We start from the raw sequence: 288,358 nt of genomic DNA, 5'->3' as shown, positions 1-288,358 counted from the left end.
TACACACAGGCACGCCTCTCATAACCAGGCTTCTAACCCTCACGTAAGTCCATGCTTGTTTTATATAATGAAATGTGAAATCAATCTGCCAAGGAAATCTACTCTGTGCGTGTTAAATGGCAGCTTGCTTATATTTATCAGGTCAAGAAGCTGGATTGGTGAAATGCAAGGGCACATTTGTCACTTTAGCGTGCTCACATCATTCTACTCATTACAAATTGGAATTAAGCATATAGTAAGGAATGAGAATACAATTCACACAAGTTGCCAGTTTCTAGATCGTTTCAATTAAAAATAATAGCATTGGATGAGCTTACAATTTCATACTCATCTTGGTTTTCCTGCTCTGAAGACCATAAATCAGGGAAGGGGCCCGATTATAGTCTGCAGGCTACAGAGGTGGAAGAGCTCGTGGGATGCTGCACACTGAGTGCCCTGCTGTCCTGCAGGGGCCTCAGACAACACATTCTCAAGGGGGCAAATCTTGAAGTTTTAGAGATGATCTTTGGATCTATAATATGTGCTTCTGCTGTTTATTAATGATTGAGATGGACAGATTAGAGGTCAGGAAAAAGCCCTTTTGGCACGGAGCTTCTGTTACTGGGGCTGGTAACGCTGGTTTACACTGTCCGCACAGTGTCTGGCACCTCGTCTCCCAAGGGTCTACTTCACCTGGAACTCCAGGACTTACAGGTTGGCAGATTCTAAGAAGCAATGACTCCAAAAGAGACAAGGACTGTCCTGCTTGAATCACGGAATCTCTTCTAAGGTTGAAATCTCGGTGGGAAACATGAAGCCAGAGGCATTGGGAGCTTGGAGGACTCCAGTGAATAATCTAGATGGTTCTTTACAGCATGTTTTGTTTGTTTTCTGTTTGTGCATGGAAATGAGAAGAATGCTCAGGACTCATTTCATTCCCTCTGATCCGCCTGTCTTTATGCATCTTTCTGATCCCAAACTCTGCTTTGCTTTGTCTGCAGCCCTTGTCCACCCTCTGGACCCAGCCTGCTCCAGTGTTGTTCTCTTCCTTTGTCTATTGTCTGCCCACCAAAGCATTTGTCAGAACCCATCAATTCTCCGTTCCTTCAAGCTGGGTTTGTCGCGGCAAACTCATTACCCCTCAGAGGCGCATCTCTCAGCTGGCTGGTGTCGCTCTTGTTGCTGGGTCTCTGAGCTCCCCTCCCTGTCTTTAGCGATGCTCCTCTTGGCCAGTGTTTCCACTGAAGCTGTATTTCTTGGGTCCTTGGCCCGCCTGGGGGGGGATGGTTAGCACTCATCACTGTGCTGCATTCTGATCGGTGAGGGTCGGCAGTGGCTCACAGCGCAGCCCCTCCCTCATGCTATCCCCCCCAGGAAAACCCGCCACAGCCTTGGGAACACACGGAAACCTCACGTGACCCGTTCATTTCCATAAGGGAATGGTGAGCTCACACTGTTCAACTTACTTCCAGATTTCTCACAATGTGTCCCCCATCTACCCTTATCCTAAATAAAACAAGATGTCTCTTCAATCCAGGTAAGCTTGGCTGTGAATGGACTTTTCTGCTCACAGGAGAGAAGCAGATACCCTCTTCTGCAGAGGAAGACCAGTTACTCCGTTTGCCTTGCATCTGAGTCTGAGAGGTCCAGTGAATCATCACGCTTCTCAGCATCCTTCAAGGAACCCAGGAATCTGCAGGTTAGCTACAGCCCATTACGTCACCGTGGCAGATTCAGAGTTGTCCTGTAGTCTCCCGAAACTGCTGAAGACCAGCTTTCCTGTCTGTAGATGGCAGGTGCTTTCGGAAGGAGGAACCCGCATGTTCTCACCCCACATTTCCCTTTCTGGATCCTGCTTCCCCTCTTCCCTTGCCTTTGTTTGTTTCCTTCCTTTTCCTCCCAGCCACACCCTCACTCAGTTCCATATGAATCTCTTGACAGCCACACCTAACTTCTAACCAGTGCTGTTAACAGAGCATGGGACCACGCAGGGCCTGCTGTGTGGGATGCCACCTGCCCCAAATGGCTCCATGGCACCCAAGCCAGTGTAAGACCAGGGTACCATGAAAGGCCCTTTCTCTCACAGTAAATACCAAAAACTTTCCTCACATCACAGTTTTGGTGGTTTGGATAGAGAAAAGCATAGTGAAGAATACAGTTCTACAATCCCAGTCCCTCAAACATTGCTTTCTTTCCTACCATAAAGCAATTTTGGTAAGTGCTTTAAACTGTGCATGCCCCATCTTACCAGACTTTCTCTTAATGACCCCTTTACTCTAAATGTCCACAGAAGGGCAGAGAGGATGCACCTCCTTTGGAAGGTCGGAAAGGTTTGTGGTGTGCGGTGCCAGGTGGAGTCCCTGGACAGAGGGCAAGTCCTTCCCCCAAAGAGGGGCAAGGCCCCAGAGCTGAAGCCATTTCTGGGAGTCACACAGGTGAGGTCTGTGAGGGGCAGGGGTGACTTTTAAAGCTAGGTGCCGCCTCGCTCGGTTAGGGTGTCCTGGGGAACACCGAAGTCTGGACAAAGTTCCGGCTGGTCACCCCACCTTGACTGCTGCCTGTTTAAAGGGTCAGGGCACAGAGGCAAACATCCACAGCCTTTTAGTTTCATGTTCAGGGTCCTTCTGACCAAAAGTTGTGCTGTTATTTCTCCATAATAAGAAGACAAGGGCATTGCATGCTGAAGGAGACAGGTTTTATGGGTTCTTAGTTGAGCTATTCGTTAGGTCACTGGATCTCAGGTTTTTCTCTGGACCATGGAACACAGGGAAAATCTAATTTGCTGTGCTCATCTTAAAGGAGCAAAAGTTAATCAAGGCCTGGTGATGAAGATCTGCTGGTGATGAAGACGCCCTGTGCCCCTAGACTTCAACCTCCTCACCCACGACATGTGGATGTCAGGCTCTGGAGGAGACCTCAACTCCCTGGCCAGGAAGAGGTGGCCTCGGGGACCCACACAGAAGTACCTGGTGAAGTTCCAGGTTCACCTGTAACATGCATCAGGCTTCAGCAAATATTTACTTGCTGAAGAAGTGTTTGCAGATGACTATTTACCAAGTGTTTGAAACCAGTGTGCTGGGTCACACAGGAGGGGTACAGTCATTTTTACTCGTGGGGGGTTCCCTCCTTCGTACCTGGGGAAGCTGGGGGCTTAGCGTCTTCAGGGAAAATCACAGCCTGGGAGAGAAACCACACACAGCACATACCTGAAGGCTCCGGGCTTTGAATCACTGTGTCAAAGCCCCATATTAAAGCAGCCTTGGAGATTGGCTTGTGATGGAAAGGCTCTTTGCAAATACAAAAATCACAAGTACAGCATATACACATGGCTCTACATGGACCAGACAGGACAAAGGCAGCCCTACCCCATCCTCCTCTGAGCCCTTTCCAAAGCAGCCCCAGAACCACACACATCCCAGTCTCTTGGCAGCTGGAGCTGACCTTCATTTTGGTCTTTGTGATTTGGAATATCAGGGGACAGGACGGATGGGGCATTGCAAAGGCCCTGCTCCAGGGTGTGGAGGGAAGACTCAAGCCTCAGTACTGCCTGGTGCCTGCTTCCCAGTCTCTAAAAATGGTGATGATAGTAGTTCTTTTTGACCTGGGAACATATGTGTAAAAGCAATGCTAATTCAGGAGCAGGACGTAAATGAAAGTTATTATTTCTAGTTTAGAAAAAACATGCTTGTTCCTCTGTAGCATGCCCATGCCAGTTTAAGGGGACACGGACCACCCAGTGCAAACATGTCAAACGCACGCATGTGCGCAGATGTGGACAGACAGAGGAGAAGAGAAGGCAACGTGTCTCTCATGTGCACCTGAAAGCAGAGCACTGCACCTGGCCTGGTGAGCACTTTCACAGGCGAATAACCCTGCTGTTATGCTCTCCACCACTGTTGCAACATACACTGCGAGTGGGTAACACAGTTCCAGTTCTCCGTGCAGAGAAGTGAGTGCGCCAGTTTTCAGATGAAGAAGCAACGCACTAGAGACACGCAGAGTTCCTGATCAGTCACAAATGAGAGCAAAATTCTCTTGACTTTGAGGTGAGGGTGGGCAGTGCCCCTTCTGTGCCTCAGCCTGGAAGACAGGCCCACTTCACAGGCTGGGAGCAGAAGCTCATCTCCATGGCATCTGTTCCCAAATCTGCTCTCCTCACAGCCGTCATGGCCCAGACACTCCCTTCCCCCTCTTCCCATGGGCCTGGTTTGACCACTGCGTCTCTGGTCAAGCCACCAAAAATGAACAACAACGACATCAAGGCAGAAGCAGTTGGTGAATCAGCTAATTAGCTGTTTCACAGGCGGAAATATGAGGCGCGTCGTCCCAGCCCGAGCAGGGCTGCTGGTGGGCGTCCCCCTTCTCCTCTCTCCCCTGCATCCCTTCATACTCCATCTCTTTTCTCTGAGTTTTTATTCCTTTTCTGCCATTTTCTCTTCCATTCTTTTCCCACATTTTCCCCCATTTTCCTTATCTCTTCCTCCATTAACTGACCGCCTTATTAAGGAGAATGTAAACTTAGCCTGTGACAAATTTGTTGAGTAAGATATTTCATTCCTCTTCTAAATACTGGTTGTAATACAGAATCTTGATTTTTTTTAAAAAAAGTATATGTACACAGAAAAGATGGGATAGGTCAGTTCAAGTATGGCAACAGTGGTTATTTCTAAAAGGAGAGATATGGGGTGATTCTCTTTTTTTATTGCTACTTTGAAAATCTTACATAATTAGATTTTTTTTCACAGCAAAAAAATAAAATATATGTATCTAACTCCTGTGTAAGTCTCTAAACAAAACAAGAAAAAAATGAATGTCTTTACTTCCAAATGGCCTTGAATCACGTTCTTTGAAATTGATGTTTAGGACCCCTGGATAGAACAGTTTCCCCTAAACATATCATAGCTTTTCTCCCATGGACAAATCATCTGGAGGTCAAGGATGGTGCCATCCTCCCTGCTAGCCCCCAGGGGGTTCTCTGCAGGCAGAAGGCCTTCAGTCAATGGCTGAGAGCATAATTCTTTTCCTACCATTGTCATGGGGTTGCTAACAACTTAGACATTAGGTCAAAATCTACGCTGTCAAGAGGTAATTCAGTAAAAGAAAGACAAATACCATATGATATCACTTATATGTGGAATCTAAAATACAAACGAACTTATCTATGAAACAGAAACAAGACTCATGGACTCGTGGTTGCCAGGGCAGGGGTTGGGGAGGGATGGACTGGGAGTTTGGGGTCAGCAGATGAAAACTAGTATATATCAAATAGATAAACAGCAAGGTCCTATTGTAGAGCACAGGGAACTGTATTCAATGGCCTGGGATAAACCATGATGGAAAAGAGTATGAGAAAGAATGTGTACATAACTGAATCACTTCACTGTACAGCAGAAATTAGCACAAGATTGGAAATCAACTATACATCAGTAAAGTATACAAAAAAGAGCCACGCTGTCAAGAACCAGGACCAGAGTAACGTCCCAGTTTTTCACTCATGGATTTGCACGCTGCGCTTAGAGTTTAGCTTGGTAAGCCCTACATTCCTCACCACTACACACATCTGGGAGAGATACAGGGGAAAAAAAAGAAAGACAGAACATTATTGTAAATGCAGTGTATGAGCCCTTTTTATTTCTTCTTAGTGTTTGTTGCTGGAATGTTGCCGAGAAATATTTTTGAATTCTGAATTTTACACATCAGTGAGTGCATTACCAAAAGGATAAGCTCATGGGCGCCATAAGTGCACATTTCCCTGCTACCATACTTGAACTTGTTCCTTCTTCTTTCCTGCTATATTCAACGGGTGAGGAAATGTGATCTTAAAGGGGACCTTTAAATACTTTTTGGTTTCTGTAAAATATATCTTCTTTGAGTAGCATAGAAATAATCAGAAAAGAGGGAAGAATAGGAACCATTGTGATGTCCCATGCAGTGGACCATCGGCCCTTGTCTCTTCACTCACCCTGGCTACTGCATCACCCCAGAGGCGGCATCAGCGCTCCTCAGCAGGACTCCTGCAACCTCTGAGCTGCCTCTGCTCACACGCTTTCCTCTTAGGCCAGCGTCGAATTTAAATACATCTTTGTACCACGTCTTTCACTGTGTTTAGTGGAAGGTCCAATGTGCATTGATTGGTTGATTGAAAGAAAGAGGACAGGAAAGAAGGAAGGAAAAAACTTCAGAAGTATAGACTTTATCATTTGAGTAACTGGAAGCTAAGAGCTACTTACTGGGAAACTTCAAGTGGACAAATCTTTCCTACAAAGAAACTCATTGAGCTCAGGGCCTAGACTTGCTCCTTTGCCTCTGTAATCCCCACCTAGCTCGAGGCCCAAGGAGCAGAGACCCAGCAAACGTTTATGAAATGGACAAATAGGCATAACTTACGTGTTTCATGGCCCAGTATTATTAATATTGCTCTAATGGAACTGAGTAATACAACTCCAAAAGCCTCCCTTGCTTCTTACTAAAGACAAATTACACATTCTTTCCACATACCATGGAAGAAATGAGGCTTTGGCTAGAAGAAAACATCCTATTCCAAGTCTTTACCTCCTTCGTCTCCTATTTCCTTAGAATTTGATTTCATGGAGATACCGTCTGGAGCAGTGGCTGGCACATAGTAGGGGCTCCATAAGTACATGTAGTAAGGATAAATGTGCTCCTGTTTTCATCCACTCAGTCCATTTAGGGAGCCCTGGTCACCCTGAGGAATATTGTGGACCTTCCAGAAAAGAAGAAGACAGGACAGCTGCTCCCAGAGACCCTCTGCTCAGAGTAAACCAGATCGTGGGGCGCCCAGGAGGAAGGCCTGGTTCAAAAAGCACCAGGGCCTCAGAGAGATTTTATCTAAGGGGTGGGCGTGATCTTAAATCACAATGAAGTGAAGAAGAATGTGATTAGAGGGGGTTCGTGGCAGCAAATTCTGAGGCTCTAGAGAAGGGCCGGGATGAGGTTATGGCATCCAGGGAGGCACCAGTGGAAACCCAGGTGTGACCCCAAAACTGCAGAAGTTAAAGGAGGACCCAGAGGGGGAGAGAGAGTGGGGATCACGCCGCAGAGGAGGTGTGCAGGGGGGTTCTGCCCGTGCACTGGCAAATAAAAGAGAGAAGAGAAGCCGACTGGAGTTAGGAATGAAACTGCATTACGTAATACACGCTTTGTCATCGTTTCCCGAACAAGCGTGTTAAAATCAAGCTTTGGGCAGGTGAATCAGGTTCTGAAGGCCCTAAGAGAGAGTTTACTATTCTAGGACATTCTTGCTGAATTCTTTGCAAATAGAGTCTGTCATGCAAATAATAATTCTTTCCTAAATAAATAATCTGCTACACAAACTTATCTTTTTACAATAGCTTAAATGCGACCATAGTCTCACATGGCCTCTTCCATAATCCGGACAGCTGGATTTAGGGCCGGAGAGAGAGACACAGAAACAGTGACAGACAACAGACATGGAGACCAGGAGGCACAAACTTATAGACTTTAGAAGATATTTTTTTTGAAGCTGGCTGTGGGCAAATGCCATGGAAACTCACAAGGTCCTTGGTAGCCAGTTACCTACGGTGCAGAGTAGAATAAACATTGGAACCTGTACTTGGCACGCCCAGGTTCAAAGAACCACCGGTTTGTGCATATCCGTTCCAACTTGTTTTTGTTCACAGGACGCATCAGACTTGTGAGGTAGAATATGCAGGAACCTGAACATGCATATTTCTTCTATGATTAACTACCTTTTAGCTTTTGTAAGGAGACTAAGTTGAATTAAGTTGTTTTTTTCGACTCTGGTGAGAGCTGCAAGCAGCATGGTTACACTAGACATTTCAGTACGTGAATAGCTATGACTCTCAAGTTAGTTTCTGGTGAAAAATGCTCACATCACAGAAAAATATTCACCCTAATTGGCAACCTTGTTAGCAGCAGTTTCAGCAGAAAGGCTACGTGCGAGACCAACAGCGACGGCGTATCCTGACAGACTTAGTTTTTTCAATGACTAAATTTCGGACACACCCCAAAGCAATTAAATACAGTCTCCATAATAGAACAGCCACAGGAGCTTGGAGATTATAATTTCAAATACGTTTCTATTTATGATATTGTGTGTTTAGTCCATAAGAAAACATTCAAGCTCATTCAAAATGTTTATGTGTCAAACCACACACACGCACGTCTATGAAAAGGCAAATCTGGGAAAAAGCTGCCATCTCTGTTGGGGGAGGGATGGTTTTCCCAAAGACCAATCCATGTCCTTCAGGTTTCTGTTTGTTTCCATTTGCAAAACTAAACAGTAAACATTTGCGAGGCTCTTGGTTGACGGACATGTAAGGAGGAATAAAGGAAGTCCTCATAAACAGACAGGAGCCAGTAGGATTCATTTTGGATTTCTGACCCACAGAACTGCAAGGTCATGAATTTGCATTATTTTAACCACTGGGTTAGTGGTACTTTGCTACAGCAACGGTGGGGAAGAAGCCAGAGTCCATGGCTTCTCACGTACCTAGTCCAGCCTCATCCACCTGGGGGCACCTGGTTCACTTTCCTGCGACTTGAGTATCTGAAAAAGCTCCAGGAAGAGCAGCGACAGCGATAATGAACCCAGCAGGCTCGGAGGAAACACGCCGACATCCTGGAGGGCGGAAAACGTCAAGTGCCAGGAAGGGGGAGCGTGCTCCTGGGACTGAGGGATCTCGGCCTGAAGGAGCATCTCCGGGGCCTGCTTCCTTCGCAGAGGCTGATGGATGGAGCGGGCGCTCGGGCGGGGAGGTGAGACCTGGACCCCGCGGTGGCCGAGGAGGACCCCCTGCCGGGGTGGGGGCAGAAGGGAGCTTCTGCGTCTCAAAGCTCGAGCGTGAGTGCGCGGAGCTCTCTCTCCTTCCGCCTGCGTGGAGCCCCTCAACCCCGGGCGCGGGGCTCACACTGGGCGCTTTGCTTCTTTCAGAAACAGCCAGTGTTCCTACTTACTGATGTGAAGTAATTCTCGGCGCCCGAGCGGAAATCAGCCAGAAGGCTCCAGGTGAGGGCTGAGGATTTTTTTTTAAATGTCCACCTCCGTTTACCTCTGCAGGTAAAAGCTGCTCAATTTTAGGGACCGCTGACTTAGCAGCAGCCAAAGTGTCTGAGCTTTTGCTGATCGTTGCTCTGGAGTGTGTGAAAGCCGCTGGCATCTCTGAGAGGAGCCGGGGCAAGGGTGTGCCTGGCGGGGAGTCCGTGCCTCGGAGGGTTTATCCCACTCGGGCAATTCCACACGCTTCCTAACGAGGGCGCGACTGTCGGTAAGGCTTTTCCAAAAATCACCCCGAGTAACTGATCCAGAGCATCTAACTAAGCCTCTTATTCTCCCTTTAACATCCCACTCAAAAAAGAAAACACTCTCACACAGGCCAAAAACTTGAAGAAAAATGTAAATCAAAGCATTATTTATAATTGAAAAACACTAAACAAACCTCATGTTTTAACTTGGAAAACAGGTCAGTAAGTCAAGGTAAGTTTGCTAAATAAAATAGTTTACAGACTCTTAGAACAGTGTTTACACAGGACTTTAAAGCCACAAGAAAGAAACATAAAAGAAGGTAAAGCACCAAAATCTATTACGCGTTAATATATGTTCCAAGCTGTTCTAATAGTGAAGTTAGAAGTGGTCTTTATTTTTCTCTTACGTGTTCCTTATTTTGTATAATTTGCTTACAGCGAGCCTATATTCCCGTTCTCAGCAAAGATAAAGTAAAACATTTTAAATGCACTCCGAATAGAAATGGGTCTGATTTGTTCAGGCCTCGCTCCCCCCGAGGTTTGCCTCTTGCCCTGAGACCAGTGTCCCTCAGGAAGCTCCTTCCGCGTCCCCGCACGGACGCCTGTCTCACCAGGCCTGGGGACCCACATCACCCTTCAACCACACAAGAAGCCTGCTGCTGGGTGGTGACGCCCAGCAGCCTGTGCCCCCGACAAGCGACCTCCGTTCCTTCTTAGGAAGCCCTGTTATTTGCAAAGAGTGCACTCAGCAGATCCCCCGGCGTTAAAGGAGAGTGCCTGTCGGCCAGCCGGGGTACTAGGTCTCCATCAGCCCCGGATCAACACGTGAAACTGGACCAGGCGTTAAAGGAGAGTGCCTGTCGGCCAGCTGGAGGGTACTAGGTCTCCATCAGCCCCGGATCAACAAGTGAAACTGGACCACCCCACGCCGCTAGCAAACAATTCATCCAACGATGAACGATCTATTACTAGGGTCTGAGAGAATTTTCAAGAACGCCCTATCCTCGCGGCAAACTTACCCATGACTAATTCGAGAGCTTCTTTTGAGCATTTGATAAGGGCCAAGTTCAGTAGGGGGAGAGAAAGAAAGAAATCCACTTAACCTGATGGTGAGCATAGTAGGCACTTAATGAATACAAAATATGAAAAGGCATTTGTCTAAAGTTGTCTCAGTTTCAATAGAGGCAAAATTTTAACTAAAATTTAGCCCTTCTTATTGTTAGTACTTTATTCCTGTGTCAGATGGCTGGAAGGAGGACCCCTGGCTCCCACCCTGCCCCAGTCTGCTCTCTCTTCCAGGTACTGTGCCCACGTGTTCTGCCCCAGGTGCCTTGGTCCTTTCCCCCTCCTGTCACCTCTAACTCCAGCCCAGGCTGCCGATTCCAGGCTAGGACACACCCCCACCAGGAACTCTTCCCAAACCCGAGGACTTTCTCAGTCATCTAACCTCACAGCCCTGTAAGGGCTGGGGTGTTACTGACCTTCAGTGTTGCACCTGCACCTTCTCAGTTCTGCAATCTGGGACCAACGACACATCTCCACAGAGTGGATTCTCATTTTAATTCTGAACTGATTTCAAAATTCTTAAATACAAGAGCATGCCTTGTAGGGCAGGTGTTTGCAGGTAGACTGGACGGAGATGCAGGGAGGAAGCTCGGGAGCTGAGGGACGGGGCGTGGTCCTGACTCCATCCCCAGGGCACCGAGGTCGTTGTCCTCTGGACAAAGGAGGTGTTCCTCCTCCTTCTGCTTGTTCCCCACCCCCAGGGGGTTTCTGGGTGTGCTCTGTGGGGTGCCCTGGCTTCCAAAATTCCTCCTCTCGCTTTTTTCCCTTGTCTATCTGGATCTTTCCAGAACATTCTACCAACTAAAAAAGACATCTGTCAGATCATTCCCTCCTTCAGGCCAGAATTCTTAATGCTCATACCCTAAATCCTCATTTACATGTACAAAAAAATGTTTTAAAAGGTTTTAAAAGAAAAAAATATATTTAAACCAAATTTCCATGTCTTACTTTAAAAAGTGACTTTTTCTGCAACATTTTAGAGTCAAGCAAAGAGAAGAATTTATAAAAATAACCTGGCTTGTGTTATTATGGCAAGAAAGGAAGGAAGAAAGGAAGGAAGAGAGGGAGGAAGGAAAGAAGGAAAGAAGGGAGGGAGGGAGGGAGGAAAGAAGGAAGGAAGGAAGGGAGGGAGGGAGGGAGGGAAGGTGGAAGGAAGGAAGGAAGGAAGGAAGGAAGGAAGGAAGGGAGGGAGGGAGGGAGGGAGGAAGGAAGGAAGGAAGGGAGGGAAGAAGCCAGCCGTCAGCTGAGACACATCACTTTCGAATCTGCCTCCTGCCTCTGGCCTCCAGCTCGAGCTGGTGCATTTGGCTTTATCACCAGGCGCCTTCTCTTTCTGAGAAGGGCCACCACCCTGTGTGTTAATTGACAGGGAAGATGTGCTGGCATTTCATACAACTTTGCCATGAAAGGGCTGAGGACAGTGTCAAAGTACTTTCTTAATTCTTTGACTTTAGACTGAGTCAGCAAATGAAATTTCTGGATAATTGTCAAAACTGAGAGCTACCCGGTGGGGAATCTTTGGCTAATGGCTGTACCTGGGATCACACTGTCACATCTAGTGCCCCACGGGGGAAAGAGGAACGCGATTAACAGGAAGGGATGGAGATGTGTTTGTAAAAAATAGTGCCCCAAAGTGCGTGTGAAGAACCTCTCAGGGTAGCAGAAGAGAAGTGGGTCAGAGCTGTGGACACCTGAGAGGACTCGGCGATTGGTGTCCCACGAAGGAAGTGGGAGCAGGACAGCGGCCAGGGGTCTGTGAAAATGCCTTCCCATCACCAGCCCCCCGACTCTTCCTTCAACACAGGCTGGGAATTAACGCACCTAAACTTCCTTAAAACAGTGTTTTGGATAAAAAGACTACACGGTCTCGGGAAAAAGTTCCAGAATATAAACACACACGCACCATGCCTGTGGCTACTTCACGGATTGTGTGTTGTATCTCACACTGTATGTGGTACCCTTTGCTGATGTGCGGACCTGCACGTACGACTGTGCATATATTTGTCCAAATGCATGAAAACTGATGACTGAACAGATGGTGTGGTTTCTTGTTAGGTTCCGTTAGCGGATCCACGGGAATCCTCCTTCATGACCGTGGTCCAGACTAGATGCTTCTGTCCGATGCCCAGGAGGTGCACCCCTCTCTGAGTAGCTGCCGAGCCTCTGGGAGGCCATGGGCTGGCTGCTTCACGGCACTGTATGTGGGATGCTGCGGGTGACAGTTGAGGGGTGTGCGCCACCAGGGTGTGGATTCTGGAGCCGCCCTGCCCGACTGCCTGGGGCCCCGTCCAACCTCTGTTCCCTGTCTGTGAAACGGTGCTTGTGGTCACTTGCAGAGCTGTTGTGAGGATTAAATGAATTCACAGGCGGACATTTCTGAGAGCCCTTACTGGCACTTAGGTCAGTAAATCTCAGCCCTCGTTACTATTACTATTTGGTTACTTTGGTTTAAACTCCCACAGAAGTGATGGAGATACAGAATTACAAAGTAATAAATACCCCAGAATGTGAGACACTCATGTTTTCTAGTGAAAATGCTTACTGGTGTCTCCTGTTGCAGGTTTTACTCAACAAAGTGTAGTTGTCACAGTTTCCTCCTGCTGCTTTAGGAAAGGGCCCTGCTGCCTTCCTTCCTACTTCTCTAGTCTACATATACACATCCTTTCTTCTACATTTCCAACTCGCTATTCTTTTTTTTCTCCTCTGTCTTTCATTTATGGCTCACCCTATATCTCATCCTCCCTGAAGCCTTCCTGGACAGCCTTATCACCTGGCGATTTCTTACCCCCTCAAAACCCCAGCAGTCATCCATTGTTACTTAGTTCAGGTAATGCAACTTATCAAGAGGATGTGTGTGGGTTAATTAGTTTTAAGCACAAGTCCCCTCTTTCTGTCCAGCCAGAAGTCTCCTCGCACACTTGTCTTCGGCTCTGTTGCCTACTGGGGGACCAAGCAGCCGTGAACCATCTAGAATGGAGGGAGGTGAGGGAGCCACACAAGAAAGAATTCTACTCCTGCCACTGGCAATTCAAATTACTTTGGAAAAAATAACGAAACCATTCCCCAATTGTTACTGGATATTCAAAAGATTTTAATTAAGAATATTATTTTCGGGCTTCCCTGGTGGCGCAGTGGCTAAGAATCCAACTGCCAGTGCAGGGGACACAGGTTTGACCCCTGGTCTGGGAAGATCCCACATGCTGCGGAGCAACTAAGCCCGTGCGCCACAACTACTAAGCCTGCGCTCTAGAGCCTGCGAGCCACAACTACCGAGCCCATGTGCCACAACTACTGAAGCCTGCACACCTAGAGCCCGTGCTCCACAAGAGAAGCCACCACAATGAGAAACCTGCACACCATAACAAAGAGTAGCCCCCGCTCACTGCAACTAGAGAAAGCCCATGCACAGCAACAAAGACCCAATGCAGCCAAAAATAAATAAATTAATTAATTAAGTAATTTAAAATGAAAAAGAATTTTATTTTCCCCAAATACGAATCTTTTGAGCATAAAAGATTTGCAGAACTAAGGCTGGGTCAGTTTTCCAGTTTTTAGCTATCTGTAACACATATACGTGTAGATTCCCACCGGGACATGTACAGACACTGGTTCATCCTCATAACATCCATTATCGTACTACACTGGCCACTGTCAATTAAGGAAGCCCAAGACAGCTGTTCCTGAGGCCGCTGTGTATTTTCCCATTATGGACATTGTCATTCATCTGGCTGTTATGAGCAGTAATGGCCTGTATATATAAAAGAGGGCCAGCTGAAGTCTTAAAAGTTGTGAACATCCACTCCTTCACTGAGTGAATTAATTCATGACAAAAGCACAGCTTTGCCCCACAACACTTTGCAGCCGCTGGGAAGACTCATAAAATAGGGAGACATACAAGGGTAAAATGTCAGTTTGTTTTCTGAGAGAAGGTCCTCTTGGTGTCTCTGAATGTCAAGATTACTGCTAATCATCTCTTTGACTCTCTCTAACCTCCTCTGGCCAAAGACAAAACAAAAGGGTGGACAGATAGGCTTCCACAAGTAGCTGTACATAGAGTGTCCTAAATACCAACAAGCCTGCCTGCGGGAGATTGGACCTTCAAAGTGATGGGAGGCCAAGCTGGCCTTCAGGCTCCCAGCCACCATGACCACCTTGAAAGATCACATGTGAAAAGTAAAACATTTTTGACCCAATTGGCAGATTGAAATTTCTTAGAAAAGTGAGTAGGCTGCTTAAATCCAGGGGTTAGCAAACCACAGCCACAGGTCAAATTGAGCGCTACCTGGTTTTGTACATAAAGCTTTTTTGGAACAGAGCCACACCCATCATTTACATATTTTCTATGCTGCTTAGCACTATAACAGCAGACCTGATTAGCTGTGACAGGGACCACATGGCCCAAAAGTCGAAAACATTTACTATCTGACTGTTTACAGTCAAAGTTTGTCAACTCCTGTTTTTGGTCATTCCTTGAGAAACAGAAGCCCAAAGAGAGGCTACAGCCTTGAGAACACGGCACAAAGGGACTACAAAGAGACAGAGCCCCAGACAATAAACAGCATTCATGATTTGCATGGCAGTGAAAAATGCATTTAAAAAAGCAGGAGAGAAATAAATGCATTGTACCATCAAGTAATGCTGACATGAACAGCCAAAGCTGTAATAAGAAGCAAAGGCATAGCACTCTCTGTGTCAGCAGTGACAAATAGGTTAAGGATCTGATGGGGAGAAAGCACACAGGGGACATGCAGATGCCTTCTGTTAGTGTCTGTTTGTGTGTGTGCATATGCATGGCTGTGTACACTGCTGTCTTCCCAGCATTACTGAAGAGCTGTGACTTTCAAACTTCTCCTTGCTTCACCTGGAAAGACTATTACAATTCAGATTACCAGGTCCCACCCCGAGAGTTTCTGGTTCTGTAGATTTGGTGTGAGGCCCAGAATTTGCTTTTTTAACGAGTTCCTGGGTGTCGCTGCTGCCAATGGTGATTTGGACACCCCACTGAGAACACTGCTTAAAAGCATAGCCACTGTTATTAAATTAATAAATCCTCCTGATGCTTCTTACAGAGCAGGAATTAACTCAGGTGAAAAGCAGCTCCTGTGATTTGTGATTACGACTTTGATTTCAGAGTTCATATTTAAAACACCTGTTGTCCAGGTTTTCTTCATGACTAAATATGGGAAGGTTGGTCTTAAGGTACTTAAGATCTCTCCCAGGTCTGCTGTTCTATGTCCATGTCATGCCCATGGCTCTATCTTGGTATTCATGGATACCCTGTGGGTGTCATACTGTGAAAGGTCTAGTATATTACATCTAGCAGATATATACAGACTCTATAAAACATGTTTTGTATATAACAGTTTATAAGATGACAGATCCAGACTTTCTATGAAAGGTTAAAAAGAATGTAAAAATTCATTGAACTAAAATTTCTTTCCACCTTCTACTCATGACTTATTTCCATTGCTTTACATAATTTTATTTCTTGAGAAAACTAACTTCTCTGTTTGGATGCATTTGCAAAGTATGTTCCAAAAGATCAAACTTTTTGAAACTGGTATAAATGAAAGCATTACTGATTAATCCAACAAGGAAAAGTAACACCTTCCTTTGACTCTCTGCTTCTGCTGAGATGAAACTCTCATGTTCTTTGATGTTTATTTCTACTCCAATTAATGCCAGGGCACTGATCAGATCTAGAATCATATCTGAAGTCATGTTTGTTGATTGAATCTTTTTTAATAAATTTATTTATTTTGGGCTGTGTTGGGTCTTTGTTGCTGCATGTGGGCTTTCTCTAGTTGTGGCGAGCAGGGGCTACTCTTCATTGCAGCGCGCAGGCTTCTCATTATGGTGGCTTCTCTTGTTGCAGAGCACGGGCTCTAGGCATGTGGGCTTCAGTAGTTGTGGTGCGTGGGCTCAATAGTTGTGGCTCGCAGGCTCTAGAGCTCAGGCTTAGTAGTTGTGGCCCACGGGCTTAGTTGCTCCACAGCATTGTTAATTGACTCTTGATTTTCAGCCAACAGGGATAGTAAAGAAATAGTTGCAAAATCAAACAGTTTGAGTCAGGAAGAAATTGCAAATCTTTATCAAAGATTGCATCAAGTGGTCCTTAGAGTAATTGAAACAATTTATGGTTTTGAATTTCTTTTTCAGGCTCAAAATCCCAGTGGAAAATACCTGAAAATTCTCCAAAGAGGTGTTCTCTTTAGAAATACAGACCAGTTTTCCTAAGTGAAAACCAACATATCACATGAGACCTTTGGATCAGGAAAGCAATCTACCAAAAGGGACACTCCCTCCTGCATAGAGTGACCTTTCTTCTTTCTAGTTATTTTTCACTAGAATTTGCAGAATGCCACCTCCTGAACTTCCAGACATCTGTGGCCCTTTTGGTCTGGGAGACCCAGCACTTCCTGTCCTATCTAAGGGCAGGTTCATGAGGAAAGCAGGAAAAAAACAATTCCAGCCAAAAAGAAGGAGTAAGTCCTGGAGAGAAATATCAAATGTCAGGAGTTGTTTCACCCTTAGGTTGGATATTTGAGGAGTTATATAATCTCATTACTTGATGTTCATGCTAAAGTGTTATATTCAAAAGACTAAGAATCAGGAATGCATCCACAAAGTGGAAATTCAGACTTTTGAAAATCTTTAGAATCAATGGAAAGATATTCCACATCCTGACTGGCCGCTGGTCTTATAGGACATACATCTGGCATTGATCATTTCAGTGAAGCGCTAATCACATCAGAAGGCATGGTTTGGGGGCCTCAAAGCCAGGGTGTGTTTGGGGCTTTCGTCCTGTCTATTCACGTCACTGCTGGGTGTGCTAGGTCAGGGTCATTAACCTTTCTGAGCTCCAGCTTCTTTTACCTAAAAAAAGATGTCGATAACACTGTCTAGGGATATTTTGAAGATAACACGAGCTAACCTATGAGGAAAATGTTTGGAAACAGTCAAGTGCCAGCATGTGACCTGCTCCCACTCAGCTCCGGGCAGACGGGTGCTGAATGAACGCAGAGCTGGGAACCCTTCCCACCCGAAGCTGCATGTCAGCATCACACGTCACGGGCCCTCCTCGGTCCTTCTCAGTAAGCTGCCGAACCCACTCCTTTCCTCAGTGCTCTCAGGTCTACTTCACTAACAGGAGAGTATGTTACAGGAAAGAACAGTGATTAGAGTTCACTTCCAGCCCCTCCTTCATCAACAGGGGATCCTGGGAAATTATTATCTAATTCTGCGCCTCTGTGACCTCATCAACAAAGTGGGCATTTGAGTCATAAAAAGTCATAAAATTTTCCTGATTGAATTAGACCAGGTTTGTGAGTGACTTATTGAAATCTTCAAGGCATAATCAGACTTGCATGTGTGCTACTATATCACAACTCTAAGAAGTACTAATATATCACAAATGAAGATGATATATTTTATCAAATAGCCATAACTTCTAACCAGAAATTGAATACTATGATTGTGACTTATCACCTCATAGCTTTAGATCACTCGTGATTCTAATTTTGAGTAATTGAAACCGAATCACCATACACTCCAGCCCAAGTCCTCTGTATCTGGGTGGAAGTACTAGGGAATTCCTTTATTTCTATCTATCTTACACTTTTCCTTCTATCTAACAGAAGCCTAATTTTCAGTAGAATTTTTTAAATTGAATTACACCCAGACCCTGATCTATTTAAATGTCCTAAAAGAAATACCTTTAGTTTCCTTTCTTTTTACAGTTCCATATTCACAATAGAAGCATGGTTTCCCATCTTTATGGTGTCACCATGTGCTGAGTCTCTTCAGAACCAGAAACGAGATCGTCACCAGATCATTCGTTTGATCCAGTGAAGAAAGAAGATGATTCCTTCTGTTTTGTTGTGTCATTTTAACACCCTCTGGTACAATCTCCTGTCTGTTCTCTTGGGAAATTCTGCCAAATTCTCAGGAGCCTTTCCTCGGTCTCATGTTGCAACGTTCTTTTCTAAAATTTCGGCCTATTATTCTAAGAACTAACCTTGCTTCCTAGCTCCTCGTACTTAGGTTTCTCAGACAAGCTGAGTATTACCATGCCCTGTCTAAGGAAACCTTGGCTGAGCAATATTTGCATCATTCTAGGACCCTTCCTCGTTTCACTGCCCTTCCTCCCAAATGTGTTTGTTTGTTTCTTTGTCTGATTCTTTGTTTCTTGGTCTTTCCAAAACATATCTTGCACAGTTCTCCAGCTGTTTTATCAGCTTTTGATTTTTGTTTTGTTTTTTATTTTCCTTTTTGAACGTGGATCTTTGCAATTACTTCCCATTACATTGTTCTTGGAAATTATCAAATCAAAACAGAAAACTACATTTCTAACACTTACACACGTCTTTTGATATTTTTGCTCATTTTCATTATAAATCTGATTACAGTCATTTAGACAAATCAGAAATGAAGGAATGTCATGAGTTAGGAGTATAACTATATCATCTCCTAACGTTTGTAGGCACAGAATCATTTGAATGGAACAAAGAAGGTAATTAACAAGTGCCTGGATGCATGGTCCTCTCTCCTAGTTGGGTCTGAAATGGAATTATCTCCCATTGCTGAGCCTTCAAAATTGTTATCAGTTGGGTATTGGCTGGTGAGGAACTTCGGATTTGGCCAATTAGGCAGAAAGCAGAATGAGGTACATATTTATGGTAGAAGCAAACTAAAAATAAATAAATAATAGCATTGTGCAGATACCAGCACAACTTCTACAATTAAAAACATAATAGAGTTACGGAGATCATTAAAACCATTTAAGTTGTAGGGAGTGGCTGGATTATGGTGCACTTCTGGTAAGATGAGACTGAAATAAACCTACTTTGGGAAATTTATGCTAGATATTAGCATAATCTTTTCTGGAGCCAGCCAAAAAGTATATGCAGTGGGAACATCCTTCATTCCTTAAAAGAATAAAAATAAATTCAAAAAACTCTCATGCAAACAAATTGGAATGAGATAAGATTCAAGTACACTGACTCATCCATAGGCTTTGTGAAATATCCTAGCCAATATTTGTTTTTCTTAAAGGGTTTGAGCAACACGTGATAAAAAGGGGTCCAGTCAAAGTGGAGTAGTGGCAATTCCGTGACCCATTGACCACGGATTAGGCCACCCCTCAGCCAGAGCTCAGGAGGCTGAAGTCTGTGCTTTTTTTTTTTTAACTGTTAAATTCCAACACTTAGAACAAATGGTGTCTGGCACATAGTAGGCACTGAATGATTTTTTTTTTTTTTTTTTTTTTTTGTGGAAGGAAGAAAAGGAGGGAGGGAGGAAGGGAGGAAGGGTAAGCTTTGGGACAAAATAATGAATAAATTACTCCAGTGAGTCCTATATCTCCCACATACTCTAACTTTCTGAAATTCTTTATAAACTTTCCAATTTGCTTTAGTATCTTGCCAGACAAGTTTTTCATTAATAATTATGATAGCTGCAACTATAACATTTGATCTGATTGTCTTTGCAACTGACTTGAATCTTCTAGCAAATTAAGTGACTAAATGATTTCTGCCCTAATCCAAATAAAGACACTTTTTAGTACACAGCATTTTGTTTCCTTCATAGATTATGCTATGGGCAAGAGGTCTTTTTATTTTCAGTGAATTGGAAAGGATTTTGATGGCCTACTTCTATTGAGGGCACAAGTACATACATCACAGGTAATAAATAATTTATCTCTTCATCTGAGAATACCATAAAGTAAACAAATAAAATTGTTTTTCAAAAGGCAGGATGAAAAGCACAAATGAATTTTTAAAATATAAAACAATTGAAACTAATAACTTCTAAACGAGAAGCACCATTGCCCTTGGAGACGGTAGATACATTCAATTTTCCTTGAACAAACAAATGTAACTCCTGTTTTTGGCTAATTAAGTGATGGTTCCCATGAAAGGTCCCTCTTTTAGTATTTAAGAAAATAGTATGCTCATATGCACCTTGAAAATGGAAGAGTAGGAAAATATTACTGGCTTGAGGCTCAGCCTAGAGAGCACATCACCTCCCACTTCCAAGGTGCACATGGTCCTTGACTCAGCTCACCAGAAGGAGGGGCCAACACACATGTGCAAACCGATCCCAGAAGGTATTTCAGGATGATGGGAATTCTCCCAATGTAAAATGGATAAACGCTAAACTGTGGTGCAGATGAACTTTTGGTGGGAAGTATATTTCTAAAGAGGCTTTTGCACACAGATGTTGAGCAGCTCCTGGATTAGTACAGCCCAGCCAGCAGCAGGATTTGCAGCAGAATCTCTTTACATGCAGCCCCCAAGAGCTGACAGAAGCTCACAGCCCAGGACCCTGCTAGGTACGCAGAAGAGACCCCTCCACCCTTTCATTGGATACTGACTCTGATTTAGTCTTTTGTTGCAGAGTTCTGGAACGTTTCAGACTTTTAGGAAGCTACATCTCAGGGAACAATACCTGCACCTGCTCCCTATTTGTCAGGTAAGCATGATTTGTACCCTGTGTAATCTAATCCTTGCAACAAGTTTATGACGTGAGTCCTATATCCTCGTTTCTTACTTGAAAAAATTGGGACTCAGGAGGTTAACTTGGTTGACCAAGGACCTCTGGCTAGCAGGCAGTAGGGCCAGAATTTGAACCCAGACCCAACTGATCCAGAAGCCCAAGATCATCCCAGCACAGCCTCTGGATTTAACCCCTGGACTTCTAGCACCGTGCACTTGTCCTGTGTTTCTGGATTTTGGACTCATCCCAACCTGACTGGTAAAGGCCATGCTCTCCCTTCAGGTAACTTGGTGTGGAGACACAGGGTATGTGCCGCCCATGGCTCCCCTGCTCCACCGCCAAGCCCAGAGCGCTGAATGCCCAGTCTGATGCCTTTTTCTTTATTCATATCTATACAGTGCCCTGGGACATCAATAGAGATATCATGCCTGATTCCTCCCACGCCACCTTCCCCCAAAAACACCCAGTGATCCTTGAATTAACCAGAATCATGCTTTGTATGTTACTTTACAGAGAAATGAAAGTTGGACAGTCAGAGCACAGCCGAGTGCTCCTATAACCTAATAATATCAGTCAGGCAAGGAAACAACGATGGATTACTTCTGCTGTGGCTGACCTTGATGGACTCAATTCCAGATTCCTTACGACACTGACCTGAGACCATAGGGAGGACGGCCATCATTTCCTTGAATGGATTGGTCATGCTCGCACTGAGGACCATTCCTCCAGGAGCCCTGCAAGAGTGGAGTGCATGGCTGACATGGTGAAACCCAGCCTTGAATGTCACTGAAAGGTCAGAGCTTAAAGTGGGTTCAGGTGATAGTAAATCATGAAACATCTGGAGAAACTCAGTGCTCTGTGATGAAGGTGTGGACACTACACACAGCAAACCCAGCAGACCCAAATCAATCTGGCAAACTTTTCAAAGGGCATTTCTGACGTGCAAGAAACCAGGCCAAGTGCTAAAGGGGGCACAAAAGTCAGGGGAAAAAACCATAATAAGTAAAATCATGAAATTTGTAGCAGTCGGACTTGGGTTCAAATTCCTGCTTTATCACTTAATGACTATAAAACCTTGGGCAGCTAGAACTCAGCTTCTTTCTGTGAAAATGAGAATAATGACATCTACCTTTTAAAGTTGTCATTAGAGTTAAGTGAGATTATGTAAGTGAAACACTTAGTACATTGTCTGATACAAAGAAAAGTCGATGTATGGGAGCTTTTCTTATTTTAGTAAAATAGAGTCCTTGGGGCTCAAAGAGACATAGTATTCACAGCAGAATAGACTAAGAGTATACAGTAGGCACAGAGTATGATCTTTGGGGACTCAGATGAGCTAACGTCTTTGAGTCCAGTTAGGGGTTCTAGGTGATTTTAGATTGCACAAATTTAGCATCTGAAGAAGTTTATCCTTTAAGAGCATGTCTTCTGCAGTTCTATGACCATCAACAAATTATTTAACCTTTTAGTGACGATTTCTTATCTGTGAAATGTTGATAGTAGGTGGTCCACACCTCACAGGGTATGGTAAGCTCTAAATTTAATGGCTTAAACATGAAGAGCAATTCATGGTACATAGAAAGCCACCAATGCATTTAGCTTTTGACAGTGATGATGAAAAGGAAGGGAAGAGGGCTTCCCTGGTGGCGCAGTGGTTGAGAGTCCGCCTGCCTATGCAGGGGACACGGGTTCGTGCCCCGGTCCGGGAGGATCCCATGTGCCGCGGAGTGGCTGGGCCCGTGAGCCATGGCCGCTGAGCCTGAGTGTCCGGAGCCTGTGCTCCGCAGTGGGAGAGGCCACAACAGTGAGAGGCCCGCGTACCGAAAAAAAAAAAAAAAGGAAGGGAAGGACGTTGAAGGGATGGGATTGTAGACCTTATAAAGGCATCAGTGAAGGAAGTGAAAAGTCAAAGGACATGAGATCTTCAGCTGATGCCCAAGGCGTGGTTCATGAAGTGATCCTGGGTGGGCTTGGAGGGTGGGTCTGACTCACTTGGTTGTTACAAACATGGGGCCCAGCTCCAGGCGTGGGTGTTGGAGGTTGGTGAGAGCTTCACCTGTGGCAAGACCAATAGCTCAGCCCAGCCCTCAACAACCTTATTATGTCTCAGGAATTATTTTAAGAGCCTGACAAGCAGCATCTCATTTAATCTTCCCGGCAGCTCTACAAGGCAGGTACTAGTGTTATGCCCAGTTTATAGATTAATGAAATTATTCTCAGGGAAGTTACAAAGCTCAACAAAGCCTATAGAGTTAATACGTGGCAGAGCAAGGCTTGAAACTCGGATCTATCTGATTTCAATGTCTGTGCTTTTCCTAAAATATGACACAGCTCCCCATGGGAATAATCCATCCCAGGTACAATAGGAAGCCAACGGAACCTCCATCGGGAGCCCTGGATGGTTTCACATGGTAAAACCTCGATATTTACGCCAACTGCGCAATAAGGAGAAGCAAGCTCAGGACCCTACGGGGCTTTCGGGGGTCACAGCTGGAAGCCCCAAAGGTGCTGCAGCGAAGGCACTGGCAGAGTGAAGTGGGTGAGGGGCAGGGACGCTGAACTGCGGTCTGTAGGCGGCATGCTCCCGTGACTCAGACTGATAACGACGTTGAGGACAGTGCAGGAATGGGGCTGCAGTTGGGAGCACAGCTGGGGAGAAGAAAGTGGTCTGGGAGGAGTGCCGTTGGACAGGTGAAGGAGCGTGACCCAGGTGGGGAGGGTGGTGGCTATGAACCGGGAGAAGTCACAAATCAAAGGTGTACGGTGATGCTGGAAGAGCAGTGGCCCCCGTGTACAGCTGATAGGGAAGATAATGTTGGAAAGAAAATGTTTGGGGAGGGGAGCAGCACCCACAGTGATAATCCTCTTAGCTGCTACTCGCTTGCCTCAGCCAGCCCTCACCAAATGGCACTTGTGCTTTGCGACATTAGCTATCTCCACAGGCAGCCTGCACATCATTTATTATCCCCATCATTTTAAATGGGGAAGCTGACACTCAGAGAGGTCAGTGAATTCCCAAGGCCTCCAAACAGGTAGAGAGCAGGCTGGGTTTGAACCCACATGAATGACCCAAAGCACCAGCTTTACAATCTGTTTTAGAAAGAAAACTGGAAGTGGTATAAGAAGTGAATGTAGCACTAGACCAACCTGTGACAAACAAGGGGAGTAGAGGGAACCAAGGATAGAACCTCCCCCGATGGAGGAAACAGGGCTTTATAAGTGACTGTGCCTTTAGGAAAGGGTACAAGGCAAGCCTATGCAGCCCTGTGCTCTGCACCTGACCAGCTAGAGGAGCTTCCAACAGAAAGATTCCAATGCAATCCAACAAGCATGAACTCAACCATAGAAGACACGGGATGGAAAGACTTTGGGTGTGGTTGGGATATGCTGAGCTCAAGGCATCCATGGGGCATCCAAGTGGAGATATCCTGCCAAGGGCTAAATCTGGGTGTCTGCGTTCCAGAAGCTTGGGCAGGGATCTGAAATTCAACTGCAAAGATGAGAGTTATGTTCGTGGAATGGACACCACCATCAAAGCAGGTATGAGAAAATGAGACGGGAAGAGAACCAAGGACAGAGCCTTCAGAATAGCATCCTGAGCTCCCACCTCATTCAATTCCCTTTGCATTTATGAATTCAATGTTTGCTCTGAATGCCTGACTTGAAAATTTTTTTAAGATTCAGTCTTCTGATTAATATTAATTAAGGGTGAGGTTTGGGGGCATAGTGGATAGGAACTCCAAAATGCTAGAAATAGGTCTGTGAGATATGGTGTAGAGCTTAAAATGAGGTCATTTTCCAATTTCCCCAAAGCCCATGTGCGTTTGATTCATGTGTGTGCCTACTTTGGATGGAAATATTTTATTTTCTGAACTGAAAATGATCAACTTCTCTGTCATTGTTAACTAGGAGTGAAAGGTAGTGATGAACGTATGGAAAAAATAATCTACCTCCAAAACACAGAAATTTAATTTCTGTACATTTTGCGTAAAGATGACTGAGGTTGGGTGGAGCAAGTATTTTGCTGAGTTGCCCATAAAGGTGATCAGTTACCCACATGGAGGAGGTAGCAGAGAAGAGAAGGAACAGCAGGAAAAAATAGGGTGGGAACTGGGAAACGCTTCTGATTGAAACACAAAATGCATCATTTTCAGGCCCAATTTTCCACACTTAGGACAAGCCCTAGCTTATGAAAATTATTCATTAATTTTTTAACTTGAAAAATAGCCAGAGGTATAATAAAAATCACTATTTAACACTAAACACTTTTTAAAAAAAATTTGGAAAACATGATGGTGAGTAATAAATTGACAAATGGGAACCAGTGGTGATCAAGTGCCACTGGGAAAGCGTAACAGGAAATCCTGCAGAGGAAGCCTCTTTGTCATGAATTTCCAATGCGTAACCATCTTCCCCTGGTGTGTGTTTAAGCCTTGAGGACACCCTGCAGTTGTTGACCGTGGGCTAAGGCTTCCCTTCACAGCATTTTAACTCACCCCTGCCTCGAAATCAGCCATTATATGTTTAGGGAATTCACACTTATTTAATTATTAGCCTAAGTAAAGTATCATTATTAAGCTAAATCTGTAGGGAAGCAGGTGGAGGGAAACAAATAATCCGTTCACAAGGCAACTAGAAAGGACACTTTATCTCCTTCTTAGTTCACACAGGACAGTGATGTTACTGCACAGGGAGCTTAAACATTAGGAAAGTGGTGTGAAGATTCTTGCTTGCCATCAGTAAGGACCGAGGGTCTAGGGCTTAGTGACCAGTCTTGGCTCTGTCATGGCCAGTAACCTGATCTCACCCAAGGAGTATCACTCGGTCCTTCCCAAATTATCTGTAGGTGAAGGGTAAGATTTTTTAAAACTCCAATCCAATTATTTTGTAAAATACAATAAAAAAGAATTTCTGGGTCATATGGTAGTTCTATTTTTAGATTTTTAAGGAACCTCCATACTGTTCTCCATCCCACTACTGGGCATATACCCTTAGAAAACCATAATTCAGTGTCATGTACCACAATGTTCATTGCAGCTCTATTTACAACAGCCAAGACATGGAAGCAACCTAAGTGTCCATTGACAGGTGAATGGATAAAGAACATGTGGCACATATATACAATGGAATATTACTCAGCCATAAAAAGAAGTGAAATTGAGTTACTTGTAGTGAGGATGGACCTAGAGTCTGTCATACAGAGTGAAGTAAGTCAGAAAGAGAAAAACATATACCGTATGCTAACATATATATATGGAATAATTTTAAAAAATGGTTCTGACAAACCTAGGGGCAGGACAGAAATAAAGACACAGACGTAGAGAATGGACTTGCAGACACAGGGAGGGGGAAGGGTAAGCTGGGACGAAGTGAGAGAGTAGCGTGAACAAATATACATTATCAAATGTAAAACCGATAGCTAGTGGGAAGCAGCCGCATAGCACAGGGAGATCAGCTCGGTGCTTCGTGACCACCTAGAGGGGTGGGATAGGTAGGGTGGGAGGGAGACGCAAGAGGGAGGGGATATGAGGATATATGTATATGTATAACTGATTCACTTTGTTATACAGCAGAAACTAACACACCACTGTAAAGCAATTATACTCCAATAAAGATGTTAAAAAAAAAAAGAATTTCTGGAAAAATGATCATGCACTTGAACACTACATCAGTGCCAGTGGCCATGAGTGTATCTAAACTGGCATTGTCACTTCCTGTGTGTGTGGCCCTGATCCAGGCAGAGAACTGTCCCGTCTCTTAACAGCTGTTGGGAAGATTAAATGAGATCATGATGCAAATGCTTCATATCCAGGCAGGTGTTAGGTCATTGCTATTACCGGTTGGTCTTTCTTTATCTCCCTCTTATTTCTCATTTGGATCATCTCTAGCTGCTTCTGCCTGAGGGCTCCATAGAGATCCCGGCAGGTCTCTCTGTTCAAAGCCAAGCACTGTCCTACCTCAGCTCAGCTGCCCCAGGAACCCCTGGATGCCATTCGTCGTGGTAAGTCCTCACAGCTTGGCCTGGTCTTCAAAGCTCTCCAACGGGTGGCACTGCTTCACCTGGCTCTTCCCCCACATTCCTGCATCCCGGCCATCTGCACAGTCCTGTGGCTTCTGGCCACCTCCACCCTCTGGTCCCGCAGCACCTTCTTCCTGGACGCCCCTTCTCCACTTGCAGGAACCCCGTCCTCTTCGGTTTTCTCGGCAAGAACCATCTCCTGCTACCCGGAGTCACACGGTCCTTCATCAGCTCCTGCAAAGGCACTCGCGGCTTTCAATCTAATTAGAAATCATACGCGTTTACCTGTTAGAAATCTGTGTGTGTGCAGACAGCAGCCAACTTGCGCTTCTCATATTGGCTTCATCGCATTTCTTCAACTATGAGCGTGATGACACCTTCTATTTCACATACAATGATTTGTTCCCTTCAAACAGATGTTTTCGAGTCCTACCATGTGGTAGATTTAGGGATGGGATAAATATGAAGGGAAGACCTGTCATTTAATCATAGATCTGTCACATTTGATGTTAGCCCAAAAGGTGACAAACACGCAGAGAAAAAATTACAAGTATATCCCTAAATGGTACTCAATGTATGTGGGCATTCTTTAAGTAGAGTGATAAAGGGACCTTACAGACAACATGCAATTGCACAAACATAGTTAATAAAGAAGATAGAGCATGGCCTCTGGATGGACCGAAGCCCCAGCCTGAGCTCGGCCACGACTCCAGGCCAGGTGCCCGCCGGGCCAGCTCAAGGGCTGCGGAGACAGCACTGAGCGTGTGTGACACGGCACCCCAGCGTCCTGCCAGTAAAGACCTTCCTCCTCTTAACATTAGCTGAAGAACCCCATTTCAGGTTTCTGGCCTTCTTGGTCATTTAGTTGAATTTATTATATCATATACGTGGATTCCCAACCAATGGCAAGGTTTTTGTTCCCCTTCCTGCTCCCCAGGGGTGTGCAGCCACCCCGGGGACTGGTGGGAGAGCATCACTTAGGGAACCTGTGCCTGCGTGTGTGTGTATGCTTGGGTGTGTGTGTGTGTGTAAGGATTCCCGCCATCCAGGCACCGAAGGGCTCTGACCCATAGCAGGGGATGAACAGGTGACCTTTTTCTGTTTGTTTTGTTTCCACAGTCTTGATCAGGTCACAAGTGAACACAGTACCTAGAGTGTGGATTTCTAAATTAGAACTTTGAGAAACCCTTGAAAGTGTAAAGCGTCCATCACCAACAGACTGAGAAGGCCCACCTGAGGTCACCGCCTGGGACACTCTTGATTGGTGCGCTCCAGTCAATGAAGACGGCCTCTTGCATTCATAAGACAAGGCTGGCACATGTTAGAAATGGTAGCGCCTGGGAACTCGAAGACTTGAAAAGCTCCCCAGCCCATCTGCACTTCAGGTCACGGCCGGTCTTCAGCGGCAGGAGTGTCTCCTTTTGCTCTGAAGGGAACCAGCAGGCCCCGCGTGGCCATGCCGCCCGCCTGAGCTGCAGCCCTTGTGTGGAGCTGAGTCTGTTCAGGGGCTGTGACCAAACACCACGGGCTGAGGGCTTTTCTCATAGCTCTAGAGGTGGGAATTCTGTGATCAACGGGGCAGAGATTGGGGGAGCCCCTTCCCACCAACCCGCTGTGTCCTCATGTGGCCTCTCCTCTCGTGTGGGCAGGGGGTCTGGGGTCTCCTCCTCTTCTTTAAGGACACAGACCCTATTGGATCAGGCCCCACCCTTACGACCTCATTTAACCTTGAGTACCTTTGAAAGGCCTCAGTCTCCATGTACACTCTCTTTGGGGCTTAGGGTTTCAGTATATTAATTTTGGGGGACACAGTTCGGTCTGCAGCAGTAGTGCTTTTCTAACTGGGTGGGTGCACAGTAGGTATCTGTAAAGGGAGATATCAAAATGCAGAGATATTCCAAGGGCAAAACAAGAGTCTCTTTGTAATGAACGTTTCCCTACTTACAAATCTGCAGTGTGCACTCTGCAGCCTGCAGGGTCCTGGCAAGACCCTGCCCCACTCCTGGCTCTCAGCAGAGGTGTCCACGGGGATGGCGCCCTCATGCCCCCCTGAGGCCAAGCGCCACCAGGCCTCCCTCACCCAGTCCTCCAGTGCCGCCAACCCCACACAGCCCTGTCCCCCGACCCGACCCTCTGGACTCAGCACGCTCACCAGCACGGGCCCCACCTCGCCCCCTTCCTGCCAGGCCTGGATCCTGCTTGCTCTCAGAGGCGCCCCCTGCCCTGTGGAGCAGGTGTTTCACTTTCCCCTGCTGCTCGCAGACCCCCGCATCTCCGCCTACAGATGATAAAGCCCGGCCCCTTTGGACCTCGTGTGCTCAGGCTCTGCCACCTCCCGGCTCCTTCGCGGCCACTCTTTCTCCCGTGTGGATGTTTTCTCGTCCCCTGTGTCCGGGCCTCTCCCCGGATAGTCTTCTTCTCCCCCCATCCTCACGCTTTAAACCTCTCTCACAGCAACAGCTGCATCTGTGCCACGGTCTGTAGCTGGCACCCCATTCCCCAGCCATCACCATTTATCTTCCTCCTCTCCCCAGAACTCAAGCCCCTCGCCCTGGGCCACCAGGCTGCTGGCCTTCCTGGCCCTGACCGTCCCTCCTCGTTCCCTCCTTGCTGGGCTGTGTCTCCTGTGTTCTCTGTCCTCCGTGCTCTCCTTCTCTCCATCGACAATGGTGCCCAGGTCCCTAGAGAAGCAGCGCCCAGGCTGCCCTCCTCCTGACACTGCGAGGGAACCCGCGGGTGGGCTTCTCTCTGAGGCCACCACTCCTGCCTGGTCGCTGGCTTCCTCTCCTCTCCGAGGCTCAAGGAAATGACTCACAGGTTCCCCCGCTCCAGCTGCATCAGTAAATCTCCTGGCTCTGCTGCATCCCCCCTATCCTCATGCTCGCAGGCTGTCAGTTCCCTTCTTCAAAAATCAACAACAGGGGCTTCCCTGGTGGCTCAGTGGTTAGGAGTCCGCCTGCTGATGCAGGGGACACGGGTTCATGCCCTGGTCCGTGAAGATCCCACATGCAGTGGAGCGGCTGGGCCCGTGAGCCATGGCCGCTGAGCCTGCGCGTCCGGAGCCTGTGCTCCGCAACGGGAGAGGCCACAGCAGTGAGAGGCCCGCGTACCGCAAGAAGAAAAAAAAAAAAAAATCAACAACAGAAACAACCTCACTGGAGCCAGAGTCTCCCTGAAGCCCCTGCCCCAGCGCCCTGCCCCCTTCAGGAGGCTGCCGGTGTTCACCGTCCCCACTTCCTCACCCCTTCTCTCCCCACACCAGGCGGCTTCATCCCTATATCTATCCTGTGGCCAAGGCTGGCAATGACCGGACACGACTCAACCCGAGGGTGGGTTTTCGGCACCCTGCATCCCACCCACCTGCGGCTTTGGCACCAATCCGGACTCGGCCTCCCCCTTACCTCGCGCTGCCCTGTCACTGCGCGCCTCACAACCCCCAGCCCCGGTGCGTCTCAGAGCTCAGTCTTCAGGCCCCTCATCTCCTCTGTGAGTTCCCTCCTCGGCCTTCCCCATGGCCTGCATCTCCAAGACTCTAAGGTTCAATCTCCAGCACCGGGGCCCCCACCCTGTGCATTCACCAGATGCTTGGGCTCCCTGTCGGATACAGGACGGGCTTCTCCACTAACCTGGCCAGAGCTGGGCTCCTGATCTCCTTCAAGCCCAGTCCTCCCACATCCTCCAGCCCAGCGAATGCCCCACCACGTCCCAGGCACGACCTTGAAGTCCCCTTGATGCTGCTTTTCTTCACGCTCCACGCCCTCTCATCAGCTAGCCCCGTTGGTTCTTCATTCCAAGTGTTTCCAACCAGGTCCCCCACGCTCCCTTCCCTCCACATCCACCATCTCTCTCTACCTGCAGCCCCAGTGAGTCCATCCAACTGGATTGCCTCTCCATCCAGAACTTTCTAGTGGTTTCCCGTCACTCTCACAGTAGCAGCTAGAGCTCTCACACTTGTTACATACATGCCGCTAATGGTCTGCTCCCCACCCTGCTATCGCTCCAACCTCCTCCCTACCGCCCCCCTCCACGTTCATTCTGCTTAAGTCCCAGTGGCCCATTGCCTGTGTCTTGAACATACCAGTAGCCTTGGTCCTGCCCCAGGGCCTTTGCACAGCCCCTCTCCCTGCTGGGCTGCTTCCTGTCTTATTGCTTTCTAAACTCTGCCTAGAGGCTCCTCTTAGCCAGACCCTTCTAAACGGCAGTATGCAGAGGAGCACCCTGCTTCCTCCTGCCCCAGCTCTGCATTTTCCTTGGTCCTGCCCCTTTTCTAGCATAATGTATTTCATCTGTGTTTGCTTGTGGCCAAACACACACATACTGAGATGTTATTTCCTTAAAGGCAAGGATTTTTTTTAGTTTGCTACTGTCTCCTTGGAGTTAATGAAATCATTAGTTTTTTGAGCAAAAACAAAAAATGAATAATATAAAATTGATGATGTTCAGTCATTGAGGAAAGAAGTCAAATATTAAATGAGAGGAAAAAGTCAATAAGAAGAGAGATTTCACACAAGGTTAAAGATCATGTAAAGACGACTACCAGTAAATACAATGTTTGGAAACAATAGAGAAAACACGGAAAGTTGAGTCACAGAGGCCCTTCCAGTCCTGTCACATTCCTGCAAAATGTGGGGCTGCATTATTTTGTAAGGTTTTTAATGGGTCTGCCCAGAAAGACTACATTTTTCATCTGGAAAGGTTTCCAGCTGCCCAGGAAAGAACGTGCGCTGAAGCCACTGTGGGGAAGGCAGGGGCTCAGGGCTCGTGGCACACACGCTGGCCTGGACCTGCCGCTGCACCTGTGAGCAGTTCCGTGCCATTCGCCCTGGTTCGCCGCACGTCCACGAGACTCCAGAGGAAGCAGTGGGGTTAGAAGAAGAAAGACACCCAAGAAGACATGCCTGTTACGCTTCGGGCACGTCCGGAGGTGGGGGGCTACGGAGCAGTGTGGCCATCCTCCACCCCCGAGAACATTGTTGTGGGTGAAAATTCGTACTGATGCTCGTTTGGGGATTGCAAACCTATTACCTCTTTCATTAGATAAAAATATGACGTAAAGATCTCTTGGGATGCTAACCAAATAATTGTGAAAGGAGTGTAGAGAACGGAGCCTCTCTGCACACTCGACATATGTTTGTGAAAGGAAAACGGAAGGAGGAAGGAAGGCAGGAAGGGAAACTCACACACTCAAAGGAAGGACTCAGATGTCAGAATTTGATTACAATGTAAATTTAATTTTCTTTCAAAAAAATTTAGGGGAATTGGGAAAAGGGACAATATTTGTCACTCTTACAATGTGAAAACTCTTAGCTTCTATTGTCAGGAATCCCAAACTGTGAGTCTTTATGTTCTAGGAGGTTTGTGCTTGATTATTTTCTAAAGTAATCTCTTAGACAAAGGAGAGTAGTTTAGGAAAGAAGGTCTAGTGTGATTAAAGTGTATTTTTAAATAAACAGTGAATATTAACACTGAATACCAGACTGCAGTACAGGACGTCTTTAGTGGTATCACTGCACACGTATTCTTAAAAGTCTCCTTACAAATGGAGTCTCACAAAACCTGCAACACACACCATGGTGAGGCAGGAAGAAAAGATCCATGTATCTTTACGAGCGATGCCCACAGAGTGAGTCGGTGGGCAGACTCAAGCCGGGGTCCTTCCATCAGACCCCCAACCCTGACTGGAGGGCTGTGACCCTCCTCTGTGCTACGAGGCGGCTGGGACAAGGAAGCACAGTAGTTATGCAAGTTCATGAGACAAGGTCAATATTGTCCCAGGAATGTGAGAAAAGGCTGCGAGAGGACAGAGTGGGGGACAGTCGGGGGCACTGGAGGTGGCGACTCCAGGAGTGGACATGGAGTGAGGTCTGAGGATGCCTGGGACCCCCCAGGGAGACCTGTTTGGAAAGGTAATTTAAAGAGGGTGTAAAGATGCATGTGTGTGTGTGTGTGCGCGTGTGTGTGTTACACAACAGGGATGTGCACGTGAGCTATTGTTTTTGGGAACATCGAGTAGACGAGAACACCGAGAGCCCTATTGTACAGGAATTCCAGTGAAGTTCATTTCTCTCAGCTCCATCCTGCCTGCTGCAGCTCTGCCCTGCGAGCTCCCTCTGGTCACAGGGTGCTGCTTCCTGTTTGCGTGATGCTCTGAGCATCTGTTCCCCTCCCAGGGGTGCTGGTCCAGGTCCAGCTGTGTTGGTGAAAGACAGCCAAGCCCACAGCGGGGAGTGGCTTCCTCGAGGACAGGCTCGAGGGTGCGGCTGGGCTCCTGGCCAGTGCACTTCCTGCGCTGTGCTGGCGTCATCATGGAAACAGAGATGCTCCTCTTTCAGGTCTCCACCTCACCAGGTGGCCAGGCAGCCTTTCCTCTCATTTCAACGGGACTCGAATGATCCCCACTCACACATTCATTGTCCTTCTCTGTTGCCCATAAGACCAATTCCATACAGTTCAGCAAGGGACAGTCCTCTGACCCTCATCTCAGCCGATCCACATAGAATCAGAGTATTCTCCATACCTCAGGCTGCGTTCCTCCTGTTTCCTAGTGAAGGAGGGTTCTGGCCACCCTCCTCTGCCCTGGAAGACCCTCCAGAACTTTCCTGAATGACGCTTCTTGCTGTCCTTCCTGCCGACCTCCCCTCTCCACCTGACAACTTATGTCCCCCTGCCCGCCCCGTGGGTCCTGTGAGTGCCCACTGTGTGCTCGTTTGTGGGGTGTGAGCACCCCACACAGGAGGTGCTCAGGGGCTCACACACCGAGACATGCTATTTCAGGCTTCCTTTCAAGAGAATGAGCATTTTTATTCCTGGAGGGTTGTCTGTAATCGAAGTTTGGGAGGTTCGGCCACTGTGCCGCGCAACACAGGGTCTTGAAGCAGGGCATCTGCTTGCACGTCCAGCGGCGCCTTCACACGCGGCCCTCAGACCTGGACCCCCCAACCTGCTCATCCCAGCGGCTGTGACCAGGCAGGCCCATGAACCAGCCAGTCCAGTGCCACGTCGCTTGTTAGGATATGGATCAGGCAGATTTCTTGAAGTTTGCAAATATGTCAGCTAATTTAAGAAGTCCTGGGGGCTTCCCTGGTGGTGCAGTGGTTGAGAGTCCGCCTGCCAATGCAGGGGACACGGGTTTGTGCCCTCGTCTGGGAAGATCCCACATGCCACGGAGCGGCTGGGCCCGTGAGCCATGGCCGCTGAGCCTGCGCGTCTGGAGCCTGTGCTCCGCAACGGGAGAGGCCACAGAAGTGAGAGGCCCGCGTACCACAAAAAATAAAAAAGAAATCCTTTTGCAACTGCACACAGAAGTGACTTCACAAATCTGAGGATAAAAGATTGGAGGACAAAAGGGAGACACTGACCATAATTACACTGTGGGGTAATGTCCACTCCCACTGGCCCCCCGATGGCATCCTGTTGCACACGCTCCTAATGCTGGGGTCTCCTTATGCGGTGAGAGTGGGAGCTAGTGACCCACAGGACAGGGTCTGAGAAGGCAGATTTCAACCTTTATTCATTTTAGACGGACAGTTGATTGAATCTCATCCTCTCTACATAGGTACACAGAGAACGCTATTTACATTTCATGTTTCCCCCTTCTCTCTCTTCTTCATGACTGTTTCTTTCCTCCGTGTCAGACGCCAAAGCCTGTTTAACCCACACCATCCAGGAAGCCCTCCCAGTTCTGCCCATCAGAACGAGCATCCCTTCCCTTGAGCTGGCCTTGCTCTCGCATGTGGCACCAAGCGTTCACTGTTTCTGTTCCCCTGCTAAATCCTGATTCACTTTCCCGAATGCTCAGCCTTCATTCATCTTTTCATCCCTCCTCACCTGGCACAGTGATTGTACAAAGCAGTGGCTCAAAGATCAACCTTGTGGAAACCACTTTTGTCATCTTTCACCAATTGAAATGATGACCGGTTCCCCTGTGCTGTACAGGTGATCCCAAGGTGGGGGAAAAGGGAAAAGTAGACCCCACACACAGAGAAAAGATGGTGAGAATAGAGAGAATAATGAACCTCCACGGTAACACATCTGTCCCGCCTCCAAAACTCCTACCGTGTTTATCAGCGAAAGTGGGTTCTTAAGAAAATACAATTGTCCAAACTCCCAGTACTGATTCCTTTCTTAGAACACCTATGGGTTAGGATTTAAATGTTGTGTAAAAGAGCATTGTACGATTAATCATGCAATGGCAAAGCTGTTACCGCTCAAGAGTTAGGGAAGGACAGAATAAAGTGGGCCTTCAACAATTGTGTTTATAGAAAAAATAGTTATTTACAGTTCGCACCAGAAATAAAAAGCAATTAAATCTAATCTACTAATCTAAGCTCTCCTGCTTTGAAGGAAAAAAATTATAATATATTCCCAGCAAGTTTTAAAACGCATTTTTATATCATTTCTTGAAATACTTTGCAAAGTATATTCAATGTTACAAGTCACAGAAAAGTCACTAATTAATAAATCAATTCAACTTTTGATTTTAAAATGGAAACGGTAACTATCAATTCCAAAATGCTATTCATATACAAAACCAAGGGCTTTTTCCACAGAGCAATTACTAACGTAAGAAATTCCAAGTGGAAAATAAACACAAAACTTCCATCTCTGTAAGAGTTAATGATACTGACCACAGTGACCACGTGTAGGGGCTCTGCTATGTATGAGGCACTCATGGGTGGTTTACATGTAACACACATGCGTAGCATGTTACATATAACAACTCACGCCATCTCCACAACAACCCTATGGAGAGCCACACTATTAATACCCACATTTTACAGTTGACAAAAATGAGGCACAGAGAGAACATTTACCCCCAGTTTTCAAAGGTCAGAAGTCAGGTTTATTCCCTGGGAGTCTGGTGCTCCAGGACATCTCTCAACTTCCTGTTCATTGGAACATTTTAATATGGAAAACTTTATACAAATGCAAAAGTAAACAGAAGAGTATAATAAACCCATTTACCCATCAGTCAGTTATAAGAATGTCATTTGGCCGATGACACTTCATCCATACTATCATATCTGATAACCATTTCTACATTATTTTGAAGGGAATTCCAGAAATCATATACTTTTATCTAGCAATGTTTCAGTATGCATCTCTAAAATATAAGAATTTTATTTTTAAACACAGCCTTGATCGTATTCTTATACCGGAAAAAATCAGCGATAATTCCTTAATATTGAATAGTTGATATTTTAAATAGTTGATGTTTTAAATTCTAATGTGTGAGGTCTCAAACTTCAGTCAGAAGAAATATGTTTTCTTTCTGGCTGTATCTTAATACCTGCGCTCCATGTAAAGGGACACACATAAGGTGGAGAAAATTTCAGGATAAATTGTCACCTGGAGCCTGAGAGCCAGGTCACGGAGAAGGAAGGATGCCCCCATCCATGGCCTTGCCAAGGCCAAAGGGCATGTCTCCTGTCCTCACGCTAACCTCCTCGTCACCGTCCCCGGGGCCTGCTCTCGTCCACCCTGACTCTCCCTCGCCCAGCTTGGGGAGGCTCGGGGCTGTGCTGGCCACTCACCAGGGCGCAGCCTCCAGGCCCCTCTTAGTCCCCTCCCACTTCACCCCGAGTCACTGTGACTGGGTGTCAGCCGGGCATGTGGCTCGGGATCAGCAGTCCTCTGCGACAGCCACTCAGACATGGTTGTGAGGATTAAAGAAGGCGTCTCCTCAGTGAATCATCCTTTGCAGGCCTCTCTAGTCATTTAACGCTTCTGCGTATCTTGACCGTTGTGACACTTCAGGACCCTCCGTGGGTTCCTGGTCTGGGCACAGGTGACAAAACTCCCTTTGTTCTATGGTTTGGGGTGTTACAGGGGTTAAAGGTATTGACTTCCTGAGTTTCAGGGCTACTCCTGAGTGGGAATATAGTCTCAAGGGTGGAGGAAAATAATGCCTGGTACGTAGCAAAAATCATATACTATCGTCATGATTGAGCCACTCAACATAAAAGAGGCAGAAAGAGAGAGATAAAGAGAGAGGTGGAGAGAGGAGGAAGGAGAGAAGAAGGAAAGAAAAGAAAGGAAGGAAGAAAGGGAGGGAGGAAAGAAGGGGGAGAAGAAAGGAGGGAAGGAGGAAAAGGAGGAGGAAGGAAACAAGAGTGTCCTTCCATCTTCCGCCAGTACTTGCTCCGTGGGCTGCTTTTCCCGTGGGTTCAATTATCCTCCAAGTTTGTTGGATGGTTAGTTTCAAGCTAAGAGAAAGCCTTCATCACGTCTTTCTCTTTTGCTTATCTAGTTTATGAGAGTTTCTAATTTATATTATCAAATAGGCAGACACCGGACACATCTTTCCCTTGACTTACTTCTATTCAGAAGCTGTTGTAACAAGGCTGTACTTATATGATTTACTTATTAAAGAGGCAGTGACAAGCTCACAGCATAAAGTCAAAGATGGGATAAGAGGTGAATGAAACAAAGGCTTTGATGTGGTAAAATTCTATGGAATTTGAAAGAGATAAGATATAAGAAGTAGTAAAAAGAAGTATCAGAAAAGGGGAAAAAATAATATAATTAGTCAGAAAACTTAAAAAGTAATAAAATATTCATGAACAACTAAACACATTCATGGACTAAAATACAAAGTATGAATTTTCTAAGAAGGTTCTCTTCATATGAAGAGTACTTTAAGCATGTAATAATGATATTATATGGTATCAAATTGGGTCATTTTAGTGAAACAACCATAAAAACACTGGTTAAAGATCATTTACACATCTGAACTGTACAACTCAGATGTTTGCAGATCGGTTTTTGTGGTTTCTACACTTATGCATATCGAAGCTGCCTTGCATGTAGGCATTTATCTCTAACATAACCAGGTGGTCGAGGAGCTCTTTGGGGGTCAGAGTTTGGAGCAGTGACGTCTCTCCCGAGCCCGCCGTGTGGTGCGCCTTCAGCCCAGGCCCCACCCCGTCTATCTGATCCTTAACACCTTACATCACCTCCCCTTCTGCTTTCTCCCCTTTGAAACGTGGATGGTAATACTTCCTGCCTCAAGAGTCATCAGCCTTGCAGGACACGGTCACACCTCGGAAGTGTCCACGATGGTTCCACAGGCACGCAGCCGGTGTGAGGGGAATCTTCCAGAAAACAGGCCCACAGCCTGAGAGGCATCGGAGCTTCCCAGGTGTGGGAAGCTGCCCTGTGGTTTTGGAGTCCGAGTCCCCAAGGGGATTACGATGTCCTTCACCTTGTGGGTAAAGTGGCCATGACCCAAGGAAGCTGGGCCTGCTGGAGGTGGCCGGTGTAGGACAGAAGCCCCCGGTTTTCCCCATTTCACTTCAGTCTTATCTTTTGTACCAAGTGTACACACCACAGCAAGGGTCCTCATGTCTCAGTTACTAGTAGTTTAGGGCAAATGGCTTTTTTCCTTTTTAACAAACCCTTCGGTAATCTGTATGAAGGTCGGGGTGTGTTGCTCTCCTCATGGTCAGTTGGGGGAAGCTCTCCAACTAGCCCATGAGTGTGGTCAAGGAATGAGGTCAAAATTTATTGCTTTATAGAAATTTATAGCAAGCTCAGCATAGTAACACTTCAATTACCTTGAATAGGGTATATTTAGGAAAATATAAATCATCAGACATTTGAAATGTTATCATATGAAATAGAAATTGGCCCTTCACAGCTGTAACAGTTCCTGACCATAGCAGATTCTTAAAATATGTCCCTTGAATTGAATTGAACTTACTCTATATCTCTCCAGAAGCTAAAACTGGGAATAGGTACCTAATATAAAATGGTAATTTCACCTCAAGAATATTATGAATAATATTCCAACCATTAACACAGCCCAACAATGGCACGGACCACCTTGCTAGGTAGTAGTCTATCCTATTTTTTTTTTTTTTTGCGGTATGCAGACCTCTCACTGTCGTGGCCTCTCCCATTGCGGAGCACAGGCTCTGGACGCGCAGGCTCAGTGACCATGGCTCATGGGCCCAGCCGCTCCACGGCATGTGGGATCTTCCCGGACCGGGGCACGAACCCGTGTCCTCTGCATCGGCAGGCGGACTCTCAACCACTGCGCCACCAGGGAAGCCCAGTAGTAGTCTACCCTAGAAATAGCCAAGTAGGCAGTAAAAAAGCTCCTTTCCAGGGACTGGTGGGGAGGGGAAACTAGTTTTTCAGTACACTCTTCAGAACAGTATAATGAACATGGTACAACCTCTCTCTAATGGTTGTGGACCTAGAAATACTCAGGGTGAGGCATTAAGAATAGTCTCAGTTACTATATTGGAATGGCTAATAATGAGATTATATTTTAAAGCAAGTTTGTTATTGGGCTCTTCATGCCATATGTCTGCACCCACTGTGAGTCTGGATTCTATTACTAACGGGTGAGATCCTCAAGCAGAGCCCTGCCCATCCACCTATGAATCAGCTGTGCCTCCCTTACATCTTACACACAGTGGGTACTTCGTATGACGCGTCAAAGAACAGGAGAATGAAAGGGTAGGATCTGGAACTGAGTTCTTGGGAATTCGGAATACACAGAGAAATAAAATTTTAGCCTTTTAAATCTCATAATGTGAGAGTACTTTTTCTTAAAGTCAAGTTCATAAAAGTTGTCTATGGAATGGCATTCAAACACCGATGGTTAGCTATATTTAGAATCACAGAGGATACACAGTCATAGAGCAAGATGTGGAAAGAAGGAGCATTTTGAAAGCACTGTGCTTCTCAAAAGCCTAAAAATGTACATATCCTTTGAGCTAGCTATTGTACTATGAATTTATGCTAAAGGAATAATTAATGGTGTAAAAATTTTAGGTAAAATGTTGGCCATTAAAACTCTTTTTGCAAAGCAGAATTTTAAAAAGCCAACTGACAATATTACAACAGACATATATTTCAGCATAGGTGTGAAGTGGAATACTATTGATCAAGAAAAAATGATGTTATGAAAATATATTTATTGATATAGAAAAAGCTACGTGTGACACATCAAGTAAAAAAGGAGGAAAGAACAAAATGTACGGTATGATCCATCTTAATTTAAAATCATGTGCAAAGATAACAATTGCAAAGGTTTTAAACCAAAAGATTAATTGTAGTTATCTCTGAATTCTGGTATTTTCAGTGTTTTAACTTTTTAATTATATATATATATATGCATTCTAATATTCTAATTTTTCTACATTGGGCATTACTAATTAGGTAAAGAAAACTCAAGTTGAAAAGCCTCTTTCTCCAGCAGCTCAGTATTAGTGGGAGTGACAATACTTAGAAGATAGGATCCCAATGACGGTACCACAAAAAAGTGAGGGAGAGTAAAGCGAAAATGTTTTGAAAAAATGTATAATTTTTGAACAACTAAAAACTGTTTGGTATATAGAGAGTATTGGTTCGTTTCTCACAGCCCTGACAGGGACTGAATCTAATTTGTGAGAGTCGCATGGCCCAACTCGCCCACTCATGGTCAGAAGAGAAAGTAGAGGCCTGGAAAAGTCCTGTGTGTGCTTCAAGCTCACAGGACAGGGCAGAGGTCACCCACATGCTCTGGTCAAGGTAAAGCTCCCCATTAATAGAGCTGAAAATGAATGAAATTACGTCTCAAGAGAGATTTCGAAAGGGATACAAATGACCTCCTAGGACGTGCCAGCCCGGGAAAATGAAACTGTGAGCTGAAACGCTGGTGGATTCTCTGAAATCAGTGTGATCCGGGCCGGTGGTCCACCTCCCTCAGCCCGGGGTCCTCATGGTACAAGGGGGTGATGGTATTTCCTTTTCAAGGGTACAGCAAGGATTCAAAAAGATAAGTTGGAAGTTTGCACCGTGGCCCAACACAAAGCAGGCACAGAACGCATGCTAACCATTCTCATTAACAATTTGCCTCTCCATGTATACGTCAATAGTAAAGAGGAATTTTACGAAAGAATAACATTTCACAAAAAGTCACCTTTGCCCCTCTAATTCTGAGTCTGTGTCACGCTCATCTGAAAGACAAAGTGGGTGCCAGGACGATGGGTTATGGGCGTAGGCTCACTCAGCACGCCCCACCAATTAGTTTGTAGAGTGGTTGTGAAGACCCTTTAAGAATCTGAGTAGAAGTAGCCTGTAATCTATAAGACACCATGTGAATAACAGGGATGGAAAATGAAGAAATTAAAAACACTATGTAGATATATAAATATGCTGTTTAGTTAATGTCCATGTGGTTTGATTTGATTCGTTTCTGAAATATTTGGATTGCACACAATGCTCTCATCAGTGTAAAGATATCAGAAAAAGTCATAGCTGATATACCAGTTAAACATGTGCATATTTAATCAACTAAACAAAAAAGTAAAACTGAAACATCTAAACACCAAAACCAATAAGAAATACTTTCTCAGTTGCCTAATTTGACACCAGGCATCACTGCATTCCAAGTTCTAGTTGTTTTGGGGTAACACTCTTTACAGTCCTAACAAAAGTACAACCCCAGTTGTGTTAACCTACCACAGTCTGTGACACTGCAGATGTCAACGTGGGTCAGACAAATGTCCGGGCAGCAGCTGCATGCACCTCGGCCTCGGCCTCCGCGTGAGATTCTGTACATGAGAGAGGACAGGAGACGTGGTTAGTGACACCGAGACTGGATGGTTTCCCTATGCATAAGCTGTTCCTCTTGAATCAACCGAAGCTGTGCACACACGCATTTGCGCTCAAGTAGTCCTGGAACTACACAGCCCTACAGTATGTCCTCAAAGGGGTGGCGCTTTTGAAATAGAAGTCTGTTCTTTAGTAAAAATTAAGGAACAAGGTCAGGTGTGTGAAATTTGAGTCAGTCCTGAGGTCTCTGGCCTCCGCACTAAGACCACCAACAAAGACAGATGAGTCAGAGATGAACTCAGATGCCAGGACACTGCCCGCCTGTCAGGTGGGAATCAGTCACCAGCAGAAGGTTCTGGGCTGCAGGGCAGGTGCCCGAGATTTAAATACGGCAGCGCACGCAGGGTCAGGTGAGGATCTCACAATCAGATCGCTCACCCAAGGCCATATCAGGACTCATGCTACATGGAAATAATTTAAACCTTTAAAAATAATAAAAGTAAAGAAAGATGAGATGAGGAAGACAGGAAGTTTCTGGTATTTCCTATTTTCTAAGTTTACCTGGAAAATGGGGTGATTGAAGAAAAGGGAAAAAATTCCTGTGGAACATGAATTCAATTTTTTCTAACCACCAACCTTATTCATTCCAATTTTAGCAGTTCTGTGGGAGGAAACATGAAACATGAAATTCTACGCATTCAACTCTGCATGAATCTTTTAACTCTACCTGGAATGCCCTCCTTCTCTGGGTCCTCACACGCCTGCCCAGATCACACTTCCTATTGTATGTGAGGGTGGCGAGAAGACTAAGAATCTTCACATAAAGAAAAGCACAGAAAACGGCTCCCACTAGGGAATGTCCAACTCAGAAGCCAGATGTTGATCCAGCAGCCCCACTCCTGGGCATGTATCTGGACAAAGCTCTACTTTGAAAAGACACACTCACCCCAATGTTCATAGCAGCACTACTTACAATAGCCAGGACATGGAATCAACCTAAATGTCCATCGACAGATGAATGGATAAAGTAGATGTGGTGTGTATATATACGAACATTACTCAGCCATAAAAAAGAACAAAGTAATGCCATTTGCAGCAACATGGATGGACCTAGAGATTATCATATTAAGTGAAGAAACTCAGACAGAGAAAGACAAATATCATATGATATCACTGGAATCTAAAAAAATGATACAAATAAACTTATCTACGAAACAGAAACAGACCCACAGACATAGAGAACAGGTTTGTGGTTGCCAGGGGGGAAGTGGGTGGGGGAGGGATGGACTGGGAGTCTGGCATTAGCAGATGCAAACTATTATCTGTAGCATGGATAAACAACAAGGTCCTACCGTACAGCACAGAGAACTATATTCAATATCCTGTGATGAACCGTAATAGAAACAGAATGTATATATGTGTATAACGGAATCACTTTGCTGCACAGCAGAAATTAACACAATGTTGTAAATCAACTGTACTTCAATAAAATAACTGACAAACAAGAATCCAGATGCTATATTCGATGCTGGGGGCCCACTATCTCATTTGCTCCTCAGAGGTAGGAAACATTGTTGTCTTCTTATGTCTGCTCAAGATGCTAAAGAAACTCACTGAGACGCACAGCTAGGACTCCAGACCGACTCTGACCCTGGACTTCCTTCTACATCTCCAGGCTGCCCTACAGTCTCACACCCTCTGATACATCTATCCTGAGCTCTTCATTCTTTTATGAGAAAACTTTTAGCAATTGTGAACATGCTTTGGCTCACAAGCAGAAACATTCTCTTTTGCAGATAGAATAGATGACTCTTCTAAGACAATATCATTGTTATTAAAATGCGGAGACCATTTTAGATCATTCAAAATCAAATGAAATATATGCATACTTTTAAAGGAAGTAATGCAGTTATAAAGTTTCTGATGATTTCTTATAAATGGGAAAAATAAAACAAAGAACCCATTAGAAGATACTTATGAGAATTTCAGGCCTTGGGATCTTACTTTGTAACTGAAAATGACAGTAAATCTAGTTTCTACTTGGGTTAGAGTATGCTTGCCTATTGTGAGTCAGAAGTAAATGCTCTAATGATTTTAAGTAGCCCTAAATGGTTCCCTGCACTTGGGCAAGGCCATCTTGGAAAAGGTGACACCAACACAGCAAGCTGAAGTGCACACACGTGCACACTTATTTCATCTAAAGTTGCCCTTGCTTTGATTTGGTTTTAGCCAGTCATTTTTCTTTTTAAAAATTCAGTAAGTCTAAAGAAGTTTACATGATTTTACGTTTATCAAAACAGAATATTGGACTTTAAAATGTTGGAAAAAATTGACTAGAATCTAAGCTATTCAGCCCCCATGTTTTACACTTTTTGTTAAACCCCATGTATCCAGCATCCTGGCTCTAATGCAGAATAGCCAACTTAACGTTTATCCAAATGCTCAAAACTAAGTGATTTAAAGAACCATTAACTAACATAGGCCAGTCCCAATCTTTTTGTAAGTTTATCTAAAAAATATAAATAATCTAATGACTGTGGGTTGAAAAATGACAGAATTTCAAAAGCACAAGGTGAGCGTCTCATTTATAAAATGAGGATGGTGGACTTGGTAATTCTTAAGGCTCCTTCTCAGCTCTGCAGCTAAGCTAGAATCATCAGTAAGTTAGGGAACTTGGTCTTTAAATTTACGTAAATATTCTAGTTAATAATTATTTCATAGTCTTTAAACACATAAGACCATAGTTATTTCTGCATCGATAGCATCACTTTTAAACGGAAGAGAAGCAATAAGCTTTCTATGGAAATAATAATAGCAACGCAACTGAAACTAATAAACTGGCCAACTCTACAATTTCACCCTTGGAACGTAACACACTGGATAGTAAGTACAGTGACGTAGGGACTCGAGGCATGCCTTCAAGGACTCTCTGCGGGACACACAGCTCATGCTAGAGTATTTACTTGTCCCTCTCTGCAGCCTTCCCCAGACAGATATCATTTTTAAAGGATTTATCATTAGATATATCTATTTGACTCATTTTCTGATGTGCTATCATTCATTTCTGGAGAAAGAGAAGTTATATTCATAATAACCTAAAAATAGAGACCTGCTATGTGCTAGGTAATGAGCACGCATTGTTTCACTTAATCCTCACTGCAAGGTAGGTGCATCCTAACACCGCTTGCACAGAAGACAAAAAAAAAAATGAGGCACAGAGATGCTAACTAATTGGCCCAACATCACTAATTTGTGAATAGTAGACCAGTTTGAACCCCAGCAATCTAAGTCCTCAGCCTATGCTCATAACACCACACTAAGTCCTCAGTGCAATTAGAGGTCACTTCTTAAAAAAATAAAATCATCATTACCTAGACAGAACAAAAATCCTGGGGAGAATGTAATATAGGGTTTCTCGTTACCCAGATCACCTACAGCTTTGTTGTCCGATATGGCAGACACTAGCCGTGTGGTCTCCTTGGTGCTAAACGTGGTCCCTTTAAGCTGAGATGAACCATACATGTAAATACACACCAGATTTCACAATGGTACAAAAAGAGACCGTAAAATATCTCATTAATAAATGTATGGTGACTACCTATTGATATGATATTATGGGTTAGATAAATATAGTATCAAAATTAATTCCATCTGTTTATTTTTATTGCATTTAATATTTGCAGGAAAACGTGATATTACATATGTAACTTTGTGGCTCAGATTATATTCCTACTGGAAAGGGCTGATCTGGAGTCTCAGATTCATTTCACAATGAGCTGCCTTTTGGGTTTTTATGAGAATAGAGCCAAATACAAATGCTCTGAGTGAAGACATTCTTGTTTGAGGTCGACATAACACATTCAGGTCAGTCTCAGGAATGTTAGGTGTGTATTCTGCTTAAATTCATAGCACTTAACTCAAAGTTATTTAATACCAAAATGTATTTTCTCTGAGATAATTACACTTTTCAGAACTTTCTACGTCATGATATAAGCTATGGTGATATAAGCTATGGGCTCATTCTCTTGCTTTCCTGCAGGCCTCTGTGGCTCCTGAAGAGAGAGGTGGGTGGAGGCTCCTTGTCCTCCGAGGGCACCCATGGTGATGGGAACACTCGTCTGGCCACTTGTCTGGTAGACAGAATCCTCCCCTGGAGACAGAGTGGGATTGGACATTGTAAAGGGGACTGCTTGTCCCCCAGCTGAGGAAACCTCAGCAGGTGCCATCACTGGCTGGTGAGGACGTGTTCTATCTCATACTGGCAGAGAGGCTGGAGCTTTTCTTCATAGGAGCCTAAAAGTTTGCTTCTTTATATACTTCTGTTTATTTATTCACATTGTTTTCAGGCTTATAGCATTTCCCATCACACTTCAAGTATGGTAGGAGTATAGTGGCTCATACTCTAAATTTTTAAAAATGCACTATTTGTTTATTATTATTTTTTCAGGCCAGACTAGTGTCATTTAGTGAGCTAATTTCCACATATGCCTTATAGCAAAATTGGGCTGTGAGAAGTAAATACAAAATATCTCCAAATATACGAATGTACAGCAACAATAAGAAAATAACCCTAACAACCAGCTAACCACTGTGTTCACTTCAACAGACATCTTTTTGTAAGACTGGAATGAGAAGATCTCTTGTTTCTTTGCTCGATGCTCTACCATGGAAATCTAACTCACTGGTCCTGCCCATGGAATAAAAGCAGGCTAACTGGAACAGACCTGAAAATCCTCTCTAACCAGGGTGAGCACATGACTGGTATTTTAAAGCATTTGATATTTGAGAAATGATGTGACTTTCTTAGTATCATCTGAGGAGACAGAACAACGAGATTTAGATGTAGATCCAATCAATTGCCTACAGAGCCAGTAATCCCCAAACCCCAAGCTCACCTGTGTCACCGCACAAACACAGCCTCACTCTAAGCCCAGCACTGTCAGGGTCCCGGGAGGTGGATCCCAGGAGGTGGGGGAAAGGAGAAGGCGGAGTGTGTGGTGAAAGGAAATTTGCTCCCTGGGGAAGACCTTCCTGTTTCAGGCTTAGGACCCTGGTGGGAGTCAGGGTATTTATGTTCTGACACCAGCTTGGCAACCCACCATCACAACATCACACATCACAACATCATGACTCATGAGTGTCATGATGATGTCAGCCACACAATCACAAATTACAGTACACAGGCAAAAAGGCAGCGGAGAGGAAGCCAGGACTTCGAGGTGGAAGTCCTGGCTCCTCAGCTCCCTCTGGAATCCCTTTCTTTTTTTAAAAGACTTTTTTTTTGATGTGGACCATTTTTAAAGTCTTTATTGAATTTGTTACAATATTGCTTCCATTTTACTTTTGGGTTTTTTGGCGAGAGGCATGTGGGATCTTAGCTCCCCGACCAGGAATCAAACCCACACCGCCTGCATTGGAAGGCAACGTCTTAACCACTGGACCGCCAGGGAAGTCCCTGGAATCCCCTTCTTGCTCTCATGTTCCTCAGCAGTAAAACAAGAACTTTCAACAACTTGTCTTCAAACCGTGTCTTCTCCCCCCTAGTGCCCCCAGGTCACATCCAGCCCATGAGTAATATTCATATGTGGCCCGGAGGCCAGTGAGGGCAGAGTCGAGCTGGGGGTCTAGAGCCCTGACTTCTACTTCATCTGCTTTCGTTTTCTAAAAAGATTCTTCATTCATGAAAGCTTGGAGGCCGTTGGACGAGATGATCTTTAAGCATTTTCCTGCTCAAAGAGCGTCATGTACTTTATTACACCTGAGGTCAGGAAAGAATTAATTCAGCCTGTGTGACTCAAGAACTTACTTTTTAATGAAATACAACACTGACGTGGGCATAAAGATAACAATGAAGAAAGGGAATCGTTCAAGCCCAATTGCTTACAATATGTCCATACCAATTGGGAGACTAAGGAACCAAAGGCTAACCCGTCAGAATTCTATTAGCCGTCCATGCGGCCCATCAGCGCACATGACTGTCTTTCTCCATATGCTCCGCCTCTGACAGAGAGGTAGGCAAACAGTGCAGTCCTCAGCCTTGCCCGCATATTAGAATTATCTAGGAGCTTTTAAAATACGGCAACGTCCACCTGCAGAGAGCGGGATTTAATTGGTGTGAGATGAAGCCCTGGCATCAGTATTTTTTAAAAGCTCCCCAGGTAATCCTACTGAGCAGCCAGGGCTGAGAACCACTGGCTCAAAGGAAAGGCTTAAAGTCATGGAGCTGAAGCATCCCAAGTTTGAATCGAATTCTTCCACTTCCAGCAGTATGAACTTCACAACTCAACTGGCTCCTCTCTTAGGGACACGAGAAAAAGAGAGAATAATAACAACACCTGCCCCACTCACCTTATAGTACTATTATGAAAATCAGTTTGGAAATAAAAGGGAAAGGCCTGGTAAAAAAATACAGCTCTATGAAATTTCTATTTTTGCTTAAGGAAGACTCGGAGAAGTAAAACTCAAAGCCATGGACAAGGCACAGAAGCTGCAGGAGAAGTGAAATTGACCAAAAATTAGAAAAAAAATAAGGGGGGATGCTATGTTCTTCGGTTTTAGCTATAAAGTTGTGGAATGGCTTTTCTATCTCTCAACTATGAAAAACCAGTGATTTGTGGTCTGGGTTTAATTCCCTTTATGACCTAAGATGAAAGTGTCCTGGACTCAGGACAGTGAGAGATCCCAGCCCATGATTTTACATGTTGGACCTGAAGCTGGAAGTCCTGAGACCGTGATTTAACAGATTTAATCCAGCAAGCGTATCCTCCTTGCGACAAGTTGACCCTGCGGCACGCGAGTCGGGGCTGAGACAGGAGGAGGATTCCAGGTCCTCGACCTGAAAAAGCTCACCTCGCAGACGGGAAGGCGACAACACGGTGGTACGTCACCACTGCAGCAGGGATGAAGCCATCCTATTCAGACGAGGCAAGCGGACCAGGGCCTCTGGGGCTCAGTGCCCGGGCCCGTGCTTGGGGACCACAGTCCACACGCTGCTGCGGGTGTGGCAGACCCCCGGGAGCCCACTGTGGTAGGACACGTGTAGGGGTGCACGCCCAGCCCCACCCCGCAGTCACCCTTGGACCAGATGATTCTACACAGCTGGGTCTGGGAGGGACCCGAACATCACTGTCACATGATGTGTGAAAAGTTTTCAGTGTTTCTGTACGTCGTTTTCTAGTTTCTCTGGAGTATCTTTTGAGATATAAAAAAGCATGATTCTCAGGGAGCCCGAGGAAACACCGCAACACTGCAAATGCAGGGGGAGGGTGGGCTCTGCAGGGTCAGGGCTCAGCACAGGGCCCTGAGCAGACAGACACGTGGACACACAGCTGGAAGAGGACCCAGCCTCAGTGCCACGCTGAGTTGTAGGCGCCCTGTGCTAAAGTCATAGGAAGAGCAGAGTGTATGTTTACAGTTCAAAAAAAAAACAAAAACAAAGTGGCTCTGCGTTCCCATATCACAAGCAAGCCTGCTCTCACCGAATCGGATGTATTGACTAATACCTGACAAACTATTCTCCCAGACTGAGTCTTCTTGCTTTAACCTCAAGTCTGTAAGGAAAACAATCAAGAAGAAATTTGGGAGCAGGACAGCAGATGGGGAATAAAGGTGTGAAAATCAGTGAGAGAGGAAGGAACAGGGTACCTCCTTTCCACTGAAACATGAACCACGAAAGAACGTTTTTCTCTGTCTTGCATATTCCTATGTCACCTGCAAGGACGTTCCTGCTCACAGGAAAGACCTTAAGTCACAAGAGGAAGGATAAAGGAAGTGGAGGTGATGGCCACGGCCAGGCAGTGGCCCCAGAGGTGGCAGGGGGAATGCAGTATGCCAGCCCAGCAGCTCTGCGACGTGGAGCCCCCATCGCAGGAGGGTGGATGCCGGGGAGCTGCATGGCCTCGCCCTGAGAGCAGGGCCAGCCCTGTCCTAGCCCAAAGGGCTGAGAGGGAGAACAGGGTCAGGGGCCACAGGATGGGTGGAAGAGACTGGTCGAGCCAGTGTGACGGGCCGCCTGCCAGGAGCTCCAAGGCAGAGAGGAAAATGGGAGACCTCAGGGCACTCTCTCTGGAGCCCAGGGAGCACAGAAATGAGGAGCTTTCATTTCCCCCCAGATGCCTGCTCCTTGTGAGGATACATCGCACAGTCAGAGCCACAAGTTCACACAGAGAGGAGGTGTGGACCCCACTTGTCCGCAACGTGCCGGACCTGGACATCAGTGTCGTGTTTTTTTCTGTTAAAGCTACCAAGACGGTGCTTAAGAGGACAAAGCCTTCCAGGGAGGGACAAAGCAGACCCACAATGAAGTAATAGTATGTAGTGTGTCCATTGGGAGGGGTGGACACAGCCCTCCCCCCGGCTTGTCAGGAGTTGGACGGGTTTCCAAATACCGGAGCAAAGAGGGAGGATGTGGGAGGAGATCCATGGAAGGAACCCAGGCTTCCTTGGCAGGGGCTGAGGGCACGCTCGCAGGAGGGCATTGCGGGGAGACAGCAGTCAGCACGGGGTCCCCTTGGGGGCACTGGACGGGCTGCTTCGAGACGTGCAGTTGTGTGTGAAGGGGCAGACACAGTCACATCCTATGAGCTAGCTCTACTTTCAGTGTGAAGTATTAGATTAGCACGAAATCTCAGGTCACAGGTAAAGACAGGGCTTGCAGACAAGCCTACTGGGTCACAGATGATGCAGACGACGGGCTGCTTCAGGTCACCTGACTGAGCTTAGAAAGCAGTGTGTCCTCAGGCGGATGTGGAGGGGGTCTCCGGGTTCGGGAAAGCACAAGCATGTGAAACCCGCTGGGCCTTGCTGCATATTGGAAATAGTTTCATCGTAGGAAGAATTCGGGAAGAGTTGGTGAGGACCCAGATCATATGAACTTTGCCTTGAGCTCAGCAAACCATTATCCCAAAGTCAGATTTGTCACCTATACTTTATATGGCACAGCTGAGGACAGGCAGCCTCAGAACTTACTGTAACAAAGGATGGAGACTGTATTTTCATTTAATATATAAATGGAGGAATTCCTGCTTTAGAGTTATCTCCATTTTACCAATGAGATCAAAATATGCTCGCTTTAAATATGCTTCACTTTATATCTCTTTTTATTAGGGAGGGTAAGGGTATCTAAATCACAGGCCCATATGAATAAATACGAAATCCACTGTTCCTCAGGTATAATCTGATGCTCACTGCACCATTCACCTTGTAGAAGAAATCGATTATTGAGTATTGGTTGGAGACAGGATCGTGTGCGCAACACTCTGATGGGTATTATGAGATGGATTTGCTCTATATCTTTATATTCTAAGCCGACATCACATCTATCTCTATACACCTATATCTCTGTATCTACAGTCTCAGTTCTCAAGCAGCTGACCCCAGGTACAGAAGCAATCACTGTCTGTGAACTAGATCTGTTATGTGCCATGAAAAACGATGTGCTTCCTCATTAGGCATATGATATCCTGCTTGATATGATATCAAGCAGACACTGGATCAGCAGATGAATGCACACCAGGAAAGTTTTAAGAAGAACTCCTCCTGAATCAGGAGACATGCTGGACTATAGGACATTGATGAACACCCTTCTCTGTCAGGCTATGACATTAAAAGTGCTGAGGTCTTTGGAGCAAATACATAGGAGTTCGGAAGAGGGAAACCGTAGGCTGGGCAGGAGTTGGGAGTACTTCTCTGAAGCCTGAGTGTGAATCAGATGAGGAGATAAGAGGTTGGACAGTCTATAGACAGAGGGAATTGGAGTCACACCTCACGGGAGGCCAGGATGATGGCTGTGCACCTGGAACATGAAGTATCCTGAAGAGTGTGTTATCTGCTGGGTATCATCCATTTGGTCAGTTAGGTGCAGCAAGACCACAAACGTCATGGCTCTCCTGCCTCCCAGCCATCGCTCGAGGCTCGCCCAGAGCACCGATGCTTCTCAGTACTAGGGAAGGGAAGCCAACCAAAAGGGAATGTTGCCAGAAAGACAGACAGAGACAGGGTTTCTTCCCTCGGAATCAGTTTATTTCAAAAGAATGGCAACCCCAATACATAGTCAAGAGAATCAAGAGCAGAGTTACATTAAAAACCCCAGTAGGATAAATATAGGAAATATAGAAAATCTCATTCTATTTTCCCAGGAGGTGCCTATAACCGAGCCAGAATCAGTCAAAAGGAAACTTCAGCGGTCAAGAAACTTTGACACAAGTCACCTGAAATGCAAGTAAACTCTGTCGCTGCTCCTGAAACAAACCATTTAAGTGATGAGAGGAAACATGCCTTTTAAAACAAATGGAAGAACAAAGAGCTATTCAGGAGATGAGACCAATTCTCCAATAAAGACTGCTTTTCCTGCTCAGTGAACTGTTATTATTCCCATTTAGATTTTTTTTTTAATTTTAAGAGAAAGGATGTGATTCATGACAAATATTTCCATTTTGAAGATTTTAACCTTTGTTTAAGAAACTAAAAAATTTTTTAAAGCTTTGTGATTAACATTGGGGTGCTTTTCTGAGCATGGATTGTACATGATTTTTTTCACGTTATTTCAGCAGTGATACATTTTCTTTTTTGCAGAAATGCTGTCTCACTAATGTCATTAACTCCAGGAGAAACGGGAAAGGGAAAGTGGGAGTGAGAAAGAGGCTGGTGGCTCCGTCAGTGTTCAGGGAAGGGGACCAGCAGGGAGGAACGTGCGGGGCCAGGTGCCCCCAGCTGGTTCTTTGTGCTCCAGGGTGAGGTTTGGCATTCCTCCGTGATGGAAGAAAGCCCACAGCCTGCCTTGGTCTGAAGAAATGCAGGATTCAGTGGTACCAGGAACAAGCATTACCTCTTCATGGAGAGGTCGTTCAAAGGTCAGAGGGCTGGCCTGCCTAGCTCAGTGCATGCAGGGCTTGTAACCTTGCAGAGCCACCTCAGACCAGAGCAGTCAGCCCAGATGCAACAAAAACCATCTACCCTCGTCCTGGTGCGGGCGGCACCTGCATCGTGGGCCAAGGTGCCCTTCTCAGGTTTGCTGTCATCAATCTGGAGGACCCTCTAGAGATGGCTGGAATCACCTGCAGTGTGGACACGCCGGGATGGGCCAGCGATAACGCCAACGTTACCAACGCCAGGTCCCTGCAAGCTGTGCTGAGCACAGTACATACAGCTGTATCCATGCACATTAGTTCTGTGGGTTTTCTCTGCTTCTCTGCTTCCCAAAGACATCTCAGTGAAGAAGCAAAAAAGCCCCAGTGTCCTAGAAATGCCTTCTGAGTCATTTCTCCCACTGGGCTCAAGTCAGAAGCATCCTGAAAATTTTATTTGAATGGCTCTGACAATAGGGTAACACAACTGGGGCATCTTGTTTGGGACAAAGTTAAAGTGGACGGGGGACCTGGACAGCAGGTGTAAACCAGGATCGTCCTGGCATGCCGGAGCGTGTCCCCCGTCACAGGGCAGAACCCACCTGCTGTCATCAGTGGGAAAGGTGCTCAACGAAGGCAGGCTTTTCTGCATGTGGGTCATGGCATTCCTGTCAATTTCCCCCCAGAGACAGGGTTTAAAATCCATCACATTTCCAGTCTCTCCAGCCTCCCCTCCCACCATGCAGCAGTCACTTGTGCCACTTAGCACCCCAGGGCGGGTTTCAGGGATTTCTTAAGGAAGAACAAATGTGCCCTTTTGCGCAGCGTGAAATTCTGTCCTCCTCCTCCCTGTCACCATATGAGCGCCTTCCCGAGAGGGAGGAAGGGCAGAGGAATAAAGGGAATGTCTTTAAGAGCCATCTAAGGTAAGAAATGGGCCCTGAATTTTAGCAAACCTATTCTCAGAAATCATTGCCAAAGCCAACGCCATGAAGCTTTTCCCCTATTTTTCTTCTAGGAGTTTTACATTTTCAGGTCTTACGTTTAAGTCTTCACTCCATTTCAACCTGATTTTGTGCATGGTATAAGAGAGGGGTCCAATTTTATTCTTTTGCATTTTGGTATCCAGTTTTCCCAACACTATTTATTGAAGAGACTATCCTTTCCCTATTGTATAATCTTGTCACCCTTGTTGAAAATTGATTGAATGTATATACATGGGTGGGGTTTTCCTGGGCTCTTTATTCTGCCCCACTGGCTTTACACCAGGACCATACTGTTTAAACGACTGGAGTTTGTAATATAGTTTTGAATCAGGAAGTGATTTTCTTAAGATTGTTTTTGTTGTCTGGGGTATTTTTTGGCTCCATATAAACTTTAGGATTGTTTTCTCTATCTCTGCAGAAAACGCCATTGGGATTTTGAAAGAGATTGCATTGAATCTTCAAATCACTTTGCATGGTGTGGACATTTTAGCAACACTAAGCAACAAAGGGAAAAACAGACAAGCGGGACTATGTCAAACTACAGTGTATGCCCAGCAAGAGATGCAGGCAGAGTGAAAGGACCACCCACTGAGTGGAGAACATATTTGCAAACCATATATCTGATAAGGGGGCAATATACAAAACCTGTGGGGAACTCGTACAACTCAACAGCAAAAAAACAAAGAACTCAATTTAAAAATGGGCAAATGACTTGAATAGACATTACTCCAAAGAAGACATGCAGATGGCCAGCAGGTATATGATAAGGTACCCAGCATTACTAATTGTCAGGGAAATGCAAATCAACACCAGAATGAGATACCACCACACACCTGTCAGACTGGCTATTATCAAAAAAACAAGAAATAACGAGTGTGGTGAGAATGTACGGAAAAGGGAACGCTTGTGCACTGTGGGTGGGAATGTTAAGTTGGTGCAGCCACTGTGGAAAACCGTCTGGAGGTTCCTCAAAAAATTAAAAATAGAACAACCATGCGATCCAGCAATTCCACTTCTGAATATTTATCCAAAAGGATTGAAATCACGATCTCAAAGAGATATCTGCACTCCCGTGTTTATTGCAGCACCGTTCACAGCAGCCAGGATATGGAAACAGCATAAATGTCCATAAAGGGATGAATGAAAAAAGAAAATATGGTGCATACATACAAGGAATATTAGTGACAACATGGATGAACCTGGAGGACATTATGCCATGCGAAATAAGCCGGACACAGAAGGACAAATACTGCCTGGCTCTGCTTATACAAAAGGTCTAAGATAGTCCAATTCTTAGGAACCGTGAGTACAATGGTGATTGCCAGGATTTGCTGTTCATAAGTTCCATTTACACAAGATAAATAAGTTCTAGGATCTGCTGGACAGCCTTGTTCCTATAGGTAACAACTCTATACTGTGCACTTACAAATTCAGGGGGATAATCTTACGTTGTGTTCTTACCGCAATTAAAAAAAAGAAAATTTGTAGCAACATAGACAGACCTAGAGACTGTCATACTGAGTAAAGTCAGTCAGACAGAGAAAGAGAAATATCGCATGATATAGCTTATATGCGGAATCTAAAAAGAAATAATACAAATGAACTTATTTACAAAACTGAAACGGACTCACAGACTTAGAGAATGAATTAGTGGTTACCAAGGTAGGGGAGGGGGGCGATGGTTTGGGAGTTTGGGATTGACATGTACACACGGCTATATTTAAAATAGACAAGCATCAGGGACCCACTGTACAGCACAGGGAGCTCTGCTCAATATTATGTAACAACCTAAATGGGAAAAGAATTTGGAAAAGAATAGATACATGTGTATGTATAACTGAATCACTGTTGTACACTTGAAACTAATGCAACATTGTAAACAAACTATATTCCAATATAAAATAAAAGGTTAAAAAAAGAAAAATAACCATAGTAAAAAAACAAAAAACAACCCCAGAAAAACCTATTCTCCCCCCCACCAAAAAAAAAAAAAAGAAAAAACACGTTAATCATTTACTGTCCTTCCTACTTTCTCATATTCACTTCAGTCTCAATGTTCACACAACCTTCAGGTTCTGGGGGGAGGGTCTGGAAAGAAGGCTTGGGAAGTCCGGATTAATTCTGGAAGAAACTAAGTGAAACACATATCCATGCAATGTTTTCAGCATGTTTAGTCCAAGTATCCTGATCATCAGTAATAATGGGCTCTGGGGACTAGACTGACCTTTGATTAAGTCCAGCTTTTAATTCTGGTCCAAAATACAAAGGGCCACTCAACTTCCAAACCAACTAGCACACACACATTTTTAGGTAACTCTTTATACCGTGTGTGTACTGATGACCAAATACAATGGGAGATGTCAGGGGAATTTAGATCCTTTGCTCAAAGATCAGATCTCTTTTGAGGAGACAAGACAGAATTATATTTTTAAAAACCCAGTGAGACCCCATGTGATAAACAATTTGATGTGAAGTCATTCAATGCATCTAAAGTATAAACATCCCTTCTGGGTTGGGATTTGCCAGGGAACTCCTCATGAAGAAGATATGGTTTAATTTAAAGAATGCCTTTGCAGTAATAATTTCCCAGCTGCAATTAAGAAACAGACCTTGATAGTATAAAGTTTCCAGACATTCATTCAATTTAAAGACTTTTCTTAAAAATAAAAAAAGGAGCCAAAATTCTTAATGTGATAAATACTCCTCTGTGTTTTAGAAATAAATACTTTAGATTCTGTTATCAATACTAAAAATCCTCATTCTGGGAGGGGTAAAATAAGGCCATCTGTAGTCATGGAAACGGGAGTTTTTGTGAGTTCTAGAATCTTAACACTGAGATCCACAGGATAGCATGGTCCTCCACTGCAGTGAGCTAGTAGCACTGTAGTTTGTAGGGCACTGCTGGGGGACAGCTTCTCCTCTGGCCATGAGAACCTCTGTTTATTAAAAAGGGGCACAATTTGGTCAAAAACCCAAAGCCCTGGCTTCCTCTGCAAGGACACGACACAGCACATCTTACCGAGGCAGAGTCGCCACAACCTTGTGGGCATTGTGGCTCAACAACCAAGCCACAGATGCGGCCACAATCTCCTCAAGGTGCATCCCTGCCCACCTGTCACCTTGTCAGGAAAAGAGGAGACCCCAGTCCAAGCCTTTGGGCCCACCAGTCAGGACTGTGGACCTGGGGAGAGAGCCACGCCTGGGATCTGGAAGCATGCATGTCCACCAATCAAACGGCTTAAGATCCCCAGTGTGAGGCTGTGGGAGGGAGAAGGTGGTGCCGGCCTCAGCTCAGGAGAAGGGGGGTTGCCCTTCCATTCAAGACCCAGCTCCAGCGTGGGTGCAGGTGTGGGGCTGCACCCAGTGCCTGGCTCTGTGCTTATTAAGTAAACAATACAATATACGACTGGAATTCTTTCTTTCGAATGAAAGCATAATGATCAATGAAATTGGAAACTTCAAACAGCCAAGTATTTTATCATCTGTTTTTCTTCGGCTCTGTTTAATGCTGACTCACCCTCCCTTTAGAACTGACTGTGAGAGTCTCCCATACACATTGACTAGAGGACAGACTCATTCAAGATGTTTTTTTTAAACATCCAATCTCATCGCAGTCTTTCACTTGTCAGATTTCTAAATCATATTTTGTCTCTAGATAAGTCTCCACCAGCTTGCTGATGTATTGCATCCTTTTAATTAAATTTAAAGCAAAGGAGAAAAAAAATCAATATTGTTTGGTTTGTCAGTGGCTTTGGAGGGATTCCCAAGCCGTTTAACCTGTCCTGAAGTCAGTTTATTATTACGAAACACTAGAATCATCAGTATGGTTTTATATCAAGAAGCACACAAAAGGGGATTAAATTCACTCAGAAATTCAACTTCTTTTATGTAAATGTTTCTTCTTCGTGTATAATAATTATTTGAAATTTATTGGGAGTAAAGTTGATATGGTATGTTTCAAACACACAAACAATATATGAAATATATAAAGCACACCGTTGTATGTTTACATGTGTGTAGAGACATTTAGCTTCCGACTGCCTCCAGATTTCCCATTTTTTATTATAGAACATCTGACATGATCATATAATCTAACTTTCCCTCATTTCTTTGTTTCATAAGGAATTACTCATGCAGAGCAATACATTACTTCTAACAGTCAGCTCGTAGCCTTGTGGAATCAGTTTTAGGTAACACAGAGTTCTCCATAAACCAGTCCTGTGGGAATCTAACAACACACGACATCACCCAGATCTTTCTCTTTGCATCGTTAGTGAGGGGACTGCATTTCTCCCAGTGATTTACATAGTGGCATTCTCCCAGTGCTAACTCTACACCATAAACGAAGTACATCTTTCCAAATGATAATGAAGTATTCTGTTCTCAGTAAGGTGATGAGTTAAAAGAATCTTGTCAACTGTACCTTCTGGGTTGTAAGCTCTGGTGGTAGGTAGGGAGGTCGTTGGACATTCTCAAACACGACCCACAGAGAGCTGATGTTCTACAAGTTGCTTTTACTCCCAGAGAGCCCAGAACGGCTACGCATGTCTGCAGATGTTAGCGGAAATCAGGGTGAGAACAAGCAGACCCAGGTCAGGGCTTCTGCTCCAGGGCTGCTGGCAAAGTCTCCTTCTTGCTCTTCCCTCAGTCTCCTGGAGGCAACTGGCCACAGCAGCAAGAACTGACTGGGCACTGATTCTCTCTTCCCAATCCTATTAAAGCAACAGGGACACCCGCGTTTACCTGAGTCCCCCTGGCTTTCTGCAGACCGGATCCTGCCCCTTCCTCTGTCGACTCCACACACTCCTTTTCTGCCCTCGGTGCGACTCTGCGTTTCATCTCACTTGCTTTTTCCCTTTTCTCTCTGTTTCCTAGTCTCTGCCCGCCCATGTCTCTTCCTTTTTTCCTTCCTCTTTGTCTCGTTTTCTCTCTATATAAGGAAACTTTATTTGAAACAGACAAGTTGAAGGTTCCTTTTGAACTGAGACACGCCGCATTTCACATATGTGGGTAGACACATCTATTTTCTCATCACTTAAGTCACACTTGTGAGCCCTATTCTGTGCTAGGCTCTGTTCCCAACACTCAGGTGCATCAGAGAATAAAACAAAACTGATATATAAATAAAACAATATAGCCATTCTAAAAGTTCTTTTTTAATCGAAAAGTTAAGTATGGGAATATCATGTAGATCTCCCACAGTGCCCAAATTTTTAGTTCATGTGACTAGGATCAAACAAAAAATTTTAAATATATATTATGTGCCAGGCACTGAGCTAGACCCTGTTGACACAAAAATAAAGAAAAATGGTTTGATTTGTTATAAAACTCAGGCTCACAAAAGGTCCTCTGTCTACTCCAAAATTTATATCCATAACAGGTTAATACTCCTTCCACCAATTACCTTTAAAGAACATTAACAAAGGCACATTCCACAACTATCAGGAAAAAATGCACATACAAATGGAGAAGAAATAAACTGATACCAATATTTTCACAAATATAAAACAATGAAACAGAAACTAACTCTGTGAACAGTACTCAGCCAGACCTGAGGTTGAAATTTTGATCAAATAAATGCGTGAATCATGAACCGATGAGCCAGGAAGTGTTGTCTAAATATTCAGACTGTTTTGCACAAATTGGTAAAACAAATGCACAGAAGCGGTCTTGGTTTGTTCCTTCATATGAGTCTGTTCATCTATATAAGGTGAGCTCTGGAAACAGGGGACCCCTTTTCCTTTGAGAGGGTGAAGAAGAGGGGCTGCCAGACTTCAGACTCAACCGAGACGTCAGTAGGCTGATACATGCGCACGCCTGTGGCTGCTCCCTGCTCACAATGAACAATGCGTTCCCTCCATCCCTGGAAAGACAGACAGCTCTGTGTGCTCAAATGGCTGGGACTGAACAAAAAGTAGAAACCTAGTCAAATACGCATAACTCTTAAAGAATTTAAATGGGCTCTTTTGTCTCATCCAAAACTCTGCTAAAACCAAAGTCATTAATTACATTGCAGGCACGGCACTATGCGATCATTATCTGACCTGTGAACAAGGTCCTTGAGAGAAGGGCCAGTTGGCTGCTTTAAAGAGTAGGACTCTGCAAATGCAAAGGCACTTCTAGGGCTTCCCTGGTGGCACAGTGGCTGAGAGTCTGCCTGCGAATGCAGGGGACACGGGTTCGAGCCCTGGTCTGGGAGGATCCCACACGTCGTGGAGCAACTAGGCCCGTGAGCCATGGCCGCTGAGCCTGCGCATCTGGAGCTTGTGCTCCGCAATGGGAGAGGCCGCGATAGTGAAAGGCCCACGCACCGCGACGAAGAGTGGCCCCCGCTTGCCACAATGAGAGAAAGCCCTCGCAAAGACACAAAGACCCAACACAGCAAAAATAAATTAATTAATTTAAAAAAAAAAAGCACTTCTGACTTTGGGGGCTATTTATGAACATCCCTCAGTCAAAATCAGTACTGAGTCACTTCTCTGAAAGTACATATCCTTGTTTTCATTCAATAAATTATTCAACTTGCATTTACTTAGCATCTACTATGTGTTGCAGAGGAAGCAATCAGGCTCCATCCTTAATTCTAGGTTAAAAATGATTTTTAAAAAAAAGAAAAGGAAAAAGAATGTCATCACTGTGGCAGTAGAGTTGTAAAAGCTCTTTCACAAACACGATCTTATTTTATTCTCCCAGGGACCTTGATAGACATGATGTCTTTATGTTATGCCCCGTTTTATAGGTAGAGATATAAAGTTGTTTGTCAAAAAAGTGGACAAGCTGAAGCAAGTATGGCAGTAGTGTGATTGCTTGGCTCACACTTGGGGGAAAGCCCATAACTCTGTGTTCTTCCACTGGGGCACCTTTTCCTCTTACTCACTCTTGTCATGGCCCATTCTTCTTTCACGTTCTCAAAGCACCTAGCACCATCTTCAGCACAGACCAGGACCTCAGTAAGTTCCTATCAACTGACTTCTGTTTACCAAAAGGTGTTAAAGAGCAACGTAGTCAAAACTGGAAAATCAAATGTTCCTATTTCTGAAGGAAGAGCATCGCCCTTTAGTTTGGCTTGGGTTGGGAAGAGGGATCCCACCTGCCGAGCGTGGGTCACTAGGCCCACGGATTCATTTCAGCCAAAGGAGCACTTGGGTGGTGTATGGACCACGTCAGGATGGTTCTCAACAGTTCACACTGGGCAGGCCACGTATCCTACAGGATTCCACATCAAGAGCAATTCATTTATCCCGGAAGCCAAGAGGAGACTTTAAAAACCAAAAGAAAACAAAACAAAAGCCAGCTTACCGGAAAATGACCACAGTTCATGGCTGTGTGAGTAATAAACACCATCATCAACGAAAATGATATTTGTCACTTTCCTTCTCAGGAGAACAGGGCAGGAAACAAGATATCCCCTCAAGAGTCACCCCCGAGCCCTGCTGCCCACAGAGGAAACCTCACACAGTGAGCCACACCAGGGTCCCACGCACACACACTTGCTACACACGGTTATCATCAATCAGGTTTCCTTTTTTATATTTCTGATTTGCAGTGTCTCTTGAAGACTCTTCTGTTCAAGAACAGAAATTTGAATAGGATTGTGTGGAGGCAGAAAGCAAAAAAAGACACCAGAAGGTAAACTAAGATGTTGCAGCCATAATGGATTTAACAACATATTAACAACATGTGATATTTGTATCCCAAATCAGTCTAATAATCAAGCAAGTATCTACTGAACACCTTTTATGTGTGTAAAGGTACTTGAAAATCCATATGATGGAAATTGATACCCACATTCTCAAGGAAATACAATCTAGCTTTGCGTGGGGAATGAATACATTCATTAATAAGTACCCTGAGAAGTTAGGTGACTAGAAGAGCCAGTGAGTGGTACAGACAATACTAGTAAGGGGAGGGCCAGGTCCTAAGGATAGTTCAGGTTAACACAGGAAGGGCATTACCTGAGTTTTGGAAAGAGGATGGCGGTTTGACCCTCAGTCTCCCCCAGTCCACACCCAAAGCCTCATCTGTGCTGCTGCGCTAACGATCTTTCCCTTCCTCTTCACTTTAACTTCACAATAAGCACTAGGTTACTGGTTTTCTTTTCTTTCCTTACTTAATCTTTTACTCCTTTACCAATATCACAAACCCCTTCACAATCTATAAAACCATCACCATTTAAGCAGAGCCCAGCAGTAAATAGAAAGGAGATTGCAAATTCCAGTTAAACACAGCAGGCAGAGTATGTAACTATATGCACACTTCACCTAAGTGGGCCACACCGATTCTACTCATCCCTACGTTAGATGGTTAAAGTGGACCCCTTAAACCAGCTTTTGGTTAAAATACATAGAAATAAAGTTCAATACCTAAATACCTATTTTCCCTGAGTAAGTTTAATTCAGCATAGTCATACTATTTAAATTGCTAAAATAAATGTAAGGTTTTGAAATTATCATAAAGCACAGAGGATTCTTCACTGCCTTGGGAGCAGAGCCTTCTCTGAGACCACTGCGTCCTAAGATCACTGTGGCAGACAGAGCTGGTCTAGGTGTTCAGCGGCAGCCTATTTCTCCATGACGACTCCCTGGGCCCAGCATTAGTCTGTCCCACTTGGCTTCAACGCCCCCTCCTTTTCAGGATCAGAATGCTGAGACTTCTGAGACCAGACGAGAGGAGGTCAAAGGCTCCTCTGCTGTGCGATACTCTGTCTGAGGGTGCCCACCTCCCGAAATTCTGTGCCCCTGACTCATCCTCGTTCCATCCTAGTTCTTGCCCTGGAGGAAGAATTGAGGGAAAGGGAGAACTTTTCCTGTCCAGGAGTTCAATTCCATTTCCCTCCCAGCACTAATATCGATTGCTGTGAATAAGCATTAGGAGTTTGGGTTTTCAAGGGTCCTTCTCAGCTGCTTGAACTCAAGTGGCGGATACACAACTATTTATTTTTTAAGTGGCATCAAATGGTCCGAATGAGACAGAATACACTTACTGAATAAGTAGAGGAAGGAAAATTAAGTGTATGGAAGGTTCAGGTTTTCAAATAGGAGTCTGTACACCTGGCTTATGAAATTTTTCTTCAGGGAGTTTAGAGGCAGCATCATTTTTACAGGAAGTCTCCCAGTGATTCAGGGAAAAGTCAGGGCACACCCACTCATCCAAGAGTCCTAAGCACCTTGTGAACTAATTTCCATGCAACAAAAACATACCTATTCCAAAGGTCAAGGTACACAATGTAGTAACATAGACCAAAATGAGGTGGTCACCACTCCTGGGATAAATAACTCTACACCGAATCATGACAGAAGATCCAGGACTTTCAAGGTCCCCAAGAAAGATGGTGTGTTGGTCACTCCAACAGCCATAAAGAGGGTGCTGTGTTCCGGGTCTCCTCACCAGCCTCTCTGCAATTAACAGAGTTGCTGGGCACCAACCATGTCCAATGTTTGGGTAGGAATGCACACACTAAGAGCAGCATTTCAGAGCCTCATAGGAGAGGTGGTACTATGACATAAAGAACTGTAAATACAAAGGAGACAATGATAAGACCACAGAAGTAAAGGCTGTAGAGATTCGGGGAAGAGGGCTGGATTTCCTCTGGGAGGACAAGCAAGGACTTTGTGGAAAGGTGGCATGGGAACCAGCCTTTGATGGGTGGACAGCATGTTTGCATGGATGTCAGGGAAGGACAGGGCAGCAGGAAGGGACAGCGTGGCCAGGGAAGAGTCAAGTTCCTCACTGTCCTGAAGATCTGCAATTGATGAGGATAGGACAGGGGTGGAAGGCAGACCTGAGAATGGGTGGGGAATTGCCTCAAACGGTAGGCTGGGTGTTTGGGTTTAATTCTGTAGGAAATAGGAAGACCCCGGTTCTGTTTGAGCATGAAAATGCCAAAGCTGTACTTTGGAATAATTAATCTAAAAACAGAATGTAGATGCATTTGTAAGTGTGAGCGTGAGTATATGTGGGGCTGGGAGAGCGGCATCTAAGGCGACTGTAAGAGTCCAGGAGAAAGATAATGACAGTCTACTCTGAAAAAGTGGCAGGGGGAATGGAAGGGAAGAAACAGTTGGGAGAGCTATTTTAGAGACAGAATTGGCAGGAAGTAGCCACTGATTGGCTGCCAGATTAATTATCCCAAAGAATAGCTCTGGTCTTGTCACTCAGCTACACAAAAACCTTCCGCAATTTCCCATTATCTGCAGAACAAAGTCATCATCTCATCGTACGTAGACTCTTGTGAGGATGACAGGCACGACCCACAATGACCTACCCCACCCTGGGCTTCAGGTCTGTCCTCTGCTCCACCTGTCCTCACTTCAACAAATGGTTTCTAAGTTGTCCCTTAGTAAAGCCACGTGTATCCTTTCCCAGCAACTTTCCTCACCTTATTTCCCCCACCCGAATTTTTTCCTTCTTCTGTAATTATCTGTTGAAATGTACTTTCCTTTCAAGGATTATCTCAGACACGACCTTTTTCATGTTATCCCCACTCTAGCCCTGTTGACACAGTCTCTCCCTTCTTTGAGACAATCATAACATGTAATTTATGGTTGCTTACCCTTTGTGTCAAATTTCAAATCACACTAGAGTCATTTATAATTTGTATTCTCGTCCCTATTGGTCTATACAATTTCTGAGAACAGAGGGTAATTCTGATTTATTTTCTTATGACCACAGCATCTAACCTGATACAGAGTTGGTTGAAGAAATGGGTGAAAGAATAATTATATGCACAATTTTCAGATGGAAGGGAACATACAGCAAAATTCCTCCACCAGTAGCCAACAAGCAATGTGAGCACCTAAAGAAATAGAACACAGAAGAAACTTCTTACATCCAATCTGTGGACATACAATCCCCGCTGGGTTAAACCCTGACACTCTGATGGCTCATCTTCTGGCCGTGCTAACATCTCACATCAGTCAGACTCTTCTTTCCCTCCAGACCCCGATCTGAACATGACCAGCGGGATCTGATTTCAAGACTGCAGATGACAAGTGAGGACCTTAAGATTTTGATAACCAAGATGACACAGGAATCAAAAAGGAGGCTGATGGTAAATCCTGGCTGACAGAGCGTGAGCCCAAAGACGTGTAGCACATGGCAGCTTCCTCGAGACCACGTCACACACACGCTTGTGTCCAACCTGTGTGTCTGTGCTGATGTATCTAGACAAGGACGTGGCCCAGCAGCCTGGATCAGGTAACTGTTCTGCCTCATCTAATAAACACTCTCCAACTCTCCTTAGGTAACACGGAAAGGGAGCACAGGGTGTGAGGGGTGGGGCGCAGCACGGCTGATCTCGAATGGGTCTAAGGTATAGGCCGGGAATTGCTTCCCTGGGTTAAATGAAGGATGATGGCATCGTCCAAAGAATGAGGACCAAGCAGCTGTGTCACGTGACTGGGGGCCCCGCTCCACTTGCAGTCAGAGTGAATGAACACTCTGGAGTTGAGTGTGTTCAGGGGAGGCCGGGCCCTCAGCCCCTCACTCCCCTTGCTGGGTCTGACACTGGTCAGGGGGACAGGAACAAATGGGGAGGTGTAACGAGCCCTGTGTCCCCCCCATAAGACGCTCAATCCAATTAATCACAGAGTGTGCGCCTACTTTGCCTCAAGCTTGAGATCTCCTTTAAGACACATGTTGTAAAGGATTCGAGAGGAGACATACTCTACCGAAGGAGCTTGAATCTCTGTCCTGGTATTGCTTAACCAAGTCAGCCAAGCAGAAACTCTGAACACCAGTGCCTCAGCGTGCAGCAGCTCCAGGTTATTACTGGGGTGTGCCCACTGCACCTCCTCACCACCCTTAGGTCCTTGGGTGAGCTCATGCCTCAGCTTGCAATGCCTGTGGATCATAATGCTCCATTACAAGTACTGAGTATCTAATTGTGTGTGACAACGCTGCTCGGGCGAAGCTCAGATTTATGGATGTCAGTGAGGAGAGTCTGCAATCTCTGAACACTGGGTGAGGTGCTACCTTAAGCATCTGGGCTTTGGAAAGAGATTTTGCAGAAAGGGTGGAATCTAAGGGAACTTAGAGCACGAGGCCAGAGCTGGGACTCCCATCCTGTAAAGTCACCCCGTGGTAGCATTGACAGTATGTGCCTCCCCGGTCCCTCCTTTTCCCACTCTGTCCCCATGTATGTTTGGAACCAGACTGTTTGCTTTTCCACTTTTTGCTTCTACCTTTGGTTTCTGACTGGATTGACCACCAAGGAATAGAACCACAATTTATTCTCCCTCCCCAAGAATATAGCACTTCTGAGGTTTTCTAAGGTAGCTTTTTTGATAGTTTCATTCCATTATCCATTCTTCCTATATTCAGAATGGAGGCAAAGCCTGAATCCGGTTAAGTGAGGACAGAAAGGAACATGTTCATCGCACCAAGGGCACTTCACCCACACACTGTGGGAGGAGCCTCTTAGGACAGGTAGGACCCTCAGAAGTGGAATACCAAGAGGTTCTGGTCAGAAGGGGGCTGCGAGGAAAAGGTGGAAGATGGGGAAGAATAGGAAAGAAAAGAATATTTCTTTGCTACTTGGCTCATTAGCTGTCGGTTGGGGTGCATTGTTTGAAAAGAATGAATGAAGCAGAGAAAACACAAATTGTGGGTGGCCTGGGCATTGAGAACAACAACAAAAAAGAATGGAATCGCAATGAACTTAATACCCGAGAAGTGACTTAACACTGTGCATTATTTTTCAGAACACACACATGTAAATATTAAGGATGCATCTTCTACATCCACAGGCTTTGGGACATCCGTGAGGACAGGGTGAAGGAGGTAGTCATTTGTTGTTGTTTATTTCTGTCCCTGGCACAGTGATGGCATTTTTATAAAAACATAAAACTGACAGAATCAAGCACGCTTTCTGAACATCTCAGCTGGTGTACAATGGAACTTTGGAACTAGAAGGCGATCCGTGGTCCACAGGCCCTTTAAACGTGCTCTTTGCCACCCTCCTCTGGGGTGTGTGACTCTCTGCAGGGGCAGCTCTCTGGGGGGGTCTGCAGCTCAGTGGAAAGAATGCCTGCTTAATTTCAGCAGGATCTGTGAGCAGATAAGAAATCTGACATTCTGAAGAAGGCTTTGCGTAAGCGTGATATAGGGTTATAAATTAGTTTGAAATAACTAGTTTTTGAAAAAGTTAGCAAAAGTGTAAGGAGGAAGTCTGGATGTCTTTCCTCCAAGAGCCAAAACAGGAAAAGACGCTACTTGTTACTTGATGTCCTTCTGGATCCCAGGGGACCTTTGGAGTAAGGGAAAATGGGTTCACACTGCAGAAAAGATTCAAGGGGTGTAGCTCCACAGCATGGCTTTGGTCCTCCCGTGAAGCAAAATGAGGGAGAATAGTATTTATATTTTTACTCTTGGAGACATTATACATTCTGTGAGTCATGCTTAAATTTGATCTTAACATAGAACAGTAGACTATTACTAATTTGAAAGCCATAATGAAGCCTGAATTGCATGGCTTATTTATCTTTACACATAATTTCATAAACATATTTGGGGCACAACCCTTACTCTGTTATAGAGCTCATTATAAATTTGTCTCTGTAACATACCTCTCTCTGTGGAAAAAAAAAATCCTTAACTCGACATAGAGCTTTCCAGAGAAAAGAGGAAATAATTATTCCCATTATTTTCTTAAATGTCTTCTGTTTTATGAGACACCTCATGGGATTACTTTTGAATGCCTCAAGACTGAATGTCTTCATTCTTTTAGTTCATCATTTAGTAGAATGATAAACCTCTATATTGTCATATATTTAGATCAAATTCTGTAAATAAGCGCTGAGCCTACAGAAAATCATGATTGTCAGCCCAAACAAGTTCTAAATTATAGATACAGAGACTCTTCAGTTACATTCACATTTAATAAAAAGCTTTCATTTGGGGGTTTATTTTCTTAAGCAGTATATATGTTTAATAACCTGAACTCTGTAATGAGTATGTTATTTTGCCTTTTTACAATTATAGAGATAATAAGAGTACCCATAATCCTATAGCTTCTTGTAGGCTCCACATTATAAAATCCATAAGTAAAGTATTCAACGTAGTGCATTTGTTAATAAATATTAGCTATGATTATTATTGTCATTATGATGTTTTCCTGAGAGTCTATTTTTCTCATATAATACCGAAATTTTGATCTTCTGAAAGTATGATTTTACCAGTTGACCCATCTTTACAACATCCCACTTTAAATTAGAATTGGGAATAGCCGAAGCATACATCTTAAGCATTTCTCTATTGTCCATGAACTTTTCTGTCCTTTTAGGCTCCTTTCCTCCCACTTCTTATTCTTCCCTTCCTTCCAGCCCCTTCTCCACTGGTATGCAGAGCACTTTTCTCCTGTTGCATCTTTCCACTGCCTCTAGATGGAGGAGCATTTCCCAACGGTTAGAGAAAAGTTATGCATATGGCATTCTGAGCTCTTGATAGAGTGGATTTTGTATTAAATGAAACACATTTTCATTTAAAATTTCCCAAAGGGGCCTCCTTGGTAGCAGCGACCTGGAAAGACTTCTGTGACTCAGGTGGGAAGACTGAGTTTCAGGTGTGCGCAGGGAAAGCTGTCTAGCATCGCCCGTGGGGTGAGTTCTCCATCTCCCTCCCTCCCCCATGATGGGCCTGTCGTTCTTTTTGACTTTAGTGGGACATTTTGAGGACAATATCCAGCCCACTCTTTTACATTTCTGAACATACCATTGCCTACCGTGGTGAAAACTTAGTGTTTATTTGTACTCACAAGGTCTCATCACTTTGGATGCTTTAGGCTACCAGAAGTAGGACATGAATTGTATAATGGATGTTAGCTGCTAAAAAAGTGTGCTTAACCTGTGTGTACTCAGGCTGTTACTGCTATCTAAATACTGCTTCTTGGAAAGAAGGTGAGGCAGAGAGCCAATGGGGCTGTTTCTTCAAGCGTGGAGCCTGTGATGTTAACGGCATACACTTTATTTTCCTGCAGCGTGGCAGGTGGAGAAGATCCACCACCACCGGTCAAGTGGAGAGAAGAAGCGCAGGAGTAATAGAGCTTGCTCACACATGAAGTGTGTGAATCCACCAGGACGACTCACCGTGTATAGTTGCCATAAAGGAATACTTGCCTAAAGCAAAATAAAGTCAGAGTCACAAAGTAGATAAAATCAAGAGAGAAAAGAACTTAAGAGGAATTTGGTTTTCAGCTACATGTCTTGAGTTTCACACATAGTCCAGTGATTTCTCTAGGTGACCAAGAAGCCTCTGATTGGGTGAATCCCATGTCGGTTCCACTGACCTGAGCAATCCTAGATCAGACCCACTAATCAAAAACAACACCTCCCCTAAATCTCCCAGGCTATTGGCCTTAGGCTCGCTTCCTGCTCTTCCTTAGAAATGATCCCAGTCAAGAAGCAGGAGGTGCTGCTGCCCTCTGGCAGGGGCACTGCCTGCAGCCTGAAGCCCCACTGCTGCACAGTGACACCTTTGCACAGGAGACCCTGCCCAGGGGTGGCAGATACAGAGACACACAACGTTAGAACCAGGAAGGAGCTGAGAGGTTATGGAGTTCACTCCCCCATTTTAAGCAAAGATCCTGAGACGTGGAGAGTAGAAATGACTTGTTTAAAGTCACCCCCGAATTATGAGAAGAGCTGAACTAAGATGAGGTACCATCACGTGAGCTCTGTCATTGTCTAGGTTAGCTACAGATGGGAAAATCTCACTGAGAAAATAAAAAGGAATGTTTTTTTAAAAAGGGAAGGATGCCTAAGGATGACTAAACTGTATAATATTAGGTGAAAATCCCCTCTGAGCAGTTAATGGGAAAGAGAAGGTTCCTAGTGTCATTTTCAATATGTTGAAGAATTTTACTCAGAATTTCGTAGCACATGTGTAATCCAACCGATATCACCAAGCTAGGGGAGAGTTCCTGACTCTGGGAGAGACCTGTAAATCAGTAAAGCGGTTTGTTAGTGGTCGTCCCAATGCTGCCCTTGGTTACCTGAAAATCCCTGGGCAGGAGCAAGTTGGGATGCTGATGCACCAAACTTACAGCCAGTGGGCACATTCCCATCAAGGAGAATGGGGCCAGGGCCAGGGTGTGGGGTGGAGAGCAGGCAAGGAACAGGGTTGTGCAGAGAGGATGAGACGTGTGGAGATCAGGTGCTGAAGGTTGTTTTCTTCTATAGAGTCCCATTTTTCTAATGCTGATTGCCGAGTCAGCATCCCTCACATTTCAGTAATGCATCTGAAGCTAAAACAAATGATTCAATCTGCATATGCTGAATTTTGAAGCTGTAAAGCACCAAGTACAAAATATCATTGGCCATACTGTGCCCTGTACGCATTCTGCCTCTAACCCCTGGCATGGTGACAGCCATGAATATTTACCACCGGCTGAGTGTATTTTCTAACTTCTTCAAAATTGAACATACATGAAATGTTACATATTAAAAACGAGAAGTCGCATCTAATCTCACAAATCTCACCGTCCTTCCCACCATTGTACATCAACTATACTCCAACTATACTGACCCCCTTGATGAGACACTCTTTTGATCATTAACTAGATGAACAGGTGGCTGAGTCCATTTGTAAACAGGTGTGTTAGACCGTCCCTGGAGAACAGACACAACACTTCTTGGCTTGCACTATGGGTGTGGGTCTCTTAGGGAAAAGGATTGTTTTTGAGCTAACAAAATCCCAGTAACAGCAAATTAGCTAAAGAACATTTGGGCAGTGAAACTACCTCCATTCTTGTTCTTGGGACTATGAAGAGAATTGCAAAAGATAAGGAAGATTCAAAACACAAAGTTCGTGGAAAATTCCAAGTGTTAATTCACTACCAAATGTGCTATGTTCACCAAAGAACGATTAACAAATGAGCTTGAAATTTATCTGAGCAAATGATTAAGATTTCCTTTCCTGTTATATACAAGTATCTACCATCAACCAGCACTTCTCACTTTTACGTAATCTCAGACTTCCATTTGTAAGCAAAGACACGCAGTTTTTTGATGTCTGAGCTACTTAAAGTTCCAGACTCCGAGAGAACATAAAATGCTAGTTCTAATCTAACTTTTCCTTTACAAGACTTAATCAAGGGGAAGGATACATTGGGAGATTGGGACTGACATATACACACTACTCTATATAAAATAGATAACTAATAAGGACCTGCTGTAGAGCACAGGGAGCTCTTCTCAATACTCTGTAATGACCTGTATGGGAAAAGAATCTAAAAAGAGTGGATATATGTATATGTATACCTGATTCACTTTGCTGTACAGCAGAAACTAACACAACATTGTACATCAACTATACTCCAATAACAATTAATTTTTTAAAAAGTTGGGGAAAAAAAGATTTAATTGAAGGTTCTTATTCTGAACAGATCTGCCTCCATGGGACTGCAGTGGAGTCATCTGAATGTCTGAATGCATGACCAGTTTCTAATTGGAATCCTCTTCTTCTCTTCCCCTCCATGTCTCTCCAGCCAGTGGTGAGCCTGTGGATGACCAGGTCACTGCCCGCATCCACCCTGCTCATCTCCCTGCGTCGAGGCCGAGCGTGACGTCACAGACCCGAGTCAGAGGTGAGTGAGACCCCACTCAGTGGTGATCTGGGGCTTAGCCATGCCTTCCTCAAATGTTCTGCTGCTGATCTCTGGGATCAACAGCTTTAAAATGTTCAGAAATTGCAAAACAGACACCTGACATTCACCAACCCTCTTTCCTCAAAACAGAAATTTGTTTACTGTTTCACGCATTCTCAGGTAAGCAAAGACTTGTTCAATTGTAACTGCATATCATAAGGGGACAGCTAAGATATACATATATAAGCCATGGTGAATGAGGACCAACTACTTAGAACTCTCACAAACTTGGAGTTTAGATTTTATAAGAAGGAGATAAACTTAAATCATATATTTAATCAAGTAGAGAAATATGGTTATACAATGCCATGCAATTGTGAGCTAATTTTCAGAATGATCACCTGGATCCCTGAAGTATGAATCATCTAAGAAAGGGACATCAACGATTATCTTACTCTCTTATTAAGTGAGAAAAATGGTTTAATCTATTTCAAAATGTATTCAAGAAAAAGTAGACATAGAAGAATTGTGATTACTAAGCATATATTTATATATAATATATAAATATATTATGTATGTTACATGTAATATAACGTGTTATACATGTATAATATAATATACATATAAATAATAGCTATATTATGTTTATACTTATACAAATATTCAAATATATAAATATATTTATATAAATTATATTTATAAATATATGCCATAGGTATATACTATATATTAATATATAGTTATTATATGTATGTATGTATGTCTATACACCTTGACTCACTGTGGGTTAGAAATTTATCATAGTGCTATCTCTTTTGGTTCTGCACACAGTAGGTGCTTAATACATGCAGGGTGTATGAATTGCTCATTAATGTGCTAAAAATGAAGGAGGAGATGAGTTTAAGGAGCTACCCCTTTAATTTTCAGCACTGACTGATATTTTTTCTTCCAGGAGAAGATGGTGAGGGAGCCCCTGGTCTGCCCTTGTTACTGAGTCTAACGAGACTGTTACTAAGCTGTTTTAAAACGCAGAATCTAAACATGATTCATAAATTTGCAAGTTGGGTTTGAGGAGAGGAGAACAAAAGGAAGAATCTCTACCCCAGCAGCTGGAATTCCCACAGAGAGAGACACACTCCCCTGATCTTAAACCCTGAGTCAACATCTGTCCTGGACATAGTGGCCCGAGGGCCACCCCACCGCCCAAGTTCACTTGGGCATCTCTTTCTGCTTCTCTGGGGCTCTCGGGTTGGGAAGGAGCTCGTGGGAGGGGGCAGGGTTTCACTCATCACGTGGCACTTATTCATACCACATTGGCCACAGGAACTCTACAATCGAGTACCACATTTATTCTTCTGATAATATAGTCCATGCCCTAAAAAGAGCCAGTGAAGAAAGAAGCTTCCCTTAGAAAAGAAAGAAAGGAAGGAAGGAAGGAAGGAAGGAAGGAAGGAAGGAAGGAAGGAAGGAAGAAAGAAAGAGAGAGAGAGAGAGAAAGAAAGAAAAAGAAAGAAAGAAAGAAAGAAAAAGAAAGAAAGAAAGAAAGGAAGAAAAAAAAGAGAGAGAAAAGGAAAAAAACAGAAAGAAAACCAGTTACTCTTAAAACGACACAGCACTACTCTGGGAACTGTGACCATTCTCACCAAACTACAGGACATGAGGTCAGATTTTTGAATCCAGAAAACGCAAATAATTACGACTTATCATATTGGCCATGGAGAAATCAGAACCACAGGATTTCTCAGTGCAATGCATCCATTGCTCATGTGTTCAAAGTGCAGTGATCACTGCCTCCTAAAGGAAGCCAGCAAGTCTGTCTGCAGAGATGAGGGCTTTTAAGGATGAAGCTACAACCAGCGCCATGAGAACATACACCAGTACAGCCCCATTCTCGCCATCCCTCAGCCTCACCACACATCCCCCCTCTTTCCTGCAACTGGTGATGAGCACCACCCAGACAACAAACAGCTGGATGGATGCCAAAGGGCCATACATCCGTGGTCTACCGTGCCCTTTTTAATCAACTTCCTAATTAAAAAATGCCATGCTGGCATGAGGTATGAAGGGAGTAGGCTTGGGATATTTCACAGAATAGCATCCCTTAATCCTAGGGTTATGGAAAATCTGTGTTCTTACAGATGTTTATGAGTTTTCCTGGTGCAGAGATAGATAGAATCAATTTGCTTGTGCCTGGCCCTCAAGATGTATTAAATTTATCCTGAAGGAAACTGGTTTCTGAAAAGCTCTTGCCCAGATGCATTAGGCAGGTGGGAGTTTCAGTGAACCAGAGGGTCCACTAGCAGATGCAGCATTGATTTCTGAACGTTCACAATCTAGCCGACCGCTCCAGAGCAGACTTGATTTGATGGCTCTCTATGGGGTGCCCTGCAGACTCAATTATTTCCACAACCAGTCTGGCTAGCATTGTTTCATGGCGACCATGCTCTATGCTTTCAGCTTCTGATCAGATGGTAACAGGCGAGTGGATCCATGTACCAGGGAGGGGAGCTTGGGCTAAATTTAAAGTCAGTCTCTAAGAACTGTCCATCTCTTTTAGGGTTGAGTGATGTGGGAGCCCTTGTGATTGAGGGGGTAATTCTGACTTTTAAGAAAGCATTCTGTTGAGTGCCATTAAAATACACTGAGTCCAGGCATGAAGATACTACTCAAAACAGTGTTTGAGCTAGAAATCCTCTAATAAAAATCTTCATCAATGTACTAAAAAGAACCCCTATCTCATAAGTTATTAATCCATGAGTTGTTTGATTTAATGACCTAAGTCCAACATCCCAACCTGAAAACATCTCAAGCAAATGTCCAACAATCTTGGGGAAATTTTCTTTAAAGCCATTTGATTGCACCATGTAAGCAGTCAGACTTTAGTAAAAAGCAGTCAGTATGTAACACTGAGTCATAAAGTTCCTTTCAACTATATAATGAGTACCCAAATATATCTGAAACAGGTCTACATGGCACACATATTAATCCAATGGCTCAAATACTGTCAGCCTGCACACAATATTTCCACACTGGCATTTTAAAAACACATATATACATGCACTCAACAGAACCTTTGAAGAGATTAATTGTAGTTCCCCAAAAGTACAAAAATACATCCTAGTACAGAATTTTAAACAAATAAGATCAATAACCTTTTGAAAGAAAATATATTGATACTCTCGTCATTCCCCGTCACTGGGAACCCACTGAAGAATGGCCCTGGACCACCCTGGCACAGAGACCCCCCGTATCCCGACCTCTCTTCCCTTTGCAATTGAAGGGCACCTGATTTCAGACTAATATTTTGGCCACTCACTGAGCTTAAAGAAATTTGCTATAAAAGGCTGCTTTTCTTTCTAAAGTTTATCTGTTTATCTGCAACCTTAGAACTAAACTAAAAAAAAAAAAAAAAAAGGAAAAGAAAAAGACAAATACCCTTAGAAACCACATTTCCAGTTAGGCACACATCACCATATTTCCAGCCCTGGGACTTTTCACTGTCTTTGAAGGCAAGCCCTTCCCAAGTCCACAAAACCAGTGTGCCCGAGAACCAGTGTGACAGACAGTGGCGTAAAGTAACTCTGTCAAGTGGAAACTAATATGACATAATTTTGGCCCTTAAAAAAAAGCTAGACTCTACCTCTGAAAGGCAGCCAGGCACAAAGAAAGCAACGTGGTAGGTAACAGTTCTCTTCTTGGTGTAAATGGACACGTTGAGGTCAGAAAATGAATGCTGATAATTTGCCCCAAGAAAGTTATAACCCATCGTAAAACTACAAGGAATGATTTTAATCATAGAAGGCTTGGCTCAACTCTAAAATAAAATACATCAATGGAAGAATAAAAGAAATATTCTTTTTCTCTAGGTAAGAGTTCACGAATCTATTTTGAAATAATTTGGTATTTAATACTGTTTGGGTTAAATTAAAAAAAAAACACCCCTCAGTTGTTTTCTCATCCTAGTTTACCAGCAAATTTAAAGATAACATAGAAAAAATTGATTATATATATATATACATATATATTCTTTGATGTAAAAATGCACAATTCAGCTATTACGCAAAGCTCAATGTGACTATTCAGAAACTTCAAGTATGAGGGGGAAAATTATCAAAACCAAGTGTCAGAAGCTGCATATAAAGGGTTAAAATGTTTTCCAATATCTTCTGTTTGAGGTTTAGTTTTATTGAAGGTAGTTTTTTTTTTTTCTTTTTTGGAAAGACATAGCTTTTTTAAACAGAGGAAATGACCCTCCAAAAAGTTGTATTTTTTATCAAATATTCACTGTCATTGTCTAAAGCAAACAGCTGAAGTAAAGCAACTCTGTAAAAAAAAAAATAAATTAAAATTAAAAAGCCTCAAAATAAAAGCAAAATAAAATCCTTAAGTGATTTTAAAAAATTCAGGAACCTATAAAAAGACAGTTAAAGGATAGTAATTTCTACTTAAGTCCTACCTTAAAAGCAGATGAAATAATTAGGTCAGTTAAAATGAAAACCTTGCCTTTTAAGGAGAATAGGGATTATGAAAACAGGATAGAACTATTTATCAGTGAATTTCTTGAGATGAAAGTATATTTAACTAAATATTAAAACACCCATATTGCAGTACTACAATCACAGAATTATATAAGAAATGTGTGCCACTGATGACAATAGAAAATTAGGATTCCAGCAGGCTTTATACTTATTTCTCAATTCAGAAGACTGATTTGTAAAAACAGTCTCCATTTTTCTGAAAAGAACTGAAAGTATCAGAGCTTGTGCTAATTTTTCTATCTCTTATCTGTAGATCCTACAGATCAATAGAAACTTCAGTTCGATTTGCAAAATCTCCAGTAAGTTGCTGGTTAAATTAGCTAAAATTTTCTTCCAGCTAGGAAAAATATATACCAGTCAAAACTAATTATGTCTGGGCTTTCATTGAAACAACATTTGCTAATTTTACTGGTCTGGATACACTGTTTCAGAAAATATTAATTAAACACACTGAATAATGGCTGCTGTAAATTTCTGAAAACAATAATCTCTAAACAGTTCATTTTCACTCCAGACATACGCACGGAAGATGGATGAAGCGGCTGCCCCAGACCGGCAGCAAGGCCGACCCTTTTGTTACCCACCATTGGAGTTGAACTTTGCTCCACTTTGGGAAGCGGACCTAACGCTCTGGAAACAACAAGGAGAACAGGACATATTTACCTGGAGGGACCGGCAAGGAGAAACCTGAAGAATGGCAAACAAAGTGGTCCGAGTGAACGCCCTGAGCCCGCATCCCAGGGGCTCCTCCGGCTAGGCCAGCCTCCGAGCCGTCGTTCCCACGGCAGCCACCCCTGCTTCCATCTTAGGGACTCACCCAGAAAATTCTCCAACCTGCTCCACGACTACAAACTCTTCTGCTTCTGCACGCCCACCATTTGTTCTCCGTGCATCCAATCAACTTCCCACCGCACCTCTTCTCTACCGGCGCTCAGACCCGGGGCCACTGCTCATCTGTATGCTAATTATTTTGCCACATGGACAAAAGTAATAATGCTTTCAGACAGGAAACTAACAGGCCTGAAGTCGGAGATGGAAATTAATAAGTTGACACCACTAAACGACGGGGCCGGGGCATGCGTGCAGCGCCCTGCCTGGCGCAGGATGTGGAGCCTCCATTGACAGGAGCCTCAGACGAGATGGGCTGCGAGCCTGCCCGGCTGTGCATCCGGCACAGGCTCCCTGGGAGACCACAGAGCTGCAGCAGAACAACATCAGTAGCAGACTGCTGACTTACCCTGTCTCAGGCTGCATCCTTTAAGCTCTACAAAAACATAGCCATTTCCCCAAATCCTAGCCTGGGAGGGAACTTCATGGCTGAGCTAGATATTTTTCAAGTTAGAGCTATGGCTTACACCGCTAATTTCTAACCTGGATGTTTATTAAGCTTCCAACACAGTCAGGCAGGATTGGGGATGCATGCTGTATGCTTCTTACATTGTACCCACAGGCCCCTAAATCTCTAGAGCAGAATGTGTATCATGTGCAGCGCCGTATTTCATGTAATAGATGAGAACTGTAAATACCAGAGTCAGGCTGTTCACAGCCACCGGCTAGGCTGTATGTCTAAAACTACCACCCCCGCCCGCCCCCGGCCCCCACCCCCCCCCCCCCGCACACTAATGCTATGGTAAATTCACGCTGTGGCCAAAGAGAACTCAGAAAGTCAGCTGAACCCACAATATTTTCCATGGTCCTATTGCTGAGCACCAAAACAACACAGAAAGAGGTTCCAAGCCTGGCCCCCCACCTCTTCAAATGGGAGAACAGTTACACAAGAGTTAACGCAACTGACTCTTAAAATCTCTTTCGGGTTGCCAACCGCACTATGCTCTGTTTCAGTGTGAGCTTCTTCTATCGTGTTCTTTTCAAACAAAAGACATAGAACTATTCCTCTAAGAAAGTTCAAATATTATCAACCTCTTAGCATGGCTGGAAGAAAACAAATGTCAGAAAAAGTTTTATCTGAAAAGGCAAGAGCAAATAAGATTTCAAACATACAAAAGGGAGCATAGATATATGACTTTCATTAACATCTTTCCAGTAAAAAAAATTGCTTATTTTTTACGTGCTTCCTGAGTCTAACAACACATGTTTTCCCCTAGCCGTAGTAGCCACACCACTGCGCTCCCTGCAAGCCTTGCTCCTATCACACTCACTGCTCTGAAAGGCCATATGAAACCATAAAGGTTGCTTAGCACCTCCCACCCTCCCCCTGGACGCTAGCCTCAAATACACAGACTCCCGTTTAATAACAACTCCAGGCAGCCTGCACACATACCGGGCTCCCACAATGATATTAAGGTGGAGAAGAAGCTCTGTTGGAGAAAGAGTCCTTTGTTGACTTGTTTGTACATCAAACCAGGCAATTTTAAGAACTGTTATAATTTGGCATCACACAAGAGCTGAAGATAGCCAGGTAAGCAGGAGACAACTATTTGTCCAGGTACTTAAGAGGCCAGTGAAATAATTCTGAAGAGCTGCGAGTGGCAACAATCAGATAAATCCTAGGCAACCGTTAAGTAGAAAGGAAGAGGTACCTTTTTGTAGGAGAGTTGGTAGCCATCCAGCACAACCCCGGTCTGCAGCCTATTTCTCCACACACGCAGGGCTATTTCTGCCACGGAGAGACCATGGTACATGTTGATCACACTTGCCTATACATTTCCACTCCATCGGCCCCTTCCCTCCAGTGCCGCCACTCTGTCAGCTCACCGTGTACAGGGAGAGTGGAGGGCAGAGCCACCACCGTGATAAACCACTGCAGGTTTTCCCCAGAACACAATGCTGACTGTGGTTTATGTGGGGAGGACGACACAGAGCTCCGAAGTTGCCAAGAACACCTTACTCTAGCTTTCAGAGGTGATTCCTCTAAATCCTGAGCGTCTTGCCTGATGTCTTGAGACCAGACATACTGGTTACTACAGAGGTTACAATTCCCTTCCCATCCAGCCCTGCTGGAAATCACTGCAGTCTGAGAGCAAGAGACGCTTTAAGAGACTATCCTGTACCATTCCGTCTTCTCACAGCACAGCACCCGTCACACTTAAACTAAAACATCCCCCCCCAACTTTTCCAATAATCACCACGTGGGGAGTAGGGATTTTTTAAAGAGATACATTTTAGGAAAAATTTCCTAACGGAACAGCCCAACACAGCAATGCTTATCAGTATTTCCTCACATAATAAATAAGCATTTATGCATTCTTTCTAGTTTTATAACACCTGGCTTACATTTTCTCTGCCATCTCTGATTACTTACACAGATACCCTGAGGACTCATTATGATGTCAAAGCTTAACACAGTTTCATTGTGAAAACAGGCACAGGAAAATCATTGTGTATGCTTGAACAATGCAGGTGTGAAAGAGACACAGAGAGAAGAGAGGGAGGCCAAAGAGACAACCAGGGACAGAGTTAAAGAGGGAGGACAGGGGAGGGAGAGAGAGAGAGAGAGAGAGAGAGGGGAGGGGGAGATGGGGGAAAGAGGGAGGGAAAAGGAGCAACAGAGAGAGACAGAGAGACAGGAGGACACAAAGCATATACTCCAACTGAAACCACGTTGCACTGAAACATAGCCTAATGTTAGAAGAATGTATGTCTGCTACCTTAAAATAATCTGACATCAGAAAAAATCATACAATAAATTACTATGAAAGTAAAGTAGTGTATCCCTGTGCAAGTTATGATCATTATAGGCAATATTTCTAATTTGTTGGGTATATGCCAATTTAAAATATATATATTTTTATATCAGCCATAATATATGGATGTTATTTACCCCTTACAACTTCAAAATAAAAATTTTTTAATTATATAAATATGTTCTTCTTTAAGTTTGTGCTATCTTTTCTCCTTAGTTTAGTTTGGAATAAGGTGTAAATCAATGTAAGGTAAGAGTTGTGGTAAAGAATACACTATGATGAAACTTACTTGGTGAAAAATATGTTAATCATTTTCAAGTTTTTGTTCAAGTTTATCCTCTATTACTCTTTTCTAAGGAATGCTACACGCTTTTCAAAGAAAACAAAAAAAAGGCATTCATGAAAAGAGGTTTTTAAAAAAGCTTGAAAACAAGAAAATGCATAACACTATTGCAATCAAATTATGACACAAAGTAATTTGATTATTAGAATTTAGCAAAACTGAAGAGCTCTCTTTCTGAATCTGCCAATCTGCCATTCATTTGCTTTCTAGACAGAGTTCTGGTGAGACCTTGCATCAAGGTAGACTTTATGGCAAAGTACTAGATGCATTTGAAAAACTGGTTATTGATTAGAAAATTATAGCCCTGGACTCCAGGGGCCATCCAGCCAAGCCCCACTTCAACATCAGGGCAGTGGGGTCGTTACAGAAAAGCATCCTGCTGGTCCCTGTTACTCCACCGAATGGGGGTCTTAATATAAAATATTTCAGAGGAAATATTTTAAGTTGTCTGAAGTTAAAAATGTAGGTACCAAATTGTTTAATGAGTAAAATTATTTTAGATGATATAGTATGTTTTTACAAACAATACTCTCCCTTAAATTAGATTGCCTCATGGGTAGAGTCGGAAATCTAGTTTATACATGTGACTTTGAAAACATATTTAGGCAACAAAATGAATTTTTCTGAGGAGTGATTGGATGTTTTTATCAGACGTGAAGTATTTCTAAAAGCAAATCAACAGATAATCCGGTTATTAACCCTAAGTTTTGAATTTTAAGTATAGTTTTAACGAATAGAAAAACTTTAAGAAGATTTAAGGCTGCAAAATAACTTAGTTTTTTCCTTAATCTATTGAAAGCTGGTGTATAAAACAGACAGAAAACATCAGAGGGTGAAATAATTGGGTGTATCCAGTAATAAGGGATGAAATATAAACATTTTTGAGAGTGTAAAAAATGAGTAAGTTAGGTGAAAAGTAAGTTAGGTTAAAAATATGACAGGAACAATGAAAGCTATATGTCGAAGAGGCCCATTCTCTTAAAATACTCACATTTTCCTAAAATCATGCTCATACAATCCAAAGGAAATAATGTACTCATACTCCTTTAGGAATTTTTGTACACCACACATACATGGTCACAAATTATTGGGCCTTCAACCTTGATCTCATCATCCAACACAAATTTATGAAATTGGCCTAAGTTTTGCTGAAGGATGCAAGTTTAACTCAAGAAAAGTTGAAATTTATGTTTTCTGTGTACTTTCTGCCTTATTGGTCTATCTGCCTTATTGGTAATTCTGGCTCATCTTTTCAAAAATGAAATTCTAACAATAATCACATAACGATTTTCCATTTGAAAAGCATGTCCACATAGTGTTCATAGGTTTTTCAACTCACAACTACATGTATGCAAGTAATTTTAATAAAATCATGTCTAGTAATTTGAAAAGTAGGGTAAAATGTTTATGTGCAACATAAAGGTCTAGAGATTGCCTATCTTTTCTGCCACACTCTTCAGAACATCCCATTGTGACCATAAAGTCTGCTCCGCCTTCTACCTCAACGAGTACAATCATTAAGGTGATGAAACTGAGCCATTTTCCCATTGCCAGTAAACTAGTAGGAAGTCAGTCACTGCTGAATGTAATTGCTATCAGCAGCGGACAGCTCCCGGTGCTGAAAGGGAAAGGGAGAGAAGCCTTGCTCACAATAGCTCACTCAACCAGCCTTTGAAAAATCACAGCAAAACTGAATGAGGTGGCAAGTGCTCAGGCTGAATAGCACTGTCGACAGAACAATGGCAGCCAATTCCAAATCCTACTATAATCACATTAATGAGATTAATCAGTGAATTAGCAGCAGTCAAATGTCAGGGAGGCAAGGAAGAATCCAACCAAGATTGGTAATTAACTTTTTTGGGGGGGAGGGAAAAAATCAACTGTGCTACCTCATAGGTTTCTCAAAAGTTGACAATTTTGCTTCACAAATCTGAAGACTATATGTTATGATCAAAAGGCAACAGTATAATCCTTCATATTATAATATAAATCCAGGTATCGTATTACTGATGCTTCAACTACAGTCCTCTGAGAAAAGTGATGTCACTTTAAATAATCTTCATAAACTATCAGGCTTTTACTGTTTTTAACTCTTCAAGTGTAAAATTAATGTTTAAAAATGAAATTATTTCTCTAATACTCATGTTAAAATATAAAAAAATATGGCTGATTTGAAAAGGAAGGATTATATAATAGCTGCTCTTGCTTCTGAGAAGTCTATGATACTGTAGGGAGAGTTTTAAAAGTGCCATGAAGTACAGAACTATTATACAAACGAATCAGCTCTGGTCTACTGTATTTAATTTTAAAAATGTATTACTATAGTACAACTTTAAGGAGAATTTTGACCAATTGACCTATTGCATTTGAGGTGATAGAATCATACACTTTCCTTTAGGTCAACTAGAAAAAATAAACTTCTTTTTTTCTAGAATGCATCACTAGCATGTATTATATACAATCAACACTCTGGATTCAAAGTTCTTGAGAGGTGAAAACTTATAGGTATGAGTGGTGCTGTTTTTCAAAAAGGAGTATTGTGCAAAAACCCTTTTTATAATTTTTAAAATAATCCCATTTTTATCTGTATGGAATACATGCCTTTATTTATCATTTAAAAAGCCACATGAGTTTCATGAAGTTGAAGAATTAGAAAGAAAGCCTCCCTTATGCATGTAAGGGTGGTACTAGGGTGCTTTTGTCTATGAAGTTAGTTTTGTTCAGTAAAAAATACAAACACTTAAACAAAAAACTCCTATTATAACAAACATTTTTACTGTAAGTAAATAAATAACTTAAAATTCTGTAGATTATATTGTTTTAGTGGTATGAGAAACTATCATGGCTAAATTAATACTAAATTGAAAATCAGAGCTCTATATTTTGAATAGCTAGCCATTATATGAATATTTATATGTGTATATATTTATGGCCTTATTCTGATCTACCCTGAAGATAAAGTTTACAGTTTGAAATTTTAGTTTATTAATTTAAGTTGTGTTAAAGGCATACTTCTGTTACAAATGAAACACTGTTTCATTATTATGAACTTGAAATGTTTCAGTTATAGTTCAAAATCTTTATTTGAGTTTCTCAATTTAAACAATATAAGTCAACTTTTTATCATTAGGCCGATATAATATGACATTGAGAATGTTTTAACAGCCTTTGTAAAAAATGAATTGCTTTATTTGCAATGTCAAGTGATCCAGTAAAGTCTCTGGGAAGTTTTTGTTTCAATATCCATATATCCAAGTACAGTCCATGCAGCAAGGTCTTTTTTATAAACAACATCACGGTTACAGCATGCAACATGATACCCATTTTGCTTTAAAGAGAGACTTCTGTGGATTACAAACTCCTAGCCCAGGAACACTTCAGCTACCAGCCATGCTATGAAATAACTTTAAGAAGGAGCAAACAATAGGCATTGCAGCACCAGCCCTTGAACTACGGTAAAACAGACCCTGTCCACTAAGTCCCCAGAATTAACCTAACGAAGATCACGTACCTCACAGCATGACCACAACCGCTCACGAGTGCGACAAGCTCAGTGTTAGTAACTGCGCTGACTCAAAATACACAGAAAGCAAACGAGCCCTATTCCACCCCAAGTTTGAAAGGATGATGAGGAATATGCCTACCACCGAGATGCAGAAAAGGCTGCTTTTTGTCTTCAGTGAATATTGATATCATAACCCACAGTCCAGGGAGTCAAAAAAATTAAAATACACCCACCAACAATGAGTACAAAAATCAGGGGGCCTTCAAGAAGACTGCAAGGAAAGCTCTCTTCTTGTTTAGTGTGCAGTAGCTTAGGGAAAAAAAATGTCGCCGGGGCAGGAATGACAAATGCGGTGCGATAGGCTCTCAGGCCTGAGGGATCTGTTTTACTTCCACACACATCCCCTAATGCACACGCTCCCACTCATCCTCTCGATATGCTTTTTTTTTCCACATTTTTTTCACGAGCTCCAAATCCCCGGCATATGACCTTCTGTTAAATAGATAAAAAAAAAATTGCTTATCAGTCATGCAAATGAGGCTGAATTCATTTTCCACAACAGATGGCCTCATAGATAATGATGATGGAGGAGAGAAAATTGAATGTCTCTCACAAGGTGGCCATGGCAACCGAGAGCAGAATAATATCAATAATAAGCTCACTGCATAATAAGGTTGTCAATCCCACAAATCAAAGTCTCCAGCTAAACCAGGTACACCTCCCCAGCTAGTTACCAGGTAAATAAATATACATGTATGTATTGCATTTCGCAGTGACCATAAAAATAGCTAGAATTTTAAGCGTTTCTGTGGAAGAGTGTGTGTGTGTGTGTGTGTGTGTGTGTGTGTGTGTGTGCATGCAGGCGCATGTTGGGGGTAGTTGGATGATGAAATGACAATGTGACATATTTTTTCTTTTCTTTTTCTTCTATTATATTTACTGTAAAGTCCTTGGTTTCACGAAGGACTTTTTAAAATAGCCATATTGAAATTTGGGATGTGGTGCGTTGCAGTCCGTACTCTCCCCCTGCCTCCACCCCCGTCTGATGTGTGGCTGCATTGATGCAATAGCAGCTCGCCTCAGGCTTCCACCTTGGCTCCCAGGGGGACATCCTGCAAAATGAATCAGCAGCCATCCTGAGCAGGCTGATTAAAATGAAAATGGCAAGGCACATGTCTGGGCGGAACTGGAGCTCAGCTCTGCTGCCTGTCTGGCAAGCATGCTCAATATAGCTCTTGCTAATAATGGCTTACTGCCTTTCGGTTTTTAAAAAGGTATCGCCCTTTTCCCCCTCAACCGACTGGTGTTGCCGTGTGTGTGTGTGTGTGTGTGTGTGTGCTTGTAAAATGGATTGTTCAATTCTAATTCTCTGCTGCTCACATGCAGACTGCCTGCCTGCCGACACCAGAACTGTGAAACTGAACTTACCTCCGTCTTTCTTCTGGGGAGGGGGACAGTTGATAAGCCTTGGGGTAAAAGAACTAGTTGTAAACTCAAGCTGCCTAAAAGACCAAGACAACATTTTTTACACCTAGAAACAATAATTTCTAACCAAATCCTGGACAACAGACCTTGTGACCACTCTAACTCTACCTCCCAGGTTCACAGTTGGACCCTCTGAAATGCAGCCTCCGAAGAAACCTATTTCTGTTTCAAGCATTTGCAACCAGCCTGTTACTGTATCCTAGATATTATGCAACACAAAGCATCAAAAATAGAAAAATGAAAGGTGACGAACTGATACAATAATCTAACAAAATTTAATAAAAATGAATCTCTGACTTTAAAAAAATTCTCAGGTATAGCTTTAAGATTGCCCTCAACTAAACTATACTTTTCAATATCTCTGACAAATTTTTCAGGGTTTTTTTTTAAGGCATTCTGGAAATTAGAACATTATCATCTCTCATGAAAAATGCCTTAAAAATTAGAAGCAAGGGTTTTTCTGAATCCATTCTATCTCACTTTTCCTATACATTTCACTCTACATCAGTAACAATCTTCCAGTTTTGCTGTCTAAATTTCCCCTTTTTGATTTCTTTTGGTAACAGATGCATGAGTTTTATGTGAAATCAAATATATGTGTGTGTATATACATATATACTTATCTTTATATATTTATTATATACACACTTATTTTGCCTTTAGTAATCCCTGTCTCTGAGACGTGATCTTTTCCATCCTGCACTCCAGCCCTGCTACTGCTGCAGTGTGATTCAGAAATCAATAGAGCTGCCCTAATGGAGACTCCACTCGGCGCTCGGCAACGCATCTGCAGTCCCTCCCTCCCTCTCTCTCTCTCTCTCTCTCTCTCTCTCTCACACACACACACACACACACACACACACACACACAGAACTAATGACGTCTGTGCAGCTTTTTCAGCTGATTGGGCACCACATCGGATGTTCTATGGAGCAAAGAATAGGAATCATTTCTAGTCTGTGGAAAAAAAAATGGGAGCATGTATTCTCCTGTGTCTAAGACACAGATCCTGAGCTCCCCAGACAAGCAGCCAGACTGATAAAGGACAATTCTTCAGGTTGTGTGGTCATGATGCAGTTAGGGAGGACTCCAAACCCATCGTAGAACTGTAACCATAGCACAAAGGGAATTTTCCCATCTTATAAGGGACAAAGCCTTCCTCTAAACAAGAAGCAGAATAAGATTTACAGAAAAAAAAAGAATGTTTAGGGCAAATAGTGAGTTCCAGTACACTATTTAAGGGTTCGAACATATATCATTATTTAAAAATACTTCCAAATACACGTTTAAAATAAAGGACAAATGAAAAGAATATATATGTACACATACATACACACATATGTAGTTATTCCCTGTGAGTTTCTCTGCCTTATCTTAGTTGTGTTAGCAATAAGTTCAGTTTTTTAAGTTAAATTTATCTCCAAATATCTTATCTTATAGTAAGAAAGAAATCTCTAAAGGATACTAAGCCATGGTATTTTAAACCACACATTTACATATGTGAATGTGTTTCTTACACACATGTGCATGTCTATGGAAACACATTGTCTATTAGACACTGGGCTCCTGCACACATGCAAAGATGTGTGCACAGGCACACACAACACACACAGAGGCATAACCCTACTTCATGAGCTCATGGTACCTGAAGCTGCAGGCGTATTTCCCTGAAATGACAGGAGCGCAGCACCTGGGGTTTTACCTTAAAGGGGAGGAATTTCTGGGCTCTGCAGCAGAAAGCACGCCTTGCCCTCACCACACTGCCAGCACATGGGCTCACCCACTTCTTACTGACAACAACTGCCCCAGACTGGCTGTGGCTCCAGCCAAGCATTTGTATTCTTTCCAGCTACACTCTGCATAACCTTAGAGCTTGAGATTGCAGCACTCATATGGCCTAAGAGGAGGGGAAGAAATGAATGAATCATGAAGCCACAGAGCACACAGCAGAGCAGCGTTTCAGCCGGCATCTTGCCGTTACCTTGTAGGTTCACTTAATAAGTTATGATTTCTTAGAAAATGGAATCTGCTCTGCAGTATGGGACAGTAAAGAAAACCCTTAAGGACACACCACAAGGGCTGGGGAATACCCCAAAGGCTATTGAAATGAAAAATCTCTTTGTAGTTTGCAATTAAATCATACAATGAAACATTTTTTGCCTCCAAATATCTATCAAACCCTTTCTTAACTTATTTTTAATATACTTTATGCTGCCCTTAGAAGTTCACTGTACAGATTAAAGCCTTTCTGTACTAGAAAATTCATAGCTTATCTCCATTATTTAATTAATTAGTAAGAGAATATAAATTGGAAGATGCAGCCCCTTCTAATGGATATGTCCTCCAGTTTAATACAAAAAAACACACAAAAAACCCAGGTCCTTTTGTGTCTTGAATTATAAAACACACAGGTCATATCCTACGCTGTATTTCCATCCATCTAATGTATGTTCTGATTGTTCCGACAATAGATGGATCTCTCATAGTGTAAGAAGGACTGTCTCTTCCTTTCAATTCTGGATTTCTGAGCAGACTCTGGTCTCTGGTATCTACAGGGGACTTTCCATTTCCTCACATGCCATTTTTCATACCAAGGCTAAGGCATGGGGGTAGCTCTCCATGTGAAGCAGGAGCATGACCTATCTGGGTCTTGGTTCAGGAAGCTCATGAGATGTCCTAAAATATCTTCTTTGCTTTAGTTCAGAATTATATCTGCATCAGTGACAGAGTGGTGTGATACACAGAGGAGTGTTAGACTCATGTAGGACAGCAGCAAATAGAATGAAATCATTACAGTGTGTAGAAAATGGTTAAAATGGTTATAATCTGGAATCCAGATATTTCTGTATCCCAATGTATGCTATGCAAAAATAGGCACTAACATAACCCACTCCATCAAAAACTAAAATTTCCGAGTTAGACATATATGAGATAAGGGCTATTTTATTAAGATATCAAACAATGATACAGATGGGAAACCCATTCTCACTGTGGGGAATTGGCTTCAACTAATCAAAACATCTGTAGAGTGCTTCAGGAGCAAATAGCTAAAAGGAATATGGTTTAGGTGATTAACTGGAAAACAGAGGAATGAGTAAAATCTGGGGGTCGTATCACAAAGAAGAGCTGGCATATCAAGTACAGGTATGGGCAGAAGGAAGTTGGTTGCATAACCTCAGTGACCGAGCTGGATCAGAAAAGACAGGCCATGAACTCATCGTTGTGCTTTTGTGTCTGTATTGAACTGACTATCCCATTGCATGTTAATAGATATTGGGGGAGTCTGGAGAAATAAAGCATCCATATTCAGATTTTTAGAGAATCTATGATTTTATAGAGCCGGGCTGATTTTATACAACTGGTCGTTTTCTTGGCAAAACATCTAGATATAAATTGTATCAAATGTGATTCTGAGATCTGAAAGGCCATTGAGAATTTAAGGTTTAGATGATGACAGCCAGCAAACTAAGATTATCTATAAAAGATATTTATCTCACCCCCACGTTCATAATTTTAAAAACACGGTCTGCAATTTTACAAAAATAAGTCCTCTTCAGTTAAGTTTTGGTAGCCCAATAACTTCACAAATATCTGACTTCCAACAAGTCTTTCCAAACTACCTCTATGCTCCTGACCTCTTGTCTCTGAACAGTCTTGCATCTGGAGTCTTTATATCATGCATTCTCATCCTTGTGTCCTCTGTTTAATGTCTCTACAACTGTTTGAGTTACTTGAAAGAAGGGACCTAGCTTAGCTTATGAGTACGTAGTACCAGTGCTGGTACAAATCTGGTGCTTATTCAAAGTATTCAATTGATTTTCCAGTTCACTTACGGGTCTCATCACTAAAGTAAAAACATATATATGCATAGACACATTTTAGACCTTTACCTGATTTAGAATTGAATTTTTCTTCATTTTACTGGGAACAGTATTAAGTATCACGCATATCTAGAATAGATTTAGTACTGAAAATCATTCAGAAAAAGAGAATCTAGAAAAAACATGAATGCAGAGAAGATACTAGAAATTGACCAGAGGAGAAGGACGCCACATCTGCTCTTCACAGCGTAGTGCGCTTTTTCATTCTCTTTGAGTTTCCAGCGCGTGAACCTCCGTCCTATACCTAGACCCACCCCAATATTTGAGTCTCCTTAGTAAGTAGGGACTGTCTCTCACTATAGATACTAAAATTACTAGATATTTATTTTTCCGACTTCCCTTTCAGCTAAGTTGTGGGCACATGACCTATGATTCACCATTATGACATGCCCTTCCTAGACTTTGAATTGCAAGGTGGTTACAAAGGAGCATGGCCCTCAAAGCTTATTCTGTGGTGACGGTGGCAGTTGTAGCACAATTAATTTCCTGGAGAAAGAACAGCATGTCTCATGCTTATGGTGGTAGCAGCACTGCCCTAACTGGACCAACTCTATTGCATACTTTTAGGGATTGTCCTTAATGAGCTAACCTTGAAGCCTGATATTGCAGACATCCTAGTAGTTCTGTCTTTTCTACTTAAGGCAGCCAGCTTACTTGCTTGTAACTACATACACAGAGCGATACATGTATTGATACTTAGGATATAGCAGACACATCAAAATAGGGGAAATTAATATTACTTATTTCACTTGGGAGAGAAAATCTGGCAAGTTAGGAATTTGTTTCTCACGGTACCTGCAGGCAAAGCAATTAAGTGATCTTCCATGGCCACATGTAATGATTTGCTGAACTGAAAAAGAAGGCTCTATTTGATTTGTAGAACTGAAGACTTTTGGTATCTGTGACGAGATGTCTGATATGAGCCCCACCATAAAGATTCCATGTTCTCATCCAGTCCTAGAAATGAGTAAATTCCCAAACCCAGGGCATCTAAAATGAAGGGTATCTTTGAAGAAAGACCTTGCAGTAACATCATGAAAATAAATGATCTTTCTCAGACAGCCCTGTAGCTGTTTCTCAGGGTCATGATATACAGGAAAAGGGAAACACCCAGACCTCATGGGTGTCACTGGACCCTGGCTTGCCTAAATTCCTGGGAACACAGAATATCACACGGTCCACTGGGTAAAGTGGGGACTTGTGGGGAGAGGGACCCATGACACATTAGCTCAGGGGGACCTTAAACTCTCCCTACCTTTTCCCCCAAATTCCTAGGGGAGGACATGAAAAAGACAATCAACAATCGTCAGAATCTCCACCTTAGATCCCTAACAAATGAGCTGTCAGCACAGTAAATCAAAAGCACTGTGGCCTTGCTGGAGAAGTCACACACGTAGAGTCATCAACCAAGTCTGGAAGGATGGGGCTATGGGGGTTCTCCTCCTGTCCCCTTTTATTCATTGACTTGGCAGGTACGGAAGGCAGGCGCCCAGAGGATGGCTGTGACTTACTGGAACCCTAAGCCAGGGTGTCATTCCAAATGTACTTTATTCAAGGAAATCAACACAGTTTTATTCCCACAAGAGATGGGGCCAGGTGGTTTCCCTTCATGTACTGGGAACAACAGTATATCGCCATGGTCCTGTCTCAGGTTAAATTAATTCTACATCTTTGCAGGAAACAGAATCATCTTCCCACCCATAGGACATGAGGCTGGCCCACTATAGCAATGACGGCATGCTAAAAGGACCCAAGGGTAGGGGCTAGGGTTCCCTCTAAATTTCTTGGTAAATTATAGTCTCACCAGAGGCCAGGAGGCAAATTCAATAAAAAACACAGGGACCTGCACCATAGGAGTTACTGGGGTCTGATTGTCTGGGCATGTCTAGGTTTTGTCTACAAACAGAGGACAAGATGTTTTGCTCTGTGCTCTCTGCTTTCTCTTTTTGGGTCTTCATGTTACTGGGGGGCCAGGCCAAGGAGGGTGTATGGTGCTGGTTGAGGAGCCTGATCCCGGTTGCTAGGGAGCATAGGGAGACTACTGTGCAGGAAGGAGGCGAGGGGAAGTTAAAAGGAATGAGGGGGTTCCTGAGCACCTTTCGGTAATGCCAGGTTCATAGGTAACAGCTACAGGGGACAAGAGCGCCCCCCGCCCCATGCAGACTGACACTGGGGCTTGGATCTCTCAGTAGGGACATTTGGGGCATCCAGGGAGGTGAGCCACTGTCTGGCAGGGGTGTGGCTGAAAGCAAAGGGTGCAGGACAGGGCAGGCAGGGGCATAGAGTGAATGTCTGTGGAGACCTGGCGAGCAAAAGGAGGGTAACATTCCACCGCGCTTCTCTCCCTTGCTTCGTCACATGTGTTTTACGAGGTTTTGTTAATTGTCTCCTCTCCTCTCTTTCACCCGTGGTTTTATGGTATTGGTGGTCTATGGCATTCAGAGGATTGACATGGAATTATGGCAGAACAGAGGAGCAAGGACACAGCCTAGAGATCCTGGGCTTGGAGCTGGCACAAAAAATTGGGGTTGTTCCTTTCTCAGGAGGGACCAAGAGGCTATACAAGTTCTTTTCAGAGATGTATGCCCTCGTTGGGCAGCAAAGGCTAGCAATAGTGGGCATCTGTTCCGTTTCCATCCCTCCTGGAGGAATGTCCCTCCCTGTGAGCTCTGCCACATGGGTGGGACAATGATGGCAGCAGGTGGGGGCCTGGGTGACTGCAGCAGGTCTGACGCCCGAGGACCCAGTTAAGATGTCCTGAGGGAACTCGCTCAGCTGTGTGGCACAAGCGCTGTTAAATGCTGCACAGCCCTCTCTCCTTGTCCTCTGCCCCCAGGCACTCTGTGAGCTCCCAGTGTCTTGTTAATAAGCTGCCTTTTCTGCTTCAAGGACCCAACTGGTTTCTTTTTCTCAAACCAAAGCATTCTGACAGCACAAAATCACAAAGACACAACAGCACCCACACAAAGATGCTACTCCTCCCACAAGATGGAAGCCAAGCTACAGAACAGAGTCTCCCCAGGGTTTACCTGACAGCAGGGCTCTAAGCACCATCTGTTGCACTAATACCATCACCCACAAATCCTGGGCTAGTGCCCTCTTTTTTTTACTTATTAAGACACCACTCAGCCTTCCACATGGGGTGGCTCTTCTCCATTCAATACCATGGCATTCAAGCTCTCAACATTGTTTCTCTCCAACTGCATATGCCAAATCCCTTAGGCTCAGGACAGGACATTCATTGGTCCAGAATCTACATCATATCAGGAATGAAGCAAGTAAGTAGGCTCATAAAACCCAACTCTTCTCGGCTCTGTCCGTTACTAGCCCGATTTACAATATCAAGATGGAAGAGACTTTGCAAGGAGAAACATCTTGAGGACACATCTTTGATGTGTGGTCTTCTTAATTTGTAATAAGGGACAATTCTTGCTTTATCTTTCAATACACTCCACAGCAGGAGTTCTGCTTCCCAGTTACAGAGTAAAAATGCCTTTGTCTTAGATCTCATTCTATTCTTAAAATAGATACGGAAGACATGCATGCAGCATCAGGGCCAGCCACGCCGCATCTCCTGAATCAGAATCTGCACTTGAAGAAAATTCCCAGATGATTTGTATGCAAATGTTGAGAAGCATTGGATTAGATCAGTGCTTCCCAATAGAAATGCAATGCAAGCTTCAAATAGAGTCAAAAACTTTGTAGTAGCTACAGATAAAAAGAAAACAGAAAATTAACTTTCATAGTATATTTTATTAACTTTCATAATATATTTTATTTAATCCAATATATCTAGAGCAAAATGTATTCAACATAAAATATATTTAAAGGATGTTTTACATATTTTTGTGTGTACTTCTATTTTTTATTGAGATATAATTGGCATAAAGCTTTATGTTAATCTCAGGTATAATATAATTATTCAATACTTGCGTGTATTGTAAAGCGGCCACCACAGTACGGTCTAGCTAACATCCGTCGCCATGACTGTGTGCTCTGCAGTCCCCGTGCATCACGCATGGAGCCAGCTCGTGTTTAAGTGCTCAGTTGCCACATTTGGCCAGTGAGTGCTAATAGGATCTCAGATAGAATCCATGAATCTTCTCTCCTGGCTTTGGATTGGCATAGGTCTGCTGGAAATCCCCTGGTCCAGAGAAACCAGAGGAATGCCTACACGGATGAATATAAGGTAATACTAATGACCAAACACTCAGCACATTTTCACATATATAGGTATCAATAATAATAAATAGTTATGGACGAACAATGGATGAATGTTTGCTCAACGCTGGGACAGGCTCTCCCTCCCACTGTCCAGGCCCCGTGAAACCTCTCTGGTCACCTTTCTTCTCTGTTTCAATGTGGGTGTAGTCGTTACCCTATAGCCCTGTAACTCTTGCTCTATTTGGGGCCTTTAGTTGTGTGTAATAGGAAGACAGGCATGGGATACTCAGCAGCTTCAGACTTTGGGAAAATCAGTCCATCCCATCTCAACTCTGGCCCTCCTTGCTTTCTCCTCTTGGTCCCTGCAGTGGCCTATCCATCCCCACGTTTCAAGGCTTGAATTTTGTTGGACTCCCTCTGCCATCCACTCACTAACCTTCCCACAAGTCCAGTGTGGACGGCAACGTATATTATGTTTTCTTTTATACCTTTTAACAATGTAAATTTCCAAGCCCTCTCCATACACTGATTGATTGCAGTTGGGTTGATGGTGAGTTTTACAGGAGGATGGCTCAGCGTGCTTCTTCAGAGCTCTCTCTGAATGTAGCATCCAGGAGCAGAGCTGTTTATCCTTGAACCTGCTTTCACCCTCCCCAGAAAAGAATTTCAAAGACTGGGGCTGAATACCACTCTGTTTCATGGAAGTCATGAGAAATGGAAATTATTGGATGCCCACTATCTGAATTTATTTAAGAGAGCTGTCTATTTTAAATAGCTGACTTCTAACACATATGATTAGAACTCATTTCCCAAATGCAATTACTTTCTAAATAGAAATAAAAGAATAACCAGATATTAGAATTATAGAAAATTAGGAGTAAAACGGCCACATTAGAGATTATTAGTGTTATAGTTTAGCCTAGAGAGGTGGGGACTGGCTCATAATCTATGATGGGGGAGGGGGAAGGGGAGGGGAGAAGGAAGGAGAGGGAGGGAGATGGAGAGGGGGCTTTCACAATGTGAAACTAACCTGAGCTTTTAACACGTCACAGTCACTCACTGGAGACAGCATACTGTTTTAAAGACATCTAAGGATATTTGGTTCGCAGGAAATTAAACATTTATTTATTTGTGGGCCTATAGAGCTCAAATTGGGACGTGAACTCAAATGAATAAGTCATCTGCATCAAGGATTTCAAGCAAAGTTTGAAAAAAAATAGCATGCAATTTGCTGTGTTTCTTTAACTGGGTCCAATACACCAGGTGAGAGAGGGAATTAATATACCAGAGACTTCAGAGATACTTTCCATGCATTATTTCATTTAACTTGAAAGTCAGAAACATATTTATAAAGTACTGTGAATGATTTAACTACCCAAACTTAACTCGTTCCAAAAGCTTTGCTCCCTTTACTCAGAACCCTGATCCCAGAGCTGTATGTTGCTTATGACTGGTCTTAATTGTTCAAGATACGTTTGGGGTACCTTCAGGGGCGCTGGCACATCTTATATAATTTCTTCAGTGCAGCAAATCTTCATTCTTGGAAAATGAATTTCTAGGAAGAGCAATCCTAGTAAATAAAATAAATGCTACACTTATTAATACCCTTTTGAGACAAAGACGTGGTCAGAAGGTAGCCAGGTGGAGTCTCAAATGGGTGCCTCTAAACTGGCTCCGAAAGAGGAATCTCAAAGACAAGGTCACACGTGTTGACCAAGGCCATTCAGACATGTGTACGCCATCAAAGATCCTACCACGGGGAGCCCCAGAGGTTCACCCAGGACACTTGCTGAGCAGGGGCATTCCCCTGGCCCCTGGGTTGTGGAGGAAACCAGAGCAGCTGAAGCAAATGCAGTAGCGTCCAAAAAGAGTCAGGCAAAGCCGGTGTTCAGACAAAAATAAAGATGAGTGGAAAAGTGTGCAGGCCTCAGTGTTGAGAGAGGATCGGGGGGGCAGCTGGCAGCACTGCCCTCAGCAGGGACCATCACAGACAGACTTTTGTGCCAGGAGATCTGCCTGCATTCCAAGGGGACGCTTAGTAGGTGCTCTGCGGGGCTGAGCCCCCCGCCACCCGTCCTCTGCAGTACCGCATCATAGGAACGGCTGCACGCGGGCCTGGGCCAGCCAGCTGGGGTAGGGGGTAGAAAGGGCGGCAGACATGGAAAGGGAGCGAGTGCGGCGCCGAGCATGGAGCGACCATGAGCCCATGGAGGCTCCGGGGAAGGAAAGCAGAGCTGCTGGTCTGGTTTCAGAGGCCAGGCGATGTGGACAGAGAAAAAGATACACACATACATAAAGTGTGGTGCGCGTCCTTAAGGCATCGTAGATTTACCTTCTATTTTATGTTTCAAGTTATGTGTTTATTGTCATTAATTAGAAAATACAGATAAACAGTAAGAGTAAAAAAACATGAGGTAAAATTCTGCCAAGCAGCTTTAATGCAATCAGCTTTACGTTATCCATGCCCAGAAAGTTTTAAGCAGTGTATTCTGTTATCTCCAAAACTAATCATAAAATATGAAAATTAATTTATCCGACTTTTATTCAGCAACTTTAAAAAAAATATAAGACATCTGTCTTTATATTTTGAGGATCCCTATGCTATCCTCTAACTTTTAGTCATTAGTTACCAAAAATTAAGAGAACTGAATCATCACTTATTCACTCAACAATATTTGCGAAAATTGGTGATTGAAGAATCATAGAACTTTTAAACTGAAAGACCCCTAGAATATTATAGCCTCATTTACCTTTACAGTTGAGGAGACAGAGGCCCCAAGAAATTGAGTGTTACCTCAACTAAGAACTTTTCAGTAATTGGGATGGCTAGCCAGAACATTAGACAACTTGGCTATTTACATGCAATCCAAGTATCACAAAGGAGGCAAGACAGCCTTTAAAATGTGTCTCTTTTTGGCCTGGATTTTATATTTTGGCATTTGACTTTATGCTAGTGGTTCTAACTAATTTATGTGCTAGGACAAAAGGAGAAAAGAAGAAATTATGTATTTGTATATTACTACATGCAATTTACTTATATATCTATAAACATAGTTATATGCTGCTCAAGACTGAGTATTGGCTTCCTTGCTTCTTGGCTCTGAGACCCTGGATCACTCCAGGACTCACCTGCAAAATGAGGGAAATAGCAGCAACTTCTTCAAAGGGTTGTTCTGAGGATTCAAAGAATTTATTCAGATAAAGTGTAAAAACTTTTTGACACGACTTATTGGCATGTAGTACATGTTCCATCAATGCTGGAGGATATTATCGTCATTGTTATTGTTACTGTAAATAGCGATAGTGAATTCCTCTGGGAAGGAATGGAAGGAAGAAAGGGAAGGAGAATTTGGAGAGAAGCAAAAAGAACCTAATTTATATCTAATATTCTTTTTATTTTAAAACTTGAAACCAAGTGACAACATGATCACATTAGGCAATCTTGACTGGTGTGCACTTGGTGTCATAGAGTATTCCTTTATTTTTCTACACATCTGAAATTGTTCATAATTTAAAATGTGGATAACCTTTTCCAGCATAGCCTAATATTAATTTTGGTTCAATCTGCATCCCCTCCGAATGTAACAATATTAATACACAGGTCTTTTTCGTTATTTTGTCTTTTAACCTTTTAAAATTTTAAAATAAGACACATACCGGAACACGACACAAAACAGATGTGGAACTTAATGAATTAGTACAAGGAAAACCCCATGTGGACCCCCAGCCAGGTCAAAACGCAGGACTTTGCTAGTGTCCTGCAGCCACAGAAGCCTCTCTGTGCGCTCTGTCCCAATGCCGTCACCTCTGTCCTCCCTCATGTCCACCGCTATCCTGTGGAGCCCCCATAGCTTTCCTAACCTCACGCACAGTGTGGTTCAGCCTGCCCCTCTGTCCCTTGCATCCTGCAAATTGCCTCTGGACGGCAGGGCTTGGGCCGATCAGGTACTTGCCTGTGGCAGGTCCGGTGGGGTTGTGTGTTTCCACCATGAAGTGCATCATGTCTGGTTATGTTTTTGTGATGTTACCAGACGATGATGCTCAATGACTAGATACAGGGATTCAGTGAAGTCTGCAAAATGACGGTGTTCTAATTCTATAATTTATTCTTGCTATATTAGAATATTTTCGTAAGAAGAAGCTCACACTCACCTACTGTTTGGCCTCTCAACAGACTTTATATTGGAGAGGCAGAATAGAGTTTGATATTATCCTTTTATTTACTGTTGTCAAAGTAATTCATTTGTTCCCTATCATCCTCCAAAGGAGACCAATTAGGTTTTCTAAAATTTCTTGTTAATAAGAAGATTTAAACATATTCAATAGGTTTCTAGACACTATTATCACTATATTTATTGAAGTTCAGACAGTTCATCTTTGGCCAATGGGAGCCTCTTCAAGTTGAATCTTGAATCATTTTGATGTGACTCTCATAGTTTTTGATACCTTTCTTTCTGTCTGATATGTTGAGATGTTTTCCAGATTCATTTTGTACCTTTCCTGCTCCATTTTTTTTAGAAACTCTGGTTTCTTTTACTGGGAGATAATATTTCCATAACAGCACCTGGGTGCTAGGAATGGTCTTTGCTATCAGACTGGTATTGTTTTTAGGCATGTTCAGGGCCTAGCTAGGGGATCAACCAACATATAATCTTGCTCTGATACTTAACAACTCGAGTCCAGGACTATAGGCATTTTAGTTTGTCTCTTACCTATCACATCTCTAGCTTTCTTCTACATCAGAAATCTATCAGGGACTGAACAGATGATTGAATTAGCATATCACATAATTACTTACTTTTTGCTTTATTCCAGAAAACATATTAGTCTCAAAATAACAATACTACATATTACTGCTACCGATAAAATTACTGAAAAGTTTAAAAATTGTTTTTACAGTAGGTTGTCTCATTCTCTCTCCATTTTCATAGTAGAACTATAATTACACTGCCAAAGGATACATCTGTCAAAGGCTAGACTCTCCCTCTTACCCCTTTGTTCAGTGTTATTCTCACAAGGAGCTATGTGGCCATCTCACTGGCCATCGCAGCCTCTCTATTCAGAGGTGTCTAGTCATTTTGGTTTACTGATGCTCATCTTCACATATACACTCAAGAAAGACTCAAGAGAGCACATGCCCTAAGTTTTTCAGGATTCTTTTGCTGAATATAAAAATTTTTCATTCATATTTCCTCAAGCACCTTAAAAATATTACTCCATTTTCATGTACAAATTCCCACCAAGCAAATCTGACAGGCATCACCCATCTCTACTTTTACACCATGTCCATGAATACACTCCTACTCTCCTTTCTTCCAGACAAACCAATATCCCAAATTCCTCATGTTTTCTTTGAACTTTCCCCCTACTCTTTCCCTTGACTAAAAGCTGGCTCTCCTTATGGACATTCGTCTTCCTGCTGTCCTCTCAAGTGGACAAGGTTCTCAGCATCTAGAACCAATGAGGTGTCCGCTGATGGGCCTCTACTGCTTAGGCCCATGCATGGCAATAATTAGATGCATGATGAATTTCTGTGGATTGAATAAATGAACAAATGAGTACATTTGGCAAGCAAAATCTAAGTACATAGGGAAACTAAAACAGTTTTAGAAAGAAAAAAATGATGGGAGAAAAAATAATTTTCAGAGCAAGAACAGTCCCTGACACTGGTAACTAGTACTTACCTTACAAGTGACCAATTCATGCCACATAATATCCTGATGCAAATTCACACTCAAAAGGAAAGGAATCTGAAGTACCTTTTTTTTTAAAGAGTAGATTTTAGAATCCTAATTTTAATTCCAATTCATCTTAATTGATTCACCTTTTTTCACCTCTGGGTTCTCAATCTTCGAAGAAAACAAAGAGGAAAGTGAACTTTCTATAAACAGAGGATTTACCCACCCTTCAATGCCCTGGACAAATTTCGTGAAGGTCTTCCTGACCCTCTCCCCATCTTGTCACCTTTTTGGGTCATTTCTCTATTTTAACCCTTTCCATAGACAACTCTGTACTAGAATGATTTCACAGGTGCCTGATTTTCTCCGGAGTAGGAATGCTTCATGTTTGAGTCCTTTATAAACCCAAGGATCATATATTACACAAAATAAATGCTCAAAGATGTACTGAATTGGGGAAAATTTTCATTCTAATCATTGTCTCATTATCCTTAGAAGATAAAATATATTTGAGGAAGTATGGTAAGCACTGACTAGAAGATTCGATAGTCTGGCTTCAGATCTGTACAAACATATATGATACTTTAAAACTGTGTGACGATACATAGAGACACTCTTTAGACACTCAACAGCTCAGAAACAAGAAGGGATGTTTTCTCAAGATTACGAGATTTTAAAGGAGATTTAGGAAAAATACATTACTCCTTTGAACACAGAAGTGACACTATAGGTCCTCTACTCTCCACTGGGACACTTTTAAATAATTAACTCCAGAGTGTCCACTTTTTAAAAAGGAGACACAAACATTTTATAAAAATAAAACCCAGGCAATTTAGAGCACCAAAAAATAATATAAAGAAAATAAAGAGAAGAAATCCCTTATCTTAATCAGCCTACTATTAGTCTTGAATAACATGGTTATTTTGCTGGTGTTGATCTACAGTAAATTATTACTTTGGGGGGGGTATTTGACGAACTAGGGAAAAGATGAATAAGTAACTGCTTCTAATATGTCAAAAACAGATTAACAAAAAAGACTTAGGAATAAAGTGTTATGATTCCATGCCCAAGTTTAACTTTTGAACACATTTTGTGTTCCACTCCAAAATAATAAAATATATTTAAATACAAAGATCCTCTTGTAGTTTCATGTTTCTTCCATATTGTTTGTATCACCATACGTATACCACATCATGTTTTCCATTATTGTCTTCAGTAGATTTGATCAATTTCATTGAAGAAGAATGGGACCAGCGGTGGAATTCACCTATGACCACAGGATATCTTTTTTTTCTGAGTAGATTTGTCTTCTTTTTAGTAATTTCTATTGAGATTTAGGTCTTATATTTTGTAGCTAAAGTATAATTTGACTCTGTTCCGGATGTAGTTAGTACTTCTTTTGCTCTAACTCTTAAACCTTATGATGTACAGCAATGAGGAGAAACTTTGTTCTCCCGTTTTTTCATTTTCTCAATAATTTCCACCATGTTCAGCAAATTTCTGAACCGTATTGATGGGGTTTTTTATCTTGTGTAACTTTTAAAATAAATTTTGAAATTAGTAAATATGAATATTAAAACTTTTTCTTGGGTGTTATGCTCACAGTTACTGCACCAAAGTCTTAAAAATCATGGAGACCTTCATTCATGTTGATGTAGCCTCCTGCCTGACATGGGAGATTTCACACATAATGATTTTCCAATCCTGTGTTAATCACTTCCCTGTTTCTCAGACTTTGAGCTCAAGGCTTCCTGGCATCAGCAGCAGTGCAGCTTTTCTTGATTACTAACTACAGTGTGTTCTTCTGGTGCCTGGATCTCTTTTCTCTCTTCCTCATCTATTTTCTGACCACAGCAAAATGAATTTTTCTTTTCGTCACAATATTCTCACTGGTAATAAATTACCTTTTGTACCTTCTGAGGCTGGTTATTCCTCCTGTGGCTTTGAGGCCTTCCTGCCCCACCTGCCTCAGTGTCTTGCCACGTTCGTTACCCTCTCCTGAGGTCTCCTTTCAGGCTCATTGTCAGCTTTTCTTGGCAGTTGTTACACTTCTTTAGGTCCCTTCCTACCAGATGGTTTACACTGGGCCTCCCATCTGATTTTTATGTATTCTGTTTCAACTACACGGTGTTCTTTCTACCAGCCAGTTCCTTCAAAGAAAGCCTATCCCCTAGACATCCAACACTTTCTGTAAATAATAGAAAATAAAATACAACAGGTATGTTTCCTTTCCTTCTTATATACAATTTGATTTCTGCTACTCAGTGGATGCCCACATTCCCATCTCTGTCCTTGTCTCTTCTGTGGAAGGTGGACCCTGGTGACAGGACAGAATGCCTCTCCCTGTGGTCTCGGGATGCTGTCACAGGCAGTGTTTCTGTCTGCAGTTGGCAAGTAGAGTGAAGTGCTTGTCCATGCGGCTGGGTACTTGGGGATGGGCACTGTCAGGGAGACAGTTGTCAGGAACCACTTTTCAGCAGCAGGTCACAATCATGATGATCTGGGGTCAGAAATCCTAGGCAAAAATGTTCCATCTCTCTGCACCTAAGCAACTTAGAAAGACAATTCTGAAACCACCTCTCTACTTTCATAACTTCTACCCCATTTTACTTTCCAGGCTGTTGCTCATTAAATGCTTGTATTTGTAAGTTTCAATAATAATAATAATGCTAAAGAAGATTACATATTCAAGACAGTTTCCCCTGGCCCCATGTATTCCCATGACCATTCCCATGTCTGCAAGGATCATTGTTTGATTTCACCCGGAGCCTTGCAAAGGAAACAGCTCCAGTACCGCAAATGAGAAAGCCACCATGTGACCGCTACCATAAAAAGGGACAGAAGATGGAATCTAGGCCATGCCGAAAAGAAGAAAGTACTTCCTGACTTGTATAAATCTGTAGGTGGGTATAAAAGCAATTTGGTAAAGTTCTTTCCCAGTCGGGTGCTTCTACCAAACTTAATTGACAATATCGATTTATTGAACCCCTCTAATGGGCCAGATATTTAGGTAGGATATGGAAAAATAATAATAGCAACGATTTACAGAACAGTGTTAAGTGCTGCACATTAGGGTGGGGGCTTTACATATGTATTCATTATCTTACTTCCTCCTCACAAATAGCCTCTGAGTTGTGTGATGTCAGTCACGTGACCACCGACAGAAACAGTGAGAAATCGTAAAATGTAAATAAGTTCACTGACTGATCACTTCATCTAAAACCAGTTCCACATAGCTTTTATTGCTTTGATAAATATTTCTCTAAGACAAGATTGACTGAATAACATTTCAGTATTCACAATATTTTTGAATATTTCACTGAGTATACATTCATCCAATTAAAAACCAGAGCTCTATCAAATTTTTCATTCCAGAAAATGACCTATGCTTATTTATAAAGTAATTCTTTAAAGAATTACATCTATTTTTTGTGTATGGTTACATTTTCTTTTTGTCAATATCATCATCATCACAAAAATTTTGTAGTTCACTTATTCGGGGTGTGTGTGTGTGTGTGTGTGTGTGTGTGTATTTGAGAATTTTCTGTCTCTACTGTGGAATATTGCTGTGTGTTTAGACAGAAATACAAATTACATTTGTATCGACCACAACCAACTCCAAATGCATTTCTGTCCCATCAGTGTCTTAGTTTAGTACAGTGTTTCCATGATGCCAGGCTCTATCAAAATGTGTCTTCTTAATTTCATTGCAAAAATAAACAATTTTATCTTGAGTGTTAAACTTCTTAACCAAACTGACTAGGGTCTCCATGACAATGTCAGATCTTTCGCCTTCTGACACGGAAGAGTTGGTGGATTCTATGACTGAACAGAGCTCTTTCTTTGAAGCATCTGATGGCAGTGAAACAAAGCTGGTCTCCAGACGTTTGTGAGGTTTACCTGCAGCCTTTCGAACAAGCACAAGAGCGGTGACTGCTGTAGTTTTTGTGCTTGCACAAGGAAACAGATTCAAGCGAGAAAAACTGATTTATAAGGACACTTTTTTGACCTAAGATAAATGTTCTGCTTCACTGCATGATAAGTAATCACATGTCTTTAGGCACAACTTTCATTTTCATCAAGATCATGGAGGACAAGGAAAGAACAAGAATTGACACAGATCGGAGGAGACCTGGGAGACACAGGAGCTGTAGATAATGCGGGTTGGTTATTAGGATATTAAACACTGAGAAAAATGGGCAAAATTTGAATAAGGTCTGCAGCTGAGTTAATAGTATTGCACCAATATTTTGATGGTCAGGTAGTATGGTCATCTTAACAATATTGATTCTTCCAATCCAAAAGCATGGTATATCTCTTCATTTGTTTGTGTCGTATTCAGTTTCTTTCATCAGTGTCTTATAGCTTTTGGAGTACAGGTCTTTTGCCTCCTTGGGTAGGTTTATTCCTAGGTATTTTATTCTCTTTAATGCAATGGTAAATGGGATTGTTTTCTTAATTTCTTTTTCTGCTACTTCATTGTTAGTGTGTTGAAATGCAACAGATTTCTGTATATTAATTTTGTATCCTGCAATATTACCAAATTCATTGATGAGGAATCCCTGTCAAAATACCAATGGCATTTTTTCACAGAATTAGAACAAGTAATTTTAAAGTTTGTATGGAAACATGGAAGATCCTGAATAGCCCAAATGGTTGTTGTGTCTCCTTAGACTTCTCTTGCTGTGACAGTTTCTCAGGCTTTCCTTGTTTGTGATGACCTTGATAGTTTTGAGAACTGATCAGATATTTTGTAGCATGTCCCTCAGTTTGAGTTAGCCTGATGTTTCTCTCATGGTCAGACCGCATTAATGTGTTTCTGGGAGGAGAACCACAGAGGTAAAGTTCCATCCTCATCGGCCATATCAAGAGTCCATGCTATCAACATGACCTGTGACTGTTGGTGTTGACCTTGACCACCTGGTTGAGGTCATGTTTATCAAGTTCTCCACTGTAAGGTACCTCCACCCCCTTTCCTTCCATATTCTTTGGAAGGAAATGACCATGCTCAGCCCACACTTAAGGGGCAGGGGTAGTGCTCCACCTCCTTGAGGCTGGACCATCTACATAATCTATCTGAAATTCTTTTGCATGGGAGATTTGTTTCTTCTCCATTCATTTATTTCTTCAATCCCTTATTTATATAAGTGTAACTCATCACTGTTTTATATCTGGGATTTTAATCCAATATTACGTTATTTGTTTTGTTGCTTAAATTTTTTTACCTTTGGCCATTGGGAGCTTTTTCAGGCTGATCCCTTTGTCCCTTTGTTGAGTCCCCATAATTGTGTTCTTTGAGCACCTTCTTTCATTCTGGAACCATGACATGTTCCAAGCTCATCTTATATATTCCCTGCCCTACTCCTGAAATCAGTCACTTCCCTAGGGAGCCTGGTTCCTTTTTTGGTGAACAGTATTAGAAACAAAGATCTGCCTCTTGGGTGAGCTCATTGCTACTGGGCGTCACTGCTTCTAGGCCCTCTCAGCTGACAATGTAGGAAATAAACATATGCATCTTAACTGAAGAAACATACATATCTACAATTACATCTCTGTCTGTCCATCTGTCTCTAAAAGCTAAACATGAGCTCATGCTGATGTCTCCAAGCCTAACTCAGAACCACTTGGCCCACTCTAGTCTTCTTCTGTTTCATTTTAGAATATATCTTCTGCCTTCTGTCTTTTTAGCCGTTTAGTTTTCTCTTATTAGAATACTTACCCATAGCAGCTCACTTTTTCTCTTCCCATTTGTGCAGCTTTAGAATAAGATGAACATTTTTGTTTGAATTGTGTGCAAAATAAAAGAGAGTTGACTCCAACTCCAAGAGTTGAAAGGCACTCATGATCAAAAGCTTCATGATAAAAAGTTTTACCATCTCAGGAGGCCATTTAGAGAACTTTGATGTTTGTACATCTGTCCTCAGATAAGTTCTAAATGAGTGAAGTTGGTAGACAGCTTAGCTGCAATTAGATAATCTACTATCACCATCGTGTGAGCTTTGGAGTAAATAATAATGAGTTCTTTACTATCAGAAGCTCTATTTAATTTTCTATTTAAATGAGTTTATCACTCTTTAGTACTCCTTAAGATCATTTCTTCAGAACTTATAGACATGAATGAATATTTGATCAGCCTGTTAAGATTGATCTACTGTTTGTGTTACAGCAAACGTTAAGACTACAGGTGTCTCTTGTGTGAATCTTCAGATGGCCTTCATTACTCAGGCAGAATCTGCTAAACCATCTGAAACTCTGAGGAGTTTCCAGATCATTGTTAGGTGGAAAATACCTCCTGGAATAGTAAGAGCTGATGTGTGAAACCAGGAACATGTAGAACCACAGGAGTTGGCACAGAGTGTGATCTGGGAGACAGAGAGTAGCGGGTCCCAGGGCTGAGGGTGGACCAGAGTCTACAGACGTAAATAAACAGCTTAGGAGAGGCTCATTTCTTGAGGACGAAATGGCATTAGTCAGACTCTCACGGATGCTGACATTTCAGGTCAGTCATACATTAAATGTTCTATCCCATTTCTTGATAGAGTGGGCAGGAAATGCTTCCTGATTTGGGGGACCCATCATAAGAATGCTGTTCTCTAACCTCACACAGAGGCTTCCTGGAACTACGCCAGGGGTCCTAACTGGGTCCCGGTCCCCAGCCCCTTAGGAAGTGGGCCGCACAGCAGGAGGTGAGCAGCAGGCGAGAGAGCAAAGCTTCATCTGCTGCTCCCCATCGCTCCCCGTCGCTCCCCGTCACTCCCTGTCACTCCCCGTTTCTCTCATTACCGCCTGAACCATCCCCCACCCCCACCCAGTCCGTGGAAAATTTGTCTTCCACGAAACCAGTCCCTGATGCCAAAAAGGTTGGGGATGGCTGCTTTACTCTGAAGTTGGAAGAAGCAGTTCTTACTTTGGCAAATGCTGAGTGTTTGCTTCTTGTGCCGAGGGCAGGGGTGGAGGGGAATGAGGGTAGTGTGTTCTGACATTGTAATGACGTCGGGCCCTGTTAAACAAGGTGGATTACTGGTTCCTCTCAAAGCCCACAGAACTGATAGCCAAGGGATCACATGAAGGCTTAACCCCAAGGAAACAAGACAAATGAAACAGAAGGAGAAATGACAAAGTTTTGGAAGCAGGAAAGCATGTGGATGAAGGTCAGCTGTTCCTGCACCAACTGTCCATGACCCTCTACAGGAAGCCCAGAGGCAGGCAGATGTGGGGCACAGAATCCCAGAAATGCAGAGGAATTGGGGACCACACGCCCTTGCAAGATGGGGTGGAGGTGGGCTGAGGTCAGAAGTGTCTTTTGAAAGTTTGCTTGAGACGAGAAACAGTCATGTTCCTTGTAGATTCATTTCCTCCCTTGCTGTAAGAGGAAGGGTGATGGGCCCACTCACAGCAAGCCGGAATCCCGGGGGGTTGTTTCTAGAAGAGGTCGTGTCCCAAGCCTCGGGGCGCAGGCACAGACCTGAGACAGCACAGGGAGCAGGGAAGAGATCACACACGGAAAGTGAATCTCCAAACTCCCTTCTCAGAAGCAAGACAGATGGACTTGAACTCCACAGGTAGAATTTTGTAGGTTTTTTCCTAAGAAGAATGAGAATCTCAAGAGAAGGACGTACTGATGGTGCATCTGGGGCTAACCTAATGAAATAGTTCAACCAGACAAGCCCACAGTGCAACCCAGGTGTTGACAAGCCTGTGCATTTACACAAAGCTTCAAATCAACTTCTGAGGGGAAGGATTTCCAGACATCTGTGAATAGCCTCCAATATAAAAAAAGACACAAAACCAAACAAAAGGAAAGAAAAACTCAGAAACTTGTAGGACAAAAGTTACAGAAGAAAAGTTCAAAAGATGATATTTTCAGGACAATAGGAGAAGATAATGCATACCTAAAATAAGAATGAGAATTTATATGAAAAGGAAGGGGATTCAAAGAGCCAGAAAGATCTCTTGCATATTAAAATTTGACAGCATCTGCCAAAATTCCAGTAGAAGGATTGGAAGACAATCTTGTAAAACTTGCTAGAAAGTAGGACCAAAAAAAAAAAAGATGGAAAACAAAAGAAAAAAGGGATAAGACTGTTACAAGATCCGTACATGAAGGCCAGTGCCTGGCCAATAGGAGATCCAGGAAAAGAGAATAAATAAAAGAGAAGTGGGAGATTATCTAAGACCTAAATTTAATATATACCCATACTTGAAGGACTGAGGATCACAGATTAAGAAGGCTCACTGAGGACCCCAACTGATGGCCAAAAGGAGCCACATCAAGACACACAACCCTGAACTTCAAAATACACTGGAAAGGTGGCGGAGCATTCCAGAATCCCCAGGAACCGGAAGTCCAACAAGCTTTTCTGTGGCAGCACACGAGAAAAGACTTCCAAAATTCGGAGGAAAGGTGCCTTCCAACCTAGAATTTTATCCAGTTAAACTAACGAGAGTAAGAATAGAAAAAAATTATAAACATGCCAAGTGTGATAGACCTCATTATTCACATAACACTGTCCATCCCCATCTTCCTATTAACGGTTAAGTGCCCAGAAAACAACCACGGCACCTAAGAATGTTTATGTCACATAAATGTGCCAACGAGATGTATGCAGAAATCTGCTGCAAAGAGGTTTTTCCTTCCCCTTTCAAATAAAAGGACAAAGACAGGTAAAGAGAAGGTTTTGTGGCTTCTTTCCAGAACACAGATGTGAGGTTGGAAGCAGAGCCAAGGATTGCACGATGGAATCACAGACTGGACTGCACACCTTGATGACACAGCAGACCACACACCAGACCTGAACTTCCTTCCTTCATGCTTCTTGCCATGTGAAAAACAAAAACAAAAACTAAGCTCTTTGGCTGTAAGAGGAGAGTTAGGTTTTCTGTTACAAGCAGTCAAGTGCAACCCTGATACATATGTGTCAATAATTCGCCTCCTTCTACCCATTTTTTCTTATGAAGCTACTGCAGGATGAACTCCATCCAAATTTAAGTAGTGACCAAAGTAGGAAAAGGGCAAGCCACTTGACTCAGGAAAGTTGATAAGGATTTTCCAACACAATAATGAATGCAGATCCCTGGATAAGCCCAGGGCCCCAAGCCTAGAGGGAAGTTGGCCCATGATAGATTAGGAAGACCTGGACTCAGTAGGGGTGTTGCAGGAGGGGGATGGAATGAAGGGCTTACCTGATGGAGAGAATCCTCTGTAGAGAGCTTGGACCTGAATTAGAGATTGGAACAAACTATGTAAATAAGCAAAGAAGATAATTATTACACTAATATGGTAAAAAACACAAATAGTGCCCTAGAAGGGAACACAGTCATTGTACCTATAAACCTCAGTCATGAATATATTTTTGTAACAATTATGAAGTAAACACTGGATATTTTCTCTCAGAATTATGATATGATGGTTTTGGAGTTTGGGTGGGGAAGTGTTGGTGTATTTGGAGTGTGGATAAGAGATCTAAACCTCATCTTCAAAAATGGAAAGTCAACAGATGCTATCTTAGCTAGAAACATGCAAACCAAAAAAAAAACAAAAAACACCAGCAATATAGGAAAAAATTCACAAATATAAAGGCAAATAGAATAATAGCAAAATATAAGAATAAAGAGATAAAATTGTAAGTGGCTACTTCTGAGGATAGAATAACTAATGAATACCATTTTCCTCACCTTGTAGAACTGCTTCATTTTTTAAAATCTAAGTGAGTGTATAATTTTGATAAAACTAAATAAATTAAAGTAATATATGTTGAAGGTGCTGAAGTTAGGTTTATGTTAATACCTTCATTTTATCCCCAAATATGGGCATCCTTCTTTCTCATCTGGGTAAATCTCTAATTTTCCATCTCTTTCATTTTAGCATATTTCTAGTCTAGTGATAAACAATAAAAATGAAATAAAAGAACCCAGGATGATAATATCAGATTTCAAAGTGCAACTTTTACAACTATAATTTTTGGAGTGTAATAAATATTCACAATTAGCACCTTTATGAAAAATGGCCACAAGACTGTTTGCCCATTTGTAGGAAATAGTCCCATTGAGATGCATGCAACCACCAAAATCCCTAAGTATTATTCCTAATACAGAATACTGCAAAAGGACCTCTCTTTCCCCCAAAAGATCTCCTTTTTAAACATGTCCTATTAATTCTGTGTGTCTCATAAGAACAAAGTCAAGGTGTGTACAGGGCTGCATTCATTTCTGGAGGCTCTGGGGATGAGTTCATTCCCAGTCTCCTCCAGGTTGGTGGCTGAATTCACGCCCTCGTCACGCTAGGACCCGAGGTCCCTGTTTCTTCCCTGATTGTCAGCTGGGGTCAGACGTCGCTCTTAGAAGCTGCTCATATTTCTTCTCCTGCTTTTGATGTGACTCCCCTCCTAAGGCTTCATTTGGGTTTTGCAAGCAAGAACACAAGTCTCTGACTTGGTTGCTTACATGATTTAAATTATTTTCTGTCGTTCTCTCTTCTATTAAATCATGGATATTGTATGACTGCCTGCAAGTTAAACATGCATATGATATGAATCCATAATGTAGATAAAAGCAGTTTAGAAGTTTGGGGCTCTTTCATAGCTGCTACAGGTCATCACTGAAACAGAGTGGTATTAAATATTGTTTTTCCTTTCCCAATTATTGGGTATTCCACTTGTAAATAATTATACAAACAGAAAGGAACTCCTTTAAATTCTCGAACTAGTTTAAGAATATCATTTATAGGCCTGTTAATCCAAAGCTCTGTATTGCATGCCTGTCCCTGTGCCCTTTTGTTGCCTAAAACCATTGCCATGCCCTGAATTTATGATGGTGCTACAGTTTGTCAGTGAACCCTGGCACTGGCTTGGACAACAGCTATGACTATACAGATGGCAAACTGTTAGCATGTGAAAGACAAATGCAACTGAATATGAAAAGTGGCAGAAATCAAACATTCACCTGGGCTACTACTATACACCTTCTCTTCCTCTAATTATATAACTTAGATGAAGCACAAAGGTAGTCTGAAAGATGGATTTTCAGAATAATATATTGACCTTGGGAAAGAGCTCCTATCTGATCTGGATTCCAGGGCCAACTTACCTGCTGGAAACCACCTCTTGCTGCTCAGTTAACCTTTTTAAGTAGCCCATTAAAGCAAAGCTAAAGAGACATCTATATCTATATCTATCTATCTATCTATCTATATATTTAAATATATAAATAAATATATTTTATATAAATAAATATATATAATATATATTTAAATATATATATAATATATATTAGGCATGTGGAGAGGGAAAAACCAAAACAGCACAAATGAGTCAAGTCTGTTTCCAGAACACAGAGCAGGCGTGATAAACCAGAGGAGAGTGTGCTGCCTGATGGAATAATTAGGAGTTTACAGATAGGAGTCCCGCTCCATGTCATCCACCTGATTCTGGTCATTCCATTGTCACTGGTTCATTCCTTGAGGACTTCATTTTTAAATCTCCAAGCACCATCTTTTACCCTGTAAATTGTCCCTAGATGGAGTCTCCTCTAAGCTAACATTATTATTGGAAAATAAACCTTAGGAGGAATTAATCACCAGCTAAGAAATATTAAATTACTCCAGAAGCAAGATGGGGCTTTGGGGTTTGCTGAAAGAAACACTGGGAGGGGATCAAAGTCAGAGGTTTCCCCTTCATAATTTTGCACAAGGCTAGCCCTACATCTGCAGTCTGAAACAACTACCAAGTTTCGTTTTTCTTTCCCCACTCGGTACATTCAGTTGTTTCTGGAATGATGATTTCACCTGGGGACTCAAATGAAATGCAGGTCCCTCTGGTACCTGCCATCATCTGACTTGAAAGGAGGTAAGATTGTCAGTTAAAGACAAAGCCCTAATTCTAGAGGGAAATATTGTCTAGTAAATATTATTTTAGAATTTCTGAATTCCTAAAATTATTTAACCCTTTCTGAAATAGTGAAAAAGCAAACTCAGCATCTTATCAGAGCTCAAGAAATGATTTTGATCTTGACCAAATTTTTACAATTCCTCTTTTATACTGAAACTAACTAACCCAACATGATCATTGTCTAGAAAAACTCAAATTCTATTTTTCTTCAAAATATAGGCCTGTAAACCGTTACCCAAACCCTTTGAATTACATATGTGTCAAGTTCAGACCTCCTTCAGATTTTAGAAAAGGTACAAGGCATGTACACAGTGAGTCACATGACATCCTGGAAGGTCTGGGGAGCCCCAGGTAATCAAAAACCACCATTGCAGACATGAGGACAGACACACTGAGAAGACAGGATGAAGATGACGGAGGTTTCCACCTGCCCAGGGCAGGTGTGGCTGGCTGTCACCTTTGGAGCATGGCAGGTTTGCCTCCAAATGGCAGCTAAACAAACACACAAAAAATAGTTTTCCAGTGTGTTTTGGACTTCTGAATCGCAGACGACAGATTGTAGACCCATATTTTTATTGCCACTATGTATGTGAAAGACACTTAAAAAAAAGAACTGAACTAATATGTGAGGTATCCATCTTACGTTCCAAAACACTTTTAAAGAAGGGAAGGAGGCAAAGTCAATCAAATCATGAAAAAATTGTTGAGTATTTGTCCTACAAACACTATTATTCAAAAGACAATGATTAAAGCAATCCTAAAAAAAGTCAAGTGATGTCATTGACTTCAGAGACTAATAAAATGTAAATTCAACTAAATTAACTCTATTTTAGCTGTACCAATTTATACAAGAAGTAAATCTAGGGTAACTTAGTGGCCACTGCTTCAGAAGAATAAAGGATATTTAAGAGTATGCATGATTATCCCCCAAATGAATGAAACTATAACAAAAGAAAAATAGTCTAATGATCAGTTGGTTAATAGGGACTTTAAATAGAGTATAACTGTGTAAATTATTAGATGTTAGGGTTACCCTGGCCTGTTCTAGAACCTATTGTTACTAGTTCAAACCAGTAAAATGAAAACAAAACCAACCAACAAAACCAGATAGTTTTGTTTGGACCAGATAGTTATTTGCTGTTTCAAATGTGAATTAATTATTGAGAAGGAGGGGGGAAGGGCAGTAAAACTAACTAATGTTGTGAATAAAATTGGAATTTTCTACATCAAAATTTTTGTTAAGTATCAGCTGATTTGATCATAGGAGAAAACCACAGAAAAGAGGAAAGCAAAAGAAAACATTTTAAATAATTGCCAACAATAAGTTATGGTCAGGATATCTAGGCAGCAACTGACCTTTCATATTCTGGCTCAAGAGTGGACAGAGCTTACCATATTCAAACACCAAGTTATCTCTGTGTTCATGACCCAGAGAGCTCGGTTTTCAGATTTATTTCACAGAGACCCGAGTCCTGTACAAACACAACCATGAAAATTTAAAGCAACCACTGAGCTCCCGTGAGTTTGGAGTAAACTTGGCTTTGGCCCAATACCGTGACTTCCACTCAGCTTTTAAACTATTTTTAACTCTGTTATAAAATGCAGTGCACTGAGAAGCAATGCTGGAAGCAAGGGTCCGCTGAAAACACTAAAAGGAGTGCTAGACACACCATCTGGAAAACCCAAAGGGCAAAATGAAAAGGAGGAACTACAAAGAACGGGGAGTATGCAGCAGACCCGAGGGCTACCAAGGCAGAACAGGTGGCCAGGGGAGCGTGGAGGGTAAACAGTGCAGATTACTGCATTTCTCATGAGGAAAGACACCGTGCTAATCACAGATAGAAAGGAGAGTCAGTCAATGCAAAGAGCACACACGGCGCTGTGTGTCATCGACTTTCCCTGGGACGCTCACTGGCAAAGACACTCTCATTCCTGCCAGGGGTAAATCTTCATGTTTCCAGGATGTACATGGTCCAGATTGGTTTGCAGATTATGTGAATAATTTTCATCTGTAATTCTAAGGTGCTGTCACTCATATAAAGAAAAAGCAAAACTGTGTTATTCGACACACTCGACAGCTCAGCGTCACTTGGTGTATCTGTGATCATCCTCCTGCACAAGTGTCAATCTTTCAAAAGGACATCCTGTTCTCTCTTGTTTTCTCTTTTCTTTTTGTTTAGGGAAAGGCTCTGTAACTTCCCCTGAAAGTTGAGTAAGACTGTGTCTCAATCCAGAATAGTCCTCTGATTCCTGCGTACACAAAATCACTGCTTCCAGACGTGAAAGCTGAGGTGAAGACCCAGATAGGTAACCTAGACTTCTCCAAGCCTTTCTGATTTTTGTACTCACTTTACTGTATTAGACCTGGAGTCAAGTGAAGGAATTGTTTGCAAGTTTAGAAGACAGATTCCAGTATTATAATCAGTATCTCACATGTAACATAGACACAGACAAAAATATCTAATCTTAAAGATAAAAATCAGTGTTAATAGTCTATAAAAGCCAAAGTCACATTTTATGTTATTTTACATAAATATACATGTGTGTATATATATATATTTTATATTGAAGTCATAAATATGAAGGTAAAATGATAGCTATCAAAGTTAAATTTCAGGGCCATTGAATGTGGGTGGTGTCAACAATAGGAAGCTGGTTCCCCTCTATTGTTCTTCAAACAAAGATGTTTCCAAGATAACATGTGTTGAAGAATGGAAAGAGAACACTTTGCTCTTTAAAGCTCTAGAGAAGAGGTATAAATAAGAAATGAGAACATTAGTTAATTGTATTAAAGAACTTGATGTTTCAGCCAGTTAAATTAATATTTGTTGACTAAGCCACTAAAATTGTCAAAGCCTGAAAAAGCTCTTTCTGGGGATAGACCTGAGTAAATTGCCCTTTTGGGGCATCTAATCTATTGATTATGAAGATGAAAGTAACCCAAAGATGTATAATAGACATTAGCAGGTGTATAATAATATTCTTTACTTAGGATGAAAGGTGGAATATTTAGTGATTCAATTCTGTAATGGTTGTAGAACTATTACAGTGTTCTGTTTCTCCTTGAGTCAATTTTGGAAATTATTGATATATTTTTTCTAGGAATCCAGCCATTTCATTGAAGTTTTCAAATTTATTGGCATAGAGTCGTTCATATTCTTATCTATTTGCATCAAAAGGAATAAAATACCAAGGAATAAATCTAACCAAAGAGGGAAAACACTTGTACTCTGAAAACTATAAGACACTGATGAAAGAAATTGAAGAGGACACAAGTGAAGGGAAAGATATACTGTGTTCATGGATTGGAAGAATTAATATTGTTGAGATGACCATAGTGCCCAAAGCAATCTACAGATTCAGTGCAATCCTTATCAAAATACCAATGGCATTTTTCACAGAACTAGAACAAATATACCTAAAATTTGTATGAAAACATAAAAGGCTCAAATAGCCAGAACAATCTTGAGAAAGAAGAACAGAACTGAAGGTATCATGATCCTTGATTTCAGACTATACTGGAAAGCTAAATTAATCAAAACAGCATGGGACTGGCACAAAAACAGACACATAGATCAACAAGAGGGAACAGAAGAGAGAGCCCAGAATGAACCCACATTTACATGGTCAATTTATCTATGACAAAGGAAGCAAGAATATACAATGGGGAAAAAGCAGATTCTTCAATAAATGGTGTTAGAAAAACTGAACAGTCACAAGCAAAAAATCAAACTGGACCACTTTCTCACACCATATACAAAAGTAAATTTAAAATGGATTAAAGGTTTAAATGTAAGATCTGCAACTATAAAACTTCTAGGAGAAAACAAAGGAGTACCCTCTTTGACATCAATCTTAGCAATATTTTTTTGGATCTGTCTCCTCAGGCAAGGGGAACAAAAGCAAAAATAAACAAATGGAACTACATCAAACTAAAAAGCTTTTGTACAGTGAAGGAAACTATCAACAAAATGAAAAGTCAGCCAACTGAACGGAAGAAGATATTTGCAGACAATATATCCAATAAGTGGTTTATAACCAAAATATAAAAAGAACTCATACAGGTCAACATCAAAAAATAACTCAATTAAAAATGAACAGAGGACCTGCATACACATTTTTCCATAGGAGACATTCAGATGTTCAACAGGCACATGAAAAGATGCTCAGCATCACTAATCATCAGGGAAATGCAAATAAAACCCACAATGAGATATGACCTCACACCTGTCAGAATGGCCATCATCAAAAAGACAACAAATAACAAGTGTTGGCAAGGATGTGGAGAAAAGGGAAACTTTGTACACTGTTGGTGAGAATGCAAATTGGTGCAGCCACTATAGAAAACAGTACGGAGATCCCTCAACAAGTAAAAACAGAACTACTATATAATCCAGCAATTCTAATTCTGGGTATTTATCTGAAGAAATAAAAAACATTAATTCAAAAATATATATGCACCCCAATGTTCATATAGTACTCAGGAAAAAAAGTGAAATCTTGCCGTTTGCAACAACATGGATGGAGGTAGAGGGCATTGTGCTAAAAGAAGTGAGTCAGACAGAGAAAGAAGAATACTATATGATCTCACTTCTATGTGGAATCTAAACATACAGCAGGAATGACAGCACAGGCTTATGCCTGCAGTTCCAGCACAATTGGTAAGCTTCCCATCAGTGGGGCCTTGGTTTGGATGACAAGTTATAGAAGCATTACTAGGCCAAGCAAACTTGTGTGAGCTGGAAAGCAGATTTAAGATAAGCAGGTAAAGATTATCTGAGAAAACTAAGTTCCGGGCAGAAAGGAGGAAAGAGAAAAACTAACACAATTTCCACTGCTGATTCTCAAGGAGTCTCAGGAAGTGGAGACACGAGTTATCTTTGGAAGCGGGCGGGGTTACTGGGATTCGAGAAGCCAGCCACTTCTCTCTTGTACCAAGCCAGTGTAGCCACCATCAGCTCGCCCCTGCATCACCACATGGGCTTCCAAACCAGTCTTCTCCCTTCCCTCCAGAGTCGGTTCTCTACAGAGAAATGAGAGTGATCTTCATAAAACGTAAGTAGGATCATTTCAGTCCTCATCTTAAAATCTTAAAATGTTTCCTTATTTTACTCACAATGAGAGCCTAAAGCCTTAAGATAAGCTCTAAAACTCCACACGATCTGCTCCCTACACAAACCCACACACTCACACACACACCTCTCCTCAGCCTTTTACTTCTCCCCAGCCACACTGGCCTCCTTACTGACACACCAGACACACACAGGGTCCCTCTGCTTGGGATGTTCTTTCTCCCCAAGCCCACAGGTAACCTGTCTCCTTCAGCTCCTCCAGGTGTTTACACAAACACCGCCTCCATGAGCCCCGCTATTACCACCCACCTAAAATCGCATTCCAACATGCACACTCCTGCTGCCCTTACCCTGGTGTCCTTTGTTGTCCCTGGCACTTAGAACTTCTGCCTACACTTAATTTTTTAAATATGTTTATAATCCATCATCTGTGTCTCCCTTGACTACTGTGTAAGTTCTGGGAGGGCCGGAGTCTCTGTTTCACTCACTGCTGTATCCCATGAGCCTAGAGTAATGGCTGATGCTTACTATTGGCTCCATTAATATTTTTGCATATGTATCTTGAATGAGTGAAACCTAAGTAAGGAACCGGAAGAGCATCCCCTTCTCCCCACCCCCAGAATTCCTCCCAACCCTGGTCCCCTTCGACTCTGGCAAAGACTGGAAATCAATATTCTGGAGAGAGCCAAGCAGAGGTACCCTCACGTGTGAGGTCTCTACTGCTGTGTAACAAATCTCCACAAATTTAACAGCTTACACAACACAAATTTATTATCTCTAGTTTCTGTGGGTCAGGGCCTGGGCTTGGTCTTCTGTTCAGGCCTCTCCAAGCTAAAATCAAGGTGTTAGCCTCCTGGCATTTTCATCTGAGACTTGGGTCCTCATCACAGAAGAAAGTTAGAAACAGAGGTGGAAGCAGTCAGACTATAATAATCCATTAAGGCCTTATTAAGGATCGTGGTCTTTATGTAAGAGCAAGGAGAGGCCCTGATTATTTTTAAGTAGCAATCAGGTTTTCATCTTGTTAGGAGCACTCTGGCTTAGCTCAGAGAGTGGATTGGAGAGGCTCAGAGGAGGCTATTTCTGAGGTCCAGGGGTAGACGATGGTTTCTCCACCCAAAATGGAAGGAAGTGGATGAGAGGAGACACATTAAAGAAGGGAAAGTAACAGGATGAGAGAACTGAGCAGATACAGGGCTGAGGGGTGAAAGTGGCCAGGGGAGACCACACAGCTGTGGGAGCGTGGCACCACTCACAGAGAGAGGAACGTGGCCGAGAGGGTAGATGGACATGTGTTTGAAGCGACCCTAAGACACCTAAGTGAGAACAGATTTGGAAGGTGCCCACACGCAAATACCTGGCAAAGGAAGCTGAATAGACAAGAGTTATTGATGAAGGAGTGACTTGCATTTCTCCTGGTCTTCACTTAGTGGAGATATCACATAGAAAATAAGAAAACAATGAAGAGGAGAAACAGGTGGCCCAAAGGAGCCAAAACCTGGAGAGTCAGCCCTTAAATAAGCAAGTGGGCATATATGGTTTCTAGCAAATCACTGAATCTCTCCTAATGTTCTGATTTGTTAAATGGAGGTAATACTGCTGACCTACCTCAAGGAGATGTGATGAGCATTAATTTACCATCTGGAGCATTGAAATAGCACAAGTGATGACTTCACATTCCATTATTGTTAGTGTAATACCCAAAGGCCCACACCAGGAGTATCTGAAACAACAAGGAAAGGGGCAAAAATAGGAGTAATTTTAGACATTGTTGCCGGTATCTAGGGTGGTGAGGAGAAAAATTTTAAATATCAGGTACTCTTACTGTAAGTGGCCCTCCTCTTTGTAGAGGGAGCCTCCAGCTTACATACCTCAGAATTTTGGGGTAGTGCTTATAAGGAAAGATTTGGGGTATAGAGTCCTGGTCCTAGTAAGGTCTCTTTTCCCTCCAGTGTGGAATACTTGTGTGCCCAGCTCTCACAGTTAGGAAATTAATACCCAGAGAAGCCACTGAATTGTTCCTGGCAATTATCACCAACAACTCCTCATCTCGGAGTCAGACAGAGGCCATTCGTTTCTTATCTTACTTAACTCTTCATAGCACTTACCCCTCTAGGCCTTCCCTGTTTGTGAAACTCTTTCTCTCCTGAATTCTATGACGACACAGTCTACGTAATCTCCTGCAACTTCTCTGACAGTTCTTTTCAGTCTCTTGTGGGGAAATTGCTCTCTTTCCAGACCCCAAATATTGCTGTAGGGCCTAGTCCTTAATTTGTTCTCACTCTAAAATATTGCTCTGGATTTCCGGAGGGAGATGCTCTGATAGCACCAGGATGTGACGGTAAGCGGTAAAGACCAGTTGAGATGCCTGTTGAGTCAGTTCTTCCATAACTGTAGCCGTGCATCACCGTTAGAATGAAGAGCTCTCCACATAATAAGAGAGTGAGGATCTCCTGTGTCACAGAGATGTGGGTGATGATCACCCTGAGTCATCAGGAAGAAGTTAGAGCATCTCAGGAACACGCTTACAAAGACTGAAATGCATGCCCTAGGGTTTTTAAAGGTGTTTGCACAAACTTGTCACATTCACCACCCATATTTTCAAGTGACCAACTTGCTGCTTCCACTTGGACACCTGACAGGCATCACAAAATCACCACGTCCAGAAGCAAGTGTGCTCTTCACCTCCTCCCACAGACCTGCTTCCACAGCTCCCTGAGGGGCACCTCTGCTTTTTCTTATTGCAGACACCGAAAAGCCTATTCCTCCTGTAGTCCATATCAATAAATATACTTTCAAAACACATGCGGAGTCTGACCACTTCTTCCCACATCAAGTACTTCCAGCCTAGAAAACCCACCATCATGTCTCACTTGATTATCCCAACAGCTTTGTAAGGAGTCTTCCTACCTGCTTTTCCCAGACAAAGTCTACTTGCAACAAAACAAAAAACAGAATGATCCTCTTAAGAACTAACAACAGACCATGTTACGTCTTCATCCAAAATCATGAAATGACCCCCATTTTATTAAAAATAAAAGGCAAAATTCTCACACTTGGTCTACAAAGCCCTGCATCGTGGGGCTTCTCTTTCCTTCTCTGGTTTCACACAAGACACTCTCTGCTCCCTCAGCTCCTGGCTTCCTGGCTGCTCCTCCAGCAGTTCCTCCACACACAGGACTACAGGGCAGCCTCTCACCTTCATCCGCTTCCTCAGATACTCGGGTATTTTCACAGTGACGGATGCCCTGTGACAGTCAGCTCACTGAAAATCGCACCTTCTCCGTTGTCAGCCCCACACCCTCTTCCTGTTTTACTTTTTCTCACAGCACGTTTCAGTTTCTAACACATTGTATATAACCCAGCTTGCTTTCTGCCCTCCACGTTGGAAGGTGACATCTGTGAGGTTCACCCCTGCATCACAGGACAGGAGTGGCGAGCACACAGTAGGAACTCAAAACATCTCTGTCGAAGGAAAGAAATTTGAAAATATAATTTAGAATTAAAGTAGTAAATCTTGGGCTCTCTGGAAAACCCAACTTGCAGAACAATGTACTGCACAAGATCCTTGCCAGTCTTACTGTACTTCGGCACCCTGATTCTACTTTGGCCACATTTCAGGTGAGATGAGCTTTTGGTGACAGACAGTGGGATGTGTTTACCATTTGTAACATTGTGCTCATGGGATACCCTTTTCCTAAATACCAAGCCATCAGCTTCCAAACAAACTTATGGGACGCAATGTCTTTGTATTGGGGGGTTCCCTCACCATGGCCCTGAGGCCGCATATGGGGTAGATCCAGCAGTGAGGACAAGCCAGGTGTCTTGTTGCTCCAACTCTCCTTTGCTTCTGGTTAGCCATAAACTACAGCCGGTACATCGACCTCTGTAGCCTAGTTTCTACATCTATAAAAAGACAAGTTTGGTCTGTGTGGATGTTAACAGTATTTCCAGCATAAAGGGTATGTTTTTTTTTTTTTTTCAAAAAGGAATCAAACATGAACAGAATTAGAACTTATCTCAGTAACTCTTGGCTTTTATGAAACTTACTGGGTTAATTTATAAAAGCCAAGGTCCACCAGGGTACCATGGGGAACTGCCTGCAAACCCACCCTAATTCGCCTGCCATTCAGGGAGGTTCCAGAAGGATAAACTTAGCCCGAGGTTCCTTATACAATTCAATCATGGCTGATCAGGGACCTTTATTAGCCAGGGAACTTGCCTTGAATGACACAATACACATTTTATCAGTTGATTTCCTAAGAGACTGAAATCCCAGGTAAAGAGGCATATGGTGGGTCTGGTCTCTCTGTGACTAACTGCTTTATTTCCTCCAAATGGGTCCACTATCTACCTGATTTTTTCCAGGGTCTCTAGCTCTCTGGACCCAGAAGCACTTCTAGACAGCTAGTGGATCCAGTGAAACAAGGTGAGAAGCAGGAGGTGCCTGGCATTTATCAAATGTTTACCCAATGCCAAGGACTCTCCGTACATGCCCACATGACAATCTAATCCAGGTTTGTAGTAATATTGATCTTTCTTAGTTTTTCTACTAACATGTCTTCATAGAAGAAAATCAAACTAGCTGAATTTTCTAGAAAGTTGGAAATATTCCCTTATTTGTTAAGGTTAATGGTGTAAGTTGTCAGAACCAAACAATTACATTCTAGGTGTCCAGGAACCATTATTAAATGTTTGTGCCATAGTTTTCTCAGAATATGTTTCAGGGAAATAAAACTGTTATGGGGTCCCCATGTGGACTTCTTACATCTAGAGGAGGCTTTATATCATCCTGTAGGGATTCTGCAACTGGAAAATTAGGGAGAGTGCAGCCTAACTCCAGTAATACATCTTAAATAAGTTTTGTAGAAGGAGGCGGAGGGAGAGAAGAGGATTAGTTACCATGGAGACAAAAGCATTTATCTTTAACCAATGATAATTCTCAAGAATTCTGGACATACCAGTTTATTCATGTGACAAATATTTTTGACTTCTCCTACGAGTAATACTGGTTAGAGACTGAAGAACTAATGGCAAGCTAAATCCTCGTGGAATTTAGTGTAGTGATGGAGGAGACATTCATCTACAGTAAGATAATACTTAACAGGGTGGGTCTTCTTCTCCCAACCCTTTCTCAGGAGGCTGTGCCTATCTCCTTTCCTCATCCCCTTATTTCCTTCTGGACTCCAAGCCCATATTAAACAGGCTACAAGAAGGAGAAGAGGTTAATAAGGAGAATACAATAGTCAGAGACATTTTTATAATAATGCACCAGAAATGTGTTACCTGAAGAAGACCAGGTAACACAGGCAACTGCATAACCAATTTGTCTCAGCTGTTCTGTGCAGGACTGTACCTCCTGGGTGGAAGCCTCTAGGAGCCCAGAACTAGGAAAGGAGCCTTCCCTCTGTACCCTACGTAAGCTCTTCCATTGAAACGTCAGGGAGAGAGAACAGAGAATTTAATAAAGGTCATTTATAAGAATGAAAAGTGAATTTTTGGTGGTTCATAAATACATCTAAATTTCATGACATATAACTGACTAAAAATAAGATCATGTCTGTGAGGGTAAGGTGATCTGGGAGTGATGGGACAGCTCTGATGAAAGGACTCAAACCATCGCTGGAAATAGCACTGCTTGCATCATGATAACAATAGAATGAGAAAAGCACACTCTGCAATGGTCACTTTCTCATGCTGAAGCTTAGGAGCTTGGTGGAAGTTGGGGGAACTATAGGGAGGTAGACTTCAGACCCAGATTAAATGGTCTTGGGGAAGGAGCATCAGAGACCGGCTGCAGGAAGTGCAGGGGGGTCCCTTCCTAGGTGTGAGGCAGAGGGCAGAGGATGAATGCCCATGGTGGGTTTGCCCCTGTTCTGGATGGGCTGCAGGCTTTAGAGTAAATCAGCAGAGGAAGTAATGCTACATTTCAAAACACCAAGCAGTGGTTGACTAAGAGACTATAAAATGACTTTGAATTTAGAGATGAAATTATGAGAAAAGTAGGTTTACATAGAGGGCAGGTAGATCAGAAAGTGGGGGGGGACGGGGGCTCAAACATGCTCTGGTGGGAGTTAAGTTTACGGTGGGCTCTGCTTGCTCCTCTCAGGCTGCCCAGAGTCTGAAGGCTGCTGGGATGCCATAAAGAAGGTGAAAGCACTAACTACAAACAATTGAGCACACCCACTAACAAAAACAGAATGGAGTGACTATTTGGGGGGAAAGCACACATATTCTTGGACGCAGTTAATCACAAGAACACTGTGGGGGGCCACACCAAAGGCAGAGGGAGCTGGGGCACCCAGAGCTGCCGCTGGTGGAGGAAGGGGATACATGGAGGTAGCTCCAGGTTGAGCTGATAAACCCTGTCCTGCAATCGACACCACATTTATTATCACTGTGGGAAGGCTGTACTGTCAGGAGACATCCAACCGGGATAACTCCCTAATGTTGCAAAAGACAAGGAAGTGTGGGAAGGGATGAATGATATGGAGGTGGCCCCACCAGGGCTCAGGCATCCAAGTCGCTGCCTGCATCTTCTACAGCAACCCATGCACCAAAGTTTCGGGTCATTTTCTCCTAGTCTGATGGCAGTCAGGCAAAAACTATTTGTGAGAATAAAGGGAGGTTCTTGGTAAGCAGTGCCAGGAAGTATGTTCTAAGTCACTAATAGATTTTAATCATTTTGTGAGTATCTTTTGATTCTTATATCCTTGGAAAAACTATGGGAATGAAGTCAGTGCAAAGTATACACCATGACCCCAATGTGGGGCTCATTGTGAAGAGCCTGAAGTCCTGTTACAGGCTGTGTGAATCTGAGGATCTGCTTATACCCCTGAGGTGGTATTCGAGACCCTAGGGGTGGAACAGACTATGTGAGATCATCTCTAAGTTCTCTCAGGTGTTAGCCAACTAGAATACTGGCTGACAGTGGCCAAGCTCCATAGATGTAAGCAATTAGGTACAAGCCCAAGGCACAGGGTCAGGGATCTAAATTAACATTAACTTCAGTGGCTCCAGGGAGCCAGAAGGAATGTCACAAAGAAGCCACAAAAGGAAGTGAGGAGATCTTACTCCTTAAATGATGATTGGGCTATTTCAAGAGGGAAACAGCACCAAATAAAGTAACAGAATGTGAGAATTTTTCTTGGAGTGGTGGGAGTGAGCAGTGCTCTGGAGGGACTGTCTCTCAGAGATTAACTACTAAGGTGAGCGTACTTGAAAACTCTAAGCTAATGGAACTTTTTCATTTCAGATCTCATGTGTATCTCTGGTGCATAAGGAAATTACAGAGCACTGAATAAATAGACTAAAATTAGTAATAAAACAAACTATGACTACTATATGCATTCTGTATGGTACTAATTACATAAAATATGATAAGGCTTGCTTAATTGTCCAATAACTGGTATGTTTTGGTAAAAGTTTCATAAACACTTTAAAGAAAACGTGTATTCTATGATTGTTGTGTGTAGTAATTTTCTATGTTCCTACTTAAATAATCTGCTTGTTTAATTAGAATTGAAAGAGAAAATTATGCTTAAATATTACACTATGATTATGAATTTGTTTCTCTTTTCAGTTTTTTTTTTCTTCTGGAGGGTTTATTTTTGGTTATTATCTTGTTGGTGTTTTCTTAGCTCCTTAGATCTGTGGTTTGGTGTCTTTATTAATTTTTAAATATTCTCAACCATTTTTTTCTTAAAACATTTCTTTTGTACCATTATCCTTCTCTTCACTCTCTAGAATTTCAATTCCACATATTTAGGGCTTTTGTTAGTGTCTTACAGCTCTTGGACATTCTGATTTGTTTTTATCACTCCTTTTTCTCTGTGTGTCTTAGCTATGTAATTCCTATTGAACTGTCCTCAAGTTCACTGAGTCTTTCCTCAGCTGTGTCACTTCTACTGATGAGTCAGTTGAAGGCATTATTCATCTCTGTTAGTGAGTTTTTATGTCATTTGATATTTTTTCTTATACTTTTCATCTCTCTGCTAAAATTCAGCCACCTGACCTTGCACACTGTCCATCTTTTACACCAGAGACATATTAAATGTAGTTATTTTTTATGTTTCTTTCCTGATAGTTCCACCACCTGAATCAGATTTGTGTATGGTTCTGTTGCTTATCCTGTCTCTTTGCAGTTTGTGGATTTTTTCTTAGATTTTTTTCATGCTTTATATATTTTGTTGAAAGCCAGATATCTTGTGTAGAACCGCAGAGCCTGAGGTAAATAGTTCTTTTGTTTTTTGTTTTTTTAGCCTGGAAATGTGTATGTCTTTCCTTCTAATTTTAGTATGGAGTTAGTATGGAGTTTAGTATGGAGTCTATGTAGCTAGAAGTTGCACTGCCCTGGGGATTTTCTGTTCTAACACTAAATGGTGAAATCAATGTGCATATACATTTGAGATCAGAAATAAAATAAAATTTCTGCTTATCACCATTTCTGTTCAACATCTTACTAGAAATTCTAGCCAAGGTAGTGTGTCAGGAAAAACAAATAGAAGGTATCTGTATTGGAAAAAACCATAAAGGTTATTATTTACATTTTCTGTGATTGCGTGCACAGAAAATCCTAAAGATTCATCTCTTAATTTACAACAACTAAAATGTTAGGCAAGTAAGTTGCTGAAATAAAATTCCATATAAAAATCAATTAAATTTTATTAAGAAAATAATGAATTAAATTGAAAAAAATATATTTTCAAAAATATTAACCACATTTATTTATTTAATTTTTATTGGAGTATAGTTGCTTTATGATATTGTGTTAGTTTATACCGTACAGCAAAGTGAATCAGCTGTACATATACATATATCCTCTCTTTTTTTGGATTTCCTTCTAAATCTAAATAGAACTAGAGAAGTGCAGGAATTCGGCAGGTATCATTCTAAAATTTATTGATAACATTTTTAAAGACCCAATTATATGAAGATATATCATGTTCATGAATTGAAATCTTCCATGTAACAAAGATATTAATACTCTCCAAACTTATTTGACATTTAACATTTTCTCAATTAAAATGCCAACAGTTGTGGTGCATGTGTGTGTGTGTGTGTGTGTGTGTGTGTTCAGAAGCTTAATGCAACACTTACGTGGAATTTCCAAAAGTCAGAAAGAGGCCAAGTGTTCTTGAAGAAGGACAATGAGGGTGTTTCTTCTACAAGCATCAGGACTGATATTAAAGCCATGATAATCACAAAAGGGTAAAACTGGTGCAGGCATAGACAAATATAGCAATAAAACAGAGTAGAGAGTTCAGAAACAAATGTATGCAAATGTGGACAGTTGATTTATGACAGAGATTACACTTTAATTTAATGTAGAAAGAATAGTATTTCTAAAAATATTTACAGAAAAAATTTAAAATATATAAAAATTAACCAAAAACACACAGAGACACATCATTTCAAGATAAATGAAAGTCCTAATATGGGTGAAAGGAAAACTAAAATGCTATATGGGAGAATATATTCATTGCTTCTAGAGAAGTAAGGATATCTTAAATAAGCCAGTCAAAGCACAAGTCCTAAGTGAAAACATTGATAAATTTATCTGCAGTAAAATAAGAAACTACTACGTATCAAAAGACACCATTCACAGTATGAAAGGATAAACCACATAATTAGAGAAGACATTTCCAATACATATAACTAACGAAACATCACCTAGAAAACATAAAGAAATCCTGCAAATCAGAAAGGAAAAATATAAACTGGGCAAAATATTTCTTCACAAAAGAAAAATATTCATTGATTACTAAGAGCATATAACAGAGCTTCTCCTAATGAGTTATCATGGACATTCAAATTAGAACCAACATGAAATATCTTTACAAGCCCTGTAATCTTAGGAATCTAATAATTACAAATGTTGGTAAGGAGATGGAGAACTGAGCCCTTGTATATGCTGCCTGTGTGAGTGTGGGTGGATAACAGCACAGTTGGATACAGTCTGTCATTCCCTCTTTTTCTCTCAGTCTGTCTGTCTCTTTCTATCTATCCTTTCTTGATAGAGAGAGTGAGAGAGAAATAGATAGATAGATATCTCCTATGATGTAGCAATCTCAGTCCTGGGTACAAACCTTAGAGAATCCCATTATTAGTACATCAGACACATGTACAGAATATTCACAGCAGCATTTTCCAAACCAGTCCAATGCTGGAAACAATCTTGAGTGTCCATTAAGAGGAAAGTGAAACATTAAAAACATGGATGATTCTTACAAACATAATATTGAGCAAAAAGAAGTTAAAACAAACAAAACAAAGCAAAAAACAACACCACCCACTATGCTGACCACCTAATGTCTGGATGAGAATGCAGAAAGCATAGTAGTTGAGCCCATGGGGCTCAGAACAAGAGCCCCTTGAGTAGCCCCACAACTCTGCTACTTTCTAGGCACCTTTGTGCAAAGATACTTGAGACTCCGCCTTTGTCTGTAAAGTGAGGTGAATAATTGAAGCTAGCTTGTAGCTTTGTTGTGAGGGTGATTTGATTAACACAGGTAAAGAGCTTATAACAGTGCCTGGGTGACGTTTACCTAGTGATGATGGTGATTTTACTTAGGGATACAGAAACAAGAGAAAAAAACATATAAAAAAAATTGAATAAACTGTTACAACAGAAGTTAAAATGGTATCTACCAGTAACGCGGAGAGAGATTACTACAGAGGAGGCTGCATGGAGCTTCGGGTGTTTGTTTTACAAACAAAATGTTCATTTGTGTTTCACTCCCTTTTCTATACGTATATTATACTTAACATGCTTGTTTAAAAATAGATCGAATACACGGGAGGAGTAATGCATCTAATGGAAAATATACTGAGGTGGAAAATGATATTTAAGAACTCTTCTCAGAGGTGGCTGGAAAGTCTGAAGTGAATAGAAGCATAATGCTAAGAGATTTAAAGGTTGGGAAGAGAAGCATGCACATCTGGATAAGAAATGTCTCACATTGGCTCAAGTGGCTCAATGGTTAGGAATCTGCCTGCCAATGCAGGGGACACAGGTTCAATCCCTGGTCCAGGAAGATCCCACATGCCATGGAGCAACTAAACCCATGTGCCACAACTACTGAAGCCCGTGCACCACAACTACTGAGCCCACATTCTAGAGCCTGCACACCTCAACTACTGAACCCACGTGCCACAACTACCGAGCCCATGTGCCACAGCTACTGAAGCCCGCATGCCTAGAGCCTGTGCTCGGCAACAAGTGAAGCCACTGAGAGGAGAAGCCTGCACACCGCAGCAAAGAGTAGCCCCCACTCACCGCAACTAGAGAAATCCCACGCACAGCAACAAAGACCCAACACAGCCAAAAAATATGAATAAATAAATAACAAAAAGGGGGAAAAATCTTTAAAAATAGAAAAGAAATGTCTCAGAAAGAAAACTCTGGAGGGAGAAATAGTTGAGGAACTCATGACAGTAGATTTTCTAAAATAAAAACAAAACAGAAGATGAAGATCTCAGATTGAAAGACCCTGAGATGTGTAATGAAGGAAACACACACACACCCCTAGACACAACTTGCAAGTGTATATTTACAAACAAGACAATTCTGAAAAGCTTCCAGAGAAAGAAGAGATCAAGCACAAAACAACAAAAATCAGGTAGACATTTCTAACTGATATAGCAAAGTTATTAGCAGCTCTTTAGAAAAACATAAAGGTGTAATATTTTAAAGTCTTACATATTAATGCTAATACTTTATGACCCAGGAACTGTTCTACGTGTTTTACGTGAATTAATTAACTAGTTATCTATCAATTCACTCATCCCATCCCCCGACTCTTCGTCAATCCCTTTGACTTCCCAGGTCACTGTTGTCTTAGATCCAATGGCCGCTGTCCCACCCCTGTGTGCCACCCACTCTCGGAGGGGGTTTTCCTTGTTCTCACTCTAACTGCAGCCTCACCCCGTCCTGTCACTTCTCTGTCACCACCGGGCCCTTGCCCCTGTGCCAGCGGCAAAGTGGCTGCCACAAACTGGCATAACCAGATTGAGGGTTGGGACATTTGAGGGTTTTAGAGACTGGGCTGGGGTTGAAATAGAGGAAATTATGGGAACAAAACAGACACGTGCAGAAATTCCCCAGTATATTGGCAAATTATCTCTTGGTTAACAACCCATTCGGTGAACTGGTCATTTGTTGAATTGATTTTCAGTTGTTTGGCTTTTGGCAAATTGATCACTCGGCAATGAAAAATTGATGTTCAGACAGTGGCTCTCAGGCTACAGCCAGGTGACTCACTTCTGGGGATCAGTGGCATCTCTCCCCATCAAACTCTGATGGAGGGCCTCCGTGGTTTCAGGTGGCATCGCCCCCTCTGGACAGTGCGGGGAAGGGAAAGCCCAGAGCTGGGAAGCCTTCCAGCAGAGAGACCTCTGCTCCAAGATGCAGGGGAGGAACTTGTGGGAAGGTCCACTCGAGTGGAGATCTGAAGGGCAGGCAGGTGTTAATCAGGAGAAGAAAAGTGGGATCAGCTTCTAGCAACAAGTGGGAAGTCCAGGCTGGCTGAGCAGACGGAGAGCACAGTGGCCAGTGGAGCCAGAAAGGCAGTGAGGAACACACGGGCATGTCACCCCAGAGCAAAGCGGCCCTGAATGGTTTTACATTTTCATTTTATCAGAGTATCCGGATGTAACATACAGAATTATTGGGGCAAAGCACAAGGAGACCAATTTAGGAAGCAACTGAAGTCTTCCAAGTGGGAGATGAGAGTGACTTCCGCTGGAGCAGAGGAGGTAGCGATGCTACGAGGTGGAGAGAAATGCTTACAAGGAAAAACTGACGAGTCCTGGAGTTGAAGTGGATGTGGAGAGGGCAAGGGAGGAATATGAGAAGAATACTTACAGCATCAGCAGTAAGAACTTTCATTATAATAATGATGATGCCTAATATTTTCCAGACGCCTGCTATGTGCCAGGCGCTGTGCCAGATGCTTCACTTACACGCGTTACTACTTCATCTCGAACATAAACTTGCAAGATAGGCTCTACTGTCACCCCCATTTTAGAGATGAGGAAACTGAGGTCTCCATCACCACTGCCCGTTAGAAGTATAACATGAGCCACATACATAGTTTAAAATTTTCTAGTAGCCACATTAACAGAAGTAAAATGCAATGGGTGACATTTATTTTTGAAATATATTCTATTCATTTAATCCAATGCATAAATACCATTTCAACTCTTAATCCATATAAAAGTTATTAATGAGATATTTACATTCTTTTTCCACAGGAAGTCTTCCAAATGAAGGGTGTATTTTTGTTTGTTTGTTTTGTTTGTTGTTTGTTTGTTTTGTTTTTGCAGTATGCGGGCCTCTCACTGCCGTGGCCTCTCCCGTTGCGGAGCACAGCCTCCAGACACGCAGGCTCAGCGGCCATGGCTCACGGGCCCAGCCGCTCCGCGGCATGTGGGATCTTCCCGGACCGGGGCACGAACCCATGTCCCCTGCGTCGGCAGGCGGACTCTCAACCACTGCGCCACCAGGGAAGCCCTGAACGGTGTATTTTACACGTAGGGCACATCGCAATTTGGAGGCAAGTTTCTTAGAAATAGTTGATCTGTATTTAGATTTTATAAAATTGACAGTTGAAAAAGTTGATTCACATTCCCAAGTTGTTCTAAACACATTTACTACTTTTCCAACAACTGAACTGAGCCTCAGGTTTTAAAGTTAAATTAATTAGAATTAAATACAGCTGAGGATCCAGTTCCTGGGCAGCACTGGCCCATTTAAAATGCTGAGCAGTCCTACATGGAAGAGGCTGCCCTACTGGACAGCACACGCCAAGAGAATGTGGACATTTCCCCAAATCTTTTCAGCCTAAATTGCAGTGCTGGGATCTTGAGTCCAGGAAATCTTACCCAAGCGCCCACACAGTACCGCGTCTCTGAGTGACATGCTCCTGCCCACCTTTCCAACCTCAGCTCGCTTCGGGCAGCTCTCTCCTTCCCAAGCGATTCCTGAGCTGGCAGCTCTTTCTCAGCCCTAAAGATGTTTGCACAGCCTCCCTCCTGGCCTGGAATGCCTACTCACCAACTGAGTGGTTTCTCTTTCTCTTTCTTCCACTTCAGCCTAAATGCCACTGCTCTCTGAGTGCATCCTGTCCACCCGAAATAAAGTGGGTTCTCCTGGTCATGACTTAGGCAGCTCCATGGAGGCATGGGCTCATCTAATCGTGTTATTATAAATTCATGTTTTTAATCATATCCAATGCTTTCTTCCCCACAAGAGTGTAAGAGATTTCATACTTAGTACTGGTGTGTAGAGAGGGTTGTGTAAATATTTTGAATAAAAATAATACATCTTTTAGACATCCAAGTGAGATGAGTAAAATAGGGAGTTATGGGGGTGAAGCTCAGAGGAGTGGGGACATATAAATCGAGGGATACAGCCTTGTGCGTGGACAGAAGCGGAAATCGTGGTGGACGAGGTTCCCCAGGAGAGCTGCGCAGGGAAGCTGGACAGCCGCCTTGCAGAGCTGGCTGTGAGAAAAACGTAAAGGTGAAACTGAGTGAAAAAGAAAACCTATCATACTTTATTAAATTAAAAGGACAACATACAGCCTCAAAAATATCAACTTTAGGGTTCAGACTCTGCAGTCATTGAAATCGCTCTCTGGGATTCAGTCCAGACAGCAGTGGTGTCCAGGGGGTGTCCTGTCTCTTACAACTGTGCACGTGAGCCCCGGACACTCCAGCCTGGCAGCAGTGATTTCCTATGATGTGCCAGCCAAACCAACATCACTCAGCTTCAAACCTCAACTGGTGTCGGGAAGGACCCACACCTTCTTAGTGACGCTGCAACCATCAGTCTGGCCCACGGCCCCTTTCAATCAGCACACAGTGGAGAGGGGTCCTTCTGTCCTCACCTGTCCTTTCCTTCTTTCCTCAGGTGCAAGGACAAATCCTGCTCCAGGTGCAGTGTGCAGACCAGACCCTCGAGACCAGCAACACATCAGCCCTTGGTTGTCTCCTTGGTTCCAGAACGCTGGACTTTCCTCTTTCCTTAGGGTCACTCACCCTCTTTCTTGTATCACAAGCGGGCCCTTAACTCCACATGCTTTCTGCTGAATTTCCGTGCCCACTTCCCCAAACGCATCACTCCTGAGCCCCCATCTCGTGGGGAGGCTCTGCTTCTCCCTCTGGCCCTCCGTGGTGCCAAATGAACAGCAGGGCACGCTTTCACGGGTAACTTCTTGCCCAAATCCCCAAGGCTGAGAATATTAACCCACATGAAAGCCCCATAATATTCCTCTAAAAACATGGAAAAATAATAATTTCTATCAAATTCAGTATATTTTCATCAGCAGAAGGTTCTGGGCAAGAATACACAGGGCAGGGTTTGTTTACTCTGTCTGCAATGGCACCCCAGACCCGAGAGCGGCACTTAGCAAGTAGGCAGTGGTGGGTCCCCAGTGTCGGTCGTGCAGCCAAAGATTCTGGGGCTACTGGGCTTCAGAATGAATCAGAAATTCAGATTCAGAATCACTCTGAACGGTGCCCATATGTCCTGATTGACTGGAACAGACCTGACTTCAAATATTCTGTCCCATTTTCAGAGCATGTGTCAGACCATATGTCCACATTTATGTTTAAGAAAATACGGTATTCATTTCTTTAGCAAGAAAGTCGACCCAAATCACGGGGAACCACTGCTGGCTCCAAACCCTGCCTCTCTCCCCACACTAGAGAGCAAGTGAAAACGTTCAGGGTTCCCTTGAGGCGGCTCTGAGAGCAGCGTCTACGAGAACCAGAGGCAGGGCCAGGCAGAGGATGCACGCAGGCCCCGGAGCCAGCACCGGTCAAAGCAACAGCAGTGCACAGCTGTCCCAGGAGGCAGAGCAAAACAATTCTCTCTCTCTCTCTCTCTCTCCGTTTCATGATTTTTATCTTACCTTATCCATGGACTCAACCTTGACATTTTGCTCAATTTATAGCAAAGTAGAGAGATTCAATCTCTTCTTAAGCAGAATTATCTGAATATCTCCTATAAATGGCCACGCTCCCTCTACCTACTCCTGCTTTTGGGAATGGCTTACACACACATGTCCACATAACTGTACAGTAACAAAAGCAAAGGACAGAGAATAATTAACCGGTTCTCCTTCCAGTTTATTACATATATCTCATTTTATGCTGTCTTCCATAAGGAGTTACTTCCGTATGGGAAGGCACCATTCTTTAGAATGGCTATAAATGACATAGCCTAGCAGTGTGTGGTACCATTCCATAAATTTTCCTCTGAATTCTGAAGGTCAAAATGTAATACCATGAGGCAGTTATGTCATTTAACAAAGGTCCCCAAATACCACTGGGACACATTGACCACCTAGGAAATATGTATTCATATAAACACAAAAGTACCACCCCGTCACTAGGCTATTGTTCAACGATTTCCAAACAAGATTTATAACTTAGTTCAAATGGTGTGTTATAATTTGATCTGTATTTATTGAACATTTTTTTATTAAAGGAAAGTTGAATATCTGATAGAGATAATCTAATTATAATATCTAATTACAGAATGAAATAAATCACTAAAACCAGCTTAATGAGTCTCAAATACTAATTAATATTCCGACAAGAAGCTGGAATTTTGACACTCCAGTCATGTAGTGAAAACATAGGAGCACCTAGGCATGCGGGATGTTTTGTCACTCTGAATTTGAAGTTCCTCACACCTTCTGCATTGTTCACATGAGAGCTGCCTTCCTGGAAGCTTTTATTAATCATGGTCTAGATCCATCACTAACTGCTATTAATGCCACTCACCATGTGGAAGTACTTAAAGAGAGATTATTTGCTAAAATCTGTTGGGGTGAGCAAACGAGAGATGATTTTAATCAGTAGCAGTGTAAAAAAGTGTTTTTATTTGTATCGGGAGGGTAAAAATGAAGGGTGCCCTGAGAGGAAGTGACCTGGAACAGGTGTACAGCGGTCATTTCAGTAGTAAGTCACCACGTGCACAGAACTCCTTCTGATACGAAGCACAGGCTGGCGTGGAGATGAACTCCCAGCACTGATCTGACGCCGCATCACTCCTGCCCTGTTTTACCCTCTGTCAGCCAGGGACAGTAGCACCGTATCTGGTTGCTTAAGGGTTAGATGAGTTGATATTTGTCAATCACATAGAAGGGAACCCAGCATTGTCAAGTGTTTGGCAGACACTGTGTTCTTTCACCTCTCACAGAAGCCTGGGTTGCACCCTAATCACAGAGGTACAATGTAACACCTTTATTCTCAGCTACCTGCAGCACCACCTGTAGTGCAAGTTCAAATTTTAGCCAGTCAGATACACAGCTTGACAATGGCTGCACATGGAATAGCAGGAAACAGGGGTGAGAAAGGAGCAGAGAGCTACTCAGATATAAGTCGACAGTGTGTGTGGATGGGAAGAGGCCAGGGGGCTTAAGACTTCATGAAGACAGAATAAAGCATTGGTGCTGCGTCTTCAGACTCATATCAGTCCTATCAAAGGGATCCTTATGTTGACATTGACCCATGAGGAAAGAGCTGGTGAATATCTCAGAGGCTTGTCAAAAACTTTAGAAAAGTAGCTTTATTTAAACTTATCTCACACTGGATTTAGGTCACGCCTGGCATCAACTACAAAACCGATGATCTCCAGACAACAGATTGGCCGGAGATCATCTGTGTCTCCGCCACCTGCTTCATGTCTCACTGTCACAACCACACAGCTGATCCAGGAAAAATTTTAGGATCCTATGATAAATGTCTAGTACCAAGACCATCCTCTCCAATAATACACGATTACTCTAACCTTGATACGATTTGTTTCTAAAATACAATTTAAGTAAGTGAGTAAGAAAGACATTTCAAGAAGCTGTATTTTATTCTCAGAATCCCAACCAGATGAGCAAATATAGTTGCCAGTGGTCAGGTACATAATGGGGAACTGAGCTGTCTGACTGTATGGTCTTAGACGAGGCATCTCACACCTCTGAGACTTTATGTTTTCTTTAAAATGGGGACGAGATGGGCCATGACTCCTTTCTGATTCTGCTGTTCTACTTCTTCTCCCTCTTTATTAAAAAATGTTCAAGTCACTTAAAATTAAAACAAAATAAGAGCACTGATGGCACCTTAGTGTCTTCTCCACATTTCATGGAATTTACCCTCCCCAAGGTCATGGGCGACCTAAAGGATGTAGACCCTCTTGGGAGTTGACAGCTTTCCTTACCTCTGATGCTTTATTTCCTTCTTTCTTCATTTTTCTCTTTTCTTTCTAGATCCTCATTCTCTTAGGTTGCTTCTTTTTTTCTCTGCTCTCCACCCCTCATTGACAATTAATTGCTGATATTCTCAAGATTTATTCTGAGTTTTTATATTTCCTCACGGTTTATATATATCTTGGGTAATTGTATTCAGACATAGCTTCAATCAGCACCTACAGGCTACATTTCCCAAATACTGACTTACGTTCAATGTTGCTGTATTAAAATTGTAGACACACCCTCTTAGCTGCCCATAAGGTACTTTCACCTGGACATGTACTATATGCATTAAGACAAGCATATTAAAATGCTGATTACTATTTTCTTGCCCCATCTCGTATGTTTATATAGAAACATCACTATCTAACTTGTTATTAAAATAAAAAACCCAGGAGTATGTCCTAGAATTGTCCCCCTCTACTTTCTCTACTCTATTTTCTAATCACTTGCTTGGGAAGCCCTGTCAGCTGTATTCTTTAACTGGTATGAAATATTTTCCTTTCTTTCAATGCTCTCTGCTATGACTTTGGTTTGGACCTTATCATTTCTTGCCTCGGCTACAGCAATACCTTGCAAAATGATCTCCTGTTTCTAGTCTGTCTCCTTTCCAATTCATCCTTCACACAGCTTCAAAGTGACCTTTTAAAATTCATATTTGATGGGCTTCCCTGGTGGCGCAGTGGTTGAGAGTCCGCCTGCTGGTGCAGGGGAGACGGGTTTGTGCCCCGGTCCGGGAAGATCCCACATGCTGCGGAGCTGCTAGGCCCGTGAGCCATGGCCGCTGAGCCTGTGCGTCCAGAGCCTGTGCTCCGCAACGGGAGAAGCCACAACAGTTAGAGGCCCGCGTACTGCAAAAAAAAAAAAAAAAAAAAAAATTCATATTTGATCGTGTAACTTCAAATCCCTCAACCTTTCTCAGCTACCTTCAGAGGAAGTACAAACTCCTTAGGAAAGTGCTTCGTGGTCTGCCATGAGCATCCTGCCCTGCCCCACCTGCTTCCATAGTATGAACATCCTCACTCCAGCAAGACTCAGGACAAGCGACATCATTCACACCCTCCCTACTGCACACCTTCTGCACACACACCAAGCGTTTTCTCCCCTTGAGCCCTGCCCTCCGGCTCCTGTAACACCCTGTGTACTTGTATGAGGACGCCTAGTGCACCCCACTGTGATGCTGGTTTCATACTTTCTCTACCCCCACCCAATTGGAAGGTCCTTATGAGTCAGCATTGGTAGCAGACGTCAATTTATTCCCAGGACAGGCCTCATTCTAGGTGCTCAGTAAATAGTTAACTGGATGAAAGAATAAAAATAAAGCATAAAATGAGGGGCTTCCCTGGTGGTGCAGTGGTTGAGAGTCCACCTGCACGGGTTTGTGCCCCAGTCTGGGAAGATCCCACACGCCGTGGAGAGGCTAGGCCTGTGAGCCATGGCCGCTGAGCCTGCGCGTCCGGAGCCTGTGCTCCGCAATGGGAGAGGCCACAACAGTGAAAGGCCCACATACTGCAAAAAAAAAAAAAAAAAAAAAAAGAATAAAATGAATTTATTCAGAAAAGGTTTATTAAGCATCTATTATGTATCAGACACTGTTCTAGGTACTCAGATGTATCAGTGATTTAAACAAAGATGCTCTCATGGAGGTTACATTCTAGTGTGCAGAGAGGATGATAAAAAAATAAGGCAGAATAAATAAGTAAATCATATAATATGTTTGAAAGTGGTAACTGCTATAGGAATAAAAGACAAAAAGTACAGTAGGATAAGAGGATTCAGAGTCATGAGAGACAGAGAGAGACAGTTTGCAAATTTAACCAGTGGTCAGGGTGAGCCTTATTTAGAAAGTGCTGTCTGAGCAGAGACTGAAGAACCCAGTGATGACCAGGAGAGAAAACAGCCTTGCAAAGGCCGAAGGCTGAAGATTGCTGGCCGTATAACAAGGACACCAGTGTGGATGGCTGGTTAAAAGACAGTGGAATATATTCAAGAAAGCTCTAAAACTGAATCAGTGTGTCTCTGACATAGCATGCACTGATCCATCATTGAGAAGATTCCAGAGCTCAGAAGAAAAGCAAGAACAATATGTTCAGTAAACAGAGATGGAAAAGTTAATTCACAAGCCATTCAAAAGTGCAGATTTAAAGAAGAATCAGTTTTGAATTGGAAACAGATGACTTAAAATTTACATAATAGCCAGTGTTGGCAAACTATTTAAAGAAACAAATTATGATGTATTTATAAGATAAAATACTCTTAAGCAATTAGAAATCTTGTTGTAAAATATAATGCAATAAGAAAGTGTCTACTATATAGTGTTAAGTGACTAAGGAAGATTGCTCAATAATATATGTAACAAATTCCAATTTGTGTTTAAATTGTGCATATGTGCATTATAATACGTGGAAAAATAAATGCAGAGGAGTGGGAAGAGGGTAGTTTTTATATTCTTTGTTGTAATTTTCTACATTTTTCAAATTTAAAAAAAGTATAATTTTGGGCTTCCCTGGTGGTGCAGTGGTTGAGAGTCCGCCTGCTGATGCAGGGGACATGGGTTCGTGCTCCGGTCTGGGAAGATCCCACATGCCGCAGAGCACCTAGACCCTGTGAGCCATGGCCGCTGAGCCTACGCGTCCGGAGCCTGTGCTCCGCAATGAGAGAGGCCACAACAGTGAGAGGCCCACGTACCGCAAAAAAAAAAAAAAAAAAAAAAAAAGTATAATTTTAGGATCAAGAAAAAAAGCAATGCTATTAAAAAGACACAGAGAAAGTTCTGAAGCAGAATCTAACATATATTAAAAAGCATATAAAATTTTAAGAGAAACCTCATATATCATTGGGAAAGCAAAGCATTATTCAACAATATTGCTGCTGGTAGAGATGGATAGTTATTTGAAATAAAGCAAACAAACTAACAAAATGCAGGTCCTTCCCTCACATCATGAACTAAAATACATTCCAGTCATATTAAAAATATATATTAAAAAAATAAACTTTAGTTGAGTCTTCTGGTTAATGATGGCAGATTGGCCACATGTATTTACATATCCTTTTTCTTAAAATAGTGGGAAATTAGAAAAAAATCTTGATATCCATAGCAACCGAAAAGACCAATGAAAAATGGAAAAATGTGGATGGAGAATCATCATTTTTTTAGCAGGGAGGAAGAAGCTACAAATAAAATACTGGTATAGGATGATATCAAAAGGAAGGAAGCTAATTTTCCAAGCAAAACCTCTGAGATCTCAGGAATTGTTAGTTATCAGTAGCATGGAAGTGAGGAGGTAAGGAGAAAAGGTGCAAAAAGCTGCACTAGCTGAACATCTGTGTGTGTGTGGAGGGGCTGGGGGGGCAGCCACATCCTCAGTTACACTTCCCCACCTGCTGTCTTCAGGATAATGCTAACCAGCCTCCTCATGACCCCATCCACATCTCTAGAGAACAGAATGTAAGTTTATTTTAAAGTACAAGGAAGTAGATTGAGGATCTGAGAACACGGTGGTCTTATAAATATTACATTAAAGACACACTCTAGGGCTTCCCTGGTGGCGCGGTGGTTGAGAGTCCGCCTGCCGGTGCAGGGGACACGGGTTCATGCCCCGGTCCGGGAAGAACCCACATGCCGTGGAGTGGCTGGGCCCGTGAGCCATGGCCGCTGAGCCTGCACGTCCGGAGCCTGTGCTCCGCAACGGGAGAGGCCACAACAGTAAGAGGCCCGCGTACTGCAAAAAAAAAAAAAAAAGACACACTCTAAGATGATTAGCTATTCAGCTACTAGAAAATATCCCCCAGGTATATAGATCCAGTCAAGAGATTGAAGGATCATTCTCTGGAGAAACTAAATAAAGCCCATTCCATCAAAGTGTGTTCAGGATCCCAAAATGAAATGGCTGCTCCCCAACACACCGCCAACCTGATATCTCTATAGTGATGTCAAGCAGCCAACGAGTCTTATTCATGTATCTGAACTTCTCATCAGCTTGTGAGCACATAATTCACAAACATAAAGTCAGATACCACTTAACGTTTGCAAACAGTTTTCACTGAGAAAGGAAAAAATGCAACTGAAACAAAATAAAAGAGTATGGAGGAAATAGAGATAATACAAGAAGGAAAAGAGACATTTAGAAATTCTAAATCTTACAGTGATGGGAAAAGACATTGCTTCTATAAACTAAGAGCAGTATACTGTGAAAAGTGAACAGAGGGTAAGAAAAAGTCATTAAAATTAGAAATATAAAAGTAAAATAAAATAAATAATTTTATATATATATATATATATATATATATATATATCTAGCAATGGAAAACATAGGAAAGGATTTACTAATGACTTCCACAGAAAGAGAGATGAAAAAATTTAATTCCATGGAAGAGTTCACGAATTAGAAGGCCATTAACCTTGTTAAGGAAGTACCTTGTTAAGGAAGTCCTCTATGTTAGATAAGAGCAAAGACTTACCTTCACATTTTGAAGGAAAAAAAATATTACCATAAAGAATTTTATACCTAGCCAAGCTATCAAGCAACTGTGAAATACATAGAATAAATTAATTTTCAAAGATTCAAGGATTTAGAAAATTTGACCATCATGTGTTCTCCCTTTGGAAGATAGCAGAGAATTTATTTCAATAAAGGTGAAAGTAAATCAAGGAAAAGTCAGATATGGAATGCAGGAGGCACTAACACAGGAGCACTGTGAACCAAGTCTCTGCATGTCAGTGATGGAGTAGATCTAGACAAAAACCAGGACGAATGGGAAAAGGAGATAAGAAAGCTCTGGGAAGGAAGTATTCAGGAACTAAAGGGACTGATTGATTACAGTTGGCCTTCCCTATTCAGACCCAGCACCTGCAGATGTGGAGCGCTGACTTTACTATGCCATTTTATATAAGGAACTTGAACATCCATAGATTTTAGTGTGATGGGAGGGTCCTGGAACCAACCCCCATTAGGATGGAGGGATGACTGTATTGGCTATAACAGATCATTTCGTAGAAATTATTACAAGTATGATACAACCGGTGGATCATTGAAAGAAAAATCAAGAAAAATATATGGAAGAATTAGCATAGGCATAATTTTCTACTGGTATGGCCATGAAATATTTACATAATTGTGTGTTGTGGGTTGAATCGTGTCCCACACATAGACATGCTAAAGTTCTAGCCCTGGTACATGTGAATGTGACCTTATTTTGAAATAGACTCTTTGGAGATGTAGTCAAGTTAAGATGAAGTCACTAGGGTGGACCTGAATCCAATATGACTGTTGTCTTTACAAGAAGAGAAGACAGACAGAGAGAACACCTGTGAGACTGGAGTTAAGGCAGCTGCAAACTGAGGAACTCCAAAGATTGCCAGCAAACTACCAGAACCCAGGAAGAGACAAAGGACTCTATGGGTTTCAGAAGGAGAGTTAGCCTTTGGCACTTTGATTTAGGACTTCTGTCCTCCAGAATTATAAGACAATATATTTCTGTCGTTTTAAGCCACCCAGTTTGTGGCAATTTTGTGTAGCAGCTCTAGGAGATGAGAACACATTATGTAATCAACCCATAACATAATCGATGATGTTACTATATGATATAATCAGTATTTGCTAATTTAATAAAATTATTCTAGAACCATGTTGGCAGAGAGACGCAGGGATAGTGGTGTAAGACTGCTACATCCTTATGAATTACAGAATAATTTGATAAATTAAGACATAGCAGTGGAATCACATTAAACACACATTACTGAGTGTCTACTCTGTAGTTTATGTATATAGAGATTGATTTATATGGAGATAATATCAGAGGAATACAAGCAAATTTAATTTCATACCTATCTCATAATTTACTGTGTGCCAGGAAGTGTTCTAACCTATTAACTTGCCACTCCAGTAACTATGTGACTTATTTTTACTATCATCATTTCCATTTTTATACGAGAAAATGATAGTGATTAAAAAACTAAGTAAGTGGCAAAACTTGGATTCAACCCAAGCACTCTAGTGTCAGCGTCTATGCTGGTAACCACTGTAGTAGATTGCTTCAGACAATCAGTGAGGATGTATAGCAATAAAGGGAAATAAATCGCCTCCAAGATGGTGGGTAAGGATGCCCGTCAACTGGAAACTCGTGTATGCTGACGGTTGTGCAGCTGTTTTAGAAAAGGTCTGGCCAATCAGCTCCATACATACACATGTGATAGAAAGGGTGGTACCTGGGCACCAAAACACATGAGGAGTAGAATAAATAAGTATACGGTGGCATATCATGTAATGAAAAGCTAAACAGCAAATAAGATAAATGAAATACAGCTGATGTACTTTGGAAACACTTTGGCAAACAAGCAGAATCTACCTGAAACTGCACACATACACACTCTGCAGTTCCACTTCCCAATCAAATGGGAACAAGTGTTCATCCAAAAAAAAGGATAAGAATGGTCATAGAAGAATTCTATGCCTTAGCCCCAAAATGACTTCAAGTGTCCTTCCAAACTAGAGTAGATACATAAATTGAGGTATATTCATGAAGCAGAATATGCTTTATGTGGTGTAGTGATGTAAACAGGAGCATAGATGAACCTCACACACAGAATGTTGAAAAATGAAGTCAGGTGAAAGGAATAGACACTTAATGATTTGTTTTGTAGAAGTTATTTGTTTTGTCTCTTCTATGATTTTAGCTGTCAGGATGGTGGCTACCTCCCAGGGGAAGGGAAGTTGTAGGGAAAGGTGGTGTGAGGTGGGTTTGGGGTGCTGATCATGTTCTGTTTCTTTACCTTGGTAATGTGGGCAGGAGTGTGATCACTTGGGTATTATGCACTGAATTGTGCGCCTGGGATTTGTGTACTTTTTATACATGTTCAACTGAATTTTTAAAATAATAGGCTTAATTAATATATCATCCCTGCCACTTGAAGGAGTCGAGTTTATGCAATGTAGAAATACAGGACATTTGTAAACAAGAAACCTTCTTGAGATGAGCAGTCCTGGTTAAGGGCAGAGATGAGGACAAAGATTTGAGCCCTGGCTCAGTCACTTTACATTTGCATCATGTCAGTCACATGTTTAATCCCATCCATTTCCTCAACTGTGAGGTGAGGAGGATAGTATCTCACGGGGTTTGGTGAGTATTAAATGAGCTTCCAACCCATGGCTTACTTCTTCACCAGGAAACCTATACTCCAAGCCAGGTGTTGGGGAACACGTATTTCCCTCTTCAAAATGATGCCATCCTTCTTTTCTGCAATTGCTCTAAAACATTCATTGCCTTGTGATGTTCTATATTTTATTTGATTTTTAAATTTTTTTCTTATACTATTCATTTGCTTTTTCCATCTTCTGGAGGCCAGAAATTGCTCTACTCCCATGAGTCTAAGTTTTTTTCCTTCTAAAATGAAACTAATACTAACAGTTATGACCTATAACATACCTATATAATACTTTTTAAGTGTAAAGCATCCCCAAAGTATAAAAGATTAATAGTATAAATGTCTAATATTTTCACAACACCTAACAAGACCCTTATTGAGGCTCTGGTGCATTTTCGCTGATTTGATTTCTGGTCCAGCCTGTCTGCACCTTCTCCCTGCTGCTTTTTCTGCTCTTAGCTTTTCTTTTTCTTTCTTTTTTTTTTTTTTTTTTGCCTTTTCCCACCTGGTCTTCTACAAAGGAACCACTGGCACCTACTCCTTACACTAGAATCAAAAAGAGTAAGCCACGGACACAATACATTTTTCTCCCAGAACCTGGCTCTGAATCTTTTTCATTTATTCCATCTTGCTCTTTGCTTCCATTTTTCCGAATCTGTAAGATTCTGTACCTTTCAGTTTGCATCTGGTGTTCTTACCCTGGCCCCTGGTTTTGAGTATCTGAACACACTTGTCCTCTAGTGTCAGTCTCAAGCTTTCTTCTAACCTTGATTCCCATCCACCTGTCCATCTGACAAGGGTAAGCGTAAACCTGCATCCATGACCTTCTAAGTAGAATATGTTCTGATGAGACATTTAAGAGGAATATTTAAAGGAAATGTTTTCTTTTCTTTTTTTATTTTTGAGGGTGTTAAAGAGGGACAGAACAGTAACCACTTATTAATTGGACTATTCTCATAAGCTATGTTTTGTAAGTGCCATGTTCGTAACCAAGCAGGACCCTATGGGATGTTCCTAGGACAGAAGCCCCCGTCATGTCCTCTGCCTGCCTTTTGTTTGTAGAAAAACTTTAGCCTCCTAGGCCGCCCCCAAGTTCCAAAGAACAAATTTAAACAGAGAAGTGAGATGATGCAGAAACAAAGGAAAAGGGTCAAGCAAGACAAAACAATAACAGTTTAGCCATTACACAAATTCAAGGACATTTAATTCTTCCTCAAGGGCTGTAGATAATACTCTGAGCCATGTCCTCGAGCTGTTTTTCAGATACTGAAATCCCCACCAGGTGGAAGAATTTAACTGTATGCTGACCACAAGCAAGTAGAGACCAGACCGGTTGAAACCGGAAGGTTGATGATGTTGACTCCCGATTACTAATCACCAGCCAATCAGAAGAATGTCCACGAGCTAAACACACGCCATGCAACACCCTCCCTCACACTGTCTTTAAAAACCTTTCCTTGAAAGCCATGGGGAGTTCAGGTCTTTTGACCATTAGCTGCCCATACTCCTTGCTTGGCCCTGCAATAAACTCTGCTCTTTCCTTCATCAAAACCTGGTGTCAGTAGATGGCTTTCTTGTGCACATGTGAATGGACCCAGGTTTGGTTTGGTAACATGTTTATGACCTAATCATTCCAAGTTTTGCATTGATGTCTACATGCCACTCCCTTCTTTCAAGGAATGTTTTATAGTAAAAGCACTGGTCTATCAAAATAAAATCAAAGCTTTATTTAGGGGGTAAACTTAGGCTGCTAAAATACTGTGTTGGCTGCTGTTGAAATACTGTCTTTTGAGAGTGAAAAAGAGAGTTATTTCTATGTTTTAAAGAATTTTAAGAAAATGAGTTAGTCGTAAGGTTTATTAATCTTTCCAGAGAACATATTGATTAGTCTTAAAGACTGGACAGTTAAGTAAGTGGTGGCTGAGACATCTATTTTCTACAAAACTGGAAAAATAAACCTGGTCCTAGAAGAATGTATGATAAAATAAAACATGTGAATCAATGTTGATTCTTAAAAAGAAAAAGAAAAGGGTGGGGGTTTTTTTGCTTTTGCTTTTGTTTTTTCTTTTTGGTTTTTGCTTGGAAGATGTGGGAGATGGGAATACAAATGGGATATGTTAGGGAAAGTAGATCTAAAAACCCAGGAGAAGGTATGAATTACTGGGAACTGTGGTTCTTAGGGGCAATTTTGTCCCCCAGGGGAAATTCTGCAAAGCCTGCCCTCACTTTTGATGGCCATACTAGGGGGCACTACTGACTTCAGGTGGGTGGATGCCATCGATATTGATAAGCATCCCACAGTGCACAGGAGAGCCCCTAACAGAGGAGACTTATCTGGCCCCAAGTGTCAACAGTACTAAAGCTGAGAAACCCTGAGTAGAGAATTGCAGGTTGAGGGGAGGGAAACAGTGGGAAGATTGTGAGATTTTAGAAAAAAGCAGGTTCTCGGACAGGTCTCTTTAGGTTTTAGTCACCAGAAGAGTGAGACTGGAGAAGCCCCTAAGTAGAGTGGGAGAAGACAGAGGTATTGAAGAGAGTCTCAAAGAAGATTTGCATGCTATTCAGTGTTATTGTCTCTGTCAATTTTTCACTAGTTAATATATATTACTTTTCAGGTTTTTAGACTCAAATTTGAGTTTCTTTTGGGTGTGACAGCACATTGAGATATGCTTAAGGAGAAGGTCAAGAAGGCTTCATTTATGGGGTCCCCTACACTACTACTACTTCTCTAGTCTGTAAAGGCCTGTCTTAACCCTTGAGTGGCCAGTGGGGGCCAGCCCCAGTGACAAGACCAGTTTCTGATGGACATTTCCTGGCCTCTCTGAAGATCTAGAGCTTTCTCTTGGATTCTTTTTTGTATCTGACAATGACACTCTGGGAATTTAACCTGTTTCAGTGGTCTCCAGATTTTTGAAGTTTTCTGCCTTGTGCATGTGAACTCATTACCCATTTCATGAGTCTGTTCATGTTGATCCTAACGGTTTCTGCTAAGCTTTTTGCAATCTTGTCAGGAGGAGGAAGGTTCAATTCTAACAGCTGAAATTTCATGTTTAATGAAGGCTTAATATGAAAATGACTGCTGCAATCAGAAGAGATCCCAGGGAGAGACCTGTGAAAAAGAGGAGCTTGGATAGCAACCACACCTGTTAACTGAGAATCTAGCCCATAAATGAAACTACTCTTATTACCAAGCTCCAGTTCGTTCTAGTACGTGCATTATTTTCCCCAAGGGCTCATATTACTCATATTTTTAAGGGTCAGAAAAGTCATAAATAAAAGTTAAACTTCCAGGTAAGAAAGAAATACATTTAAAATATTATATCAGTATTTATTTGAGGAAAAGAGATACACGACATGTACTACATGGAATTGCATGCATGTAGGTAGACAACTGTAACAATTGTTGTTGGTTCTACTCAATACCCTTTCCTCACTTCTTTCTTGGGAGTAGAACCCTGATTTTGCTAGGTACAAAACTTCCTCTTTGATTTAAACCAATCATTCTCACTCACCCCCCTTGCCAGCAATGGGTTTAGGCATGAGCATGTGACACACTTTTGGCCAATCATATCTGAGAGAGTTTGATGGATGTTTCTCAAAGTACGTGCATCCTTGTTCTAACTGAGAGACACAAGGAAGAGTCACTCTTACTCTCCCAGAGAATGGTGTCATGTCTGGACGTAATGCCTAGGATGACAGTCTTCTTGTAACAATGAGTGGTAAACGATCAGCCTAAGACTGAGCAGAAGTGTAGAGAGAAACTGAACTCTCAATTACTTGGTTGTAATGTTGAATTAACCAACTTTAAGCCGTCCCTCTTCTGGGCTTCTTATTTATGAGGATAATATTTAAGTTGATTCAAATTGGGATTTTCATTTACCTGTTCCAAAAAAAACCCCACTAACTAATGGAATAACTTTATATTTGTCATGGAAAGTATGCTGTCTTCCTTTCCTAAAGGAACTACTGTGTACTAGTGAGTCAGAAAAATTCGTGAGCCATCCTTCCTCATAGATGAATGAACAGAACGAACATTTTGTTTAGGAGAAGGCCTCCTGGTTTGGGTTTTATCTCCATACTTACTTTCTGTGTGTCCTCAAGTAAAGTGAGCTTTATTTTGAATTCATCAAGTCTATATATTCAACATGAATATTAGTGTGTGTTCACTTAAAAGTTCATTTCAAAGGTATCCTAAACAGGGCCTATAGAATGTCAGTTTTTATCTTCAGAACATCTACATAAATTATCCGATTTGTCAATATTAGTCTTCACTCTTCCTGGTATTCTATGTAAATTTGATATGTATTGTTCATGTAACCTGGTATTCCCAGGTCAACAGACATCTAGAAATCTCTTTTAAAATTCATCATGATCTTCAACAAATGATTAAGAAACAATTATATAATATGTTATGTATACAAACATGACTCTTAGATTGTAAGAGTTGGCAAACTGAAAGAGAATTATTATCAAAGTCATGTAAGTTTAACGTATTTATTGAGTGCCTACTACTATCTTCACCACTATTGACATCACATACATGTATAGTGTTTTGGAAATTATGAAGTTATTTTGTATCTGTTTTTTAGTTTAATCAGATTAACATATACCCAGAATTGTGCCAGATGCTGAGGAAATTCAAGAAAAATATAAAACTGGCTTGGCTAACTGAAATAATGCCAAACAAAATCTTTATTGAAAAATTTTACTTAAAGCCAAATATTGGTGAATTTGAAAAGAGGTATTAGATCTAGAATTTTACAGTAAATTACAGGAATCCTAAAAGAAATTGCTTCAGTGACCTGATTGCAGCCACCAGGAATGTAATGCGTGACACTAATATGACAAAAGAAAAAATTGTTTTGATTAGTGACTCCATGGCACATTTCTAAGCCCCAAAAAGATAGATATGTGAACTCTGTAAGTTAAAGAAGATTTTTTTTATGTAGACACATCTATCTTACTTAAAGTGTGTCATTCCTATGGAACTTACACATTTCAAAATATTAATTTTCCATTTGAACCTGAAATTAAATCTGAAAAATTTCAAAAGAATTCTCTACAATGCAACATAGTATAGTCCTCTTCATTAAAGTATAGAAATTATTTGATATTTTTCTTATATGTCTTTGAATTTTTATCCATGGAGAGTTAGGCAGAAGGCTTGACTGATTTTTTAGCATATTAGCCTTTCTAAAATAAACATGATTTTTTTTAAAGAAAGCAATAGAGAAAATGGTCTTTCTTAGAGGTAAGATAAATCCTCATAAAGACATGAAGATATAGAATATACTAATTCTGATTCAGAATTTGCAGTTTTAGAAGTTAAGAATGTCACTGAATCTCAAAGTCTTTATTAAAAGTATGATGATCAAAAACATGGAATTTGCAATGTGGCAGACCCCCAGACTTCAATCTTACCTCTTTCATTTGCTAGCTGTGTGAATTTGGAATATGTGCTGGACTTCTATAGGTCTTACTTTTCTCATTTATAAAATTAAAACAACATTATCTACTCTAGATGTGAAAATCCTCAACAAAATAATATCAAACCAAACCTTGTGACAAAAAAATATATGTATAATAAAGATTATACACAATGACAAAGTGAGATTTATCCCAGGAATACAAGGTTGGTTTTCTGGGGTTTTTTTTAACATCTTTATTGCAAGTTTGGTTTTAACATGTGAAAATGTAATAATGTGATAATTATATGATTATAAAATACAGAAAACCTGGTTATTTTAATAAATGAAAAAACAATGACAAAATCCACCACTTCTTCATAACAAAGAGACTTTACAAACCAGGAGTAGAAGGGAGCTCTTTGAACTTGATGAAGGAAATCAGTGAAAAATCTAGCTACCATCATACTTAATTGTGAAAGACTGTATACTTCCCTACTAATATCAGGAACTATACTGGGATGTCTCCTTTCACCAATTCTATTCAACATTGCACTGAAATTATTGGTCAGGGCAAATTGAAATAAAAGGCATCCTGACTGGAAAGGGATAAGTAAAATCACCCCTATTTATAGAGGACATGATCTTGTGCACATATAAACTCCTAAGAAACGCATTACAAAGTGTTAGAACTAATAAATAAGTTCAACAACATAAATGCACAAAATTGATGGTATTTCTATACATTAAGTAATTAAAAATCCAAAAATGAAACCAAGAAAACAATAACATCAAAAATTTAGGGCTTCCCTGGTGGCGCAGTAGTTGAGAGTCCGCCTGCCGATGCAGGGGACGCGGGTTCGTGCTCCGGTCTGGGAAGATCCCACAGGCCGCAGAGTGGCTGGGCCCGTGAGCCATGGCCGCTGAGCCTGCGCGTCCGGAGCCTGTGCTCCACAACGGGAGAGGCCACATCAGTGAGAGGCCCGTGTACCGAAAAAAAAAAAAAAAAAAAAAGTATAACATTAAGAAATTAAAAAACAATCTAGAGAATGAAAGAAAATATAAGCAATATATATCTTATATGAAACTAATATATAAGGAATTCTTACAACTCAATAATAAAGAGAAAAATAACCCAATTAAAAGTGGGCAAAGGATCCGAATAGACATTTTTCTACATGAAAATATGTTCAATATCATTAGTCATCTGGGAAACGCATATCAAATCCACAATGAGATACAGCTTCATGTCCACTAATGTGGTTAGAATCAAAAAGACAGATAGGGGCTTCCCTGGTGGTGCAGTGGTTGGGAGCCCGCCTACCGATGCAGGGGACACGGGTTTGTTCCCCGGTTCGGGAAGATCCCACATGCCGCGGAGCGGCTGGGCCCGTGAGCCATTGCCGCTGGGCTTGCGCGTCCGGAGCCTGTGCTCCGCAACGGGAGAGGCCACAATGGTTAGAGGCCCGCATACAGCAAAAAAAAAAAAAAAAAAAAGACAGATAACAACAAATGTTAACAAAACTTGGAGACATCAGGACACTCATACATTCATACATCTTTGGTAGGACTATGAAACAGTATAGTCACTTTGTAAAACAATCTGGCAGTTCCTCAAAAGGTTAAACACAGTTACCATAGAACCCTCCACGCATCCCAAGAGAAATGAGAGCAAACGTCCACAAAATAACCTGTCCTTGAAGGCCCCCAGCAGCTTTATTCTTAACAGCCAATAAGTGGAAAGAACTGAAATGTCCATCGATTATTGAATGGATAGATAAAATATGATATATCCATTCCATTTCAAGTGGAATATTGTTTGACAATAAAAAGTTTGCCAAATAATAAAATTATTATATGCTACACTCTACAACATGGGTGTACCTTGAAGTTGTTTTGCAAAATGAAAAAAAACAAAAAACAGCCAGAAAATACCATATATTGGTAGTTGACTAGGGCTAGGAAGGTTGAGGGGCTATGAGAAATGACCACGAATGGGTAAGACCCATGGCTTTGGTTGAGGAAATCCTCTAAAATTAACTGATGATGGTTGCAGAACTCTGAGTGTGTTCTAAAAACTACTGAACTGTATACTTTAAGTGGGAAAGCTGCATGGTATGTGAAGTATACCTCAGTAATTACATATGAGATATATAGCTGCAAATAGAGAAATAAATACTAACAGAAACAAAAGAAAGGGAAATAGACAAATTCACAAGTGCTAAGCAAAAAGGGAAGATGAACTGTTTGGAAGATGTGAAGAATTTCTTATCATCAAGTCATATATATGGACATACATATACGTACATATGATTTATGATTTGTGTCCGGTTAGAAAAATCTTATATAACATATAAAACATTCCAAAACAATCAATAAATAAACAAGAAAAAAAGCAAAGAATTCAATTAGAAAAATAGGCAAAAGACTTGACTAGGTACATTTTAAAACATTTTCAGTGAATTTTTCATTGGGGAAATGCAAATTAAATCACAGGGTGATACCACTTGCATTCCTTCCCAGAATGAATTAGAGAAGCATGGGTGCTGATGTGGAGGAACCAAACTCGTCCACCCTTCTGGTGGGAATTATTTATGCAGACACATCAGTAGTATTCACCAAAGGTAAACATTTATCTTCCAGAAATTTACAACCCAGAATTCCTCCCCAAGGTACAGCCCCAAGGGAAATGTGGGCATACGCACCAAGACACATGCATGGATGTGTTCACAGTGGGGCTATTCCTAACACCCAAACTGAAGCCCATTCAAATGACCACCAGCAGTAGAATGGATAACTGGAGGGCGGCACATTCCCACAGTGCAATCCCATGCAACAATGAGAAGATGTGGGCTGCAACTGCACATAACTACATGGACAAATCTCACAAACATAATGTTGATCAGTGTAACTAAGGCACAAAGCATATGCACCACATGATTTCACTTACATGAAACTGAAAAGCAAGTGAGGTTCATCTGTGGTGTTAGTAGTCGGATATGGTTCACTTTGGGGAGTGGGTGATGAGAAGGGGATTGACAGTCATGTAAAAGCCGTTTCTTATTTTGATCTGGGTTCTAATTACACAGCTGTGATAATTTGTGATATTTTATTGAACTGTACACTTAGGATTTGTGCTGTACACTTAAAGACTATAACATCCTTTTATGACGTGTAATTTGTCCACAAAATCAATCAAGATCAAACAATATATAGCTTAGACATGTCACCTGTGTCATAAAATTACTGTTTAAAAATAAGATGATACAACTTAAGATGACACTGACTCTGTGAGGAGGGGACATGCCCTAATATTTGTAGGTTATGAGGGTTGATGTGGGGTAAATGGGTTTATTATTATGCTTCAAAACTTGCATATGTTACCAATAAAGAGTGGAAACATGAAGAACAAATAGAACCTGCTGTGGAAATTTGGATCAGAGGTAATGGTAGATTGAATCAATGGATGGCAGTGAAAGTTTCAAGATATTCTTTAAAGGAGAATGTACAAGAAGTGCTGATTGTCAGCGTATGCAGGTGAAGCACATAGACTTCTGGTTTGAGCAATTTGATGGGTGGGGCTGTGGAGAAGAGGCCAGGAACGGAGCAGATTTTCAGAGCACATCAAGAAAACCATTTTGAGCATGTTTAAACTGAGATTCATGTGGGGAGTTAATGTTGAAATATCAGGTAAGTATCAAGAGTTGAATATACATAAACTGCTTCTCAGAGGAGACATCTGGGTGGGCAATACTAATTTGGAAGTCATCAGCATAAAATGATGTCAAAAAGTTCTTGGAATAGATGAAATACCCAAGAGAAGATTGTATGGAGAGGTGGAAATCGAGCTCAGGTTTGAACCGAGTGATTTTAAGATGAAGGTTTGGGTGGAGAGGAAAAGCCATCGAAGAAGATAGAAAAGAGCCAATTAGGTTAGAAGACATCCAAGAGAATGTGGTATCAAAAAAAAACAAACAAAAAAGGGCTTCCCTGGTGGCGCAGTGGTTGAGAGTCCGCCTGCCGATGCAGGGGACACGGGTTCGTGCCCCGGTCCGGGAAGATCCCACATGCCGTGAAGTGGCTGGGCCCGTGAGCCATGACCGCTGAGCCTGCGCGTCCGGAGCCTGTGCCCCGCAACGGGAGAGGCCACAACAGTGAGAGGCCCGCGTACCGCAAAAAAAAAAAAAAAAAACTGTTTCAAGACATTTCAACTCTGTCAGATTAATCAAGCAGGTTGAAAACATAGAACTCACCACTGACCATTGGATTTGGGGAAATGAGGATCACCAGAGGCCTTGTCAAGAAAGTACCAAAGGAGTGGTGGGTGTAGAAGACAGATAAGAGTGTGTTGAAGGAACAAGGAGGGGAGGCAAAAGAAAAAACCCATCCTGATATTTCCTGTGAAAGCCTTGCTGTGAACCGATGATGGATATCTCAGTAACAAAGAGAATAACAAAACAAATAACAAATTGTTCTTATAATGAGATTATCTGTCAATGACCTAAGGTCTGGAATATAATGGGCACTAAACAAATGTTTATGCGTGAATTAGTAAGCGAACAGAAATAACCTTATACCATGATTTTCCCAAAGGTAACTCAAAATATTTCTCTGTAAGTCTTCATTTTTTCAAAAAGTCAAACACAGAAAAGAGATATTTGGTTGAACATACAGCTCAAGAACTTACCCAGTGGTAGGACTATGTGTCCTGACATCTTGGTTCATAAATGTTTCCATTGAGATAATAGGAATATATGCACATGAATCAAATCAATGAGTAGATTAGCATACAGCTCAGAGGACTCAGTCCAATGTAAGTGGACATCATTCAATCCGTTGAGGGCCTGAACAGAACAAAGATGCGGAGGAAGGCTGAATGCATCCTCTGTCTGCCTGACAGTTTCAGCTGGAGCATCAGTCCTCTGTTCTCAGCATTCCTGGTCCTCAAGCTCCAGACCCAGACTGGAACCTGCACCATAGCTCCCTGGCTCTCAGGCCTTCAGACTACCCCACTGGCTCTCCTTCTATAAGTATAGTCTCTCTGCAGAACCCTGACTAATACATAAGTATTTTCTTATTTCCATTGTAATTTTTTCTTTGATGTGTGAATGCTCTTGACAGGTGCTTTAAAATTTATAAATTAACGGGAGACTTTCTTATACTATACTTTGTAGTTTCTAATTTTATTAAATTGTGGTCCAAGTATATAGTCAGTCTGACATTAATTTTCTTGGTATCTTTTGAAACTTCCTTTGTGATTTAATATACTTTCTTTAAAATGGAAGTTCTATGTATGCTTAAAAAGAATGTGTGCTCTTTCATTGTTGGGTGTATATCCGTTAGATCAGTATCAGATCAAACTCATAAGTTTGCATAAATTTTTGTCTAGTTTTCTAGATTTATCTGTTTCTGAGAATAGTCTGAGAAATATATCTAACTAATGTTTTTAGATTTTTTCCACTTATTGATACCATTTTGCCAATTTTTAGTTTATGTTTTTGAGATAATATTGTTAGGAACATACAAAATTATGCTTTTATGACTTTTTATGACTATAGTAAGACCTAAGAGAGGTCTTCAGCTTCATCTCTTTGACTGTATTTTTTCTAGTATTAACATTACTGTTCTTGTTTTCCTTGTTTATATTTGTTTGGCATATCTTTATCCATCTGTTTTAACATTTCTTTCATATTTTAGGTGTGTCTCATTAAATTCATAAAGGAAATATTATTTTTAAAAAGTATTCTGGGGCTCCCTATTTAATAGAAAACTTTTAAATATTTACATTTATTATGGTTATTGATATATTTTGATTTATTTTTACCAACTTATTTTTACTCCACTGGATTGTTATACATTCTCTTTCTATGCTTCTTAGTTTTTCCCATTAAATATTAATCACATACTTAACAGTGTCCAACTTTAATAAACACTTCTATCTTTTTATCAAGGAGTAAAAGTATTTTTGAACCATTTAAATCTAATCCTGTCTACATGTGTCATCCAGGTTATCAGTTATTAGTGCTCTCAGAGAGTGTTTTTTAGATCTTCCAGCATTTGTCTTTTCTGTTAGAATCGTTCATTATAGTGATTTATTTGTTCATCATTACTCCGTGTGCCCCATCCTTCCTCATGGGTTCAAAATTTCTTTCTTAGAAAAATGTATCCTTAAGAAACTCTTTCTCCTGCTATTTATGTGAAAAAGTCTTTAGTGAATCTGCACTTCTGAAAGGCAAATTTTTAAGTTGATTTTTATGCTCCCTCAATATTTTAAAAATATTCTTTCACTGTATCAGGAATATACTGTTTGCAGATGAGGTCAATAAAAAGGCTTTTGTATAACCTTGCTGAAAGGTATTTGCATATCTCAACATCCATAAGTGAAAAATATTAAATAAGAATAGATGGAGGGACTTCCCTTGGGTCCAGTGGTTAAGACTTCACCTTCCAATGCAGGGGGTGTGGTGGGTTTGATCCCTGGTTGGGAGCTAAGATCCCACATGCTTCATGGTCAAAAACCAAAAACATAAAACAGAAGAAATATTGTAACAAATTCAATAAAGACTTTAAAAATGGTCTACATCAAAAAAATCTTTTAAAAAAAGAGTAGATGGAAAATCCCTTAAAATAGTAAAATGGTTCAGTCGTAGCTACAGTGTGATGGACACGAGGTGTGCTAGGTGGACCCCCTGAAAGTGTTGTCAGCTGATTAACAACCTTCTTCCACCTGCAGCCCTTGTTCCCTTTGTGGTGGAGACCTATGGGTTCACAGGTTCTGAAGGTAGGACATGGGCATCTTTGCAAGGGATGGACATTATTCAGCCCCTCACACAGGCACTGCACTCAATCTTCAGTGTAGCCGGGCCCAAAAGAAAGTCAAGCTCCCAACCAATGCAGGTTAGAGTTCTGATTAAGAAAGAATGGGACCTGGCACATGGGTTGGGCACATCTAGGTTGGTGTGTGAAAATCTTGAACTCCTATGTTCCTCTGAGATGTTTGTCCTGCAGAATTGTCCCACTTCTCTCTGTTAAGGACAAGAACTCCATTCTTACTTAAAGAAACTTCAGGGGCTAGTTCCTGGTAAAGCTACCTCCACCCCTTCTGACCATTAGATCATAATTAGGGATACGTCACGGCTGAGATGACGTGAGTCAGATAAGGAGTTATAAGATTCAGACAATAGGGACTGGCAGGAGTCAGAGGAGAAGGTGTGGGACTAGATTCTAAGGAATGCTTGATTGGGAGACCCTGGAAAAAGCTGCGTCAGGGAAAGTGTGTTGACTGGGAAGTAGTTTCAAGATACAAGGTTCAGCATCCTGGCAAAGTCTTAGGAGATGGTGTGAAATCACCACTTGGGTGTTTCCTAGAAGCATGGAAAAATCAATGGCCCATGCTAAGTGAAATGAAATGCTGGAATTGCATGGCAGACTGTGGAAGGAGGGACTGAAAGGCTCACGGAGGTAGACATGCAGAGATGAATATGCTCTGTAAGAACAGAGCACCCGCCAAATGGGGTGGTCATTGGGAAGGTCCGGAAGATTCACCCTTTACCAAAACAAGGAGGAATGTGCAGGAGGAGAGGCACCAGCACCACAAAAATTTCAGATCGATGGTGGGTGTCGTCATCACAGAATCAGGGATTCTAAGTACAGGGATGGCAGGACTCTGCCAAGCAGAGGCCAGTTGGCAGTGTGTCCATATCAGAAGCCAGGTGGATGCAATTATCACCATGACTGGTGAAGTTGGATTGGCAGTCAATGAGTCCTGACCTTCAGAATTATGAAGATGGTTTACAGAACACAGCACTCTTATGCGGGAAATAGATGGGTAGCCAATCAGGGTCACACCATCAGAAGAAATCAAGGATGGATGAGCTGGAAAGTCAGAGCAGTACCCCTTGTGCAGTCCCTGAACCTGAGTCAGTTTTTAGACCCAAGACCCATTAACCGAAGAGAAGGCCATGTTCCCTGGAGGAAGGATCCTGAAGAACCATGACAAGTATACATAGCAGTCAACCCCCCAGACCTTCCACTAAAGGATGTATGCCATTTCCTTTGGTAACTGTACATCAGGTAAAGGGGAATACCCAATCACTTCCAGGATTGTTGGACACAGGTTCAGAGTTGACAATTATACCTGGAGACGTGTGGGGTCATTATTACCCTTCAGTTAGAGTTGGGGCATATGGGATCAGGTTACAGATGGAATCATGGCTAATGTCCAGCTTGCAATGGATCCATTGGGTCTGTAGACTCACCATGTTGTCATTTTCTAGTCCCCTAATACATTTTTGGGGAAGACACATTGGGTAGATGGTACAAACTCCACATAAGGTCTTTGGCCTGTGGGGTCAGAGATATCAGAGGAAGAAAGCCAAAGAGAAGCCTCTGAAACTGAACCCTGACCCCATTCCAGCCAAGATAGAAAATACCTATGAAAATACCATCCCACGGGTGATGGCAAGAATTAGTGCCACACTCAGGCGCTAAACTATGCCAGGGTAATGGTTCCACTGTGTCTCCATTTAATTCACCAGTCTGACTTTCTGGGGAATTCAGGTCTATCTGGGAAGGGGCCAGTAGTCCCTCACGAACTACCTGTACCTGTGCCAGAGCAAGCTAACATGACTGCAGGCACTTGGCTTGAGGCTGTTGATTTAATGAATGTGCTCTTTCTCATCTTGATTAGAACAGCAGATCATAAAGTCTGCATTCACATGAAACTGACAATAGCATATATTTAGTTTTCTACCTGGGCTATGTTATCTCTTCCACCCACTCTCGTGATATGGTCCAAAAGATCTGGACCATCTGGACGTCAACTCACTATGACTTCAGCTCCCTATGACATCATGCTCATCTGGCTAGTAAGAGGTGACTAGACTGTTGGAGTCCTTGGTAATCCACACACACCCCAGAGTGAGGTAGATAAACTTTATATGACATCAGTGAAACCTTTTAGGGGTCCAGTGGTCAGGGCATCTTACCCAAAATAAAGGACAAGCTATGGCATGTTGTCCCCCACCACAAGAAATTACTCCACTTGGTAGGCCTCTTTGGGTTTTGGACCAGCATGTCCCATACTTGAGAATGCTGCTTCTGTCCATATACCAGGCAATGCAAAAGGGTCCCAGATTCAAATGGGGTCCAGACAGGAAATGGTACTGTAGCAGGTCCAGGTTATAATGCAATCAAGACTCAGGCCATATGACCCAGCAGATCATATGGTGTCAGAGATGTTAGTAGTGGGAAACGGATGCCATGTGGATTTTGTAGCCAACACCGTGGTCAAATCATAATGTAAGCCTCTGGAGGTCTGAAGCAAAGCCATGTCATCTGCAGTGACGAATTGCCACCTTTTGAGAACTAATACCTAGTATGCTATTGGTAGAGAGAGAACACCTGACGCTGGATTACATGCACCTGGAATTGTCCATCTTGCCCTGCCTTGCATCCGTCACTAAGTTATATGATGAGATGGACCCAGCAACAAGCCATTGTGTGATGTTAGTGGTTTTTCCAGAATGAGCCTAGTGGGACTAAGGGGCACATGCAGGCTGCGTGCTCAGGTGTCTTGAGCTTCCTGTCATCCATCAGTGCCATGGCAACAGCTATCCTGCAACTCATACCCATTGCCATGTGATCAGCTGCCATGGGAAGAAAAAGCCCAAGCTTGGTTTACAGATGAGTTGGCTTGGTAGGTACCTACAAGATGGAAATGATGACACCTGCACCACAGCATCCCTCACGAGTAGCCTAGAAAGATGGTGATGAACCTGGTGGCTCACCTGAATGCCCCTCATCCTCGGGTGGTATGTCTTGTTATCCACTCTGAGTGGACAGATAAGTGGTGTAGTGATAGAGGGGCTGCCCAGAGTCATGGAGTAGTAAATGGCCAGAGGCAGAACTCAGGCTGGGCAGCCCATGTCTGCACTGCTGCCCTTAACACTTGGCTGGTCTTGGAGCAATTGGATGATTTTCTCATACTTGATACCAAAATAAATTCTAAATGGAACAATGATCTAAGCTTTAAAAGAAAAGAAAAAAAGAAAGCACAAAAGTGCTGGAAGAAAACCTGTGAGTTTTTATTTTTATACTTTTATTATGATGATTTTTAATAATGATATTTTAGTGCAGAAGAGCTTTTAACTTAAAAACCTATGACCTAGGAAGAAAAGTAGCTCGAGCTCACATCACAGAGAAAGTTTAATTTCCTTGGTATGTAATAGACATGCACAAATGTGCAATAAACACATCAGTGAACCAGCAGAAACACGGACACAGATATGCAAAGACCTTTGATAAAGGCTCTGCAAGTGGCTCTCAAAAATGTGAAAATAAGATCAACCCCATCCATCATATCAGAAATGTAAATAAAACATCTATAAGATATCACTTTTTCCCATCAAATGGACAAAATCCAATGTTTTAGAGTCCACTGTGCAGGGAATGAAGTGGAAAAGTGCCTGTGAGATTTTTAATTTGTGCAGATTCTATGGAGAGCAATTTACCAAAATGCATCAAAATTTGAAATGCATACACTCTTCACATTATTGCTGTCTTCTTATCCCATCCCACAGTATATTTTTATCACAGTAGCCAGAATGATCATCCCAAAATATAAATCAGAGCAGACCATTCCTCTGCTCAAAGCTCTCCAATGGTCCCCTCATTCCTCAGAGGGAAACCAAAGTTCTCCAAAGGGTCCGTCATATCTGGATCTTTCTGGGTCCCTGTGACCTCACCTCCTGAAAGTCTTTTCCATACTTGTGGAACCCTTCCAATCATTTAAAAATAGTTGTTTTAAACCCACAGCATAACCTAAAGTGAACATATCATGTAATCTATAGCAATGAATTAAATGAATAATCACAAAATAAAAGCTACATGTAACCACCATCCAAGTCATGAATTGAATCTCCAGCACCTAAGAGGCCCCCTTAGAGTCCAAACACTGCCAGGGGAGATCACGCTACTGGCTTCTCACTGCAGAGTTCCTGCAGCCTGCTTCTGAACTTTGTATACATAGAACAACACATGTATTCTTTTGTGTCTGGTTCCCCTTGCTCAACATTATGTTTGTGAGATTCATTCATGTTCAGGGGCACTGTAGTGTGCCCATTCTTGCTTCACTATCATATCATATCTTATAATACCATGCTATGCTGTGTCAGTGCATACCACATCATGCCTTATCATGGTGTGTCATGCTATGCCATGTCACATCACATCATGGCATATTTACTAATATATAACAAAGTACTCACTCATTCTAGAGTTAATAGACACTTGGATTGGGGTATGGGCTTATAATAATGGAGTTATGAACATTTCTTTGTGTATTTTTAGTGCATTTCTGTTGAGTATACACCCAGGAGTAAAATTGTGAGTTATGACATATACATGTGGACAGTAACAGTGCAGAATGCTGGATAAATTCAAAGAGGTTACACTTCTACTGGCACTGTATGAGTGTTTCAGTTGCTCCAAGTTTCTTTTTCCCAAACTAGATATAATGTTTAAAAATGGAAATATCCTCAATCTTAAAGAAAAATAAATCATATTCCCTACACTGAAACTTTTATGATTAAAAACAAAACATGTAGAATGGCTAAAAACAAGTTTCTCAATAATTTTAATTTAACCGGAAAATCTGATAACCATAAACACTGAGGGATTTTCACTAATTATGGTTGTACTAGATATTTACCTTCTTAAAAAAGTAGTGCTAAACAGATTCAGCACTTTGCAAACTTCCTTCACCATTTTATTTTCTGAGGTTTCGAGGCAACACATGCTTATTGGTACAGCAGTCTCATTATTCTCAGAAAAACGCTTTCCAACCCTGGCCTTCCAAATTGGGGTCAGTATGTACCTTTCCATACAATTTGAGTTTTCATCTTTCACATCTCCAGTTAAATCCTTTATTAGCGAATAGCTTCAGCACAGACCATTTAAAATTTTTCTGGCTTCAGATTTCCTAAGACTATCCACATCCTCTTAGTAAAATAGCATTTGTCCTTACTTTTTTCTTCGATTTTCTCAAAACTGTAATCTATTTCTATTTCTTCTTACATCACTTTCAAACAAGAGAAAACTAACCCAGGGCTATTGAGGTTAGCTTCACACATAGAAATCATGGTTCACCCTCTGTGCCAACAGACCCTGATTAAGACATTGTCATTTCCTTGTAGGTGTGGCTTTCCAGATATTCAGTTAAGTTTATTATTATAATTAAAATTTTCTCATAGTTATTAGTGTCAGTTCATGAGGAGGAGGAAGGTGGCTTATCAGAGTCATTCCAAGAGTCTAAAAGCATCTAGCCTTGTTCTTCATAAATATGTGGATGAATCCATTGAGAGAGAGAGGGAGTAAACGCACTATGGCTTCCTGCATTCTGAAAGTTCCATAGAGTTTGATATAGGCTTATCTATTCTAAAGGAGGTTGAGATATATGATAGTGTGTAGCTAGTGAGATATTTAGATCCATTTCTACAATGCTCTTTGGCCCAAAGGCTTTACCAGTTCCTTTTTCACCTACTATTTTCATCAGTAATTTTTCAAAAAGTTTTTTGTTTGTTTTTTTAATGCTGAGTGCTGAGGTCACTGCCCCAAACTTTGGAGAGAAAGACAGGAAAACACAGAAAACTTACAACTTACTGAAGCAGAAACCTCCAAAGAACCAGTACTAAGTTGGAAATCCTAAACTGTAATTGACAAATAGATGGAGGCCAACTCTGAGAGGTAAGAACTCCAGTGGGGACCCAGTAACCCGGGGCTCCCACTCCAGGAGCTCCACCAGGTTCTCACAGTGAAAATAGGAGAAAACTCCCCTTGTGCTTCTCCAGGAGAAAGAACACCAGAACACTCTGTTCCTAATAAGTTCTTCTCTCAGAAGAAACTATTTTACCAGACTCTAAACTATTTGGAGTTTACCAAAACGTCCCTGACCTGGGGGAGAGGAGACACTCAACCCTAGCCCCCTCTAGCCATCCTGGCCCACGTCAGAAGGAGGCAAAACCGAGAACTCTTGTGAAGTCCACTGTCCAGAGGCACAGACTCACTAGAAAACAGAGACCTAATCCTGTAGAATATTTCTCTTCTCCTCACACTTCATCACCACATCACTAATGGCTTATTGACCGCAGTTCCTGTTACCCGGGACATTATGGCCAGCCTTCACCAAAGTAACACATTCGAAAAGGTAAAAAAGGCAGTTTGAAAGGGTAGAATAGGCTTCAGAACCAAGTCAGATATAGCAAGGATATTGGCATTATCAGACCAAGGTTTTAAAATTATTGTGATTAAAATGCTAAGTGCTTTAATGGAAAAGGTGGACAACGTGTAAAAACAGATGAGTAACGTAAGCAGTGAGATGGAAGTTCTGAGAAAAAATAAGAAAACAAATGCTAGAGATCAAAGAGCCTGCCACAGAAACGAGGTACAAGCCTTTGATGGACTTGTTAGCAGACTGGATGCAACCAAGGAAGGAGTCTCTGAGCTGGAGAGTATTCAGTAGAAACACAATTTCTATCCCAATCACAGTCGACTCCTTTGTAGAAATTGCCAAACTGATCCTCAAATTTATATGGAATTCCAAGGGGCCAGGATAGCCAAACAGTTCTGAGAAAAAAAAACAAAGTCGGAAGACTCACACTTCATGGTTTGAAAACTTACTACAGAGCAATAGTAACCAAAACAGTGAGATACTGTACAAGAATTGTCATGTAGTTCAGTGGAATAGAGTTGAGAATCCAGAAATAAACCCATACATTGTCAACAATAGCATTAAGACCTTCCAATTGGGAAAGAATAGTCTTTTCAACAAACAGTGTTAGGACAATAGTATGGCCAAGTGCAAAATGATGAAACTGGCCACTTACCTCACAACATACACAAAAATTAACTCTGGGCTTCCCTGGTGGCGCAGTGGTTGAGAGTCCGCCTGCCGATGCAGGGGACGCGGGTTCGTGCCCTGGTCCGGGAAGATCCCACATGCCACGGAGTGGCTAGGCCCATGAGCCGTGGCCACTGAGCCTGCGCATCCGGAGCAATTAACTCAAAATGGATGAAAGAATTAACTGTAGTCATTTTAAAACTCTTAGAAGAAAACATGGGGTGAATCTGCGTGGTCTTGGATTTAGCAAAGGATTCTTAGATATGACACTGAAAGTACAAATAAAAGAAGACATAGGTACACTGAATTTCATCAAAATTAAAATCTGTACTCCAAAGAACACAAGCAAGAAAATGAAAAGACAATCCACAGAATGAGAGAAAACATTTGCAAATCACATATCAGATAAGGGACTTGTATGAAGAATATGTAAAGAACACTTGCAACTCAATGATAAAAAGACAAACAACCCAATTAAAAAATTGGCAAAGGATCTGAATAGACATTTCTCCAAAGAAGACATACAAATGTCCAATATGCACGTGTAACGATGCTCCACATTTTCAGGCATCAGATTAAATCAAATCAAATGAAAATCACAATGAGATACAACTTCCACCTAATTGGATGGCTAGAATTAAAAAGTCAGATAATAGCAAGTGTTTTGACAAGTATATGGAAAATCAGAACCCTCATACACTGCTGGTGGGAATGTAAAACGTGCAGCTGCTTTGGAAAACAGTCTGGCAGTTCTTCAAATGATAAATTTAGAGTTTCCATATGACCCAGCATTTCTACTCCTAGGTATATACCCAAGAGAAATTAAAACTTACGTCCACACATAAATTTGTACACAAATGTTTATAGCAACATTATTCATAACAGTCAAAAGGCAAAAACAACCCAACAGTTCATCAATTGTCAAATGAATAAAGAAGAAGTAGTGTATCCATATGATGGAATATTATTCGGCCATAAAAAAAGGATGAAGTACTGATACATATTTCAACATGGATGGAACTTGAAAATACATGTTAAGTGAAAGAAGCCAGTCACAGAAGATCACATATTATATGCCTCCAAGGCAGAAATGTCCAGGGCAGAAAATCTATAGAGATATAAAGTAGATTCAATAGATGTGAGGTTACTGAGTGATAATGGTGGGGTAGAGATAGGAGGGTAGGGGAGTGACAACTAAAGGGCATGGGGCTTCTTTTTGAGGTGATGAAAATATTCTAAAATTTGACTGTGGCGCTGGTTGCACGTCTCTGTGAATAGACTGAAAAACATTAGACTGAACACCTTAAATGGGTAAATTCTATGGTATGTAAAATATATCTCAGTGGTGCTGTTTATAAAAAAGAATGACCCCTACACACACACACCACATACTTGCAGACATGCTTACACACCAGAGTCCCGACCCCAAAGAGCCACAAGTTCACAAGTGAGTTCTTCCTATTGAGTGAAGCTTGCTCATACTTGAAATCAAGAGAGGGAGAATTTGTCTCTAGATTTTGACATCTTTGATTAATTTAAAATAGATAAAATTTGAACTGTCTAATAAATGTGCTTAGAATTAAGTGATTCAAAGTAGATTTTGGGAAGTTCGTTTTTGTTGTAATTCCTTTCATTGAATACACAGCCTAGATTAGGGACTATTTATTTTATGTTTTTATTGAAGGATAGTTGCTGTACCATATTATATAAGTTCCAGGAGTACAATATAGGGATTCACAATTTTAAAGGTTACACTCCATTTATAGTTATTATAAAATATCGGCTATATTCCCCGTGTTGTACAATACATCCTTGTAGCTCATTTTATACCTAACAGTTTGTACCTCTTACTCCTCTCCTCCTGTATCTCCCCTTCCTTCCTTCCCTCTCCCCACTTTGGAGGGCATTGTGCTAAGTGAAATAAGTCAGACAGAGAAAGACAAATACTGTATTATATCACTCATATGTGGAATCTAAAAAATACACCAAACTAGTGACTATAGCCAAAAAAGAAGCAGACTCATAGATATATTTATTTGATATTTTAAAAGCCACTTAACTGAGTCTGCTCAAAGCAGGCAACTATCTCTAGAGTTCCCCAAAATAAATTTTTCTAAATGAACCTATTCAAAACTGATCACCTCAATGTAAGTCTAACCAAGGTGACAGTTGTTGGGGTGATGGATGATAAACTCAAAGACCAAAAATCCTTAAAATATGAAATGCACCTCTACTGTTAAAAAGTGTGAGATGACTAACACAACACTTTGTGTTGCCAGTAAGTGCATCTCGGTCCTGGAGTAGTAGACTAACATCAGTGAACATGGGATTCAATCATTTAACAAACCTGATTGTCTGCTCTGTTCATTCTTTCTATGCTTTGCCCAATTAAAATGAATGATTGAATATTTTAATCCATCATATGATAGTTGTGATATAATTGGCTTGTGAGTAATAAATTACTGTTCATGTTTGCACACAGATACCTATATTGGGCTTCTGCTATACATTCCAAGCCATTTTCCAGGTGCCGAGTAGGATGTGGTGAACAAGATCACCCTCAGGAAACTTTTGTGGAAGTGGTGGGCTCGGAGGAAGGCAATGAGCAAGTAAACAACCAGACAAAATTACAGGAGATGCTGTCAGATGCTAAGAATTCCAGAAAAATATTAATAATAAGGTAAGGGTTGAAACAGTGCCTTGGGAGGGGTTTATTTAAGACTGAGAGGTTAGAGAAAGCCTCTTTGAAGAGGTCATATTTTTACATGAGAGACAGTTACCCATTCATCTGCATGCTTTCCAGAAGGGATCTTCAGTTAAGGCTGCATCTAATTGAAATTCACTCCAATTCACACTTTGATGGGGGAAATCACAAGGATAATTAATAATTTACATTATGCTCTGTACCTTTTTGCCTTTGTTCAATGTGCTAATAAAGAGGCTTTCTTTGCCATGAGTTATAATCAGACATTTGACAGTGAATTCTTGCTAACAACATCAAATAACAAAAGAGTATTACCTATAACTTTAATTGCTATTGGCCTGGAAAATTATCTAAAATATTGACTATCATTTGTTCTCCAAACAAATTTTTAAAAATTACAAAAAAAAAAAACAAAAAACCCTACATTTTCCAAAGAGTGTTCTTTGGAATGCTAGTTCCAAGGAATAAGTTTTAAGTAAAACAGAGATCAAATGAATTGGTGAAAGCCAGGCTTAAGCAAAGTTGAACTGTTTTTTGTTTTTTTTTTTCTTTCTGCTGAATGTTTCAGAGCCTTTGCTATACCATTCACTTGTAATTGACTTGTGAGGCATAGGATATCAGCCTGTTCAAGATTCTCGGTGATAGAAAGCAGTGCTTTCTGCGCTGGCCACTTCATACATTTTGGACAACAATGGAATAAATTTTCCTTAATTCTGTTTTTCATATTCACATTCATGCTAGCTTTAAAAAAAGAGGCAGCACAAAATTAGGAAACTACTCCAAAACAAAAAAACCTTCTGTATTACACTTCCTTTTTCTGTAAATCACACAAAAACCTCTGCTTGCCTATGCACACGGTTGATAACAAAATCAAAGTTTAAGTGTTATTTTTACTACATCCTTATCCCACATAGACTGAAATAGCCGGCACAGCAAATATGTTTGATAGATCAATAGAAGGGATTTGATGAAGTGTTTCATCCAGTGCTTATTCAGGTTAATTTGAAAAACATTTGTCAAGCACTACCTGAGCAGAGAAAGCCCTGCACTCTTGGAGATGGTATTTTATTGGAAGATGCAGGCAGAAAAATAACATGATTCTTAATATCATAAGTGGCATGAAGAAAAAAAAAACAACAAGGAAAGGCACTGAAGTGTCAGAGTGTATGAGGCATTTTACATGATTGTTTGGGAAACTTTGAGGACATAGTACCTTTTAGATTCTGTTAGACGTCTGAATGATGGGGGGTGGTGCGCCTCGTAGCTGTCTAGGTGAAGGGCCCGCAGACCTCCACGTGGAAAGACGGGCAATTGTAATGGCCTCGAAGCAGGACAGGATTGTAAACAAGAAAAACTAGTAATTCCTAATATGTAGTGGTTCTAGGCGAAGACAAAGGAGAGCAATATAACTCAGGTTTAAACTGAGAAAGTGAAAATATCAGTTTTCACAATGGCTTTATTGATGATATATTGTAACTACCAATGGGCTGTGTTGATGCAGAAACCTGATGCAAATCAGTAATTTCTACACAAAAAATGTTTCCCTTCAGCTCACAAGGACTTAAGGCATCAGACAGCAAAGGTAGGAAGGAGATTATGACTTTTATCTTTGGCAAAAGATCCATCCAATACCAACAGGAACAAAAACAAATACTATGAATTTACTAAAACAGCAAAAGGGATATGTTCACGACTAATGCTGATTTTTTTTACATCTTATTGGAGAATAATTGCTTTACAATGGTGTGTTAGTTTCTGCTATATAACAAAGTGAATCAGTTATACATATACATATGTTCCCATATCTCTTCCCTCTTGCACCTGCCTCCCTCCCTCCCTATCCCACCACTCTAGGTGGTCACAAAGCACTGAGCGGATCTCCCTGTGTTATGCGGCTGATTCCCACTAGCTGTCTATTTTACGTTTGGTAGTGTATATATGTCCATGCCACTCTCTAATGCTGATTTTGTCACTTTTAAAAATCAAACTCACAACTGCCAATCCTGTCAAAATTAACATAAATTAAGATAACAACACTAAAAATTAAACCATGTTTAAAAATACAATTATAACACCAAATGCGTGGTCCACAAGAGAAAAAAATGAGAAGTTGGGCTTTGTTAAAATTAAAAACTTCTGCTCTGCAAGACACTGTTAAGAGGATGAAAAGACATGCTACAGACTGGGAGAAAATCTTTACGAAACATATATCTGATAGAGTACTGGTATCCCAAATAAACAAAGAACTTTAAAACTCAGCAGTGAGAAACCAAACTACCCAATTAAAAAGTGGACAAAAGATCTGAGCAGACACTTCACTGAAGAAGGCATACACATGGAAATAAGCACGTGAGAAGATGCAGGCAGAAAAATAACATGATTCTGAGTATCATAAGTGGCATGAAGAGAGAAAAAACACAAGGAATTGGAGTGATGGAGTCTATGAGATACTTTACATGACAGTTTCTGTCATTAAGGAAATGCAAATTAAAACAACACTGAGAGACCACTCCACACCTCTTAGAATGACCAAAATCCAACACCGACAGCACCAAATGCTGGCAGGGATGTGGAGCAACAGAAACTCTCGGTCATGGCTGGTGGGGATGCCGCATGGTGCAGCCACTTCGGAAGACAGTTTCTTATAAAACTAAACATATTCTTCCCATATGATCCAGGATTCACACCCCTTGGCATTTTCCCGAAGGATTTGAAAACTTATGTCCATATAAAATTCTGCACCTGAATGTTTATAGCAGCTTTATTCATCATTGCCAAAAACTGGAAGCCAAAAACTTCACTAGGTGAATGGATAAAAACACTGTGGTACCTCCAGACAGTGGGATATTACTTAGTGCTTACAAGAAATGAGTTATCTGCCCATGAAAAGACACAGAGGAAATTTCAGTGCATGTTACTAAGTGAAAGAAGCCAACCTGAAAAATCTACGTACCTGGGGCTTCCCTGGTGGCGCAGTGGTTGAGAGTCCGCCTGTCGATGCAGGGGACACTGGTTCCTGTCCCGGTCCGGAAAGATCCCACATGCCGCGGAGCGGCTAGGCCCGTGAGCCATGGCCGCTGAGCCTGCACATCCGGAGCCTGTGCTCCACAACGGGAGAGGCCACAACAGTGAGAGGCCCGCGTACCGCAAAAAAAAAAAAAAATCTACGTACCCTACAATTCCAAGTATATGACATTCCAGAAAAGGCAAAACTATGGAGACAGGAGAAAGATCAACGGCTGCCAGGCAGTGGTGGAGGAGGGGAAGGAGGGGGGAATACGTGGAGAACAGGGAATTTTAGGACAGTAAAACTATTCTGTGATACCATGGTGATGGACACGTGACGTATTCCTCAAAACCCACAGAAGGTACAACACAGAATGAACCCTAAAGTAAGTTATGGACTCCAGTTAATAACAAGGCTTCAGTATCAGTTCCTCAGTTTTAACAACATATCATACTAATTTAAATTCAAGATGTTAATAATTGGGGAAGCTGTAGGGGGAGTCTGTGGAGAGGGTGTCTGGGAAATTCTCTGTACTTTCTGCTCACTCTTCTCTAAGCTTAAAACTGCTCTGAAAAGTAAAGAAGAAATAAATAAGCAATAGAATTATGATGCCAAAGACTATAAATTTGTTTGTAAATGCCAGCATGTTCAAATTGGAGCTTATGCTTCAAAATATCACAGCTCCTTAATCCTGTGATATTCTCTCCCACAACACAAAAAGAAAGAAAATATAGAGAACATATTTATTCTCATCAGCTTACTCTCTGACTTTATCACACCCCTACCACATGTATAACTTTCATTCACTCACTTTTACACATTTTAGTTTCTTCACATGGAGATTTTTGTTGCTGTTGTTAATATTGTTGAGAGTTGACAAACTACAGTTACTAAATAAAACACACTGAGGTGTGGAGCCCAAAAGGATGCCTCTAACTCCATCCAAAGAAGACGTCTTGAGCACCGTTTCTCAGGCCTCATGACAGAGTGAACCCACCACCGGGGCTTCCTGTCATGCAGAACCACCCCCTTGAGGGATTCTCCTGCCTTATCCCATCTTGGTTTTATTCCCAGGTTGCTTCGTGTTCCTTGTACCCTGTCCCTAACCCCACACAGCTCTTCTTTCTCCTATTTGTCACTATTGTTTTTCCATTCCGGGCAAGGAAACTCCCCACCTCCTGAAACTCTTCCTTGAGAATAAGCTCTCTTCCTTCCTGTAACTGGAATCTGACTCTCCTTTCCATGTTCCAGGGACATCACCTCTCTCCTGGGGGCCATAACCAGCTAACTGGTCTCCCGGCATCTGCCCTTGGGCTCCTCCAGCTTCCATTTTGCAATGAGAGTGAAAATAATCTTTTTCAACGCAAACCAACACATACCCCTACTTAAAACTCTCCGGTGACTTCCAATTGGCTTTAAGACGAGGAACAAATTTATAACAGGCCCTCAATGGTCCTTGTGAACTGGCCTCCTTCCCGTACTAGCCTCATTTCCTTGACTCTCTGCCCCCTCTCCTGGCATCCTTGCCCCTGGGATCTTTCAGTTCCTTGAATGTGCTCACATACCCAGCCCCAGCTGGGACCCCTTCCGTGATTTCCCTAAGAGTGACCAGTTCCTTCATGTATGCTTCTGAAGTATGATGCTCCTCCTCTCTTATGTAGCTTTCTATATTTATAATTTACAATAATTTGTGTAATTATTTTATTCATTCTCTCCCACTACCGTAAGCTTTATAAAGGGGTTTTTCTTCCCTCTTTGTCATACTATCACAAATACTTAGAATAATGCTAGGGAATTAACGATGATTAATATCTCTTGAATCCATTAATTTCCTTTCATCCCACTGAACTACCGTGATTCATGCCCCCTCCGCTCTCGTAGAGCTGACCAAATCAGCCAGACTAACTGGTTTCCTAGCCTTGATGCCCCACCCCTCCTTCATACTATGCTGGCAAAGTCCTACTAAGCACAAGCCAGATCATGTAAATTCCTATTTAAAAATTTCAACAGCTCCCCACTGCCCTCAAAACACATTCTAAACTCTTCAGCACAGTATATAGTACTTGCCTTGGTTTATAGTCTGCTTATCTGTGTGGCTATATATAAGTAGAGATAGATATAGTTTATTTTATATATATCTCATGCAGATTATATCCTTCAGACATACTGAATTACTTATAAGTTACCCAAAGAGAGCAAATCAGAGGATGGGAGATAGAGCCCATGGCTACAGGGGTATGGACCTTCCAGACGTTCCTAGGTTCTAGTGGTCCAAGACTTGTCAGCATATCCCCTGAATGATGAAGACTATCATTGTACCACTCACCACCAAAAAAGACAACGTTTTTAGGGCCCCGTTGGATTCTGAAGAAAAAATATGCCACATTTCATTGTGTGTCTGATCCATTTACCAAGTAACCCATACAGCTGCCCATCAGGAGTTGGTCTCAGATCACGATGTAGCAAGTCCAGACCATAAGGAAGTTGCCCAGTTGCTTGGGTCCTATATGGCCTGGTCCATCCAGTGGAGCTCCAATTAGCTGTGACAAACAAGGACACTGTGTAGAGCCTTTGACCATGTCCAGCAGGAAGTCATCTCACAGGTCCCTGGAATGTGAGAAAAGCATGCCGTCTCCTGCAAATAATCATGGTCCTGTGAGAGCTCCTGGCTTTCTCTGGGCCGCGATGAGTACAGAACACCCAGCATGGAACCCCAAGTGGCATGCGACTGAAAACAATTATTATGTATCGTGTGTATATGTGGGTGGGAAGCTCCAGCCAGCTTCAGCAGCAGCAGCCCCAATCCCAACAGAATCACTCATGTCGTGTGGCTAAACCCCCCCCTCACCCCACACCCATGTCTACACTGGAAGTCTCTGTAACAAGTTGATTTGGTAAGAGAATGTGGGCGTGGCTCACATGTGGGTCCATATCATGTGCTCTCGCCAGGCAGGGGTGAGCTTCTGCCACTTGCTGATCCTCACCGTAGAGTTCCTGAAAGAAAACCCTACCAAGGGCAGAAACTGAAATCTTTCAACAGGCTGTCTTATTTATCAGGAAGGAGTCGTGGCCAGAAGTATGGATGGGCATGGATTCAGGGGCAGGGGCTCACTGTTTAGCCTGATGATCAGAACATGGAGAGAACAGGGTTGGAGGACTGGTGACAAGGTCTGCGGGAAAAGTGTGCAGAAGACCCATCAGAGTGCACAGGGCGTGTGAGGATTTTCGTGTCCCTGTGAGCACTCATCAACAATACCATTGCAGAGGGGTCTCACCATAACTGGGGGGTGGGAGTGGCCTGCTCCCTGGAATCCAGTTCATTTCCTTCCCAAGTCCCCGGCACCTGTTCTGTGAGGGAGCTTGCAGAGTGACCACAGCGGTGGGGATGAGACCATAAATGGGCTCAACAAAGCGAGAGGACTCTCTTCTCACCAAGGTTAATCAGGTAGCTGCCTCTGTGAGATTCCCGGGGCTGCCAGAGCAAAAATTGGGTGGCTGAAAACAACAGAAATTTATTCTCTCACAGTTCTGGAGGCTCAGAGTGAGATTTCAAGGTGTCTGCAGGGCCACGCTCCCTCCCTCTGGAGGGGGGTCCTTGCTTGCCTCTTCCAGCTTTGGGTGTTTCTGGCATTCCTGGTTTTGCTCATCTTGTAGCTGCATCACAGCAGTCGCGGCCTCCATGGTCACATGGTGTCCCTTCCTCTGGGCTCAAATTTCCCTCGTCTCACAAGGACACCAGTCACTGGAGTAGGAGCCACCTTTTAACTTGATCACATCTGCAAAGACCTTATTTCCAAATAAGGTTACCTGCACAGGTACCAGGAGTTAAGACTTGAGCATATCTTTTGGGGGGACATGATTCTACCCACAACACTGTGGCTGCCGAGCCCCCAGTCTCTGAATGGAAGAGATCAAGGCTGAGCTCTGGAGGTAGCATATTTCTGAGTGGGGAGGGGGTCCCACCAAGGAAGCAATGATCTGCACAGCAGATCAGCAGTGGTCACATGTCCCTTCCCAATCACACCACACACTCTGTCATCCAGGAAATCATACAGAAATCAGGAAATGCCCTACTGAGGGCTCAGTTACACTCAACCAGGAGAAAGCTCCCTGTGAGACTAGGGTGCTATCCTACAGAATGGGATGCATGCCTGGGAACCAGAACAGATAGAGCCTGAAAACGCCGATCTCGGAGTCAAGGATAAGCAGTGAGAGTGACTCCTCTTATGATGACTGCTAATAACCCACTAAAAACATTTCTCCTGTGTATCTCTGGATCTTCAAGTCCCCCTGGTTTAGAATTACCAATCCCCTAAAGTGAAAATACTTCTACTAGTGCGAGCAACAAAGGTTCCATTGAACTGGAAGCTGCCAAGGCCACTTTGTCATTTGGGGCTTCTTGTGGCTCTGAATCATCGGTCAAAGAAAGGAGTTACTTCATTGTCTGGGGTGAGTTATCCCAATTATTGAGGGAAAGTAGAGTTGTCTCCCACAATGGGGACAGGGGGGATGTATGTAGACTGCAAGAAATTCTTTGGAGTGTCTCAACCATGTCCCAGTAAAAGTGAAGAGATGAGTATAGCAATTCAACCAAAGAAAGAGCACTAAGGACCCAGAGCACAAGGTCTGGGCCACCTCCGCCCCTGACAGCATGATAATGCAGCGAGTCATGGAGGAAGCTGTGAATATTACAAGTGCAAACCTCCAGTCGCAAGACTGCTTAAGGATAAGAGGGCTGCAGCTTCTATGCACATTTTCTTCTTTGTCTGAGGTATATATTCATTATTATGACTCTTGCAAGGAGGTGTTTCATATATAGATATACATAATATGTATATAACTTATGTATAATATATTAACAAACCACTTCCTTTTCATTTTTCCTTTATTATTTCCCTACTATTTTATTTAAGAAGGCTGGATTTGGATAACTTTACAACATAGACTTTATTTACTTATTTTTTCCTTGTCTTGTTCCACTTTTTATTTTTTAACATCTTTATTGGAGTATAATTGCTTTACAATGGTGAGCTAGTTTCTGCTGTATAACAAAGTGAATCAGTTATACATATACATACATCCCCATATCTCCTCCCTCTTGAGTCTCCCTCCCACCCTCCCTATCCCACCGCTCTAGGTGGTCACAAAGTACCGAGCTGATCTCCCTGTGCTATGTGGCTGCTTCCCACTAGCTATCTATTTTACATTTGGTAGTGTATATATGTCCACGCCACTCTCTCACTTCGTCCCAGCTTACCCTTCCCCCTCCCCGTGTCCTCAAGTCCATTCTCTACGTCTGCATCTTTATTCCTGTCCTGCCCCTAGGTTCTTCAGAGCCCTTTTTTTTTAGATTCCATATATATGTGTTAGTATACGGTATTTGTTATTCTCTTTCTGACTTACTTCACTCTGCATGGCAGTCTCTAGGTCCATCCACCTCACTACAAATAACTCAATTTTGTTTCTTTTTATGGCTAATATTTCATTGTATATATGTGCTACATCTTCTTTATCCATTCATCTGTCGATGGACACTTAGGCTGCTTCCATGTCCTGGCTATTGTAAATAGAGCTGCAATGAACATTGTGGTACATGACTCTTTTTGAATTATGGTTTCCTCAGGGTATATGCCCTGTAGTGGGATTGCTGGGTCGTATGGTAGTTCTATTTGTAGTTTTTTGAGGAACCACCATACTGTTCTCCACAGTGGCTGTATCAATTTACATTCCCACCAACAGTGCAAGAGGGTTCCCTTTTCTCCACACCCTCTTCAGCATTTATTGTTTCTAGATATTTTGATGATGGCCATTCTGACTGGTGTGAGGGGATACCTCACTGTAGTTTTGATTTGCATTTCTCTAATGATTAGTGATGTTGAGCATCCTTTCATGTGTTTGTTGGCAATCCGTATATCTTCTTTGGAGAAATGTCTATTTAGGTCTTCTGCCCATTTTTGGATTGGGTTGTTTGTTTTTTGATATTGAGCTGCATGACCTGCTTGTGTATTTTGGAGATTAATCCTTTGTCTGTTGCTTTGTTTTCAAATATTTTCTCCCATTCTGAGGACTGTCTTTTCATCTTGTTTATGGTTTCCTTTGCTCTGCAAAAGCTTTTAAGTTTCATTAGGTCCCATTTGTTTATTTTTGTTTTTATTTCCATTTCTCTAGGAGGTGGGTCAAAAAGGATCTTGCTGTGATTTATGTCATAGAGTGTTCTGCCTATGTTTTCCTCTAAGAGTTTTATAGTGTCTGGCCTTACATTTAGGTCTTTACTCCATTTTGAGTTTATTTTTGTGTACAATGTTAGGGAGTGTTCTAATTTCATTCTTTTATATGTAGCTATCCAATTTTCCCAGCACCACTTATTGAAGAGGCTGTCTTTTCTCCATTGTATATTCTTGCCTCCTTTATCAAATATAAGGAGGCAAGAATGCGTGTGGGTTTATCTCTGGGCTTTCTATCCTGTTCCATTGATCTATATTTCTGTTTTTGTGCCAATACCATACTGTCTTGATTACTGTAGCTTTGTAGTACAGTCTGAAGTCAGGATGCCTGATTCCTCCATTTTTCATTCTCAAGATTGCTTTGGCTATTCAGGGTCGTTTGTGTTTCCATACATATTGTGAAATTTTTTGTTCTAGTTCTGTGAAAAATGCCATTGGTAGTTTGATAGGGATTGCATTGAATCTGTAGATTGCTTTGGGTAGTAGAATCATTTTCACAATGTTGATTCTTCCAATCCAAGGACATGGTATATCTCTCCATCTGCTTGTGTCATCTTTAATTTCTTTTATCAGTGTCTTATAGTTTTCTGCATACAGGTCTTTTGTCTCCTTAGGTAGGTTTATTCCTAGGTATTTTATTCTTTTTGTTGCAATGGTAAATGGGAGTATTTTCTTAATATCACTTTCAGATTTTTCATCATTATTGTATAGGAATGCAAGAGATTTCTGTGCATTAATTTTGTATCCTGCAACTTTACCAAATTCATTGATTAGCTCTGGTAGTTTTCTGGTAGCATCTTTAGGTTTCTCTATGTATAGTATCATGTCATCTGCAAACAGTGACAGCTTTACTTCCTCTTTTCCAATTTGGATTCCTTTTCATTGTCATTTGCTTCTAGGTACTTTTTTATTTCCTCTTTGATTTCTTCATTGATCTCTTGGTTATTTAGTAGTGTATCATTTAGCCTCCATGTGTTGGTAATTTTTACAGGTTTTTTTTCCTGTAATTGATATCTAGTCTCATAGCGTTGTGGTCAGAAAAGATACTTGATACGATTTCAATTTTCTTAAATTTACCAAGGCTTGATTTGTGACTCAAGATATGATCTATCCTGAAGAATGTTCCATGAGCACTTGAGAAGAAAGTATATTCTGTTGTTTTTGTATGGAATGTCTTATAAATATCAATTAAGTCCATCTTGTTTAATGTGTCACTTAAAGCTTGTGTTTCCTTATTTATTTTCATTTTGGATGATCTGTCCATTGGCAAAAGTAGGGTGTTAAAGTCCCCTACTATGATTGTGTTACTGTCAATTTCCCCTCTTATGGCTGTTAACATTTGCCTTATGTATTCAGGTGCTCCTATGTTGGGTGTATAAATATTTACAATTGTTATATCTTCTTCTTGGATTGATCCCTTGATCATTATGTAGTGTCCTTCTTTGTCTCTTGTAATAGTCTTTTATTTTAAAGTCTATTTTGTCTGATATGACAATTGCTACTCCAGCTTTCTTTTGATTTCCATTTGCATGGAATATCTTTTTCCATCCCCTCACTTTCAGTCTGTATGTGTTCCTAGGTCTGAAGTGGGTCTCTTGTAGACAGCATATGCATGGATGTTGTTCTTGTATCTGTTCAGCCAGTCTATGTCTTTTGGTTGGAGCATTTAATCCATTTATATTTAAGGTAGTTATCAATATGTATGTTCCTATTACCATTTTCTTAATTGTTTTGGGTTTGTTATTGTAAGTCTTTTCCTCCTCTTGTGTTTCCTGCCTAAAGAAATTCCTTTAACATTTGTTGTGGAGCTGGTTTGGTGGTGGTGAATTCTCTTAGTTTTTGCTTCTCTGTAAAGGTTTTCATTTCTCTGTCAAATCTGAATGAGATCCTTGCTGGGTAGAGTAATCTTGGTTGTAGGTTTTTCCCTTTCATCACTTTAAATATGTCCTGCCACTCCCTTCTGGCTTGCAGAGCTTCTGCTGAAAGATCATCTGTTAACCTTATGGGGATTCCCTTGTATGTTAATTGTTGCTTTTCCCTTGCTGCTTTTAATATGTTTTCTCTGTATTTAATTTTTGATAGTTTGATTAATGTTTCTTGGCATGTTTCTCCTTGGATTTTTCCTGTATGGGACGCTTCCTGGACTTGATTGACTATTTCCTTCCCAATATTAAGGAAGTTTTCAACTATAATCTCTTCAAATATTTTCTCAGTCCCTTTTTTTTTTTCTCTTTTTCTTCTGGGACCCCTATAATTTGAATGTTGGTGCATTTAATGTTGTCCCAGAGGTCTCTGAGATTGTCTTCAATTCTTTTCATTCTTTTTTCCTTATTCTGCTCTGTGGTAGTTATTTCCACTATTTTATCTTCCAGGTCACTTATCCATTCTTCTGCCTCAGTTATTCTGCTATTGATTCCTTCTAGAGAATTTTTAATTTCATTTATTGGGTTGTTCATCATTGTTTGTTTGCCCTTAGTTCTTCTAGGTCCTTGTTAAACATTTCTTTTATGTTCTCCATTCTGTTTCCAAGATTTTGGATCATCTTTACTATCATTACTCTGAATTCTTTTTCAGGTAGAGTGCTTATTTCCTTGTCATTTGTTTGGTCTGGTGGGTTTTTACCATGCTCCTTCAACTGCTGTGTGTTTCTCTGTCTTCTCATTTTGCTTAACTTACTGTGTTTGGGGTCTCCATTTCACAGGCTGCAGGTTCATAGCTCCTGTTGTTTTTGGTGTCTGCTCCCACTGGGTAAGGTTGGTTCAGTGGGTTGTGTAGGCTTCCTGGTAGAGGGGACTGGTGCCTGTGTTCTGGTGGATAAGGCTGGATCTTGTCTTTCTGGTGGGCAGGACCACATCTGGTGGTATGTTTAGGGGTGTCTGTGACCTTATTATGATTTTAGGCAGCCTCTCTGCTAATGGATGGCATTGTGCTCCTTTCTTGCTAGTTGTTTCGCATAGGGTGTCCAGCACTGTAGTTTGCTGGTCGTTGAGTGGAGCTGGGTCTTAGCGTTGAGATGGAGATCTCTAGGAGAGCTTTCGCCTTTTGATATTACATGGGGCCGGGAGATCTCTGGTGGACCAATGTCGAACTTGTCTCTCCCACCTCAGAGGCTCAGGCCTGACACCTGGCCAGAGCACCACGACGCTGTCAGCCACATGGCTCAGAAGAAAAGGGAGAAAAAAGAAAGAAAGAAAGAAAGAAAAAATAATAATAAAATAAAAGTTATTAAAATAGAAAAAAATTATTAAAAATTATAATGTAATAAAAAAAAGAAAGAGAGAAAGAAAGAATAGGGCAACCAAACCATAAAACAAATCCACCAATGATAACAAGCACTAAAAACCACAACAAAAAAAAATGGACAGTCAGAACCCTAGGAAAAATGGCAAAAGAAAAGCTATACAGAAAAAAATCACACAAGGAAGCATACACATACACACTCACAAAAAGAGAAAAAGGAAAAAAATACATATATATATAAAATTTTAAAAGGGAGAGAGCAACCAAATCAATAAACAAATCTAACAATGATAATATGCTCTAAATACTAAACTAAGATAAACATAAAACCAGAAACAAATCAGGTGCAGAAAGCAAACCCCAAGTCTACAGTTGCTCCCAAAGTCCACCGCCTCAATTTTGGGATGATTCATTATCTATTCAGGTATTCTACAGATGCAGGTACATCAAGTTGACTGTGGAGATTTAATCCACTGCTCCTGAGGCTGCTGGGAGAGATTTCCCTTTCTCTTCTTTGTTCCCACAGCTCCTGGGGTTCAGCTTTGGCTTTGGCCCCGCCTCTGCATGTAGGTTGCCTGAGGGCATCTGTTCCTGCCCAGACAGGACAGGGTTGAAGGAGCAGCTGATTCGGGGGCTCTGGCTCACTCAGGCCGAGGGGAGGGAGGGGTACAGAATGCAGGACAAGCCTGCAGTGGCAGAGGCCAGTGTGATGTTGCACCAGCCTGATGCACCGCCGTGCGTTCTCCTGGGGAAGTTGTCCCTGGATCATGGGACCCTGGCAGTGGCAGCTGCACAGGCTCCCGGGAGGGGAGGTGTGGAGAGTGACCTGTGCTTCCACACAGGCTTCTTGGTGGCGGCAGCAGCAGCCTTAGCGTCTCATGTCCGTCTCTGGGGTCCGCGCTGATAGCCGCGGCTCGTGCCCACCTCTGGAGCTTGTTTCGGCAGTGCTCTGAATCCCCTCTCCACGCGCACCCCAAAACAATCGTCTCTTGCCCCTTAGGTAGCTCCAGACCTTTTCCCAGACTCCCTCCCGGCTAGCTGTGGTGCACTAACCCCCTTCAAGCTGTGTTCACGCAGCCAACCCCACTCCTCTCCGTGGTATCTGACCTCCGAAGCCCGAGCCTCAGCTCCCAGCCCCCACCCACCCCAGAGGGTGAGCAGACAAACCTCTCGGGCTGGTGAGTGCTGGTCGGCACCGATCCTCTATGCGGGAATCTCTCCGCTTTGCCCTCCGCACCCCTGTGGCTGCGCTCTCCTCCGTGGTTCCGAAGCTTCCCCCCACCCACCCCCCATCTCCACCAGTGAAGGGACTTCCTAGGGTGTGGAAACTTTTCCTCCTTCATGGCTCCCTCCCAGAGGTGCAGGTCCTGCCCCTAACATTTTGTCTCTGTTTTCCCTTTGTTCTTTTGCCCTACCCAGGTACGTGGGGAGTTTCTTGCCTTTTGGAAAGTCTGAGGTCTTCTGCCAGCATTCAGTAAGTGTTCTGTAGGAGTTGTTCCACATGTAGATGCAGTTTTGATGTATTTGTGGGGAGGAAGGTGATCTCCACGTCTTACTCCTCTGCCATCTTGAGGGCACCCCTCCAACATAGACTTCAGAATAGAAAATATGCAGGTGGAATTTTTGTTTGTTTTGGCTTTTTCATGAGACCACTTTATTGAGGTATGATTGACATACAAAAAATTGTACATATTTAATATATATAACTTGATGGATTTGGAGATAAGTATACATCCGTGAAACCATCACCACCGTCTATACTGTGAACTTTTCCATCACCTCCACAAGTCTTCTCCCACCCTCTTTGTTTATTGTCATTTCTTTCTCTGTTTTTTTTTTTAACTGGAATTCACAGCACCTCACAACTGGAGATGCTGGCAGTTAGGAGCCAGTACCCCATTGTAGGAAGAGCACAGAGCATGTGGCAGTAGCCCAGGCAGAAGCAGGAGGCTCCCGAGTTCCTGCCCTGAGAGGCCAAGGTGATTTCAAGATTGCTGTGAGCTCAGCTGGTGGCTTTCCCCGGGGTCGCAGCCCCCCTGATCTGGACGACAATGCGTCTCTGTTTCTCTTCCAACAGGATACCCCCACTTTTGTTCCTCCAATCCTTTCCAAAACGTTTGGTTTCTGTTTTCTCAACTGATCTGTGACTGATGAACCCATTATCAACTGTTTCTTACCTACCCACGCACTCTTTCTGTTTACCGATCTCTTCTTTAACCTGCCTGATTGCTAGGATGGTCCCCAAGACTTTATCCTGCGACTGCACTAAATAATGAGCTCCTCGAGGGCGTGCATGATGCCTATTCATCTTTGAAGCTGATGACCTTACGCTGCTGGTTACAGCATACAGCTCAGTGCCTAACATACAGCACCAGCTCAGTAAATCCCTAATGAATGGCCTCATTTACTGTCATGACTTCAACCAGATCTACCTGGAACTGAGTCTTGTAGGCAAGTCCATAGTCTGACCTCTCTCCTGAAGAGATTATTTAATTGGCAGCTCTACCCAACTGTCTGGAATCACCTTCAACTCATTGTAACTCATATCAAACTGGTCTACTCCCCATGCCCAAATTCCAGTATTCATTTAATAGCATTATCACCTACCAGTAACTAAAACTAGAATCCTTAGCATTATTTTCAAGCTGGCTGTGGCTCACCTGTTGAAGAACAGAGGAGCATGGACAGCCACCCCACACCCCTCCTGGAGGGTGGGTAGAGCCCTCACCCCAAGCCTGCAAACTTGCTCCTCCGTCCCTGCTCTAAGGCTTCTCTCCCAGTCTGTGCCACTGGCATATTTAGTTCTGAAACCCACGTGGACCTGCCCAATGGCTAACCAAACTGCATCTATTCAGCTTAGAGGTCCACATGTCCTCCTAATTTTGGTCTTTCTCTCTTGGTCCCAATTCCTCTCATTAGGCAGGTTAACCTGTGTCCTAAGAGTCCTCCTTCCCTGTCTGTCTGTGGGAGCAGGAGAAAGGTCATCAAATCCTGTTCACTTCCCACGCCCCTCTACCACCTCTGCTCATGGAGTCCAAGCTCTGGCCTCCCATCTAGATGACAGAAAATTACAATTATCTGGTCTTCCTCCCTCCCTTCTCCAGCCAGCTTCCCACACCAATATCACGATGACCCTTTAGATGTGTGAAAATTAATATCATTTAATCCATTAGTTCTCCCATTAACTAAAATAAAATAAAAACCCCTTACCTCATTGTCTCCTGTGTTTTGTATAGAATTGAATTAACTGATTATGTCACCAAATTCTCAAGCATTAGAACCATGTCTTTTTCATTTATTATCCTTTTTGTTTGTTTCAGAACCAAGTCTAGGGACTTCTGACCATCCCTCCAACTGTGCACTCTTGGCAGTTTTTATTGCTAGATGTTTGAAATAGTGTGTAAAAGAGCAGGATTTAATATTAGAACACAGAAGCTAGTATCTGTCCTTCTTCACCCACAGAGCATATACAGATTGCACATAACAGAAAATTCAACCTAAAGTTGATTTATTGTCCCACATAATTGGAAATTAAAAAGTATATGGGCTTCCCTGGTGGCACAGTGGTTGAGAGTCCGCCTGCCGATGCAGGGGACATGGGTTCGTGCCCCGGTCCAGGAAGATCCCACATGCCGTGGAGCGGCTGGGCCCGTGAGCCATGGCCACTGAGCCTGCGCGTCCGGAGCCTGTGCTCCGCAATGGGAGAGGCCACAGCAGTGAGAGGCCCGCGTACCGCAAAAAAAAAAAAAAAGTAGAGAGCGCTTTGGGGTTGTTTGGTTGACGTGCACCATGTCACCAAGAATACAGACCCCTCTGCTCTGTCTTCCCCCATGTCCACCCCTTCAGAAGGCAGGTGGCAAACCTTATGACAGACAGGCTTGTGTCAGTGGTCAGGCCTCCAAGCATCCTTGTCCATGCTCAGTGGAGAGAGAGCAAACCTCTCTTCCAACTTCTGTTCAGTCAAGTGTCCTGAGATCACTTTGGTTGGGCTGTGTAAATAGCATCCCACTCCTGCCCATGACAACAGAAGTGATCCTGGCACTGGAGAGTGAGGATGCATTGCTGGGGGGTCGTCCCAAAGCACAGGGCACCTTGGGGAAGGGCCGGGATCCTTGGGAAAAATTCCAGGAATTTTTACTTTTCAGTTAGTTTTTTTTCAGCTGTACATCAAAAGAACTTAACCACGGGAGTGTAACTAAATAAGGTACTTACTGTTTATATATATATATATATATATATATATAATATATATATATATATATATGTAGAAGATGTAATATACATATTTCCCAGATAGGAGTCCAGTCTGGTGAAGGATTTACAGTGTCTCTAAGCAACCCAGCTCCATCAGCGTCTGTTCCTCCATTCCCAGAGTGTTGCTCTCGTCCTCAGACACGAGACGTCTGATGCTCCTCAAGTAGCACCTTCACAGTCCAGGCAGAAAGGAGTGACAAAGGACGGCAGTGAGTCTCCAGCCCTCCAAATACACACACACACACGATACCCAGAGAGCCCCTTAGGTCTCTTGGCCCCAACAGTGTCACGGGGTCACCCTGGCTAAGAAGGAGGCTGAGATGGAAATGGAGAGAATTGTTTTCATTTTTTTGGAACCCAATGCCCTTGAGTACTATGGGCTGAGCTGACCAGCTGTAATTCTTCCTCGCTGTAGGGAAAATACTTTCATGTCTTAGAAAGCTTGCTTATGGCAATTTCAAAATAAAACTTGGTATTTTCCCACAGGAAACGAATCAAAAGGTAATACCTGTGTCTCCTCTACTTCCACTCTGAAAAGGCAAACCCAGAAATCCTTGATGCAAACTATAACAAGGAAATAAAGAATTTCAATTCGATTGGACACATCTAGGTGCAAAGCCTTATGCGGGTTAGGGGAGCGAGATAAACATGAGTGAGGGTTGGTCTCTGCTCACAGGACCTTGCAGCCCAGCAGGGAGAGACTTGTCACCCAGGACACATGGACACTTCAATTTTCCATAAAGTGGTCTCCAACCTCAATTCCACTTTTTTAAGGAAAATATCATGTCTCCTTTTGTGTTTCTGCAAATTCCACGACGGAGAGGAGGAGGAGGAGGAATTTGTATCTACACGTGCTTCTCTGGTTGCAGTTTCCTGCCTCTGCTGCACTCCTCCCCGTGGCCTGGCAAGCACAGCAGGTCGAAGACATCACCCTCTCAGCTCCGGCCACACACACGCTCACATTCACACGCACGACTTCTCCTGGCAGCACATTCCAGTAAAGGTTTAGAAAGATAAAGTGAACTTACATTAAAAATGCAGATAGAGGGCTTCCTTGGTGGTGCGGTGGTTGAGGGTCCGCCTGCCAGTGCAGGGGACGCGGGTTCGTGCCCCGATCCCGGAAGATCCCACATGCCGCAGAGCGGCTGGACCCGTGAGCCATAGCTGCTGAGCCTGCGCGTCCGGAGCCTGTGCTCTGCAACGGGAGAGGCCACAGCAGTGAGAGGCCCGTGTACCGCAAAAAAAAAAAATGCAAATAGATTGCCTCCAGATTTTAAAAGTTCATTGACCCTTTCAGTCAACACCTGGTTCAGCTCCCAAAAGGTTCATACCTCCCTCTTCGCTGTCCCCACCTTCCCCTGCTCTTAGCAACTGCAAAAAATATCCACTTGTTAAGAAAGCAGTTCTGGTTTCTCCAGTCCCTACAAAAACTGAATACATCACTTATTTATCCACTTGTTCATTCAATAAACCAGTACTTACTGAGTGCCTACTGCGCCAGACACTCTACCTGGCACTTCAGGCTTACAGGTGAGCCAGGGCAGGGATGCTCTCTGCACCCACGGGGCAGACAGAACAGAGCGTGAGATGGTGAATGCCGTATATATGAATCAGAGTATCACAAAATAATTGTGAAGTGAACACAAGTTCTTCAAGTGAAAGGTACAAAGGTTAATGAAAACGTAAAACTTGTTCAGGGAAGGATTTCCAGAGAATATAATGATGAGACAGACTCAGAGCCGAGGCTGTGGAAGGACCATGAGAAGGACGGGGGAGATGAGACAATCAGATAGAGGGAAGAGCCTGGATGCCTGGGGACTGCGGGGGGTGGGGGGAGGGGAGGCAACTGAGGAGGAGGGAGACCAGCATGGCTGAGGCACAAAAAGGGAGCATCGCGTGGCGCCTGTCCAGGCTGGAGCAGAGGAAGTGCCAGCCCTGCACAGCCACATGGGACTTACAAATGCCATTGGCCTTCACCTCAGGTGACTCTAAACTGGAGGCTTGGTACGAGCAGGTACTCAGCTGCAGTAGATGATCCTGCACATTAGAGGACACACTGACAGGTAGGAGAGAGGAAGCAGACGCTAGTCAGGAAGCTACTGACCTGTCCAGGCTGGAGAGGACCATCTCTCGATCTAGGGAGGAGACAGGGACGAGAAAATCCAAGGCAGTAATGGAAGGCATTAGAGGGTAAGATGGGCAGGACTTGGTGAACTGCTGCTGCAGAAATGGTGTCATGAGACAAGGGAGCAGTCCCACATGTTGACTAGATGTCTACTTCCAACTATGACAGAGTTACTGATACTCCGCACACAAAAAATATATACAAATAACAACTAAGCTTGTCAAAGGTCCTTAACAACTTTGGCATTGGACAAATGCAAGTGAAAATCACAGGGAAATACTCCTATATGCCTGCAATGAGGAAAATCAGAAAATCTGCTAATACAAAGCAAAGGCAAATATGTGGAGCAGCTGCAGCTCTTTTATGTTGCTGGTGGGGATATGAAATGCTCACCAATTTGGAAGACAGTTTGGCAGCGGCACAAAAATGACTATGTCATGGCTTGCTCTGGGGCTTCGCACTCAGCAGCTTCTTGCCCAGCAACCTCTCCCCACCCTCCATCCTTCTCTGTTAACGTCTAGTTATCCTTTCAAGCTCAACTCAAACATAGCTTACGAAGCCTTCCCATTTCCAATAGAGCAGGTGGAGTTCACCGTTAGGACACGTTCCTAGCACCTTGCATTCCTTCTTGGAAGGATATCCAAGAAGGGAGTTAAAGAATTGCTATTTAAATTATTAATTAAAATTATAATTCATTATTTAATTTTACATCTCTCCATTGGAATGTAAGCTCTGTGAGAGCAGGGCATGTGTCCATCTCTACCACTGCTGTGGCTCCATTGCCTACTCTGCACTTAAATGTTTATGGAATGAATGAAAACGTGAATGAAAGAATTTGTGTAGGGAACACAGGGAGAAGGAAGTAGAGAAGAAAGAGTGGCGTGTTTGATTTTGCGTACTATGAGGTTAAAATATCTGTGGAACACTTAAAAGCCTTCTCTTCAGAGAAAGTTCAATATCTGATTTTAGTAAAACTTGTGAATTAAAATTAACTTGGTGGTTTGAGGAGTACAAGGAGAGAAGGAGGCGTTTGTTCTGTACCTTGGAAGCGAAAAATGGTGGTAATTGAAAGAGAACAACCGTTCATGTAGAGCAAGATTGCAGTGTACGTTATCACCTCAGAGTGATTTATACTTCGTGTATTTATTTATCTTTCTGATCATAAAATTAACCTAAACTTTGACACCAATTCGTTTAACATAAAACAAACACTTGGTACAAAGTCTTGATTGCTTACTGACTGAAAAATACTCATTGTGGAAAGTAGGAATAATTTGACCACAGTTTTGAATTTAATTTCAGAAATAAATAAAAACAAACTAAGATGTGATGAATTGAGCTCACATTTTGAAAAACTCAAGCTTATCATTGCTAAAATCAAGAGAGGACAAGTGTAATCTTCAGTATGTAATAATTTGTAACATTAAGTCTGAAATTACTTCAGAATGAAAAGTTAAACATTGATTTTCTTAAGTTTGGATAGACAAGTTGAAGTTGGTTATGGTTTTCCCATAAGTATCCCTACTAGTTGTCAAAGTCTTTGACCCCGAAGTTTGCTTCTTTACCCTTTATTTTATTTCTTGACCCTTGGTTCTAATCTCCTCTTGCTTGTGTTGCATTCTCTGCTCCTATGTTCCTTTCCTTCCTCCCTCCCTTCTCTCCACAGCATCTATTAAATATCATTATGTGCAAAACACCATTTTAGGCATTGTGTACAAGAACGAAAACATTTTTTTTCCCCTTGATCCCAAGTCATGCAGATTCATCTGGTGGTCCTGTAAAAAAAAAAATAACTAAACAACTGCAATCCAATATGATAAATATTAAGAAAGATACATGAAAAAATTGCCATGGTCATCCAGAGGGAGAAGTTGATAGCGCGGCAGGCAGAGTTGGGGTTGATGGATCCTGATTTCTTACACGACTTTCGTAAGTTGCTTTGTCGTGACCCATAACATCTTAATGAAGCCAACATATTGAGGAGTCGAGGCTTTCTGATGAATAAATTTAAATCTAGAAACAACATCTCCCACATGATGTGAGATTGCTATTCTGATCTTCCCCCTTTTCTTGCATTAAATAGCAATCTAAGGAAAAAACTTAAAACCAGGCCTCAAAAAGAAGCTAAATATGACGCTGAATTTCTATATCCTCCTTTTCTGAATACCTCATGTACACGTAAGTGGCTCTTGGCAGGGAGAAATTAACTGTACTTGAATGACTTGTGTTATGCTTGTGCTTTCTCTTAACTAGGTTAGCTCCCCGAGGGCGAAGACCAAGACTAATCATACATTACCAATAGTTATAACAGAGTTATAGAGTTAGTGTATTCGTTTTGTAATTTTCAAAACACTTTCACTTACATTGTCTTCTTTAACCCAGAAGACAGGTGTGGGAAGTTGAACTATGTTCTTAGGCTTTCTTACAGGTAAGGAGACAGGGAGGGTAGTGGATTCCCCCGTCCAAACACTGGGTCCTCACCCCACCCACCCTGCCTGTAGCAGCTCAGGCTACGTGAAGTTTAATAAGCTCATGTAAAAACATGTCCTTGGCTTGACTGAGCCGCCTCTAAATCCTGATCCCCACATTCTTTAAAGGTAAGCTTCTCATTTCTCTGAATGAAGGAAAGATATAGTAAAAAATTTGAAAGCACTGACAACCTCCTTCAAAAATATGAAGTTAGCGGTTCCCAGAAAACAAGAGTAGAAAGGAAGATAGAACACTATATAGCACATAAAAAATATTGAGGCCGATTCTCCCTGCAGTTTCCAATCCAGTGCCAAAGAGGACTAGTGTTAGCCAATGACAAATGCTCTTAACCTCAGCACACTGTGGCCAGGATACTTTCCCATCAGCCAATGACAGCAGCATCCCTCTCCAGTCACACACCTGGGAGTCCACAGCATACTCAACTGGCCTCTCTCCTCTGTCCATGGTAGGATCTACTGATGCACAGATGGCATGTAGGGGAGGAGATGCTGAAGCTACAGTTTGAAGACCATTCCATAACTTCTGAGAGAACTGGCAGGTTGGAAATGAGTCAATGGTTCAGATAGGTTGCCAGGTAATAAGGAAAGTTGTTAGAGCAGGGGAATAACTGCAGCTGCTTTAAACTGAGCAGGAATTCAGCCAGATGTCAAGGTGGGAGCTGCTGCTCGCTGCAGCAGAAGCCTGTCTTCTCTACGTTCCTAAAAGGGCCACGTGCCATAAGTTCAAACAACAGGTTGACAGCTGCAGCTCCCAAATTGCCTTCATCTCTTGTGCAAGGGTAACCACAATGAAGTCAAGAAAGACAGATTGATCTCGTGTTCAAAGAGTCATAGTGCTGAAAAAAAATACCAGTGACTGGGGTTCAATAGCCTCAATTACTTGCATGAAATGAACTGGAAAATTTTGGCAAGTCAAAAAATTAAGATACACAAAAGCTGGTTCAGCATTTACTCTGTTATTAAGAGATCATAATGAACACGCTTATTTTCATCAGTATTCAATTCAGTTGAATCACACAATGCTTGGCTTTCAGATTCCTCCATTTTGGGGCAACAAATGTTCTCAAGTGTCCAGAGAACGGGAAGGATGAGAGTCCTCCCTGTGGATCCAGGTTTCCACCCTCTTCCCATCAAACCACCTTTATGTTCATCCACACAAGGAAACTTCAAAGGAAACGCTTTTAGGAGTGATGCGGTTTGAACGCAAGCAAACATGCAGATCACTTGAGAAAGGCTGGACTGATCCCCTCAGCAAGTTGAAGAGGTCATATGACACTTTTGCTGTCCTTGACCCCAGACCCCCCCACACATTATGTACATTCACATATTGAAGGTTGGTGTGGCCTCTGCAAGAATCATCCATGTAAATTTTTTTTTTCTTTTTTGCGGTATGCGGGCCTCTCACTGTTGTGGCCTCTCCCGTTGCGGAGCACAGGCTCCGGACGCGCAGGCTCAGCGGCCACGGTTCACGAGCCCAGCCGCTCCGCGGCACGTGGGATCCCCCCGGACCGGGGCACAAACCTGCGTCCCCTGCATCGGCAGGCGGACTCCCAACCACTGCGCCACCAGGGAAGCCCCAACCATATAAATTTTTATCATGAATGACAAAGGCAAACATTACGCGTAATTTCCTCCTTCCACTCCCTTTTCCTTGTGTTTCCACCTCATGGGATGCTTTGCCATTCCTCTCATTCATCCTTTAAGGCCCAGATCAAATGTCACATCCTATGGGAAACTTTTCCTCCCCATCTTCTACACTTTCATAGTAATTTTTTGATTTATGTCTCTATTGTATCTCTATTATAGATTATATCTCTATTTGTGTCCTCATTACAATTTTTTTTACTAGGTAACTGCCTAGGTGAACTTCCCGCTAATAAATTATGAGCACGGACTATAACTTATTTATTTAGGATTCTCAGTGCCTAGTATAGTGTTTGGCACATAGTGAGAAATCAGTAAATAATTGTTGATTTGATAGCCTCTGCATTCCAAGGAGGTCAAAGATGCTTAAAGGATGAAATAGTAGCAATGAGCTGGAAAGAATGGAAACTTACATCTAGGACAGGTCTCACAAAATTTTCAAAGGCAGAGGGAAAGCCATAAATGAACGAGAGTCCTTTTGATTTGACATCCACTACTGCTATCGATGTTCATACTGCAACATCAATGCAATATCTAAACTCTGAACAAGAGGATGGATTGAAAGGATGGGGGTCAAACACAAGTTTAATTTACTCAACTGACTTGCAGTTGTCGAGGTGCTTGATGAGACATCTTCTTTCAATGCGTTTCTTCTCAGAGACCTCAGCCATTTTTGCACTTTCTGTCTAATTTCTGTACCGATCACCCCAAAAGATAATTTGCTGTCTTTTCCTAGAAGTCCGAAGCTCTCATACTCCATGTATGAGTGCTCATACTACAGTTTCCAGTTGTATATCTCACTGTGAAACTCAGCCTCAGAAGCGCCAATACCCAGCTCTTTCACCCTCCACGATCATCTTCTCACCCCTCCTGTTTGTTTTCTTATTTGCATCTTATTTGCCTAATTCGTGGTTCTATCACCCAGTCATCTGGATACAAGACCAGACAGAGTGCCTCCCATTCTTTTTATACTCTCTACTTCCTCCAATTCCGAGACCTAATTGTTTACAAAGAAACAAGGGTTTTCGATCTCTCTTCTTTCCCTATTTCTACTACTTTTTCTTCTGTAACGATCCAGCTTAGGCATTCCTCCACTCCTGTATCTCTCTCTAGTCCTCTACCCACAGTATTTCCAGAATCCTATTCCTTAACCATTGCTTTCCACGTCTGACATCTCAGTTCTGCACTCTGGCTGACGTTCTCGTGCTTTCTGTCTACTTTCCTAGAACATTCCCACCTCCATCCTCAAGTTCAGTCAAGTTCCTTACTATTCCTGGTGCATCTCTACCTCTGAACTGTGACTCAGGTCATCACCTCAAACTGGAAAGCTGTCCCTCTCCTCTCTGTGTAAATTCTATCTGTCCCAGGTTCTATCAGCTCAGGTTCCACTTTCTCAAGAAAAGTTTCCTGACCATTCTAGCCCAAAGGAGGCAACCTCTCCCTCCTCTGTGCTCAGAGCACAGAGCCAAAAAAAAAGGACAGCACTTATAAAGTGTTCGGTTTATATGGTGAAAGTCTTCAGCAAATTTGTTGAATGAACAAACACATGGGTGCATGCCTGGTCACTATTATTTTAGCAGCTAGTGGAACACTTACTGGTCCTGGCTACACTTCCTATGTAGACCACATGGGATCCTCTGCACCTGTGTCAAGCAGTGGAAGCGTGGTGTGGCAGCCTCAGTGGATTTTTTCCCACTCCTGGAAAAAAATTGCTTCAGTGATCAAAAGAACCCCTAGGAGATATGGTTCTGGGCATTTCCTCCACAGCTCCTGTTCTCCCTTGAGGATTTCTTGGAATTTCTATCCTGTTAAAGAATGATCGCTCCAAGTCACCATGACCCTGGAACTTCCCTGCCACCTCCATCCTTTTCCAGATCAGTTGCTTTCTCCATATGGGAAAACTCACAAGACAGGAATTGGAACTTGGGCATTTGTCTAAATCAACAGGATCCTCTGGGGTAGATTTTTAATGCCTCAAGGGCTTTGGAGCTGGCACTGTATCCTAGGAGAGGACTCACTCAAGAGCTTGGGAGCAACACTGATGGACTGAGGCTAGTTAAGTAGGAGACCTTCGAAGGATCCCTCCCAAGCACACCACAAACATCCACAAACTGTGCACATTTCAAACATGTGGAAGTGTCTGTCTTCTCTCACACGTTCTCCTCAAAGCACACACATGTTCTGTGTTTTTCCTCCTGCTCATCAATCACCATCATTTGGCTGCTTGATGATAAACTTCTCATAAAAGTGATCATGCCTCTGACAATTATGGGATGTGTTAGATATTCTGACCAGTTAATGGGCTAGTGATAAGACTTGTAAGTGATTAACACATGTATAAAACATGCACCCTTAGTATACTTATGTAAACTCTGGTTTATAGGACACCAGAGAAGAAGGATTTAGAGTGTTTGTTAAAATGTAATCAACCAGAACACATGCAAGAGATTCTGATTCAGGACAGTATATCCTGTTTCTGTAAGTCCTCTGCCCATTTCTCCTCCTGTTGCTGAAAATAAGCCTTAGTGGATTCACAGTCCACACAGTATGAGTAGGTAAGCCAAATATTGATTGAGATTCAACTTATCCTGAGGCAAAGTCTCCTCCAGCTGTGAGGCTGTGAAATAAAACAAGTTATATGCTTCCAAAATACAGTGGTAGGACAGGCATAGGACAGACATTCCCATTCCAAAATAAGAGAAATAAGATAAAAGGAAGATGTGACAGGTCCCATGCAAGTCCAAAACCTTAAGACTTGAGAATAATCTTCTTTGGCTTGATGTCTGCCTTCCAAATCCACAGGGCCTTTTGTCCACCTTCCAGATGACCTTCCAGACACACTGGGGTGGAGGTCCCACCTTCTTCCAGACACACTGGGGTGGAAGTCTCACTTTCCAGACACACTGTGGGTAGGGGCATAAAGATTCACTCCATTACATTCCAGCCCTGGCCTCTAAAATTTGTGTCCTTCTCACATATAAGATATATTCATTTCAACCCAATACCCCAAAATGTCTTAACTCAACTAAAAATCCTAAAGGCAAAAGTCTCATCTGAACAGACTACAGTCCAGCCACATTTGCCCATCAGGCCATAGTTTGATGACTTCTGGTTTAGTCCACTCACGTCTGATACAACTATTGCTATGATTGGATATAGACCTTTCCCTTTGCTCTTTGCTTTGTATTGATCTCATCCTTTTCTTGTTCCTCTCATTCAATTACCTCTTTCTTTTGTGTTAAATATAATTTAGTATGCCCTATTAATTTCTATGTTGAATGTTTAGTATTTTCCTTTGTTTTTATTGTTGCTCTGGGTAATACAATATTCATCTTTCACCTCATTAATAATGAAGTGAAATCTAAAATAATATAGAAACTAAAATAATGTAAAAACTCTATACCAGTTTATATAACCACATCACCTGCCTCTCCTTTGTTATTTTATTGTCACATATATTCAATAAATATGCAATATAAACTGCAAATATAGTTTTATAACTTTAGCTTTAACAGCCTTTTAATAAAATCAAGAGAATCAATGATAAATATATACAATATATTATATATATATAATATTTATGTAAATAAAACGATATTTTATTTTAAAATCAATGAAATACAATCTTTTTTTATCTATCCACATTTTTACCATTTCTGGTGTCTTTTATCTTATTCACAGATCTAGGGGTTCATCTTCATCTAGGGGTTACCTTCACTATGAAAGATTTCTTTCACGATTTTTTATAGCGTATGTCTGATAGCAATGAATTCTACCAACGTTTCTTTATCAAAAATGTCTTTTTCTTGCTTTTAATAGTAAAAGATTGTTTCATTAGATATAGAAAACTTTTTTTTTTCTTTTTTACTTGGGGCTTTTCGAGCTTCATGGATTTGTAAATCAGTGTTTTTATCAAATTTGGGAGTGTCTCTGACATTACTACTCTAAAATATTTTTTATGACTTGTATTCTTTCTCTCCTTTTGGAACTCCAATTACACAGCTGTTGGAATGCTTGGTAAATCTCTTGAGTCTGTCTTCATTTTTTTTTTTTTAACATTTTTATTGGAGTATAATTGCTTTATAATGTTGTGTTTGCCTTCATTTTCATCAGTCTTTTCTCTCTGTGCTCTTTAATTGAGCAACTTTAACTGCTCTCTATCTTCTTTAAGTTGATTCTTCTGCCTGATGTGCTGCGGATGGACCCACTTAGTAAATCGTTAGTTCAGATATTGCACTTTTCAGCTCTGGAATTTCCATCTAGCTCTTTTGCATAGTTTTCAATTTTCCATTGATATTTCCTATCTGTTCACTAATTAATAGTATATTTTGATGGTTCATTTCATCATATTTTCATTTAATCACTTGAACATATTTATAAATGCTACTTTTGAGGTATTGACTAGTAATCCAACATCAAAGTCCATTTTGGGTTTTTTCCCTTAATATGGTCTAAACTCTCCTCTTTATTCTCATGTCTAATAATTTTTGGTTGAAACTGGGCATCGTAGATAAAACGTTGTAGCTACTCTAGATTCGGTCCTCCGCTTCCCCTGCAGAGGGTTGTTTTATTGTTCATTTTTTGTTCTGTTTTACCAGACAATTCATGTGCCTTCACATAAACTATAAAATATGTCTTCCTCAGTTCAGCAAGCAGCCACAGATGTTTCTGTTCTTTTTTTTAAGCTTACCTATCTAGGTGTCTCCCTTTTTCCTGTTTAATTCTCAGCCAGTGATCAGATATCTCATGCCAATAAGTCTTCTACTATCTGCTCATGCTGTGTGTGGACTGAGGGATGCATTTAAAACATCGACAAGCCTGCAGACTTCCCGGGTTTTCCAGTGGGCTCTGGAGCTTCCACACAGATGTGCCACTTATCCAGCAGCTAAGGACTGTGGGGACTTCATTATCTCCACCTTTTTCTAGCTCCCTCTTTTCTCAAATCTCCCTTTTAAGTTTTCAGCTTCTCTGTCTCTCAAACCAATCACACCACCCCTAGCTGGTTAAACTGTCTTTTCTTTTCCTGAAAAAGCTGGGGGATGAAAATGCCTTAAGGACAGAAAGTCACAAACGTGTCATTCTAATCCACAGCACTAAAAAAGATTTCCATGTTTTTGAATAAACATAGCAAGAAACATATAAAGGGTGTGTGATCCTCTCATGCTTTTGAAAAAACTCTATATAGCACTAAAGTTCTGCGGCACAAGCTTTACAAAGTGCATGTATATGCAAACATTCATATTCCACTGTTAGGACTGCTTTTATCCTTTGTCTATTCATGTATGGAATAATATGTGAATAGTTAAATAATAATATTTTCTTTCAAGTGTTTTCAGCCTCTTCTTAAATAAATTAACATTTCAAATAAAGTAATAAGATGAAAATGCACTCAGTAAGAACATCTAGAAACACTTTAAAAATACTAAAAACATAATTTTTCTTGATGTTGTGTTAACTTGAATTTCTGCAATACAACATTTAGGACAGTATTTAAGTGCACAACTGAGGAATGATAAAGTTGTGATTTCTGATAGGCTTTCATACCTGCTAGTTTCTATTTGTTTCTGACTTTATATTTAGTAATTTAGATATCTACATCGGAATCGCCTGAGGTGACAGTTAAAATTTGAATTCCTAGTCCATCTCCGTTATCCTGTATCCAAATATCTCTAAGTAAAACTCAGGGAACTTGTATTTTTATTTTTAAACAAGTTTCCAGGTCAGCTGTTATGGATATTGAAATTTGCTAATGAAGTTTTTAAATATCAAGGTACCTATTTATTAATTACATTTTGGGACATTGTTTTCTTTCTTTTACCTAATTACTTATACATTTATTTTAAGGAAATAATTAAAACAAATCAAAATAATATGGTGCTTGAAGATGTTTTTATGCTATTATTTATATATAAAGTTTAGAAAAAACTTAAGTGTCCAGCAATAAAAGAATGACTACAAGGCTATGGTGAAGAAACTCTATGATACAATATAAACATAAATATTATACTTATGTGAGGGAAAATAAATACAACAATGTCAAGATAATAAAACACAATAAAATTGTATATATACCATTATTAAATCTATGTAAAAAAAACTGTACTGACACAATTAAAGACTAGAAACAGAAAGGAATAAAATCAACTGTGTTAAGGTGATGAAATTATACATCACTAACAACAGTCTACATTAATGCTTTGATATTGTAATAATACTTTAAAAAAAGAAATTTAAGGAAATCTTCTAATAATCAAATTAGACAATATTGATTTTTTGAAGTATATTCAGTTCAAATCTTTTTATATGAGGCTTATTAAGCATCACTCCTTCTCTGAACTCCGGTAGAATTTTCTAAATGTAACATTCAGTCAGCAGGTGCAGAAGGAAGAAGTTGAGGAATTACCTTCTCAGGAGGAAAGGAGTATTTGCAGAGGCAAGGCGTGCTGAATGACTGAGGAAGAGAGAAAATCTCAGCACCTACGGGTTTGAAGACATGTGGTGAGTTGGAACGCTAGCTTAGGGCCTGTGTCTGCCAAGCTAAGGAGTTCAGCTTTTCTCTTAGAGGCCACAGGTAAAGATGTGTCTTGAATAGACGATATTTGCCCTTGTAAGCAGAGGGGAGGCAGCTGAGAGGCAGAGGCTGAGATTTAGGATGAGAGGGAGAAGGCAGACGTGTGATTTTCCGATAAGCACGTGTGGTGTCTCGACTCCCATCGTCCCATCCCTGCAGGCGTACTCCGAGAACTACTTCCCAAAGGGTCACTTGTGCCCAGAAAGGTGTTGTCTCTGTGCCAAACTGGGTTTCCTTTCAGATTAGACATTTCTCAAAATAAGTGCCTTGTTAGGGAGTAAAACTTCGGTAATAAAAATGAATAAGGAAGGAAACGTGAGCTTTTGGCCATAGAGAGGACCTGCCTATCATTACAGAGGAACGGGATGGATGATTCCAGAATTTCCAGAGTCAGACCTGGCACGTGTCCTGAACTGATGGGTATAATTTTGAAGGGTCCTCCTGAATTAAAATCCTTATATATTATACTTATTGAGCACTCGCTGTGTGTAAAGAACTGTGCTATGGAGTATACAAGGAAAACACTACGATTCCAGGAACGCTCAGACCCATGTAAGAGCAAAGCCACAGCGTAATCAAATTGTTATAGCATCTGATAAATCACTGACAGGGAAAATGACCGAGGCCCTACATAGGGGACGCCCAGAGGAAGGGTCAAGATCCCCCCCAATGCAACGGGTGGGATGGGCTTGTTTTGATACAACTGCAGACCAAAGTCAGAGGCATCACACATCCTCCATCGTATGAAGTTTCCTCCCTCTGTGGACTCATTTTCTTCTCTTGAAGCAGAATTGTATTTTCTTTTTCATGTACTGCCAGACTCCTACCAGACTGCTGGCCTTTCTTCTCTTCCTAATGAGGCTTGAGGTTTCCTCCCTAATTCACTGACTTAGGGCACCCCACACCCACTCTGGGCAGGTCCTGAGCTGTGTCACTCAGCATCTAAAATTTAAATCCCCTCCTGGAGGTGGAATCGTGTTCTCTGTTCAGCATGATTTAATCTATTGTTCTGCCCAAGGTACATACAAGGTAAATGATAACAGTCAATGTCCTCAGGGCAGTGCACAAGCCTCCCCCCCAGAATCCCACCATCAATGGGGTCTGACGATGGCTTATCACCTCAACGTGAGGGTAGTATTTAACCCACCTATGCCTTCCATTACATGAAGTCATTTAAGGAGGCTTACTTCTTTTTAATGGCAAAATGAGACAATGGAGTATTTATCCTTTTCAGCATCTTTTTAAAATCAAAATTACCCTTTAATCCCAATTATGGTTATTAACTTATTAGTTCCTCCACATTTCACTTAAATAATTTATTGCAGAACACTCAAGGACAATTCTCAAACCCAAGTATGGCTTCAAGTTGACATAAGTACACGGCATTAAAACAATGTGAGTTCCAAGCATGCAGGGCTATCGACAAAGTTGCCTCAATGCTCATGGCCTGTTATATTTACCTCCTCAATGCTCATGGCTTGTTATATTTACTTCCCTCCAGGGTGATTGTGCAATGGCTCAGTTGAGGGTAAAGACAATTCAGCAGTTCATACACAGAAGGTAGAGCCTCAAACCAGACTGTGTGAAATGCCAAGTGTAAGTATTAGGAAAAAATTCAAGGATAGAAATGTTTATAAAATTATTCAGAATGTGAGTGTATATGTGCATGCGTGAGTTTGCACACATTTGGGTACGTGGGTTAAGGTGAGGAGGATTGGGAGAGCAGGTAAAAAGATCCACAGCATTGAGGAAACAAGGACATAGCTATTTTCTGTTTCAGCCACCAAACTCATGTCATGGAATGGGGAAAAAGCGTGCATCTACATGTCTGCTGTCATTCTTTGTATGCACGATCAGAATAAGATGTTCCTAGATGACAAGGTCATTCTAGACCAGGAGAATGTGATCCTTTACAAAATTTTGGGTCGAGGGATTGATATTATCCCAAAAGTCTTGTAATCATTAGTTTAAAGAGGGACACAGCAGTACAGGGACAGAGACAGAGACAGAGAGACTGAGGAAGAGAAAGTTTGGAGAACTCTGGTTAAAAGGAAATGAGATCTGGCTAGCTCTCACCATACCCTTTTACCGATAAGAAAACCTACTTCTTGCTTAAAGCAAAGGCAGCCCTACACCAGGGCACAGGGGTCTGCAAGCAGAGGGCAGGCTGGACCCCAGCACCCTTTGCCCCCTGGCCATTCTCCTTGCCCAGGGCACACCCGGCACAACCAAGGAGTCAAGGAAGGGAGTGGGGCCTCCCCAGCCACACCTTCCTGTGACAGTGAAGGACAAAACAGGGGGAAACAGCAGGCATTCTGCCACGAATTCAAAAATAAATTTGCCTCAACCAGTAGGGATAACTTCTTATTTACAAAATATTCAGATTTCCACACATTTTCATAAGTTCTACTTTTCCAAAGTGGCATTGATAAACTTTCTGTTTAATTGGTATTCATAGGTATGGTCTTAAAAGACCCAAGTATAACCAAACGTGCATAAATATAGTCCATGATATGCTTTCCAATCTGGGAGATGATTTTTTTTAACATCTTTATTGGAGTATAATTGCTTTACAATGGTGTGTTAGTTTCTGCTTTATAACAAAGTGAATCAGTTATACATATGTTCCCATATCTCTTCCCTCTTGCGTCTCCCTCCCTCCCACCCTCCCTATTCCACCCCTCTAGGTGGTCACAACTGGGAGATGACCTTGATCAAAAATTTCATAGGAAAACACCTCGCTTCAAAGAATAAGACATGCTAAAATGTATTGAGACTTTGAAAGTAGCATATAAAAAGAAGAGTTGAGTTTTGTGAATTTTGCTTTGAAGACTCTCTAGGAATCTGAATTAATATTGCTGAGCTGGACTGGCTAATGTGAGCAAAGGCACCATGAAAAGTCGAGAATTCTGAACTTCAGTCAGCCACAAAAATCAGTTTTGGAAATTAAAGGTTTAGAAGAATCATTAATTTCATCAAGTTACATCATTTTATGTGAAGAGGCATAAGTTGGGGGATGTTTTAACTGAAGAATAACATTCGTTAATGAATATATAAAATCATAGCTATATAGCATACGATGCAATGAATTTTCACAAACAGAACACACACCTGTAATTACAAGATCCTTAATTAAGAAACCAAGTATAACCAGCATCTCAGAAGCCACCCCTGTGTCCCTTCTTGGTCACTCCTCTGCCTCCAGGGGTAACTGCTGTCCTGGCCCATACACCATAGATTAATTTGGCCGCCCTTTGACATTAACATAATGGAATTGTACAACATGTGGTCTCTCACATCTGGCTTCTTTAACTCCACGCTGAGTTTGTAAGATTCACCCACGTTGTTGTGTGCAGTTTTGGTGTGGTCGTTCTCATCATCCCAGAATCCCATGTGTAGTTATCACAATTTATGGATTCATTGAGCTGGTGCTGGACACTTGGTTGTTTTATAGTGGTTAGCCATTATGAACAGTGCTGCTGACTATATTGTACCACTGCCCAGCTGTTTTTCAAAGTGCTTCCAATTTATCCTTCCACCAGAAACGTCTGAGAGTTCTGGTTGCTCCCCATCTTTGATATAACTTGGCATGGAAAGTCTCTTTCCATTTTAGCTCATCTGATGGTTATCAATGGCAAGATTAATTTGCACGTTTCTAAGGACAAAGGAAGTTGAGCACCTTTTATGTATTCATTGGCTATTTTTGATATGTTTTTGTGAAGTGTCTATTTAAGTTGCTTGCCCATTTTTCTACTGGATTTTTTGTTTTCTTATTGATTTGTTCAATCAAGCTTTACAAATTCTGTGTGTGAGTCTTTTGTTGGATGGATGTATCAGAAATAACTCCTCCCTTTCTATACAGTTTGTCTTCATGCCTTTAATAGTATAGCTTCATAAACAGTGGTACTTAATCTTATTATAGTCAAGTGTATCAATATTTCATTTTCAGGCTTTTGTCCTATTTACGAAACATTTACCTACCCCAAGTCATCAACATGATCTATAATTTTCCTCTAAAAGATTTATTTTTAAATATTTCAGTTTTAGATCTGCAGTGGGTAAGAATTTATTTTTGTGAATGGTTAAAGTGGGGATTAAGATTAATTTTTTCCATATACATATCCAATTGACCTAACACAATTAATCAAAAGACTCCTATTTGCCCACTACACCACAGGATCACAATTTTCATAAATCAGGTGAGTTTTATGTGTGAGACTGACTTCTGTGCTCTATTTTGTCCTTTTGGTTTATTTGTCTATCTTACTATTCTGTCTTAATTTCCATAGTTTATAATAGATCCTGATTTCTGGTAGATTAAGGCCTCCAGTTATATTCTTTTTCTTCCATGATTGCCTTAGCCATTTGCTTTTCCATATGAGTTTTAAGAACAGTTTTTTAGTATTCTAAAAAAATCTGCTAGAATTTCCATTGTAATTTCATTCTATCTATAGATCAGTGTGAGAAAAATTGAAATTAATGTAATACTGATTTTTCCAAGCCATGAGGGGGGTATATTTCTCCACGTATTTATTGTTTTAATTTCTCTCAATTATGTTGCATACTTTTCAGTGTAGAGATTTTGCTTATTTTTGTTTATTTTTATATGTTTGATGCATTTTGATGCTATTATTAATTTTATTTTCTACTGTTTATTGTTGCTATATAGGAATCTGATCAATTTGTGAATATATGATTTTATAGCTAGTAACCTTGCTAACCTGACTTTTAAATTATAATAGTTTTTCTGCAGAAACATTTGGAATTTCTAAATACGTAATCATGGTATTTACAAAGTAGTGCAATTCTAACACACTAAATAAATCAACCTGATTCTTGGTGAAGACTGTTCAAACATAAGATGCAGAGCTCACTCTTTTTCTCCTATCTAAATTTCCTTTTAGAATCTCTTCTCCATTCTGAAAATACAGAGAACACACTGACACACAGAGACACAGAAAGGGCATCAAAACCATATGTGTGCACAGGGTTAAAGAGAATAGCAGGAAGTAGGCAAGAAGATGAGTATTTACTATGTGAAAGTGAGACACTGGCTTTTCTATTGATACCCTTTTATGAGCAAGTTTAATTAGAAATGCAGTAAAATTTTATAGGTGAAATAAATGATATGTGGTGAGACTGAGAACTGCATGTTAACAATTTGTGCATTTGTAAATTACTTTTGATAACCATAAAATGATTATTTAAGGGATTTATCTGCATGGGAAAATATTCCATTTCTCATAAGTGAACAAAATAGATAATAACATTATAACCATTCTTATTATCATTTATTAAAATGTCTTTTTGGTCTTTTCATGTTAAAGCAATATAAAGAAAAACACATGAGAATAATATTTTATTCAAAACTAAAGAAAGTATTAATTGCACTTTTCTCAGAAAATGGTTGAATATAACATATTTGGAGCTTAGGAATATGTTATGGGGCCACAGCCACAGCAAACACAAAATATTTAATTTAAATATAGACCATCTTTAAGACATTGATGAAAAATTGAAAAAAAAACACAAATAAATATTGATAGAAAGATATTCCATGCTCATGAATTGGAATAACTAATATTGCTAAAATGTCCATACTACCCAAAGCAATCTACAGATTCAGTGCAATCCCTATCAAAATTCCAATGGCATTTTTCACAGAAATAGAGCAAAAGATCCCAAAACTTGTATGGAAACACAAGGGACACTGAATAGCCAAAGCCATCATGAGAGCAAAGAACAAAGCTGGGGGCATCTTGCTCCTTGATTTCAAAAAATATTACAGAGCTATAGTAATCAAAACATTATGGTATTGACATAAAAATAGACACATAGATCAATGGAACAGAAGAGAGAGAAAAACCCATGAATATACGGTCAACTAATGTATGACAAACGAGCCAAGGCTTTGTGAAGGGAAAGGACAGTCTTCAATGAATGGTTTTGGGAAAACTTGACAGCCACATGCAAGAAAATGAAACTAGACTACTGTCTTACACTATACACAAAAGGTAACTCAAAATGCATTAAAGACTTGAAAATAAGACCTGAAACCATAAAACTCCTAGAAGAAAACATAGGTGGCAAGGTCCTTTACATCAGTCATGGTGATGATTTTTTGGATCTGATTCCAAAAGAAAAGGCAACAAAGGTAAAATACACAAGTTAGACTACTTCAAACTAAAAAGCTTCTACACAGCAAAGGAAATCATCAACAAAATGAAAAGGCAACCGACTGAATGGGAGGAAATACAGGGAAATCATTTATCTGATAAACCATATGGAGCTTCCTCAAAATATAAAAAATAGAATTATCATATGATCCATTGATTCCACTTCTGAGTATCATCTGAAGATTATGAAAACACTAATTCAAAAAGATAAATGCACCCCCATGTTCACTGCAGCATTATTTACAATAATAATGCCAAGATATGGAAGAAACCTAAGTGTCATCAATCGATGAATGGATAAAGGACATATGGTGTATATAAACAATGGAATACTATTTAGCAATAAAAAGAGTGAAATCTTGCCATTTGCGACAACATGGATGAACATTGAGGACAGTATGCTAAGGGAAAGAAGGCAGACAGAGAAAGACAAATATCACATAATCTCAATTGTATGTGGCATTATAACAAACAAAAAACAAGCTCATAGATACCAAGAGCAGATTGGTGGTTGCCAGAGACAGGGGGTGGGAGGGTTGGCAAAACTGGTGAAGAAGGTCAAAGGGTAGGAACTGCCAGCTATAAAATAAACCCTGAGAAGGTAATGTGCAGCATGATAACTAGAATAAGTAATGCTCTATTGCTTATTTGTAAGTTTCTAAGAGAGTAAATCTTAAAATTCCTCATCACAAGAAAAAATGTAACTATGTAGTCGTGACAGGAGGTAACTAGATATTGTGGTGATCATTTTGCAAGGTAATGAGTCCTGCATTACTGTGTTTTACACCTGGCTCTTAGTGTATTATATGACAATGTTGTATGTCAATTTTACCTCAATAATAATAATAAATATTTTAAATAAAGTGGGTGGAGCCAAAGACCTAGGGAGAAAGGACTTATAGATGTTCTTCAGTATTGCCAACAGCTCAGCTGTGAACCAGGTGTGCTGTTCTTGTATTAACTTGCACTAGGATAAAATGAGAGGCTTCTAGCGGTTCCAGAAGGTTGAGCGCTCATGAAGCTGGAGTTTGTCTTTACATGGAGCAAGATGTATTTGTTGGACCAGCTTCCCTGGACTAGGAAACATGAAAACAAAACAACACCATTTCTAATTTATTATAAAACTTCGTTTTTGATACAAAATGAGAACATTTAAATAGGGTGACATCTGTATATTACTCTAGCTGATAATACATATTAAAATTACTATGTTATCTAGTGTCCTTCAGAAAATTATTTACCAAGAACATCATTAGAGTGAACCAGATACCTCTTTACTCCTTGGTCAGGACTATGAGCTCTGGGTGGGGCAAAATGACTGGGAATGAATCCATCTCCCGCACTTCTGTCCATGGTGCTGAAAAGCTTTTTCAAGGGAAATGGCAGTTCAAAGTTAGGAGTAAAGAAAGAAAAGAAAAAGGAGGTAGGAGGCAGAAGACAGGAATAATAAGAGAAAGTTAGGGAATAAACCTTCTTAGAAGTAGGTGAATGGAACTATAGTGACCTCAAAAGAATGAGGAACATTTTTTTCTTTCTTTTTCAGTTTCCCATATCTCAGGCTCAAATACATCCAATACCACAGTCATTTATAAGGTAGCAAATGGTAGAATATGAATCCCAGTAAAAAACAAAGAAAACAGTAATCTGATCAAATATAGATATAAGAAATATAAAGTAGTCAAAGTTGGGGCAGCAGTCAGGCACCGCCAGACTACCACCACCTGGCTTAGAGATTATCGTCTATAAATTTTCCATCAGGTGCCTCTGGAGGCTTGTCATAGAAGGCTGTGAATCTTAAATAATAAAATCTATTATGGGCAAATAGAAAAATGTTATATTTTGTCCATAAGGATAACTGGACATTTGAGGCATAGGGGAAGAGCCATAGTTTAAAGATAGTATGTGAAAAAATGTTTTATTTTTTTTTTGGTTGGCTATGAGCCTTCAGTGTAATATAAGTGCCAAGTAAGTTATTGTTTCTTAAGATTTTTTAAAGGAAAGTCTAGTAATAGGAAAAGGGAAAGTGATACCTGCCTGACTACTTTGGGTTGGTCAGGGCTCATCTCTGGGAACAGACTTCATCTGGTTAGGTATCAGTGGGAGACCAGAAAGCATGGCATTTGAGGATCAGGGGAAGAAGTTGAGGACAAGAGCTGGGAGGAGGGTAGACAGGAAGCAGTGGTGGTTGTCATGAGGAAGATGCATCATTAGATGTATCTATCTAACCCTGGATGGGAAAACAAGGACAAATAGTTACAGGACATGTATTAGTCAGGAGTCTCCAGAGAAACAGAACCAGTAGGGTGGATGGATGGATAGATAGATGATAGATAGGTGATAGATTGATAGATAGATGGATAGATAGATAGATAGGAGATAGATAGATAGATAGGAGATAGATAGATAAATTTATTTTAGGAATTGGCCTGATTATGGAAGCTGAGAAGTATGAATGGCCATCTGCAAGCTGGAGATCCAGGGAAGCCTGTGATGTAGCTCATGTCCAAACCCAATGGCCTGAGAACCAGGGAAGTCACTAGTAAAAGTCCAAGTCCAAGTTTGGAGGCTTGATAACTAGGGCACTGATGTCCCAGGGCAGGAAATGATGGATGTCCCAGCTCAAGCAAGGGAGAAATTTCACTCTTTCTGTACCTTTTTGTTCTGCTCAGGCCCTCAGGGGCTGAATGATCCCCACCCACATGGGTGAGAGTGCCTCCTTTACTCAGTCCACCTAATCAAATGCTAATCTCTCTGGAAACACCTTTACAAACACACCCAGAAATAAGGTTTTTTCCAGCTCTCTGAGCACCCCTTAGTCTAGTCAAGTTGACACATAAAATTTACCATATAGCGTAGCAGGGATGATCTAGTAACCAAAGCCTTCCAACATTGGAGGGAGTAGCTTGAAAGGAAATGTACGCAGAGGCACATGAAGTAGTAATGACAGTGCAAGTACCAAATAGACAACTGAATGATAAGTGTGAAGATCTACTACATCTATGTTCACCCATGACTCCTGGTGAGCCATGGGAGAGTGAGATGAGCTTTTAGTCTCCTAAGTCCAGAAACGCTTGTAGAGTTGCTTATAAATGCATAAAATGGCTTAGAAGACCATTTTCACATTTACCTCTCAATTTTCTTTCAGTCTAAATTTAAAGCTCGGCTTTTTTGTCAAAACCATCACTATAGAAAATTATATTATTACATCAGTGACTCTTTATTGGCCTGAAAGCTTCCATGCTCTAGAGTTGCCTGTCATATGGGGTACATTTCTTTAAAATTTGATAAAACTTATGAATTAGCTCCCAAGAAAAAATTCACTTATAAGCATGCAACCCAAGTTCACATACACAGACACACACATATGCACACAGGCTCCTTTTTGTGCAATTGCGGTATGTCCACAGAACTCTGAAGTCAAAACTCCCAGCTTTGCTTTAGGGTTTTTGATATTTCAGTAATAAAACATGAGTTCCTTGACAAGAAGGAAGAAGCAAAGCAACTTAAAATCAAGAACTGTGGGCGCTGGCCAACTGACCAATCCCCAAGTGAAAGGCATCAACAATTCCATCTACAGAGGAGTGAATTACACATAACTCCTGTGGGGCCTCTATTTTGTATAAAATGACATTTGAATTAGCTTCTTCTTCACTTTAGTCAAATGTTTGTTTTTACACTGTGTCTAAGCAACCATGTATTCACTCCTTAATTCTTTGCCATGTTGAAGATGATTGCAGGATAATGAGAAGAGCAGGTCAGGGGAGCAGGACGTGAGCTTTCTGGTCCCAGGTCCAACCTAACAACACTTGAAACTGGACCAGGTAGCTTCCCCTTCCAGGTCTCACTTCCCTCACCTGGGAAGTAAGGAACCTTGAGTAAAGGATCTGTGAGGTTCGTCCCAAATCAGAAATCAGGTTCTACCTCCTGAAGGCCTGCAAGCCTGAGCATGAGAGCTCCTTAAAGGGCAGATGGACATGCCCCTACCTGCAGTGGTCTCCACTTTAATGCTACCTTGGAAAACTATTTAATCTCAGGTGAACCTCGCTGTCCTTAGCTATTAGAAAAGAATAACTTACTTCTAGCATTCGATGTGTGGGTTAACTAAGAAAATAAATGCAGTCCTTATCATAGTATCTAGCACATACTGAGCACTTAGTGAGCAGCAGTTGTCAAGACCAGAGTTTTATTTCTTGTAGGATGGATATTCAGAAAGAAAATAATAATCATCAGAAATAGCCTTATTTTAGCACAGACATGGGTTATTCTATCTAACCTAAGATATTGAGAATTGGAGGGATTACAATGCATATGCATATATATATTGATATATTCATGTGCATATGCAAATATACTATATATATTTATGTATATATAAACAATGCATATATTTATAGAAATAATTTTATACATATTGTATATAAATATACTACATATGTTTGTCACACAGGTTATTTCTCTCTATCATTTTATAACCTGTACTCTTTGAATTCCAGGAAATTTGGTGTTTTTCAATTCTCCCCACCACCCCTTCTTTCCCCCTCCCTCTCAACAAATCTTAACGTTTTTAAGCTGGAAGTCACTTATCCCAGGAGGTACTAGTGATCTAGATGTGACATCGGACTAAGGCACTATCTTGATCTTTCCTGTCACTTGCTCCCCTGGCCAATTTCCTCCAGTCCCTCTCCCAGAGAGTGGCCAGAGCCTGCACACATGCAAACCTGGTGACCTTCTGTCGCTAAAACAGCTTCCTGTCACGAGAGGGCCAATAGGTAGAGCCTGCCCTGGGATGTGAGGCCCTAAGCCGGCCTCCTGCATTCATCAACTGGAGCCTCCCACTGCACCTCCTTTCCAGGTGTGCCATGCTGCAGGTGTGCTCCTGGACAGGCCTCACCGTTGGGCTCCCCCCGTGGACCTGATTAGCTCCAGATCTGCCTCAGGCTGCCCCCTGCTTTGTGAGGCCTTCTCAGATCCCCATTTCTACCCCACTCCTCCGTACTTGAACTCACTTTTACTGAAGCCCTTTCAAACTGATTATTTTTACATGACTAGTAGTCTTATGACCGTCCACCTAGCATGGTGCTCAGAAACTAGCAGGAATTCAGCCAGCATTTGTTGGATGAATCAGTAAAAGGCAGCTCCTTAGGGGAGAGGCCCTTGTCCCATTTATTTTTGTATGGTTTGACTTTCATGGTACGTGCACAGTTTACAACTGAAAATAGAGTGTCGTAATCTAAAATGATCTATCCTACACAATTTTGAAACTTAATTATCATTTAAGGTTATGTCTTGGCTCTAACTATGAACCCTGCTGGGAAGAGAAACTCCATTCTTTCAGTACCTGCAACACCGACTCAGTACAAGGCACGTGTTGGGGATTAAAATGTGTGGATGGATTGATTTCGACACTCTAGGAAATAGTCCTACAACGATTTTGATGAGTCAATAGAATTAATTAATGTCAGCAACAAATCCAATCGTTTCTAAATTCTTACCAGACTTAGAAATGTCCTAATTCCCATTCTTTAAAAAACACTAAGCTTTGTAGTTATCTCGAGGAAGATTAGCAGGTTGTGGAGAGTAACTTCTTGCTCTAACTGAATACACGAAATAAAGTATGTTTTTGTTTTGGTTTTGGTTTTGAATGTGAGAGAATATGCACAGGAAAAATGATGGATGAGTTTATGTCAGGTGTTATGATCCTGAAGTTTTATCTGTACAATTTCCTTCATAATTTCCTGAAACTTTCAAAACTAGTCTTTTCCTCAACATTCCAGTTATTGTTATTACCCCACAGGACAGAAAGTGAATGAAATATCAATTCTGGTATGGTCTGGTCTGGCTCAGAGACTTTAAAGGTGTACTGATTTGAAATTTCTAGACAAGATGATTTGCCAGTCATGTTGTGGTGACTTTTCACATGCAGTGAAATCAGAAAAAGACCAAGGGGAGACATTTGATAATATTTTATTGCTGAACAGTTACCTTGGGCCAACTCCACCATTAGTCACCTGAACATAAAACCTCCTGAAACGCTAGGACTCACCTTACACACAGCATCCTTCCCACTTGGCAAAGGTCATTTTTAACTACAGAAGAGCATTGTTTCGGGGAGAAGCTTTCTCTAGATTTGATGCGAAGTGAAGAAATACAAAGCTATTTCTCTTCATCAGTTCCTCGGAACCAAAAAAGAAACATTTTTTAAATTTCATCCTACTCTTCTGATTGGTGATGGCCAATCCTGCAGAAATTCCAATGCCAGATAAGTATAAAAACTTCAGAAGATGTGCTTCTAGTGCACAGGTATTGTCAAGCCACCCAAAAGAATACCTCTGAAGTTCACCAGCATGGCAGCCCCAGGACAGTAACACTGCTGTCTGGACCTGGATGTCAGAGAAGCACAACTATACAGGTAGGAACTCCCAAGACCCAGCTCCACGGTGTCTCATCTTGGGGAAAAAATAGTTGAAGAGTAAGTGGAAACAGAAACATAGAGCAAATACTCTGATCTGTCTTGTAAGTCCCCATCTAACTCTAGGCGGAGATGATTTAGAAAGTGTAGAATACACCAAACGTTAATTAAAACTGGAGGTTAATTTCTGTGGTTGAACACAAGGGCATATAGTACAGTATCAAAGCCTGGGCATTGCCTCCACAAACCTCAGAGTGTAATTAGAAGTCGGACCCCTGGCCATTCATGTGGAAATGGTGGAACAAAATGGTGAAAGGGGAAGTGCCGTTTCCTCCCAGATAGTTCTTAAACTCAGACATGGAAAATTGCCAGACATGTTTATTGGAGTGTCAATCACATGCCTGGCACATCGTAGATGATCAAGGTGGACTAGTCTATAATTTTAAAAAGATTTTACAATGATAACTGTTGCTATTATCATTGCAAGACAATTTGGGGACTCTATACAGTTCATTCAGGAATTCATTAATTCATTGAGAAAATAGACACGTGCTCCTCTTATGTGTCAGACATCGTCACAGATGCTGGAGCCACTTGTGCCATTAAGACTTGGTTCCTGCTGCAAAGGCATTTAGGGAACCGAAGGAAAATGTGAATATATCAGCAGATGTGCTCAATCAAGTTCTGGGACAGAAGAAAATACAGGATGGAATGAGGGTGTAGAAGATTCAGGGTCATGAGAGGCAGGAGGGGCAGTGGAAATCATGTTCAGGTGTTTGTGGGAACACGTGGAAGAGAGACATCATTCCAAGCAGAGGGGGCAGTGGAGCAAAAGCTTAAACATATAACGTACTTTTCTTGGAAATTTACTGCAATATCAGAAGGTCCATACAAAAGAATTTATCTTTGTTGGATGAAATTGAATAACTTGATTGGTAGAACCTTATAAATATGAGAATATGTTTCAGACAAGTACAATATATGTTCCATTAGGTGTTTTCGGGCCAATAATTCTTAGCATGCTTTCGTGTACTATGAGCAAAGTAACATGTTTATCTTCTGAAATAACATGTTCCCCATAAGATCATTTAAAATCAGGTAACTTATGGGCAATTTGAATTATTCAGGCAGTCATGGTGTAGTATAGCCCACATGACATATTTTAATTTAATTCTCAGCTCTGGATTCTGCATGCTTAAGTGAGAATTTGATCCATGTGGAAAGGAGGTTTGGGAAGTTCTGCTAATCAAACAGTGTCTTCTGTTGGAGGTTGCGTTCACTACACTGTTGATGACAGAAGGACAGGAGAGGGTTAACTTTAGAAAAATATCACCAATGAGAGCTGTGACCAGTACACATAGTAAAGCATGACTGAGAAGCACAGGCATAGTTTTGAAACTTCTTGACTTTTATCGTAAGAACAAGAGCTTCTTTGCCATTTGTGCCAACTCTATTTTATAAATGTTTGTCCTTGACTGCTAAGATCTCTGTATCTAACTATGATTCAATATTTTCAGGCTAAGCAATGTCACAAAACCACATACAGACTTATAAATATGACAGTCTGGCTGCTGTTTATAATACCATCATGATGACAAAGAAGACCCCAGTGCAACACTCTGAATTGTGACCTTCAACTGATGGTGATTCCAACTCTATGAAATATCCTTTCCAGTAGGCAATAGAAATGTCTTTTCAAGGAACAAAATGTGTTATACATTGAATAGAACCAATAGGATCTAAAGAGATTTCAAAGATGAGCTTCTGAAATCCACAGAAAATTCTAGAATTGTTCAAAAATTCTCTACATATGTGCTTTATAGTTGGTCCCATTCCAACTACAATATGTGCTTTCTCAGGGCCATGGAGACTTCTTAATGTTCTCTACATTGCTAAATAGTGTTTTGGGGTTTTGATAGATGCTCAATAAATACTTGCCAAACAGCTTAAAGAATGACTTTTATCTATGCTCATGGCCAACGGGGTCTAGAGAATGTGTCCTGTAGAGAGAATGAATGATGTCCTTAGACCATGCAAAGTGACTGGAGTGTGACCACCATCCTTCAAAATGAGAAGCAAATCTCCTAAATGAGGAAGAGAAAAATCACTGGAAGCAACCCAGTTACATATAAAAAACTAGAAAACAGTGCTGGAGCAAAAGTGTGCCCACCAGGACCTAAGATGGTGACCCTGTAGGTATGAATTTAACAACACTCTCCTCTCTTTCAGATACCTAGTGAATAGAAAACGTGTAGAATTTCATTACTTTTGTTATGAGTAAATCCTTGTATGATGGAGCATCATGAAAATGGTAGCATACCAGAGTCCTAACTAGTAGGCTATTTAGGAGCACTGGGCATTGGAGAGGCACTATCAGGACGACCTTAGTTTCTTAGCCTCATGAGTACTAAAGGTTTCATTGCATCCATAATTATCCATTATTCATGAGTTTGAGCAAAGAAAAATCTTGTGAGACAATTCTCAAGAAGTAAAAGAGAGGTGTTAGCTGTCATAGGCATGGATTATGGATCTGTATTGAGTTCCTAGTTCTGTCATAACAAAGCACTACAGGCTCGGCGGCTTAACACAACAGAAATGTATTCTATGAGTTCTGGAGGCCAGAAGTCTTAAATCAAGGTCTCTGCAGGTTTGATTCTTTCTAAGGGCTCTGAGGGAGGATCTGTTCCATGCCTCTCACCAAGCTTCTGGTGACGAGCAGCAATCCTTGGCTTACAACTGCATCACCCCAACCTCTGCTTCCATCCTCATATGGCTTTCTTCCTGTGTGTGTGTGTCTGGGTCTCTTACAAGTACACTAGTCATTGAAATTAGGGCCGTCCTAATGACCTCATCTTGGCTTCATCACACCTGCAATGACCCTATTTCCAAATAAGGTCACATTCACAGATATAGGGGATTAGGACTTCAACATAACTTTTAGGGGGACACAATTCACTCCATATTGGACCCTAGCTTGGTCCTCAGAGCACCATGGTGAGTGTGGGGTACTAATAGGTCTTACCACACTCTAGCCCCACACTTGCTAGAGCTTTCCTTCACAACCATAGCCCAAGATTCTAGAAATGTTACCTTAGTGTGGTATGTCTTAGGAAGAAGTGCAAGGCAAGGTCTTCTTTTGTGTGTATGGGGGGTGGGAAGGTTCTGCATCTCATCTGCTGGTGGTTACATAGGTGTACACATGGGTAAAGATCCACGAACCTGCACACTTAAGATTCGCTATTTTACTGTATGTCAATGACATCTCAGAGATGTTTCAAAATGGTTCTGGACCAAGTGTAGCACACGTTTTCTGTGGCATGTATACGGTAGGAATTCATAAGTATCCTGATCTGACACTGAGCCACATCATTCTCTGACTTACATGATGTCTCATGCTAACATATAGTCATTATTTCTTTGAGTTAATTATGAACATACACTCGAGTTAATGGTCTACTAGTAATGTTCTTTTTCCCATCTATTATTTATGTAGTGATTTTATTAACTTCATTTATTCATTACGTTATTCATTCTCTGAGAGTCTACTATGCCCCAGATATTGCAGTAATTGCTGCAGATGCAAAAATGATTCAGACCTGATCCTACCTTTGAAACTCACTCTGTAGTCATGGAGTCAGAAACACAGAAAATTGCACAAGCTGTTGCAAGTGCTGTGTCTGAGAGACTATTAGGGCACCAGAGGGGCCAAGAGAAGGAAATCGTTACCAGGCAGAACCCTGTCCAACGGCAGCAAAGGGGGTGATATTTGAGTGAGGATGGAGATAAGAAATTTTAATGACAGATGTAGAGATCGGGCAAGCAGGTGAAAAATACAAGGGATGCTAATATAACAAGGAGACACATACATATATGCAGACGCACACACATACACACGTGCATATAGGCATGTATGTGTACATGTACATATACACATGCATGCACACATGTACATGCACACACTCATGCACATGCATGCATACACACTCTTGCACACACACGCAGTCCCTGGTAGTGACCTTTCACCTCCCTGTTCCCAAGGACGTGAGAGCATCACTTGCGTGGTCAGTGTCAGAACTTCGTTGTGCCAGGTGCTGAGGCTGGGGAGGAGAATGACTGAGGAGAAGGACAAACCAGGCGTTTTTCTGAGGATGAGATGAGAGAGGGCCGTGGGATGCAGTGTGGGAGTGTTTTCTGAGCTGCAGAAGCTGTGAGGAGAGAGAAAGGGCAGAGGGAGGCCAGGGACCCTGCCCTGGAGCCATGCGCTCTGACCCACCTCCCGTCACTCCCTCCAGACAGCAGGCACAGAGGCTCTGTTCCTCCCGGGCGTCCTCTGCACCCTAGGATGCTGACTTGCTGGGCTGGGGCAAGTCCTGGGTCTGGAGCAGAGACTTGGGTCTCTTCTCCTGCCATCATCACAGGTGATTTTTTTATCCAGTGCTTCTTGTGAGTCAACTCCTATACAGACATTATCTCTAATTTGCAGAATAGGCTTGTGAGGCTGATTTTTTTAAATTCAATTTTATGGAGGTGGAAATCGAAGCACAGAGACACTTACTTGCCCAAGTTCCACCGGTTTGCCCGATGCCAAGGCTTCTACTTTGGCCACTATTTCCTGCTACCTGTGTCCAAACTCAAGCCCGTTTGCTCCTCTGGATACTTACATGCGGAGCCACATCCAGAGGTCAGTGTCATCCTGTTTATATTCTTCCTGTACATCGCACAAGAGTTCCAGGGGAAGCAGGAAAACTTCACGGAAATCCCTCCGCCACACCCAGCAGGCTGGGACTCTCGGGTCAGCAGGGCCGTGTTCATTCACCCTGTGCCCTTCGTGGTCCTGCACCTTCGCCTGGAGCCCGGCTCCCGAGACTGAGGGGCATCTGCTCTCTGACCCCCGCACAGGGTATGAGGTCACTGCTAAATGCTTTCACAGGGGCCACCTCAATAAATCCTCCTAACAACCCTCTGTGCTGGGAAGCTCTCCCCTCTTTCCAGTGAGGGAATGGAGATCCCTCAGCACCCCCACCAGCCAGGAGCAGAGCGGATCTGTGAACCCACACCCTGCACTCACATCCACCGTTCTCTTCCCCCACCCTCACCTGCACTCACCCGCCTCCTGTCTACTGAGAACGCAGATCTACAGGTGGAGAATGAATGTGTCTTCAAGCTCATCCCCGGGTCTGGGATGATGGGCGAAAGCCTCCCACACCATCAGGACCATAGGAGCTCCTCTGCGTTTAACACTCACCACAGGTCAGCTCTGCCGAGCACCTCACTCACCTCTGCTCATAACAATCCTGTGAGGAGGGCACTGTCACCCGCACTTCACAGCTGAGCAACTGAGGCTCAGAGGACTGTGTAACTGGCTAGCATCCCTCGGCTGAGAGGCAGCAGTGCAGAAATTCAACAGCAACTCCTGCCGTCAGGCTGCCCTGCTTTGTTCCACCACCGAAGATCCTTCTCAAAGGAGAGTAATTCATGTGCAGCTCACTTTCAGTCTTAATCTACATTCTATTGAGTGATTATAACATACAGATTCCACAGTGGGAATACTATCGGGTCTTTCAAAAGGTCCGTAATTCAGGGCTTCCCTGGTGGCGCAGTGGTTGAGAGTCCGCCTGCCGATGCAGGGGACACGGGTTCGTGCCCCGGTCCGGGAGGATCCCACATGCCGCGGAGCGGCTGCACCCATGAGCCATGGCCGCTGAGCCTGCGCGTCCAGAGCCTGTGCCCCACAACGGGAGAGGCCACAACAGTGAGAGGCCTGCGTATAGAAAAAAAAAAAAGGTCCGTAATTCAGACAGAGAATATGGGTCCAGAATTAGGATTAGGGCATCCCCTACACGGTGAGATTCCATAAATACTGAAGAGACTTGGCTTCCTGGAATGCACCCCATCCCTACCTGCTGCCTCAAACTCCAGCCACCAGCATTGCCAGTTTAAGGGCAGATAGCTGGGTATGTGGGGTAAAACTGGATGCCTCAGCCATTTAGACCTCAGATCCCGCAGCGTGCTTTCCGCAGAGAGGTCAGAGGTCACTGGAGAATGCAGGGAGCTGTGGCCCAGGCAGGTGGGAGGAGAGACACGTCCGCATGCAGCCTGCCCTGCCTGCAGGCACAGTGACAGCTCTGAGTCCTGACGTTCCGTGGTCAGGCCCCGCCGCCCCTTCTCCAGTCTCTACAGTCAATCTGGGTCCAGGGAAAGTTTGCACATCTGGGAGAAGGGCTGAAACTTAGCAGAGCCGAGGCTTGTCCTGGGGAGGCCTTCGGGCTTCTACATGGAGCCTGATGACAAAGGACACCCAGCTTGTGTCCCCGGCTTGGTGGGGCCTCAGGGCCTGTGGGTTGTGGGCTGGGCACCGACACCACTGTCCTTCCTGCCGGGTGGGACTACTAAGGACACATTCTGAGTTCTACAATTGAACCAGAAATAAACTGGAAAAAAACTGGCTTTTGTTAAATTTAGATTAAATGTTCGATGTGCTGCTAACACAGAAATGAGCACCTTCAGAGGAATCCAACGTCTAGTAACTAGGAACCCAGGGGGGATGAGAAGCAGTGTCTGGTGTACATTCTGTAGGAAAAGAAGTCTCGGTTTAATTCAAAGTGCAAGAAAAATGCAGAAGTTGCATTGTAATTTATCTTTCTCCCCCTTCTTTGGTGAATATGTGATCTTAAGCAAATAAATACTCTTAACTGTGTAAGTCTCTCCTTCCCAACCTCCAAGTCCACCAGCAAGGACCTTGAAGGTCATCAGTGCTGCTGAGAACCTTCAGGTCTGAGGGCAGAACAGAGGAAGACTCGCTGAGCTCACCTGAGCTGTGTGTGCGGCGGGGAGGCCGGCTCTCCACCTGACTCTGGGCCGGAGCCGCCATCCTCCTATTCTCGGTGGTTTCAACCCAACAAATGGCCACGTTCCATGAAATAAAGTGGGAAGTTGCCCTGCAGCTAAAAAAGCAACAGGGGTTGAGTTTGAGCTACACACAAATCTGCAGCCGCAGCCGCAGGAGGGTCTGCTCTGGGCACAGATTCCAGGCGCCCGAGGGCCGGGGGTCCTGAGACGGACCTCCCGACCTGCTTCTCCCTTCCCCACATCTCACCTCCAGGCCCAGGCTGACACCCGTGGGGTCCAGCGGCTCAGGGGACGGCCTCTCTAGGGACCAGAGCCCAGGTGGCCTCGCGGGTCATGGCTGCCTTCACTGTGCTCCCCCCTCAGCCCCTCTTTTCCCTCCAGAGTAGCCTCCGCCCAAGCCCGATGCAACTAGGAATCTGTTACACTTGGGGAGTGTCCAACTGCGTTGTCCTGGGAACTCGCCCGATGCTCAGGACCCACCCAGCGCTGCCCCCGGAGAGGAAACCAGGAAAGGCCATGAGAGAAAGCCCACAGCTTTGCAGAGCTAAGGTTACAGGGAGGCCTGGGAGTGGTCTCAGGAGACCCTGAGAACTGTCTCAGCCCGGAGCCAAATAAAGGAGAAAGAAGGAGAGATCAGGAAACAAAGAACAGCCCTAATAACTCACTGAAGGCCTGTGATGTGCCGACCTTGGCACACGCAACCCTCATCCCAATCAGCCCCACACATGAGGTCAAAGGAGATGCAAATTCAGGCGGTGAGCTCGCCGAGAGAGGCGAGATCTGAAGCTGGGATTCGGGCACCAAGGACCCTTCCCTCAGGGTCAGATACCATCGGGCTTGAGCCAGCCAGCTGCTGGCCCTGGGGTGTGGCTTTGCCCTTTCATAACGGGCCCCGCTCTGCCCTTCCCATTTAGCCTTTGCAGTGGGGGCTTACTGATTTTTATTGCTACCGTGCAGTCTGAGAAAACCCCTCAAGAGCGTCCTGATCCTCCGGGGAAAAGCTCTGAAGATCATCCCAAGGGACACTTGCCACTAGATGCGCTGGTGACGCTTAGCAGCTCAGTCAGCTGCCCAGGCGCTCTGTGCCCCTGCTGCTCATGTGGGGCAGGTGAAGCCCGTAAACGCAGAGACCAGGGAGCAGTAGCAGCACGGCTGCAGACAAAGGCCCAGACCCAGCCAGTCAGACGCTGCAGGGGAGAAGAAGGTTCCAGAGCCAAAGCCAGGAGGCTTATGAAACAGGGAAGAGGGAGGCTGCCTCCCACGTGGCCCTTCCAAGGAGAGCCTCCAGATGGCTGCTTTTGTTCCTTGTGACCCCTCTCGCCAGCTCGGTGGTCCCTGAGCACCCGGCTCACAGGTGAGGACAGGAGACTCTACACTGCTAGCCCACCACCAAGTGCAGCGGAACCGGGGCTCAGACACCCCCTTGCCACCCCCACCCCATTGGGAGAGTCTGTGTTCAGCCCTTCCTTGCTTTGATGTCCCACTCTCTCTCCTTTCTGAGGTGGAGAGAGAAAGTGAGTTGCACACAGAGGTGAAGAAAAGGAGTCTTTCCCCAAACCAGCAGACCCTCTGGGCAGGTGCTCCTACAGGGATGTCTGATGATAAAGGTGAGAAGGTGATAGGGAGGGTGGGAGGGAGGGAGACGCAAGAGGGAAGAGATATGGGAACATATGTATATGTATAACTGATTCACTTTGTTATAAAGCAGAAACTAACACACCATTGTAAAGCAATTATACTCCAATAAAGATGTTAAAAAAAAAAAAAAAGGTGAGAAGGTGAGACGGGCCATCGAAGCCCAGCTGCGCACCTGTGCCTGGGACGGGGTGGGGGGGGAAGGGGGGGAAGTGGGAAAGGGAGGGAGGGGGAGCTAGAGGGGAGGGGAGGAGGAGGAGGAGCTAGAGGAGAGGGGAGGGGGAGGAGGAGCTAGAGGGGTGGGGGGGCTAGAGGGGAGGAGGAGCTAGAGGGGAGGGGAGGGATAGGAGGAGCTAGAGGGGAGGGGAGCTAGAGGGGAGGAGGAGCTAGAGGAGAGGGGAGGGGGAGGAGGAGCTAGAGGGGGAAGGGAGGCGAGGTTTGAGGCAGCTGCTTCTGGGCTCCGGATCGGCTTCCAGGAAGAGCTGAAGCCCACGCCCAGTGACTTTGTTAAATGGCTTCTGCACATCCATCGTTTGTTCTACTGGATAGAGGTCGCACAGAACGGGAGGAGGAGAGAGCCCAGGGCTGTGAGGCTCCTGCAAGTCACCATGGGAACCAAGAGCAGAGTGATCTCCCGCTGACCTGCCCAGTGCCACCCCTGGAATTCCAGCTCTGAGGATGCAGTCCAGGTGTCCCAGGCTCATCCTCCACAAAGACCCACCAGAAGAACGGTGGTAAACAGCTCATCCGTAGCAGGGCCCACCCACTGTGCCCCCCTCTTCCCCAGGGACCCCCTGGAATCAGCAGGAGCAGCTGACTCGGGAGCCTCCTGTGTGAGCGCAGAGCACGTCTGTGGGCTCTGTTTTCACAGCCAAGTCGTCAGACGTTGGGGAGGGAGAGGGCAGATCGTGGAGCTGAGGTCCCTTCCACTGCCCAGGGTGGTCGGATCAGGGCTGTTCAAAGCGGGTGTGGACCTGCCGCCCAACACCGCCCCTTGGACCCGACGCCGGATATTGCTTCCCTGACTCAGACCTTCATGCCCATCAGTTGTTAGAAATGCAGACCTCTGAGTCAGAAAGTCCTGGGGTGGGCAGAGTGCTCTGGGTTAAACATGCCCCAGGGGGTTGTGATGGGCACCCCAGTTAGAGAATCACTGGATGACCTTCCCAGAAGAGGAGGCACTCCTGCTGGGGCCAGGCCAGGGGGTTGAAGGGCAGGCAGGGACTCAGGTGGCAAAGCTGGTGGAAAAAGCCTCTGTCTGGGCACTAGGACACTGTTTCTACCAGAGAATTCTTCCCACGGAAGCATATGGCTAGAACTGAAGTGAATGGCTTTACTTTTTAATATAAACTTATTTATTTTATTTATTTATTTGGCTGCGTTGGGTCTTCGTTGATGCATGCGGGCTTTCTTTAGTTGCAGTGAGTGGGGGCTACTCTTCTTTGCGGTTCGTGGGCTTCTCATTAGGCGGCTTCTCTTGTTGCAGAGCACAGGCTCTAGGCGTGCGGGCTCAGTAGTTGTGGCTCACGGGCTCTAGAGCACAGGCTCAGTAGTTGTGGCGCACGGGCTTAGTTGCTCTGCGGCATGTGGGATCTTCCCGGACCAGGGCTAGAACCCGTGTCTCCCGCATTGGCAGGCAGATTCTTAACCGCTGCACCACCAGGGAAGCCCTGAAGTGAATCGCTTTTTATTCCAATGACTTTCGTCTATTTCTTAGCCACAGGATTTTTTATATGGAATTTTATATGTGACCCCAATGTGTGTTGGAGCAGATGGAAGTACAGGTGTTCTAGTTGCATAGGACGAGGTGCACGGGAGGGGGTCCCAGAGACTCCTGCAGGACCCTGTGGGCTCTTGATGGACCCCCAGGTTCCATGCACAGTTCTCAAACTATCACGTTATCATAATCCCACCCCAACTGCTAGAAATATTCTTTAGTGCTTACCTAACATGTGGCATTTTAAGTATGTGGAAGGTCAAATGACCGGCCTTCCATTTATCTCCTATTTTTAAAAGAAACATCTGCTTTTGATCTATGCGATCATCACACATTTTAGGCAAAAACACCATCAGAAGTGGGGACTCACTGCCAGTCAGCCTATTCCTTTCTATATTTAGATCAGGTTCTAACTGTGTGACCTTGAGGAACTTAGTTCCCTTTTCTGAATCTTAATTATTTAACTGCAAAATAATAACAATACTAACCTCATTGGGTTACTGAGAGAACTGAGTAACTTAAAGTCCTTATATCATTGGGTGCATGATGAAATCTAAATAAAAGTTAGATGCTATTATTATTAGCGGAAGCAGTTGGTATTATTGAGATGCTCTTATTGTTGAACTGAGATCTGCACAGCTGAGTGTTCCCCAGTCTTAGCCGTGTCCTTGGGAGCCACCGGGAATGAACCAATGGGATCCTTCAACTTCACAGAGACAGCAGCAGCCTTCAGCTAAGACTTCCTTCACCCTCTGACCACCAGACTAAAGACCTGCCCGATCTCCTTGCTTCTTCTGTCTCTCCCTTTAGCTCCACGTGCCTTTCCCCCTGCGCTGGTGCCGGGTCCTGGCCTCCCCAGGACGCCCCTCTGTCCCTGCCTGCACCAGCCTCCTCCGGCCCCTCTCCACCCACCAGCTCCAGTTGTCTCGACAGGCACAAAACCCTCCCCACCGCACATTCACTCCTGTCGGCCATCCTGCCTTATTCTTGTCCTCACCACACCTCCTCAAGAAATGTGACCTCCCGCGGTTTCTGTGTGTCCCCCGTCCCGTTAACTCTTCATAGTTAGTCCTCTGGAAATTCTCTCACGAGAGCAATGGCCCCCTTATAGCTAAACTGAATGGAAGATTTTCAGTTCTTATTTTGCTGAATCTTTTAGAAGCGTGAGAATATTGATTACTCTCTTGTTTATTAAAAAAATCTGTGCCCCAGTTCCCTTGACCCCAAACGCCCGGGTTTTCACCTCGGCCAGTGTATTTATTAGTCTGCGCTGGCCGCCGTAACAAAATACCACAGATTCGGCAGCTTCAAGAACAAAAATGTATTCTCTCGCGGTCCTGACGGCTGGAAGTCCGAGATCAAGGTGAACATAGGGTGGGTTTCTCCTGAGCCTCTCTCCTCAGCTTATATGTCCTGTGTCCTCACGTGGTCATTGTGGTGTGTGTGCATCCCTGGTGTTTTTCCATGTGTCCAAATTTCCTTTTCTTACAGAATACCCAATATTATTCATTTAGGGCCCCCCTGACAGTTGCATTTTAACTAATCGCTTCTTGAAAGGCCCTGTCTCTAGATACAGTCACATTCTGAAGTTCTGGGGCTTAAGGCTTTGACATAGGAATTTGGGGACACAATTCAGCCCATAACATTGAGTTTTCTTTATGAGCTTCTGCCCCCTTCCTGCTGACTCCCAGGGTCTCCCACAGGACTGGAGCCCTGGGTGGCCCCATCCCCTCCTGGCTGCCATGGCTGGACATCCAAGCACACACTGGATGCAGGGTGTGGATGCCACACAGGCCTCTTCAGCTCAACACCATCAACACTCAGGGAACATCTTCCCTCTGAAGTTTGTCTGTTCTTTGTTCTGAATTCCACATCTCAATGAATTCATTTAGGTATTAACCTACCACCCATCTATCCTTCCAAAAATATTTATTGAGCACTATGTTTGAGCTGTCTTTACACTCACAGGGCTTACACTAGAATGAGAATGTTAGCTATGTCCCAAACCAATGGAGGCTGTGAGCAGTAGTGGTGAGGAAAATGCAGAGACGGGAATAAGTTTGGGAGATACAAAGCGAAGTAAAACTACACAACTTGGTGATAGATTGAGTCTGAGAAGTAAGAAAAAGAAAGGTGTCAAAGTGGTCCTCTGGTTTCTGGCTCGCACCATTGGTTGGAGAGTGATCCCTGCGGTGAGCAAAGAGGTTCTGGGCAAGAGTTGGCCATGCCCTGGGGAAGACTAGAGACGTCGAGGGAGATGAAATTTGGGCTTGGGGACCAGCTGGGTTTGAGAGAGCAGTTAGTGAGGAAAAGCAGTGCAGGAGTGATTTTAGTAGTGGTGCAGACACGGTCCAGGAAGAGAGCACAGGGTAAGGCCAGGCAAGGATGCAGATCTGAGTCCTAGAACCTCAGACATCTACAGGTTCCTCAGGGAGGCTGGGCACCCCAGCGGATCGTGAAGGCACAGCCGTGTCACGTGTGCGGAGCAGGTCTGGTCCTGGAAGACCAGCCAAGGTGATCAACTTTGCCGAGGATGGAGCGCTCCCTGGGGGCCATCACCTATCTTGGCACAGCAGCGACTGAGTCGTGATGGAAGCAGAAGCCAGACTGGAACACCCTTCAGAAGAAGCAGATGCAGCAAGTAACTCTTTCAAGAAACCTGCCTTGGAAGGGGGGCAGGGACAGCGAGGGAGCTGGAGGTGGATGTGGGGTCAGGGGAGGATGGCTCGGCCATTTTATTTACCTGCTTTTAAGAAGGTGTTTTTGGATGGAAGAGGTGAGAGAGCTGCCCAGCTCCTCCCCACTCCCTACTAAAGAGTTAGCTCCCTGTTTCTTCTCCTGCTGGGGTTGTTGGTGGCTAATAGCTCATACCTGAGTCCTTCTCAGGTTCTGCTTTTGATGAGAAGGGTTGTCTTGTCCAAACTCAGCCTCTTTCATGGGAGCATCCTCATCAATACTGTCCTCAGTAGGGCTATGAAGATCTAGTTCCCATCCCTCAATGAGGGAAAGTCGGAAGGGCCATCCCAGCTCCAGAGCTTCCCAAGGAGTGGGCTGGGGGTGCTCCATTGCAGCTGCACAGCAGCCCAGCTTTTCCCCAAAGGTGTTGATGCCAAGATCGCTCCTACAAAATCCTTTTCCCAGGAAACCCACTTGTGATGCTCCATGGCACCATCTCCTCCATCAGGTGCACTCTGCTCCTCTGTTTCCTTGGGGTCCCAGCACAGGCTCAAGGAAGCCAACACAGAGGAGGGCTGTGTTTGGTGTCCCTGCAGCGCAGTCCCTCAGCCCTTGTGTGTCCCCTGTCATAGCAATCACCCCTCAGTACATACACAGAGCTCCATTTACAGCCACTGCGCTGCACTGACTCATTAAAACACGGAGTGTTACTGAAATGTGTGCTATTCCAGGGCATACATACATTTTCCCCACACTCTCAATGACATCATAAATTGAGTGTGTCCTGCAGCCACACTCTGTCCCCATTCTGCCATTTATTTTGTGTCAGGACAAGCAGTTTTACTCCATGACAGCTGAAAAAAAAAGCTATGCAAATAATTTTTTTGAATGTGCCAACATGGAATGAAGAAAAGATGATAAACCTGCATGATAAAATTCAAGCTCTACAACTTAAGATGCCTTCACATAAACGATCTAAGAGTGAAGAGCAATCAGTGTGCAACTAGGCATTGGCACAATCGCTTTAATCATGTGAAGGGCATCATAAACAGCGCTCAGCCTGGTCGTATTGACCAGCAATTATAGAATTAATGCTAGCTGAATACAGCTGTAGACTCAGAAATTCTTATATCAGTGGAAATCTGAAGGAAAGGAAAAGTTACCGCCAATGTAAGGGTGGATTAGTACAACGGCTATTTCCAGGAGGGGTACTTCCTTGATGAACAGAGTCTATGTGTATTATTATTGTCTTTTGACATTGTCTGTCTATCAATTACAAAGTGAATTTTGGAAGTGCAGGATCATTCCTACCTTTTTCATGTTGTATCCTCCAATACCTACTGTACAGTAGGTTCCCAAAAAAACATTGGATGGACGGATGGTGGGTGGATGGATGGATGGAAGGATGGTGAATGGATGGATGGATGGATGTGTGGCTAGGTGGGCAGGTGGATGCATGGATGGATGCATGGATGGATGGATGGATGGATGGATGGATGGATGGATGGTGAATGGATGGATGGGTGGATGGGTGGAGGGGTGGAAGGGTGGAAAGATGTATAGGTAGATGGACAGAAGAATATGTGTACACATATGTAACCCTTACATTTTGAAGGGTGACTAGTGAGATAAGTTGTCAATATCAGGCATGCACATTCAAATTAATTATGACCATTCTAGGGATTTTTGTTGACAACAAGCTTCTATGAAGACAGGCAATATACGATCACTGTTATATGCAAATACCTTAACTAAGGCAAAGTCTCACCTAGAATAGTCCCCCATCCAAAACTAACCCAGTTGCCAGAACTTTTAATTTATTTCTTCATTCGTTCATTCAACAAAACATTTTTATATGCTTACAATGAGTTTGGTATTAGAATAAATAAGGTTTGATCTCTGCGCACATAAAGCTTTGACCACTGCTAAGAGATTATCGTAAGGATTTGTTCGACAATTTGATTGTTTCCTTTTGTCACATCTTTAATTTGTTTTTATTTTAGGGGTAGTGTCACTCACCTTCAGATAATGATAGTGTGGTCTGTTGGCATTAGTTTTCCTCCACATCTAATATTGTAATGCTTATCATTACTAATACTCTTATTTTTATCTGCCCTTTACACAGAGCTTATTTTGTGCTAAACATTTTGGTAGATGCATTAATAGATGGACACATCCTCATAACTATGGGAGGATATCATCACCATGTATTAGTTGTGAACGCTGAGACTTGAATGGATTAAAGATTCATTGAAAGACTCAGATACACAGATGGAGAATTTGAATCCACATCAGTCTGATGCCAGGTCTGGGGATTTATAGGTTTTATTTTATTTACCATTGTCCAGGTGAATCAGACATAAACTTGTTGGGAAGTTGGTGAGGGATTATTGATCTAAATACAATGATAGAAATTGTAGGGGCTATAGAAGAAGATAGATATTGTCCCTGGCTCCAAGAAGTTTACAGGGTGGAGGAGGAAGAAACAAGGTCTGGACATTCAGTCAATATGAGAACATTTCTGTGAATTGACCATTTCCTGAAAGTCATTACTTTAAGACGTTCTTAAATCCAGCTTCCAGAGCATGGGGTTGTAAATGATGTATAGAAGTTACTACAGTGATTTTGCTCAACAGCATTCTGCTCAGCAGTCCTGTCATTAATAGCAAAACAATTTCTAGACAAAGGAATGCAATAGGCATTATATTCAGGACAAGACCTAGGGAAGGTAAAACACCTGTGAATGGAAGGGGTTTCTCCTGGAGAGGTAAACTGCTCTAAATAGATGTGGAAATGAACCTGGGCATGGTCAGAGGCCAGAAGAGAAGTTCTACCCTTTCTTAACACCCAATCTCTCCAAGTTTGAGTCTAACACAGGTTCTTCCCAGAGGTCTGCCTCATTTCTCCCAAGTTTCGTTCGCTCTTTGGGACACACTTGCCTTTGTCCAATGGTACAATAGCCCTTGGTTTCCCAGATCCTGATTAGAATGGCCTCCATGACACAAAGAGCAGCTGCGTCTACCAGACAGAAGTTCCCTTCCGCTGCTGCCATCACCCACAGAATTTAGGACTTCCCTGAGGACCCTGGCCTCTCACATGTCACAGGGCTGGAGAGGACACAGGGTCTATGATCAAGAGTAGGTGTTCATGTGGTTCAGGCCGCTGCTAGCAGTTTGGGAAAACTGCATAACCTCACACTAGAGGAAGATGGTGGGGTGTCCACTGCAGAGCTTCTTGTGACCATGACATGGAATCATATGGACGAAGTTGCTTTACGAATTGTAGAATTTTTTTAAAGGCATGTAGCTGTTGTCTGTGCTTGGCAGCACTGCCTACACTATAATGTCTTCAGTGGGCCACTGTCCTTACTCCAGGTAGAGGACTGGGTAGATATAAATAAATGCAGTTTGTCCCAGAGCTGCACAGCCTAACAGCCTAATGTCTTGTTCCAATCAGTCCAAACTAAACCATCGTGGCCTGGACAGCTTCACTCCCGGGTGAGCACAGGCACGCCTGTCTCTCAGGAGCTGCTGCTTCTCAGCCCCAGCCCGTGTTGGAGGCTCCCACTGGGTCTGCAGCCCAAATCCCTTGATTAGATCTTTTTCTTGGGTCTTCCCCAGTCGAGGTCCTCCCCAAATCAGCCTCTCTCCTCGGCTCTGAGGCTCAAGCCCATTTAATCAGGGCCTGCCCTCACCCCGCGGCCTGACTCCCTGGCCTCCCTTCTGTGAAGCATCTTCTCTCAACAGGTCATCAACAGGGCAAGGCTTGTGCTGGTTTGTACTCCTTGCCTGGAGCACTGTCTCTCTCACCTCAAGACATTGTCTTCATTATCCTGCTTCTGCCCAACAGCCCTTGGTCCTTAAAAATGAACATTATCCAGACACATTAACCGAACACATTTAAAGTAAGTTTCATCCAGGGGACTTCCCTGGCGGTCCAGTGGTTAAGACTCCGCGCTTCCAATGCGGAGGACACGGGTTTGATCCTTGGTCGGGGAACTAAGATCCCACATGCTTCACGGCGCAGGCAAAACAAATGAAAATAAAATAGAATAACTTTCATCTGAGCCAAATGGGGACACAAATACAACATCCACACAACAGAAGAAGATTATTTATCGCCATCCCACAAGACGATGTGGTTTTGTAGCATGAAAAGGTAAAACTTTGCTTCTGGCCTCTGACCACGCACGATTTTCCCACATCTGCTTTAAAGCAGCTTATTCTCCATGGGCCCTCACTCTATTCCCTGCATTTCTGTCCTGAATAGAGCGCGTACAGCCAGGTGTTTGTTTAAAACTCGTCATTGCTATTAATGACAGGATCTTGTTCTCTACAAAAAAGGCTGCCCCGGGGCGGGTGTGTCGGGGCAGGGGCGGGTGGGGGGGGTGGCCAGGAAGGCAGCAGGGCCCTGGAGGGCGCAGTGTCATGGGTGGGGCTCCGCTCGGGGAAGAGCCTGCAGAGCGAGGCAGGTGCTGCCTCCGCTCCTGTGCGGGGGCCCCGGACCAGCCTCTCCTGCCTCCGGTCTCTGTTTCCTCATCTGCAAGATGAAGGTGTTGCGCTGAATTATTTCTAGTGACCCTTAACCCCGACGTCACTGTCAGCCTCCTGAAGAGCATCCTTGCTGGGCTGTCTTCCCCGACCCAGAAATCCTGGCTGCGTTCTTCTTGCGGTGCTGATGGAGGACAAACACATCAAGTGGAGAATAGCACTTTATGTTGATCCATGATTCTTTCATTCTCGTGTCCCTTGATCTTAATAGTTATTATCCCCATTCTCTGGATGAGGAAACTGAGGCACAGGGAAATTGCGTGGTTTTCCCCAGGTTTCCATGTGGAGCCGCATCATAACCCAGGCCCACTGGCCACAACTCACTCTGACAACCATTTTCCCAAGGACATTTACACACTTAGAGGCGTATTCATCCTCTCCCTGAACTTGGAGGGGACAAGGGGGTCCAGGGGGAGAGTGCTGAGTGAAAGCCCCAGTTCTGAGATAGCAGAGGCCCAAGGCCCAGAGAGCAGGTGTGGGTCAGGTCTGTGTGGGAAAGGGGAGTGAGTGGCCCGGGAGGGTCAGCGGGGCAGCCCGGGCCGAGGCCACTCCGTCCTGGCTGACTCGGGGCAGGCGCTCCTCTGCCTGTCCCCACAGCCACCTGCAGCCTCGCGTGGCTGGGAGCTGTCGGCCTCCCGAGGGGGGAAGCAGCTGCTTGTCAAATCGAAGGCACTCGATTGTTCTGGGACTTTAATTAAAATCTTTCACCTCGCCTCGCTCATTGCTCCAGAGGCCCCTCAAGTGACGGGCCTTCACCAAGGCTTCCAAGTGTTGGCATTCGCCCGTGATCAACACCTGGATAGAGCGGAGAGAGGCTCACAGTTCCACCAAGGCCGGCACCTCAGGGCTGATGCCAGCCCCCAAAGAGTGCCCCGTGTAGTCTTCTGCCTCCTTGTGGGCAGGGACATGGCTTCCCGTTGTGACCGCTGTCCGGAGCCCCTTCTGAGCAGCGCGGGACGCAGAGCCAAGCAACGGTTAGGAGCAGGGTGGCCGTCGGCAGCAAAGCCTTGACCACAGAGGTGTGCATGTTTCTTTGATCATTTAGGTTTTTGTGTTTACTTTGCGCGATGAGAAACCCACAGCTTGGTGGTGGCAGCTTGGTCCCAAGGCTCTTAGATGATCCACTGTCCTCTCTCTGTGGCACGGGGATGGCCGTGGGGCTCTGGCCAAGAAGGAGGGAGGGCAGGGTGGAGAAGGCCGACCTGGGCCAGATTCAGGACAGGTCCCTGCTTCTCATCGGCAGCCTCTCCTGGGAGAGAGGCCGGGGTGTCTGTTTCCAGCTGCTCACACGGAGCCCCCTCCTAATAACACAGACTCCTTTAACGGGGAGGCGGGGCAGATCTCACGAAGAGGCAAAGACTGCCTGACTGGTTCTGTGACGACCTAGCAGGTAAATTATGTGCTAATCACTTATCCACTAATTGTGCACCTTAATTTTTCTATGTGGAAAGGACAATGTAAGCATCACTTCAGCCTGTAGACGTTAAAATGGAGCCACGCGCATCATTTTGACTTTCAAAGACCCACACTCAACGCAGGGCTGGCACATACTCAGCGGTTACTAATTTTCTGAGTTGAGTTAACGCCATTTTCAGCTGCAGGCCTTTGTTGAATGCCCAGTGGGTGCGAGGCTGGACACCAGAGGCTCCCTGGAGGAGACCCTCCAGAGGCAAGGGCACAGACAAGGCCAGTCAGAGCAAGTTGCTCAACTCTGAGCATGGCTTTGCTTCTGCAATCTCATCGGGGCCCCCCACCCAATGTGAGCCATTTCTAGAACAGGATCCAAGGAGAGACTTCACACTGCAGGTGCGTGGCGTCCCCATTTACCTCTCTGAGGATGATTCACATTTTAAATGGACACTTGAATCAAGGATGTTTAAACCGCAAGAATGAGCTCACGGGGTAGTCAGAGCCAACAGAGGCTTTGTCCTTATCCAAGACACCTCCAGAGAAAGCTCACGATTTGAAATCAATCAAGAAACCAGAAATCAAGACCACCTTTGCTCCTTGCTGGTCTGGAAGAGGGTGTGGGAACCTGTGAGACTGTCCTGCACGTCCCCAGGCGAGACTGGACGTGTCCTGTCCCAGAGAGATAATTACAGCACAGAGCCTCTGGTGCAAGTCCCAGCTTAGCTGCTGCCCTGTAATTGGCTCTTGAGGAAATCACTGGAACTGTCCAGCTTCATAAAGTTCATGTGGAAAATAGCAATAATAGCCCCTCTCTTCGCTGTAAAGCTGTTGTGAAAGTTTAAGATGGTGACGCGTGTAATAGCCCTTGGCCAGCACTGCGTCCCCAGGCAACTGCAGGCTGAGGGCACCTTGCTGACCACTGGCCATGCTTACTGGGCTGCGGACTCTTCCTGATCTTGTGCACAGATGTGCGCCTTGAACCTGCCTCCCCAACCTGGAGCTCAGAGGAGGGACAGCACACAGGTCAGGAGACCAGACCTTCCGATTTTCATGCTTCTGAAGATGTGGCGTTTGGCTGGGAACTATTTTCTTTCTATCACCTTCCTTCAGGATGCTGGAACAGAAATATTTCAAAGAGGAAATAAAATGCAGCGGAACGTTTCCTTTGGTGATGAAACGCAGTGCCCGTGGGATTTTCTGGGGCTCACACCCAGTCACTCATTATGGCAGCTTTTATCAAGCTGACTTGGTATAGAATCTCCCTGAATATTATTTGAAAAATACTTAGAAATTCTGTGTCTGGGTTGGAAGGCCAGGGTCCAGCAGTGTCCTCATGCCTAGGACATCACAGAGCGGCATGGCTTTGGGGCTGTGGACGGGAATGACTCAGGAGTCCCCCCACCAGCACCGCCCAAGGGCTGTCATTAACCTCCGTGGAGATGTGGATTCTTTCGGATGAGACAGAACTGCTGATTCTGGATGGTTTGCTTAGGAAACAAGCTGTGTCCAAGGCCTGCCTTCTGCAGAGGTCAAACTCCCTGTGACAGTCCCTGTGGTATTTGGAGCAGAAGTGGCCCATGCTGTGGCCGTCAAGAGGATCCTCTTCCGGGGAGGTTGAGGGCAGCTCAGTGGTCAGGCCGACATGAGACTTTCGCTGGAGGCCAGGGGGCCCCACAAGGTCCAGAGTCTGCCCATGGAAGGGCCTCTTTCCTGGAAGAAACACGTGAGTCCAGTCTCTCAGTAACCAGTGCCTAGCTGGCAACTGACCAGCAGGGTGGTCACTTGGGCACACAGAGGCTCCCCTTGACCACAGGGCATTGTCCTTACCGGCCTCCCCAGATGCTGGAGCCTGCAGAATGGCTGCCTGCAGCTGTGCAGAGAGGAAGAGCCCGGAGAGAAGTTAACCTCCCCATCACTGGACGTTTGTTAGAAATGTAGAGTCCCAGACCCCACCCCAGAAGTACCGCATGAGGATCTGCCTTCGGACCACATCCCAGGAGATCACACCAAACCCTGGGCTGTGCTGGCCTGGACGTGCTGCTTGCCCTTTCTCTGCAAAGGCCTGGGTGGATTAGGGATTTGATTTGCCTTTTGGTTTCTCTAGTTCTCTGTCCAGGTTTTAAACAAATGAGTGCCATTTTCCTATTTTAAACCAGTGTCACCTCAACGGAAAGTTCACCCCGCACTGCCCTGGATTCTGAGGGTGTGTGGGAGGAGGTGGGGAAGTATCTCTATTTCCCCTTCTGCTCAGATATTACATGCACCTCGGAGGTCTGAAATACCTCGACCACCCCTGTGAAAATGGCAGGGACTGAGCTACAGCACCTGGCGCTAGACTGGCATTTCATTCTGCAGACGCTCAGCCCGAGAGCTGGGGGGCTTCCAGACGGGAGGGGCGGCTGCTCCTCATGCCGAGGAGAAGTGTGGGTCTGGGCTGCTGCCCCCTGGCAGCAGGCTGCTCTTGCCTGATACCTGGACCAGGAGCTAGGCACTCAGAGCACCGAGAACAGCAGCCTTGTGCAGAAAGAGGGCTGTGCCTGGGCAGGTGGCCATAACCTTTCTTCTTAGAAGAAGGTGAGAGGCTGGTATTGAGCCAACTTCAGAGGCTTCTCTCTTCCAAACCCCACACGCAGGGACAGACACCATTTCAAAGCTGCAACCCTGAGGGCATCCCCACCTCCTCAGTACAACCTGCTCTTTCCCCAAAAAGCCAACCCCATCTTCCTCCCAAGACTGGCTTCTGAGGGCCGAGCCCTTGACAGAGCCAGCGTGTCACCTTGGAGACTCCCCATCCCAGGTGTGAATCCCAGTTTGGAAACTGACCTGTTGTGTGTGCTCATGGGAGTAGTTCAACTTCTCCGAGCTATCATCTGTCCTCTCCTATTTCATTCGTCAAAACCCCATAAGCTATATCACCTGCTAGGCAGTGCGGAGGGCTCGCTGAGACGGCACCAGGATCTGTAGCAGAGGCCTTTCACGTACGTGTCTGAGAGAGTCTTGTGTTCACTGCCTCCCTTCTCATCCCTTCTCCAGAATATTAGTCATCTCGGTGCAAAACAAATGTCAGAGACAGACAGCTTAAACAAGAGCCAACCGTGGTCTCAGGTTCTGGGAACTGGGTGTCTGCAGGGTTGGTTTCTTGGAGGCCTTTCTCCTTGGCTTGCAGATGGCTGCCTTCTTGCTGTGTCCCTACCTGGCCTTTTCTCTGCATGTGCATCCCTGGTATCTCTCTGTGTGTCCAAATTTCCTTTTCTTATAAGGACTCCAGTGAAATTGGATTAGTGCCCACCTTAATGACCTTATTATAACTAATCACTGCTGTCAAAGTTCTATCTCCAAATACAGTCACATACATCCTCAGGTATTGGGAGTTAGGACTTCAACACATGAATTTTGAGGGATGCACAATGCAGCCCATGACATCCAACTCTCCAGGCTCTCCCTTGTCCTGGTCCCTCTTGAATTCCTGCTTGTTTGCAGATAACTCTTTGGACATCATATTAACCTCCCCTACAAAAATTGCCTATAAATCTTGTCTGGATTTCCTCTTTAGAAACCTTTTACCAAATTGCAGCCAGAATAACACTCTCCATTATTTTTTCACCATAATAAATCAAAGTTAAAGCACCTGTACACCCATCTGCCCATTCATTGGCTCATTCTCTGGCAGTCTTGCTCTGAGAACCATCCAAGAGCCCAGCCTTGCACCAGCCATTAGGGAGACCTCAAGGTGAACAGGACAAATCATGGAACCTCTTCGACGTGTAAGAGGATGCTTCTTCCCATGGAAAAAGAAAAGCTTTGATTAGTGAGCTCTCATGCCCCTTCCAGCTTGAAAGCTCTATAACACTTTCATTATCCTCATCGAAAGGACCCCTAACACCGGGAGCTGTGCTCCGCCCGGTAGAGAATGCTGCATGTCTCCTTTCTGCCTGCAGGGAGCTTAAAATTGGAGACGGATGGTTAGTCCCCACAGGCAGGTAACTTTAAGGTAACACATGAATGATAGAATTGTAAGGTTTCACACTAGCCGGAGTCCTACTGTTACACTCTGGCAGCAGTAATGGACCCCTGGTAGTGTGGCCCTGCTCTAACCTGTCTTGTTTACCATCTTGTTTCTTACTTGCAACCACGCTGTCTGAAAGGTACTTTTACAGCCACGATTTAAGATGAGGAAACTGAGAAATGCACCCAAAAGATTTACGCAGCCAGAGAGTGTCGGCCAGGATTCAGCACCAGACGCTGGACAGCTCCCCAGGAGCCGTGCCTTGGGGCAGAGGGACATCTGCAGAAAGGCCAGTCTAAACCAGATGCTGTGGGAGCTCAGCCATGGGGACATCCCTTTGCAGGCAGAGTGCTTTGTTTCCCTGAATCAATTACAATGAAGGTAGCACTCTAACCCTTGTTGCACTGAGAATTTGAAAGCTGAAGTGCTGTTCTTTGGTCAATTCACTTGAATCTCCAACAAGTGAATGAATGAATTTAATAAGCGTTCATCAGAAACACGAACAGATAGGTGTCCCCTGAGGATCACAGGCCCTGTGAACCCAGGGATGTGTTCTATTTCCACGCCCCACCCCCCAGGAAGATAAAGCTACATGATCCTCCAAGCTCCACATAAACTCCCTTCCTCCTGTACCTCTAATGTAAACTTTTGATATGATTATTCTATTCCAACTAAATTACAGTCACTTGGGCACACATCCTGTCCTAACCCCAGCCCCAGCTCCTCCCTCACCCCGTGAGATGGAGAGACACTTGAGCAACAGGCTTGCAAACCCACTACTGTTTCTTAGCCACCCCCCAACCCTGAACACATGTACACACGGCACCCAACCCACAGACGAACACATAACAGCTCTGTAATGCATGTCTGTGGCATGGAAGATAGATTTTGACTCCTAAAGAAGCAAACTGTCACATGAAAAATTATTAACAGCAGGAGTAGTAGAGAAGAGAGGCTGCTGGACATGATCCATGAGCTAAAAAGAGTGTGAAAGGGGATAGGGAGATGGAGAAGAGGGAGAGACAGGCTGGGGTGGGGGGAGATGGAGAGAGAGAGAGAGGAAGAGGAGAGGGAAGGGGGGAGGAACAGAGGAAAGAGGGAAGAAAGGAAGGAGAGAGGGAGAGAGAGATGGAGAAAGAGATTTGCTCAAGGTTGCAGTCATGGAGAAAAAAAACACACCATGTTGTGGAATCTTGATTTATAAAATTGAGTTTTTATGAATGAACTTCTTTGCTTTTAATCTCACACAGTTTAAAATACAATATGAACTCAGGTATAGCAATTTTTAAAGATAAAAGTAGAGCTGAAATCAGGAAGTAGAGCTGCCATTTCAGGCTACATCAGAGAGAATTGAGCACTTTCATTCCCCATCAGATCAGTCTGTACCCACCTCACTTGGCCTGCAGGAGTGCCCCTCTCTCTGTCTCTGTCTCTCTTTCTCCCTCTCTCTCTCTCTCTCTCTCTCATACACACACACACACACACACACACACACACAGAGGCACACTCCCTATCCCCAGCTCAGCGCCCCCATCTCTCTGCTGTTTGCATCCCTCGCGGCCCGGCTCCGCAGTGGGTGCAGGAGGAAGATTTATAGGGGTTGCAGCTCTGCTCCTGCCTCTCAGACACAGGCTCATCCCACACGAAGCTCCTTTATATGGGGTTGTTAGCTCTGCTCCACTGACTTGGGAGGCTACGTATTTTTAATCTTTATTGTTTTTAATGCTATGCTTCGTCCCTGGGCTTCTGGCTCCAACCATATTCTGACCCCAGAATACCAACAGCAGTAAACCACTGCCATTTGTCACCCCCATGCTGAGCGCCTGGGGTTCTTAAATTAAAAAGCGTGGGAGGGAGCAGATCTCAGAGCTCTCTCTCTCAGCCCAAGAACAGTCTGCAAACGCAGGACGCTGGCACACTCTGACCTCTGACCGAGCACCATGCCTGGTGCACAGCATTCCCAGGTTTTAACAGAAGAAAAGTACCTGTACCTGTGCTGGATGCTGCACAGGTGGGCAAGATCAGAATGTGTTTATAAGGCTTCTCTTCTCTAAGGGAAGCCATATACACGCAGGAGAGGAAAGTGCCTGATGACGGAGCAGCAGGGAACCCAGCACCGCCCTGAACTCCAGATCCCTTCCCGCCTGCTTGCCCTGTGCTGTGCAGCCCCCAGGCCATGTGACAGCAGCCAGGGAAGGGGTCCGACAGCGACGGATGCCCCATCTCTGCAAACAGTGCTCCCTGCAGGCCACCAGGATCTTGGCGATCACACTTCTGCTGAGTCTTATTCCCCCTCCCCTCTAAGTCCTCTGAGTGAGGGGGTGAGGAGACACAGTGAGCGGGTCTTCAGAAGCGCTGAGCTTGTGAAGGACGGGCTTTTACATGGGGACGGATACCAACACAGCCGTGCCGTTGAACACGCCCCAAGCAGTCCCACAGCACGTTCACAGGCGCTGGCCCCCCAAGCCTCGCTGCCACTCTGCAAAACAGATTTCCAAACACACATTTTGCCCCGTTTTGCAGATGAGAAAAGGGCCTAGAGAAGATGGACGGTTTCCCACCCCACTGCAGCCACTGTGTGATGGAGCCATCAGCCCAGAGCCTACAACTCACGGTCCTACATTCACCCTTGGGGGTGGGTTTCTCTCCTGCATAAGGATTGAGGCATATTTCAGCTTGACACCCTGATGCAATCAAGTCGAACAGCCCTTGTAACAGCGGATATTCCCCTTCCTGGTCTGGGTATATAGGTCAGGGCCAAGTTCCAGATGCAGAAGAAGGCCCCCACTTGGACTGATTCCGTGAACCCAGACAGAGCTCCATTCCTCCACCAAAGCCTCTCCCACCAGTTCCACTGATTGCGGTCATGCATCATTCATCCTTTAGGGTTAAGGTTTTCAAGTGCAGAGACCCCTGGGAAGGTGCGCATCCTGGGAGCAGGTTTCCATCAGGCAGGGAGACCGTGTCTGCAGAGGACATCCAGAAATACAGGGCGACGCCCACCTGGCCATCGTGCTGAGGTTGAAGTGATTTCTTGTGTCATAACCCAAATGCAACACACGCTGTTCTGGACATTGTGCTCTTGCTTCCTAGCTTCAGTTGACAAGGAAAGACGGTTCTTCCGTTTAATGACTTTTGCATGTCAACCTGCTTGTCCCTCCAGGACAGCATCTATTAGATATTTTTAGAAGGCAACTTGAGGTACATAGCCTCACCATGGGGCTGTGTCTGCTGAGTGACTATTAAATCCTGTCTGGTAACAAAACACTGCAGGTGGATTACAAACCACTATTTTCTAAACCATCGCAATAGCCTTTTCAAATAGCTTTACTGGCAAATTCTATCAAAGATTTAAAGAAAAATTAATACCAATCCTTCTCAAACCCTTCCAAAAATACAAGAGGAGGAAACACTTCCAAACTCATGTTACTAGCATTACCCTGACACCAAAACCTGGCCAATCTCTCATGAACAACGATGCAAAAATCCTCAACAGAATATTAGCAAACTGAATTCAACAATATATTAAAAGGATCATACACCATCACCAGTGGGATTTATTCCAAGAGTGCAAGGATGGTTCAACACTGCAAGTCAATCCATATGACACATCACATTAACAAAATGAAGGATAAAAATCAGATTGCATGAAGTTTCAAGCATCTGAAGAACCTGACTGTATGTTTCATATTCTAAATTTCCTCGCAGGAGCTTGTTAGCACTACTTTGTTTTTAAATTTTTTAGGCCAGCAATACACTCAGGTGGAGTAAAGAATGAAGTGACAACTGAAAAAAAAAAAAAAAGACATTCACCTAATATTTAATGAATAGATGAACCTTTGGTGAACATGTCTTATGGGCAAATCTTGGGGTACAGAAAGGCCTGTATCTCTCACAGCTCTCTCTCCCGTGGCTTCCAAAACCACACCCAGCTGCCCTCTGGAAAGCCACTGCCTCCTTCTTGCTAAATCAGAGGGTCTTGCTTTGGGGCCTCATTCCCCACATCCCTTCCAGAAAAAAAAACCCTTTCTTTGGCCTCCAAGGTATTCTATGATGTTAACTGTCCTCTGGCGTTTTCAGCAGTGGTTTCTTCAATGGCAGGTTTTCTCTTTTTGTCTCCGATTTGCTAAGCACAGGCACTGGCTGAGGGGCGGCCCTGGGCTCCGTATGGGGCTCCATAAACACAGTCCTCTCAAGTGCTCCTTTTTCTCATGCCTCTGCAGAACGAGAGAAAGACTCTGAAGTCTCATCTGACCTTCATCTGACCTTGTATTCCTCCCTGCACCATCCTACCACCTGACATGGAGCATGTCCTCAGCTAAACATAGTCTCTCCTCACAGTGAGCCCTCTTCCTAGATCCTCCTGTCCTTCAATCTAATATGGGCTGAGCACACATAATTCAAAAATAAATAATCATTGCATTTAATTATATCCATATTGCATCCATCAAAATATCATTTACAGTATACAAGATGTTCTCATACATATCCCCCTGTTTGATTTTTATGAAAACTCTTCAAGAAGGAGATGACTGATATTGTTTCAGTTTTACAAATGAGAACATCAACACCCAGGGACAAGGACATGGATTTAATTAGCGCTAGTTCTCCTCCCAGCTTGGTGTCTCATCCAGTCCTCTCAGCAATATCAGTGGAAGAGCTCAATCAAAGATTCCCTCTGGTCAAACGAGCCCTCTTCCCCAGCTCAGATTCTAAATACGTTGTGTCTCAAGAAAGACCCAAAGTGATGGATTGTGGTACATGGTCCGCTGCCTCATGGTGACTCAGGTGTGTAGTACATCACATCAGCAAGACCAGTGAGGGAAAGAGTATTTCCTGCCACATCACCTGAGACACTCATTGCTTAATGAGAGGGTCTCGAGATGGAACACCCACTTTCTCAGACTGCATCACACTTTACCATGCATCACATTTGCACGTCTCTTGGCTACTTGGCTGGGGTCATTGTCTCCTGATTCCTTTTACTGAAATAGGAATTCTTCTGAATTTTTGTTCACTGATGTTCACAACCTCTCCGAATTTATCTTCAAAGAGTGGCCAAGCCTCTGACTTGCATAGTTCTATGCTGAACTTGATGTCCCTGCTGTGAAACCAGATGAAGATGCAAGAGTTATTTATTTCAATCCTCTGCACCTTTCCTGTTCGCTGTCATTTTCTTGCTTTGTCATTTTACTTTCTTTCTCTTTTTTTGACTGGGAGTCAATGTAAAAGGAAAGTGCATGGAGGGGGTTGAGAGTTTTTCACTGTCTCGGGGATCCCAGGCACCTCACTTAACTTATGGGACCTCAGTTTCTTTAACTCTGCAGTGAAATCAGAGATAATAGATGCGTTTCACATAATGTAGATTCCAAACAAGTGGTGGCATTATTGTTAGCGATTACTGTCATTATTCTCACCAATGAGGTGGAGATAACAGAACTTTGGGCTCCCCAACATCTATGATCCAGGACTTGCCTGCTTTCATTTGATGCTTATTTGAAACTTCAGGAACAATATTATAAATGAGTTTAAAAACAGAAAAAACATAGAAAAGTGGCTGCTTCTCCATGATGAATACAAGGAATTATATTCCATTGAGCATTACCATTTCTAAGTGGTTTTCCATATTAAATCATGTAATCTTCCCCACGACTCTGTGAGAAGATATTGATCTGATACTGCGTAGGAGATGAGGGTTACTAGAGAGTTTGGTACTTGGTCAGGGTCAGGTAAACACACTTCCAAGTTCATAGCTAATATGTCAGTGAAGAGTCTGAAGTTGCAAGTCACAGAAACTGACTTTGGCTTAACTGAGAAAAAAAAGAATGAGTGAATGAAAGAACGGTGAATGAATAAATGAAGACTTTGGGGAGAATTCTGGGCTAACTCACAGAGCTGAAGGGCGGTATTTCCAGTCCCAGGAGCCTGCAGTGCAGGACCCGCTCACGAGAAGGTTTCACAACTCCCTCCATCTCTGGGTGGGTCTGTCCTGTTTTGAATTCCCAGGACAGTCATTCTCTCATCTGTGCCCAGAGGGCCAATGAGAGTGGGCAGCCAGCTCTGTGTGTGCACCATGGCTGGGAAGAAGTGAGCTCAGGATGGGTGCCAGGGCCCCTGGTATTAAAGTGCTATGTCTCTACAGCCCTAAGGTGAGAATGTGTATTTCAATTTACTCTATTTGGATAGCTACTCTCCTTTAGATTTGCCCTTTCTTAACCAGAATTCAAAGTCTTTTAACCATAAAGAGGTGATAGGCATGAAGGGTTTAGAGCTAGCTCTCAGGGGAACCATCCACAACGGAAGCATGGTGCATCTGTGGCCTCCGTTCCACCAGTGGGAAAGGAGTAACACTGCGCTGAGGCCTGGGACAAGCAGCTAAGAGCTCAGGGCTGCCTGCTGCCCTGGAGTGGGGGGGCTCATGTACAGAGTATCCCATAAGGACTCCCCAGATGTTGGCTCCTTCTGGCCCACTGCGTTGTCTGAAATTCCACCCGCAATGCTTCCTTGTTTAGGACAAGGCCCAGTCCCTTGTTGATAAATGTGATCCCCCTGGAGGACTCTCAGATACTAGTCCTGATTAGGAAGCACAGTCCTCTCCCCGTGACAGTGAGCAGAGGTGGGCTGGGCTGACGAGGGGCGTAGGACTGGCCGCCATGGCCTGAAGTCAGTGGAGAAAAACGTGGACCACACAGCAAAGACTTCATGAAGCAAAACACATTTCACTTGAACAAGTGTCTTCATTTTGATGTGATTCCATCCTGTGCTCTGCTGTGTCTAGGACCTTCCTTTTATGAAATAATAATGATCAGACGTGATAATGTTTTTAAAGCTACTAACTGAATGTCAGCCTTCCTCCCAGTGTATTTTTATGTGATTTTATTAGTTCCTTTAATATTAAAGTTTAGCAATGTCTGGCCTACGACATAGCCAAGGATGGAAAAGATGTAAATGACCATGAGTGCCTGGGTGGCCAGCAGGGATAGAGAGAGGGTCCCTCATGGGGGAGAATACACAGCGGAAGAGGTAGGACCGTGGAGGGAGAGACATTCCCAGTTGACAGTTTGTTTGAAACTCGTTCAGGATAAGAGAATAAGGCCCAGGTTCATTTTGCCCCATCCACCAACCCAAACTTCACACAGTTATTCTTGCAAAGGGATCTTTGAATTCTTTTCCACTGAGCATCTTGGAAAGTGCATTTCCCTCACCACACTGTCACTGAAGATGGGCCGTGGCAGAAATGGTGCACTCTGTGCTCGCCCCTGCCCTGGGCTGCTAATGATACCAGCTGCAGAGCTTCTTGAAATCTTCTCCAAAAGGAGAAATGCCCACCCATTGCCTGGCTGCTTTCGGATGAGGTCAGGCTGGCTCCTGGCCCAGGCCAGGATGGAGTGGGCCGCCCCGATCAGCATTGTGCCCCGGTGTCCAGCCAGAGCACAGGGTGGGTGGAAGTTACAGAAAGGCACCTCAGTCCCTGCTGCAGAGTAAGGCCTCTTTTCCTGACACCTGGCCACAGAGCTCTCCTCTCCCTCGGGGGCACAGGTGCTGTACCTCAGAGCCCCTGTGAGCCTGGAATACGGGACGTGTGCATGTGTGGACAGGTTAATGCCTGTCTGTGTGCATGTGCACACTTGCACTCGCCTGCTGGTGTCGTACAGGAGAAGCTCGCTGTGGAAGGAGCATCAAGGTCACTCTGTAAGGATGTGTCCTTCCAACCTCATTTAGCCAGGGCCCACTTTGCAGCCTCCTCCAGCCTGGCAAGGACACAGACGGCCACATGGCTGCCACAGCTGGTGGAGGATGGAGCTGCGGGCCTGCTGGTAGGAGCTGGCTGCCCACTCCCGTCTCAGGAATGCTTGGCCATCTCCTCTGGCTGTCAGTCCAGCCCGGGAAGGACCTCGGAGTCTTAGGAGCTGACTAACCACCTAATTCATTTTTCATATGCTCTTTTTGGCTGGCACAGCAACTGGCCGGTCCCAGGTTTGACCTGGTTAGAAGAGGAGGTCAGATGCCCCAAGGTTGCTTACACACATAAGCGGTTTTTACAGCTCGGACTAATATGACAGTCAATTCAGTTTCAGAACCAGATAAATTTGTTGAAATCTGTGTACACTGGTTCCTGGCACTACCAGCTAGCTGGGTCTTCAGACTGACTCTTTATTTTGACTTCTTTCTCTTTACGCTAATTTAGTTTGTCATATAGTAAGGTAGACACTCAGTAAAAGTTACAATAATTGTCAGTGACACCCAGAGCAAACTAACTTTTCTAGCCCTCAGTTTATTTTTTCTTAATTAGGGGATAATTTTTTAGTAATTTTATCAATAAGAAAACAACAACCAGCTTTTTTAAAATGATAAAAGGACAGTTGATATCAGGTAATGGATAGAAATCCAAGTTCCACTGGCTCAAGCAGGGAGAAATACATTGGCTTATGTCACTGGCAGGATGAGTGGGCAGCAGGTGGGACTCAGCAGTCGTCACAGCTCAGCAGCTTTCTTTCCATCCCGAGCACTGGTGGGCTCTGATTTGGCCCTATTCTCTCTTTCCCTCCTTGAAATGTGACCACTGCAACTCAAAAGCAAACCCCTAACTGCACTTGAGACACACCACGGTGCTGCCACTTCCTGACAACAGGTCTCTCCCTTTTTAGAAAAGTTTAAACGACCTTATTATGGAACAATTGGCACAGAATGAGCCACACGATCGAGTCAAGCCCAGCACGTGCATATACTTGTGAAGCCATGACCACAATCAGGGTACCCCACGGCCTCCTCCCCTCCTGCTGTGCCCCCCTCGGCCCCTCGCCACTCCCTCCGTCCCCGTTACCCATTCATCTGTCTTCTGTTAGTTTAGGGAAACTTGCATGTTTTGAGTTTCATATAAATGGAATCTTCTGTCTGACTTCTTCCATTCGGCATAATTACTTGGAGATAAAACCATGTGGTGCGTGTGTCAGTGGTTCGCACCTTTTCATAGATGAGTACTCCTCTGCTCCAGGAGTGTACACATTTCTGTCCATCTGTTGATTGATTGATGTTTGGATTGTTTCCAGGGTTGGGCCATCACAGGTAAAGTTGCTATGAACATTCAGATGCAAATATATATGGCATGATACATATTCCCTTATCTCTTGGGAAAATACCAAGGAATAGAAGGTCTGGGTCATATATGTGGTGGGTGTGTGCTTGACTTTTTAAGAAACTGACACGCTCTTTCCTAAAGTGGCGGCAACATTTCCCATCCCCCAGCAGTGCCGAGAGCCCCAGGCCCTCCAGCCCCTCACCGACACTCGGCGAGGTCAGTTTTTCTTTTAATATTACACATTCTAATAGGTATATAGTGGTATCTCATCGCGGTTTATTTTATGGGAAGCTCATTTTTAATGGACATTCATAGTTAGTGAGTGTGGATTATTTCTGAAAATGCAGTATATCAAACATTAGTGAAATCTTCCAAACATCTACCGTATTCCCCTCTATCACAGAATTTGGTGATCCTGTTGGAAAGAATTGTAAAGTTAGTGGGAGGTGTGTTTTCCATAATTTTCTTTATTCATTTTATTTTAGATAATGCTTTAAATGCATGCCATGTCCCCCATTGTTCCTTGGGTAGAATTCTGTCTCAATAAAATTGATAAGAAATAAATATTGCAACGTTTCTATTTAAACTTTATTAAAATCCGCAAAGATGATCTCCTGTGACACTGAATGTCATATTTCAGGGGATTTGCCCTGGATCGAAAGCACGTTTGGAGAGAACACCAGATATTTTGAGTTCTAGACTGGAGGCCTCCAGAAACTCAAAATTATCACCCTGTCGGTTGCAGCTTCCCCCCGCCAAGTGAGTCATGCTGTGCACCCTTCTTGACTCTCCCCTCTCCTCCTTCCCTCTGAACAGAGAATGTGTCTCATTGCTTTGTCTCCACGTGACTCCTAACTGTACAGAAACCTTAAACCTACGAACTCTTCTAGCCTCTACCTTCATGTTCCATGGCTTCGCTCTCGCTTTCTCTGTCCAACTGAAGCACATTTTCCTCTGGTGTATTCGCAGGAGTCCCTGCAGGTTCCTTCTGTCCCATTTTCTTTGAACATGCGCTGCTGTTGGCCAAGGTATGGGGAAGTGTTTGAGCCAGGGGAGGGGGAGGGGCACTTACCGCAGAGTCAGTGGAGGCAAGCTGGGCTCCCTGCTGTCCTGTCATCCTGTCACCTGCCCCACATCCCTCTCTTCCCACCAGCACCAGCCTGGCCCCTTTCCCATCACCCTCTGCTGTGTCAGCCAACTGGGAGCTGGAATCCTCTGAGGGTTATTTGCCTTTAGGACAACAAGGACATCACCCCCACTGAGGGTGAGTCAAGCACTAAAAATGCGCTCTGGGGAGAGAGGATTATGCAGTTTAATTTGGGTCTTGAACAACCCAATAACCCGAAGAGGCATGAGTTGTGCAGACCATTCGACAGATGAGATAACTGAGCCTTGAAGATTTCAAGTTATTTTTAAAAAGGTCATTCAGCCGGTGACGGTCGCCCCGAGGCTCCAGTGCAGCCAAAACTCCTTCCCCAAAGTCTGCAAAAGGAACGAGAGACTGTAGAACTGAATCCGGCACCTACCGTTCGTCAGGCGCGCTGCCGTCACGGGGGCTTCGGGGCTGAGGGTGTGCGGCAGTGTTTCCCAAAGTGTGAACTGTCCCAACCCCACAAAATGTCCCCTGTGTTTATTTAGATGCAGATTCCCCTAAATTGCTCAGACCTTGAATCAACATCTCTGTTGATGGGCCCAGAAATCTGCATTTTTGATGAAAACACCAGACAACCTTTATCTGTACTAGAATTTTAAAACTTCTACTGTAACTGATGGCCTCAGAAGCCGAGTGCCCCCAGCCCCGGCTCACTTGCAGGGGTGGCACTGAGGACCGAACGGCGCGGAACTAACTTCTCCCAGGTGAGCGAGCATTGACTGAAGAGCTGGCTTGGGCGGTGTGGTTGGGAACCTCCTTCACCATCCACACTGGCAGGAGTCACACCCTGGTCCTGCCTTCACCACCCAGGTCCAGAGGCGGCGCTTTCCAGGTGGCACAGCTGGTCCTCAAGCCCCATAAACACGGTGACCAGAGAATCCTTGTGTTGGGATGAGGTACTTTGAGGGTATGTTGGGAAATTAGTAATCATTACAGGGGACCCCAGGCATTACTTGGGGCTGTCTCAGCAAACTAGGATACACGGTCTGTTCTGCTATAACCTTTGTTTCAAAAATGCAGATTTGTTCCCACATGATTGATAAATCAGGGAACAATCTGAGCCGTGATGTGGATTTCATGTTCGCTTATGCGTGATTTCGTCCACAGGAAATGCAAGGCGAACCCAAGCTGTGCTCCTGAACCAAGCCAGGTGGGGACACACAGCCATGTGCACCCCACTGCCTGGCTGTCCCCACCCCGCCAGGTGTCACAGATGTCCCATCTCATTCCAGGAGCCCTCCTCCCTCTGTAACCCCCAGTTGTCAAACCTCTGACAGCCTCTCCACAGGGCACTGCAGGTCTCTTTCAGGGAAAAGTATCTATTGCAGGATTCTGTTTTCTAGCCCTCCACCAGGTGTGAAGCTATGCCCCTGTTTTCATTAGGTTCCTTGTTATTTTTTTTTAATGTGTCACTGATAAGGACTTTGAGCGTCATGTGTCCAATCTCATAAGCTCGGGGGATTTTACTGCAAGATTTTGCACATCGTGGTGACTTTTGGAATGAATACATTGCTCTACACACAACTCTGTCTGAGCAGAGCTTCCACACCCCATCTCCCTTCTGCTAGGCCCGGAGCAGAGATAAAGGAAAGAAGGCTGACAGCGAGCATGTCGTGGTGTCTGCAAACCTGCACTTGAAGAGCCTAGAGTTCCCTTGGTGCCCAAATGACCCTGTACTGTAATAGCACAACGGCATAATGATTTATATCCTTCTTCTTTCCAGGGAACATTCATGGTAGGAGTCATCTAGGCCATGTGGAGAACAGGGTTGGGGCCAGTGGGTCTGACATGACATTAGCACACTCTGGGTTTGGGGCAGACTGGCCATGCCCTGCCAGCCCTCCTGGAAACACTACCAGGTTCCACCTCATCAGGGAGGCCTGGCACCAGGTCTGTCGGGCTGCAGGAGCTGTGCATCTCACGTGGGTGGTGAACATGTGTGGAATCTGCTATTCCTCAGACCCACCGGCTACAGCAGGTCACAGGCACAGGCCCGCCCTGAGCAAGCCCTCCCTCCTGCGCCTGTAGAGGATGCGACTGAGGCTCCAGCAAGGTCACCGAGTTGCAGATGGATAGCGTCTGCGGGTCATCACTAGGAAGCCGTCCACCGTGGAGGAGAGTGGCTAGAGCATCCGCAGTTGGGCGGTGAGGATGCCCCTGGGAGAACTGTAGCGGGGCGGGTTCCCGAGCATCAAGCCCAATCACATTAGCTCCCCTCTCTCTCTCTCCCTCTTTCTCTCTCATGAGCTCTGGCTACATTTCTAAGATCTTTTATAGTATCCTCAAGTGTCACCCCATTTACCTACTGGAATTCCCGGTGAATGTCTAATGAATCCCTTGGTGAGGAATGCCCAGCACTGGTTGGAGGAGTGAGGAAGGTTCAGAGCAGAGAAGGAAAAGGGGAGTGGAGGGGTCCCAGAGTCCCCCGGCGAGTGGGGGGAGACAAGGCTGCTGTACTCACCCCGGGCAGACAGGAGCTGTACTCGGCACCTGCGACCATCACCTCATTCCATTTTTAGAGGGGCCTGTCAAGCAGGTATGATTATCTGTGATCTACAGTTGAGGAGACTCAAGTCTGTGAAATTTAAATAACTAATTTGCCCAGGATCATGAATACTGAGCAGGGAGCTCGTCTGCTTAGCTCCAGAGCCTTCCTGGCTCTCCTTCCCTCTGCCGCCTTGGAGAGAGGGCCTGGGAAGGAGGAGGGTGGCAGAGGTCGGCTCACAAAGCTTGGCTCAGGGATGTGGGGATGTGTCAGTGGAAGCCTGAGGCTGGCAGTGCTGGAAGCCCTGGTTTCCTGAGACCAGCTCCTGGGACCAGCTCCTGGGCTCACCCTGTCTGCCTTCCACCTGACTGGGAGGAAGCCTCTGTGGATGCTCACCTCTACCAGGTAGAGGGCCACCCCGGCAATCGGAGTGACCTTCTTTGGGCAACACCAGCTCTTTTGGAAGCCTGATTTAATGTCTTAGATTTAGCTCTAACTGTGGACAGAAAACAGGACCAGGCAATTGCATTTCATGGTGCCAGGAACGCCAACACCAAATGTCTTCCTCTCCACAGCCAGCCCTCCTGCCTGACATCCTAGTATTACACATTGATGCCTTGGTGTTGAGGGATTGTCTACTGCAAGCATCCTTCACCTGCCGCTACTGTTAACACAAACTGATTCAGCCAGACGTGTTCTGAGATCTTGTCCAAAATAGCTACGTGCTGAGATGTAGCGCACACCCCTGTGGACGTCGGAAGAGACGCCAAGGACGGGGATTTCTCAAGACCACTTGGGGTTCAGGGGCAGGCTGGTGCCACCGTAGGGAAAATGAAAGGGCTTTGGGTAGAGGTGGGGAGGAAAGGAGAGGGTCACCGGACTGGGAGGCATGTGCAGAGAGCGAACGGTGTCGTCTTTAGATCAGTGAGTAGCTGCCCAGACCAAGGAGGAGGAGGAAGTGGAAGCAGAGAGCAGCTAGCAGGCCTCCAAACTGTCACCACAACCTCCCCCGGGAGCCCCGTCGGGAAGGAGGTCTGCCTTGGGGCCGGAGGACTAGATGACCTCTGGGTTCCCTTTCAGGGTCTACGGGGCTCACTGCTCAGGGTCCAGAGGGGGACCCAACCCACCCGTCGTAAGGAGATATGTTGACTATTTCCATTGTTTGACAGAAAAGTTGGCGTTCTAAGGACTAAACAGCACACAGGTTTCTCCCCATAAAAGGAACCAGGGGTCCAGGGCTGGGGATGGGCAGGTGCGAGGGGCAGGTGCATGGCCCTCCCGTCCCTGCGCTGCCATGACGCATGCTTCAGGACCCAAGGGGCAGCCTGAAAGGTCCTTCGCCCATTCTACTCACATTCTAGAAGGCAGGGAAGGGGGGAGGAGAGGGGAGGTCTCCCTCTCTTTGAGGACACTTCCAGGCACCAGACACAGCCCTCTGCTTACATTTCTAGGTCCAAACCTAATCCCTTGGACACACCTGGCTGCATAGACAGTGAGGAAGTCAGGTCCCTCACACTCAGGCACGTGCCCCAGGTGGCCCTGGAGCCGAGGCTCTCGTGCCATTAGACCCTGAACTCTCTGGGCCAGAGATGCGGCTGGGCCCCTTTGTGTATTTTTCTTCAAACACAAATTCCAGGGCACCTGCTTGGGACTCAGCTCATAAATGAAAGTTCGATAAGAGAATTCATTGATCGCCAAGGGCCTTTTGACTGGCAGGTCACCACGCTGTGATTCTCGTGACCGTGTTTCTACTTCGGTTCTTTTTATCCCCCGGCTTTGCTCCTTCCCAAGAAGCAGATTGAAAACTCACCAAATTCCTCCAGCTGTCAGCCCTCGCCCCCAGCCTCTGGATCTCATGGACGTGGCTACCATGATCCCACACAGGCCTTCCACTGAAAGCTTGCTGGGAACCCTTCCCTCAGACACTGCTTTTCCTGAGGGAAGATGGGGCCACCACACGTGCAGCCCAAGCGACGACCCTGCCACCCGGCCCTGCAGCACATCCCGGCTCCACCCTGCACCTGTTGGTCCCCAGCAGCCCCGCACCACAGGAGGGTGGGGAGGCAGGGAAGCTGGGGCCCAGGGGAACGAGCAGGGCTCTCGGCTGAGCAGTTCGGCAGCCTCTCCCAGTGAGCCTCTGTCTCAGGGGGCAGGGCAGCTCCGTCCCTGCAGGACAAAGGTGGCAGTGGAATCAACTACTACCCACCCCGAATTCCCAGAAGATGACCTGGAACTTTGGAGAATCCAGGGTGTCCCTGGGTATGCTGGGCCGAACCTCAAGTGCAGGTGCAACTCCAAGAGGCCGTCCCTCTGTAGGGGTCAGTCGCTAGAAGCACTGGGTCCTGAGGGGCCTCCTGTCCCACCTAGGCCGCTCCAGTCATGGCCAGATGCCTGCCCTGGGCCCCTGTCCTGCACCCACCAGCCTCAGTGCCTTCCTGGACATGAATAGCCTTGGAGACTTGGCCCCGCTGTGAGCCAGCTCAGGGGCAAGGGGCACGGGTGTCCTCCCCTCGCTCCCTCTTGTTTCCCAGGCCCTCTTGTAATGCTTAGAGCACAAAGCACGGAGCCTCCCCAAGCTGGCAGAAAGTACCGCTAACACGCCTGATGGGTCCCGGGTACCACATCTGTGTAAGGTTTATCTCTGGGTCACAGACACACGGAAGCGCCTGCTTCCTGTAGTTTGAATACAAGACACAGGTAACACCTCTCATCAGCAGAGAGTCCTGTGTCTCCAAGACGACCGGACACCTCACTCCTGGGGAGGAAGCTGCCACGGCCTGCTCAGCCTCTTCTGCGGAGGTGGCCAGGGACCCCACGTCCTCCAGGGCAACCAGCAAAGGAGAGGCACCCATGACACGAGCCCAGAAACGCGAGGCCCAGCACGAGGCCCTGCGCAAGGCCAGGGTTCACGGCAGACGCGGTCTTGAATGTGAAGTTAACAAGCAAGGGAAGGCCTCTATGGATTAGCAAGTGGGCCGGGGTGACAGCTGAGAGGAGGCCAGATGCAGGGGTTCGAGATGAATTTCCTGCCACCTTGGAGGGCGTATGTGACCTCCTGGTGCCTCACACACCCATCTGTACAAAGGGGGGAGTACAGCCCCTGTCTAGGATTAAATGAGCGAGTGCCCCTTGGTGGCTCAGAACCACACTGGGCCTGTGGGATGGTCTGGCTAAGCCCAGTGACAGGTGGTCTATGAAGGCCCAAGGAGGAAATGCAGCCTCTGCCTTTTGGCAGGAGCTGTTCTAAACACCCTTGAGACTGGGTCTGGGTTCCTGCATATGGCTGTACGGGCCATGCACTGCACGAACTAGACACAGCAACTCCACGTCTAGGCAAATCCAGCCTGGATCCTTGTGCACATGGATCAGTCTGCTTGGCCAGGTGATGCACCCAGCCTCCAGGACCCTGTGAAGAGGCTTTGGGTGCTGGATGTGGGGCTGGATGCTGGAGAACAGGGGCTCCCAGGAGCCTGTGATGAGAGCAGGTTTGGAAGCTGGGATTGGGGGGAGGGATGACAAATGATGCCTCTGCCTGGGGCCAAGGATGGGAGGGAAGGGGGCTTGGGGGTGCGAGGCGGGACCCATCAGAGCCTGGAGCTCTCCTTTGAAAATTTCTCCACTTTGCCTTGGGCTGGGCTGATCCTAGAGACAGAGAGAACAGTCGTCTGGGGCATGGCAGGTATCCCATGTCTGGGCCTCTCCAACAGGCTCCCAGCTGGCTCCAAGCCCTGGAGGCCCAGCCCAGGTGGCGCCCAGCCCCATCCAGGCCCCGAGGAGTTACCATGCAGGCTCCCTTTGTGCAGGAAGGCGGCGCTGGCCCCACGCAGTCCCTGTCTCTCTCCTCATTGCCTCTCTGCCACCAGCTGCAACCATAGCCCCCCACCAAAGAGAGGTTCACTGTTTTCTCCCAAAAAAAAGAACACCATTGCCACCCATAGCAAATTAAAATGAAGTGCGAAGACATTTCCGGGTCAGCCGAGCACAGCGGGTCATCAGTCCTCTGTTGCTCTCAGCACGAGAAGACATTTCTCAGCTGGTACATTCTGGTCCCTGGGAATTGCTCTGAGGATGAAATACCGGGATTCATGCGCTTGTGTTTTTAGAGCATTTTATAATGTAATTAAGGGCATGGATTGCAGCAAGGGCAGTGAAGAAGATCTCAATAAAATCAGCTTCTGAATGACAAATATGAAAATCGCACAGCCTCTGCCCCGGCTGACGTGGGTTAGTTTGCCGCCTGCTTCTCAAACTTTAAAATGCACAGGGGTGTGCCGGCGATCTTGGTAAAATGCAAATTCTGAAGGATAAACCCTGTGACCCTGTATCTCTACCTATTTTCTAGGCCAGAACTCCTCAAACCACCCGAGGACCCAGTCCAGGCCTCTGCCGTTTGCCCACAATGAGCTGAAAACAGCTTCTACATTTGTGAAGGCCAGTGAAGGAAAACAAAGAAGAAGGTACAGCAGAGATGCAGGAGTCCCGAAGCCTGAGACGGCGACTGTCTGGCCTGGAGAAAGGAGATTCAGAGCAGTGTCAGTGTCCCTAAGAGTCTCTAACCTGGAGCCGGGCAGTGGAGGAAGATGGGTGGCCTGAGCATCTCTGTCTGGATGGAATCTGACCTCGACCACTTACCCTCCTCATGAGGGCATCTGGAACTTCCACCAGACACTCAACATACTGGTGAGACGCCTCCCCTATAACAGCTCCTGATTCTTTAGGGACAAGTATTTCCTGACTCATGTCTAAGTTGGTCACGCTTCTCACCAGGCAACTGGAACAACCTCGCAGCTTTTGTCTTTATAAACCTCTGACTCTTCTTCCCCGAAACACTCTTTCAGTTTTAACTGAAACTGTGTCTCCAGAATTGCAGGCCTTACGACCCCGAATAAACTCTTCTGGTCTGCAGGCTCCTGCCCTGCTTTTTGGCCGGTGGCCTTCATGGAGAGAGCTTCCGACACCTGAGTTAGACGATGCTAATATTCGCTGTCATCCAACAGCATTCAGAGCTGCAGCCCTAAGCCACGTGCCCCTTCAACCCCCAAACCAGGGAATCATCAACTTGAAAAGACGCAGATTAAGTGTTTGGGCTGATTGAACGAACAGGAAGTGCGGTCTTGGTCCCTGTGCCCTGCACTGTGTCACGGCTCTCACGCCAGCCCCCGGCCAGCGGGAGCCCCCCTCCATCTCCCCCGGCCCATCGCAGCATCCACGCGTCTACAGGACGGTCTTCACACTGTCCTGCAGGCATCTGCTTTTGCGTCTTTTCTTCCTACTAGACCATACATTGAAGGAAGGAAGAGCTTGTTTGTCCCAAGAGTCTGTCACGTAGTAGGTGCTCCACAAATTCTGCTGAGAGCAAACAAGAGGCCATGACTCCGGGAAGCAGCTACTGTGGATGAACACACACTCTCGCCTCATGTGTCACATGTAAACGCAAGGTAATGAGTTGACATGTAGGTGTATGACTACATATACCTGAGTTTATAATCTATACATAAATTGTATGCATCACATTTACTATGTATCTATAACGTACATATGTATTGTACATGTATATATATACACACAAATTCAAATGTGTATATGTACATACAAATGTATTGTATTATATTATACATATGTATTATATATATAATGTATATATGTATACTTGTATATATGTATGTATTTTAAATATATTATATATGTAGGTATTATGTATATATTAATATGTATATATTTAAAGAAATTGATTGAGTTAAACCACAAAATTGATTCATTCACAATTCTGGAGGCCAGAAATCCAATAGCAAAGAGTCAGCAGGACTGTGCTTTCTCTAAAGCTCTAGGGGAGAATCCTTCTCTTATGGACTGAATGTGTCCCTCCAAAATTCATATATTGAAGCCCTAACCCCTAATGTGACAATATTTGGAGATAGGTCTTCAAGGAGGTAATTAAGGTTAAATGAGGTCATAAGGGAGGGTCCTAATCCAATATGATTGGTGCTCTTGTGAGAAGATGAAACTGGGACACAGACACACGCACAGGGATGACCATGTGAGGACACAGGGAGAAGACGGCCATCTACACACCAAGGAGAGAGGCCTCAGGAGAAACGAACACTGCCCACACCTTGATCTTGGACTTCCAGCCTCCAGGGCTATGAGAAATGAATTTCTGCTCTTTAAAGCCCTCAGTCTGTGCCCCAAACATGCTCATACACCTTCCTTAACTTTTCCGGTCTCTGGTGGCCCAGGTGTCCCTGGCTTGTGGCCACATCTCTCTGATTTCTGCCTCTATCATCACATGACCTCTCCTTTCTGTCTCTTGTAAAGTCACTTGTCACTAGATTTAAGGCTCGCCTAGATCATCCAGCATGATCTCGTCTTGCGATCCTTAAGTTAATTACGTCTGCCAAGACCCTTTTCCCAGGTAAGTCCAAACTCACAGATTCTGGGGGCTCGGACATTTCTCGAATGCCTTCTGCTCTGCAAGGTGGGGGGCCAGGTGCAGTGTCCTCCTCTCCAGGCATTCACCCCCCAGCCCCGCTCTAGCTCTTCTTCCAGAAATCACACCTTTTCTCCACCAACGCCCGGGGCATAATAAATCCACTTCATCTGATGCAGGGGAATCTTGCTGCTGCTCTAAACCTGTGTGTCTGGCTGGTGGGCCCGTGAATGTCTTTTCCATCTCTCAGGCTCCCAGGTCTGCCCACTGTGTGCTGAGAGAGGAGGCTGGTCCTCCCTGACTCCACTCTGGCTTTGTAGTCTCCCGAAGCCCACAGCTCAGCTCATCACACTAACAGGACTCCAGGCATCTGAGGGGGGAGACAGTGATGCTCTCCTCAGCCCCCCTGTACCTGCTGCCCTGCCGTGCACCCCGGTGGGGAGTGGGTCTCACCGGTGTGTTACCTCCAAACACAAGGTGCCGTGGAGGGGCGAGGGGGGAGGTTCACTGCCCCGTCTGGGCCTCTCCCACACTGGCTGGCACAAAACAGACACTCAATGACTGTCAGGAAAAGCGTGGCTTTCAACCACAGAAACGGGTCAAAGTGGTCCCTGCACCGCCCAGTCTCGCCAAGGCAGTTGGCTGGGCTTTTGCTGAGAGCAGGGCCATGAGTGTATCATGAATCAAACACTGGAGGGACCCAGGATGGCAGGCGTTTATCACCCCTGAATTTATAGCAAAATGGGAGACCAAATAGCACACAAGCTCATCAGACTTTTTGTGGCTGGTCTCACATACTTTCTCCAGTGCTGTCACATTTCTGCCAGTTAACACGTCTGTCTGTCCTTCTTCCCCTCCTCAGTCCTCCTCGCTCTCCAAATGCTCCGCTTCTGCAGATGACCTTCCTGACCTCTGACCCTCTGAAGGGCTGAACTCCCAGGAGGCCTGTGGTGGAAGGCGGGTGTCCACCTAAGGCATGGGTGCCTGGCCAAGCCCATCGATGCTAAGTGGGCACCTGCCCCATGACAGATGGGCGCTGGCCCTCCTGGGAGGCTGTGCCCATCATGGTCAGGGTGTGAGTGCTGGCCTCAGTTCCACGCAGTCCCCTAAACCACCACCAGCCTGCTTAATGCGCTGCCCGAAGGAAGGTCCACTTCCACAACTAACCAAGTGTACCTGGGGGCCACCCCAGAGGAGCCTGGGCCCCGCATGACCCCAGGAGGTCGGGGAGCCCCGCGGTGAAGGCAGCCAGGCGTTAGCGTGGGAGGGTCCCCTCTCCCAGGCAGCTCCTCGGCCAGTGTCTGGGAGATCCTGATTCCCGCTGCAGGGCCTACCACGCTGTAGACTCTGAAACAGAGCTGGGCAAACGAAAGAGAACTTCAGAGGAGAAAGCTGACTTGCGGCCGTGATCTCCTCAAGCCCCGTAACAGCTGCATGAGTTAGCTGTTACTATCTTGACGTCATCGGTGCCCTGGGCTGAATTGCGTCCCCTCAAATACATGGTCAAATCCTAACCTCTGTACCTGTGAACGAGACCTTATCTGGAAACAGGGTCTTTGCAGATGTAACAAGTTAACATGAGATCTCCCTGGAGTCGGGTGGGCCTGAGCCATGAAGGGTGTCCTTACCCACCAGGGAAGTCTGGATGCAGACACAAAGGGAGACTGCCCTGTGACAACAGGGAGACAGCCAGGTGGGGGGCGGAGGCAGGGACGGGGTGATGCAGCTACAAGCTAAGCAAGGTCAAGGTTGGCCAGGAGCCCCCAGAAGCCAGGGGAGGCAGGAAGGGTTCTCTCCTGGAGCCTTCAGAGGGAGTAGGGCCCTGCTGGCACCTTGATTTTGGACTTGCAGCCTCCAAAGCAGCAGAACAAATTTATCCGAAGGTGCCCCATTTGTCGAAATGGGTTGCCGCAGCCCTGGGACACCAACGCCGATAGATAAAGGGGAGCCAGGGTAGACCCCGGACCGTCTGCCCGGAGTTGCCGGCCTCCACCTTTGGGCCGGGAGATGCCACATGCTTCCTCGTCTGGCCTCATTTTCACTGCATCAATTTGACCCCTTAAACAAACAGAAAACAACGCATTTAAAGGCAAAGGAACAACCAGCTCCTGCGTTTCTACGTCTACTAAACATGAATGCTGATCACTGCACATATGCTGCCTGGGGGGATTCAAGAGGACACGCGTGTGAAGCTCTCGGCACAGGACGCTGCGTGCAGGAAACATCCTGTGATGCTCATTTTTATTCCGCTGCCTTGCACACACGAGGATGCCTCTACACACCACCCTTCTCTCTCCCTGGGAACGTCAGCCGCTCTGCGGGGGGGCCCGTGTCTTCCATCCCCGGGGAACCGGGCCTCAGGGGCCATGCTGCCCGAGGCCAGGGGCAACAGTGGCACTGCCGAATCCCACACAGGGACCTCCCGCCATCACCCTCAGCGTGTAGCATGTTCCCAGGTAAACAGCGGTCACTCGGTAAGTGCGTAGTGTTTGCTGTCACAGTGATCAGAAGGCCTGTTCCTGGAGGCCTAGGTTGATGAAGCCACTTCCTCTGGGATCAGTTCTCTTGCTGGGGAGGTGCCCAGGCAGGGGGCATTTCCCCAAAGGCCATGCCGCCCGGCCAGGGAGGGAGACCCTAAAGAGAGACAGAGAGACGTTTCCAGGGAGACGGGAGGGAGGAGGGATGCGGGGTGGAAACTTCGGAGAGCTGCAGGGGCCGCGGGGGGCCAGGTGCCTGAGATCAGTTGGGGTGAGTCTCGGGCAGAGCCCACCAGGGCAGCTGTGTCCCTCCCAGCCAGGTCACCCCGCTGCTGCCACCGGCAAACACCAAGTGTGGCTGTGAACACCTGTCCCTTCTCCAAAGCCCGCTCAGCGACCTGCACGTGACATGAAGGTGACGAGCGCCATTCCGAGTCCTCCCCCCTTCCTGGTGGGGTGACCTCGGGCTTAAAGGAAAGCACCAAGCCCGGTCCCCACGTGTAACCTGGGGTCACGGGGGAACCTGGTCTGCAGGGTTGCCATAAGGACTAAACTGAATAATGGACATGATTCAAATAGCATAATGCCTGAGACAAGGGTGGCCCTAAAAATAGTCACTATTATTGCTACTATTTAGGAGGCAAAGGGATCAGCCAGCCTCAAGTACCCGTGCAGTTTCCCACTGCAATCTCTGTCCACCTTCCTGAGACTCTGGGCAGACGGCCAGCACGCAGGGCTTCGTGCTTTACTACCTGCGCCTCGGAACTGGGGACACTGGACTCAGAGAAGTGACTGCCCAAGGCCACAGCATCTGAGGTCCAGGAAGCTCCATCCTGAGCACCAGGGCCGAGTTCCTGGCAGGGGAAGATGAGAGACCTCTGTGTGCAGAGTCCCCTGTGTGCAGAGCCCTGTGTGCAGAGCCCTCTGTGTGCAGAGCCCCCTGTGTGCAGAGCCCCCTATGTGCAGAACCCTCTGTGTGCAGAGCCCCCTGTGTGCAGAACCCTCTGTGTGCAGAGCCCCCTGTGTGCAGAGCTCCCTGTGTGCAGAACCCCCTTTGTGCAGAGCTCCCCTGTGTGCAGAACCCTCTGTGTGCAGAGCCTCCTGTGTGCAGAGCCCCCTGTGTGCAGAGCCCTCTGTGTGCAGAGCCCCTCTGTCCCACCACACCCACAGGGATGTGTGTTCTGGGTACTCCCCCCTCCTGGCCCCTCCAGTGCACCCTCTCTGGTTAGAAACCATATCCCACCTGGACACATGAGGCTCCACAGCCCAGCAGGACGGTCACTTGTGCACAGACCATCATCCTATTCCCTCGTGAGCAGGGTGAGGGGAGGGACGGAGCAGACACAAAGGATGCTGCAACCCCAGCAAAGCAGCTGAGAACCCTGCGCCTCCAGGCAGCAGACGGAGATACAGCAGGCTCCCAAATCTCAGTCAGGTCCCGCGGGCCCAGCGTGAGGGCAGCGCTGCTTGTGCTGCGCTCTCCTGTCCCCCGGCCAGGGCACAGCCTTTCAGAGCGCTTACACTCCTCGTGTGACGCATGCCCTGCCCTGGCGGGTTCCCGTGGGAGCCCTAACCCAATGTGATGGCATTTGGAGGTGGAGCCTTTGGAGGAGAGGCACCTCAGGTTAGACGAGGCCATGATGAGGGCAGGGTCCTCATGGAGAGATCGGCGCCCCTGTAAGAAGAGGGGACACCAGGGAACTCTCTCGGCCATGTGAGGACACAGGGAGAAGGCCACCAGGAAGGGCCTCCCCAGGACAGGGTCAGCCGGCACCCTGGCCCCAGGCAGCGGCGTCCAGAGCTGTGAGGAGAAACCTCTGTGCTGAAGCCCTGACCGTGATGCTCCCGGATGGCACTGGAGCCCACTGGGTGCCCACTGGCTGTGGAGGCCGAGGCAGCCCTCTTGGGAGGGCTGCAGGAGGGCTTCCTGGAGGGGGCGGCGAGCAGGCTCTTGGAGAGAAGAGGGAGCCTGTCGGCCAGAGGAAGCCATTCCTCATCACAGAGGCAGCATTTGCAAACGTCCAGACCCAGGGACAGCATTGGGGTAGGAGAGGCCGAGCGAGGCCAGGGCAAGGCTGGACACCCACCTTGTGATCTGTGCCCACCTGTGGTCGCTGGGGCTTTGCCAGCACCATCGGGGCACAGGGCCTGATGAAGCCCGCTCCCACTCTGTGGGGGCTGAGGGCTGCAGTCAGCAGCAGGACCTCAAGGAATGCAGTCGCACCTTGGGTGGGTCGAGTCTCTAGCCCCGAGGCTCCCACGCCAGAGGCAGCTCCACAGGAAAGAAGGGGGCTCGCATCACAGCTTTTAAAAGGAGATTTTTTTTAAAGCTTACAATGAGTTAGAAAAAAATGTTCTCACTTAGACATTGAAAAACCGAACAACCCAATTAAAAATTGGGCAGAAGACCTGAGTAGACATTTTTCCAAAGAAGACATACAATGGCCAACAGGAACATAAAAAGATGATCAGCGTCACTAATTGTGGGGAAAATCAAAACCACAATGAGATACCACCTCACACCTGTCAGAATGGCCTTCATCAAAAAGTCTAAAAATAACAAGTGTTAGTAAGGATGCGGAGAAAAGCGAACCTCTGTGCACTGTTAGTGAGATTGTAAATTGGCGCAGCCACTGTGGAAAACAGTCTGGAGATTCCTCACAAAATTAAGAGTAGAACTACCATATGATCCAGCAATTCCACCTCTGGATGTTTATCTGAAGGAAACAAAAACACTAATTCAAAAAGATGTATGCACCCCTATGTTCATTGCAGCATTATTTACAGCTGCCCAGATATGGGAGAGACCTACCTGCCAATCAACAGATGAATGAATAAAAGAAGATGCGGTACATATATACAATGGAATATTACTCAGCCGTAAAAAAAGAATGAACTCTTGACATTTGTGACAACATGGATAGACCTACAGGGTATCGTGCTAAGTGAAGTAAGTCAGACAGAGAAAGACAAATACTGTATGATCTCACTTATATGTGGACTCTAAAAAAAACCAACAAATGGACAAGCAAAACTAAACAGAAACAGAGTCATAGATTCAGAGAACAAACAGCTGTTTGCCAGAGGGGAGGGGGTTTGGGGGATGAAAGAAATAAATGAGGGAGGTTGATAAGTACAAATTTTCAGTCACAAAATAAATGAGTCATGGGTATGAAATGTACAGTGTGGGGAATATAGTCAACAATTATAAAATATCTTTTGTAGTGACAGATCATAACTAAACTTATGGTAATCATTTTGAAATGTATAGAAATTTTGAATCATTACATTGTGTAACAGAAACTAGCGTGGTGTTGTAGGCTGATTATACCTCAGAAACAAACAAATAGACAAAAAAACTTATAGAAAAAGAGACCAGATTTTTGGTTACCAAAGGAGGGTACAGAGGGCGGGGGAACTAGATGAAGGTGGTTGAAAGGTGCAAACTTCCAGCTGTAAGGTAAGTATGAGAGATGTCACGTATGTGATTAGTATAATTAACACAGCTCTACGTTATATGTGAAAGCTGATAGGAGAGTAAATCTTAAGAGTTCTCATCACAAGGAAAGAAGTTTCTTCTATTTCTTTAATGCTGTACCTCCATGAGGTGATAGATGTTCACTAAACTTACTGTGGTCGTCATTTCATGATGTGGGTAAGTCTAATCATTGTGCTGTGCACCTGAGGCTTATCCTGCACTGCAGGCCAATGTATATCTCAATAAAACTGGAAGAAAAAAATAAGTTCTCACAAAATGTGATAATAAAACTGCTTCATTTTTTAGCCCAATTATATTTCTATTCAAATTAATTTTACTGTTCGGACTCATTATTTCAGCACAAAGGTTCTTGTAAATCACATTTTCTTGACCTCCCTGCTGTCACATCACAGAGCTCCATGGGAGTTGGCTGGTTTGTTCTTGTACAGACATAGTCCGGAGGAAGAACTGGACAGGTCTTTCTGCAGGTGCAATTTACAAATAAATGGGCCTGGTTCTTCTTTGTTTGAGGCTCAGCTAGTGGCATCCATAATACTTGGTAATTAATCCGTGGTGTGCGGGGAGGGACGGGGCTGGGGAACCAGCACCGGGTGGACTGGATGGTGTGGGGCTGAGGGCTGGGAGAAACCAGAGCCACAAAGCTCCCAAGTCCTGGCACCTGGGAGCCTCTGTCTCCGGGGAGTAAAGTGGGGAGGCGTCACGTGTCAGGCTCACCTGGGGGCCCCTGCAAGTTTGTCAGAAATGCAGCCTCTCTGGCTCTCCCAGAGGCAGGGCTGGGCATGTCCAGTGCTCACCGACAGCCGGTGACCAGACAGGAAGGGCCGAGTCCCTCACCGGACACAGATTATTGCTCCGTGCACCGTCCAAACATCATTTAAATGCGCGGAATGAAGTGCTTCACCAGGCGTCACAGTCATCACTGCTCCGTGGGCTGCACTGCTCAGGTGAGCCGCTGGAAGAGATGGAGGCTGCCCCGTGGAGGCTGGCGCTGTCCTCCCAACCCCTCTGCCCACGGCTCAGAGCCCACGGGCAACAGACACTGGGCCTCGGGCCTTGGTTTCCCAAGGGGTGACCAGGTCCTGACCGGACAGCTGGGGAAGACCCCACCGGACACCAGGCTCCAGTGTTTGGGCTGATTCTGCAGGGCCCTCGGAGAGCTCCTTGACCTCGCTTTCCCAGATCGTGCTCAAATATCCATGTTACTTTTCTATTTCTTGACAAAAGCATTGCAGGAAAAACATAATCTGGCTGTTTGGGTTTTCCTATTGTTTCCCTGAAAGATGTGTTTGTTTGTACTCTTGTGAATCTATGGTGAAGCATCGTGGGTTTGATGAATGTCTGTTGAATGAATTTTGTTTTTCGGCCCTTATGGTGAAAGCTTATTCCAAACGACCACCTTGTAGAAATTAACCAAGTGTTGGTTTTGTACAAGATACGTATTAAATATAGGAATGTGGTCAGGAAGCCCGCTCCTTCTGCCATGGAAATGCTGTGATGGTCTACTGTGAGCCAGAAGACGAGCTCATCCTCTCCGTTGATCTCACCACGTGCGAATATCGTTCTGGGTTTAACCCCACGATCACAGGGCTCTGCCTGCCCTTTGGGCTGAACGCCTCTGGGGCCAATGGAGCTGAGGGGCCCACGCCCTTATTCTCCAGCAAGTGAGCAGATGGTGGAGGAACATCAGTGAGTCTGAGGACGGAAAAGCAGGCCCGGCTGGGACCAAGTGCCGCATATCAAAGTGTGGGAACAGCCCTGGTCCTCGGGGAGGAAGAAGCAGCAGGGGTCTTGCAGGCGTGGGTCCTGCCTTCCCATCACAAAGGCTCCAGCCCCTTTGCCCTTCGAGGTGGGCAGTAGCCCTGCACCCCCCCTGCCCCTGCCTGCCTGAGGCTCTGCGTCTTCACTGCCAGGCGCCCAGAGGGGAGGCCACTGCTCGTCACAGCTGCTCTAAGGCGAGCCTGCAGGACACCGATTTTGTGCCACCTTCAGACGGTGCCGACGGTGCAGACAGCCCCAGAGACGGGAGGAGGTGCCGCCTCTGGAAGCCCAGTGTGAGGGGACCCCAGCGGGCCCCCCTGAGGCAGGTGCCCTGAGGCAGGAGGGGCTGAGTCCAGAGGTCTCCGGAGAGGCAGCGCAAGGCAGGACCAAGGTGGCTCAGGGCCTGAGGGCAGGAGGAAGAGAGTCTGGGAATTGGTGGGTATGTGGTGGACGCCCGGGCCGTGGACACAGCTGCTGTCCGTGGCCAGGTCAAGCCCCGTCTCTGAAGCAGGACCTCGGGCCGGACTGCACACAGTCCGTGTCCTCCACCTGGGCCCCGTCGCGGGGACCCTCCCCTGCCTGCAGGCCTGGGGGTGAGGGCGGGGAGGGACTCGGGGGCGTCACAAGCTGGGAGGGTCGACAGGACCACCTCCAGGTCAGAGGGGAATCCTGACCGCCTGCCACTATCCTCTTGGCCTCCAGGTCACTTGTGGTCTGGGATGGAAGGCCCCAGTGTGTACGAGCTTATAAGCCTAGCAGCTGAGAACGCTCTCCAGGAAGCAGGGGCTGCAGTCCACCCTGAACGAGCAGCACACAGCACCCTCGAGGAACCAGCTGCCCTCCCGGGAGGAGGACGGCCGTGGGGTCGGCCGGCTCAGTCCTGGTGCAGAGGCGGGCAGCCGGCTCCCGGCCGGCCTGGGGCAGCTGCTTGGGCCCTGTGACCCTGGAATGCAGGCCAGTCGACAAAGAGGACTCTGAGCTGGGGTCACGTCATGGCCGCAAAATGTTCACGGGACCAGCGGACGGGGCAGCAGCGGCGGTCAAGAGGAATTGTACAGGACGCAGCACGAGCAAGCAGATGCGGCCTCAAGCCCCAGTGCGGCCGCCGCTGTGGAGCCGGGGCCGCGGCGCGAGCGGCCCTCAGCTGGGCTTCCGGGCCGAGCGCAGACGCTGGGGCGCAGGCGGCCAGGCCCTGACCACACTCCAGCGGCGCGGGGAGAATCGGGGGTGCTTGGCGGGAGCGGGTATCAGGGGCCAGGCGCTCCTTCAGCAAGCAAGGCCTGCGGGGCCCAGCGGCCCAACACCCAAGGGTGCACGAAGCTGCTGCAGGAGGGTTTGTGCGGTGGACGCCCCCAGCCCTTTGCTGTCGGGGTTAGAAGGGAAGGAGGACACGAGAAATGAGCAGAGGAGCAGGGACGGGGACGATGGGGCCGAGTCAGGAGCCGGGATGAGGGCTGCGGCCGAGCCCCCAGAGCTGAGGCCCGGCAGCCGGACGCGGGAGGCCGGGGCGGCCGGAGGGCAGCGTCCGAGAACGCCCAGGGCCAAGGTCGGAGGCCTCGGCCTCCTCCTGGCGGATACTTTGTTTCCAGCAAAGATGCTGTGGCCTCGGGGCCTCCCCCAACCGCCCAGCGCACAGCGCCCAGCGTCCAGTGTGCGTGACAGGGGCGGCAGGCGCTGGAGACGCGGGACTCTGGGGGCACAGGGCCCGTGTCAGACCGGGCGCAGCTGGAACGGACATCCGCCGCCCTGTCCTTCCTGGTGACCAGGCATGCTCAGCGCTGCAGGACCTGCGAGCGGGAGCCTCCTGACCGCCGAGCTGCTGCTGGGAGATGGCGTGAGGCCATGTCAGATCAGGGGCGCCTCTCCCCTCCGCGGGAGATGAGACCCCGCGGGGCTTCCTGCAGCAGCAGGCACAGTGGGGCGCCCCGAGATGACAGCGGCGAGGGAGTGGGAGGGGCTTCTGGTCAGGGCGCTGGAGGTTTGCTGGAGGCCTTGCCCCTCCGCCCCTGCCCCGCACCTGCAGGTGGGGAAGCAGAGCCTCCGAGGCAGAGCCATATCTGAGAGGCGCCATGGCCCTGAGGAGGCAAGGAGGGTGGTGTGAGGCCACTCAGCCCCGTGGTGCCATCGACTCCTTTCCCAGAGCAGCCCTCTGTCCTCTGCCGCCAGAAAGGCCGCTCGGTTCTGTTCCCTCCTGTGTCCCGTCCTCCGCCTGCACGCCCCTCCTCCCCTTGCTGCTTGCTTTCCCTGAGTCCAGTGTCTGCAGCCCGTGCCTGGGGGAGCCTCCCTCACCAGGCGGGCGGCAGCCACAGGCTCCGTGCCCTCACAAGGTGGAAGGCTGGTCCGCAAGCTGGGGCCCGGCCTCCTGAGAACAGGAGCTCCAGCCAGCCCGTCCCTCTGTCTCCAGGTTCTGCCCTTGGGACAGAGGGCAGGGAGGCCAGAGTGCAGACGGCAAATCATATCAACACCGTCTCGACTTCACTGTAAGGACCTGTGGTTTCCTTCTGACTCGCCCTGTCCTCCCTCCGAAATGGCAGAAAGATGCAGTAACGGCTTCAAAGATCATTAAATGGCACATTTCTGTAAGATGGAGAGAGATGGAAGTCGATTTGAAAGTGTTTCTGAGTAATTTGATTGCTAGGCTTTGCCCATGAATGGAGAAAACACACACATACCCAACACACACACACACACACACACACACACGCAGACATGAGCACATACACACCCACACAGCACACACATCCAAACAAAACACACACACACACCCATATACACACACACACACAGACATGAGCACATACACACCCACACACATCCAAACAAAACACACACACACACACCCATATATATATACATACACACACCACACAGACATGAACACATACACACCCACACAACACACACATCCAAAAACACACACACACCCATATACATACACACACACACTACCCAAAGACACACACCAAACACACAGATACACATACCCACACACCTCTGTATAAAGCTCCTCTAAAAATATATACATTGAAAATTTTTCCAACATTTCTAATATTGAACATTTCTAACAAATCCTAGACACTGAAACATGCTATTCCACACCAGGAAAACCACTCCTCCATGTGTCCCACAGATGGATAATTTAGAATAACTATACAGGTGATTTTTTCAGACCCCCCTTTTCTTGGTCCCATGTCTGGTGAGCTTGGCGATTCCGTGGAGAGTAGGTTAAGCTGGAGGGTGAGGACAGCTGTGAGCCAAGGCAGAAGCCTGATCTGAAGGGGATTTGAGATGTGGCCTCATCACCCTCATGGCCTGAGATGCTGGGGGGTCCCTCCTGGTCACCTGGGCAGCAGGTGCTGGACAGTCCAGGCACAGACGAAGGTGTGTGGTCCTGACTTGAGCTGGGAGGCTGTGCGGAGAGCAGGTGAGCCACCCAGAACCTCATCAAGCCCAGGTCGGGACTCAGAGCCCCCCGCTAGGAGATGAGTCAGCAGGCACCACCCTCTGAATGAGGCCCAGGAAAACCCGACACCCCTGCAAGGAGACTCTGTATGGTTTGTAAAGGGACTTGGGGACACAGAGCACATTGGTCACCACAACAGAGAACAGGACAGGACGTCCACAGGTGAGCAGCCGGGGTGGAGCTGGGCCGCAGGCCTCCTGGCTTGGGGAGCCGCCTTCCGGCTCAACCTAAGCTGCTGTCACCTAATCCATCCAGGGATTTGGAGACAATGAAGGGCTTCCCTGGTGAGCCCCTCTGTGCTCCCCACCTCTCAGAGGCCCTGCTGCCTACAGAGCTCTGCTGACCCCTCGCCCAGCATCCTCCGGCTTCCCGACCACCAGGTCCTCAGGCCATGACTCCCGGCTGGAGGGCAGTGCAGCAGCTACTGGCCCCGCGCTGGCTCTGGACGCACGCCCCTCGTGCCTGGGCTGCTCGTAGCTCCTTCCCCTGCCTCACATCGTGCCTCGCCTGCCTGCGAGGCCCAGCTCAGGCCCCACCAGCCGTCCTCCCTGGGCCCTGCTGTCGGCCGTCCCTGGAGGGGTGCAGGCGTGCTCACTCACCCGGGCCCACAGCCCCGAAGCCGGACCAGCCCGCATGGATTTTGCCCCCAGGACACATGTCGTTTTGAAAAAGGAAACTCTCAACATGGAAAAACTCTTATAGAACCAGTGATATGGATTCAAACCTCCATGCAATCAGAGCATCTGTGCCGTAGCTCAGAGAACGGGCACTGTAGGGACTCAGAGGGGCTCTCAGTCACTCAGAGTAACCAGCGCAGCTACTCTTAACACGCACCCAGCTAAGCCTTCCTGGATATGACGCTGCATCCCTTGCATTTATGGTTTCCCATCTTGGCACACCAGGTGAAGGACGAATAGCAGTGGTTTCCTGGAGTTGCTTGTTTGTGGGAGCAACTCTTTTTTATTTTTTCAGGAATTTTGTAAGCCGGTTGACATCACGTTGTAGCTTGAAATCAGACACGATGGGAGTATTTACACTGCTGAAATTGGCAAATACTACAATCTGGGCTTTTTATTTTTCATTTTTGGATAGTTCTGTAGCCTATGCCAGTACAGCACTGATTAAACGCATCTATTAGTTGGATTATTTAACAGTGATTGTTTACTGAGTAAGAGTTACGGGCCAGGCAGTGACCGGACACTGAGAACACACCTAAGATAAATAAGACCGACTCCTTTTTCGTAAGTAGTTCCTGTTTAGCTTCAGGACATAAAGAGTAAGCCACCTGCCCTGAAATGCACTGAGCCCTGGTGTCTGTGTCCACCAGGGCGGCTCTAACAGGACCATGCAGACCGGGGGGCTGGGGTCGGGGGTGGTGGTGGCGGCTGAGAACCACGGACGCTGGTTGTTCACAGCGCCAGAGACCGGAAGTCCGAGATCCGGTGCCCGCACAGCTGGGTGCGGGCCCTTCCGGGTTGCAGACTTCTCACTGTTCTCACAAGGAAGAGGGGGTGGGGGGATCTCTTCGGCCTCTTTATTTTCCTTTTCTTCTTCCAGTTTCATTGAGATATAATCGACACACAGCACTGTTTAAGTTTAAGGTGTACAGCATAAGGATTGACTTACATACATCAGGAAGTGATTATCACAGTAAGTTTAGTGAACATCCATCATCTCATATAGTTACATATAAAGAAATAGAAAAATAATTAAAAGGCAAAAATTGTTTCTTCTGATGAGAACTCTAGGGTTTACTCTCTTAACTTTCAAATAATAACACACAGCCGTGTTCGTTATATTTCTCGTGTTGTATGTTATATCCCTAGTATTTATTTATCTCATAACTGGAAGTTTGTACCTTTGGATCACCTTCATCCTATTCCCCCTCCCCTCATCCCCCAGCTCTGGTAACACAAATCTGATCTCTTCCTCTATAAGTCTGTTTGATTGTTTGTTTTTGAAGTATGACTGACCTACAACACTACGTGAGTTCCTGGTACACAACATAGTGATTCAATACTTCTATACATTACAAAATAATCACCATAAGTCTACCTACCATACATCCCCATACAAAGACATTGCTTAGCTATTGACTGTGTTTCCCACACTGTGCATTTCATCCCCATGACTCATCTATTTTGCAACTGGAAGTTTGTCCCTCTTAATCTCCCTCACCTGTTTCCCTCCTCCCCCCACTCCTTTCCCTTCTGGCAAACCCCTGTTTGTTGTCTCTATCTGTGACTGTTTCTGTTTTCTTATGTTTGTTCATTTGTTTGCTGTTTTTAGATTCCACGTATAACTGAAACTGCATGATATTAGTCTGATTTATTTCACTTAGCGTGATACCCTCTCGGCCATCCATGTTATCACAAAAGACAAGGTTTTATTCTTTTTTATGGCCGAGTAATATTCCACTGTATATATATGTACCACATCTTTGTTATCCAATCATCAGCTGTTGGACACGGGTTGCTTCCATATCTCGGCTATTGTAAATAATGCTGCAATAAACATAGGGGTGCACGTATCTTTTTAAATTAGTGTTTTTGTTTTCTTTGGACAGATACCCAGGAGTGGAATTGCTGGATCTATGGTAGTTCTATTTTTAATTTTTTGAGGAACCTCTATATTGTTTTCCACAGTGGCTGCACCAAATTACATCCACACCAACAGTGTAGGAGGTTCCCTTTTCTCCACATCCTCACCAACACTTGTTTTTTGTTGTCTTTGGATAATAGTCATTCTGACAGCTGTGAGGTGTGGTTTTGATTTGCGTTTCCCTGATGCTTAGTGATGCTGAGCATCTTTTTATGTGCCTCTTGGCTATCTACACGTCTTCCTTGGAAAAATGTCTATTCCAATCTTCCGCCCATTTTTAATCAGGTTGTTTTTTTGTTGTTGTTGATGTTGAGTTGTTTGAGTTCTTTGTATACTTTGGATTTTAGCGCCTTATCAAATATGTCATTTGCAAATATCTTCTCTCATTCAGTAGGCAGCCTTTTCATTTTTTTGACAGTTTCCTTCTCTGTGAAAAAGCTTTTTAATTTGATGTAGCTCCACTTGTTTATTTTTGCCTTTGTTTTCCTTGCCTGAGGAGACATACATAGCCCAAAATATATTACTAAGACCAATGTCAAAGAGTGTACTGCCTATGTTTTCTTCTAGAGGTTTTATAGTTTCAGGCCTCATTTTGAATTTATTTTTGTGTATGATGTGGGAGAGTAGTCCAGTTTAATTCTTTTGCATGGAGCTGTCCAGTTTTCCCAACATCATTTATTGAAGAGACTGTCTTTTCCCCATTATATATTCTTGCCTCCTTTTTTGTCAATTAATTGCCAATATAAGTGTTTATTTCTGGGCTCTCTGTTCTGTTCCATTAATAGATGTGTCTGTTTTTGTGCCAGTACCATACTATTTTGATTAATGTATCTTTGTAATATGGTTTGAAATCAGGAATGCAATATCTCCCAGCCTTTTTCCTCTTTCTCAAGATTGTTTTCAAGGTCTTTTGTGTTTCCATACAAATTTTAGAATTATTTCTTCTGGTTCTGTGAAAAATGCCATTGGTATTTTGATAGGGAATTGCATTGAATCTGTAGATTGCCTTGGGTAGTATCATCATTTTAACAATATTAATTCTTCCAATCCATGAACATGGTATATCTTTCCATATGTTTGTGTCATCTTCGATTTCTTTCATCAGTGTCTTATAGTTTTTGGAGTACAGGTCTTTAGACTCCTTAGGTAGGTTTATTCCTAAATATTTTATTCTTTTTGATGTGATGGTAAATGGGAATTTTTCCTTAATTTCTCTTTTTGATAGTTCATTGTTAGCACATAGAAATGCAATAGATTTGTATATATTAGTTTTGTATTTTGCAATTTTGTCAAATTCATTGATGAGTTCTTGTAGTTTTTTGGTAGGCCCTTTAGAATTTTCTATGTATAGTATCATGTCATCTACAAACAGTGACAGTTTTACTTCCTTCTTTCAATTTGGATTCCTTTTATTTCTTTTTCTTATCTGATTGCTGTGGCTAGGACTTCCAACACTATGTTGAATAAAAGCGGTGAGAGTGGGCACCCTTGTCCTGTTCCTGACCCTAGAGGAAATGCTTTCAGTTTTTCACCATGAGTATGATATTAGCTGTGGGCTTATCATATATGGCCTTTATTAAGTTGAGGTTCTGTTCCGTCTATACCCACTTTGTTGAAAGTTTTATCATAAGTGGATGTAGAATTTTGTGAACAGCTTCTTCTGCATCTTTAGGGGTCTCTGGCTGCTTGGCCTTGGGGGTCCCAGATTTGGTGTGTCAGCCCACTGGCAGCCTGGGCTTGGGCCGAGGGAGCCCTGAGGCTGGTCCCTCCTCACTGGTGGGTGAGGCTGTTCCCTGGGTTAGTTCTGGTCCACTGGTGGGCAAAGCTAAGTCCCAGGGTCTCTGGCTGCAGGGCCCTGTGAGATCTGGTGCCAGTGCCAGCACAGAGGTGTGTGGGACTGGTTGCTGGACCCTGTGGTGGACAGGGCAGGGTTCCGAGGTGACTGTGGGCTCAGGGATGTCTTGAAGGAGCAGGCCTGCTGGTGGGTAGGGCTGTGTCTCCTCCAGGCTATTTGCTTGGCCTGGGGCATGCCAGGAGTTGTGCCTACAGGTTGTTGGGCAGGGGCGGGGCTGGGGCCTGGGGCTAATAAGATAGAGAGAGGACTCCAAAGTGGTGCTTCCCAGTGCCAGTATCCATGTAGTAGAACAAGCTCCGAAAAAGGTTGTGGCCACCATCTCCATCCCCAGGTGAGCTCCAGCTGCCTCCACCCTCCCTGGAGACTCACCAAGATCAGAAGATGGGTCTGGCCCAGCCTCCTTTCAAATTCCTGTTTCTGCCTGGATCCTGGAGGTTGTGAGATTTTATGTTCTCCCTTTAAGAGTAGAGTCTTTATTTGCCCCAGCCCGCTGGGACTCCTGAAAGTAAGCCCTGCTGGCCTTCAAAGACGAACGTTCTGGGGGATCATCTTCCCAGTAAAAGACCCACAGGCTGCGGAGCCCAGTATGAGACTCAGACCCTTCACTCCTTGGGGAGAACCTCTGGCATTGTTATTATCCTCCCATTTGTGGGTTGCTCACCCTGAGGGACTTGGTCTTGACTGTACTGTGTCTCCATCCCTCCTACCCATCTCACAGTTCTTTCTTTATGTCTTTAGTCATAGGAGATCTTTTCTGCGTATTTATCAGTCTTTCCCAGCAATAGTTGGTCTGTAGGTAGCTGCAATTTTGGTGTGTCCACAGGAGGCAGTGAGCTCAGGGCCTTCCTACTCTGCCACCCTGGCACCTCTGGGGTCTTTCATAGGGGCGCTCATCCCATTATAAGGCTCCACCCTCATGACCTCATCACTGCCCAGAGACCCCACCTCCTAATGCCATGGCACTGGGGTTGGGTTTTTAGCATACGGATTTTGGGGACACAGACGTTCAGACATAGCCCTGGGTGTGTGGAAGTTCTCTACACCTGGGTGACTGTCATCCTCTCCCTGGGGAAGCCTTCTCTACCCCCACAACCACATCCTTACCTACCATCCTGGAAGCCTCTCCTCCCCTGGCACCACGAGAGTGGCTTAGTCAGAGGGTTATGCTGGATCTCAATTGCCTGTTCAGTCCTTAGTGAAGAACAGGCAGATGTGGCGTGGGAGTGGCTGGTAGTAGCTCTCATGACGGGACATGAGCACCGCCCCTGCTCAGGGACGGTGTTTTTCTGCCTCTTCCAAACCCACGGTCCCTGGTCTGGAGGAGCCCCTAGGCAAGTGCATAATATACAAGTGTGCTCAGAGCACCTGCCTCCATGGGTTGGTGGTATGTTCACCTACCTGATTCCCCAGCAGGTCCATAGACTCATAAGGGTTCATGGTGTGGCTTTCTCCTTTGTCTCCCTGGTACCCAGCAAAGAGCTGTGAACAACATAGGACTCCATAATTTCTTGTTGAATAAATGAATGAATAAAATAAAGATCCAGAGATGAGATAATCGATAGCTTTGTTTATACCCCAGTAAGCTCCCCTGTAGAAAATACACATCAGATATACCAAGGATGGAAGAAGGAACAAAGGAGGCGAGAGGGGAGGGGTGGGGGGAGAAGGGAAAACAAAGAAATTGTGTGTTGCTGCAACAAGAAAGATTTAGGATTGATTAGGAAGAACTTCCTTACTCTAAAGTTTTTTTAAGAAAATAATTAAAAATAAATTCTTAAACAAAAAGAAGTCACAACTATATTTGAGAAATTTTTTCTGAAAAATTGATTGTTTTTCCCTCTAAGGCCAAAGAGAGTGAAATATTGAGCTCTGTACAGGAAAAAGAAATTGGCACACACACACACACACACACACACACACACACGTGCCTGACTTCTCCCCCTATTCATTAATCCCACGGTTAATGCAAATACTTATATCTAACAAAAGCATTCGGATCAGCTCCCAACCATAGTGAAATAAAACAGTTATAAATTAGTGCAAAATTCCCCAGATTGATCTCCAAGACACCAGAAATGGTGCCCACTCACCACCAACAAGAAGGCAAAAGTGATGGGAATTAGAACTTGGCTTTCTTTTCTACTTTAGCGTGCATTGGAAGGAAGGATGCTTGGAGGTGTGAGGGGCAGTGGACGCCTGCATCACAGCCCATTTTGCTTTTCCCATAAACTGGAAAAGACAGAACAAGAATATGGGAAAGGACGCACACATGGGCAGAACATAATCAGAAAAAGTGCTTGAAGCATCCCTAGCCTGTAATCACGAATACTATTAACTCTAATCGGAAGTTCAGAAAAATGGAAAAAAATGGAGATTTTTAAACATGTGCATTGCAGAAAGTACTGCACTGTTTTAACAAAAGTCACCATCCTCGTGGCGTGGTAAACAGCGCGCCTCCGGCACTACATCACGCACTGCAGGGTGCTGAAATATCACCATTGTTTGCAGGAGGCAGCGCACAGCCACGCTGGGAGGCTTTCAAATCAATGTCGGCAAACAGCCTCGCGACCCTCCAGAGAGGACTTATGCAGCCAGCAATTCAGTGTCCAAAACGTGCCCTTTCAAGTCAGGGCTGAATCTCTGCTTTTGCATTTATATCCATTTCCTCTTCCCTGGAACTTGCCAATGTGTCATGGGTTCTAGGGTGTTTCACTGAGATCATTTGAAAGCTTCTTCATGTCCTTTTCTAGCACCAGATTCAAAGTCTAATTTCTCACCTCCGAAGGTACTATTTTTTTAATGCCCAAGGCAGCAGCCGGAAGTACCGCTGCACATAGTGTCACACCCAACGTGAGCCAGTCTACACCCGGCTTATACAACATTTCCTCTTACAAAATGTGCTGATAGGTAATCTGGTTTAACAAGAATTAGGAAATAACCATATTCTAAACCACTAGTCCCTAGATTGTGGTACATACATGCAGGCATACTAATGAATAATTCGTCTTTTAAAACAGGTTTGGTTTTCAAATTAATTTTCCAAACTCTAAAATATTTCTCTCTAAAGGTTTAAGAAAATCTCAGGAGTTGGGGTTGAAGGGGGTTTCTCTACATGATTATAAAGACGTAAACCAAACACACACATGTACATGTATATGCACAAAAACTCATTCATGTGTGTATGAATGAATACACAAATGCATGTGTACATATACACATGCATATGCATGCACACATACATGTGATTTTGATAAGGGTCAAAATCTGCCATGCATCCTGCAATTCCACGTCCCTCACCTTGCCCGCTCCGGCCCTCAGCTCTGTCCCTGCATTACCGGTTCCTCTGGTGCACCAGAGGAGTCCTTCTGAAATGAAAATCAGCACACCCTTCCTTACACAAAAAATACCTGAAAACATATCATAGATTCAAATGTAAAACCATACAACTCTTAGAAGAAAACCTAGGATTAGTTCCTTACCTGGTGTCCAAAGCACAAGTCAGAAGAGAAAAACTGGAGCATTTGAACCTCATAAAAATTACATAGAAGTATTTTTCTGTGAGAAAGCCCCTGCTCAGCAGATGGGAAGACTTGAAGAAAGTGTGTGCAGGTCACCAGCCCAATGAAGGACTGTATCCAGAGCAGTCGAAGGACCTCAGAACCAAGCAGAAGGGAACAAACCATCCACTTAGAAAATGAGCAAAAGACCCGGACAGACATCTTCCCAAAGGACGTACAGACCGCAGACAGACACGAGGACAGACACTGTCAGCACCCTTAGCTGGCAGGGAAATGCAAAGTAAAGCCACCAGAGGCCCCACCACACACTTATCAGAAAGATGAAAACAGGAAATGCCAATCACAGCACGTGCTGGGGAGCACGGGCAGGAATCTGACTGCTCCCATGTCGCTGGTGGGGACGCCAAGTGCTCCCAGTGGGAACGGGGGCAGCTCCTTAAAATGCTCAGCCTTCACTCGCCCTGTGGCCCCAGCCCTGCTCCTGAGGCCGTGAGGGAAATCAGGCCTCACGTCAACATAAAAATCCATAAACGAAGGTTCATAGCAGTGGTGGTCATAACCACCAACACCTGGGAAAGAAAACTGTCCTTCAACAGATGGATGAGCGCTCAACCAGGTGCACCCCTGCAGCGGGATGTCACCCCTCAATGAGGGGGAAGCTGTGGATGCCAGGACCTCCCAGGTGGGTTTCGAGGTTATTTTGCTGGTGAAAATGCCAATCTCCTAGGGCCACATGCTGTATGACATCATCCTAGGATGTTCTCAAGTGACAAAATCTCCCTGACAGAGAGAGGTCTGTGGTCCTCGGGGACGCAATGTGGTGAGGCTGCGAGTGCAGAAGAGCGTCTGTATGGCTGTGCACAAATGCACACGTGTGATACCATGTCACAGAAGTTCACACTCCCCAGCCCCAGAAAAAAGAAATAAAAAGAGCACAGATGGGAGCTGGTGGGATCTGAGCAGGTCTGCAGCATGAAGGGCATTGCACCTGCGTCAGCTCCCTGGTTTCACCACTGTCCTCAGGTTGCATGAGATGTTCTCATGGCAGGAGTGGGGCAAGGAGCACGTGGTGGGTCTGTGCTTCTCAGCAGCTCTTATGTGACCCTAAAATTATTTGAAATAAAACACTTCTAAAAATCTTGTTGGATCAGCACACTGGTTAAAATGCCTTAAGGGGAGGGGGGATAAATTAGGAGTTTGGGATTAACATATACACACTACTATACATAAAATAGAAAACCAACAAGGACGTACTGTATAGCACAGGGAACTCTACTCGATATTCTGTAATAACCTATATAAGGGAAAAGAATCTGAAAAAAATAGATATCTACGCACCTGTGACTGAATCACTGTGCTATACACCTGAAGCTAATACCACACAGGAAATCAACTATACCTCAATAAAAAATTTAAAAATAAAATAAAATGCTCTAAGAGCATCACATGTCCTCTGTCTAAAGACCAATGTCCCTCGCCTGTCCCCGGAGGTCCGGCAGGATCCGTCAGCGGCTCTGCAGCATCGTCCGGGTTGCCGCCTGCCTGGCCAACTCCTACAGACCTTTGCTGACTCTCCTCTGAGGCCTTTGGCGGCCGCCCCACTCAGGCTGAGTCAGGGGCCCTTTCTCTGCACCTTCACAAGCCCCGGCCCATGTCGGGGGCCCACGTGTGTGGCAAGGGCCAGCAAGCCCGCCCCGCTCTTGGTCTATCCGTGCAGGTACAGACACTTTACGTCTGCAGCTGCCTGGCACCAAGTGGATTCTCAACCATGTGCCGTGAATGTGTGCAGAATGCGCACTGTGAGTATGTGTCGAATGAACAAATCGGCAGTGAGAACATCTCCATACTGAAGACACACACGGGGGAGGCCGACGGAGGCCCCGTTCCTGGGGGAGGGGAGTCGAGGCCAGGGCGGCACAAGTGTGGGCAGGCAGGTCCGGACAAGGACCCTCAGAAGAGCCCGCCTCCGCCCTCCTTCTCTCTTCTGTCCTTTAGTCCTTCCAAGAAATATGCTTTCGTGTCTGCTCCCTGCCAAATAATTAAAAATTATTTGCCAAGCCCCGCCCCTAGCACTGAGACACACAGGGATTGGACCGGACCATGTGGAAGAGCCACACACCCCAGGCAATGATACGAGAGGACGTAAGTGAGCCCAACTCTGCTCCAGGTGGAGGGGGGAGGCGGGACGCCCGCCCGCCCCCCCACCCCTCCCCCACCCCACCCCACCTCCCCCCCACACCTCCCCCCACACCTCCTCCCGGGAGGCTCAGCAGGGCTGCCCGGAGGCTGCACATGAGCATCACACTGGCTGTGTCGCAGCTCTTAATATCTGACTGACCAAGTCCCGCATCCCTCTTATTTTATCAAATTTTTAAAATATCCTCAACTATTTTTTTGACAATCACGAAAAACATAAATACCTAGCACATTTGATTAAAACTACATTTCACTATAAAATTATTTATGAAAAACTAATGTATAGTATTATTATATGTAATATATAGTAGACGTATATAATATTAAATAATATAACATATGTAACATATTTAATATATACATTTAGTATATATTTAATATATATTCAATATACATACTACTAAATGATAACAAGATCTTTGGGAAAACTTACCTTTCAAAGTTCACACCAACTTAAATAACTAGGAATTTCAAAGTGAAAAGGAAACAACCACCCACAGGAACACTTCCCACCAGGGTGGGGTGAGGTGCGGGCAGCCATGGCAAGAATTACCCGGCTCCGGGCCCTGGCCCACCGCGTGCCCCGAATCCTCCCAGCAGCCCTGCGGCTCCCAAACTTGGCTTCCCCTGGGCCCCCTGGGACCTACATCTGGTGCTGCCGAGGGGACGCATCTGCCTGGGACTGGCACGGGGTGGGGCCTGGACTTGGGGCAGGACAACCAGGCATCGCTGACTCAGGGGGCACGGGTCTCACTGCACCCACATCACACGTGAGGAAGCTGAATTTCACTAGCCATGGGGAAGTCCCCAGCCCTGAAAGTCAGAAAGTCACGGACACGAGGGTCAGACCAGGATTTCTGATTCCAAACACGAGCCCTTAGCCGTGCTGCTCTGCGACTTCTCCAAGGCTGAGACACCAGACTTTCCTGTCGGGTGAGAGCGGGACAGAGGGAGAAAGGGCTTCAGAGCCACGTCCTAGCATCGGTAAACTGAGAGCAAACGCTGGTGTCTCACCGCCTCAGCTCTGGCTGCGTTCACCAAACCAGATTAGGTTCCTGATGCATGAACTGGCCCTTTGCCGTTAAGCCTTGACTATTCGGTTTGATCAAACTACCAGCATTTTGCCTTCATTTATAATTTCCTGGTGTGTTTTGGAATCCTTTACACCTAAAATCATTTTGCTGGAAAGGGGACAGGAAGAAAGAGGAAGAGGTTGCCAGGGTTTGCAAGAAACGTCAGGTTGAGAAGCACACGGGCAGCCGGGAGGTCAGATCCAGTGAGAGCTCAGACCACCACCCACCGCTGGGATATCTCGCAAAAGTGATGGACAGATGCTCTGCAGGGAGCAGGGAGGGAGGAAGCAGCCATCGTTTGGTTTCTGCACACAGGGCTGTCGCATCTGCAGAAAGGTGACTGTGGAGATGGGGTGAAGGGGCAGGACTGCGGCTTCCTGGGTCTTCCGGACATCCTGGTCTGGGGACACCTCATCACACACACTGAGAGGCCCTGACCCTCCCTCCAGCTCTCACACGGGGCTGACCTTGTCCTCCACCCCTGAAAGAGGAGGGTGACTTCAAAGAAGATGAACTTCCCAGGAAGGAGGCGGGAGAAGAAGCACAGTTAGAGGTGCTCAAGACGAACCTGGAAACAAATAGCGTGAAAACCACACCTGTGATGAGCGGGCTGCCTAGACCTGAGCGGCTCGAAGCAAACGCACCCACCGTCTTCTCTGCGGGACTCAGCTGACCACGGGGGTCGGGCTGAACGCGATATCATTCGAATGCTCTGCAAGCCACCGTCTACTGGAGGAGACGTGTGCAGTCATCACAAGGAAGGGCAAGCGTGCCAATCTGGGTCTGCACGTGCAGTCACTGCCTGACGGCTTACCTGAGCTGTTCCACCAGCCACCTGCAGACGACTCTGTTGAATTACTGGGCATCTTTATTCTTCATGCTCTCATTTCAACGGAGTAAAACCAGGCACATTGGACTTGAACGTCTGATGGTATTATTACGTATATACATGGCTGCCTATACATACACGCACCCCTGTACTCACGCATGAGGCTCTACCTGCATCTACACGAACCAATGACCTTCTCTCTGCAGGGCATCTGGCAACGCACTGGTAGTTGTCATAAATTTTGGGGTCTGGGCAGCTGTATATGCCCAGGATCGTGAAGAGTAAACGATAAGGAGTGTGGTCTGGTTTTCCTTTTTTAAAGTAGCAGTTTATTAATAACCATATGATTAATAAACACAACCAACATTAATCTTGCTACAACCATTTGCACCTTTACTTGGGAGCAAGCTTCGACCCTCCAGCCTCAGGGTCTGGAATTGAATTCTCACATACGAAGCCCTAGTTTCTAGGAGATGACAGAACCTCAGGAGAGGGGGGTTTTCTGCTGGAAGAAGAAGTGGACTCGGGTTGAGGGGCAGAACTGTCCTGAGACTCCCAGACCAGCCCTTTCCATCAGGGGGCTGTGATAGGACAGTGTTACCTGCCTCCTCCCTTCAGCTCCCTTCCCTCCCCGGACCCTCACCCAGTGACCTGACAGTACAGACTTGCACCCAGAGCCACCCACGTGGCAAACCCATTCGATTTCTTTGCATCTTTGTGTCCTCACCTCCTATGCGATTCTTCTGTGGGGAAGACCCAGATTAGACCCAGAGAAGTTGGGCTGAAGCACTCCATTTCATGCTGTACTATTTTCTCTTTATAACTCCTAGTATCTGGTGGTATTGGCCCCCGATGCTGAGCTTTGAGGAGTCCCCATCTAAACGATTGTTGGTCTGCGTAGCTAAATCCATCAGACACTTGAGACCCCTGACAAAACACAGCCTTCATTGCCGTGGTCCTTTCACACACGTGGCCTTGTTGTTCTGATTTCCATTCAGACACAGGCTCTGAGGGCAGCTGTGAAGGACTTACATGCCTCTCCTCCCATTTCTGAGAAGGGAACCCCGTGGCCGGATTGCAGTATAGCCACTGAGGACGCAGGGGGTGTGAGGCTGGCCTCTTGCAGCTTCGTGCTCCATCCACGTCCTGCCAGAGTTTGTTTCCTGACAAGAGAGGACCAAGGCAGAGCAGGGGGGCAGACCATACCCAGAAGACGTGTCCTGCCCATGGCATTTGGTCCAAGTCTCAAAATTGCTCTGATTCTAATTTCTTCAGCTGGAAAACAGGGCGCTTTGTGAAGGCTGGGATACAGTAGGAAACGTGGCTGGTGCACACGGAACACTCGGTGTTACAGTGATGATTATTTTCCTGGTCCTGACTCTCTCCTCATCGCTGAGAGCTGTCTACTTACATCCTAATAACCTTAATTTATTTGGTGTATTTTCAGAGGGTGAGAAGAGAGACTGAGAAAACAGGCTGTCAGTGTTACGCTTTCTCTCTTGGCTCAAAGCCGCTCAAGAAGTCCCCGCTTCATCTTTGGATTGTATGTGACAGAGGCTTAGAGGGCGGTGAGGATAATCCAGTGACCGGAAAGCCAGGAGGAGAGGCCACAGCTGAGAAAAAGCAACAGGGTGACCGGTTCAAAAAAGAGGAAAGATGCACAGTCTTCTGTTGTCGTGTGTGTGTGTGTGTGTGTGTGTGTGTGTGTGTGTTTGCACAAGAAAGCATTCCTTCAGTTTCCTAAAACTTGAATTCAAACCCTGACCCCACTACTCCCCAGCTGTGTGACACGGAGCAAACGGGCAGCTCCTGGGCTCCAGCTTTTGAGGTGACCCAGGTTAACAGACAGGGAACACTGATCACAGACAAAGCCAGCGTCCACTCAATACACGCTCATTTTCCTCGATCTTCCTTCATTTAAGAAAATAGGTGAGGCCATGGGAGATGTCTTCATTGCACATCATCTTTGACCCACAGATTTCACTTTTCTAAGGCCCCCAGGGACATTGCTGTGGAGTCAGCCATCACCCCAGTGGGACAAGTCTCTCTCTGGGCTGCAGCTCCAGGTAGGTTGTGGTCCCCACCTAACTGGGTCCAGGTCAGAAAGAGGCTCATGGGTCTCAGGACCCACCCTGTGGAGTCTTTCATTACTGGAGGCCTCCAGGTCACCACCGCCCTCCCTGGAAGACTAAGGGACCCTCTGCTCTTGGAGACTGCTGGACCCCAGCTCCCCCAGAAGAGACCTGCCCTCCCACCCACCAGTGAAAGTTCCCGCGAGGAATTATCATCCTTGACAATGATAGGACCAGGCTCTTAGCAGCTGTGCGACCTCACGCCTCCCAAAGAGGGGCACTAAGGTCCTTGCACACCAGCAAGGACTTTAACGAGGAGCTTCCCGAGAGGTGAGGGGCTCCCCCAAGGAAACCAGAGTGTGGGTTGTCATTTTGTGGGTAAAACGTAGGCCTGTGGGCTTTGCCCAAATGGTCACAAAACGAGGCTGCCATCGTCCTGTTCCGTCATGTCCTGTGCTCACAGCTCAGCTCATCTGGTTCCGCACATCTGCCTGGAGGGGAGACACTGCCCTGAGGTTCACCTGTAGGGTAACTCACTCCCACCCAGGCCTCCCTGCTCCCTCCCCAGTGTGGACAAGGGGGCTCACCTCGGAGGGCTTGGTTTGACTTCCCGACTTTCCACACACAAATTTCCACCCCTAATGGAGATGTGTGCATTTCATTGCTTTGATAATTTCGCCCTGAGATGATTTATGGTTAGCATGTTAATTATGAATACGTACATTACCATTTTTATAGCCTATTTGGATATGGATCAGCAGAGAAGGAACCGTTACCCCATTTCCATTTATCACTTGTGTTCGGTCCCGCATACTCGTAAAACAGAAGCCGTGTTCCAAATAGCAAGGATGAACCTGACCATTTCCCCAAGTCCCTTTGATTTCATCAAATGCACAGAATGTCAAGTTTTCATTTAAAAAATGTGTCTGGCCGGCAACCCTTGACAGACCCTTTCCCAATTCCACCCCCCCACCCCAACTGCTGGGAAAACCCAGGAGAAAGTGAAGAGTCACATGCACATCACAGGTGACGCCCTGCACGCGGATGGGGTTTCCCACAATCGGCAGACCTGCGGGCTGGGTGAGGAGGTGGGGGGGTTGCCTCTTCTCAGCCCGCTGCCGCCCAGGACCTTTCGGTCCCCAGTTCCTCCTTCAGAGTAGCACTCAGATCACTCTCTTCAGAGAGTCGTCTGGATCGCCCACCCAGCAGAATTCCCGCCTCCCTCTGGGCTCCTGGGTGGCCTGTGCCCTCACCCCCTGCAGCGTCTCACGCCTGCTTTGCAGACATGAACACGATCCAATGTCCCGCCCTGGGCGCCATGGTCTGGTCACAGCCTCTCATGCAGCAAAGGTGGTTTAAGAACAGGCTCCACCATGTCCCCGGTGCCACAGCCCTGAGCCCATGGTTCGTCCTCAGTTTCACCATCTGATTACTGGGAACAAGGCAGGACGATCACAGGATTAGAGGTAAATATTTGAATGACTAGCACGACCTCTGAACAGTTGCAGGTACCTGTGAAATATCTGTGGAAAGAAGCTGTGATGAAAAGGAAACAGAAACCTGGGTCTGCGCAGCCTCCTCTGCTCTCCCTCGGGCTCTGGGGTCTTTCTGTGTTGTTTGGATGCGGGAGAAGCAGCTGGGAACGCGGAGCTGTGGGCCGCATAGGTCGGGGGCATGGAGGCCGGGCGGGGTGGGGCGCTGGGCCAATGCTTTGGGAGGAGAGTCTGGGGGTTTTGAGAGAGTCAGAGCCTGACAGGTCCCCAAGATGGGTCTCCTTCTCGACGTCTAGTTCTCCCTGTGGGGCATCACCGTAGGACAGAGCACCTGCTCCAACATGATGCAAGTTATCCAAGAGGAATGAAAAGTAAACCTGGGCCCGGGCTCATCTGGAGGAGCTCGGGGACAGTCCAGGACCCTGCACTGAGAAGAGCGAGGACAGCAGCCCCAGGGGCCAGAGGCAGGGACCGTGAAGCCCTGCCTGACCTGTCACCCGCACGGAGCCAGGACACCCACTCTGCTGTCCTCGCATAGCTCGCCTCCATCAGGCTTATCTGAGACTTTCTGGGAAAACATTAGGGCGTTTCAGTCCAGTGCTCAGCAGTCCATAGGACACACAGGGTTCTGTTTGAAATCTGTGTCCCTTTCCCAGGGCCTTCCTTCCAGGCAGAGCAAGGAGGCCGCTGAGTATTTGGGGTTCTCGGTGGAGTCAGGCCACGTGCTTTGCTCAGGGGCGCGGGAACGTGGCTCGGCCATGGTCTACATTCCCATATACCCAGTGGGCTGAAGTTTGGAAGGCCAAACTGAAGAAATAGCAGCAGCAAGGACGAAAATCGTGGACTTTTATCTCAATCCTACACCTTTAAGGCGGCTGGCTTATCTGCCCCCACCTCCACTTCAGGAGGCCAGAATCTAAGAGGAAAAAGGTAAATCAACCCTGCAAACATCCTTCCTCATCTTTGAGTCACAAACGGTGGCCTCTGGACTAGCCACAAGCTGTGTGCCCGGCCCCGCCCCGCCCGCTATGGTTCCCATGTGCGCTTCAGACCGAGGCTGGGCCCTGCCGGCCGGTGCTGACTCCCACCCTCCCTGTCCTGGTGGATGTTCCCGCCCTGACCCTGCCCTGGGCTCAGGAATACACATTCCCGCAGGTTCCTAGACGCTGTGATCGTGGTGGTCCCCTGCAAAGCCACAGTGACTGGAGCAGGCTGGACACACAGTGCTCTGCTGTAAATGACCGAGATTTTGCCGTTCTTTGCAAAGATGCAGCATCCGGCCTGAAGTCACCATCAGTGGTCAGCCCTGGACTCTGAGTATTTACTTATGTCTGCGAGACTGAGTCACAGCATTTGTAAACGGAGACAATACCACCGGCCTCTGAGAGTGGCCATTAGGATCCCACGTGTGTGTGCACTACAGCACCTGCAGAGCACCTGGCGTGTCGTAGGCGATCGGTAAACACTCAGCAGATCGACAGGAGATAGTTCTCCTCTCGTCCACATATCCTTATGCTATAATTAAGATATTAACATGGAAGCATGCATCTCAAAACTCCTTGACTTGACAGCCTAGAGTTTTGAGTGACAGTCACTGGCGTTCCTGAGTTACCGGCTTCATGGGGTCCGTTTCCCTTGATGAATGTGGCCAGAGTGCACCTGACCCTCCTGGCCACAGCAGCTGCCCCGACAGTCAGCGCTAACTGGTCTCACGGGTGTTTTCTTCATGCTGTGGGCCTGCAGAGTCCCTACAGCTCCATACACCAAACACAGCAAGCAGAAAGGTGTAAGCTGGGAAAAATCATTGCCCCACAACAAAAACAGCAGACAGATGCTCAAACCCATGCTCTGTGCTTTGGAGGGAGGACAGACGGCACAGTGGGAAAAGCCCAGAGCCGACCATTCGGAAGGTCGCAGTTGATCTTCCAAACAGCAAAGTATGTGGTTTCAGACATGTAGCATCCTCACTGGACCTTCCCTTTCTCACCTGAAAAAGGAGAAGGAAGTGATCTGAGCTGGTTGCTCAGGGAGCTGCCTTCACTTTAAGAAGATCACATACAAACCGGAAGATGTTTAGATCAGAGCAGGCAGGATGCGGGGACAAAACAATCATTCAGATGAGAAAGTGTTGAAGGAGCTAGACTCAGAAGGGACGCATCACCTTTCCCTGAATTCCTAAAGGGCTGCCCTGCGGAGTAGAAGCCAGACGTGCCCTGTGTGTCCTCAGAGGCTAAGGATCTAAGGATCTAAGCTATGTAGCAAGATGCTACAACTCTGAAATAATATATGTGAAAAGACATATAAGTGAATAATATGAAAGTGAAAATGGCTTAGCGATCCCAGTTTTTGGAAAGCAAAATGGTCTCTGAAGGGAGCAGAGTCACCTGTTCCAGGGAGCCTTTGCACACACAGCGTGAGTATTCGGAGGGGATTTGAACTTTCAACAGGGGCTGGGCCTCCAGGACCCTTTGCCGGGGGGCAGCGGTGGTCACACAGGCCGCGCAGTCAGAGCACAGGGGCAGGGGTGCTCCTCGCGGGTTTGCCATGCGACAGCGCCCCCTGAAGTTGTGCTGCGTGGCTGCCTGGACCAGTTAGCCCTCTCCCAGCCTTGAGATGCTCTAATTTCATTACTGTATCATCGAAGATCTCTAAGCTGCTTTACAGTCTCTAATTCCATGAATCCATGAAAAGGCTATTGAGGCCGGAAAATTCTGCCGGTGCCCGTTAGTGTTCAGTAAAGTAGTGCTTATGGATGGGTGTGTCTTTATACTTCGACCTATAAAATCTGACTTAATAAAATCTTACTGATTCTAAAAGGAGTCAAAACGTTAGTTTTTCTAATAAAAGCAAACAGCTTCCACTTACCGAGACCCTGTCATGTGGCATGCGTGTGTATGTGAGTTTGTGTGTCTTGAACAAGCATAACTCAAATTTACTTCCAAGCTCTATCTTTGCCCCTTGGAGGGCTTTTCAAGGAGAATAGCCTTCATTTCTCCTAGAGGAAGCCTCTAGAAGTCCGTGGCTATTTTGCTTACTTTGAAGTGTCATTGTGAGGGTCACTTAAGTCACAAAGCATCTCAATTCAGAGGGTAGAATGTCGAGACCAGATACTAATCGACTGCAAATTTGGTGTAACATCACCCTCTCTCTCCCGCAGCCTGGGCTGCAGGGGGATGGGACTGTACTGGCTTCTCTGATTCTCTGTCTGGGCGTCTCCCTACCCCTCCCCACTGCATCAGGGAGAAACAAGGGTGTTACGAACAGAAACCCTTTTTATTGAGCTTGTACTATCATACACTGGCTTCCCACCCTCTATCTGATAGATGTTTGAAACTGATTCTTTCTCCCGTGGACATTTTTGAGCATATTTTTGGAATTTCGTCTTGCTGGGATTCTCTCCTGCTGTTCCTTCCACTTCGTAGATGAATCTCTATTCTGGAAGGCTGCCTCTGGCTCCCCCATTGTCCTAGGAAGCTGGAGTACCTCCATCCTCTTCGCAGACCTTCTGCCGCCCTCCACGCACCACCCCATCTCAGCCTCCTCCCCACGCCATGCTGCGTACTAAGCTCAGTTCTTAACGGGATGAACTCCGGGCATGTAAGCCCAACTCAGCACAGCTGCAGAAGGCTGCTGGGCTCCTTGGGCCTGAGACAGGCACCAACAGAGCCTCTTCTCAACTGCAGGGGACAAGCTGCCCGGGAAGTCCCCTCTCACTAGGATAGGAAATGCACAGCCTAGCAACATTTCCCCACACCTGTTCCTCTCCCCCAGCCTGGCAATTCTGTGTTCAGTTAAGGAGGAAGTTCAATAATGCGGGAGTGGTTTGGAATGATTTCCTTTATCACGTCTACTTGTGTGGCGTGTGGTACCCTCACCCTGGTGTCGGATAAGCAATCACATGGATGCTTCTGTGGACGCACAGGCGGGAAGATTTCCGTCTTAACCCGTTATTCGTACACGAGGCACCATCTCCCAGGAAACGTATCTAACATAATATACAACGTATTTAATAGCAACCTGCCAAGGCAGTTTAATTATCCTCATTTACATGTAAAGGACCTCAGACTGGAGAAGTTAGGTAACTTGCTCCTGGTCACACAGGTAAAAGGTGGCAGAGCTGAGATTCAATCCCAAGACCGCTTACTCCAGAAGCTCCCTGGTGCTCAAGACCCATGACCCTCAAGTTTGAGGGAGCATATCACAACCAGCGGAAAGATTGGGTGAGATGCGCATCACTGCCCACTCCACGCTCCTAGAGCTTCCAATCAGCAGCTCTCGGAGGCGGGGTGGAGGACTTGCCTTTCTAACACGTTTCCAGGTGATCCTGCTGCCCCTTGGTCAGAGGACCTCACTTTGGGAAGCACCGTGTTACACTAGCCTGACTTCCCTGGTTGAATGATTTCCTCTCTGTCTTCGCCTTCCAGGGACATCTTCACCTGTCAGCGCCAGCCTGGGTGTGCCTTTCCCAGAGGCCGGGCTGGGCAGATCTCCACCACCAACATCGCTGGGGTCCCAGGTACATTTGGTGGCACAGCTGCCTGAGGACACCTAATTGGTCCCTGTGATCATGAGAAACTCGCTAAGGTTTTCTTAAGGGAGAAGGGAAGCTTAGACTTGTGGTTTAACAGGTCATGGTGGAAGCAGGATTCCCAGCCCGTGCAGACAAGTGTTTATCTGAGGAAGACACACCCAGAGCCAAACATTTCACTGGGTTTGTTGGTGACAACGTAATGCCATTTCATTCGATGTAACTCTCGACCTTAACAGACCTTAAAATGTACACACATGCAGGGGACTCAAATGTTCTGCTTTCGCCCACTGGCTGATATGCTTAAGGGTCATGTAAGAAGGTCGGAGAAGAAAAAATTAAATAAATGAAAAAGCAAGATAATTTAATTTTGAACACTGTGAGTATTCATTTGGAATAAACCAATTTATAAAGCTGGAAGTGACAAGCTCAAATTAAATGTACTTCCTTTTATTACTGTTTTTCTACACCCTCATCAGCCAATTACACTCTCAAATCATTTAGCAGAAGGATCATCTTCACTCTCTTCTAAAGTAGATAAAGTCTTCTTAAAAATCCATTTTAATGTCTGCTTGACATCGCATTTACATTTGTATTTATCACGTTTCCTGAGTTTTCTCCATAAGAGGATTTCCATTCGGGATCTGTGTATCTGGACACGGGGTTAAGTGCCCTTATGCAAGGACACCTGAATATCATAAAGAATTCAGAGCCCTAGACGATTTCTAAACCCCGGCCCCAGCACAGCCTTCACACTCAGTAATACGGCTACATTTACAAAGACCGTGAGCGGCGTCCTGCCTTCGAGGGCACACAAGCCACGAAACTGAAGGTCAAATCAAACGCCACACCGGCCGACTGGCTACTCCTGGCTACTCAGGCAAGGTTCGCTTTACAGAGTGGTTCAGGCAGCATTCATTTCCTGTTTACATCAAAGCTATCCCAATTTTAGAAGTGGATTAAGTGTACATTATGCTTCTATTGTGGTATTTTATTCATTCTGTAATCCTGCTCGAAGGCAGCAAACCAGGAGCATCGTTTTGGCACCACGAATATGAATTCCATGTACGGATAGATGAAGGTGGGGAGGGCTGGGGTGGGGGAGCGAGGGAGGCGCTCAGTGATCGTTGCTCACTTACCTGGGCATGCTTCTCGCCACTTCTTTATTTGCCAACACTCTACCTTCAATTTTGTCTTCAATTTTGAGAGGCTCCTTTGGGTGGATGCTGCCCCCTCTAGCCCCGGGCAGCTCTCAGGGAGGTCCCTAACCGCTGGAGCCCACTGAGGGCAGCTTCAGAAGCACTGCTGTGGCTTACAGAGGAGAGGGCACACACAGCTGGGGGGGCGGCATGGAGAAGGGGAGCCTGGGGCCCTGTCAGAGGCCCTTCCCAGCACCGTCACCACCCTCAGCCATGCAGGACATCACCTCTGCCATCACCTTGTGGGCAACCAGCCAATTTATTTACCCCTCTGGGTCCTCGTTTCCTCACCTCCAAATGGGGGTGAGGAAACCTCTCATAGTGAGAGAGGGAGTAGTGAGAATTATGTACAGCAAGGGGCCATCCACCTAAAGCAGCATCACTTATTCATGATAAACGCTACTCCTCATATCCACCTCGCCTTCCCGCCCTGGGCCCCTACCTCCTGCGGTCCCAGGAGGGAGGGCCTACTCTCTGATTCCATGGTGCCAGCTAGTCCTCCACTTAGGTTGATCAGGAAGGAAAGGGCTGTGCCTCCAAAGGGTACCTGCCTTTGACCAGCAGCCCCTGGGAGACCTGGAGACGGGGTCCCCTAAGTCAGGAATGAGGCCCTGACAGAGGGGCTCTGGCCACAGCGGTCCACCAGCTGCAGACATAGTTTGAAGAATTCCAAACCTATTCCAGGCTGTTGGTCTGGTTTAGAGGCAAAACATAATATAGAAAACTTAATAGAAAAATCCCTGCTTTACATAACCCATAAGCTGTTCTAGAGCAGCGTGGGTGGTCGGGGTGCCTGACCCCGGCTGCTGAGCCCCCCACAAGCTAAACGCTTGCGCTGCCGGCTGCAGGAAGGGCGCCCAGGAGGTGCTACTGACCGAGGAGGGATTCAGACAGGTAACATACCTGCCATCACAGCTCTGGCTGCCCCACACTTGTATGGGATTAAGAACAAAAAATCTGGTGTGAGCAATTATGCATTTATTTCAGATGAGGGGGATATCACCGGAGTGGAGACTGGATTTGACGCATCTGAGTTAGCACGGGCAGGATGTATGGGTAAAAAAATTAGTAATAACCAGAGGTCTCCAGCTGGAGGAAACCACAAGGCAAAGAGTGGAAAAGGAAAAAGGGAAAACTACTTGGGGACGATGAGGAGAGGCATTCGGCTGGAGTGGGGCTTGTGGCCGGTGAGCTGTGCGGTGTGTCGGGACAGCAGACACCCTCTACATGAATTGAATTCAGTTGAGGTGGGACTGCCTGCTTTTGGACTTGCTCCTGTATGCTTCTTGATCATGCATTTTAATGGCCGCTTTCTGACCACGGCATCTTTAAGGTAACTGAGTTCTAAAAACGCAAGGACCACGCTCATCCCTGAGGCTCGCCTCTGAGTCTGGGGCTTAGCTCCGAACGGTGCTTCCAGGAGTCACGCCGCCTCCCTGGGGGACGGGGTCCAGACGCACCTCCTGGGAGATGCACGGAGCTTCACAGGAAAAGCCACAGGGACAAACACCCAGAAATAGAAACCGCACACAGAAGATACCCCTGTGCTCCCCTGGGGTGGCGTTGAGGGTCTGCAGGACGGACGGGTCCTGCCGGTGTCTGCTCTGCTTGATGCTGGCACGGGAAGACCGCGCCCTGCCCCCAACCCTTCGACCCTGAGCTGCACCCCAGCCCTGCTCTCTCTTCTCTGATGACTTTCCCGCTCCTTCTGTGCCACTAGCAGGGTGGGTGCTGCCTCCTCCTAACCCGGTCCTCCTGCCTCTGCCCGTCTGTCCTCACAGCCTCACTCCTCTCACAGCCCTGACACATGAAGCTACCACTAGAAAGTTCTCCCACTCCCAGGCCCCACCGGGAGCAGGACCCAGCCAAGCGGGGAGCTGTCCTGTTTATGGCTGGAGGCTGCTGTGTCCTCCCCCTGAACTGCTTCAGCCGCTGCTTCTCAAGAGACGCTGACTCTGCCCTTCCACGTGCATGACGCAGATGCTACACGTGTCCAGGGTGTGTGATGAGGCTCTGCCATCACTGTTCTTCCGAGGCTCGTGTCAAGCAGCCACCTCTGGGCCGGAGACCCGAAATCCTCTCCTTGGAACACTTTGAAAGCCATGGCCCGCCTCGCAGGACACAGGCGTGTGAGGCAGAGCCAGACAGCGACCATGGCAAGTGGTCAGAAGCTCCTTCCGTAGAAGCACAGCCCAGCCACTTGCCTTTCCTAGAGGAGAACGTGCTGCTCTGTTAGAACCTGCAGGCCATCTCAGGACCCTGCCACCAGGGCCGCCACCTGCTAGCCTCCGTCGAGGTCCTGTGATGTGTCAGACACTCGCCAGGCGCTTCACTTGCCCTGGTAGACCCTCACAGTAACCGCACTAGGCAGACACAGATATTACTCCCTTTGATGCATGAACAATGGCTTAGACAAATCCAGCACTCCCCTAGGATCTCACAGATAGCGAGTGGGGATCCAGGGTCCAAACACAGAGCTGCGTGGCCCCAGAGCCAGCGCATGTTCTCAGAGGACATAGTCCCATCAAGAATCAATCAGTGGGTCCAGCTCTGAAATGGACATGTGACACAGGTCCCCAGGTTCTCTGGAGGAATGAGTGAATTCTGGGTGGGCAACTTAAACAACAATCAGAATGACAGGCAGGGCATGGATGAGGCTATTATGCGTACGGACCCCAGGCTGGAATTTCTCCCAGAAGGGCCTCAGGGAAGGCTGTCTCAGACAAGGAACAGCCCATCACATTTGTACAGCTCTCATCATGCTAGGGTAGAGGCCGTTGTATAAGAGGGACTGGGTGTCAGCCATTAGCCCAGTTCCAAGAGAGGGCCCAAAGTTCTCCCTGTCACTAGCAAACCCCAGATGCTAGAGCCAAATGCAAACCATTACACCTCCTCTGCTTCAGGCTCTGCCTCTTCCTGTGGGCCTGCTCTTGAAGACACCTCTAGGACAGACCCCTGCATCTTTCCAGACCCTGCTGTACCTTCAGTTCTGTGAACAGTGCTGACCCTGCCCACTGCCCATCCTGGGAACCTCCCCCGCCCACCCTGCACCCACTCTCCCGGCCCGGGCCCCGCTGCTCCTGTCTTCATCTCGGGACAGCATCCCACCATCCGGGGTCTCAGCTCCACAGCCTTGCCCACCCCAACAAGCCGGGGTATTTCTGTGGGCGCAAAGGCATCTGACGGAGTCAGAAATGAGAAGCAAAGTGGGGAACAGAGCCACCCGCACTGGGCCCTGACAAGGATGAGAGCAGAGGCCTGGGCCTCTGAGGGCCCAGGAGAAGGCGGAGGGGAGGTCAAGGAGCTGATACCAGCACTTCTGTTCAGCTTTCCAGAAACCAGTGGTCTTTTAGAGGGCTTTCATTTATTTTTAAAATAAACACATACCCCACAAGATGTTTAAAAAAAAATTAAAATGTCATTCACAGCCTCATACCAAAGAGATTATTAATTTAGTATTTTGGCATATTTCTCCTCTAGGAAATTTCCAAGGACAGATACTTTTCAATGATATTTACCTGGACTTCTGAAACTGATGGTAAATTCTATTTTCTGGAAAGGTTTTTCCAGAAGGATTTCTTGTGTCCACTTAAAGAAATTTGTCCTCAATTTCTTATGAAATTATGTAATTCATCATGTCAAATGAAAAAAAAATGTACCTCCTAAAAGCTGAGAATTCTGTTTTACTGGACAGACTTGCTGAGGACTTAAGCCCAGGACACTGCCTCTCAGAGAGCTCTGAGGACCGCTCACAAGAGGTCAGGGAGGAGCCAGGATCTACAGGGGTTTTTGCCACAAAGACCAGGCAGTCGGAACATCAAAAGATGACTGTTCATTAAAGAAAACCAGACATCTCAGGTTAATGAATTTAGTGCTTTTCTACGTATGGGAAGATGCAAGAGTCCAGGCTCATTGAAATCGCTCCTTTGATCCGCACCTCAGCCACCTGGGGCCAGTGTCCTGTGCTTTCCCACCCTGAGTCCCCTCGGGGCCCCGTGGAGGGGTGGCTGCAGGGGCTGAGGGCTTGGTGACCGCGACATCCTTCATTTACTGATATGGCAGGTGACATTCTTTGATTTTTCTCCCCGCCATCTTCAATGCAGGTTTTAATTCGGCTATTTAAATTTATGTCTCCTTGTAGCCTTTCCCCGCTCTAACCAGCTCTAACCTCATCTTTGCTTTATTGAGTTTTCACCCACCTAGTCTGGTGCCAGGTGTGCAGGTCCAGAAAATGGCCTGGATTCAAATCCGTGCTTCCCATTAGCCGTGAAGCCTCGGGAGCCACACTTCTCCTCTCTGTCCTTTGGCTTCGTCACCTACACCTCGGGGGAATCAACAGGACCTGGCTCACAAGGTGGCCTGTGAGTTTTGTGAGTTAATGCAAGTGTAGTACTTGGGATCATGCCTGCCGTAAACACTCAGTATATGTGCTCGGTATCATCATTATTAACATAATCAGAAGGGAATTCTGCCCTGCTTCTCTCAGGTAATTTTTATTGCAGATGGCACTGCAGTTTCCTAAACGTCTTTATCTCTGTTAAGAAGTGAGTCCTCTTCAGAGGCTGGCTGTCCTCCCGTGCCCAGCCTGAGGAACGCCTACCTCCTCCCCGCACGCAGCATCCCCTTAGGTCCCGTGGGGTTCTTTTACTCCTCTCATTATGTCTCGTTTTGGGTTCATTCTTCCCCTGAAGAACCCGGCCTCCCGGGCTGGTGTCTGCACCCCCACGGCTCATCCAATCACCTCCCAGGTCTGCAGCTACAGAGCAGTGAACTGAAGTCGTCGGGCTCAAGTGTGGCCTTGGCAGCTCTGCGGGACGGGCGAGCAGCTCCCCGGCCCCACACTTTCCTGGGGCTCATTGAACATGCGTCCCGCGGCGGACCACAGTCCCCAGCATGCACTGCGCTAGGGCCGCGCCCGCCCGCGCAGAGGAGAATGGAACTACAATCCCCAGCATGCCCTGCGCCCGCGGAGTGGCGAGGAACTACACTTCCCAGCACGCAGCGAGCCACCGGCGCCTCATTCCTGTGTTCCGGTGGTGTTCTGTGCGGGGCCAGGGACCCCGTGATGATGCAGTGCGGCTGTGATGGCTACCGGAAGAGCAGCGTGGCTGCAACCGACAGGTCGCTTGCTTCTCTGCGGTCGATGCCGGCTTCCGTGCTCTGGAGCAGGGAGCAGGCCATGCAATTCCTGTAGCCACGCAAGGTCCTTGGACCATTTTAAAGAGCATAGCACACATTTTAAAATATGGTTCCATCAGCTCTATCGAAAGAGGGAGTTCTGTATAATATGGCAGCCAGGCGTTGTTTGAGGGGGAGTTATGGATTGTGTTCATTTTGCATCAAGGACAGCTAGCTGGGTACCTTTTCACACTGGGCACCTTTACTGTGGGACTTGAGCACAGGCACCTGTAATTCTGTGCATCTAAGTGCAGTGTGTGAGCCTGAGCGCTCAAGATTGTGTGTGCTTGTGTGCCCCTCCCCCCGCAGAGAATGCCTCGGGCTGGTGACATTTCTTACAAGAGAATATTCTCAGGCTGCAGGCTGCAGAGGCTGCGGCTGCCTCTCCCACAGGCCTGACTGGCAAGATGGACGGGCCCTGAGCCGGCTGCCCTGTCCTGCACCTGCCTGCTGGCAAGGACTCCCTCCCCACCGACAGAAGCTCTCTTGGCTGAGGCTCAGCGCCGCCCGTGGCTGTCAGCTCCCTCCCAGGCCAGCAGGAGACCCAGGGGGCCCCCAGCACACGGAGCCTTTCCTTGTCAAGAAGGCATGAGCCTTCAGGGACCCGCTGTAACCTGAACAGAGACAGCCTCCAGCTGCTTCTCCGGGACGGGCTGGGGCTCTGCACAGGCTGCGGGTTCCCCCAAGGAGCTGCGCACCTCACATGATGCTGACAGCGGGGCAAGGTCAGCGTGTCCTTCCTCTGCTTTCTTGCATCCAGCAGGACGCCTGCCCTGCTTGCTAAACTGGGCTCCCGGGGGCTCTTCCTCTAGGGGTTATCCTTGATCTAGTTTGTGTGCAAGGACAGGAGACTGAAAACAGACAGATACTCCTCCTGGAGGCCTCAGTGTCTTCTATGTAAGATGGTGTCTTAGCTGGTTGGGCTGTCGTAACAAAACACTGTGAACAGAGGGGCTTGAACAACAGATACTTATTTTTTCACAGTTCTGGAGGCTGGGCAGTCCAAGATCAAGGCACCTGCATGGGGGAGCTCTCTTCCTGGTGTGCAGACAGACGCCTTCTTGCCATGGCCTCACATGGCAGAGAGATTGAGTTGGGGGAGCCCTCTGGGGCCTCTTCTGCTTCACATAAGGACATCAACCCCATTGTAGGGGCCCCACCTTCGTGACCTCGTTTACACCTGATTGTCTCCCCAAGGCTCCCCTCTAAGTACCATGCTACCGAGGGGTGGGGCTTCAGTATATGAATGGGGGGCGGGGGGAGGCACAGTTGAGTCCATAGCCGATGGGAAGATTGGACTAAGACATTTTCAAGGGCATTTTAGCTACAAAACCCCTTTGTCAAAAGAAATTCTATGTAGAACTTGATGTGTCCCATGTGAGAGGCTGATTTTTCTAATCTTTTCTTTTTTCTTTTGTTTCTTTTTCTTGACTTTTCTTGAACTTTCTGCAGAGTGTGTTCTGGCTCTATGGAGGTTGGTGGGGTGGCCTGGGGACCCTCACCCTCATCATGGGTAGCAGCTGTTTTGTTGCCCTGTAGCTCGAAAGGAAGGTGATTTATCCATGGTGGGGAGTGGTTCCCTCGTCTCCCCCACGCCTCCCTCATCTGTAAAATAGAGATGACAGTAGCGCCAACGTGGTAGGGTGGTTATTAATGAGGTAATTAATGGAAAGCACTAAAATAGCATCTGGCGAAGAGTGAGCACTTAGAACGGGTTGGCTGTGTGTGTTTCCATGCATATGGTCAGTACTGATACGTCTCAGCTGCATCCACCTTGAAGCAGCTACACTCAGACAGCCTGTAGACAGAGAGCAGAGTCACAAACACACACATGCCTGGTGTTCTGCCTGGCAACACGTTCTAGACTGTGGTCCCAGTAACGGCAGTGTTCCTGCTGAGCTGAGGACACAGAGCCTGACAGTCAGGAATGTGGAGACGGCTGGGCACAGTCCTCAGAGAGAGGATGACTGAGGGAGAGTGAGCTCCAGACGTCTGCCTGGGCCCTGTGAGTCTCTGCTCAATGCATGTCTGCACAAGTTTAGGGCAGAACTCCACGGGACAAGGCAGAGACAGCGCCAAGGGACCTCGGGTGAGCAGGTGCCAAACCTCACACTGGGAGAGGAGACGGGAATGGAGTCCAGTCCCGGGGCAGAGACCTCCTGGAACTGTGCGGACCGTCAGTGTCAGTCTGCTCCAGCTACTGTAACAAGTACCACAGACGGGGCCAGGGAAGGAGGCGAACTTATAAACAACAGAAACTTACTCCTCGCAGCTCTGGGTCTGGAAGCCCGCGACGGGCGCCAGCAGGTGAGGCATGTGATGAGGGCCCTCTCACGGGCTACAGAGTGCAGACATCCCGGTGAGTCCTCACATGGCAGAAGGGGTAAGGGAGCTCCCTGGGGTGGCGCTCCACCCTGGACCAAAGCATCTCCCAGAGGGCCCCACCTCCTAATACCATTGCCTTGGGTGTTTGTTAGGATTTCAACATATGAATCTGGGGGGAGACAAACATTCAGACCATAGCAATCAGTAAAAACACTGGACTGGCCAAACCTTTCCTCCAGTTTGGTGAAATTAGACCCAGAGTAAAGGCTTCTCTGCCCACCACTATAAAAGCCACAAACAAGCCCGTGAGAGGATTGAACTGATCTAAGGGGAACCTGACCGCCTTCTAAGCCAAACTTCAAGCTTCTTTAAAGGAAGAAAAGCAAAGCCACACTCTTGGCAAAGCTCTGCTCACCATCAGATGTAGACAGGTACAGCCACTACACATCCGTAAGCAGATCCAGGAGGAAAGCAAGTCAATATAAACCGAGTAAGAAATAACAGATGTGATGAAATTAGCAGACACAGACGTTGAAACAGCTATTATAAACATTATAAATAGGCTCCACTATTTAAATGAAATCATGAGCATAATGAGTAGGAAATATAAGCCACTAAAATGATGTAATTTGTATATCGAAAGACACCATCAACAGAGTGAAAAAGCAGCTCATGGGATGGGAGAAAATATTTGCAAATCATACATCTGATAAGGGATTAATATTGAGAATATATAAAGAAAGTTAAAACTCAACAATAACGAAAAAGAAACAGCTCGTTTTGAAAATGGGCAAAGGATCTGAAGATATACAGATATCCAATAAGCACATGAAAAGTTGCTCAGCATCACTAATCATTGGAGAGACGCAAATCAAAATCTGACACAGGCTACAGCATGGCTGAGTGATGGACATGATTCTGAATGGAATAAGTCAGACAAAAGTGGACAGACGCTGCATGAGTCTGCTTACGTGGGGTCCCTAGAGTAGTCAAATTCACGGAGACAGGAAGTAGGATGCTGAGTGCCAGGGGCTGGGGGGCAACTGCAGAAGAAAAGAGTAGCTAATTTAGGACATCAGAACAGAATCCATAGAAAAGAGCTGGGGAAAAAAAGGAGAAGGGTAAAAAGAGGGACAGATAAATTAAAGAGATTATGACCGGAAATTGTGAAAATCTGATGAAAATTATAAACCCACACATGCAAGAAGCTCAGGGACCCACCAAGCAGAATAAACAGCAAAAGAACCACACAAAGAACATCACAATCAGATCTCTGAAAACCAGTAATAGTCAGAAAATCTTAAAAGCAGACAGAAAAACAAAACCGCGTTATTTACAGAGGAACAATTGTAATAAGACGAGAGCCCTTCGAGTGACTCCAAGAAAGTCAAGAACAGCATCTTTAAAGTTACTGGACAAAAAAGCTGCCAACCTACAAGTTGGCAAGGATACAAGTAAAAGTATCCTTTTCAAAATGAACATGAGAAGAAGACTTTTCCACATTAAAAAAAGGTGAAAGAACTCATTGCTAGCAGAGCCATAGGAGAAGACATTATAAAAGAGGTGTTTCAAGTGGAGAAGTGATATTAGATGGAAAACTGAAGTGACAGATATGAAATACACGAGAATGAAATTACCAAGAAGAGCAGTTTCTACACGAAGAAAACCACCTAAACTTAACTGAGGAAGACAAAAGAACACGTGACCAACTGGAGTAATATGTGATGCTCTATAACAGGAATATAGGGTACTGTAAAAATGCTATTTCTCTCCAAATTAATTATAAATTTTAATATTTTTAGTGA

The sequence above is a fragment of the Delphinapterus leucas genome, chromosome 13 (genome assembly GCF_059928025.1).
Source record: "Delphinapterus leucas isolate spDelLeu-1000000601 "Yukka" chromosome 13, BTC_Dleu_Yukka2, whole genome shotgun sequence".
Classification (NCBI taxonomy): domain Eukaryota; kingdom Metazoa; phylum Chordata; class Mammalia; order Artiodactyla; family Monodontidae; genus Delphinapterus; species Delphinapterus leucas.
Note: the sequence above shows the minus strand (reverse complement) of the source record.